The sequence below is a fragment of the Macaca nemestrina genome, chromosome 3, assembly GCF_043159975.1.
Source record: "Macaca nemestrina isolate mMacNem1 chromosome 3, mMacNem.hap1, whole genome shotgun sequence".
In the NCBI taxonomy this organism is placed as follows: domain Eukaryota; kingdom Metazoa; phylum Chordata; class Mammalia; order Primates; family Cercopithecidae; genus Macaca; species Macaca nemestrina.
The window spans coordinates 157,478,211-157,712,497 of NC_092127.1; the positions used below are offsets into that span (position 1 = coordinate 157,478,211).

Below are 234,287 nucleotides of genomic sequence, written 5' to 3' on the forward strand. Positions count from 1 at the left end.
TTGAAGCAAGCGCCCTTAGGAGACTTGCCCTGTGTCTTCCCTGCCGGCAGAGTGGGCAACGCTGGTTGGAGGGCAGCCACTAGAGCTTGCACCTGAAGCACAGCCCTTCTTTTCTCCTTGTCTAGCTCTGCGGCCTCAGCTGCTTCTTCTCTGGAGTTAAAAACTTTAAAGGCCAATTTTACTAAGTCCTGTATGGGGGTTTGAGGCCCATCTTCAACTTTTTTTAGCTTTTTTCGAATATCTGAGGCTGACTGGGAGATAAAATAGGAGGCTAGGACAGCTGCTCTGGCTGGGGAGGTGGGGTCTAGCCAAGTAAATTGGGCTAGTGCCTCTGTAAGGTGATTTAGGAAGGAAGCCAGGTTCTCATCTGGGTGCTGGATGATTTCCTTTAGTTTATCAAAATTGACCACTTTGTTAGAGGCTGCCTGCATACCGGCCAAGAGACATTGAACCATGTCTCTCCTATGGCGGCTGGGCTGCTGTGGTTGGTAGTCCCAATCTGGTTCTATGGACGAGACAACCATCTCTCCTAACGGGACGGTGGCGTCAGTTAAATGCCATTGATCTGCATGTTGCCTGGCGGCTGCAAGAATACACTCTCTTTCCGCTGGGTTAAGGGAGGAGGACAAAATGACCTGTAAGTCATGCCAGGTTAGATCATATGCCTGACATAGGTATCGAAACTCCTTGGAATATAGGGTGGGATTAGCAGAGAAAATGCTGAGCCGTTTTTCAATCTTGGAAAGGTCTGCCAAGGGAAAAAGGACATGAACTCTAACTAGTCCTTTGGCTCTGGCGACCTCTCGGAGGGGGGCCAACAAACTAACAGGGGAGGTTGAAACAGACTGACCAGTCGGGTAGGTTGAGATCGGCTGACCAGTAGAGGGGGTTGAGGCAGGCTGACTGGTAGAGGGGGTTGGGGCAGGCTGACTGGTAGAGGGCTGACTAGTGGGGGCCGCTACCGCGGTCTTGAAGCGAGTGTGGGCGGAAATGGGAGAGGTAAGAGGAGTGGCTGAGGGAGGGGCGGTAGGAGGCGCATAGGGAGGGGGTTGGTAGGTCGGGAGGGAGGTGCCCTGCCATCAGCCTCCTCTGAGATGGAAGTAGAATTTTCCTCTGCTTGTGGTGTGGGGGCCAAGGGCTGGGTTTTAACTAACAAGACCTGGGCCATTGAACACTGGGCGCACAGGTCTGGGTGAGAGCGCAAGTCCCAAAAGCCTTGGACGTAGATAATCTCTGACCACTTTCCAAGCCTTTGGCAGAAATTAGAGAGATCTAATAGGATGTTATAGTCAAGTGTGCCGTCTGGTGGCCATTGAGATTGGTTGTCTAATTTATACTGCGGCCATGCCACAGTGGAGAGGAAAATTAGCCGCTTTCGTTTTAAATCTTGAGCTAAATGTAAGGCTTCCAAGTTTTGGAGGAGACACCCTAAGGGGTGTTCGTAGGGATTTTCAATTGTGAGGTTCCCATTGTTTAACCACCAGAAATGGAAACCGACCTCACGCAGTGGCAAAGTGTCCTTTGCCGCTGCTGGAGACCGGGGGCTCCTGGAGCCACTAATGGAGAATTGAGGAACTTCAAGACGGACGTCTCTGGGTTGAAGACCTCACTGCGCCACAGGGTGGCTACGTCCTTGGGCGTACGTACGACTCTAGGCCAAGGACACGGAAACCGACGGAGATGGTTAACAAAGGGGAGTACTCACCGAAGAAGAAATTCTCACAGCGGCACCAGTGGAAAGCTGGAACACTTGTTCGGTGTTGGTGGCTGGTTGGGTTGGGAGCCGGTTCTCTGGGGAGGAGGTTCCTCAGACCCCTAGGGGATGTTGAGGAAGGGTCTCCTCCCAGGTTTTGGCACCAACTGTTTTGTTTCTCTATTACTATTATTAATAGACGCAAAGACTAAATATCAATAAAGGCCAAAACAAGCAAAGAAAGTGGTAGCCCTTTTATTTGCAAATATGCATGCACTCTCGGGCGAGGTTCACTGGTCCGCGGGAAAGGGCCAGGAAGTCGCGCCGGCGCTCTCGGGTGAGGTTCTCCAGTCCAGGAATGCGGGGGCCAAAGAAGTCACACCGGCGCTTACCAGCAGCGGACTTTTATGCCTGGGAGCTGGACGGGGAGGAGTTTGGGGCGTGTGTGTAGGAGTGGCTTCTTGAATTTCGGTGTCCCCAGCTTGACATCACTCTGCGCATGCTCAGTTGATTTGGTTCTTTTCCTGGGCGTGGGAATTTTTCCTGGGTGCGGGAAAAATCTGTGATGAAGAACCCAGAAACAACAGGAACTGCTCCATCTTGTTCACCTTCCTTCATCTTGTCCCTTCTCCCTCACCCAAACACCAGCTACTCAGGAGGCTGAGGCAGGAGAATGGCGTGAACCTGGGAGGCGGAGCTTGCAGTGAGCTGAGATCGAGCCACTGCACTCCAGCTTGGGAGGCAGAGCGAGACTCCATCTCAAAAAAAAAAAAACAAATAACAAAAGTTAGCTTGGCATGGTGGTGGGCACCTATAATCCCAGCTACTCGGGAGGCCGAGGCAGGAGAATTGGTTGAACCTGGGAGGCAGAAAACTTGCAGTGAGCCAGGATCGCAACACTGCACTCCAGCCTGGGCAACAGAGGGAAACTCTGTCTCAAAATAATAATAATAATAATAATAATAATAATAAATAAAAATAAAATAAAAACACTTTGATTCCTTATCTGTTAATGTTATGCCAGAGTCAGGTTGGGAAACAAGTCAAGATACATAGGGATAAATAAAACCCATCTGGCCAGGTAGGGTGGCTTACTCCTGTAATCCCAGCACCTCGGGAGGCAGAGGCAGGTGGATCACCTCAGGTCAGGAGCTGGAGACTAGCCTGGCCAACGTGGTGAAACACCGTCTCTAGTAAAAATACAAAAACTAGCTGGGTGTGGTGAAAGGCACCTCTAGTCCCAGCAACTCAGGAGGCTGAGGCAGGAGAATCACTTGAACCCAGGAGGTGGAGGTTGTAGTGAGCCGAGATTGTGCCATTGCACTCCAGCCTGGAAGACAAGAGCAAACCTCCATCTCAAAATAAAAACAAAAACAAAAAACCCATCTAATGAGAATGTATGATTTGTAGGACATAACTCCCCAGACCCTTTGGATAGGAATTTGGGCAAGATAATAAACAAAAACAAAAAACAGTTTAGTCCTCACAGGTCACACCTTGTAACTCATCTTTAGGGGCCTGCTCAGACTTGAGTCTAGTTATACATCTAGAAGCAAAGTGGGTGGTAGAGGTGGGTCTTGAGGAGAATCAGCATTGACTGACATGGCAACTGCCTCACTGAAGGCCATTCCCATTCCTCAGCCATTACCAAAGCAGGGTTAATGCAAAGCCTAGTATCACTGCTGCTGAGGCTACTTCCAGGGAGATGGGGGAGGCCACTTTCACTGGTGTTGCGGACACCTCTTCCACTGACAAAGACTCATCAGAATTTAGGGGCTCAGAATCCACAGTTTCATCAGGGTCTTTCCACACATTCCTATCTCAATATATACAATGGGATTCCCTTCTTTCCCAATTCATGCTCTAGCTTTAATACTGGATACTCTTGAAAAGCTGGGATTTCAATCTGCATCATCATTCAGCCAATAGCAGATGATTTTCAGCAATTTCAGTCCTGAGGCTACAAGTGATAAGGCTCTTTAGGGCGCACCTACAAGCTCTTAGGTTATGTATATTGTGCTTGAGTTGGGAATTTGAATTCCTGAACTTATTCTTTTCCTTTAGCACTTTATCCAACAACACTAAGAGCAACCAACCAACATCATTATATCCCTTAGTTTTCCAAAAATATTTGAAAGCATCATATACAGAGTTACTTAGCTCCTTGCTGCTCATACGTGGTTGACAAGGAGTATCCAATGCTGATATCTCTATAAATAGTTCACTCCATAGACTATCAGTGCTCTCTTTCCTCCTGAAAACAGAGTCATTAGCATCTCTAAATCTAATCCGATTAAAGATCCAATTCCAGAGACCCCAAAGCCAATTCAGAAAACTCATCCTTAAAATTCTGCTCCTGGCTGGGTGCTGTGGCTCACGCCTGTAATCCCAGCACTTTAGGAGGCCGAGGCGGGCGGATCACGAGGTCAGGAGTTTGACCTGCCTGTCCAAGATGGTGAACCCCCATGTCTACTAAAAATACAAAAATTAGCCAGGCGTGGTGGCGGCTGTAATCCCAGGTACCCAGGAGACTGAGGCAGAAGAATCGCTTGAACACGGGAGGCGGAGGTTGCAGTGAGCCGAGATCGTGCCTCTGCACTCCAGCCTGGGTGACAGTGGGAGACTTGCTCAAAAAAAAAAAAAAAAAATTTATGTCCCTTGGCTGGGAGTGGTCGCTCATGGGCCTGGCACCTGTAATCCCAGCACTTTGGGAGGCCGAGATGGGTAGATTGCTTGAGTCCAGGGATTCTAGACCAGCTCAGGCACCATAGTGAGACCTTGTCTCTACCAAAAGAAGAAAAAAAGTTACCTGAGCATGATGGTGCTCACTTATGGTCTCAGCTACTCTGGAAGCTGAAGTAGGAGGATTACTTGTGCCCAGAAGGTCGAGGCTGCAGTGAGCCATGATGGTGCTCGGGTGACAGAGCAAGACTCTATCTCACAAAAACAAACAAACAAAATTATGTTTCTCTAGGACCACTCCCGGTAACAAAATATATATCAGCAGAATTCTCCAGAGAAACAGAACAAATAAGATACACGTAAGTATATGTATAAGAGAATATTTAGGCCGGGTGCGGTGGCTCACTCCTGTAATCCCAGTACTTTGGGAGGCTTCAGCTGGCAGATCACCTGAGGTCAGGAGTTAGAGACCAACCTGGTGAACATGGTGAAACCCCGTCTCTACTAAAAATACAAAAATTAGCTGGGCATGGTTTGTAATCCCAGCTACTTGGGAGGCTGAGGCCAGAGAAGCACTTGAACCCGGGAAGGGGAGGTTCCAGTGAGCCGAGATCATGCCATTGCACTCCAGCCTGGGCAACAAGGGTAAAACCTGGTCTCAAAAAAAAAAAAAAAAAAAAGGAGAGAGAGAATATTTCTTATGGGAATTAGCTTAGCTTATATACTTATCGAGGCCTAGAAATCTCACAATCTGCCTTCTGCCAGCTAGAGAACCTAAGAAAGCCAGTGGTCATTCAGTTTGAGTCTGAAGGACTGGGAACCAGAGGAGCCAGTGGTGTAACTGTCACTCCAAAACCAAAAGCCTGAGAACCATAGGAACTGCTGGGGTAAGTCCCAGAGTCTGAAGGCCTGAGAACCAGGGGCTCTGACGACAAGAGAAGATGAGTGTCCGAGTTCAAAAGAGAGAGAGTCCGGCGTGGTGGCGGCTTACGCCTGTAATCCCAACACTTTGGGTGGTCGAAGAGGGTGGATCACTTGAGGTCACTAGTTCAAGACCAGCCTGGCCAACATGGTGAAACCTCATCTCAACTACAAATACAAAAATTAGCCAGGCATGGTGGCACACCTCTGTAATTTCAGCTACTCAGGAGGCTAAGGCACAAGAATTGCTTGAACCCAGGAGGCAAAAGCTACAGTAAGCCAAGATCGCACCACTGCACTCCAGTCTGAGTGACAGAGCAAGACGCCATCTCAAAAAAATTGAAACATAAACAAAAGAGAGAGGGATAATTCGCTTCTCCTTCACCCTTTTGTTCTATTAGAGCCCTCAAGGAATTGCATGATGCCTACCTGCACTGATTAGAGTAGATCTTCTTTACTCAATCTACGGAATCAAATGCTCATCTCTTCTAGAAATATCCTCACAGACACACCCAGAAATAATGTTTTACCAGCTATCTGAGTATCCCTTAGTCTGGTCAAGTTGACACATAAACTAAACCATCACGAGCAGAGTCTACATCTAAATTTCATTTTATTGTTATTTTTTAACAGGGTCTTGCTCTGTTGCCCAGGCTGGAGTACAGTGGCATTATGTCAGCTCACTGCAGCCTCAGCTTCCTGGGCTCAAGTGATCCTCCCTGCTCAGCCTCCAGAGTAGCTATAACCACAGACTTGCGCCACCACGCCTGGCTAATATTTGTATTTTTTGCAGAGATGACATTTCACCATGTTCCCTAGGCTGCATCATTATCATTGTGATGATTATCATATATGTACAAACTCTTGAGCTCGAGTGATCTGCCCGCCTTGGCATCCCACAATGCTGGGATGACAGGTGTGAGCCTTGCACTTGATCTACTGGTTGATTTCTTTTTTTCTTTTTCTTTTTTTTGAGATGGAGTCTCACTCTGTCAACAGGCTGGAATCTAGTAGCGTGATTTCCGTTCACTACAACCTCCGCCTCCCGACCTCAAGCGATCCTCCTACCTCAACCTTAGCCTCCTAAGAAGTGAATAGCTGGGATTACAGTTGTGTGCCCCCATGTCTGGCTAATTTTTGTATTTTTAGTAGAGAAGGGGTTTCACGATATTGGCCAGGTTGGTCTGGAACTCCTGACCTCAAGTGATCTGCCTGCCTCTGCCTCCCAAAATGCTGGAATTACAGACTCGAGCCACCATGCCCAGACCTGCTGGAGTGCAGCTGCGCAATCTTGGCTCACCACAACCTCCATCTCTTAGGTTCAAGTGATTCTCCTGCCTCAGCCTCCCCAGTAGCTGGGACTACAGGCATGCACCACCACGCCCGGTTAATTTTTGTTTTTTTATTTTAATTTTTGTATTTTTAGAAGAGGTAGGGTTTCACCATGTTGACCAGGCTGATTCTGAACTTGTGACCTCAAGTGATAGGTCCTCCTCTGCCTCCTAAAGTGCTGGAATTACAGGCGTGAGCCACCGTGTCCGGCTGATTTCTAATGAAACATCAGAATTATGCCCTGAATAGGAAATGCAGAGGTTGTACAATCCAATATAAAACAATCCCTCTGTTAGCCAGTCAAGCATATATATACAATCTAGAATTTATTTAATTGAACAAATATTTGTTGAGTAATTATAGGTGCCAGGCGCTCAGGATATATCAGTGAACAAAATAAACAAAGATCCTTGCCCTCACAGAGCTTTATTCTTACAGAATGTACATAATAGTCCCTTGCTTCAAGTTAGTGTCAGAGCTCCCAACTCCAAGCCCCAAGGGAGTAAGAGTTTGGAAAGAGTTCCTTTATTCTTTTCATATCAGCTTTCCCATTTATCCTTAATGGGCAGTGGTCCATTTAGGACACCTTCTTTTAGGTCCATTGAGCTGCCCTACATGGCCACGCCTCTTTTTGCCCACAAATATACACTCTCCCTTTGGGATCTTCTCTTTCTTTTCTCCTCCCTCCATGACAGAGACTTGCACCCTTTCCCTAGGATCCTATCTCTTCTCTACATTTGGCACAGGCTTGAGCCATTCAGCTCTGCTCCACTTTAGATGGGATCAGGAGTGTATCAATCCTATCCGTGGTGTATATACAATCAGACGGTTCACATTGAAAATACTGCCCTTCTTCAATAATATTCAAAAAGAATCTCTGTCTGTCTCTCTCCCTGCATTTAGTCACATTGCCAAATATCCCTTCTGTTCCCCATGGCATTTGCTAAATACCCCAGAAAGGAAATGGCACACAAGGAGGAATAAAAGTCTGTCTTGCGACACCAACTGTGACAGACTCAGGGATGCAGATCATGGGCCAGCCATGGAGTTTCTTATGAGTAATAGTTTTCTTTCTTCTTCTTCTTTTTTTTTTTTTTGGTTGTTGTTTGAGATGGAGTCTCGCTGTGACACTCAGGCTGGAGTGCAGTGGTGCAATCTGGGCTCACTGCAACCTCTGCCTCTCAGGTTCAAGCGATTCTGGTGCCTCAGCCTCCCAAGTAGCTGGGATTACAGGCGTGTACCACCACGCCCAGCCAATTTTTCTATTTTTAGTAGAGAAAGGGTTTCACCATGTTGGCCAGGCTGGTCTCCAACTCCTTACCTCAAGTGATTCGTCTGCCTTGGCCTCCCAAAGTGCTGAGATTAGAGGGCTGAGCCACCGCATCCAGCTGTATTATTAATTTTGAATCTATAAATATATATTAAGGATTACTTGTTAAAATGTGAATAGTGGGCCGGGGTCGGTGGCTCAGACCTATAATCCCAGCACTTTGGGAGGCCAAGGCGGGTGACTCTTTTGAAGTCAGGAGTTTGAGACCAGCCTGACCAACATGGTGAAACCCCATCTCTACTAAAAATACAAAATAGCCAGGCTTGGTGGTTTGCACCTGTAATCCCAGCTACTCAGGAGGATGAGGCAGGAGAATCACTTGAACCTGGAAGGCCAAGATCTCGCCATTGCGCTCCGGCTTAGACAACAACAGCGAAATTCCATCTCAAAAAAAAAAAAAAAAAAAAAGAATTTAAAAAGTCAAACTGAAAATTTCATTTAAATAATTAAATGTGATGCTGAGAGAGATTTATTTTTAACAGATTGGTGGGTACATTGTGAATGTTGGGTGTGTGTAATATAAAGAACACCAAGTTGGTGCTACTTTAACAGAAATAAAACTTTGGTGGAGATCTTTTGGAGGATATAGCTTGTGCATGATTCTTCCTTTCTCTGAAAATTGCTACTGGTTTCCCAATTCATTAATGGTGGTTCACTTCATGTTTTAGACATGACCCTGCACACTTGGCCCCAGTTGATTAAACAAGGCATGTGCATCTGGAGAAGCAAACCATAAATAATCCAAAAAAAATAAGTAAATTATTTTGTATTCTAGATGGTAAGTTCTATGGGAAAAAGAAAAAAGAATTCCATTTATTATCCTTGGCATTTCGTATTTGGACTGAGAGATTCTAGTTTAGTCTGGGCTAGTCTAAGATGTAGGAGATGTAAACTCAGAAGATGAGAGGTGGCTGGGTGTGGAGGCTCACACCTGTAATCCCAGCATTTTGGGAGGCAGAGGTGGGCAGATCAATTGAGTCCAGGAGTTGGCCTGGCCAACATGGCGAAACACTGTCTCTACTAAAAATACAAACAAGGCTGGGCACAGTGGCTCATGCCTGTAATCCCAGCATTTTGGGAGGCTGAGGCAGATGGATCACAAGGTCAGGAGTTCGAGACCAGCCTGGCCAACATAGTGAAACTCTGTCACTATTAAAAATACAAAAAATTAGCAGGAGCTTGGTGGCTGGCAACTGTAATCCCAGCTACTCGGGAGCCTGAGGCAGGAGAATTGCTTGAACCTGGGAGGCAGAGGTTGCAGTGAGCCGAGATCGCACCTTTGCACTCTAACCCAGGCAACAGTGAGAGACTCCATCTCAAAACAAACAAACAATGAGAGGTGATTCTTTACTGCATGTCATGCGGACTGAAAAGCAAAGAAGGAGCTCTTTTTTAAAAGCAAAGTATGAAGGGCCAAGTGCAGTGGCTCACACCTGTACTCCCAACATTTTGGAAGGTCAAGGCAGGTGGGTCACCTGAGTTCAGGAGTTCGAGACCAGCCTGACTAGCATGGTGAAACCCCATCTCTACTAAAAATACAAAAATTAGCCTGGCATAGTGGTGCATGCCTATAATCCCAGCTACTTGGGAGGTTGAGGCAGGAGAATCACTTGAACCCAGGAGACAGACATTGCAGAGTGGAGATCACACCATTGCACTCCAGCCTGGGCAACAAGATCGAAACTCTGGCTCGGAAAAAAAAAAAAAGGAATGAAGGAGATGTTGAGAGGAAAATTAGGAGTAGAATGTATTCCTGATATCATCTTTCAGTTCTTACCTGACTCTTTTCTTGAAGTCTAGCTGTAATTTTACTTGGGTTCCATGAAGCACCCCTGTTATCATTATCATATATATGATGATGATTTTATATATATATACATTTTTTTCCTTGCTTAAGCTAGCTTAAGTTCATTTCCTTTGCTCCCGGAAACCAAAGAGAACTAACAGCAATAGTGGCAATAATATGAACAACATTAACAATAGTAGGCTGTGCATGGTGGCTCACGCCTGTAATCCCAGCACTTTGGCAGGCCAAGGTAGGCAGATAACGAGGTCAGGAGTTTGAGACCAGCCTGGCCAACATAGTAAAACCCTATCTCTACTAAAAATACAAAAAATTAGTTGGGTGTGGTGGCAGGTAACTATAATCCCAGCTACTCGGGAGGCTGAGGCAGGAGAATCACTTGAACCTGGGAGGCGGAGGCGGAGGTTGCAGTGAGCTGAGATCGCACCATTACTCTCCAGCCCAGGCAACAGTGTGAGACTCTGTCTCAAAAAAAAAAAGAAAAGAAAAGAAAATAGTAGACAACAGCTATTAAGCACATATTATGCTCCAGGCACTGTGCTAAGCACTTCAGGTACTTTATCTCATTGAGATTATAGGGGTGAGCCACAGTGCCCAGCCTATCCTGTGCTTTCTAAGGACTGAAAAAAGAACTGATATATTCTAGAAATATTTCCAAAAGAGTGGAAAGAAAAGGAGTTTTCTAGTTAAGATTCAATTTATCAAATAATTCAATTAACAAGAAACTTCCTGTATCCTGAAAATTATTTGTTTTTTTGTTTTTTTTTTGAGACGGAGTCTCGCTCTGTCGCCCAGGCTGGAGTGCAGTGGCCGGATCTCAGCTCACTGCAAGCTCCACCTCCTGGGTTCACGCCATTCTCCTGCCTCAGCCTCCCGAGTAGCTGGGACTACAGGCGCCCGCCACCTCGCCCGGCTAGTTTTTTGTATTTTTTTTAGTAGAGACGGGGTTTCACCGTGTTAGCCAGGATGGTCTTGATCTCCTGACCTTGTGATCCGCCCGTCTCGGCCTCCCAAAGTGCTGGGATTACAGGCTTGAGCCACCGCACCCGGCCTATCCTGAAAATTATGATATATCTCAGTTATGATTAGAAGGTGAAATTAGTCCTTAAATTTCCTGCAGGCTCTGCTTAATTTTCTTTAGTCTCTAGACAAGCCTCTGCATAACTGAACCCTGTAGAGTTTTCCCAAAACAGTATTTATCTAGGTAGTCCACATTCCAAGAACTGAGCAGTTTCTATAATTACTTGGAAAACTTTATAAGGCAAAAGTTGCGCAAATCCTTGGCACATCTCTCAGACAAGTCAAATAGTGTTGGCTACCAGTTCTAATTTGGTTACATTTCCAGTTAAACTAGAAATTTGAAGTTCAAGTACTTAACAATCTGCTGGTTATTATATAACGACTGTTTTTTGTTTTTTTTTGTTTTTTGTTTTTTTTTGAGACAGAGTCTCACTCTGTCCCCCAGGCTAGAGTGCAGTGGCATGATCTTGGCTCACTGCAACCTCTGCCTCCCAGGTTCAAGCAATTCTTCTGCCTCAGCCTCCCAAGTAGCTGAGAATACAGGCGTGAGCCACTGTGCCCAGCCTATAATGACATTTGATTGGTTATAAATAATAGAAAATGTTTTTCTTGGCTGGACTCTGTGGCTCACACCTGTAATGCCAGCACTTTGGGAAGCTGAGACAGGAGGATTGCTGGAGCTCAGGAAGGAGATCAAGGCTGCAGTAAACTGCGATTGCGCCACTGCACTCCAGCTTGGGCAGAGTGAGACTCTTCCTCAAAAAAAGAAAAACAGGTGGGGAGAGAGCAATGGTTCACGTCTGTAATCCCAGCACTTTGGGAGGACAAGGCAGGCGGATCACCTGAGCTCAGGAGTTTGAGACCAGCCTGGGCTACCTAGTGAGACCCTGTCTCTACAAAAAATACAAAAATAAGCCAGGTATCCTAGTGAGTGCCTGTAGTCCCAGCTACTACTTGAAAGGCTGATGTGGGAGGATTGCTTGAGTCCTGGAGGTCCAAGCTGCAGTGAACCGAGATAATGCCACTGCATTCCAACCTGGGTGTCAGTGAAGCACCGTCTCAAAATAACAAAATAAAACAAAACAAAACAAAGTAACTTCCTTGACTTTTGTCCTTTCAATTTTGCACAACCTCAGTTATTCATTATATTCTTCCATTCTTTTTTTTTTTTTTTTTGAAACGGAGTCTCGCTCTGTCACCAGGCTGGAGTGCAGTGGCGCAATCTTAGCTCACTGCAACCTCTGCCTGCTGGGTTCAAGCAATTCTCCTGCCTCAGCCTCACGAGTAGCTGGGACTGCAGGCGCGCACCACCACACGCAGCTAATTTTTGTATTTTTAGTAGAGGCAGGGTTTCACCATGTTGGCCAGGATGGTCTCGATCTCTTGACCTCCTGATCCGCTCGCCTAAGCCTCCCAAAGTGCTGGGGTTACAGGCATGAGCCACTGTGCCCGGCCATTTTTTTTTTTTTTTTTTGAGATGGAGTCTGGCCCTGTCATCCAGACTGGAGTGCAGTGACGCCATCTCAGCTCACTGCAACGTCCACCTCAAGGGTTCAAGCAATTCTCCTGACTCAGCCTCCGGAGTAGCTGGGACTACAGGCGCACACCACCACGCCTGGCTGATTTTTGTATTTTTAGTAGAGATGGGGTTTCATCATGTTGGCCAGGCTGGTCTTGAACTCCTGACCTCAGGTAATCCACCCGCCCCGGCTTCCCAAAGTGCTGGGATTACAGGCATGAGAGACCGGGCCCAGCCTATACTTCCATTCTTCTTCTTTCTTTTCCCCCCTGGAGACGCAGTTTTGCTCTGTCACCCAGGCTGGAGTGCAGTGGTGTGATCTTGGCTCACTGCAAACTCTGCCTCCTGGGTTCAAGCAATTCTCCTGCCTCAGCCTCCCGAGTAACTGTAATTACAGGCACCCACCACCACATCCGGCTAATTTTTTGTATTTTTAGTAGAGACGGGGTTGCATCGTGTTGGCCAGGCTGGTCTCGAACTCCTGACCTCGTGATCCGCCCGCCTGAGCCTCCCAAAGTGCTGGGATTACAGGCGTGAGCCACCACGTGCAGCCTATACTTCCATTCTTAAACTGCTTTTAAAATTTTAGTTTGAACTTTTGCATAGCTGAAAAATGACAAATCAATACTTGAAGCTAGGGTTTGGTAAAGCTGTCTGCCATACAACGGTTCCATTTTTGCAGTTTTTCCACATTAGTTGCATAATTATTTAAATATTTGCTTGCATATTGTTCTATTGCATAAGAATGTGTGTAAATGGGCCTGGCACGGTGGCTCATGCCTGCGTATCACCTGAAGTCAGGAGTTCAAGATCAGTCTGACTAACATGGTGAAACTGTCTCTACTAAAAATACAAACACTAGGGGGCTGGGCGTGGTGGCTCACACCTGTAATCCCAGCACTTTGGGAGGCTGAGGTGGGTGGATCATGAGGTCAGGAGTTTGAGACCAGTCTGACCAACATGGTGAAACCCCATCTCTACTAAAAATGCAAAAATTACCTGGGCATGGTGGCATGCATCTGTAATCCCAGCTACTCAGGAGGCTGAGGCAGCAGAGCTGCTTGAACCCAGGAGGCAGAGGTTGCGGTGAGCCAAGATGGCCCCACTGCACTCCAGCCTGGGCGACAGAGTGAGAATCCATCTGAAGAAAAAAAACAAATTAGCCAGGTGTGATGGGGGGGCTCCTGTAATCCCAGCTACTTGGGAGGCTGAGGCAGAAGAATCGCTTGAACCCGGAAGGCAGAGGTTGCGGTGAGCCAAGATCGCGTCATTGCACTCCAGACTGGGCAACAAGAGCGAAACTCTGCCTCAAAAGAAAAAGAAAAGAAAGAAAATGAGAAAATATACATGGACATAAAGCTGGGAACACTAGCCACTAAGGACTCCAAAAGGAGAGAGGGAGAGGGGAAAGGGCTGAAAAACTTCCTACTGGGTACTATGTTCGCTGTCTGGGTGATGTGATCAATAGAAGCCCAAACCTTAGCATTACACAATTTACTCTTTTTTTTTTTTTTTTTTTTTTTTTTGAGATGGAGTCTCACTCTGTCGCCCAGGCTGGAGTGCGGTGGTGCGATCTCGGCTCACTGCAAGCTCCGCCTCCCAGGTTCACGCCATTCTCCTGCCTCAGCCTCCCGAGTAGCTGGGACTACAGGCGCCCACCACCATGCCTGGCCAATTTTTTTTTTGTATTTTTAGTAGAGATGGGGGTTTCACCGTGTTAGCCAGGGTGGTCTCGATCTCCTGACCTTGTGATCCACCCGTCTTGGCCTCCCAAAGCGCTGGGATTACAGGTGTGAGCCACCACGCCCAGCCACAATTTAGTCTTATAATAAACCTGTACATGTACCCCTGAATCCAAAATTTAAAAAAGAGCAAATAAAGAAATTGCTTTATGCTCACAAAGTTAACACAACTGAAAAAAATGTAGAAATCAGGTAAGCTGTTGTTTACAGCTATATAGATGTTTCACAGTTCTTCAAAAGCAAATGTTTAGGTCAACATGAGAATGACGACATTTTTCTCTCAGAGGGTAAATGTTTTTGCTTTCTTATGGCTACTAACTACTCCACTTTAAGACAGATTTTCTTTCTTCTTCTTCTTTTTTTTTTTTTTTTTTTTTTTTTTTGAGACAAAGAGTCTCGTTCTGTCACCCAGGCTGGAGTGCAATGGCGTGATCTCAGGTCACTGCAACCTCCACCTCCTGGGTTCAAGCAATTCTCCTGCTTCAGCCTCCTGAGTAGCTGGTATTACAGGCACCTGCCACCTCGCCTGTATAATTTTTGCAGTTTTAGTACAGATGGTGTTTTACCATGTTGGCCAGGCTGGTCTCAAACTCCTCACCTCATGATCCGACCACTTCGGCCTCCCAAAGTACTGGGATTACAGGGGTGAGCCATTGTACCCAGCCAAGACAATTTTTGCATATAGCTGGTGTATTGGTTTCATAGGACTGTTGTATTGAAGTGCCACAAATATGGTGGCTTAAAACAACAGAAACTTACACTTTTACAGTTTCAGAGTCTAGAAGTCCAAAATCTAGGTGTGAACAAGGCTATGTTCGCTTTGAAGGCTTGAGGAAAGAATCCTTCCCTGTCTCTTTCTCTGTTTCTGGTGCTTGCTGGTGATCCTTGCCATTCCTTGGCTTGCAGTCATCACTCCATTCATTGCCTCCATCCCCACATGGGACTTCATCCCTATGTGTCTTCATATCTTCTTATTAAGACACTGGTCAGTGGATTTAGGGCCTACCCTAATACAGTATGAGTTTGTTTTAAATAATTACATCTGCAAAGATGCTGCTTCCAAATAAGACCATATTAGGAGGCTCCAGGTGGACATGAATTTTGTGTGTGTGTGTGTGTGTGTGTGTGTGTGTGTGTGTGGTGGGGCACTATTCAACCCAGTACAGATGGGTTCATGAATCTTGGTTAAGATTTCATAAAGTCCAATTGTTCATTCTAAGTTAGGTCATATTTGGTGGTTAACATCAGAAATGTACTCAAATTAGCTCAGATAAAAGATATTTTACATGAAGAAAACAATTTTTTTGTGTGACAGTCTTGCTCTGTCGCCCAGGCTGGAGTGCAATGGTGCGATCTCGGCTCACTGCAAGCTCCACCTCCTGGGTTCATGCCAGTTTCCCATCTCAGCCTCCCGAGTAGCTGAGACTACAGCTACAGCGTGCCCGCCACCACGCCCGGATAATTTTTTGTATTTTTCAGTAGAGACGGGGTTTCACCATGTTAGCCAGGATGGTCTGGATCTCCTGACCGCGTGATCCACCTGCCTCGGCCTCCCAAAGTGCTGGGATTGCAGGCGTGAGCCACCGCACCTGGGCATGATTATCTTCTCTAATACATTTGATAAATGAATCTATTCTGCCCATAACTGTAGTAAAGAAGTACATGTCATAAGTTTACTTTCTTATTTTATTTTTATTTTTTTGAGACAGGGTCTTACTCTGTCACCCAGGCTGGAGTTCAGTGGTGTAATCACAGCTCACTGAAGCCTCGATCACCTGGGCTCAAGTGATCCTCCCACCTCAGCCTCTTGAGTAGCTGGAAATACAGGTACATGCCATGATGCCTGGCTAATTTTTTTTTGTCCTTTTTTAGACTGAGTCTTGCCCTGTTGCCCGGGCTGGAGTGCAATGGCACGTCTTGGCTCACTGCAACCTCCACCTCCCAAGTTCAAGTAGTTCTCTTGAATCACACCGGGCTAATTTTTGTATTTTTAGTAGAGAAGGGGGTTTCACCATGTTGGCCAGGCTGGTCTCGAACTCCTGACTTCAGGTGATCTGCCCGCCTCAGCCTCCCAAAGCGCTGGGATTACAGGTGTGAGCCACTGCACCTGGCCCTATTTATTTATTTATTTTTGAGGAGGAGTCTCACCCTATCGCTCAGGCTGGAGTGCAATGATGTGATCTCCGCCCACTGCAACCTCCACCTCCCAGGTTCAAGCAATTCTCCCGCCTCAGCCTCCCAAGTAGCTGGGATTACAGGTGCATACCACCACACCTGGCTAATTTTTGTATTTTAAGTAGAGACAGAGTTTCACCATGTTGGCCAGGCTGGTCTCAAACTCCTGAAGTCAGATGATCTGCCTGCCTTGGCTCCCGAAGTGCTGGGATTACAGGCGTGAGCCTCTGTGTCCGGCCACGCCCAGCTAATTTTTTATTAGAGACGGGGTTTTACCATGTTGGCCAGGCTGGTCTTGAACTCCTGACCTCGTGATCCACCAGCCTTGGCCTCCCAAAGTGTTGAGATTACAGGTGTGAGCCACTGCACCTGGCCTTTTTTTTTTGAGAAGGAGTCTCACTCTGTCACCCAGGCTGCAATGCAGTGGCATGATCTCAGCTCACTGCAACCTCGGCCTCCAGGGTTCAAGCAATTCTCCTGCCTCAGCCTCCCAAGTAGCTGGGATTACAGGTGCCCGCCACTACGACAGGCTAATTTTTTTTTTTTTTTTTTTTTGAGATGGAGTCTCACTCTGTCACCCAGGCTGGAGTGCAATGGTGTGATCTTGGCTCACTGCAACCTCCACCTCCTGGGTTCAAGTGATTCTCCTGCCTCAGCCTGCCAAGTAGCTGGGATGACAGGTGTGCCCCACCACGCCCAGCTAATTTTTGTATTTTTAGTGGAGACGGGGTTTCACCACGTTGGCCAGGGTGGTCTCGATCTCCTGATCTCATGATCCGCCCGCCTCGGCCTCCCAAAGTGCTGGAATTATAGGCGTGAGCCACTGCACCCAGCCTAATTTTTTATATTTTTAGTAGAGACGGGGTTTCACCATGTTGGGCAGGCTGGTCTCAAACTCCTGACCTCAGGTGATCCACCCACCTCAGCCTCCCAAAGTGCTTGGATTACAGGTGTGAGTCATTGCACCCGGCCTAATTTTTTATTCTTAGTAGAGACAAAGTATCACTATGTTGCTCAGGCTGATTTTGAACTCCTGGGCTCAAGTGATCCTCTTGCCTTGGCCTTCAAAAATGCTGGGATTATGGGCATTAGCCACCTCACTTGGCCAATTATTTTAAGTTTTTTAAAAAAAATTTTTATTTTTTTGAGATGGAGCTTCATTGTTGTTTCCCAGGCTGGAGTGCAGTGACGTGATCTTGGCTCACTGCAACCTCTGCCTCCCAGGTTCATGTCATTCTACTGCCTCAGCCTCCCGAGTAGCTGGGATTACAGGTGTGTGCTACCACACCCAGCTAATTTTTGTACTTTCAGTAGTGATGGGGTTTCAACATGTTGGCCAGCCTGGTCTCGAACTTTTGGCCTCAAGTGATTTGCCCACCTTGGCTTCCCAAAGTGCTGGAATTACAGGTGTGAGCCACCACGCCTGGCCTATTTCAGTTATATAGAACAACAGGAGGCTGACATCCCAAGCTTCATAACAAAAATACACTGTAATGTGATTGTTGAAATTGTATTTACCCTGAAAACTCTTTCAGTTTTATAATCATCTGTCATCCTAATACTAGCAACTTGAGAAAGGGTTCAAAGGTGGCATTTGTACAAAATATAACTCTAAATAATTTCTTATGGTACTACCATTACTAGACAAAAATTGTAATTATCATGAGGGTATAATTTCTTTGACTTCAGGGATATAATTGAAAAAATATTAAATTTCAATATTAAAATGTTTGGAAATTTGTTGAGTTTGGTTTTATTTTTTTCTCTTCTGGACCTCATGTGCCCCAACTAGATTAATTATAATTCTTGGGTTATGAACACATCCCTCATTAGTCCATTGGCTGCCTTTAGTCATTCACCCATTCATTCTTTAGCATAGTTAGCATATGGGAAATCACCATCTTGCCCAAGAATAAAACTTTAACAGAATACATCTACCAATATATTCATTTTCCCATGTTGTCCCACTGTGTTCCCTGCTTCTCCTCGTACTCTAAGGGTAACCACTATCCTGAACCTTGCTTTTGAACTTTATGTCACGAAGATTTATCCATGTCACTTATACCTGCAGTTTTTTTCATACTTGAAAATATTTAGGATTGGGCTCAGTGGCTCACGCCTGCAATCCCAGCACTTTGGGAGGCCCAGGTGGGTGGATCATTTGAGGTCAGGAGTTCAAGACCAGCCTAGCCAACATGGGAAACCCCATCTCTACTAAAAATACAAAAATATGCTAGGTAGTGGCGGGCACCTGTAATCCTAGTTACTCAGGAGGCTGAGGCAGGAGAATCACTTGAACCTGGGAGGCGGAGGTTGTAGTGAGCCAAGATTGTGCCACTGAACTCCAGCCTGGGCGACAGAGTGAGACTGTCTCATAACAACAACAAAAGAAAATAATCAAAATCAAATTAAATTAAAAATTCACTTCTCTTGTGGCACTAGCCACTTTCCAAGTGCTGTACAGTCATGTATGGCTGGTGGCTACTATTTTGGACAATGTATGTGTGGAACATTTCTATTGCTGCAGAAATTTCTGTTGGACAGAACTGCCCTAGATTTTTGCTCTAGAATTTCTTCCTTCTTCTTCTTTTTTTTTTATTTTTATTATTATTATTATTATTTTTTGAGACGGAGTCTGGCTCTGTAGCCCAGGCTGGAGTGCAGTGGCCGGATCTCAGCTCACTGCAAGCTCCGCCTCCCGGGTTCACGCCATTCTCCTGCCTCAGCCTCCAAGTAGCTGGGACTACAGGCGCCAGCTGTAGTTTCTGTTACCAAGCTGGAGTGCAGTGGTGCGATCTCAGCTCACTTCAATCTCCGCCTCCCAGGTTCAAGCGATTCTCCTGCCTCAGCCTCCTGAGTGGCTGGGACTACAGGCACACGCCACCAGGCCCTGCTAATTTTAGTATTTTTAGTAGAGATGGGAGTTTCACCATGTTGGCCAGGATAGTCTCAAACTCCTGACCTAGTGATCTGCCTGCCTCTGCTTCCTAAACTTCTGGGATTACAGGGGTGAGCCACCGTGGCCCGGCTGCTGTTTTTTGTGTTTTACCCTGTGGTTATGTTTATTAGCTATTCTCTCCACAACAACTATTCGTTGCAACTCATTCTTCAAGGCCTAGCCTCAAATGTCTCCTTTGTGAAGCTCCCTAGCATCGCTTTTCCAGGCTCCCAGACAATGTGGTTCACATCTCCAATATAAAACATATCACAGTGGCCAGGCGTGGTGGCTCATGCCTGTAATCCCAGCACTTTGGGTGGTTGAAGCAGGCAGATCACTTGAGGTCAGGAGTTTGAGACTAGCCTGGCCAAAATAATGAAATCCAGTCATCCCTATTAAAAATACAAAAATCAGCTGGTTTTGGTGGTGCATGCCTGTGATCCCAGCTACTCAGGAGGCTGAGGCAGGAGAATGGCTTGAACCTGCAAGGTGGAAGTTTCAGTGAGCCAAGATTGCACCACTGTACTCCAGTCTGGGCAACAGAGTGAGAGTCCCTCTCAAACAGAAAACAAAATCAAAAACAAAACCAAAAACACAAAAACATATCACAGGCTTGTCTCAAATTGGGATTAGATGTATGTCTCCAGTTCCTCCAATAGACTGTGATCCTGTAAAGCATAGGGACTTTGTCATGGTTTTGTTTTTTTGAGATGGAGTCTCACTCTGTCACCCAGGCTGGAGTGCAGTGGTGTAATTTTGGCTCACCGCAACCTCCATCTCCTGGGTTCAAGTGATTCTCCTATCTCAGCCTCCTGAGTAGCTGGGATTACAGGCACGTGCCACCATGCCCAGCTAATTTTTGTATTTTTAGTAAAGATGAGGTTTTCACATGTTGGTCAGGTTGGTCTCGAGCTCCTGACCTCGTGATCCACCCGCCTCCGCCTCCCAAAGTGCTAGGATTACAGGTATAAGGCACCCAGCCTGGCCTTTTTTTTTTTTTTTTTTTTTGAGATGGAGTCTCACTCTGTCCCCGAGGCTGGAGTGCAGTGGTGTGATCTTGGCTTACTGCAACCTCTGCCTCCCGGGTTCAAGAAATTCTCCTGCCTCAGCCTCCCGAGTAGCTGGGATTACAGGCGCCCACCACCATGACCAGCTAATTTTTTGTATTTTTAGTAGAGACAGGATTTCACCATGTCGGGCAGGCTGGTCTTGAACTCCTGACCTTGTGATCCGTTCTCGGCCTCCCAAAGTGCTGGAATTACAGGTGTGAGCCAGCATGCCCAGCCGGATTTTGTTTTTAACATATTCTCTCAGTGCCTAGTTCAATGCCTTACCCAGTATAGGAGCTCAGTGACTGTTTAATTAACTTTTACGATAGCATGGATATCTTTTAGGCCCTAAATCTGATCTGATCCAAGCACAGTCCTCATTATCTTGATAGTGGTTCTAGTTACTCAGGCTGAAAACTTTTAAGAGTCATCTTTGATTTCTTTCTTTTCTTCTTCTTTTTTTTTTTTTTTTAACGAAAGTTTATTCTTAAATGTACAACAGCTCCAAAACAACACTTAATTCCAGCTATCGGTGGCAAAAGATGTTATGGCAGGGAATACTGATGTTTAAGTACTGCTGAAATAAAGGGTCATCATTTCCTCAGGCACAAGGAACAGCTTACTTTTTGCCAGATTTCTTAATTCCACCTGTGGCCAGGGGCCCCTTCCCTGCCACCTTCGCTTTAAGCTCCTCGAGTTTCTTTCGCTCCTCTTTTTGTTTCTGCTTGAAAGCCTTCTCTTCCTTGTGCATCTCCTTGGCCTGCTTCTTGGGCTGTTTCAGGGGCTTCTTCTTGCCACCTTCGCGGCTGGACATGGCACCTGCTGTCATCCCTGATTTCTTGTCTCTTCTTTTCTTCTTCTGCCCCTTTTCACCACCTCTACTGCCATTACCTCTATTAGCTATCATTCTAAGAAATGGTTCTTGTTACCATTTTTCCTTGGGATTTTTATAGTTGTCTTACACCTACCGGGCTATCCTTCTTCCACATTTGCATATCTACTGCTATTTTCAACCCAGCAGCTATAATGATTTTTTTTTTATTTTATGAAAAAAAATTATGTAGAGCTTAGCATATGCGAGTTACTATTCTAGGCACTTTGCAAACATTAACTTATGGCCAGGCGCAGTGGCTCACACCTGTAATCGTAGCACTTTGGGAGGCCAAGGTGGGCGGATCACCTGATGTCAGGAGTTCGAGAGCAGCCTGGCCAACCTGGTGAAATCCCATCTCCACTAAAAATACAAAAAATAGCTGGGCATAGTGGTGCGCGCCTGTAATCCCAGCTACTAGGGAAGCTGAGGCAAGAGAATCTCTTGAACCTGGGAGGCAGAGGCTGCAATGAGCCAAGATTACAGCACTGCACTCCAGCCTGGGCGACAGAAAAAAAATAAATTAACATATTTATTCCTCATGATAATCATCTGAGGAAGATACTATTATTATCCTTGTTTTACAGATGAAGAAAATGAGGCACAGAAGGATTAAGTGGTTTGTCCAATGTTGCCTAACTCAGGACATACATCAGATCACCTCTTTGCTTCAAACAGTCCATTAGTTTCCCATCTCAGTCAGAGGACAGCCACAGTTCTACCAGAGGTCTAAAAGGCTATATGTGATCTGTACTCTCTCTCACTCCTGGGAGTCTCACTCTGTCGCCCAGGCTGGAGTGCAGTGGTGCTTTCTCAGCTCACTGCAACCTCCATCTCCCTGGTTCAAGTGATTCTCCTGCCTCAGCCTCCCTAGTAGCTGGGATTACAGATATGTGCCAGCGTGCCTGGCTAATTTTTGTATTTTTACTAGAGACAGGGTTTCACCATGTTGGTCAGGCTGGTCTAGAACTCCTGACCTCAGGTGATCCACCCGCCTCGGCTTCCCAAAGTGCTGGGATTACAGTCCTGAGCCACTGCATCTGAGCCACTGAGTCTAATTTTTTTGTGTTTTCAATAGAGATGGGGTTTCACCATGTTGGCCAGGCTGGTCTGAAACTCATGACCTCAAATAGTCTGCCTGCCTCCCCCTCCCAAAGTGCTGGGATCACAGGTGGGAGTCACTGTGCCCAGCTCTTCCCTACTTTATTTTCATATACATGTATTATTGTTATTTTGGTCTATTTCTCCCCAAACAAATTAAGGTCCACCAGGAGGGCAGGCCTTCATTTGTGAAACAATTATTTAAAGAGGCCTACAATATAAGGCATTGTTTTGGGCACTGAGTGGGGAAGAAAAGCTTGGTGGAGGTTGGGTGCAGTGGCTCATGCCTGTAATTCCAGCACTTTGGGAGCCCAAGGCGGGTGGATCACCTAGGGTCAAGAGTTGGAGATCAGTCTGGCCAACATGGTAAAACCCCATCTCTACTAAAAATACAAAAATTAGCTGAGCATGGTGGCGCATGCCTGTAGTCCCTGATACTTGGGAGGCTGGGGCAGGAGATTTGCTTGAACCCAGGAGGCATAGGTTGCAGTGCGCCCAGACTGCACCACTGCCCTACAGCCTGGACAACAGAGCAAGACTTCCTCTCAAAAAAATAAAATAGGCCAGGCACAGGAGCTCACACCTGTAATCCCAGCACTTTGAGGGGCCGAGGCGGCTGGATCATGAGGTCAGGAGTTCGAGATCAGCCTGGTCAATATGGTGAAACCCCATCTCTACTAAAAATATAAAAATAAGCTGGGCGTGGTGGTGTGTGCCTGTAGTCCCAGCTACTTGGGAGGCTGAAGCAGACGAATCTCTCGAACCTGGGAGGCAGAGAGGTGCAGTGAACCAAGATCGCACTACTGCACTCAAACCTGGTGATAGAGTGAGACTCCATGTCAAAAAAAAAAAAGAAAAGATACGAAATCAACCAGTAAGGCCGGGCGCGGTGGCTCACGCCTGTAATCCCAGCACTTTGGGAGGCTGAGGCGGGCAGATTACCTGAGGTCAGGAGTTTGAGACCAGCCTGACCAACGTGGTGAAACCCTGTGTCTACTAAAAATACAAAAATTAACCAGGCATAGTGGCGGGCACCTGTAATCTCAGCTACTTGGGAGGGTGAGGCAGGAGAACTGCTTGAACCCAGAAGGCAGAGGTTGTAATGAGCCAGGATGACACCACCACACTCCAGCCTAGGCAACAGAGGGAGACTCTATCTCAAAAATAAAGTAAAATAAAATAAAAATTAGCCTGGTATGGTGGCTCACACCCGTAGTCCCAGCTACTTGTGGGCTTGAGTCACAAGAATCGCTTGAACCTGGGAGGCAGATGCTGTAGTGAGCCGAGACCATGCCACTGCAATGGAGCCTGGGCAACAGAGTGAGACTTTGTCTCAAAAAATAATAAAATAATAATAATAAAAAAATCTATGTACATATACAAAACTCCATTGAATAATGGGCAAGCTACTGAGGAGAATGAAAGATAAAATCATTGCTGTTTAATTAAATGTAACACAGAAAAAAATATCAAAAGTTGGCCGGGCGCAGTGGCTCATGCCTGTAATCCCAGGACTTTGGGAGGCTGAGGCGGGCGGATCATGAGGTCAGAAGATCGAGACCATTCTGGCTAACACAGTGAAAACCTGTCTCTACTAAAAATACAAAAAGATAAAATTAGCTTGGCGTGGTGGTGGGCGCCTGTAGTCCCAGCTACTCGGGAGGCTGAGGCAGGAGAATGGTGTGAACCCAGAAGGCAGAGCTTGCAGTGAGCCGAGATCGCACCACTGCACTCCAGCCTGGGCGACAGAGCAAGACTCCGTCTCAAAAAAAAAAAAAAAAAAAAAAGAAATATCAAAAGTGACAGGGAGAGCCTAAAAACAGAGCAGCTTTTGGTCCACTTAATAGTTTGGATGAAGACAATTTTAAATGGATTCTGCCTGGTACTGTAAATGCCCAAGAACAAACCACTGACTTTTGGGCAGAGTTCTAGCAAATCAGCAACTGGAGTGTCAGATTCGCAATGACTGCTCTCTTGTGTAAAACGTCAAAAACAAGTTAGTGAGCTGCAGTACCTTTACTATTTTTAAGTTGACGTTAAAGGATGTGGGAAAAAAATAGACCAATGGCTATCCATCAAGAATAATTTGAATAAACAAACGAATATCATTTTAAACTATGGTAGTGGTCAGTTTCAAGAGCTGAATGCGATTTCATATTATTGTATCCTTTTTTCAACTTCCTCTTCGGAAATTTTGTGTATGCTCTTGATTTTTTTTTAAATAGGTAAGTGTATGCTCTTGCGTTCATTTATTTCACAAACATTAAAATGCTCAAACACTGCTGCGTGCACTTTTTTTACCTGATAGTTTTTTCCTTTGGATGACAGAAAACGTTAATGCTTGGTAGGTTTAAAACATTAAAAAAAAAATGAGTTCTTCCTTTTTGACAAGAATCACCTACCTAATTAATAAATGCTTATTTCTGGGTTCCACTCTCAGAGATCCTCGCTTTTTTATGTTTGGAGTTGGAAACCTATGTTTTCAGCCAGTACCCAAAGCGATTGTGAGGCCTGGTGGCCCAAAGATCATACCTTGAGAACGACTCGACCCAATGCTATTTTCATGTTTTGCAGCTTTCAAAATATTAACTTCAGAAATCTAAGGACGGTGGGCAACTCGGGTGGCTGTCAGAAGACCCGAGAGTGAGCCGCTCACGCTGTGCCCCGTTGCACAACTTTCCTTGACTTTCCAGATCTCTCCCTGAGGAAGAAATCAGTTCATTTTCACCGAGCAATTAACTACTCCCAACCGGTTCCGTCTATGTCCCTCAGGATGACCCCCCAAAGTCACCAGCTCATCGCCGCTGCGAAAATAAAGCGCTGTTTGCCCCGCGTGCCCCCGCAGGGCCGCGGGAACCTGGGCTCGCTTCCCGCCACCCGGGCTCCTCCTCCTCTCGCCCTCTCCGGTCGGGTCCTCCCGGAGGCGCCCAGCGCGGCAGGTATTGGCGCCAACCGGGTGGCGGCGCTGTCCGCCCTGCGCGCGGCCGCCTCGGGCCCGAGGGAGGCGGATGCACGGCCGGCGGAGGAAGGGGAGGGAGCGAGGAGCGCGCGCTGCTCTCGCGTGCTCTCGCGCCGCTCGCGTGACCGGCCGGTGTGTGCGCGAGGGCCAGCTCCCGGGGCACGGACGGCCGGGCGCGCGCCGCTGCGAGGGGCGTCCGGGTCCGAGTCGGCGGTCCCGGCCGGCGCGAGGTGCGTGCTGGCGGGCTGCGGGGGTCCCGGGCGGACACACGCGCACACGTTTCCGGAGGAGCCTTCGAGGCTGCTCTTCCTCGGCCAGACGGAGAGCGGCACTGTCTCCCCGCCCAGCGCTCACTCGCCCCGAGTCTCCCCCCGCAGCGGCTGCTCCTCCTCGGCACCGCCAGCCCCAGCGCCGCTCCCGGGCGGGCGGGCGGCGGCGGCGGCGGGACCCGCGGAGCCGCTTTGTGTGCAGCCCGACGAGGGGCGGCGGCGCAACCACCTGACAGAGGCCCGGGCGCTCGATGCACCTTCCGCCCGCATGAGGAGGAGGTAAAGGCGGCGGTGGCTCGGCTCCCGCCCTAGGCTGCTGGAGGGAGGGGACGGAAGAGGAGACCGGAGGGGGGCCGCGGGTCCGAGGCCCGGTGGGGCCGCCCGGGGGTGCCGGAAAGGCCTTGGCGGTGCCGGAGGCGCCAAGCGGCCGGGGGCCAGAGAAGCAGCTGGGGTCCCTCAGCCGAAGTTGAAGGAACAAAATGTGAAGTGCGGAGCCGCGTCAGCCGCTTCCTGGCGTGGGGCTCGGGGTGGAGGGCGGCTTGTTTTCCCCTCCCGCGGGGGTGAGGGAGCGGAACAGGGGAGGGGCGGCAGTGCGGCGGGGACTACCCCGGGTCCGAGGCTCGGCTGGGCAAGGGCGTTTTGTTCCCGGGAGCCGCCGCTGCGCGTGGGTCCGCTGGGTCCCTAGTTTTGCGGCCTAAGCCGAGCCGTATAGGCCTCGCGTCTGCTTTCCCGGAGGGGACTGGCCGGGCGGGACTGGGCGCTTCCCCATGGCCGAGCGGGGGCCTTGGGGTCCTTGCCGGCCTCCTGAGGCCGCCAAACTTCGGACCTTGGTGCTCGGGGCTGGGTTTCATTGTGAAAGGCGGAATGGGAAACTCCTGGCGCTGTTCGGCGCCTCCCGCGGCCGCGGCTGCTGGCGCCGAGGAGCCCCGTGAGCCTGGGGCTGGCTGGGCTGGGGCTGGTGGGGCCGGCGGGGTTCGAGCCCTGGGAAAGAGCGGGTGGCGAGGCCGCTGCCGGGTCCCCGGCGTCCGGGGAGAAAGGGCCTTTTCCAGATTAGAGAGATTTGAAATGAAAAAAGAGGTTACAAAGTCGCCCCTTTCCCGCTGAACTTTGGTTTTCTGACCGATAGAGGCCGGTAGAGGACTGTGAACCAAAAGTTGTCCCCCAGGATGGACTTCACCGCGCAGCCCAAGCCTGCCACTGCCCTCTGTGGCGTCGTGAGTGCCGACGGGAAGATCGCTTACCCTCCGGGGGTAAAAGAGATCACCGACAAGATCACCACTGACGAGATGATCAAACGCCTGAAGGTAAGCGTCTGGACGGATTGTTCGCTCTTCAGATGTCTTTGGTAGGAGGTGCTTTCTCCTGTCATATTGCTACCCTGCTCGTTCTGGCCTTTAGAGTTCCAAGTTTTTTAGATCTCTTACGCCCTGTGAAAGGTACTGTTGTATCTCAGATAAGTTATCTTTGAGTAAGCTTTGTAAGGACATAACCATTGTGGGAAATTTAAAAAGAGTGTGATTTTTCAAAAACTTCCTGGTTTTCAAGCATAAGAATTTGTGTGTTTTTAGAGTTTTTTCTGGAGGTATTTAATGAGAATACTGTTCAGAGTGGCTTGCACACTTACGTGTAGGCAGTAATTTGCCCAAGAAGTTTCCTATTTTCAACTTCTGAGGAGGACTGATTAAAGCGCAAAGTCCTTTTTAAAAATTTGCATAATTTTCTAGTGTCCAGAAGCTTAAATATGTATATATTGTGGTTAAACTTTGACAGAAGGTACACTTTTCATAATTCAGGCTTAAAGTAAGATGATTTAAGTCTATACATAGTTCAAAGGAGTTTAAGAGTATTATGGCTCTTTTTATGAGGTGTCAGCTAATTTCGTTTAAGCATGGCAGTCCTAAGGTTAAGGTTTTAAATTTCAGCCTCACGTTTGTAAGGTTTTTTGGTTTCTGTTCCACTGACATAGATTGTGGCCAGAATCTTACCAAATAAGTGATACTCTTCTTGTAGGATCAGCTTGAAGCAGTGGTTCTGAGTCAGGGCAACTTTGACCTCCAGGAGATGTTTGGCAATGCTGGAGACATTTTGATTGTCACAATTGGTGCTAGATTGGAGTAGGGAAACACCAGAGGCAGTGAGTCCGGCTAGGAAACTATGAACAGTAGTCTAGGTGAAAGACGTTGAAATCTTCAGATAGGGCTATGGCATTGATAATAGTGACTAGGAAATGATTTAACAACTTTTCAGAGTTAGAATCAATCAGAATTGGTGGGAGGTGAGGGAAGCAACATTGTTGACAATGTTTCCATCTTGGGCGACTTGGCGAAATGTATTTTAGGGAATGAGCTTGGCCTCTTGCTCTTGGAGCCCAGTAAATGTACCTAATGTTGCATTTTAATTAGTACAGTGTTTAAAATATTCATGTGGTTTAGTTTTCAAACTCTAATTTGGTTGTGCAATTTGTTGCCTTTTTGGAAGGAATAAGACAACAGTTTCTTTCATTAAAACAAATCTATGTGCAGTGGTGTGATCTCAGCACACTGCAACCTCCACTTCCCAGGTTCAAGCTGTTCTGCCTCAGTCTCCCAAGTAGCTGGGACTACCGTGCGCCACCACACCTGGCTAATTTTTTTTTTTTTTTTGAGACAGAGTCTTGCTCTGTCACCCAGGCTGGAGTGCAGTGGTGCCGTCTCGGCCCACTGCAACCTCCACCTCCTGGGTGCAAGCAATTCTCCTGCCTCAGCCTCCCGAGTAGCTGGGATTACAGGCGCCCAACCCCACGCCCAGCTAATTTTTGTATTTTTAGTAGAGATGGGATTTCACTGTGTTGGTCACTTTGGTCTCGAACTCCTGACTTCGAATGATCTGCCCACATCGGCCTCCCAATATGCTGGGATTACAGGTGTGAGCCACTGCGCCCGGCCCCTTTCATTAAAACAAATCTTGGGCCCGGTGCGGTGGCTCACGCCTGTAATCCCAGCGCTTTGGGAGGCTGAGGCAGGTGGATCACCTGAGGTCTGGAGTTCTACTAAAAATACAAAATTAGCCGGGCGTGGTGGCACATGCCTGTAATCCTAGCTACTGGGAGGCTGAGGCAGGAGAATCGCTTGAACCCGGGAGGCAGAAGTCTTGGTGAGCGGAGATTGCGCCATTGCACTCCAGCCTGGGCAACAAGAGTGAAACTCTGTCTCAAAAAAAGTAAAATAAAATAAATAAAACAAATCTTGATACTAAAGATTATATATTAATTGAGGTGCTTGATTGATGCTTCTAAAAGTTATACTGTTTTGAGAATGATAAATTATGAAATATAAAACTTAATTTATGGATCTTTAACATTAAGTTTTCAAATTAAGAATATTAAAACCTTGAATTCTAATGTTGGATAATTTTGGTTAAAAAATGGAAAGTTGATGTGTTAGCAACACGCTCTGTTGACATGACTCGTGGAACCTGTGAAGAAGCTGGTCTCATAGTACTAAGTGGTGGTCTAGGAGCAGCTGGGTGGATAGCACCAGGCATATTGGAGTGGATGAGGTGTGGCACCCTGAGCAGTCCAGCGAGGACTTGGTCTTAGTGGAGCAGTTTGGCTAGGAGGAGAGTATGCAGCACGGTTCTGAGTGTGGAATAGCTGCCATGAAGTAACCAGGTGCTGTCTGGTAGGGGCTGATTACATGGTTGGGCACAGCTTGTACACTTGGCCATTCTCTGTGTATACTGGTTAGTGAAATGAGCCTGGCACTCTTCTTTGCTCTGAGCTAATTCTACATACAGTGGTTTTTGTGGCCACAATTCTACCGTTCATTTCTGTAACTGCTTTAGTGGCTTCTTCCGGGAAGGGGAAACATAGAAAACCAAACCCTTTGCTGCGACCACCCTCCATCATAGCCTTTGCACTAGTGATTGTACCAAATGGAGAAAACTCTTTCTGGAGACGTTCATCATCAATACCATTATCAAGATTTTTCACATACATATTAACACCCTGGTATCTGCTGGTATCTGCTGCAGCTACTCCTGCTGTCTGCACCGTTCCACAGTATAAATACGCTGTGGGAGTTCGCAGTCCTCAGCAACATCTTAATGCACAGCCACAAGTGACAATGCAATAGCCTGCTGTTCATGTACAAGGTCAGGAACCTTTGCTTCCATGTTGGCATCTGCCCCTCAAGAGCAAGAGCAAATGTTGGGTGAACAGCTGTTTCCTGTTATTCAAGCCATGTACCCTACTCTTGCTGGTAAAATCACTGGCATGTTGTTGGAGATTGATAACTCAGAACTTCTTCATATGCTTGGCCGGGCGCAGTGGCTCACATCTGTAATCCCAGCACTTTGGGAGGCTGAGGCAGGTGGATCACGAGGTCAGGAGATCGAGACCATCCTGGCTAACACGGTGAAACCCCATCTCTACTAAAAATAACAAAAAATTAGCCGGGTGTGGTGGTGGGTGCCTGTAGTCCCTGCTACTTGGGAGGCTGAGGCAGGAGAATGGCGTGAACTCAGGAGGCGGAGCTTGTGGTGAGCTGAGATCACGCCACAGCACTTGAGCCTGGGCAACAGAGCAAGACTCCGTCTGAGTCTCCAGAGTCACTCAGTTCTAAGGTTGTTGAAGCTAGCTGTATTACAAGCCCACCAAGCTAAAGAGGCTACCCAGAAAGCAGTTAACAGTGCCATCGATGTTCCTACTGTTTAAAATTGATCAGAGACCCCAAAAGGAACTTGTGCTTCACCAAAGAAAAATATCTAAACATAGAAAAACTTAAATAGGGAAAAAAAATTGCGAAATATAAAATAAATTAAATGCCAGGTCTAGCAAACATAATATTAGTCCTAGATTACTTATTGATTTAAAAAAAAAAACCCACAAAAAAATAATAAAATATAAAAACAAATTAATGTTTTATAGATCCTGGGAAAAATAATTTTCAGCAAAGTACAAAAATTTAAAGTATTCCTTTCTTTAATTTTGTAATTCTTTACCGTGGAATAGCTCAAAATGTCAGTTCTGTTTTAAGTAACAGAATTGATAACTGAGCAAGGAAATGTAATTTGGATTATAAAATTCCTGCTTTAATAAAAATTCCTTAAACAGTGAAAAAAAAAAAGGACAGTTGTGGCTGGGTGCAGGGACTCATGCCTGTAATCCCAGCACTTTGAGGGCCAAGGCAGGAGGATCATTTGAGCACAGGAGGTTCAGACCTGGGCAACATAGTGAGACCCTGTCTCAATTTTTTTAAAGGTATAGTGAGGAAGTTTATGACTACTTAGATACATTTTCTGTTTGAAAATTGATTATCAGAAGTGCTGTTAACTATAAATGTACATATATCAGAGGAGAATGAGTATCGAGTTAGATTATTTGTTATTAGTTCTTTTGGAAGTTAAAATCGACATTCATATCAACCAACTTCAATGTCCTACTGCCAAAATTTTGATTTTCTGAAAAATTCTTTTGATTTTGTATTTCTTCTGCCTTCCTTTCTAGTTTGACTTTGTGCTTATTACGGATACCTGTTTAAAGTGTTATGTCTCATTGGAAATGTAGATTTTTAACAATACTTAAAAGTATTTTTGAAATTTTGTTAATTTTTTATTAGAACCTTAGTTATTGGTAATTTTATAAATTTGGGAGTTTTTTATTATTATAGCATAGCAATAGTGTTGAAATGCTATACAAATACAAAGAGAGCTTAAGCCCGGACACAGGGGCTCTTGCTTGTAATCCTAGCCCTTTGGGAGGCCAAGGCAGGTGGATCGCTTTAGCTCAGGAGATGGAGACCAGCCTGGCCAACATGGTGAAACCCCATCTCTACTAAAAATAGAAAAATTAGCTGGGTGTGGTGGCATACCTCTGTAATCTCAGCTACTCCTGTGGCAGAGGCATGAGAATCACTTAAACACAGGAGGCAGAGGTTGCGGTGAGCCATTATCGTGCCACTGCACTTTAGCCTGGGTGACAGAGTGAGACTCTGTCTCTTTTTTTTTTTTTTTTTTTTTTTTTGAGACGGAGTCTCGCTCTGTCACCCAGGCTGGAGTGCAGTGGCCGGATCTCAGCTCACTGCAAGCTCCGCCTCCCCGGGTTTACGCCATTCTCCGGCCTCAGCCTCCCGAGTAGCTGGGACTACAGGCGCCCGCCACCTCGCCCGGCTAGTTTTTTTTTTTTATTTTTCTTAATAGAGACGGGGTTTCACCGTGTTAGCCAGGATGGTCTCGATCTCTTGACCTCGTGATCCGCCCGTCTCGGCCTCCCAAAGTGCTGGGATTCCAGGCTTGAGCCACCGCGCCCGGCCGAGACTCTGTCTCTTTAAAAAAGATCTTAAAGACGGGCCCGGCACAGTGGCTCACGCCTGTAATCCCAGCACTTTGGGAGGCCGAGGCGGGCGGATCACGTGGTCAAGAGATCAAGACCATCCTGGCTAACACAGGTGAAACCCCATCTCTACTAAAAATACAAAAAAACTATCCAGGTGTGGTGGTGGGGCCTGTAGTCCCAGCTACTCGGGAGGTTGAGGCAGGAGAATGGCATGAACCCAGGAGGCGGAGCTCGCAGTAAGCCACCATGGCGCCACTGCACTCCAGCCTGGGCGACACAGCCAGACTCCGTCTCAAAACCCTGCTCCCCCCGCCCCCGCAAAAGAAAAAGTAAAACATCTTAAAGGCAAGTACAATCTCGGTCAAAGGAATTCAGCGGTGTTTGGTCCTGTTCTCATCAGTTTTCAAGAATGGAGCAAGGCTGGGTGTGGTGGCTCATGCCTGTAATCCCAGCACTTTAGGAGGTCAAGGTGGGAGGAATGCTTGAGCCCAGGAATTTGAGATAGGCCTGGGCAACATGATAAAACCCTGTCTCTACAAAAAATAGAAAAATTAGCTGGACATGGTGGCATGCAAATGTGGTCATAGCTACTCAGGAGGGTGAGGTAGGAGGATCACTTGAGCCCAGGAAGGTCGGGGCTGCGGTGAACCATGATCCTACCACTGCACTCCAGCCTGGATGACCCAGTGAGACCCTGTCTCAAAAAAAAGGACACATAGTTGGGCGCTGAACAAATATTTGTTAAGTGAATGAATGAACATTTTGTATTAATATTGGATCAGAGAAATGTTTTTATTTTTTAAATGTTTTTATTTTTTACTTTATTTTATTTTTTAAAGTAAAGGATAATTTGAAAAAATTTCAAATTGCAACTAAGAACTTTTTTTTTTTTTGAGACCAAGTTTTGCTCTTGTTGCCCAGACTGGAGTGCAATGGTGTGATCTCGGCTCACTGCAACCTCTGCTTCCTGGGTTAAAGTGATTCTCCTGCCTCAGCCTCCTGAGTAGCTGGGATTATTGGCGCCTACCACCACGCCGGCTAACTGTATTTTTAGTAGTGACAGGGTTTTACCACACTGGTCAGGCTGGTCTTGAACTCGTGACCTCAGGTGATCTGCCCTCCTCGACCTCCCAAAGTGCTGGGATTACAGGCGTGAGCCACCGCGCCCGGCCAGGACTTTTCAAACTAAGGAGTTTGTGTCTTAGAGATGGTAACATAGGTACAGTACTTAGAATTTTGGAGTCAACAGGTAGTTTAGAGGTTATGTATTTCTCTTCTAATTTTTCAGCTGAAGAAACTATTTGAGAGGTTGTGAACAACTCTAGTCACATAAAGCTGAAAAGTGTCATTAACTTCTGCTACTTAGATAAGTTACAATTATATATTAATTGACAAATTTTAAAACCATACTAAAGTTAGCTGTGTGGAAGGACGGCCAATAGTTTAGTATCATTGTTACATTAAGAATCACAAATAGCTGGGCACTGTGGCTTACGCCTGTAATCCCAGCACTTTGGGATGCTGAGGCGGGTGGATCACCTGAGGTCAGGAGTTTGAGACCAGCCTGACCAACATGGAGAAACCCCGTCTCTACTAAAAATACAAAATTAGCCGGGTGTGGTGGCGCATGCCTGTAATTGCAGCTACTCAGGAGGCTGAGGCAGGAGAATTGCTTGAACCCAGGAGGCAGAGGTTGCAGTGAGCCGAGATCACGCCACTGCGCTCCAGCCTGGGGAACACTGTCACAAGGAAAAGAAGAAAAAGCATATACTGAACAAGTGGTTTTTTAAAAAAATTCATACTATAATTAAGTAATCTAAGCACGATTGTACTCCAGCCTGGGCAACAAGAGTGAAACTCTATCTCAAAAATAAATAAATAGTAAAAAAATTAAAAAAATAAAAATGATAATCACAAATAACCATCCTCCCATATAGTTGTGGGTTCTGAAACTAATGCAGGGTTCACATCTGATAAGTGACATTTAAAATACACTTATAGGTCTGGTGTCCTGGCTTATACCTGTATTTCCAGCACTTTGGGAGGCTGAAATGGGCAGATCACTTGAGCTCAGGAGTTTGAGACCAGCCTGGGCAATATGGCAAAACCTCATTTACAATAAAAATTTTAAAAATAAAATACACTTATAAATAGCTGTGCAAATTCCATAAAGGGCTTAATGGAATTAAGTTAGTTATGTAGTATATCCTATGTCGTGGATTGCTACAGAGCTATTTGCTATACACATACTTTGTTGTTTCTTTCTTGCTTGCTACTTTGGAGGTGGGAGGGCCTTGATAATTATTGATTTTTTTTTTTTTTTTTGAAACAGAGTCTCTCGGTCTTTTGCCAGGCTGGAGTGCAGTGGTGCAATCTCAGCTCAGCCTCCTGAGTAGCTGGGATACAGGCGCCTGCCATCACACCCACCTTACTTTTGTATTTTTAGTAGAGGTGGGATTTCATCGTGTTGGCCAGGCTGGTCTCGAACTCCTGACCTCATGATCCGCCTGCCTTGGCCTCCCAAAGTTCTGGGATTACAGGAGAGAGCCACCATGCCTGGCCTTTTTATTTTTATTTTATTTACTTATTTTTTTGAGATGGTGTCTTGCTCGTAAGCCACCGTGCCTGGCATTTCTTGGTTTTTAAATGGAGGGATGGATAGAGTGAAATTTGTTTCTTTTCTTTTCTTTCTTTCTTTCTTTTTTTTTTTTTTTGAGACGGAATCTCGCTCTGTCACCCAGGGTGGAGTACAGTGGCAAGATCTTGGCTCGCTGCAACCTGTGCCTCCCAGGTTCAAGCAATTCTCCTGCCTCAGCCTTCTGAGTAGCTGGGATTACAGGTGCGTGCCACCACATCCAGCTAATTTTTTATATTTTGGTAGAGACAGAGTTTCATCATGTTGGCCAGACTGGTCTCGAGCTCCTGACCTCGAGTGATTCACCTGCCTCGGCCTCCCAAAGTGCTGGGATTATAGGTGTGAGCCACCGCACCCAGCCTGAAATTGTTTTTTTTTTTTTTTCTTTATTTTTTGAAATGGAATTTCACTCTTGTTTCCCAGGCTGGAGCGCAGTGGCGCAATCTCAGCTCACTGCAACCTCCACCTCCCAGGTTCGAGCAATTCTCTTGCCTCAGCCTCCCGAGTAGCTGGGATTACAGGTGTCCGCACCATGCCTGGCTAATTTTTTGTATTTTTAGTAGAGACGGAGTTTCACCATGTTGACCAGGCTGGTCTCGAACTCCTGACCTCAAGTGATCCATCCAGCTTGGCCTCCCAGAGCACTGAGATTACAGGCATGAGCCACCATGCCTGGCCTGAAATTTGTTTCTTATATTCATCTCTTAACTATCTGATCTCAGAGAGCAGTGCTCCAGACATTAATACAGCTACCCTGGTCTGCTATATTATTTTGTCACAGAAACAAATAAAAATACCTACTATCTTGATCTAAGAATTAGAAAAATTAAATAGGGTTTTGTGAAAGTATCCCCATTTTTTTCCCACCAGGTTTATTTTCCTTATCTCTAATCTCTAATCTTATCTCTAATCTTTCTTCCTGTATCAACCATTCTCATCTGGCCTATTTGATGGTTTAGTAGGAATTAGGATATAGTGGAATTGATTTTAATGTAGGGCATCCCCTTTTCCTCATAAACCTTGTTAGAGGTAATGAATAGATTAAGAGCAGGAAGGCCATAATTCTTTCCCTTTGCTTTTCTCCAGGAGGACCCCAGAAGTACTGGTTTGGTCGTAATTGTTTTTACTTCCATAAATGATTTTTATTTATCCCTCATTGCCACACAGTGTGATAATTTTGCATGTGATTAAGTATATAATTTTAACTCTAAATTCTGTTCATATGTTTTAATATTCCTATTAATGTAGAAGATTCTGCTCAGAACATTAAAAATTAAATGGAGAGGCAAGACTTCTTAAAATCATGTCCTAAAATAATAGCCAATATACATTTGTGAAGGGAGACTTAGTGCAGTATAGTTCTTATTTCAGACTTTTGTTTGTGTATAACTGTTCTGGATATCTGTTGCTGTGTAACGAGCTTTTTATAAGATATTTTAAATTTTTTTTTTTTTTGAGACGGAGTCTCGCTCTGTCCCCCAGGCTGGAGTGCAGTGGCTGGATCTCAGCTCACTGCAAGCTCTGCCTCCCAGGTTTACGCCATTCTCCTGCCTCAGCCTCCCGAGTAGCTGGGACTACAGGTGCCCACCACCTCGCCCGGCTAGTTTTTTGTATTTTTTAGTAGAGAGGGGATTTAACCGTGTTAGTCAGGATGGTCTCCATCTCCTGACCTCGTGATCCGCCCGTCTCGGCCTCCCAAAGTGCTGGGATTACAGGCTTGAGCCACCGCGCCCGGCCAAGATATTTTAAAATTTTCATGATAAAATATACGTACCATAAAATTTATTTTAATCATTTTTAAGTGTACAGTTCTTTGGCATTAGGTACATTCACATTGTTGTGAAACCATCACCACCATTCATCTCCAGAATTTTTCATCTTTCCTAACTGGAACTCTACCCACTAAACCCTAACTCCTCATTTTTCCCTCCCCAGCTCCTGGCAACAACTATTCTGCTTTTTGTCTAGATGACTTTGACTTACTCGCCACTTGATCTTAGCCAAAAGGCTCAGAAGCGATTGCCTTACTCTCAAATAATTGAAATCACACAACATCTGTCATTTCGTGATTGACTTATTTCACTTAGCATGTACCTTTAAGGTTCATCCATATTTTAGCATATGTTATTACTTCCTTCCCTTTTAAAGCTGAATAATAATCCATTGTATGTGTGTATCACATTTTGTTTCTCTGTCAATGAACACTTGAATTGTTTCCACTTTTTAGCTATTGTGAGCAACTTTTCTTATTATCTCACAGTTTTGTGGATCAGGAATTCAGGCAGGGTTTGTCTTGCGTCTACTACACATGGCTACTGGGCTTACTCATTGGTATTCAACTAGTGACTACATTGGTCTAGAGGATCCACAGTGGCTTTACTTATACACTTGATACCTTAGTGGGAACAACTGAAAGGCTGGACTCAGCTGGGTTCTTTTCTCTAAGATGTAGTCTTAGGGTTTTCCACATAGTCTTTCTAGTAGAGTAGTTGGGCCAGGGGTTCCAAGACACCATGGAGGAGGTTGCCAGAAATTGGTCCAGAAATGGCATTTTCACCTCTACCTTACTCTGTTGGTTAAAAGAAAGTACCGTTGTCATAGCCCAGCCCACGTTCAAGGGGAGAAAAAAGATGGGCCTTACCTCTCAATGGAAGCAGGAAAGAAAATTTGTAGCCATCATTAGTCTACCACAGGAGCTCTTGTGACAAGTCAAAGTATACTAACCATGTGTACTTTTAAATTTTTATTTTATTATTATTATTATTTTTTCGAGACAGTTTTGCTGTCACCCAGGCTGGAGTGCAGTGGCGCGATCTCAGCTCACTGCAACCTCCGTCTCCCAGGTTCAAGTGATTCTCTTCCCTCAGCCTCCCGAGTAGCTGAGATTACAGGGATGTGCCACCATGCCCAGCTAATTTTTTATGTTTCACCATGTTGGCCAGCCTGGTCTCGAACTCCTGACCTCAGGTAATCTGCCCACCTCGGCTTCCCAAAGTGCTGAGATTATAGACGTGAGCCACCACACCAGGCCATATTTTATTTTTTGAGATGGAGTCTTGCTCTGTAGCCCAGGCTGGAGTGCAGTGGCACGATCTCGGCTCACTCCACCTCCCGGGTTCAAGTGATCCTCTTGTCTCAGCCTCTGGAGTAGATGGGACTACAGCTGCAAAACCCCACCATGTAATTTTTAAATTTTTTGTAGCTTCAGGAGTCGCTCTACATTGATCAGGCTGGTCTTGAACTTCTGGCCTCAAACGATTTTCCCACCTCAGCCTCTGAAAGTGATGGGATTATAGGCATAAGCCACTGAGTCTGGCTTGCATTGCTATTAGGATATAATTTCTTCAGGCCCTTTCAGTGTATACGGTTGGGAAATACACCCCCTTTATTTATATAACTTAATTTAATCAGCCTGTCAACCATGTTACTCTGGTTGAACCTCCAGCATAGAGTACTTCTGAGCTTCTTCCATTCCATATTTCTGTCTTCTACAGTCAAAACCTGGATTTTCTCTAACATCCATAAGGCTGTTTGTACTACCCTACTGTAAACACAATCTAAATTCAGATCTGCTTTACCAGTATCCTTTGCAGTTCTTTTTGTCCCATGAAAAGTATATGAAGTACCATGTTTGTTAGTTACTTAAATTTGAATTCTTTATGTTAATCAATTTTTATAAATAGCTCATTTCAGGCTGAGGTAGGAGAATGGCTTGAACTTGGCAGGCAGAGGTTACAGTGAGCCAAGATTGCACCACTGCACTCCAGCCTGGCAACAGAGCAAGAGTTGGTCCGGGGGAAAAGAAAAAAAGCTAATTTCTTTGTGTTCTCTTTATCAATTTATATATATATTTCTTGACACTCTGTCCCACCCCCAGCTTTTTGAGACAGAATCCCACTCTGGTACCTAGGCTGGAGTGCAGTGGTGTGATTGTGGCTCACTGCTGCAGCCTGGTTCTCCATAGGCTCAGGTGATCCTCCTACCTCAGCCTCCCCAGTAGAGACCACAAGCATGCACCACTACGCTGGGCTAATTTCTGTAGGTTTTGAAGAGACAGAGTTTTGCCATGTTTCCCGGTCTGGTCTTGAACTCCTGGGCTCAAACATTCTACCTACCTCAGCCTCCCAAAGTGTTGAGATTACAGGCATGAGCCACTGTGCCCAGCCGACCTTTTATTTCCACTGTTAAATATAATCCTTGCTTTATTATTATTATTATTTTGAGAGTGACTCGGGTTACAGGCCATCATGCGCAGCCAATTTCTTTTTTTTTTTTTGAGACGGAGTCTGGCTATTGCCCAGGCTGAAGCACAGTGCCGCAATCTCAGCTTACTGCAACCTCCGCCTTCCAGGTTCAAGCGATTCTCCTGCCTCAGCCTCCTGAGTAGCTGGGATTACATGCGCCTGCCACCATGCAGCTAATTTTTTTATTTTAGTACAGATGGAGTGTCACTGTGTTAGCCAGGCTAGTCTCGAACTCCTGACCTCAGGTGATCCGACTGCCTCGGCCTCTCAAAGTGCTGGAATTACAGGTGTGGGCCACTGTACCTGTCCTAATTTTTGTATTTTTAAAAGAGATGGGGTTTCACCATGTTGGTCCAGGCTGGTTTTGAACTCCTGACTTCAAGTGATCCACTGCCTCAGCCTTCCAGAGTGCTGGGATTACAGGCGTGAGCCACCACTCTCGGCCTGTTTTTTTTTTTTTTTTAATTGCCATAAACAGATAAAATTTACTCTCTTAACCATTTTTATTTTTATTTTTATTTTTTTTGAGATGGAGTTTTGCTCTGTCGCCCAGGCTGCAGCGCAGTGGTGCAGTCTTGGCTCACTGCAACCTCCAGTTCCCAGGTTCAAGCGATTCTCCTGCCTCTGCCTCCATAGTAGCTGGGACTACAGGCATGTGCCACGATCTCTGGTTAATTCCCCTGCTCCCCGTCAGACAGTCTCGCTCTGTTGCCAGACTGGAGTGCAGTGGTGTGTTCACTGTAACCTCTGCCTCCTGAGTTCAAGCGATTCTCGTGCCTCAGCCTCCTGAGTAGCTGGGATTACAGGCTCGCGTCACCACACCCAGCTAATTTTTGTGTTTTTAGTAGAGACGGAGTTTCACTATGTTGGCCGGCATGGCCTTGACCTCATGACCTTGTGATCTGCTCGCCTCGGCCTCCCAAAGTGCTAGGTTTACAGGCATGATCCACTGTGCCCAACCTCCCTACTTTTAATTTGCGGTCAAATAAACTAATTAATGTTTTCCAATGAAGCCAACTTACTGCTTCCTGGCAACAAGAGTAGTTCTGTGTGAGAATAATTAAACATAAGTGTCACATTGAGGTTCAGAGGGGTAAGAACTCTATTTAGATTTCCTTAAAAACTCAGAAAGAATTGAGCGATACGTTTTTAGTTTGGAGAAATTAGGGTAGGAAGGGATGGGGACAGAATTTTAATAACAGAAATAATGTTGAAAGCTTCAAGCCTCACTTAGGTCTTAATTGAAGATCTTGAATTAAATAGAAATTAGGTTAAGGCTTATTAAAAACCCCATATATGAAGTAAGTAATATTGACATGTATGAAGGCCAATACCATGATTTATATATCTTATATCAGAAATCTATATAATGCTCACAGTAAGAGAACAGGTTTAAGGACATTAATGAATTTTATTTCTGTTGGCTTTTATTTTCACAGTTAATTGTTAAACAATTTGACTGAGGTTATTGGCACATTAAAATATGTCCACACGGCTGGGTGCAGCGCCACATGCCTGTAATTCCAGCACTTAGGAAGGCCAAGGCAAGAGGATCAATTGAGCTGTGTAGTTCCAGACCAGCTTGGGCAAAATAGTGAGACCCAGACTCTATTAAATATAAAAGGAAAGATGACCAGGCACGGTGGCTCATACTTGTAATCCCAGCACCTTGGGAGGCCGAGGTGGGCTGACCACAAGAGGTCATCTGTTTGAGACCAGCATAGCCAACGTGACGAAACCCCGTCTCTACCAAAAATACAAAGAAAATTAGCCAGGCATGGTGGCGGGCACCTCCCAGCTACTGGGGAGGCTGAGACAGGAGAATGACTTGAACCCGAGAGGTGGTGCAGTGAGCCAAGATGGCGCCACTACACTTCGGCCTGGGCGACATAGGAAGACTCCATCGCAAAATAAATAAATAATAAAAAATAAAAGGAAAGAAAAGATTTCTTGAATTCCCTGGTGCAGAAAGATAAAATTCATGGAGCTAGTGGAGTTTTTACAATGTATGAAATCCAAAATTATACTTTTCAGGGATCAATTCTATAGTTCATTACAATCTATGAAATCCTAGTAGTTTTTATTTGCTGAAGACAACAGATCAAGAAAGTTCTACCTAGGTGTGGTGGCTCATGCCTGTAATCACAGCACTTTGGGACAGTGAGGTGGGAGGATTGCTTGAGGCCAGGAGTTCAAGACCAGCGAGACCCCCACCTCTACAAAAAATTAAAAATTAGGCCGGGTGTGGTGGCTCATGCCTGTACTGCCAGCACTTTGGGAGGCCGAGGCAGGTGGATCACGAGGTCAAGAGATTGAGACGATCCTGGCCATGATGGTGAAACCAGGTTTCTGCTAAAAATACAAAAATTAGCGTCGTGTGGTGGCAGGTGCCTGTCATCCCAGCTACTTGGGAGGCTGAGGTGGGAGTATCACCTGAGCAGTGAGCCAGGATTGCACCACTGCACTCCAGCCTGTGTGACAGAGCAAGACCCTGTCTCTTAAAAAAAAAAAAAAAAAAAAAGTTCAAGATAACTGTTGCAATAGAAAGTTGAATGTAAGCATAATGAAGAAATTTTCTAAATTTCTTTCCCTTGCTGTTGGCATTTGGTCTTTGACATTAATTCATGGCTTCCTAACTAGTTTGCTTCCACACAGTTACAATTGTGCCTAGACCCAGAGTCCCTCAGCCTTTGGAACTTATACACATATCATTGTTTTTGTGTATTATGTGATATTTTAAAAGTTGGTAACTTCTATAATATATGTGTTTTGGTTTTTTTTTGGTAGTTGTTGTTTTGTTTGTTTTTTTTTTTGAGATAGAGTCTCCCTCTGTCACCCAGGCTGGAGTGCATTGGTACAACTTCGGCTCACTGCAGCCTTCGCCTCCTGGGTTCAAGCGATTCTCCTGTCTTAGCCTCCTGAGTAACTGGGATTACAGCTGCGTGCCACCACGCCCAGCTACTCTTTGTGGTTTTTTTGTTTATTTTTTTGAGACAAAGTCTCACTCTGTTTCCCAGGCTGGAGTACAGTGGCGCGATCTCACCTCATTGCTACCTCCACCTCCCAGGTTCAAGTGATTCTCCTGCCTCAGCCTCCCAAGTAGTTGCGACTACTGGTACGCACCACCATGCCAGCTAATTTTTGTATTTTTAGTAGAGATGGCGGGGTTTCACTATGTTGGGCAGGCTGGTCTTGAACTCCTGACCTCATAATCAGCTTGCCTTGCCCTCCCAAAGTGCTGGGTTTATAGGCGTGAACCACCACGCCTGGCCTAATTTTTGTATTTTTACTGTAGACAGGGTTTCACCATATTTACTAGGCTGGTCCCAAACTCCTGACCTCAGGAGATCCACCTGCTTCGGCCTCCCAGTGTGCTGGGATTACAGGTGTGAACCACCATGCCTGGCCTTATGTGTTGTTTTTCTGTTATAAAATTAATGCCTGGGCCGGGCGCGGTGGCTCAAGCCTGTAATCCCAGCACTTTGGGAGGCCGAGACGGGCGGATCACGAGGTCGGGAGATCGAGACCATCCTGTCTAACACGGTGAAACCCCGTCTCTACTAAAAATACAAAAAACTAGCCGGGCGTAGTGGCGGGCGCCTGTAGTCCCAGCTACTCGGGAGGCTGAGGCAGGAGAATGACGAGAACCCGGGAGGCGGAGCTTGCAGTGAGCCGAGATCGAGCCACCGCACTCCAGCCTGGGTGACTGAGCAAGACTCCGTCTCAAAAAAAAAAAAAAAAAAAAAAAATTAATGCCTGGCTGGGTGTGGTGGCTCATGCCTGTGATCCCAGCACACTGGGAGGCCAAGGCAGACGGATCACTTGAGCTTGGGAGTTTGCTACCAGCTTGGGCGGCATGGTACTAAAAATACAAAAAATTAGCTGGGTGTGGTGGTGTGCATCTGTAGTCCCAGCTACTCAGGAGGCCAAGTTGGGAGGATCACCTGAGCCTGGGGAAGTAGAGGCTGCAGTGGTCATGATCGTGCCCCTGTGCTCCAGCCTAGATGACAGTGAGATACTTGTCTCCAACAACAACAACAAAATTTAGATTAAACATTTTTAGCTTGCTAGTAGGGTATAAAATAAAAAACTTTAAAAAAAGATAAACATTTAACATTTCCTACTAAAGTAGGGGCATTGTTACTTGTGTTGGTAAAGCCAGCCCTTAAATAACAGCATTAGTTCGGTAAGGAAAAGTGATACTGGGAATAACAGTAGAATGGATTTCCATGTGAGATTATCATATTTTGAGATTATTGTAATTTACAATGTAAGTGCCAATTGTGTGGTTGGATTGCATTTGTTTCTTTAGATAAAGTGAAAAGATCACTAAGAATTTTGATTGTCAAGAAATTCATAGAGAAGGTGACAATTGAGCTGGGATTTGAAGTCTCAGACTTGGGTAGGCAAATGAGTGGTAAAACATTCCAAGCAGATGAATGGCAGAAAGGCAGAAGCATGTTTGGTGTGTTTAGGGAAAATAAATAAGTACAGCAGGGCGCAGTGGCTCACGCCTAATGCCGGCTCTTTAGGAGGCCAAGGCAGGCGGATCACTTGAAGCCAGGAGCTTGAGACCAGCCTGGCCAACATGGTGAAACCCCATCTCTACCAAAAATACAAAAATTAGTTGGCGATGGTGATGTGCACCTGTAATCCCAACTACTCAGGAGGCACAAGAATAGTTTGAACTCATGATGCAGAGGTTGCAGTGAGCAGAGATTGCGCCACTGCACTCCACCCCGGGTGATAGAGTGAGACTCTGTCTCAAAAAAAAAAAAAAAAAAGAAAAAGACAAAAAATGAGTACTACTATTTTGCTAGTGCTGAGGCAAGTTAAGGTTAGGTAAGGCTTAGGTAATTCCCTAACCGTACTTTTTTTTTTTTTTTTTTTTTTTTTTTTTTTGAGAAAGCAGTTTCGCTCTTGGGCTGGAGTGCAGTGGCGCGATCTCAGCTCACTGCAGCCTCCCCTTCCGGTTTCAAGCGATTCTCCTGACTCAGCCTCCTGAGTATCTGGTACTACAGGCGCACACCACCTTTCCTGGCTAATTTTTGTATTTTTGGTAGCAACAGGGTTTCACTGTGTTGGCCAGGCTGGTCTTGAACTCCTGACCTCATGATCTGCCTGCCTTGCCTTCCGAAAGTGCTGGGCTTACAGGTGTGAGCCACTGCACCCAGCCAGATTTTTGTATTTTTAGTAGAGGTGGGGTTTCACCATGTTGGTCAGGCTGGTCTCGAACTCCTGACCTCAGGAGATCCACTTGCTTTGGCCTCCCAATGTGCTGGGATTACACGTGTGAATCACCATGCCTGGCCTTATGTGTTGTTTTTGTTATAAAATTAACACCTGCTTGGGCATGGTGCCTCATGCCTATGATCCCAGCACTTTGGGAGGCAAAGGCAGACGGATCGCTTGAGCTCAGGAGTTTGCTGTCAGCTTGGGCAGCATGGCAAAACCCTGTCTCTACTGAAAATACAAAAAATTAGCTGAGTGTGGTGGTGTGCACCTGTAGTCCCAGCTACTCAGGAGGCTGAGTTGGGAGGATCACCTGACCCTTGGTTTCTCCATGTTGGTCAGGCTGGTCTCAAATTCCTGACCTCAGGCGATCCACACACCTCAGCCTCCCAAAGTGCCGGGATTGCAGGCGTGAGCCACTATGCCTGGACTGTGGAGTGTTTTTTAGCCTCATGTCCAGATCACATAGCATCTTTGTTTGAACAGGAATCCATTTCTTTTTTTTTTTTTTTTTTTGAGACGGAGTCTCACTGTGTCGCCCAGGCTGGAGCGCAGTGGTGCAGTCTCAGCTCACCGCAAGCTCTGCCTCCCAGGTTCATGCCATTCTCCTGCCTCAGCCTCCCGAGTAGCTGGGACTACAGGCGCCCGCCACCACGCCCAGCTAATTTTTTTGTGTTTTTAGTAGAGATGGGGCTTCACTGTGTTAACCAGGATGGTCTCGATTTCCTGACCTCGTGGTCCACCCTCTTCGGCCTCCTAAAGTGCTGGGATTACAGGTGTGAGCCACTGCGTCTGGCCCAGGAATCCATTTCTAATTGATGCTGTCTGAGTAAATTTGTTAGTTGCTGAGATTATAGTCATCTGACAATAAGTGTGAAAGCCGTGGATGAGTAAAATTTAAAGAGTGGCTAGCAATATTTTATGTACTTAGATTACTTAATTATAATACTAATTAAAAAAATAACTTAGTGAATGCTTTTTCTTTTTCTTTTTTTTCTTGTGATGGAGCCTCGCCCTGTCCCCCAGGCTGGAGTGCAGTGGTGTGAACCCCCCCACGCTGGCCCTAAGTAAACCTTAATAGTAAATTGATGCCATTTTTTTATTTTGTTAAGTTTAATACTTGAAAATTGGGTTAAGTTCAGTGGCCATGTATAATTATCCTGTAACTTCAAATTCTCATTGAATATCCTTCATGTAGCCACTATAGAATAAGTAGACGTGAATTCCTTGTGTGTGAAAAGAAAATCATTGAATAAAAATTTTTTCCTAAGATTCATGAAGATTGAGTCAGTGTAGATAGAGAGAATACTTTGTTTCTGGCAGAAGTTATTTAGAAAATGTCTTTTGGCTGAGTGAGGTGGCTCATGCCTGTAATCCCAGCACTTCGGGAGGCTGAGGCAGGCAGATCACTTGAGCCCAGGAGTTTGAGACCAGCCTGGGCAACATGGCAAAACCTCATCTCTACAAAAAGTACAAAAATTAGCTGGGTGTGGTGGCAGGTGCCTATAGTCCCAGCTACTCAGGAGGCTGAGGCAGGAGGCTCGCTTAAGCCGATACGGTCAAGTGTACAATGAACCATGATTGTGCTGCAGCACTCCAGCCTGGGTGACAGAGTGAGACCCTGTCTCAAAAAAAGTAAGAAAATCTGTCTTTCTTCTTGAAGCATATACCTGTAAAGCTTTGAAGAAAGGGTAAAAACCAGATAGTAATAAAATTGTCTTTAGATGTTTTTTGAAATGTTGTATAATTTTGTTTGTTGCCAGGCGCAGTGTTTCATGCCTGTAATCCTAGCACTTTGGGAGGCTGAGGTGGGCGGATCATGAGGTCAGGAGATTGAGACCATCCTGGACACGGTGAAATCCCATCTGTACTAAAAATACAAAAAATTAGACGGGTGTAGTGGCGGGTGCCTATAGTCCCAGGTACTCGGGAGGCTGAGGCAGGAGAACGGCGTGAACCCGGGAGGCGGAGCGTGCAGTGAGCCAAGATGCGCCACTGCACTCCAGCCTGGGCAACAGAGCGAGACTCTATCTCCAAAAAAAAAAAAAAAATTTGTTTGCTGTGTTCAGTTCTCGTATTTCCTTGTTATTTTATCAGACTTTTTTTGTTTTTTTGTTTTTTGTTTTTTGTTTTGTTTTGTTTTGTTTTGAGATGGAGTCTCGCTCTGTCGCCCAGGCTGGAGTGCAGTGGCCGGATCTCAGCTCACTGCAAGCTCCGCCTCCCGGGTTCACGCCATTCTCCTGCCTCAGCCTCCCGAGTAGCTGGGACTACAGGCACCCGCCACCTCGCCGGGCTAGTTTTTTGTATTTTTTTTTTTAGTAGAGACGAGGTTTCACCGTGTGAGCCAGGATGGTCTTGATCTCTTGATCTCCTGATCTCGTGATCCGCCCGTCTCGGCCTCCCAAAGTGCTGGGATTATAGGCTTGAGCCACTGCGCCCAGCCTTTTTTTTTTTTTTTTTTTTTTTTTTTGAGACAGTGTCTTGCTCTGTTGCCCAGGCTAGAGTGCAGTGGCACAATCTTGGCTCACTGCAGCTTCGCCTCCTGGTTTCAAGCGATCCTCCCACCTCAGCCTCCTAAGTAGCTGGGACTACAGGCATGCGCCACCATGCTTGGCTAATTTTTGTATTTTTTGGTAAAGATAGGGTTTTGGCTTGTTGGCCAGGCTAGTCTCCAACTCTTGATCTCAAGTGATTTGCATGCCATAGCCTCCCAAAAGTGCTGGGATTGCCAGTGTGAGCCATCGCACCCTGCTAGATGTTTAATACTGTAATCCACTGCTGCTATGTCAGTTGTTCTATACATTTTTCTTATAAATTTTTTGTTTGTTTGAGAGGCAGTCTCAGGCTGTTGCCTAGGCTGGAGTGCGCTGAAGAGGTCGTGGGTCACTGCAACCTCTACCTCCCAGGTTCAAGCAATCCTCCCACGTCAGTCTCCCGAGCAGCTGGGACTACAGGTGTGCACCACCACCATGTCTGGCTAATTTTTGTGTTTTTAGTAGAGATGGAGTTTCGCCATGTTGGCCAGGCTGGTCTCGAACTCCTGACCTCAGGTAATCCACCTGCCTTGGCCTCCCAAAGTGCTGTGATTTCAGGTATGAACCACCACACTGGCCTTAATTGTTCAAATTTTTTTTTTTTTTTTTTTTTTGAGACGGAGTCTCGCTCTGTTGCCCAGGCTGGAGTGCAGTGGCCGGATCTCAGCTCACTGCAAGCTCCGCCTCCCGGGTTCACGCCATTCTCCTGCCTCAGCCTCCCGAGTAGCTGGGACTACAGGCGCCCACCACCTTGCCCGGCTAGTTTTTTGTATTTTTTTAGTAGAGACGGGGTTTCACCATATTAGCCAGGATGGTCTCGATCTTCCGACCTCGTGATCTGCCCATCTCAGCCTCCCAAAGTGCTGGGATTACAGGCTTGAGCCACCGCGCCTGGCCAATTGTTCAAATTTTTAAACAGACTTTTTTTTTTTAGGGCAGTTTTAGGTTCACAGCAAACCTGCTGAGATGTACAGAGTATTCCCAACAAACCCCCTGGACTCACCCCTCAGTAACACTCCCGTCCCCCAGGAAGACTCCCCCTCCCCAGTCATACCTCCCTCCCACAGTAATGCCTCCCCTCAGTCACCTTCCAGAGTGCTACATTTGTTTGTTTTGTTGTTGTTTGTTTTTTTATGACAGAGTCTCGCTCTGTCACCCAGGCTGGAGTGCAGTGGCATAATCTCAGCTCACTGCAACCTCCGCCTCCCGGGTTCAAGCTATTCTCCTGCCTCAGCCTCCCAAGCTGATTACAAGCATCCACCACGACACCTGGGTAATTTTTTGTATTTTTGGTAGAGACAGGGTTTCACCATGTTGGCCAGGCTGGTCTCAAACTCCTGATTTCAGGTGATCTGCCCACCTCAGCCTCCCAAAGTGCTGAAATTACAGGTTTGAGCCACCATACCCAGCCCTAGAATACTATATTTCTTTTTTTTTTTTTTGAGACGGAGTCTCGCTCTGTCGCCCAGGCTGGAGTGCAGTGGCCGGATTTCGGCTCACTGCAAGCTCCGCCTCCCGGGTTCACGCCATTCTCCTGCCTCAGCCTCCCGAGTAGCTGGGACTACAGGCGCCCGCCACCTCGCCCGGCTAGTTTTTTGTATTTTTTAGTAGAGATGGGGTTTCACCGTGTTAGCCAGGATGGTCTTGATCTCCTGACCTCGTGATCCACCCGTCTCGGCCTCCCAAAGTGCTGGGATTACAGGCTTGAGCCACCACGCCCGGCCAGAATACTATATTTCTAAACCAACATCACAACATTATCACCCAAAGGCCATATTCCTGTTTTGTTTCCCTGTGTATTTTTTAGCATGATAAATCCCAAATGTTCTATTCATGTAATGCTCTTGGTTTAAACTTTTAAGTTAAATTTAGCATATTGTCCTTTAATATTCCAAATTTTGGCTTTTGTTGTTTGGCCAGGGTGAGCTCTAAGTGCCGATTTACTTTAAATCCTGAAGATAATCAGCATGCTTTATTTATTTATATTTTTTGTTTGCGACAGGGTCTCACTCTATCACCCAGGCTGGTGTTCAGTTTCATGAGCATGGCTCACTTCCGCTTCCACCTCCTGGGATCAAGCCATCCTCCCATCTCAGCCTTCCAAGTGGTTGTGACTACAGGCGTGTGCTGCCACGCCTAGCTAATTTTTGTATTTTTTGTGGACACGGGCTTTGTCATGTTGCCCAGGTCTCGAACTCCTGAACTCACGTGAACCTCCTGCCTCAGCCTCCCAAAGTGTTCATGCCTATTAACGGGCATGAGCCACTGTGCCTGGCCTCATAGTTATTTTAACATCTCTGTCTGATAGCTTTAGGGTTTGGTCCACCTCTGTTTCTGGTTTTTTTGACTTATCTCTTGACCATGGATACTTATTTATCTCTTGACGATGTATTTCAGACTGGACACGGTGGCTCACACCTGTAATCCCAGCACTTTGGGAGGCTGAGGCGGGTGAATCACCTGAGGTCAGGCGTTTGAGACCAGCCTCGCCTACATGGTGAAACCCCACGTCTACTAAAAACACAAAAATTAGCCAGGTGTGGTGGCACATGCCTGTAATCCCAGCTACTTAGGAGGCTGAAGCAGGAGACTTGCTTGAACCTGGGAGGTGGAGGTTGCAATGAGCTGAAATCGTGCCATTGCACTCCAGCTTGGGCGAGAGAGCAAGATTCCGTCTCAGAAAAAAAAAATGTATTTCAGACTGGGCATGATAGCTCACGCCTATAATCCTTGCACTTTGGGAAGTCAAGGCAGGCAGATCACTTGAGCCCAGGAGTTTGAGACCACCCTGGGCAACACAGTGAAACCCCATCTCTACAAATAGCCAGGTGTCGTGGTGTGTACCTGTAGTCCCAGCTACTTTGGAGGCTGAGGTGGGAGAATCACTTGAGCCCTGGAGGTAGGGTCTGGCTGCAGTGAGCTATGATCGTGCCACTGCAGCCAGTCTGGACTATAGAGAGAGACTGTCTCCAAAAGAAGACATATTTCAAAGTAAGTTGCAGTTATCCATGTATTTCACTCCTAAACACTTCAACATGAATATCATTAAGAGTACACCATTAATTTACACTATTTTTACAGGGGTGTAAAATTTATGTGCAGTTAAAATGCACATATCTGAATTGTGCCACTTGATGAGTTTTAACAGATGCATACTTTTGTGTAGCCCAAATTTACAACATTACCATCACCCCAGAAAGTTACCCCTTGTCCTTTTTCAGTCAGTCCCTTTCCATCGCCGCCGCCACCACCCCTTCGCCCCGCTGTCACCCTCATGTAGGCAACTACTCTTCTGTTTTTGAGACAGTCGCGCTCTCTTGCTTAGGCTGGAGTGCAGAGGTGCGATCTTGGCTCCCTGGAACCTCCATGTCCTAGGTTCAGGCGATTCTCCCATCTCGGCCTCCCAAGTAGCTGGGACTACAAGCATGCACCACCATGCCCGGGTAATTTTTTGTATTTTTAGTAGAGATAGGGTTTCACTACGGTGGCTACGCTGGTCTCGAACTCCTGGCCTCAAGTGATCCGCCTGCCTCGGCCTCCCAAAGTGCTACGATTACAGGTTTGAGATACTGTGCCCAGCAGAATGTTGTATTTTCAAGGAATTTGTCCATTTCATCTCAGTTGTTCTAATTTATTCACATAAAGTTGATATTCATAATATACTATCCTTTTTAATGTCCATAAGATCAGAAGTAATATTCCCCTCTGGTATTCTTCATTTGGCTCTTTTGTTTTTGTTTTTGTTTTTGAGACGGAGCCTCGGTCTGTTGCCCAGGCTGGAATACAGTGTCATCATCTCGGCTCACTGCAACCTTTGTCTCCTGGGTTCAAGCAATTCACCTGCCTTAGCCTCCTGAGCAAACTGAGATTACAAGCATGTGCCACCACACCTGGCTAATTTTTTGTATTTTTAGTAGAGATGGGGTTTCACCATGTTGGCCAGGCTGGTCTCAAGCTCCTGACCTCAAGTGATTCACCTGCCTCGGCCTCTCAAAGTGCTGGGATTACAGGCATGAGCCACCACGCCCGGCCTGGCTCTCTTTTTTTAGTCTGTCTACAAGAGACTTATGAAATCTGTTTCTTGGCCGGGCACAGTGGCTCACGCCTGTAATCCCAGCACTTCAGGAGGCCGAGGCAGGTGGATCACCTGAGCTCGGGAGTTCGAGACCAGCCTGACTGACATGGAGAAACTCCGTCTCTACTAAAAATACAAAATTAGCCGGGCATGGCAGTGCATGCCTGTAATCCGAGCTACTCGGAAGGCTGAGGCAGGAGAATCACTTGAACTTGGGAGGCGGAGGTCGCAGTGAGCCAAGATCGTGCCACTGCACTCCAGGCTGGGCAACAAGAGCAAAACTCCATCTCAAAAAAAAAAAAAAAAAAAAGAATCTGTTTCTCTTTCCCCACAGACCTAACATTTCCCTTTGTTAATTTGTTCTATTAATTGTTTTTCTTTTGTTTCATTAAATTTTGTTCTTTATTATTGCTTTCCTTCTATTTTGTTTGGGTTTTCTGACGCAGCGTCTCCCAACCTAAGCACTGTTGACATTTTAGACCATAATAATTCTTTGGAGAGATGTCTTGTGCCTTGTAGGATGTTTAGTGGCTTACCTGTCTTGTACCCATTAGATGAGATGACAGTAGCAACCCTCTACTTCCCAGTAATGGCAACTAAAAATGTTTCCAGACATTATCAGATGTTTCTTGGGGAGCAGAATCGTCTTTGTATTGAATACTACTGTGCTGACATAAACTTTTAAAGCGATTTCTTTCTTTGGAAACACTGTCTTGTGTCCCACTAGTTTTGATAAATTTTCATTACCATTTAGTTAGAAATGCTTTTCATGTTCCTTGTGATTTCTTCTTTGACTTTTAAGTTACTGGGAAATGTGGTTTAATTTCCAAATATTTGAAGTATTTATAAATACTTATTTGTTAATGATTTCTGATTTAATTCTACTGTGGCTAGAAAACATACTTGTAAGACTTGTCTTTGACATTTATTAGGATTTGGCTTTTTGGCCCAGCATATACTCTGTTTTTGCAAGTATACCATGTACACCTGAAAAGTGTGTATTTTGCTGCTGTTGGATGACTCTTTTATTAGGTTATTTACTGTTCTTTAGGCCAGGAAATTGAGATTTTTTTTCATTTTCTATGTTTTAGTGACTTTTTTTTTTTTTTTTAAGACAGGTTTGCTCTTGTCGCCCAGGCTGGAGTGCAGTGGCGCAATCTTGGCTCACTGCAACCTCCACCTCCGGGTTCAAGCGATTCTCCTGCCTCAGCTTCCTGGGTAGCTGGGACTACAGGCGCCCACCACCACGCCCAGCTAATTTTTGTATTTTCAACAGAGATGGGGTTTCACCATCTTGGCCATCAAACTCCTGACCTCGTGATCCACCCACCTCAGCCTCCCACAGTGCTGGGATTACAGGCACGAGCCACCACGCCCAGCCCAGTGTTTTACTGACATTTTAATTTAATTTAATTTAATTAATTAATTTATTTATTTATTTATTTTTTTTTTGAGGTGGAGTTTCACTCTTGTTGCCCAGGCTGGAGTGAAATGGCGCAATCTCAGCTCACTGCAATCTCAGCCTCCCTAGTAGCTGGGATTATGGGCGTGTACCCCCACGCCGGGCTAATTTTGTATTTTTAGTAGAGACGTGATTTCTCTATGTTGGTCAGGCTGGTCTCAAACTCCCGACCTCAGGTGATCCACGCGTCTCGGCCTCCTAAAGTGCTGGGATTACAGACGTGAGCCACTGCGCCTGGCGGCATTTTTATTTTTATGCTTAGTTCTCTTGCTGAGAAGGGGGTGATAAAGCCTCAAACTATGATTGTGGAATTGTCTGTTTCTCCCTTTAATTCTGGATTTTTTGTTTTATTTATTTTGAAACACTTTTTAGGTATGTTTGCATTTATGATTGTTAGACCTTTCCAATATATTGACCCTTTTAGCATTATAAAATGTTCCTCATCTCTCAACTGTACCTTTTTAGTGGTTTCTATCTGTATTACATATTTTTCCACACTTTCAACCTCGGTGTGTCTTTAAAATGTATCCAGCATATAGTTGGGTCTGTTTTTTCTCCTGTTTTTAATTTTTTAACCATCTTGACAATCTCGGCCTTTAAAATTACAGGGTATAGTTTGCTTATATTTGGTACTATTAAGATTGAATATATGCCTACCATTTTGTATTTTTTTGTTTGTCTCATCTTTTTACTGTTCTCCCTCCTTTCCTGCCTTCTCTTTTTGTGTGTTTGTGTGTTTGTTTTTTGTTTTTTGTTTTTCTTTTTTTTTTTTTTTTTGGAGACAGAGTCTTGCTCTGTCACCCAGGCTGGAGTGCAGTGGCATGATCTTGGTTCACAGCAACCTCTGTCTCCCAGGTTCAAATTATCCACCCACCTCAGTCCCGAGTAGCTGGGACTACAGGCAAGCAGTACAAGGGATAATTTTTGTATTATTATTATTATTTTTTGGTAGAGACAGGGTTTCACTATGTTACCCAGGCTAGTCTTGAACTTCTGGTCTCAAGTAAGCCTCCGGCCTCAGGCTCCTGAGTTGCTAGGATTACAGGAGTGAGCCATCACGCCTGCCCTTTGTTTTTATTTTTATTTTTTATTTTATGTTATTTCATTTTATCTTATTTTATTTTATTTTATTTTATTTTATTTTATTTTATTTTTGAGACGGAGTCTCGCTCTGGCGCCCAGGCTGGAGTGCAGTGGCGTGATCTCAGCTCACTGCAACCTCCACCTCTCGGGTAAAAGTAATTCTCCTGCCTCAACCTCCCAAGTAGCTGGGACTACAGGCATGGGCCACCATGCCAGGCTAATTTTTGTATTTTTTTTTTGTTAGAGACAGTGTTTCACCATGTTAGCCAGGCTGGTCTCAAAACTCCTGACCTCAGGTGATCTGCCCTCCTCAGCCTCCTAAAGTGCTGGGATTACAAGTATGAGCTGCCACGCCGGCCTCTTTTGTTTTTTTAAGAGACAGGGTCTCACTCTGTCACCAAGGCTGAGGTGCAGTGGCACTGTCATGGCTCACTGCAGCCTTAAACTCCTGGGCTGAAGCAATCCTCCCACCTCAGCCTCCTAAGTAACTGGGACTACAGGCACATGCCACCCTGCCCAGCTAATTTTCTTTTTCTTTTTCTTTTTTTTTTTTTGTAGAGACAGAGCCTCCCTGTGTTATCCAGGATGCTGTCAAACTCCTAGGCTCTAGCAGTCCTCCCACATCGGCCTCCCAAAGTGCTGAGATTACAGGCGTGGGCCACCATGCCCTGCCTCATCCCATTGTTTCTTTTTCCTTCACTTAGTACCTCACTTGGGGCCTATTGCATTTTGTTTTGTTTTTAACTTGGTAGATTGTATGAAAACTTCATTCCAAGGGATTCTGACTTCATTAGGACACTGAAGTTTCCTATGAACTTTTAATATTGCATGTTGTGCCTTGGCTATTGAGAGTGTGGTGTCAGTTCACAGTAGGACAAATGCAGAAATTGAGAGTAAACAGAAACATTTATAGGTCATTTGCTATTGATTACAACAACGTCTAAGTGCATCTCAGTGTTTTATATTTTACAAATGTGTTGGAATTTTACTTATTCTTTTGAGACAGGGTCTCGCTCTGTGGCCTAGGTTGGAGTGCAGTGGTACGATCATGGCTCACTGCAGGCTTGACTTCCCAGCTCAAGTGGTCCTCCTTCCTCAGCCTCCTGAGTGGTTGACATTACAGGCATGTGTCACCATACCCAGCTACATTTTAAATTTTTAGTAGAGACAAGGTCTCACTATGTTGTCCAGGCTGGTCTTGAACTTTTGGGCTCAAGTGATCCTCCCACCTTAGTCTCCCAAAGTGCTGGAATTACAGTTGTGAGCCGCTACTCGCAGTGTGTTGGAATAAAAAAACCACAACTGATTCTTCACCATTGATAGTTTGAAAAACACTGCCCTACACCACCTGATGAGCTCCAGAAATAGTTCCCCCTGCCTTTATTTCATACTAACGACCTAGGTTTCTCACAATAGTTGAGATCAGTTACCCCAGCCACAGTAAAACTTTTCTTTAACTGTTGTTTCAGCTGGCATGAATAGCTCAAAATGGTCAAGTGACAAGCTCAGCTTCACTGTAGTGGAACGGTGGTTGTGTCCAAAGGTAGAAGTATTCCTCTTATGGAAACCAAGACCTCTAAACCAACTGACCAAATGTTTTAGGGATGGAGGCAAAAAATTTTTTGAGTAGGTTATTAGGTATGATAATGAGAGAGGGCACTCTGATTCAACCTTTAGATTTCCAGATCTGGACTGGTGTGGTAGCTCACACCTGTAATGCCAGCACTTTGGGAGGTCAAGGTGGGTGGATCACCTGAAGTCAGGAGTTCCAGACCAGCCTGGCCTAACATGGCAAAACCCTGACTCTACTAAAAATACGAAAATTTGCCAGGCATGGTGGTAGGCACTTGTAATCCCAGCTGCTTGGGAGGCTGAGGCAGGAGAGTCGTTTGAACCCGGGAGGCGGAGGTTGCAGTGAGCTGAGATCATGCCATCGTATTCCAGCATGGGCGACAATAGCAAAATTTAGTCTCAAAAAAAAAAAAAAAAGAAATCCGGATCTATGTACTATGGGACAAATAGCACAATTTATTGGTCACTAATTTAGACAATGTATCACATCTTATAAAATAAGCACCTCATCTTCTCAATGCGTTATCTTTCAGCTGGTATTATCACAGTAAGCTAGCTATTCCACTTTACTATTAAGCTGGCTGTCCAGAATGATAGGATAGAAAGACCAAGGAATTGGATTACTATGAGCCCATCATTAAAAAGAAAAAAAAATTAACAAATTATGATCTGGTGATTTTTAACACTTAGAAAATTTTAATTTTATACTTGTTGAAAGAGCTCCTATAGGTTAACTCATTTAGACAAATTTTTTTCCACATCACCTTTTTACATATGTAAAGGAAAATAAAATTGAAATAATTGGTTTTTGTTTTGTTTTGTTTTGAAACGGAGTCTCACTCTGTTGCCCAGGCTGAAGTGCAGTGGCATGATACAAGCTCACTGCAACTGCCGCCTCCCGGATTCAAGCAATTCTCCTGCCTCGGCCTCTGGAGTAGCTGAGACTACAGGCACGTGCCACCACACCCGGCTAATTTTTGTATTTTTAGTAGAGACAGGGTTTCACCATATTGGCCATGCTGGTCTCAAACTCCTGACCTCAGGTAATCTGCCCACCCCTGCCTCCCAAAGTGCTGGGATTACAGGTGTGAGCTACTGTGCCTGGACAATTGGTTGTTATTCCTATGTTCACATTCATAGTTTGACCATTGTGATCTTTTTTGTTAAAACTAGTAATTGATGCTTGTGTTTTTCCACAGTGTTGTCATCACCAATAGTGTTAGTGATACAGATTTTTTTTTTTTTTGAGACAGACTCTGCTCTGTCACCCAGGCTGGAGTGCAATGGCGTGATCTTGCTCACTGTAACCTCCGCCTTCCAGGTTCAAGCGATTCTCCTGCCTCAGCCTCCTGAGTAGCTGGGACTACAGGTGCCTGCCACTATGCCCGGCTAATTTTTTGTATTTTTAGTAGAGATGGGGTTTCACCATATTAGCCAGGATGATCTAGATCTCCTGACCTCGTGATCCGCCCGTCTTGGCCTCCCAAAGTGCTAGGATCACAGGTGTCAGCCACCACTCCTGTCATGATATAGAATTCTTTTGAGTGCTCCAACTATTGTTGCTGAGATGTTCTTCTGAGCCATTAACACTTAATGCTGCAAGATGTGATGTTTGTGCTTTCTAAATGTTATCAGTTGTTATCAGCACAATATTTTCAAGGTGAAATTTGTGTAAGTGCAAGTAACAGTAGTTTCCTTACAATTGCTTCTGGCCGTCACTGATTGGAAAACCACTGATTTTTGAGAGACATCCCAGTTTCAGAGATGTGAGCCTTAGAATTGATAAAACATGGTTATTTAATTTGTCACAGCCCCCATGTGTGCCAGACAGTAGATCTGGCACTTATCATCTCTAAATATCACAATCTTACAAGATTATATTGCTGTCTTCATTATGTAGTCACAGAAAGACTAAGTAATTCAGATTACCTATCCATTAAGAGGCAGAACAGAGACTGGATGGAGTGGTTTATTTCTGTAATCCTAGCACTTTGGGAGATTGAGGCAGGAGGATCACATGATCCCAGAAATTTGAGAAACGTAACAAAACTCTGTCTTTGCAAAGTGGGGGGAAAAAAAAATTAGCCAGGCATGGTGGTGTGCACCTGTGGTCCCAGCTACTTGGGAGGCAGAAGTGGGAGAATTTCTTGAGCCTGGGAGGTGGAGACTGCAGTGGGCTGAGATCAAGCTGCTGCACTGCAGCCTCCAGGGCGACAGTGAGACCATGTCTCCATAAAGATGGAAAACATTGATGAGAGGTGCGTTTAACAATCATGCTGAGATAATAGGTATGAATGGGGACTATATGAGTAAATTGGAGCATATGGTCACTTTATGAATACGGAACTGTAATACCGGGATATTAATTTGGTCTTTGATCTAGAGTGGATTATAAATTTTAATTCTTAATCTGGGAAGGAACTGTGAATTTGAATGTAAAGATTTGTGTCTAAATCCTGGATCTTCTGCTTACCAACAATCAATGTGACCTGTGTGAAATCTATTCTCTAAAGTTCACTTACTTTCTTTTTTTTTTTTTTTTTTTTTTTTTTGAGACGGAGTCTCGCTGTGTCGCCCAGGCTGGAGTACAGTGGCCGGATCTCAGCTCACCGCAAGCCCCACCTCCCGGGTTTACGCCATTCTCCTGCCTCAGCCTCCCGAGTAGCTGGGACTACAGGCGCCCGCCACCTCGCCCGGCTAGTTTTTTGTATTTTTTAGTAGAGACGGGGTTTCACCGTGTTAGCCAGGATGGTCTCGATCTCCTGACCTCGTGATCCGCCCGTCTCGGCCTCCCAAAGTGCTGGGATTACAGGCTTGAGCCACCGCGCCCGGCCAGTTCACTTACTTTCTTTTGTAGAATTTTTTTTTTTTTTTTTTTAAAGACAGAGTCTTGCTCCATCACCCAGGCTGGAGTGCAGTGGCATGATGTCGGCTCACCACAACCTCTACCTTCCAGGTTTAAGCAATTCTCCTGCTTCAGCATCCCGAATAGCTGGGATTACAGGCGCCTGGCACCACGCATGGCTAAATTTTGTATTTTTAGTAGAGACGAGGTTTCAACATGTTCGCCAGGCTTGTCTTGAAATCCTTACCTCAGGTGATCCAACAGCCCTGGCCTCCCAAAGTGCTGGGATTACAAGGGTGAGCCACCGCACACAGATCTTTTGTAGATAATTAAGTATATGGACATTTGATGGGGATTTTGCAGATTTGGTACTAGAACACCACAGACAAGCAAATGTGGAAATAAAGCAAACATTCCAATAAAGCATGTCACGTGAATTTTTTGGTTTCCCAGTGCATAAAAAAGTTATGTTTATGCTATGCCATAGTATATTAAAGGTGCAATAGTAATATATATATATATATTTTTTTTTTTTGAGATAGATACTTGCTCTGTCACCCAGGCTGGAGTACAGTGGTGCAATCTCGGCTCACTGCAACCTCTGCCTCCCAGGTTCAAGCGTTTATCCTGTCTCAGCCTCCCGAGTAGCTGGGATTACAGGCATGCACCACTATGCCCGGCTGATTTTTGTAATTTTGGTAGAGATTGGGTTTTACCATGTTGACCAGGCTGGTCTCCAACTTCTGACCTCAGATGATGTGGCTGCCTCAGCCTCCCAAAGTGCTGGGATTACAGTCGTAAGCTACTGTGCAGGGCCTATTATTTTCATTTTTAGAGACAAAGTCTCACTCTCACCCAGGCTGCAGTGCTGTGGTGTAGTCATGGCTTATCATAGCCTCCAACTCCTGGGCTCAAGCCATCCTCCCACCTCAGAGTCTCTTGTAACTGGAATTACAGGTGTGTGCCACTGGGCCTGGCTAATTTTTGTATTTTTTTCTAGAGACAGGATTTTGTCATGTTGCCCAAGTTGGTCTTGAACTCCTAGGTTCAAGCAATTCGCCTGCCTCAGCCTCCCAATGTGTTGGGATTACAGGCATGAGCCATGGTGCCTGGCGTTTACCTTAGCTTAAAAAATACTTTATTGCTAAAAAATGCCAATGATTACTTGAGCCTTTAGCAAGTTATAATATTTTTGCTGATGGAGGAGAAGGGGAGCTTGCCTTGATACTGATAACTGCTGACTGATCAGTGTGGTATTTGCTGAAGTTGGGGACACTGCCAATTTCCTAAAATGAGATAGCAATGAAGTTTGCCACATGGATTGACTCTTCCTTTCACAAAAGATTTTTCTAGCCTGTGATGTATTTTATCCACAGTAGAATTTCCTTGATAGCATAGTTAATCCTCTCAAACCTTGTTACTACTTTATCAACTAAGTTTATGTAATAGAAGTCTTTTGTTGTCATTTCAGCAGTTTTCACGGTATATTCACCAAAGGTACATTCCATCTCAAGAAATTACTTTCTTGGCTCATCTGTAAGAAGTAACTCCTCATGCATTAAATTTTGTCGTGAGATTGCAGATGTTCAGTCCCACTTTCGGCCTCCACTTCTAATTCTAGCTCTTGCTCCTTCTACCACATCTGCAGTTACTTCCTTTATTGACATCTTAAATCCCTCAAAGTCATCCATGAGACTTGGAATCAATTTTTTTTTCTTGGAATCAACTTTTTTTTTTTTTTCATTTCCACAGCTTGACTTCTTCCAAAACTCCAGTTAATGTTGATATTTTGACCTCCTCCCATGAATCATGAATGTTCTGAATGGCATCTAGAATGGCGAATCCTTTCTAGACAATTTTTAATTTGCCATGTCCAGATGCATCAGAGGAATCACAATCTATAGCAGTTTTAGCCTTACAAATTGTATCTCTTAAATAATAAGACTTGAAAGTCAGAATTATTCCTTGATCCATGGATTGCCAAATAGATGTTGTGTCAGCAGGTCTGAAACCATTTATGTCCTTGTACATCTCTATCAGCACTCTTGGGTGACCAGGTGCATTGCCAGTGAGCAGTAGTATTTTGAAAGCAATTGTTTTTTCTGAGTAGTAGGTCTCAGCAGTGGACTTAAAATATTCGGTAAACTGGGCATTGTGGCTCATGCCTGTAATTCCATCACTTTGCAAGACCAAGGCCAGATGATTGTTTGAAGCTAGGAATTTGAGACCAGCCTGGGCAACGTAGTGAAGCCCCGGCTATACACAAAGAAGCAGAGTATGGTGATGCATGCCTGTAGTCCCAGCTACTTGGGAGGCTGATGTGAGGATTGCTTCAGCTCAGTAGGTCGAGGCTGCAGTGAGCTATGATTGTGCTGCTGTATTCCAGCCTGGTCCACAGAGGGGAGACCCTCTCTACTTTAAAAATTAAAAAAAAAAAAAAAAATTCAGGCTGGGCGTAGTGGCTCCCACCTGTAGTAATATCAGCATTTTGGGAGGCCGAGGCTGGTGAATTACCTGAGGTTAGAAGCTGGAGACCAGCCTGGCCAACATGGTGAAACCCTGTCTCTACTAAAAATACAGAAGTTAGCCTGGGTGGCAGCATAGACCTGTAGTCCCAGCTACTTGGGAGACTGAGGTAGGAGAATCTTTTGAACCCATGACCTGGTAGAGATTGCGGTGAGCTGAGATGGTGCCATTGCACTTCAGCCTGGGTGACAGAGCAAGACTTTGTCTCAAAAACAAACAAACAAACAAACAAAATTCTTTTTTATTTATTTTAGTAGAGATGGGGTTTCATCTCTACTAAAACTGTTGGCCAGGCTGGTCTTGAATTCCTGACCTCATCCACGTGCCTTGGCCTCCAAAGTGTTGAGATTACAGGCAGGAGCTACCGCACCTGGTCATCTTAATAATTTCTAACTTTTGTTTTTTTGAGACAGAGTCTTGCCGTGTCACCCAGGCTGAAGTATACAGTGGCGTGATCTCGGCTCACTGCAATCTCCACCTCCCAGGTTCAAGTGATTCTCTTACCTTAGCCTTCTGAGTAGCTGGGATTATAGGTGTGACCCACTGTGCCCGGCCTAAATTTTCTTCTTTAAAAACAGTTTTGTTGAGATACAATTCTCATACCATAGAGTTAACCCATTTAAAATGTACAATTGGCTGAGTGCGGTGGTGGCTCACGCCTATAATCCCACCACTTGGGAGGCCGAGGTGGGCAGATCGCCTGAGGTCAGGAGTTCGAGACCAGTCTGAACAACATGGAGAAACCCCGTTTCTACTAAAAACATACAAAATAAGCCTAGCGTGGTGGCATATGCCTGTAATCCCAGCTGCTCTGGAGTCTGAGGCAGGAGAATCACTTAAACTCGGGAGGCAGAGGTTGTGGTGAGCTGAGATCGCGCCATTACACTGCAGCCTGGGCAACAAGAGCAAAACTCTGTCTCAAAAATAAAATAAAATAAAATGTACAGTTCTTTTTAGTATCATCACAGATGCTTGCAGTGATCGCCACAGTCAGGTTTTTTGTGGTGGTTTTCTTTTATTTTTATTTATTTTTTTTTTTTTGAGACAGTCTTGTTCTATCGCCCCAGCTGGAGTGCAGTGGTGCAATGCACTGCAGCCTCGGCCCCTGCAAGTTCAGTGATTGTCCCACCTCAGTCTCCTGGGTAGCTGGGTGTGCACCACCATGCCCAGCTAATTGTTAAAAAAATTTTTTTTTAAGAGATGCGGTTTTTACCTGTTGCCCAGTTCCGTTACCCAGAACCCCAAAGAGCTGGGATTGTAAGTGTGAGTCACTTTGACCAGCTCATAGTCAGTTTTAGAACAGTTATCATCTCAAAATGAAATCCCTGTGTCCATTAGATATTATCCTCATATTCCTCACCACAGTCCTAAGGAATCACTAATCTACTTTTTGTCTATGTACATTTCCCCAATCTGGACATTTCATATAAATAGAATCATAAGCAAGTGGTCTCTTGTGGCTGACTTACTTCAGTTAGCATAACATTTTGCCCAGTCATACTGTCAGTACTTTTTTTTTTTTTGAGATAGGTTCTTGCTCTTTCATCAATGCTAAAATGTAGTGGCCCCATCTGGGTTCACCGAAGCCTTGACCTCCCGCGTTCAAGCAATCTTCCCGCCTCAGCTTCCTGAGTAGCTAGGACTACGGACATGTGCCACCACACCTGGCTATCTTCTTTTTTTGGTGTTTTTTGTAGAGATAGGGTTTTACCCTGTTGTCCAGTCTCAAAATCCTGGGCTCAGGTGATCCTCTGGCCTTGGCCTCCCAAAGTACTGTGATTATAGGTGTGAGCCACCACACCTGGCCTTTATTATACTTTTTATGGCCAGATAATACTGTGGTATATAGGTGTAGCAAATTTTGTTTATCCATTTGTTTAGTTGATAATAAATGGGGTTGGGCTGGGTGCAGTGGCTCACACCTCTAATTCCAGCACTTTGGGAGGCCAAGGTGGGCAGATAACCTGGGTCAATAATTCAAGACCAGCCTGGCCAACATGGTGAAACCCCGTCTCCACTAAAAATAAAAAAACTATCCAGGCATGGTGGCACATGCCTGTAATCCCAGCTACTAAGGAGGTTGAGGCAGGAGAATTGCTTGAAGCCGGGAGGCGGAGGTTGCAGTAAGCTGAGATGGCGCCACTGCACTCCAGCCTGGGTAACAGAGTGAGACTTGGTCTAAAAAAAAAAAAGGTTGAGCGTGCATGGTGGCTCACACCTGTAATCCAGCACTCTGAGAGGCTGAGGCAGGTAGATCACGAGGTCAGGAGTTCAAGACCAGCCTGGCCAAGATGGTGAAACCCCGTCTCTACTAAAAATACAACAATTAGCCGGGTCTGGTGGTAGGCGCCTATAATCCCAACTACTGGGGAGGCTGAGGCAGAGAATTGCTTGAACCTGGGAGGCAGAGGTTGCAGTAATGCAGTGAGCCAAGGTCGCACCATTGCACTCCAGCCTGGGCAACAGAGCAAGACTCCATCTCAAAAAAAAAGGTTGATTCACCTTTTGGCTATTGTGAATAAACATTCTTGTGCAAATTTCTCTGTTTCTTTTCTTTTTCTTTTTTTTTTTTTTTGAGAGAGAGTGTCTTGCTCTGTTGCCCACCTCCTGAGCTTAAGGAATCCTCCTGCCTCACTTTTCAAGTAGCTGATACTACTGGTACGTGCCACCATACCCAGCTAATTTTTTAATCTTTAGTAGAGATGGGGTCTTGCAGTGTTGCCCAGGCTAGTCTTGCATTCCTGGTCTCAAGGCATCCTCCCTCCTTGTCTTTCCAAAGTGCTAGGGTCATGGGAGTGAGCCACCATTCCTGGCTTATGTGCAAATTTTTGTGTGGACATTGCCATTATTTGGATATGGTTTGTCCTCATCAAAACTCATGTTGAAGTTTGGTTCTCATTGTAGCAGTGTTGGGAATTGGGGCCTACTGGGAGGTGTTCCATCATGGGGCCAGTCCCTCATGAATAGATAATGCCATCTTGTGAGAGTGAGTTCTCATTCTTCTGGGACTGGATTAGTTACCCAAAGAGTGGGTTCTTCTAAAGCAAGCTTGGTCCAACTCACAGCCCATAGGTGACATGTGACCCAGGACAGCTTTGAATGTGGCACAACACACATTCATAAACTTTCTTAAAACATTATGAATCTGTTGTGCAATTTTTTTTGTTTGTTTTAAGGTTATTAGCTGTCATTAGTGTTAGTGTGTTTTATGTGTGGTCCAAGACAATTCTTCTTCCAGTGTGGTCCAGGGAAGACAAAGGATTGGACACTCCTGTTATAAAGCAAGTTTACTCCCTCATGTTTGTTTCATGTTTCCTCTCTCACTCTCTTTTTTTCCCCCTTTCAGACAGAGTCTCTTTCTGTTACCCAGACTGGAGTGCAGTGGCATGATCTTGGCTCACTGCAGCCTCTGCCTCCTGGTTCAAATGATCTGCCTCAGCCTCCCGAGTAGCTGGGAGTACAGGCACCATGCCAGGCTAATTTTTCGTATTTTTAGAAGAGATAGGGTTTTGCAATGTTGGCTAGGCTGGTCTTGAGCTCTTGACCTCATGTGGTCCGCCAGCATCACCCTCCCAAGTTGCTGGGATTACAGGCGTGAACCACCATGCCTGGTTATGTTTGTTTAATTTCTTTGTCAGATTTTTCATTCCAAGTATATAGAAATAGGATTTTTAAAAAATATATTTTAGGCCGGGCGCGGTGGCTCAAGCCTGTAATCCCAGCACTTTGGGAGGCCGAGGCGGGTGGATCACGAGGTCAGGAGATCGAGACTATCCTGGCTAACATGGTGAAACCCCGTCTCTACTAAAAATACAAAAAAAAAAAAAATATATATATATATATATATAAAAATTAATTTGTTTTCCCAATAGAGATAGGGTCTTCCTGTGTTGCCCAGGCTGATCTCAAACTCGTGGGCCTGAAGTAATTCCCCTCACCTCATCCCCTCACAGTGCTGGTTTTACAGGTGTGAGCCACCACTTCCAGCCTATAGTAATCCTTTATGATGAGTTTTATTTATTTCTTTTTTTTTTCCGAGACACAGTCTCGCTGCAACGCCCAGGCTGGAGTGCAATAGTGTAGTCTTGGCTCACTGCAACCCACACCTACCGGGTTGAAGTGATTCTCCTGCCTCAGCTTCCCAAGTAGCTGGGATTACAGGTGCCTGACTAATTTTTTGTATTTTTAGTAGAGATGGGGTTTCTCTATTGCCCAGGCTGGTCTCTAACTCCTGACCTCAAGTGATCCGCCTGTCTTGGCCTCCCAAAGTGCTGGGATTACAGGCATGAGCCACCACGCCTGGCCAATGGGTTTTATTTCTATAAGGTAATTAGTAACTTTTCTATTTTCTTTCTGAATCTAGTAATTTAGTCTTTTTTTCTTGGTCAGTCTAGCTGAAAAGTCATCAATTTTGTTGATGTTTTCAAAGAACCAGCTTTTTGTTGCCCTTTCTCTAGCTGCCATCAAGTTCTTCTGGGTGGTAATATTTTTGGCAATTGATATAGGAAGGCGGTGCCCATTTCTGCTTCTCTGCCACTGTCTACTTTTTCCCACCACCCCCTTTTCGTCGTGCCTATAGGGGAATTTCCCTATACTTACTGTTGAATTTCCTCTCTCACTGCTTCAGTGCCGTAATTAATTCCATCTGTCTTTTTCCCACATATGTACACTTGTTGGCTTGAATCTCTTTTCCTTTCCTTTTTTTCTTTTTTTTCTTTTTTTTTTTTTTTTGAGATGGAGAGATGGAGTCTCACTCCATCACCCAGGCTGGAGTGCAGTGATGCAATCTCAGCTCACTGTAACCTCCACCTTCTGGGTTCAAGTGATTCTCCTGCCTCAACCTCCCGAGTATATGGGATTACAGGCACCTGCCACCATACCCAGCTAATTTTTGTGTTTTTAGTAGAGACGAGGTTTCGCCTTGTTGGCCAGGCTGGTCTCAAACTCCTGACCTCAAGTGATCCACCTTCCACAGCCTCCCAAAGTGCTAGGATTACAGGGGTGAGCCACTGTGCCTGTCCTCCTTTTTTTCTTTCAACACTTAATCCATTTAACCTTAGAAAAACTGCTGTGTTTTATTTTATTTTTGAGCAAAAATACCTTATATAATGTTTGATCATTTTAAGTATAAGGCAAATGATTTACCTTTATGAAGGAAAAGGAAAGCCAGGGTACTTGACATTCAATTAATGGATTAAGAGATCTATTAAGTTGCTAGATGCTCCCATCTAAATTTTCTACTGTAGTCTTCATCAAACTAAATTGTGACAAAGTGGGATTTTGAGTTTGCCTGGGAACATAATCACTTAGTAGTTATAACTAATACAGTACAGTTTTTATAGTATAATGTGTGTATTTCAGTAGTCATTTGAGTAAGCATTCCTCTTTCTATATATAACATATAGGATGGCCGGGCACGGTGGCTCAAGCCTGTAATCCCAGCACTTTGGGAGGCCGAGGCGGGTGGATCACAAGATCAGGAGATCGAGACCATCCTGGCTAACATGGTGAAACCCCGTCTCTACTAAAAAAATACAAAAAAAAAAACTAGCTGGGCATGGTGGCGGGCGCCTGTAGTCCCAGCCACTCGGAGGCTGAGGCAGGAGAATGGCGTGAACCCGGGAGGCGGAGCTTGCAGTGAGCCGAGATCGCGCCACTGCACTCCAGCCTGGGTGACACAGCGAGACTCCATCTCAAAAAATATATATATATATAGGTAAGAGTACTAAGTAGTGATTGACTAGCTACATTGCCTGCATTTAAATTTTTATGCCCTTGCACAACTTACTTGGCCTGTTTCCTTATCTGTTAAACAGGGGTATTAGTAATAATGCTTCTCATAGGTATCATTGTATTACATAAGTTAATAGTGTATTTAAATTATTTGAAATGTGCCTCACACATAGCAGGAACACAATACATGTTAGCTATTAGTACTATTGCAAGTAGTTCCTATAAAAAAATAGGCTTTAAGAATTGAGAATTCGTAAAGAAAAGAAAATGGAAATAGTTTGTGTTGTAAAGAAAAAAAGAATAGAGAATTTATTATATGAGGATCAAAGTATAGAATGATTCGTTTGTGTCATATTGTCTTCACTCACTTTATTCTTCCATCTCACAAATACCTGAAGATTAGAGAGCATCTGAGGTTATGTTAAAACCAAGTCTCAAAGCCTTTGAACCCGCCATGCACGTGTCAAACTCTCAGCCTTTTTAAAATTTTGTTTTTTTGAGATGGAGTTTCACCCTTGTTGCCTGGGCTGGAGTGTAATGGTGCGATCTTGGCTCACCGCAACCTCCGCCTCCTGAGTTCAAGCGATTCTCCTTCCTCAGCCTCTGAGTAGCTGGGATTACAGGCATGTGCCACCAAGCCTGGCCAAGTTTTTGTATTTTTAGTAGAGACAGGGTTTCTCCATGTTGGTTAGGCTGGTCTCAAACTCCTGACCTCAGGTGATCCACCCACCTCGGCCTCCCAGAGTGCTGGGATTACAGGCGTGAGCCACCGTGCCGGGCCAAACTCTCAGCCTTTAAGGCTACTCAATGTTTTAGGACCTTATGAATTTCCCTTGAGGCTAAAAATAACTTCTATGATGCTCTGTTATAGTCAGTATCCTGGTAATTTTTAAGAATCTTATTTGTGGGTTATCTGGAAGGCAGAAATAAATGGAGTAAACCCTTTTTACCTACATTGGAAACCTTCCATAATGATTAATAGTGTATTTTGTAGTATGTGCTTGTTAAATGGTTTAGGTCCGATAGAATGGTTTTTTTTTTTGTTTTTTTTTTTTTTTGTTTGTTTTTTGATATGGAGTCTCACTGTCCCCCAGGCTGGAGTGCAATGATATGATCTCGGCTCACTGGTTCAAGTGATTCTTGTGCCTCAGCCTCCCAAGTTACTGGGATTACAAGTGCACACCACCACACCTGGCTAATGTTTTTTTTTGTTTTTTTGGGGTTTTTTTTTTTTTTTTTTTTTTTTTTTAGACGGAGTCTTGCTCTGTCACCCAGGCTGGAGTGCAGTGGCCGGATCTCAGCTCACTGCAAGCTCCGCCTCCCGGGTTCATGCCATTCTCCTGCCTCAGCCTCCCAAGTAGCTGGGACTACAGGCGCCCGCCACTTCGCCCGGCTAGTTTTTTGTATTTTTTAGTAGAGACGGGGTTTCACCGTGTTAGCCAGGATGGTCTCGATCTCCTGACGTCGTGATCCGCCCGTCTCGGCCTCCCAAAGTGCTGGGATTACAGGCTTGAGCCACTTTTTGGGGGTTTTTTTTGTATTTTTTGTAGAGATGGGATTTCACCATGTTGGCCAGGCCGGTCTCAAACTCCTGACCTCAAGTGATCTGCCCGCCCCGGCCTCCCATAGTGCTGGGATTACAGGCGTGAGTCACTGCACCTGGCCAGAATGTATCTTTAAAATAGAATTGGGTTTGGAGTTCAGGAAGAAGCTAGTAAAATGTGTGGCATCTAATTTTTCTGCACCACACAATTTAGGTATGAAATAATAACCTTGTCTTATTAAGTAATGCTAACCTTGACTAAATATATTAGTAATAAATTATATATTCAAGTAATTTATGCTGGTTTATTAGAAAAATGCCAAATGCGAGTTTTGGAGGCATTTCTGTTCTCAGACTTGGTCAATCACTGAAATCTAGAACGTGTAAAAAATGTACTAATAAATTTCATTCCTTCAGAAAACATCTTGTACATATATCTTAGTATGTAAGGCAGATGTGGAATATGTAAAACACAGCCCCCATCCTTTAGGAGATCCTTTAGGAGTTCACTGCAGCCTTGAACTTCTGGCCTCAAATGATCCTCCCACTTAAGCCTCCCAAAGTGCTGGGATTAGTGTCTTGAGAAGGCATAATTTTTATACTAATGATCACAGCATTAGATGCTGTAAAACAATTGCTTCATAATTGGTACAGTGTTTCCAGTACAAAGGAGTCAGTGATCCCTTCAGAAGAGGAAGTTGACTGGGCGTAGTGACTCAAACCTGTAGTCCTAGCACATTGGGAGGCCTTGGCAGGTGGATCGCTTGAGCCCAGGAGTCCAAGACTAGTCTGGGCAACATGGCAAAACCCTTCTCTACAAAAGATACAAAAATTAGGTGAGTGTGGTGGTGCATGACTTTAGTCTGAGCTACTCCGGAGGCTGAGAGCTTAAGGCTGTAGTGACCTGTGATTATGCCACTGCACTCTAGCCTACGTGACTGAGTGAGACCCTGTCTCAAGAAAAAATGGAATTTGGGCAAAAACATTAAGGATGGGTAAGAATTTAGTAAAAGCATATGTTTGGGTAGGGTGGCTTGTATTGAGGAGCAGAAGCAATTCTAGGACATATTCACATATTTTAAAAAGTGTCAAACTCTATGAGCTTTCTTTTTTCTGTGTAAAGCTGTAAAGAGGCTCAAGATATTTTTGGAAGATAATGAATTAACCCAGTTTGACTAGAGTGGAGAGTTGACATTACATAATGTTTTATAATTATATATAAACGTATACATATGTGTAAGTATACACGTGGAAAAGGCAAACAAAATTATAAAATTGATTATGATGTTTAAAATGTCGTAAGGAATTCGGCAATAGGAAATCACTGTTTGAGTTGGGATAACATTAATTTAGGAGCACTGTGTTTGGTTTTAAAATCTAAAGAGACTCAAGTTGGGTATGATGCAGTAAGGGCCTAAATTAGGCATTTTGGCAGTGGAATCTAAATGTTACCAACTTTATTCAGTATGAAACTAGCTCGCTGTTTTTGTTGTTGCTGAGATGGGGTCTTGCTCTGTGGTTCAGGCTGGAGCAGCAGTGGTGCAATTATAGTTCACTGCAGCCTTAAACTCCTGGCCTCAAGAGCTCCTCCCTCCTCAGCCTCCCAAAGTGCTGGGGTTACAGACATGAGCCACCACTCCTGCCTGTGAGGTTTTCTTAAAAGGAATTTACAATCTAGGTGCAATGAAAAGGCATAATAATGATGTGATAAACTTGGTCAGTAAGCCACTTGAACTTTGAGCCTTAGGCCCAAAAGTTGCTCTAATGTGCTAAACTCCAATATCAGTTTGTGTGTATTCAATTCTAACGGCTTTATGCATTAACTGTGCTCCTGCACCACCTGCCTTAAGTGTTCACCTTGAATGTGTATTAAATAAATAAAAGGGCTATGTTAGAAATAATGGTACAAAATAGAAAAGGAAGCTGCAAAGAGGCACATGTTGGCAAGTAGGTTGTTCATTCTCAGTCTGAGCTGGCAGTCCATGTATATGCTTAGTGAGTAAACTGCCATTTTAATATAAAAATTAGATGGCCTGTTTAATTCAGAACTCAACATTGTCTTTACACCTGACAGGTGAATTTTTGTTTTGAAAGATTGGTGTACATGTAAAGTTTTCTGGGATAATAGTTTCATTAATTCAAAAAACACTGAGTACTTACTCTGTATGAGGCACATTTTTTATAGACTCTAGGACTACACAAACAAATTTTAAATCTATTGCCTTCACAGAACTTAAAAGTCTAGTACAGGAAAGACAGAGTAAGCAAGTAAAATGTAAGAAAAGTGAAGAAAAGTAAAACTAAGAAGAGAAACAGTGCTTTTACAGCATATGAGTTAAAATGGTGTCCTTGCAAGTATTAGATTGGCAATACTGAAACCTGGGTTTTAGTTTTCAGTTCTAGACCTACCATTAACTCATTATGTTTCTTCAGTTAATATCTCTAGGCTGAGCATAGTGGCTCATGCCTGTAATTTCAGGACTTTGGGAGGCCAAGATGGGTGGATTGCTTAAGCCCAGGAGTTTGAGTCAGCCTGGGCAACATGATGAAATCCTGTCTCTACAAAAATAAAAACAAGCAAAAAGACACTAAAAATTAGCCAGGCATAGTGGCGCATGCCTGTAGCCTCAGCTACTCGGGAGGCTGAAGTGGGAGGATTGCTTGAGCCCTGGAGGTGAAGGCTGCAGTGAGTCCTGTTCACACCTCTGCACTCCAGCTTGGGTGACAAAGGAAGACCTTGTCTCCAAAAAATTAAAGTAAAATAAAAATCTGTAGGGCTGTTTCTTCCTTTGTCTCCTCTTCCTCCTCCTCTCTATTTTTATGTGAAGGAGTTCACATTTCTGAAGCCCCTACATTATCTAAAAGGTCATTAGATTAACTGCTTTAAAGAGAACCTGAGATTCTTATGTATCTAAAATTCTTACATATCTTTAGATTCCTATATATCTGAAATGTAACATAAAAGGTGCATAAAACAAATGCAGTTTGGTAAATAACCACAAAGTGAATATATGAATAAATAGAATATCATCAGCACCCCCAGAAGTTGTGTGTTCCCCTCAGTTGTAAGCTTCTTCCTTCATACGTAATTCCTCCATTACCATGTTAATGCAGTCTCCTTGGTTTTCTGATATTTTCACTATGTATCTCTAAAAATAATAGGTTCTTTTTTTCTTTTCTTTTTTCTTCCAGACAGGGTCTCGTTCTGTCACCCAGGCTGGAGTGCAGTGGCATGATCTTGGCTCACTGCAACCTCCACCTCCTGGGCACAAGTGATTCTCTCACTTCAGCCTTCCGAGTAGCTGAGATTACAGGCACCCGCCACCATGCCCAGCTAAATTTTGTATTTTTTTTTTTTTTTTTTTTTTTTGAGACGAAGTCTGGCTCTGTCTCCCAGGCTGGAGTGCAGTGGCGCAATCTCGACTCACTGCAACCTCCGCCTCCCGGGTTCACACCATTCTCCTGCCGCAGCCTCCCGAGTAGCTGTAACTACAGGCGCCCGCCATCATGCCCGGCTGATTTTTTGTATTTCTAGTAGAAACGGAGTTTCACCGTGTTCACCAGGATGGTCTTGATCTCCTGACCTTGTGATCCGCCCGCCTCGGCCTCCCAAACTGCTGGGATTACAGGCATGAGCCACTGCACCTGGCCTAAATTTTGTATTTTTAGTACAGATGGGGTTTCACCATGTTAGCCAGGCTTATCTCAAACTCCTGACTTCAAGTGATTCTCCTGCCCTGGCCTCCCAAAGTGCTGGGATTGCAGGCGTGAGACACTGCTCCTGGCCAGTTTCATTGTTTTCTAGTTTTATTTATTTTTCACTCTATATAGACAGAGTCTCTGTTGCCCAGGCCAGAGTACAGTGGTACAACCATAGCTCAATTTAAATATATCCAAATTATTGTACAGTAGTTCACTATACCTTAATAAAGCTATTTTTTGTTTGTTTATTTTTGTTTTTTTTTTTTGGAAATGAAGTCTTGTTTTGTTGTCCAGGCTGGGATGCAATGGTGCAATTTCAGCTCACTGCAACCTCCGCCTCCTGGGTTCAAGCGATTCTCCTGCTTCAGTGACCCGAGTACCTGGGATTTCTGCAGGCGTGTGCTACCATGCCTGACTAATAGTTGTATTTTTAGTAGAGAAGGGTTTCAGCATGTTGGCCAGGCTACTCTCCAACTCCTGACCTCAAGTGATCTACCTGCCTTGGCTTCCTATAGTGCTGGAATTAAGGCATGAGCCATCTCACCCAGCCCCAATAAAGCTATTAAAATTTTTTTTTTTTTTTTTTTTTGAGACGGAGTCTTGCTCTGCCGCCCAGGCTGGAGTGCAGTGGCCGGATCTCAGCTCACTGCAAGCTCCGCCTCCCGGGTTCCCGCCATTCTCCTGCCTCAGCCTCCCGAGTAGCTGGGACTACAGGCACCGCCACCACGCCCGGCTAGTTTTTTGTATTTTTTAGTAGAGACGGGGTTTCACCGTGTTAGCCAGGATGGTCTCGATCTCCTGACCTCGTGATCCGCCCGTCTCGGCCTCCCAAAGTGCTGGGACCACAGGCTTGAGCCACCGCGCCTGGCCAAAAAATTTGTTTTTAATTTTATTTTTTGAGAAAGGATCTCACTGTGTCGCCCAGGCTGGACTGCAGTGGTGTGATCAGAGCTCATTACAGCTTCACCCTCCCAGGTTCAAGCGATCCTCCTGCCTCATTCTCCCGAGTAGCTGGTACTACAGGTGCATGTCACCATGCACACCTAGCTTTTATTTATTATTATTAGTAGAGATGAGGTCTTGTTATGTTGCCCAGGTTGGTCTCCAACACTTGGGCTCAAGCAGTTTTCCTGCCTCGACCTCCCAAAGTGTGATTACAGGCATGAGCCACTGTACAATGTACAACCATAGCTCAGCCATAGCCTTGATCTGGGCTCAAGCCATCTTCTTGCCTCAGCCTCCCAAGTAGCTGGGGCTATAGGCATTGGCCAACATGAATGACTTTTTTCTAGTTTTACTTTTTCAATTTTATATGGCTAGAATCATATTAGATTCCTTGTATTACTGTGTCTTCAGTGTTATGTTTGAGTTTCATGTTATTGCCTTTTTTTTTTTTTTTTTTTTTTTTTAAGATGGAGTCATGCTCTGTCGCCAGGCTGGAGTGCAGTGGCGCGATCTCGGCTCACTGCAACCTCAGACTCCCTGGTTCAAGCAATTCTCCTGCCTCAGCCTCCTGAGTAGCTGGGATTACAGGCATGTGCCACCATGCCCAGCTAATTTTTGTATTTTTACTAGAGATGGGGTTTCACCATGTTGGCCAGGATGGTCTTGATCTCCTGATCTCGTAATCCATCTGCCTCAGCCTCCCAAAGTGCTGGAATTACAGGCATGAGCTACTGTGCCCGGCCTAACTATATAGTATTTCATTATACAGTTTAATCAGTCTTCTGTTGACATTTTTCACTTGTAGATTTTTGGCTTTTACAAACCACATTGCTGTTGTTAAAATAAAAACTTTAGACATATTATTTTTGAGATGGAGTCTTGCTCTGTCACCCAGGCTGGAGTACAACGGCGTGATCTTGGCTTACTGCAACCTCTGCCTCCCAGGTTCAAGCAATTCTTCTGCCTCAGCCTCCTGAGTAGCTGGGATTATGGGCACCTGCCACCATGCCTGGCTAAGTTTTGTATTTTTAGTAGAGATGGGGTTTCACCATGTTGGCCAAGCTGGTCTTGAACTCCTGACCTCAGGTGATCCACCCACCTCGACCTCCCAAAGTGCTGGGATTACAGGCGTGAGCCACCGTGCCCGGCCCAGGCACATTAAATTTAACAGCATTTAATTGAGCAAAGAATGATTCACAAACTGGGCAGCCCCCTCCAAACTTGAGTGGGTTCAGAACAGTTCCAGAGCTGCCAAGTGGTCGGATAACATTTATGGACAGAAAAAGGAAAGTGATATACGGAAAACGAAAGTGAGGTACAGAAATAGCTGAATTGGTTACAACTCAGCGTTTGCCTTATTTGATCACGGTTTGAACAATTGGCCACAATTCTGTGTGATTGGTAGGAAAGTAGGTTACAGTCTTTTTACAGTCTGGTTAGGTACAGCTCACTATGTATGGAGAATCCTTTAGGCTGAATTTATGCAAGGAGGCAACTTTAGGCTAAACTTAACACTCCAATCATCCTTGTATACATACTCTAACTGCTTTAGGGCACCACCAGAGGTGAAATTGTTGAATCATTGGTCATGCATGTCTTCTGATTAACTGAAAGCACCAAAGTGGTTGTACCAACTTACATTTCAATTAAAAAGTGAGTGAGAGTTCTCATTTGCTATGTTGGACTTACAAAAAGGTCATTTGGCCGGACACAGTAACTCACACCACTTTGGGAAGTCAAGGCAGGAGAATCGCCCGAGGTCAAAATTTGGAGACCAGCCTAGGCAACATAACAAGACCCCATCACTGCGAATAGTAATAAATAAAAATCAGCTGCGCATAGTGACATTCGTCTGTGGTCTCAGCTACTCAGGAGACTGAGGCAGGAGGATCCCTTGAGCCAGGGAGGTTGAGGCTGTTGTAAGCACTGATCACACCACTGCAGTCCAGCCTGGGCAACAGAGTGAGAACCTTTCTCAAAAAATAAAATTAGAAAAAAAATTTTAATAGCTATATTGGGGTATAATTGAATTACTGTACAATAATTTGGACATATTTAAATTATATGACATAATAGTCTATCTGATCTTTGTTCTGACTTTTGGCACAGAGCCTCAAAAACCCTTGGAACTTCCCAAGTGAGAGTATCTTTGTTACGCTAATGAGGCAGCTTCTGGCAGTGCGCTAGATAACTTCAGGATGGGGCTGGTCACTTAAATTAGAGGATTGGAACTTTCTCCCAGGAGGAGAGGGAGGCTGGAGATTTGAGTTCAGTCTTGATTTTATCATTCATGCCTATGTCGTAAAGCCCAGTGAATCCTGTGAACACTAAAGCTCAGGGGAGGTTACTGGTTGGTGAACACAGTGATGTGCTGGGAGGATGACACGTCCGGATTCCATGAGAAGAGGACATGAAGCTCTGTGTCCCCATCCCATCCACACACCCCTCTTCACCCCCAAGACTTTGGCTTATGTATCTCTTCAGTTTGACTGTTCTTACGTTATATACTTTTCTTCCACCTTGTTATTTTCTGTTTCTTTTTCCGTCTAACTCACAGCACCTGGTATTCCCCAGTGGTCTACCATCCAAGATCGAGCCTGCTCAATCCTGTTTAGGTTTCCAAGTATTTCCTTTATAATAAAACTGTGACAATAAACATAGTGCTTTCAGGCAGGGTGCAGTGGCTCACATCTGTAATCCCAGCACTTTGGGAGGCCAAGGTGGGCAGATCACCTGAGGGCAGGAGTTCGAGACCCACCTGGCCAACATGACGTAACCCCATCTCTACTAAAAATACAAAAAAATTAGCCAGACATAGTGGTATTCACCCAGCTATTAGGGCAGGCTGAGGCATGAGAATCACTTGAACCTAGGAGACGGAGGTTATAATGAGCTGAGATTGTGCCACTGCACTCTAGCCTGGGTGACAGTAAAACTGCGTCTCGAATAAATAAATAAATAATAAATAAAAATATAGTGCTTTCCTTGAGTTGTGAGTTATTCTAGCAAATTTTTAAACCTATGTGTGTGTGTATGTATACATACATACATACATACATACCACAACAGAGAAAATCTTTGCAACTTTTGGTTAGGTAATGATTTCTTAGGTAGGATACACAAAGCACAAACCATAAAAGAAAATAGTTGATAAAGTTAGATTACATTAATTAATCCTTCATCAGTTAAATTTTTCTATGCTGTTAAAGACAAGCCACGGCCGGGCGCGGTGGATCAAGCCTGTAATCCCAGCACTTTGGGAGGCCTGAGGCGGGCGGATCACAAGGTCAGGAGATCGAGACCACAGTGAAACCCCATCTCTACTAAAAATACAAAAAATTAGCCGGGCGCGGTGGCGGGCGCCTGTAGTCCTAGCTACTCAGGAGGCTGAGGCAGGAGAATGGCGTGAACCCAGGAGGCGGAGCTTGCAGTGAGCCGAGATCGCGCCACTGCACTCCAGCCTGGGCAACAGCGTGAGACTCCGTCTCAAAAAAAAAAAAAAAAAAAAGACAAGCCTCAGACTGCGAGAAAATATTTGCAATACACATATCTGATAAAGGATTGGTACCCAGAATAAATGACAGCTGAAAACACATAAGGAAAAAAGAAATTTGGAGAGGCATATCACCAAGAAAATGTAGAGTAGATGGCAAATACGTGAAGAGATGCTTAATTTTGAGTTAATTTGTCTCAAAAAATATTTATAGAGTGCTGGAGTGTAAATATTCAGTAAATGTTAATCATTATTAATAGTATTGGTGTTAGTGTTTCTTTTTTATCAATATTATAAAAATCTAGCTGTGGGCAAAATACTTTGATTTTTTCCTGCTCGTTTCTTCAAAGACAAAAAGAAATACTGAGACCACAATAGATAAATAGCCAGAGGGTATTAAAACACAATCCACAGGAAAAAACCTCACACAGACATACCAAGAAATTGTTTCTCATAAGTGTATGATAAATTAGATGAGGTAAGAAGAGATTAGTCTACAAAGAGCCAATAGCATTTAAAAAGGCCCAAAGGGCACAGGGGATTCTGACGTGTTTAAGGATCTGAGAAAATCAGAGTCATGTTTCAAATACCAGTCAAGCTTTAGTTACGTTATTTTAAGCAGACAGGGAACTTGGTATTTAAAAAGTGATTTGGAATTGCTGGAAGAGCACCCTTAATTCAGGCTTACAGGACTAGACTCCCAGAACACTTCATATAGCTGGCCCACAAGAAGAGCTGAATCATTCGCTCTAATCAGAAAGGGGGGGAAATCAGGAAGCCACCCTGGAGCTCTTAAGTAGGGACACACTTTTAGCCGTAATCCAGTGATTAGGAAGTCACCATTGGTATAATTTGCTACAGAGCCTCATGCAGTTTAATAGATTAGTACCAGCACAAAATGGGTGATTCTTCCCTCTGTCTTCATAGTACTAACACCCAGTCAGTAGAAAGCTGCTGTGTATGTGCATGCCCACACACACACACACACACACCACCTCATGCCATACTTGCCATATGACAACAGCAGAAACTACACCACCACCTCTTCTGAACTTTCACCTTCCAAATCTTAAATAAGTGCCTCTGATGGGCTATACCAGAATTACGACTTCAACTCCATTGCAAGGGAATCTAGGAAATGTAGTTTTTAGCCTCAGTACAGCACATTAAAAATGTGCACAGAACGACATATTTAAAAAAAGGGAAGAATGAATGGAATTTCATTTGTGTTCCTGTGTGGTAAAGCAAAATCTAGTGGCTTAAAGGGACCACAAAGTCTATTCACAGAATTGTAAGAAACAATTATTCAATAGACTTTGTGGTCCTTCTTTTCCATGTGGTGCCTGCCGGGCTCACTTTTTTTTTTTTTTTTAACAGTTTATTTTAATTTAATAACAATCTGGGAAGTCTCCATCAGCTGTTCCAGTGCAATATCAAGTGCAAGTGGGAATTCAGAAATCTCAGTGGAACTGTTAGTGTAGCGAACCTTGTAGGTAAAATATATGTATACTTTAACTCTTACTTTTCTAGAGATAGCGTTTTGTTCTGTCACCAGGCTGGAATGCATTGGCATGATCCTAGCTCACTGCCCCCTAGAACTTCTGGGCTCAAGCAGTCATCTTGTGTCAGCCTCCCAAGTAGCTGAGATTATAAGTGCAAGCCACCATTCTTGATAATACATACATACTTTTGATAGCACACAGGAACAGATCTCTCTAAAATTGCCCTCAATGATTTCATTCTCAGCAAACTGATCTGGGTCACTCAACATGTTTTGGTTTTGATTTTGAGACAGAGTTTTGCTTTTGTCACCCAGGCTGGAGTGCAATGGCACGATCTTGGCTTATTGCAATCTCTGCCTGCCAGATTCAAGCGATACTCTTGCCTCATCATCCCGAGTAGCTGGGACTACAGGCACCCACCACCATACCTGGCTAATTTTTGTATTTTTGGTTGAGACAGGGTTTCGCCATGTTGGTCAAGATGGTCTCGAACTCCTGACCTCATGTGATCCACCCATCTCAGCCTCCCAAAGTGCTGGGATTATAGATAGGCATGAGCCACTGTGCTCGGCTTCAACATGGCTTTTGATTGTTCCTCATGTTAGTGCATGTTCTCTCTCTCTTTTTTTTTTTTTTGAAATGGAGTCTTGCTCTTGTAGCCCAGGCTGGAGTGCAGTGGCGTGATCTCAGCTTACTGCAACCTCCGCCTCCTGGGTTCAAGCGATTCTCCTGCCCCAGCCTCCTGAGTAGCTAGGATTACAGGCGCGCACCACCAGGCCTGGCTAATTTTTTTATTTTTAGTAGAGATGGGGTTTCACCATATTGGCCAGGCTGGTCTCGAACTCCTGACCTCATGATCCGCCTGCCTCAGCCTCCCAAAGTGCTGGGATTACAGGTGTGACTCACCGCGCTTAGCACTGCATGTTCTCTTTTTATAATAAATTCATGACCATCGGAAGATACCAGTTTGACATACATGGCATCAGGACCTTCACAGCCACCACAGGTTTTCTCCCCTTCATTGTGTATATTTATGAAGCTCACTTTGCTTTTACAGGGCCACTCTTGTGGCTAAATTTAGATGACAACTCAATTAGGTCACCTTAGTTCTCTTCCACGTAGTCTATGTGATATACACAGCCTCTGTTTTTTGAATAGTCTGGGATTCCTAATAGCATGGTGGGTACATTCCCATAGGGGCATTGCAGTCTCAATGTACAAATGCTTATCAGGCCTGTTCTTGCATCAGGCTGACTAATGTCTCTTTGGTCAAAATAAGTCACCTAGACTGGGCACGGAGGCTCATGCCTGTAATCCCAGCATTTGGGAAGGCTGAGGCAGGTGGATCACCTGAGGTCGGGAGGTTGACGACCAGCCTGGCCAACGTGGTGAAATCCTGTCTCTACTAAAAACGCAAAAATTAGCCAGATGTGGTGGCGAGTACCTGTAGTTCCCAGCTACTCAGGAGGCTGAGGCAGGAGAATCTCTTGAACCTGGGAGGCAGAGATTGCAGTGAACCAAGATCATGCCACTGCAGTTTAGCCTGGGCGACAGAGCAAGACTCTTTCTTTAAAAAAAAAAAAAAAAAGTCACATGGCCAAATCCAGAGTCATTGTGGGAGAAGACTATACAAGGTATATATATGAGAAGGCATTGTATCATATAGCTCCAAGATAGCCCTGAATGATCCTTATTTCCTTGTATTTACTCCGAACAACACTGAACAGGGCTGACCTGAGTAACCAGCAGGCTGTGGTAGAAGTGACAATGTATGCTTTTCAAGGTTAGATCATAAAAGACTGCCACTTCAGATTTGCTCTCTTGGATCTCGCACCAGGGGAAAACCAACTAACTGCCTTTTCACTCGAGCTGTCAAGAAAGGCCCATGTAGTGAGGAACTGTGGCCTTTCAACAACAGCCAGTGTCAACTTAGAACCGTAAGAATGAGTTACCTTCAAAACACACCCTCCATGCCCATTCAAGCCTTCAGATAACTGCAGCCTTGACCAGGTACAGCCTCTTGAGAGATTCCAGGCCCACACAACTTAGCTAAGCCACTTTCCAATTCTTCAACTACATATGATAAATGTTCATGTTTTAAGGCACTGAGTTTTGGGATAGTTTATTAGATAGCAATAATTTAAAAATATTTTTTAGCCTGGGCAACATATGGCAAAATCCCATCTCTACAAACACACAAAAGAAGTACAAAACTTAGCCAGGTGCGGTGGTGTGTGCCTGTAGTACCAGCAGCTCAGGGGGCTGAGGTGGAAGGATCTCTTGAACCTGGGAGGTAGAGGTTGCAGTGAGCTGAGATTGTGCTACTGTCCAGCCCGGGCGGCAGAGCCAGACCTTTGTCTTGAACTCCTGGGCTCAAGCAGTCCTCCTGACTTGGCCTCCCAAAGTGCTAGGATTACAGGTGTGAGCCACCACACCCAGCCCTTCTCTATCTTTTGCTTCACAAACCCTGGTTCTAGTTTATTTGGATTTATCTAATTTCTCCAGATGGAAATATAGATGATGGATTTTTCATTCTTTCTTTTGTAAAATACACATTTAAGATTATAAATTTTCTTTAAGTACAGTGGTAAGTGCATCTTATGAGTTTTGGTAGTTCATATTTACATTATAATTCAGTTCAAAATATTTTGTTATTTCCATTATGATTCCTTCTTTTATCAGTCATACTTTCCTAACTATTTAAGGAAGAAATAAAACCAGCCTTACTAGCACACTTTTGATATACTGCAATAGAAAAAAAGAGGGATTACTGCTTATTTTGTTTCAAGCCAGTATAATTTAGTACTAAAACCTGATACGGTTGTCTTTAGAAGTTATAAGCCAGTTTCTTTCATATAATTACAAATAAATAGAAATAATGTAATAGCAAATAAAATATAATACATAAAGTGTTATGACCAAGTTTATTAAGTGTTAATTCACAAGGCCCCACGATAGGTTGTCTGCAAACTGAGGAGCAAGGAGAGCCAGTCCAAGTCCCAAAATGGAAGAACTTGGAGTCTGATGTTTGAGGGCAGGAAGCATCCAGCACAGGAGAAATATGTAGGCTGGGAAGCTAGTCCCGCTTTCCCTTTTCACGTTTTTCTGCCTACTTTGTATTTACTGGAAGCTGATTAGATTGTGCTCACCAGCTTAAGGTGGACCTGCCTTCCCCAGCCCGCTGACTCAAATGTAATCTCTTTTGGCAACACTCACACAGAAACACCCAGGATTAGTACTTTGTATCCTTCAATCCAATCAAGTTGACACTCAGTTTAAGACACACAGATTAAGTAAACTATGATTTATAATTAGAGAATAATTTTTAAGGTCTGGGGAAATTATTGTGATTTGGTACATAAAGAATTATAGTTATTTGCATAATTACAGAGAAAACAGGCCAGCATAAAGTACACAAAAATGTGAATAGTAGTTTCTGGAGTTGATAAATTATGGATTTTTCTTTTATTATTTTTTTCATGATTCTTTGCATTTTATAATGATTCCAAGGTGTGTGTTGGTTAAATTTATAACCATAAATAACAACAGGTTAATTAAATATTTTAATTAGAAATACAACTGCATTAAAATTATTCTAAAATGCCTTTTTTTTTTTTTTTTTTTTTTTAAAAGACAGTGTCTCTGTCACCTGGTCTGGAGTGCAGTGGTGTGATCTTGGGGCACTGCAATCTCCATCTCCTGAGCTCAAGGGATTCTCCCATCTCAGCCTCCCATGCAGCTGGGACTACAGACACATGCTACCATACCCAGCTAATTTTTGTATTTTTTGTAGAGACAGGGTCTTGCCATGTTGTCCAGCCTGGAAAATGACTTTTTATTGTGAAATGTAAAAGTCATTAAAGCATGCAATGAAATAGCAATTTTAAGGAGCCTAAACAATGCACCTTTAATCATAAAATATAAAAGAAACATAGTCAATGATGTTGCCAAATACCAAATGAATATTATTGTCCACATGGGGCCAGGGACTACCTGGGCTAGATTTAAAATGAGTAATAAGAGGCTTAAGTTCTTCATAAATGAGGTGCTAGTTCAGATAATGTGTCTAAGAAGTTGATACTTGTTTATGGGTTTTTTAGACTAGCTGTTTCATGCTTGTGATCTTTTCTGAAATTCTTAAATGAAGATATATAAAAAGTTGACTGAATTGTCTGGTGGCCACTGATTGCTAATGGAAATGACTTTAAAAAAAAAAAATTACATCCTCCACTGATTTCTAAATGCCAGGAGTTGATTATTTTGTGTTTTTGTACATTTTTACAGATGGTAGTGAAAACTTTTATGGATATGGATCAGGACTCAGAAGATGAAAAACAGCAGTATCTCCCACTAGCCTTGCATCTTGCATCTGAATTCTTCCTCAGGAACCCCAATAAAGATGTGCGTCTCCTTGTAGCATGTTGTTTGGCTGATATCTTTCGTATCTATGCCCCGGAAGCTCCATATACTTCCCATGATAAACTTAAGGTAAATACAGTCTTTTTCATTTCATTATATTTTTCATTCACCGCTGTTCAGAAGGTATACTTTTATTTTTATATTTTACCTTTATGAACATAGGTTTCATATTAGTCTCTTCATCTTAAGAATATATCATAAGTTGCAAAATTATTCATTCAGTTAGTATTTCCACAAATAACTGGGTTAGTTGGTTGTTTGATTTGAAGCATAGAAAGGTGTAGTTCAGAACTAGTCCCTGTGTGCTCAAATCCAATTTTCGGGTTAATACATCACAAAAGCCCAGATGGCTATGTTCCAGGGATAAATAGCAGATTAATGATACTTTTTAAAAATAATAGCATACCAGAATTTACATATTCATATGACTATTTTCCCCTATAAGTTATTCAGCATGCAAAGCTATAGCTCATCTTGGTCATTCTGCCTTTGTTCAAGTGTTTGTGGAACTCATATTGATCTCTTGAGGAGATTTTGTATTTTGAATAATTTTATTCTTGGCAAATTTTAATCCTGTAGGCTGCTTTCTTTAAAAATAGTCCTAAAATTATTTTGTATTATATTGATACTACTGTGAGTTAAAACTTCTAAAGAAAGCTTATTAAGAAATGAAAGACTATCATGCAACATAGTACCATTGGACTAGTCTTTTGCCTTTTTACGCACTCAACTTCGTAGTCATACATCAACTTCAAAACATTGGCTAAAAATTACTGTTTACTTGCAGGAAATAGTAATGGAAATACTCATATCCAACTCCTTAAAATGAAGATAGTTTTTGCCACTATGCAAGGTGGAGATAGTAAAGTGAAAGCACGATAGTAGAAGAAAATATAATGAGATACAGAGCCCGTGGTCCTCTCTGAAAGAGAAAGCCTAAAGATTTGTGGTTTATTTTTGCTTCTTGAGAGTATAATTTTATTTGATTGGATCTTTTGAATCATTTTGAATAATAGACTAGGCCAATCCCAAGACATTCATCTAAAGGAGAATTTTCTTTTATTGTAGTTTGTACACAAATAATAAATTTACATACTATTAGTGTGTTGTGAAAGAAACGTATTTGTGTCTAATATGTTTTATTTTTTTTAACAGGACATATTTTTGTTTATTACCAGACAGTTAAAAGGTTTGGAGGATACGAAGAGTCCACAGTTTAATAGATACTTTTATTTATTAGAGGTAAAAAACCAAAAACTATTTAATAACTGTTATATTATTTCACATGATAGAAAATTCTTCATGTTAACTTTGTAATGTAAAATGAGTCTTTTTGTTTTGTTCAAAGCCTATAATGTCTTTTACATTTCATAAGGAAAATATTATTTTATTTTTCTTCCTATCCTGAAGAGATAAAGTATATTCTGATGGAAAAACTGTAGATTATTTGAAGCTATGCCTTTTGTTTGTATCTTTCTATTTTTATTATTTTCTATTCTAGAAACAGATTTTTTAACTGCTTCTTAAATTTTGTGTGTAAATATATCTACCAACTTAAAAATATTGAGTATTTTTCAGTTTGAGAAAATTGATGCCATCAGGTATATATCTTTTTCAAGTCAGAATATGTGATTAATTTAACACTTAAAATTTTATATGTTGAGTCTTTATAGACTTTAATATGTTTCTAACTAAAAATTAATTTTTACTGAATTTTTATTATATAACTATTCTGTTTATATATGTATAATTCAATAATTATTTTTATTTATTTAAGAATTTAGCTTGGGTTAAATCATATAACATCTGCTTTGAATTGGAAGATTGCAATGAAATTTTTATTCAGCTTTTTAGGACTCTCTTCTCAGTGATCAAGTAAGTTATTTTTCAAGCATTTCTGCTTGTCTCTTTTTCTTGATTTATATATTCAGATGTTGTATACTCTACATCTACACTAAGATATTTCAGAGTTATAAGGAATTGTTTTCCTTAGAAAACTTAACATGAAGGGGAAAGTAAAAATTCTGTTGTCCGAACACTGCCTTTGACCACCTACTACCATTTTAAATTATGCTATCAGTTTACTGGTTGGCCCTTCAGTGCCCCAGTCTGTCCTGGAGGCTGTGGACCAGTAGAGAAGTATAAAGTGGTGCTCTTGTTTTGAAGGAACTTAGTATCTAATAGAGGCAACCACATATGGTTGTAAAGCAAATCCTCTGAAACCTTACATTAATACAATGAAGTATTAAGTTATGAGGTAGAAATTATGCATATTGTATGTACCATTAGTGCTGGGAGACATAATAGCTCAGTCTTTAAGCTCACTAACTTTGACAACTTCATATTCTAGACCTAGAAAAAAAGTCTTAAACATTGCCTAAATTGGCCTTCTCTTTATAGAAGTAGGGAAACTAATCCAGAGCCAGGAAGTGTAGTGGCTTGCCCAAGGACCAGTTGCTGAACACGAGGCTCAAATTCTGATTTTAGCCCATGTTTTTTGGTTTGTGAGTTTTTTTGTTTTTGTTTGGTTTGGTTTTTTTTGTGTGTGGGTTTTTTGTTGTTGTTGTTGTTTTCTTCTGTGTGGGTTGTTTTGTTTTGTTTTTTTGAGACAGTGTTTTGCTCTGTGTCACCCATGCTGGAGTGCAGTGGTTCCATCTTGGCTCACTGCAACTTCCACCTCCCGGGTTCAAGCAATCCTCCTGCCTCAGCCTCCTGAGTAGCTGGGACTACAGGTGTGTGCCACCACACCCGACTAATTTTTGTATTTTTAGTAGAAACAGAGTTTCGCCCTGTTGGCCAGGCTGGTCTCAAACTTTTGACCTCAAGTGATCCACCCACCTCAGCCTCCCAAAGTGCTGGGTTTACAGGTGTGAGCTCCTATGCCCAGCCTGGTTTGTTTTTTGTATAGTAAATCAAGTACTGCTATGAGATGTGTTCTAGAGCTTTACATTATATATAAACATATCTCACATAAGTTTTCTAGTAGTCACATTAATAGAAAATAAAAACAAGTGAAATTCATTTTGATAATATATTTTATATATTCCACTGTATCCAAAAGTATTTTCATTCCAACATGTGGCCCTCGTCATGTTTCACATGTTCACCAGCCATATGTGGCAAATGGCTTGCATATTGAACAGCACATTTCCAGAGTTTTCTGGAGATTTTTATGAATGCTGTATCGTATTTTCTTTTTCCTTAGATGGAATGGTAGGATTAGACATGATCCTGAAACAAACAGGAAAGGATCACTCCAGCTTGGCATAGGATAGAAGCTTGTAGAAAGACAGCATGAGAAAAAACTTCCTGTGGCATTTGACTAGCAGTAAGCCTTTAAAGTAAATGATAGAACATATAAACCTTACCTTTGTGTTTGTTAGCTTTTGCTGCATTACAAAGTAACCTAAAACTTGATGGTTTAAGACAGCCACCATTTTATTTAGCTCGTGATTCTGCTTGGCAGTTGATTTTATTTGGGTTGGATTTGCACCTGTGTTTGTAGTCAGTTGGCAGGATACCTGGCCGATACCTGGCTGTTGGCTGAGGTGGGCTGAAGTGATAGAACTGGGTCACATGTCTCACCCATTCAGGAGGTCAGCCCAGGCCTCTTCATATGCTGACTAGGTTCAAAAGTAGCAAGAAAGGGCAGGCCTCACTGTGGAAGCACTTGAAACTGATTCTTGGCCTTATAGTTTATACTTTATTGATTTTTCATTTGTCTGTCTGAAATTCTTTGAGAGATACTAGGATGACATTTTCAGAAAAACCTTCTAGGTATTGAAAGCATTTTAGATGAAACTTTTGATTTTCAGTATTGGTGAATTAAAACTTCTAGTGGCAAGGATGATACATCAATAATTGCTTATGTTGGCTTATGCATTTGGGGGTATTTAAATAGGTTTTTATCTTAATTTGAGGAATTGATTAAGACCTAAGGTGTGGGAGTTGAAAAAAATGGCTGCCTTTATTATCATACTTTTTGTTTGTTTCCTTAAAATTTTATCACCTTTAAAAATCTGGGGCATGTAAGCAGAAGTGTCCTTTCTTTGAAGTGGACGTGTGTGTGTATGTGTTTTGAGACAGGGTCTTGGTCTGTCACCCAGGCTGGAGTGCAGTGGCATGATCATGGCTTGCTGATGTCTCGACCTCCTGGGCTCAAGTGATCCTCCCATATCAGCCTTCTGAGTAGCTGGGGCTATAGGGACACACCACCACGCCTGGCCAATTTTTAATTTTTTTGTAGAGACAGGGTTTCGCCACATTGCCCAGGCTAAAATTGACATTTTTATTAGGCAGAATTTAATTTACTCTTGGAATCCTAGTTGTATAGAGACTTAATTTATTTTAAAGGTCTTTTTTTTCCTTTTCCTTTTCTTTTCTTTCTTTCTTTTTTTTTTTTTTTGATACGGAGTCTCACTCTGTCGCCCAGGCTGGAGTGCAGTGGCATGATCTCTGCTCACTGCAAACTCTGCCTCCCAGTTTCAAGTGATTCTTCCACCTTAGCCTCCCCAGTAGCTGGAATTCCAGGCGCCCGCCACCACGCCCCACTAATTTTTGTATTTTTGTAAAGACGAGATTTCACCATGTTGGCCAGGCTGGTCTCAAACTCCTGATGTCAGGTGATCCACTCGCCTCGGCCTCCCAAAGTGCTGGGATTACAGGCGCGAGCCACTGTGCCTGGCCTTTTTCTTTTTTAAAAAAATATGAATTGAGGAAAACATAGTTTATTAGAAATTAGGTTTGTGTTTGTTTTTATAAAATACAACAATACCTTACAGCTGTTGTAATAGTCAACAAAAGGAGAAAGAAAATAGAGCCCCCCAAATTTCTCTGCCGTTATTGGCACTGTCCCTCAAGTGAAAATCCTTTACGTGTGAGATTGTTGTTTTAAACTAGGAAGTTTAATTTCCTATTGGAAGCTTGAATTCTCTTATTCTTTTCCTCTTCCTCCTACTTATACTTTTTTTTTTTTTTTTTTTTTATAGCAATAGCCACAATAAGAAGGTACAAATGCACATGCTAGATTTGATGAGTTCTATCATCATGGAAGGTGATGGAGTTACTCAAGAGTTATTGGACTCCATTCTTATTAACCTCATTCCTGCACATAAGGTCTGTAAAGTATGAAGATATTAAAGGTTAATATTTAACAGTCATGCTACACATAAGAATGAACAATTGTTTTCAGGCCATTTGCAATCCCATGTAATTGTTCCCATGACCATTCTCCACCTCAAATAAAATAGGTTAACATACGTTAGTCTTGTGGCTATTATTTTTACAAAATATATTGATTAACATATCATGTAAGAGTTTCATTCAAGAAATTGAATATGGAACTGAAAATGTTTCGTATTCACACAAATAATCTGAGAATTGTAAGGGGTTAGGGGTGTTGTCTTTTTGGTTAATTGTGTTTGGAAAAGAAATGTATTTCCTCCTTATTAACATAGATGTGACACATAGGAGTTTGGATTTCTTTTCAGAATCCGTATCGTACCTTTTTCTTAGGTACTCTCAGAAAAAGATTTGGGCAGAAGCTGTATGGTTAATGTTAAGAAGAAAAGGATGATTCAGAGGTGTATCATTCTTCCCCATTTCCTTTTTCTATTTATCTCTACCAGATCCTCCTAAGAATCTGAAGGACTTGGCTGCCCTCAGGCTCCACCACTGGGCTCTACTCAAGCCTACCCCAGTGTTGATATTTGCCCTCCTGCTCTTTTCTTCTAATGGTTCAATAACCTGTTATCAGACATTAGAGGAAAAATATGTACTCATTCACAGAAAGATATAATTAATTTTAAATTATATTGAGTCTAAATATTATTTACATTTTATTCAAATGTAGTTTATAAAATTCTGAGACTGTGGCAAAGGAGAGTATATTTTGGCAGATTAAGACAGTATATTTGGTTTTTATATGCTAGGTAAGTAGGTTGGTGGTATGTTTTTGGGAAGGGGTCTCACTCTGTCACCTAGGCTGGAGTGCAGCGGCACAATCTTGCCTCATTGCAGCCTCTGTCTACTGGGCTCAAGTGATCCTCCTACCTCAGCCTCCCAAGTAGCTGGCAATACAGGCATGTGCCACCATACCTGACTTTTTTTTTTTAAGTTTTCTTTGTAGAAACGGGATTTCGCAATGTTTCCCAGGCTTATCTCAAACTCCTGGGCTCAAGCATCTCCCGCCTTAGCCTCCCAAAGTGCTGAGATAACAGGCATGAGCAACCACACTGGGCTTGAGAGAATTTTTATTAGTAGTAGGAAATAGACTTCTTTTAATAAATAGAAATGTTAACTTAATTTTAAGCAAATCTTGTCCTTTGCCAGTGAAATAAAAGTGTAGAGCAGGGGTCAAGAAGCTATGGCTTGTTAGTCAAATTTGGACCATTGCTTATTTATGTAAGTAAGATTTTATTGGAACACAGCCATGTTCATTCATTTTCATTTTGTTTATATCTGCTTTCATGCTACAACAGCAGAGTTGTGTAGTTGTAGCAGTGATTTGTATGACCCACAACACCTAAAATATTTACCATGTGGCCCTTCATAGAAAAAGTTTGCCGACCCCTGGCCTAGAGTGTAGGGTTTCCTAGCCTCATTTTGGAAGAGGTGTGAGATGGTGGTGAATGAATCTGTTTGGTCCAGAACTTCAAGATATAGCGGTGTTACTCGGTGTTATTCAAAACAAGAATTCCCTTTTCAGGCATTTACTCGGTGTTATTCAAAACAAGAATTCCCTTTTCAGGCATTTTTAAAAAATTAAATATATATTTTCTAAGGTCCTTCTCAGATCCTTTAATTTATTTGAGTACATTGGGACTCTTTAAGCGGAAGCATATTATTCAGCATTTCAAAAATATAATTGATCAGTAACTCTGTTTATTTGAAACACTTACCAGGTCTACTCTTCTCCAGAGCAAGCATTGATTAAACAATGAAATAATTGAGCATGTTGTGTTAGATTGGGGAGTGTATGTGTTTAAGATACATGGGTGTAGTTGTCAGTTTACATTGGTTAACACATAAAAACCAAAAAGCATTAGGTCTATTTTGAGTTTAGTAAAACTTAATATAGGGTTGTGCTTTTGCTAACTAATCCATTTTAGTTTTTGATTAATAAATGAGTTTGATTTGCGACGTCTGCATTTAAGACCACTTGTCTAGAGGATATTTGCAAAACCTTGAAGAGAATTCAGTTATTTTTATTTTTGCTTCGTATTTTAGTGAAGAAAAATTCGTATTTTATTACAGATTTGAAGACTACAGTATTCTAGTGTTGCTGTCTCATAAATTAACAAATTCATTTGTAACTTTCCATGTTTTTATTATTTTTCAGAACTTAAATAAACAGTCCTTTGACCTTGCAAAAGTGCTATTGAAAAGAACAGTCCAGACTATTGAGGCATGCATTGCTAATGTATGTATTTCTTTCTGTGTTCATTCTGTATTTTGTAATTCTTAATCCTTTGTACTAATTTATTAGAACCTCTTACATAGAAGTTTATTTAGCTTATAAATGTAGAAGAACTTATGTCCAAATGTGACCAAGGTTAGAGAAATGCAGCATAAGCTTCATGATGTTGTTTTTAAAGGGTGGATGTTACTATAAGAAAAGTTGTCTGCAACTCCCATCCCCTTATCTGCATTTGTATTTATATTTATTTCATTGTCTCCCAGATGTGCTGATCTCTTTCATTTTTTCTCTACATCTTTATCCTTGGGTCTTTGTGTCTCTCTTTATATATTTTCTTCTTTGTGTCTTTTGGGTCATTCTTCTGAAGTCCTCTAATGTTTCTTCCTTTTTTTTTTTTTTTTTTTTTAAAGATTACAGAGATTTATTTAGAAAATTGGTTGTTTTGGCTGTTGTTTTTGGCAAACATTTAAATACTTTGAGTAATGAAAGATTGTGATAGTTGCTATATAGTAATAGTTTAAAAAAACTGTACTGAGGAATTTGTTCTGGGTTTTTTTGTTTTTACTAAAAAAGTTAATAATTAGGAAAAAAAGTTTGCAATTTCACTACCTTATAACAACTAATTCCATTGTACATTTGCTCATATTTATAACTATTTTCCCACATACTTTATGAAAACAAAATTTTTTTTTTTTTGAGACGGAGTCTTTCTCTGTCCCCGAGGCCGGAGTACAGTTGTGCAATCTTGGCTCATTGCAAGCTCCACCTCCCGAGTTTACGCCATTCTCCTGCCTCAGCCTCCCGAGTAGCTGGGACTACAGGCTCTCGCCACCATGCTCGGCTAATTTTTTGTATTTTTAGTAGAGACAAGGTTTCACCATGTTAGCCAGGGTGGTCTCGATCTCCTGACCCTGTGATCTACCCTCCTGAGCCTCCCAAAGTGCTGAGATTACAGGTGTGAGCCACTGCACCCGGCTACTTTATGTAAAATTTTTATTGTCATTCTTGTATTTACATATTTTGACATTCTTTTTAAATATATAAGAATGACTGTAAATGTTTCTTGATATGTATTTCCTTATTGTCATAGATTTAGGTCTTTTCAGTGTTTCTTTCCTTTCCTAATCATCTTTGTGAATCTTAACATTTATGTGTTGTTGAATTATTTTCCATGGATAAAAATACAAAGAGGCTTTTAATTTAAATGTTATCCTAGTAGTATTGCTTGGATTGCTAAATTAATATTTAAACAGATTAAACAATAATGGTACTAAAGAAGTGTCTGTCTTCAGCCTTGAATACATTTCTCAATTCTCAGAAATAACCATCCCCAATAGGTTTTCTTATATCCTTTCAGAAGTAGTATTCTATGCTTTTTTGTGTGTGTGTATGCATATATTTTGATAAAACTGTCTTCTTCATTATTTTCAACGTCTGCATAGTAAATATGAATTTTTTGGTATTATTCTTATGCAATGGGAATGATTTTTTTTTCCTTTTTTTTGGAGATGGAGTCTCACCTTGTTGACCAGGCTGGAGTGCAGTGGTGCAGTTTCAGCTCACTGCAACCTCTGCCTCCCAGGCTCAAGTGATTCTCCTGCTTCAGCCTTCTGAGTGGCTGGACTGCAGGCGTGTGCCACCACACCCTGCTAATTTTTATATTTTTAGTAGAGATGGGGTTTCACCATGTTGGCCAGGCTGGTCTTGAACTCCTGACCTCAGGTAATCTGCCTGCCTCGGCCTCCCAAAAGTACTGTGATTACAGGTGTGAGCCACTGTGCCTGGCCAATAATGAGCATTTTCTAACTCTTAATTTATACTGCTTTTCAAATTATGTTACTACCAGAAATGTATGCTTGTTTCAGTTGTGTACAATTGCCCCCGGGACATTTTAAAAATTGAATTATTCTGCATTTGTGGCGGTCGTGGTGTGCAATGCTGGTATCTTTTAATCTGTGCTCTTGGCCTTGTATACTCTTTATTTCCATCGAGCATTTAAAAAAAAAATCAGTTAGCTTTTGTATTACCAACTTTTTGTTCTTTTTGTCATGCGAGCCAAAACATATTTGACTTTCTCTGAGTATTAAAAGAACCAACCCAACAACAACAAAAAATCCTTCCCCTTTAAATACTCTTTATTACTAAACTCATGGAAACATTATTCTGATTTTTTTTTTTTTTAAACAGGGTCTTGTTCTGTCCCCCATGCAGGAGGAGTACAGTGATGTGATCACAACTCACTGCAACCTCGACTTCTTAGGGCTTAAATGATCCCACCTGCCATGGCCTCCTGAGTAGCTGGGGCTATAGGCATGCACCACCACGCCCAGATAATTTTTTAATTTTTGTAGAGTCAAGGGTCTCACTGTGTTGCCCAGGCTGGTCTCCAACTCCTGGGCTCAAGATTGTCATGCCTTGGCTTCCCCAAAGTACTGGGATTATAGGCATGTGCCGCTGTACCTTTGATTTTTTAAAAAATCAAAGGTTGAGGCCAGGCGCAGTGGCTCACACCTGTAATCCCAATACTTTGGGAGGCCAAGGCTTGTGGATCACCTTAGGTATGGAGTTTGAGACCAGCCTGGCCAACATGGGGAATCCTTGTCTCTACTAAAAATACAAAAATTAGCTGGCCGTGGTGGCGGGTTCCTGGGGCTGAAGCAGGAGAATTGCTTGAATCTCAGAGGTGGAAGTTGCAGTGAGCCGAGATCACGCCACTGTGTTCCAGCCTGGGCGACACAGCCAGACTCCATCTCAAAAAAAGAAAAAAAAAAATCAAAGATTGAGACTTTGTAATATTTCTCTGCTACAAGGAAATTTTTCTAAAATCCTTTGTAATGAACTACACAAACGGTCTAAATTGTTTTAATGAAAACAAAGATTCCTAGAAAAGTCCTTATTTGAAATATACCCAACAAACCAATTTTGGTTTTTGCTTTTCTCCTTGTAACATTCATGATTTGATATTATTAGGAAATTATTTCTTCCGCTGTTTAGATGATTGTCCTATTGTATATTAGTAATCACACATGTATTTGTATCACCTCCTTCAATTGTATGTGTAAAACCTAATTGTATAGTTTATAAAAATGTTTATAAAAATGTATCCATGTTTTTAAGTGAACTGGATGTTTTATTTTTGTTTTTAATATCTCTTACAGTTTTTCAATCAAGTCCTAGTGCTGGGAAGATCATCAGTAAGTGATTTGTCAGAACATGTATTTGATCTGATTCAGGAACTTTTTGCTATAGATCCTCATTTATTATTATCCGTCATGCCACAGCTTGAATTCAAACTAAAGGTAAGATTGACCAATTTTCTTTTCTATTTTGTTTTTCATGTTTTTCTTATTTCTAGAGCAAGTACAATGTAAAATTGACCAATTTTCTTGCCCTTTAAACTTTCCAGGAAAAATGTATACCGCATAATTTTTTGGTAACTGCAGAAGAATAAAGTATGACTTCAATTTATCTTTTTCTTTGTTTTTTTTGGACGGAGTTTTGCTGCTGTTGCTCAGGCTGAAGTGCAGTGGCGCAGTCTCGGCCCACTGCAACCTTTGCCTCCTGGATTCAAGCGATTCTTCTGCCTCAGCTTCCCGAGTAGCTGGGACTATAGGCGCACACCACCATACCCATATAATTTTTATATTTTTAGTAGAGACGGGTTTGTCATGTTGGCCAGGCTGGTCTCAATCTCTTGACCTTGTTATCTGCCCACCTCGGCTGCCCAAAGTGCTGGGATTACAGGCATGAGTCACCATGCCTGGCCACAAAATTATAATACTTCTAATTGTTAAATATCTCCTGATAATCACAGTGACACAAGCAATAGATAGGAAAAATGGTATTATCTTAGAATTTTTTTTTTTTTTTTGAGACGGAGTCTCGCTCTGTTGCCCAGGCTGTAGTACAGTGGCGCGATCTCGGCTCACTGCAAGCTCGGCTTCCCAGGTTCACGCCATTCTCCCGCCTCAGTCTCCAGAGCAGCTGGGACTACAGGTGCCCGCCACCGTGCCCGGCTAATTTCTTTTTTTTTGTATTTTTAGTAGAGACGGGGTTTCACCACGTTAGCCAGGATGGTCTCGATCTCCTGACTTCGTGATCCGTTCGCCTCGGCCTCCCAAAGTGCTGAGATTACAGGCTTGAGCCACCGCTCCCAGCCTATCTTAGAAATTTATAGTACATGTTGGTATTAAATGGTATCCATTATTAGGTAGATATGTTTTAGAACATCCAAAGACTTTAAATGGAATCCTAATATGGTATTGCTTACAATTTTATGACCTTTTCATGGTACAGATTAAGGACAGAAATTTGACTGTCCTAAAAATAGTATATCTATTTTTTATAGACAACTGAGCAAGTAATTTGTAATTCTTGCTCCTTTGATATTTGTAAAAGTTTAATACTGCCTTGAAGTCTTGGGCTCAAGTGATCCTCTTGTCTCAGTCTCTTGAGGAGCTGGGACTATAGGTATACCTCACCATTCCTGGTTTTATATATATATATATATATATATATATATTTTTTTTTTTTTTTTTTTTTTTTTTGGTTGAGAGGGGTTCTCAATATGTTGCCCAGCTGGTCTCAAATTCCTGGCCTAATGCAATTCTCCTGTCTTGGCCTCAGATTACTGAGAAGGCATGAGCCACTGAGTCTGGTCAAGGAATGTATTTTGACTTTTACAAATAGCAGAGGGGCGAGTTTTCAGTTAGTTTTACTTCTGTGGTTAATAGATGTTAAATGTCACCTCGTTTGAAATAATCACCGATCTACTAAAATAGTTACTTGCTATTAGAATAAAATTTCCATATATTATTTCATATTTAAGGGACAGATTACTTTTTCTTTAAGAAATAAATCATATTGGCTAGTAAATTGAACTTATTAGAAGGTTGTGCTACTCTGCATTATTGTCACCTTGCTTGAGAAAAATTTTGTCAAAGAAAATCAGGCTGGGCCAAGTGCCGTAGCTCATACCTGTGTAATCCCAGCACTTTGGGAGGTGGAGGCAGGCAGATCTCTTGAGCCCAGGAGTCTGAGACCAGCTTGAGCAACATGGTGACACCCATCTCTACAAAAAATACAGAAATTAGCCAAGGATAATGGCACACACCCATAGTCCCAGCTACTCAGGAGGCTGAGGTGGGAGAATGGCTTGAGCCTGGAAGGTGGAGGTTATAGTGGACTGAGGTTGCTCCACTGTACTCCAGCCTGGGTGATAGAGCCAGACCCAGACCTTGTCTCACAAAAAAAAAGAGAAAGAAAATCAGGCCAGGTGTGGTACCTCATGTCCATATAATCCCAGCATTATGGGAGGCTGAGATGGGAGGCTTGCCTGAGGCCAGGAGTTCAAGACCAACCTTGTCAACGTGGTAAGATTCTGTCTCTATAGAAAAATAAAAAATTAGCCAGGTGTGGTGATGCACACCTGTATGTCCAGCTACTCAGGAGGCCAAGGTGGGAGGATCACTTGAGCCCAGGAGTTCAAGGCTACAGTGAGCCATGATCATGCCAGTGTACTCTAGCCTGGGCAACAGAACAAGAGTCTACCTCTTTTTTTAAAAAAATCATTTTTGTCATTTATAATTAAAATAGTTAATACTTGATGTAATTTTCATTTTTACATTGGTTAAGTGTGCCTGTTTTACCCACAAAACCCCTGTTCTTGAGCGTTAAAACATTCATAAGGAAAATATTTTATCCTGTGGTCTTTATTTTTCTATTTTTACTTCTCTTTTGCCAAAAATATATTTTGTTTATTGGATATCTGGTATTGCTTTAGCCACATATTGTATGTGAACACCTAAAAAAAAAAATTAGCAGTTGCTTTTAGATGTTGTGTTTATTTTCCTAGCGAATATGATTTTTGAAAAGTTTCACACAACATATGGTTTCAGAATAACTTATTTTACATTAAAGCGTGGCATCACCACTGAAACTGAAACAGAATTTTTATCGCATATACTGTTTCAGGATAAGAAAATAAGAGACTCTTACTAGAAAACAATGAAGTTTTGCTTTTTTATAGTATTTAAGTTGACCTTCAGATCGTCTTTTTGATTCTTGGGCTGCTATTAAAATGAGTTTCCATGAATCATGAAATTCTGTAGTATCGTATTCACCAGTCAGTAGGGGATTCTTCATTAAAACTTTGTATATCGGCCAGGCGCGGTGGTTCATTCCCATAATCCCAGCACTTTGGGAGGCTGAGGCGGGTGGGTCACAAGTTCAGGAGTTCGAGACCAGCCTGGCCAAGATGGTGAAACCCCATCTCTACTAAAAATGTGAAAATTAGCCGGACGCAGTGGTAGATGCCTGTAATCCCAGCTATTCAAGAGGCTGAGGCAGGAGAATCTCTTGAATCTGGGAGGCAGAGGTTGCAGTGAGCTGAGATCGCGCCACTGCACTCTAGCTTGGGAGACAGAGCAAGACTCCTCAAAAAAAAAAAACTTTGTATATCAAAACTTGAATTGATGTGTATTTATGTTGGAATGTAAATTGCAGATTTCCTATAAAGTAAGCTTATTAGGGTGGTAACTGTAGCTTTGTCCTTCATAGACGTTTTTATAGGGTTCGTAATGTTAGAAGTGAATCATATGTCTGTATTTACAATGTCCATAACCAGTGTATAGAATGCAATTAATCAGTGAAGTAGACATAAATTAGCAGTTGAGAAGGTGTGAAATAAGAGCAAAAACCCAGATGATCTAACATGAAATCAAATCAATTTCTGCATAGTAAATGAGGACATATGATATTTTAAACTTCTCACAGTTATAAGCAGAAATATGAAATTGTATCTTCTTGAGAATGTTTCAAGATATTTTCTGTAATCTGATGAATAAAGCTCAAGCTTCACTTTCTGTTTTCCCTTCTTAGAGCAATGATGGAGAAGAGCGATTAGCTGTTGTTCGACTTCTAGCTAAATTGTTTGGCTCCAAAGATTCCGATTTGGCAACACAGAATCGTCCTCTTTGGCAATGTTTTCTTGGACGGTAAGAGAACATATAATTCTGATGTTTATATTTTGGAAAATAGTCAGTAGGGTGCAGTCCACCTGATTAAAACTATACATATCAGAACTTTCTTTGATAGATGTTGGTTTCATTGTCATCTGTGTTGCCATCCTTCTTATGGAATAAATTGTAGGAAAAATTTTTTATGGAGAAAGCTTAGTATTTTATCTGTGTAACACTTTTTAACTTCTTGTTAAAATAATGTCATGGCCAGGCCTGGTGGCTCATACCTATAATCCCAGCACTCTGGGAGGCTGGGGTGGGCAAATCACTTGAAGTCAGGAGTTCAGGAAACCAGCCTGACCAACTTGGTGTCTCTACTAAAAATACAAAAATTAACTGGGGGTGGTGACCGGCGCCTGTAACCACAACTAGTCAAGAGGCTGAGGTGGGAGAATCCTTGAACCCGGGAGGCGGAGGTTGCAGTGAGTGAGATCGAGCCACTGCATTCCAGCCTGAGTGACAGAGTGAGACTCCATCTCCAAAAAAAAAGAAAATTAGAATACATAGACAGCATTGCAGTATATTCTAAGTCTTAAGATTTTTAAATCATGAAGCTGAATACATACTGATCCAAATTTAAGAACCTGTGCCATTTGTCAGCCTACCAACTTTTTCATTTACTAGTGCTTGCCTTTTGGGTCTGTAACTTATCTGAACACACTGTATGCTGTTTTTTAACTAATTTGGTATAATTGTATAATTTTTAAATGGAAAATATTATTGCCCTTAACTCAGATAGTTTTTAATGTTTCTTCTCAAGAGCTTAGAATGACTGAATTCTATTTGGCTTGGTAGTAGTGTTGACAAATTTATGAAATTCATTACATTCCTCCTTGCGTTCCATTTACCTGTTTTGCTTTTAAAGCTGATTGGAAAGTAGATATTTACTATTAATATTCTGGAGATGTTGAGATTCCCCATTATTTAGTTCAACTGATTCAGAAGTTGGCGCCAGAATTTTTCTTGATGTAAATTCACCACAATAGTTCTCATACTAATCCTAGGTTCTGAGAAATCTCTGACAAGGCCATAATGCTATCTTAGCAGTTACTTGCCCAGAACATGCCATTTTGAAGGCCTTATAGGAATAAATGCTAAATATTTGAATAGCTAAATGTGACTCCATGAGAATTTTGAATGGTGGGAATGAAGCAACTGCACTTTCAAAGTTGTGGGGGAAGGAATTCCCTATCCCAGGATGGACATCAAATATTTTTTGTAAATAATTTAAGCAAAAATGCAAGGCTTCATTTTTACTTGGGTTACTTATGAAAATGAAATCACCCGTAGTAGGTTTCTGACACTGATTATTTTACACTCACTGCTAACTGTAGTGGTGTCTCTGATCCAGAGAAACAATTCATAGTCTGCAGTATTATTTTCCATAATTATAACTTACATATTTTCCATAATTAAGTGTTTTGAGACTTTGTATTTACTTGATCATTAATAATGTATAATTTTTCTCTGCCAGCTAGAGAATTATAAATCCTAAATGCAAGATTTTATTAAGACATGAAAATTATATCTGGGTAAGAAAGTAGGAGGCCATAGACATTAAGACATTTATTAAACAACTTTCTTTTACTTGGTTATTTCATGAGATCATTTCAAAAATAAAAATATTTCCAGCTATTTCAGATCACATTATTTATCATTAATCAGCATATTTTAAAAGTTGCCTAATAATCTATTTTAAATTTGAGGGTTCCTTACCTTATCCTTAACATGTGCATTTTTGAGTCTACATATTGTGTTGCGTGTTAATTGAATTTGTACACATACTAGACCTTTAAAAGAGCATTGTAATACAAGGTGGTGCTGGCCAAAAGAAACTGACGTCAGGCAGTGCAACACACATTTTTTTTTTTTTTTTTTGAGACGGAGTCTTCCTTTGTCGCCCAGGCTGGAGTGCAGTGACGTGATCTCTGTTCACCGCAACCTCTGCCTCCCGGGTTCAAGCAATTCTCCTGCCTTGGCCTCCCGAGTAGCTGGGATTACAGGCACCCACCACCACGCCTGGGCTAGTAACACATTTTCTGCACTCATCTTTGAACTTCCAGATCTGCCCCTTATATATGGTTTGCTCTCTACCTCAAGTTCCCCAGTGTTTGTCTCATATAAACCTTTTGTCTTGTTTTGTTTTGAGACAGGGTCTGTTACCCAGGTTGGAGTGCAGTGGCACAATTATGGCTCACTGCAGCCTCAACCTCCCAGGCTCAAGCAGTCCTTCTACCTCACCCTCCCGAGTAGCTGTGAGACTACAGGGGAGTGCCTCCACGCCCAGCTAATTTTTGTGTTTTTTTGTAGAGACAGGGCTTTGCTATGTTTTCAAGGCTGATCTTGAACTCGTGAGTGCAAGCAGTCCACCCACCTCAGCTTACTGAGTAGTAGCTGGGACTACAGGGGCATGCCACCATGCCTGCCTAATTTTTGTATATTTATAGAGACAGGGTTTTGCCATGTTTGCAAGGCTGGTCTTAAACTCGTGGGCACAAGCAATCTGCCTGTCTCCGCCTCCCAAAGTGCTGTGATTACAGGTGTCAGCCACCGTGCCTGGAATCTTCTATAAACTTATTCTTCAAGAAGATTTTGTGTGTTTTGAATATTTTTACTTTGTAGCATAATATTAAGCTCTCAAATTATAACTCCATAAAGTGTATAGTTTGGTTTGAGGGATGTGTTTGTATATACTGTTTTTTGTTAGTTTTAGCATGGTAAAGAAATTGTTTGTGAAAATGTTTTTGTGAAATTGTGTCGTTTCACCTTGTAGTGTACTTTATATTCTTCCTCCAGAATACCTTAGCTCATAACAAATTATCTAATCAGTAACTATTGTTGTGTATAAGCATTTTCATGTTAGATATACCTGATTTGAGAATAATTTTTTTGCCTTACAATTAATGTTTAGCAATCTTTTTCTATGTAGATTTAATGACATTCATGTTCCTGTGAGATTAGAAAGTGTGAAATTTGCCAGTCATTGTTTAATGAATCACCCAGATTTAGCGAAGGATCTCACAGGTAAGTTAGCTGGTTTATTAGAGATATTAGCATAATCATAAAACTGTTTTGTAGATACAGCTTGTGACCTAACTTCACTTTCCAGCTAGATTTTAACTCTAGTATGGTCTCGGGTTTTCATTTGTTGTACACTAAGAAATGATTTCATGTTCATGTAATAAAATTACACTTAAAATCTTTTTATTTATTTGTTTGTTTAAAAGAAAGGCTTTCAGTCCTGGGCTCAAGTGACCTCTCACTTTGGCATCCCGAGTATTACAGGCAGGTGCTACAATGCCCAGCTTAAAATCTTCATATTTTAATCCTTTGAGATTTTTTGAAAATCATAATTTAAGGAAGTAGCGTATTTCTTAAGACATTGGATTTGGGTAGAAATCATTAAGTCTATTTAATTAAATATAGTGGCATTTAATAATAAGTGGGAACACGATTATCTTCTGCACTAGACTAGAATTTTTCATTCTTTTGAATCTAGAGCATTTAAATCTACCTGTTTGGTAGCAGCACATAAGTGGTTTTATCAACAGGCTGTTATTTACCAAAAAGAACAGGGGAAACAACATTTTTTTGTTTAGATTTAGTTTGTATTATAAATTATTTAAGAATTTTTAAAGATATAAAATAGTCTGGATTTTATATTGTGTAATTTGCAGGTATATACCTATCAGTTAAATTGCCATAAGCATTTTCACTGTTTTTCTTTTAAGCCTTTTAATTTGTAACTGAAATTCAAACTGACATAGATCAGATACTGCATTGTGAATTGACTTTTCCAGGATAACTGATGAAAATACATTATTAAAATGTCACTATAGGCGTCGTGGCTCACGGGTGTAATCCCCTGCACATTGGGAGGCCAAGGCAGGTATATCACTTGAGGCCAGGAGGTCAAGACCAGCCTGGCCAACATGGTGAAACCCCATCTCTACTAAAAATACAAAAATTAGCCAGGCATGGTGGCAGATACCTGTAATCTAAGCTACTCGGAGGCTGAGGTACGAAAATTGCTTGAACCTGGGCAGCAGAGGTTGCAGTGCACCGAGATCACTCTATTGCACTCCAGCCTGGGTGACAGAGTAAGACTGTTTCAAAAAAAAAAAGAAGTAACTATAAAGTATTTTATTTTATTTTATTTATTTTTTGATACAGGGCCTCACTCTGTTACGCAGGCTGGAGTGCAGTGGCTCGATATTGGCTCACTGCAGCCTTGACCACTGGGCTCAAGTGATCCTCCCTCGTTAGCCCCGCAAGTAGCTGGCACTGCAGGGCCAGGCCACTACACTTCTGGCTAATGAGTTTTTTTATTTGGTAATTTTCATATAGATGGGGTTTTGCCATGTTGCATAAGCTGGTATGAACTCTTGAGCTTGTGTGACCTGCCTGCCTCAGCCTCCCTAAGTGCTGGTATTACAGTTGTGGGCCACTACACCTGGCCAACTTTGGAGTTTTAAGTGCAGTTTTGTGATTACAGTAGAGTACTGCTGCTGTAAAAATAACATGATTTAATTTCATTTCATATTTTATAAACATTGCTTTAGTATGGACAAAAACTTAACGTATTTCTGTTCTTTTTTTGCCATTCCAAATCATGACAAATTACACAGCTAACATTTAGCCTAAGTTTTTTTCTCTTATTACAGAATATTTAAAGGTTAGATCACATGATCCAGAAGAAGCTATTCGTCATGATGTCATTGTTACTATAATAACAGCTGCCAAGAGGGACCTGGCCCTAGTAAATGATCAGCTGCTTGGCTTTGTAAGGGAAAGAACACTGGATAAACGGGTAAAATCTGAGGCATTTTATTCTTCTGTAATTTACTGTTTAAATTGCTAAATACAATTGGGTACCATTTTCTGTTACATTTAATGTCTTTCTGTGTGAAAATCAAATTAATAACAATGATAAAGAGCTCCTAATTTGTATGTTTCCTGCATATCTTTTAATTATCCTTATGAGTAAATACATGAGATTCTATACTTTTTGAGATCTTAAGCATGGGTTTCTTTTCTAGCATACCTTTATAAGAGAACCACTAAGTTAATCAAAATTTTACCTTTTTATTTACATGATGAGTTTCGAAAGAATAACAATTGATCATATATTCTTATAGTTAACGTTTTCACATATGACTTTCTTGTATAACTTAGCTGTGTCTGTCATTCATTGAACTAAAGAATATCACTTCCTAAGAAAGTGACGTTTACATAGTGATGTACCAAGCTAAGGACGATAGTGATGGTTACATGTTTAGTTATTTTTCCTGTGATTTTCTCCATTTGATGCAGTTGAAAATATGGATTGCTAGGCGCGGTGGCTCACGCCTGTAATCCCAGCACTTTGGGAGGCCAAAGCGGGTGGATCATGAGGTCAGGAGATCGAGACCATCCTGGCTAACACGGTGAAATCCCGTCTCTACTAAAAATACAAAAAATTAGCCAGGCGTGGTGGCGGGCGCCTGTAGTCCCAGCTGAGGCAGGAGAATGAGGCAGGAGAATGGTGTGAACCTGGGAGGCGGAGCTTGCGGTGAGCCGAGATTGAGGCACTGCACTCCAGCCTGTGCAACAGAACGAGACTCCATCTCAAAAAAAAAAAAAGAAAACATGGATTGATAAGGAAAAGGATAAGTAGTGCTAAGAATACAACTAACGAATAGGGTCATGTGTAAACAAGAGACATACCTGTAAGGCAGGCTGATTAGGCCTAACATTTCTAACATGTTTCATGATTGCCTTGCAACATACTATTATTTTATTTGAGGTGTAGTTAAAAATTACTTTCCTCTGCAAATGACTATTATAGTTTCAGGGTAGAAAAATAATTGGTTTTGGTTTTAAAATATAGAAAGAGGTATTATTTAAGTTTTTACTTTTAAAATTGTCATAGGAGCCAGATGTTTAAAAAAAGGTGGATACTTTTTAACTTGTTCAACAGTGTTAGTAATTCTAACTTTGAAGATTTTTTTTCCCTTGGCTTTAATTTAAATGAAATTACTCTCCCCCTAGTGGTTATTTGACATTCCTCCCTTCCCCCTTTTAAAAAAGTTTCACTACTATTACAGTTTTTTCATAGTTTCAGTAAGTTGAATAAATGAATCTTCCTAACTGAAACTGTACGATGTGGTAACAGTAACACCTACTGGATATTTTCTGACCCAGATTTTGGTTTAATAAGTTAGATGACCTTTATAGCCTTTCTGGAAAAAAAAAATTATTTTGTCTCTAGAAATTTGGGAACAGGATTTCATCTTAAGATTTTATTGCTCATGTTTTTTTTTTAATTTCATGTAAGAAATGTCAAAATGCTTTTGCTAATCTGTTATATAGGGACAAAATTTTATTCCATCTAATAAGTGGCCTAAAAAATGAGAAAATGATACAAAACATTTATAAGAAAGTATTGACTTAAATACACCAAAGATAACATACTCCCACCCACCTCTCTTTTTTAGAGGTGACGTGTTGCTATGTTACCCAGGCTGAACTTGAACTCTTGGATTCAAGTGATCCTCTTGCTTCATTCTCCTGAATAGCTGGTACTGCAGACACCCACCACCACACTCAGCTGCTTCTGCTGCTGCTTCTGCTTCCTCTTCCTTTTCCTCCTCCTCCTCTTCTTCCTCTTCCTCATCTTCCTCATCCTCCTCCTTTTCCTCCTCCTACTCTTCCTCCTCCTCTTCTTCTTTTAATACACAGATACATTTTTTTACTACTATTTTTCTTACATCTTATGATGATCCTCATTCTGAGTTTTTATGGTCTCCTTTCCTGTCTCTTTTTTCACAGCCTTTCTTTCCTACCCTATTAAACCTTCCCAACCTCTAAAAGTCCCAAAGAGTCTTCTGCTAACTAGCTAAATCGTTTGCCTTTTAGGCTTGCAAGGTAAGGGCGTTCACTTACGGTGATCACTAAGGTCCTTTTTTTTTTTTTTTTTTTTTTTTTTTTTTGAGACAGGGTCTCACTTTGTTGCCCTGGCTTGAGTGCAGTAGTGTAATCTCAGCTCACTGCACCCTCCTCTTCCCAGGCTCAAGTGATCCTCCCACCTCAGTCTCCCAAGGAGCTGGCACTACAGGTGTGCGCCACTACTCTTGGCTAATTTTTGTATTTTTTGTAGAGACGGGGTTTCACCATGTTGCCCAAGCTGGTCTCGAACTTCTGGGCTCAAGGGATCTGTACCTGTTTCTACCTCCACCTCCCAAAGTGTTGGGATTACAGGCGTTAGCCTGTTCTCTCTTTTGGGAACTCTTTAATTTGATGTTGAAATTCTTGGACTGATAGTTTGATTTTCTTATCTTTGTTGTTTTACTTCATCTCCATTTTTAATTTCCAAAAGCACCTCTCATTATCTAATTTTTCCTTTTTTTTTCTTTTCTTTTTATTTTTTAAATCATTTTCCTCAGGTTGAATTATTAATTTTTCTAACTTCCTTTCTCCCTGCCTCTTTTCCTTTTTTTCTTCCCTCCTTTCCTTCCTTTTCTTCTTCCTTGCTTTCTTCCCTCCTTTTCTCCCTGCCTCTCTCCCTACCTTCCTTCCTTTCTTCCTCAGAGGAATTGAGTCTTATTTTATGGTGTAAAATCTTATCTCCCTGAGAATATTTGAAAGTGTCTTCTACTGCCTGTATTATCTCTGTTTCTGCTGAGTCCTGTTTTCCTCTTCTGGCCTGTTTGTTTTAGTCCCTCTCATTTACTGTTGAAAGCGTTCCTCAAAGGTCTGATGATCCTTGAATATTTGGTCAGTTTTTTGTTTTTTGTTTTTTTGTTGAGACAGAGTCTCACTGTGTCGCCCACGCTTGAGTGCAGTGGTGTAATATTGGCTCACTGCAACCTCTTCCTCTCAGGCTGAAGTGATTTTCCTGCCTCAGCCTTCCAAGTAGCTGGAATTACAGGTGTGTGCCACCATGCCCAGCTAATTTTAGTGTTTTTAGGAGAGACTGGGTTTCACCATGTTGACCAGGCTGGTCGTGAACTCCTGACCTCAGGTGATCCGCCCGCCTCAGCCTCCCAAAGTGCTAGGATTACAGGTGTGAGCCACCATGCCCACCCTTGGTCAGATTTTTAACTGAATCCCTGCACAGCTGATTGGAAGCTCTGTGTGAGTAGGCAGGTTTTGTCAGCTTGTGAGCGTATTTTTAGAGTGACTGGGTAGTCAGCCAACTCAACTCCTAGATTCACTACAATTTTAGATTTACTAGGATTTTAGATTCACTGGGTAGTCAGTTCCCCAAGTCCTGAGCTCAAGCGATCCACCTGCCTTGGCCTTCCACAGTGCTGGGATTACAGGTGTGAGCCACCGTGCCTGGCCCAGAATTCTTGATAGTGAACTTTGTTCTTACCCGAAGTTAACATCTAAAGGGATGTAACTGGCAATTAAAACATTCCAGATAATAGGGGTTTTGTTTGCAAGGAAAATTATAATCACCTCTAAAACTTGGTGAATTTTCTTTCAATAGAATCAAATGAAATCTCCCGTAAGATTATTACTGGTTTTCAAGGGAAATAAAAAATCACTAGCCTGTGGTTCTAGCTACTCGGGATGCTAAGGCAGGAGGATTATTTAGCCCAGGAATTTGAGACAAACCTAGGCAACGTAACAAAACCCCATTTCTTTAAAAAGAAAAAAGTAGATCATTAGCAATATTTGCATTGGAAAATTTCTAAATAGGAACAGATTCAAAATTGTTTGTAAAGCCTTTTATGAAGAGAAATAATGTGCCAGTTTATAAAGGCACACATAAGATTGTACAACCTAATGAACCCAAGGCAATCTTTGGAAATTAGTACAGAGTTTTGTTATCTTTCTCATCTAATAAATTTTATGCTTTTTAGTGGCGAGTAAGAAAAGAAGCTATGATGGGTCTGGCTCAGCTTTATAAGAAATATTGTCTTCATGGTGAAGCAGGAAAGGAAGCTGCAGAGAAAGTCAGCTGGATAAAGGACAAACTTTTGCATATTTATTATCAGAACAGCATTGATGACAAGTGAGTTTAATATGTTGGTAGAATGATTGAGTATAAAACTACTTTTTACTTTAAAAATATCTAATATTTTAGTAATTTCTTATTTTTATGTATTTACTTCATAAATAAAATTAAGTTCATTCAACTTGATTAGTCATTTATTTCTAAGTTTAGAGATAACTTTTTACATATTTTTATATACTGTGTTTAAACAAGACTCTGTCCGTGATTATAAGGTAGCCTTTTAATAGTGAAATAGGCATGGACTTTGGAGTTAGAGACCAAATGTTCACTCTGCCCTTTATTAGATGTGTATTCTTACAGAGGTTCATTAACTTCTTGTGCACTTCAATTTTATATAAAAAGGAAAAATAATAATGCCTTTCCTATAGGATTATCATGTAGATTAAATAAAATAAAGAATGTAAAGCATCCTAGCCCAATGTGTGGCAAGAGAGTACTATTCAGTTAACTACTAGTTACTTTCCTTTTTACACCACTACCAATAGAGGAATTACTAAGTTGTTTTCATTTTCTGAATATTATTTGTAATTCTGTATTGGATCATACAGATGATACTTGGTTTGTGCAGCATAGTTTCTTTTGTTTTGTTTAATTAAGCTAACTTATTTGGCATCACTGGATATATATTTCATTTGTTAATTAAGAGACCTTGTATATTTTTAATCCAGTGATGTTAAATAATAAAAGCAAGAAGATACAAGCAATATGCACTAGCAAGAAGGATATTCCAGTATTGGTAAGGAATTTAGATTATGGAGAGAAGAATGATCAGATATACACAGGAAAAACTACATTTTCTGGAAGTAATATGAAGCAGGGGGGACCCTGTTTTTAACTATGTGACAACATGGGAAATGGGCTGAACTGTAATCAGAGGAAATTAAGGAGTTTCTTGAGAATTAGCTCTACTGTGGATCATAGCTTTATATGTTACATTAATGAATTTGCTGTTGTTCTAGACTGCTGAAGAGTAGGTGGAACAGCCTAGCACCCTGTATTTAGGAATAACATTTAAACCTTCTAGAACAAATGTTTCATACTGACAAATTATAAAGCCACGGATAGTAGCCATGTCTCTGAAGTTAAACTGTACTGAATGTTTTCCAAGGAAGGAAGTCATTGTAAACTGATAGCTTCCATTGTATGTGCACACAGAGCTATTATCTTGATATGGTATCTTGGCACAAGAGGGTTAAAACTTAAAATGTTGGCTGGGTGCGGTGCCTCATGCCCGTAATCCCAGCACTTAGGGACGCTAAGGCAGGTGGATTGCCTGAGCTCAGGAGTTCCAGATTAGCCTTAGCAACATAGGGACACCTTGTCTCTACAAAAAATGTAAAAATTAGCCGGGCATGGTGGCACACACCTGTAGTCCTAGCTACTGGAGAGGCTGAGGTGGGAGAATTGCTTGAACCTGCGAGGCAGAGGTTGCAGTGAGCCAAGGTCGCACCACTGTACTCCAGCCTGGGTGACACGGCAAGAACCCTGTCTCAAAAAAAAAAAAAAAAAAAATTGCTTCTTAAAAATAGAATAATTGTGTCACTTAGGTTTTTGTTGTTGTTATTTCCTAGACTGCTGGTAGAGAAAATCTTTGCTCAGTATCTTGTCCCCCACAACCTGGAAACAGAAGAGAGAATGAAATGCTTATATTACTTATATGCTAGTTTGGATCCAAATGCTGTAAAGTAAGTTACTTTTCAAATAACTGCTGTATTTCCTAAGGATTTCATAAAACTACTTCATCTTATCTAATTAATTGTTACTGATTGGGTTGTTGCTGCTTCTATAGTTGAATCAAGAACCTCAGGTAAATATTTATCAACAAAATATTATGATTTATGTTCAGGTCAGTTAACACCAAAAGTATTCTTATTCGTATATGTGAAGGCGTGTTTGGCAGCTGGGTCAGTAGTAGGATGGTTTCAGGTGTTCAAATAAATGACCATGTCAAAATACCTGTGGCTAGTGTCTGAAACTGCTGGTGCTTTATCCTTCCAGACTAAATATTAAGCCTAATAACTGAATACTGATTCTTTGTTGGGTGAACATATTCAGATCTTCTCTATGTAGGATGGCCATATGATTGATGGTCCAGCTGGATTATTTTCAGAGTGAAAGGGATCACTATTGGTATTTTTGCTGAGATAACCAGCATAATCAAACTGTCCCAGGCCAACCAGGATGTGTGGTCATTTCACTTCAATATATACATATATTATGTTGTACATCATATTATATGTAATTTTTGTCAAAAATACATAAAGTAAATGAGTGATGTCATTAAGAATTCTGATCTCAAGATGGAAGGGTCTTTTCAGCCTAGAAGTTTGACTGTCCTGGGCAATGTAGTGAGACTCTGTCTTAAAAAAGAGAGAATTCTGAGTTAGGAATATGACTGTTTGCCCTTGTGGCTTCTTCAGGTGTTCCTGCATTATTAGATTAAGACTGCATTTTTAGGCCAGGCGTGTTGGCTAACCCCTGTAATCCCAGCACTTTGGGAGGCTGAGGCAGGCAGATCATTTGAGGTCAGGAGTTCGAGACCAGCCTGGCCAACATGGTGAAACCACATCTCTACTAAAAATACAAAAAAGTTAGCTGGCGTGGTGGTACACACCTGTAATCCCAGCTACTAGGGAGGCTGAGGCAGCAGAATTGCTTGAACCCAGGAGGCAGATGTTGCAGTGAGCCGAGATCATCCCATTGTACTCCAGCCTAGGCGACAGAGTGAGACTTGTCTCAAAAATAAAAAGAAAAAAGACTGCCATTTTGGCAGAAGTTCTATTAAGATAGTGTTGTATCGTGGTTACTAATGCCTTTCCTTGCTCAAGGTTTCGATGTTTGTTTACATTTCAAAATATCTGACAAAGAGTGCTTAGAGATTAGTGATTTCTCAGAGCTCTGTCACCTGGGCACCTGGAAATACGGATGGTATTTCTGAGAGAAGAAAATCTGTGTTTCTGGAGAGAAAAAGTTTAGAATGAACACAATAATGCAAATTTGGCATATTGAATCTGCATCATTTTTGATATTTCATTTTTCAAAATAGTCTATAGTGCTTCATGTATACACCTTAGCTTGTATAATAAGGCCTTCATGATTTGATCTGTGTCTGTGGAATGCTCCAGCTTCCTTATGCTCCACACACATGCCCTGTGCTCCAAGCATATACATGGTTTTCAGTTTGTTGTATGTCCCTTACGCTTTGACATTTTCTTTCCTTGTACCAGAACTTTCTAGCTACCTGTATTTAGTACATCTTTCAATCTCTTTATTACCTATTAATCTTTCTAAACCCATCAAATATTTTCTCTCATAAGAAGGCTTATATTTACCATTTGTACTAAATTGTTTTAAATCCTAATAAATATATTTCCCGGTGTTTAAACTTTTAGTTAGATGTGGAAGAGTGGTGTATATACAGCGTGCAACAAGAAAGGTTGTAATGCTGAATAATTTCCAGTATTGTTATGTAATGCATTTTTTCATATTCATAACTTTACAGAGCTCTCAACGAAATGTGGAAGTGTCAGAACATGCTTCGGAGTCATGTACGCGAACTATTGGATTTGCACAAGCAGCCTACAGTAGGTTCATGATTTGTTTAAATTCATAGTTTATTATATCACTGTTCAGATTTTCTGTAGTTCTACATAATGAAGCAAGGAAAAAGTATCTCAGGTATTTTATTTTCCAAATGTCAGTTAAATATAATTTCTGTAGTTGTCCAGGCTAAATTTCCATTTAAAATAAATATAACTTTTATTTTCCAGTGTAAGCAAAGAAATGGTGGTTTCTAGTTTATATAAAGTTTTCAGACACTAAGAGTTTATATATAGTTAATCAGTTTTCAAATAATTAAAATTAAATTTCAAGATAAAATTACATTGGACATCATATTTCTTTTTCACTGCCTGATTCATGGTCTCTCAGTGTAGAGTGAATATTCAGATATCAATCCTATAAATATGCCAGTGGCAAACTAAAAGAAATAATGCCGTTAAATTTTTGCAAGGTGGGGAAAAAAACTTTACATTTTTAAGTGTATTTACTAGAATAGGTGTTCTTAACCAGGGGACCATATATACAGACCCCTAAAGGACACATGGATGCTGGAACAGGGGCGGGAAACTTTTTTTTTTTTTTTTCTCTTAAATACACAGGATCTTAGTCCGTTGCCCAGGCTGTCACATAGTGGCACAGTCACAGCTCACTGCAGCCTCCATGTCACTAGGCTGATCCTCCCACCTCAGCCTTCTGAGTAGCTGGGACTACAGGTGTGCTTCACCATACCCAGATAGGTTTTGTATGTTTTTTGTAGAAGTGAGTTTTCACCATGTTGCCCAGGTTGGTCTCAAAATCCTGGGCTCATGCAGTCCACTTGCCTAGGACTCCCAAATTGCTAGGATTACAGGTGTGAAACACTGCACCTAGCCTGGCAAACTTTGAAATATAAAGTAATGCTTTATGGGATAGAGGAAAGGGAAGTACATTTTAGAAAGGAGGTTTTCCTGAAGTTATTTAAGTAATGGGCCACAAAGTAGCTAACAGAACTCTATTCCAGAAAAAAGAGTTTCTCCTCTTTATATTTTTAATTTTTTGTGGCATGTAGTTTCATAGTAATTCTGATATGATAATTTTATATGTTGATTGCTTCATTGATCTTTTTCCAATCTTCTGGCAATGTAACTTTCATGTGAAAGTTGTATACTTGTGTTTTTTTTGGTACCTTCCTCCTAACATCTCCTTTCCTTCTATTTGTCTTAATAGTTGCTACTATGTAATTCTTTGTTGTTAATTTAGTGTATATATGTGGTAAAACCATTTTACATTGAGCAGACTGTGATGAACTTTTTTTTTTTAACTTCATGAAAAATGTACAGTAATGAGTATTGATTTTTGTTACAGAAATTTCTTAACACATATGACTAGTTGTTCTTTTGTTTCTGTTTTAAATTTCAGTCAGAAGCTAACTGTTCTGCCATGTTTGGGAAACTGATGACCATAGCAAGTGAGTATGTTTATTTACTCACTAAATGTGTAATAAATGTCAATACAGACAAACAAATTATTTACCCAGTGGGACTATTGATTTAATGTAAAGTAAAAATAAACAATCTTTATCTTAATTTTATTTCTAAGAACTAGTTAGGCTGATTTTCTTTTAATGGCCCCACAATATTTTTATGGCACCTGTTCTTTAGCTTAGTAGAATAGTTTTTTTTTTTTTTTCCTTCTTTAATATTGATTCTCTTTAATTTTATAGAGAATTTGCCTGACCCCGGGAAAGCACAAGATTTTGTGAAGAAATTTAACCAGGTTCTCGGCGATGATGAGAAACTTCGGTCTCAATTGGAGTTATTAATTAGCCCAACTTGTTCTTGCAAACAAGCAGATATTTGTGTGGTTAGTAAATCATACTTTACGCTTTTTCTCTAGCTTTACTTTCAGAAATATGTATGTCATTAAAGCCTGTTTTACATACAGTGATTTGTATAAATTTAAGAATATCGTGAGCTCTGAATTACTTTGAAGTATATCTGTTGTCAAGTTAATTCTCTATTTACCATTCACTCTCCAGCCACATTCCAGGAAAATAACTAAAGAACTAAGCCAGGGAGATTGGTCTTAGGAATTTTACAAGATAACGTATTTTGTATTTAGTAGACATTCATTGAGTAGTTGATAAGTATTTTCTGAATACTTGCGTGCATGTGCATTTTCTTCTTTCATGTATTAGAATGGAAATAATCGTCAATAAATTAGTAGTAGTAACATTGCCATATATCTGATTTCATTTATAGATAAAGTAAATTCCTATCTAGACTTTTGTCTTCATTCTACTCTTTTTTTTTTTTTTTTTTTTTTTTTGAGACGGAGTCTCGCTCTGTCACCCAGGCTGGAGTGCAGTGGCCGGATCTCAGCTCACTGCAAGCTCCGCCTCCCGGGTTTACGCCATTCTCCGGCCTCAGCCTCCCGAGTAGCTGGGACTACAGGCGCCCGCCACCTCGCCCGGCTAGTTTTTTGTATTTCTTAATAGAGACGGGGTTTCACCGTGTTAGCCAGGATGGTCTCGAACTCCTGACCTCGTGATCCGCCTGTCTCGGCCTCCCAAAGTGCTGGGATTACAGGCTTGAGCCACCGCGCCCGGCCTCATTCTACTCTTGAACTCATTTCATATAAAACCAATATTCTTAAAGCTATCAGGAGGGAAAATTTATCCATTCATCTATTCAGCCTTTTTTTTTCCCCCTAAGATAGTCTTGCTTTGTCACCCAGGCTGGAGTACAGTGGCACAGTCATAGTTCACTGCAGCCTTAAACTCCTGTGCTCATGTGATCCTGTACCCCAGCCTTCTGAATAGCTAGAACTATTGGCACACGCATCCACACACAGCTAAGTTTCTAAATTTTTTGTAGGCCATGCACGTTGGCTCACACCTGTAATCCCAGCACTTTGGGAGGCTGAGGTGGGTGGATCACCTGAGGTTGGGAGTTCGAGACCAGCCTGGATAACATGGTGAAACCCTATCTCTACTAAAAATATAGAAATTTGCCAGTTGTGGTGGTACATGCCTGTAATCTGAGCTACTCATGAGGCTGAGACAGGAGAATCGCTTGAACTCGGGAGGTGGAGGTTCCAGTGAGCTGAGATCATGCCATTGCACACCAGCCTGGGTGACAGAATGAGACTGTCTCAAGAAAAGGAAAAAATATATGTTGCCCAGGGTGGTCTCAAACTCCTTCAAGTGATCTTCTCACCTCACTGCAACCTCCACCTCCTGGGTTCAGACGATTCTCGTGCCTCAGCCTTCCGAGTAGCTGAGATTACAGGCATATGCCATCACATCTGGCTAATTTTTGTATTATTAGTAGAGACGGGTTTTCACCATGTTGGCCAGGCTGATCTTGAACTCCTGACCTCAGGTGATCCACCCACCTCAGCCTCCCAAAGTGCTGGGATTACAGGCATGAGCCACACACCCAGGCAAAAGATTCTTGATGTATCTAAAATCATATACTGCATAGCAACGTTTTGGCCAAAGATAAGACCACATATATTTTGGGAGTCCCATAAGATTATAACAGAGCTCGGATTGATGGGTGTAGCAAACCACTATGGCACATGTATACCTATGTAACAAACCTGCACATTCTGCACATGTATCCCATAACTTAAAGTTTAAAAAACAAACAAACAAAAAAAAGATTATAACAGAACTGAAGGATTCCTATCACCTAGTGACATCTTGGTGATCCTGACCTTGTGTAGGCCTAGGCTACTGTGTGTGGTTGTATCTTAGTTTTGCACCAAAAAAAGTTTTAAAACTTTTTTTTTTTTTTTTTTTAAACGGGGTTTTGCTCTGTCACCCAGACTGGAGTGCAGCGATGTAATAAGGCCCACTGCATCCTCAGCCTCCTGGGTTCATGTGATCCTCCCACTTCAGTCTTCTGAGTAGCTGGGACTATAGGCACATGCCACCATGCCCAGCTAATTTTTTATTTTTTTTAGAGACAGGTTTCTCCGTGTTGTCCAGGCTAGTCTGGAACTCCTGAGCTCAAGAAACCTACCTGCCTCAGCCCCACAAAGTATTGGGATTACAGGTGTCAGCCACCACATGCAGCCAAAAGAATTTTTAATAGAAGCTAGTAGGATAAGGATATAAGGAAAGAAAACATTTTGTGTATAGCTGTACAATGTGTGTTTTAAGCTAAGTGTTACTACAAAAGAGTCAAAAAGCTGAAAAAGAAAAAAAAGACCAGTACTTTGGCTCACACCTGTAATCCCAGCACTTTGAGAGGCCTAGGCAGGAGGATCACTTGAAGCCAGGAGTTTGAGACCAACCTGGGCAATATATCAAGACCCCAGCCTCTACAAAACATTAAAGAAAAATAGCTGCATGTGGTGGTGCACACCTATAGTCCTGACTACTCCAGAGGCCGAGACAGGAGGGTCACTTGAGCCCAGGAGTTTAAGCCTACAGTGAGCTTAAATGGAATACATCGCTGCATTCCAGCCTGGGTGACAGAACAAGATCCTGTCTCCAAAAAGTTTTTTAAAAGTTAAAAAAAAAAGCCCGGCCAGGCGCAGTGGCTCACACCTATAATCCCAGCACCTTGGGAGGCCAAGGTTGGCGGATCATGAGGTCAGGAGATCGAGACCATCTTGGCTAACACAGTGAGACCCTGTCTCTACTAAAAATACAAAAAAAAAAAAAAATTAGCCGGGCACGGTAGCGGGTGCCTGTAGTCCCAGCTACTCTGGAGGCTGAGGCAGGAGAATCACGTTAACTCAGGAGGTGGAGCTTGCGGTGAGCTGAGATAGTGACACTGCGCTCCAGCCTGGGCGACAGAGCAAGACTCTGTCTCCAAAAAAAAAAAGCCCTTGAGGTTTAGTAAAAATATTACAAAAAAGCTGGGATAATTCATCATTGAAGAAAGAAAACAAGTTTAAATAAATTTAGTGCTGCCTAAGTGTACAGTGTTTATAAAGTCTACAGTAGTGTACAGTAATGTCCTATTTCTTCATATTCACTCACCACTTACTCACTGACTTACTCAGATCAACTTCCAGTACTGTAAGCTTCATTTATGATAAGTGCTCTTTATGTAGGTGTACTGTTTTTTATCTTTTATGTGGCATTTTTATTATATGGTTTATATTATGTTTTTATCTTTCATATTTTTACCCTATGTTTAGATAATGTTTACACAAATACCACTGTGTTACAGTTCCCTATGGTATTTAGCATAGTAACATGCTGTACAATTTTGTAGTATAGAAGTAGTACACTATACTGTTTAGGTTTGTGTGCATGTACTCTGATGCTCACATGATGAAATTGCCTTAACAACACATTTCTCAAAATCTGTCTCCACCGTTGAGTGATGGATAATTCTTTGTGTTTGTGGGCGGGGGGAGGGTATATATTTCTCCGTATAAGGGCCCCGCCCTGCCCTATTGGATTTAAATAAATAATCCTTCTTACAATATTACGCATAAACGTCAAGTACTATGCTTGGGACCAGGCTTATAGAGACAAATAAGAGAAATCTAATTTCAATTACATAGGTCTAACTTTGTTCTAGAAAGGATTAGAGTTGATAGTTTTAAAATAACTTATAAAGGATACAGACTATATTAGATGTATATGCAAAGAGGTCTAGCTGCCTAGAACATGTATCTTTTGTTCAGCATAGAGATCTGAATACCATTACAAATACCAATAATTAGGAGGACATGGGGAGGAAAACCAATTTAGGGAAGAGAAAAGAGTGCGCTTGTCTCTCAGGGCTAGGAATGTGGTTGTGCCAAATTCCCAGACTGCCTCAACCTTTGCATTTGCACTTCTTTTTAAAATTCTATTTACTTTTTTATTTTTTTGAGATAGGGTCTTGCTCTGTCACCCAGGCTGGAGTGCAATGACACAATCTCAGCTCACTGTAACCTCTGCATCTAGGGCTCAAATGATCTTCCTGCCTCAGCCTCCCAAGTAGCTGGCACTACAGGCATGCACCATCATGCCTGACTAATTTTTGTATTTTTAGTAGAGACGAGATTTCACCATGTTGCCCAGGCTGGTCTTGAACTCCTGGACTCAAGTGATCCTACCCACCTTGGCCTCCCAACATATTGGGATTATAGGCATGATCCACCATGCCCAACAAGTTTTGTACTTCTGAGCTGAGTAACTTGCTGAAAACGCTTAAACGTTTCATTGACTTCTTTGGCATTTAGAAGTCTAGTTTCAGAGTACTATCTGTTATAATTAGATCAGACAATGAAATAACTTGAAAAGGCTGGGTGCGGTGGCTCCCTCTTGTAATCCCAACACTGTGAATGCAACAGCCACACAGCATAGCCAATCAGTGCTCTTGACATTAGGAGCCAGTGAGGTAGAAATGAATACTGCACTTGCAGTGGTAAGAGCATGGGTTCATGATACCTTCTTTTCTAGCTCATATATTAGCATTGTGTGACTTGAGTATGTTATTTATATGCTCTCATATGTAAAGTGGGACTTAGAATACCCCTTAGACACATATGAAAACAACCTCTGTTAGAGTACCTCCATGAGTTTTTCCTTTCCTCCATGGGCTACTGAATATTATTTACATATTTCCTCTATTATCCGCATTCCTCTTCTGATGTAGAAGAATAAAGAAAAATATGCAAATACAAAATTTAGTTTCTCTCATTCTGTGTAGCTTGCATTCCATCCTTGAGAGTTCCTTCTCTGTACCCTAATGTATATTTATCACTACCTCCTTATTTTCATAAATTACAATCATATCTCACTTCTCAAGAGGTAGATATTACGTGGTAAGAGAGTTAGTAGGCATAGACATCTAATATTTTCTTCCCTCTTTGTCCAAGTTCCATTTCTGAAAAATCTTAGCAAAAATACTTTGAGCAAAGATTATCAACAGACATGTGTATTTGTGTGTGGGGTGGGGGATATAATGAATGAGAATGAGAGGTGGAATTGAAATGTGATGTATAGATTTACTTTCCCTTTAGAATTCAGGTTTTAAGTTTCTACACCTTGACCCTAGAGAAGGACCGCATATTTGCCATAGCTTCAGTGGTGCATCCTAGTTTATGCTCCATTGCCCCCTCTATGAGAATGGTCCCCAAATTTTAATATTTTCCAGAAAGCTTGTTTATTCAGCATTTAATGAAACAGTCCTCAGTTTGAATATCAGCTATACAGTTTACTACCAATATGACCTTTGGTAAGTTACTCAGTATTTTCAAGCCTCCTTATTCATTTTTTTCACCTATAAATATAATGTAAAATTAAATTTTATATGTGGCCTAATGCAGGGCCCCCTTGCACTGCCTGCAGGGTTTCAATAAATGGTCATTCTTATAAGTCTTACCCTTACAAAGAGTAGGGAACTTTAAAATAGGTATAATGTAGGATCATGAATCTCTCCATCTTTTAACCAAGTCTCAACATGAGTGTTTTATGGACTACAGTTTTAAAAACTCTCCTCTACCTAATAACCTGCATATGCATTGTATCTTCAGAAGTCCAGATATCTTCTTCCTTGGTCAAGCACACACTGTTATAATTCACTGCATGATTTAATACATTTCATAATTCATGGTTTCTCATGGAGCTTGCAGAATAAGTGACAGAGACTGACAAATATTTCCATTGAATTGTGTGCTTTGGTAAAATAAAGGAGCATTACTCCTTCCAGGCAGGGGTGGAAATAGGTCCAGGAATGGCTTCTTCCAGAATAAGTGACTCTTAAGTTGAGTCTTAAAGGATGAGTAGGAAGTAGACCATTGTGTGAAGAATGACTGCTATATTTCTAGTTTGACTGACTGGATATCAGAGGAGATGCATTAGGGAGGAAGATAGCGTCTTAGCAGTTGTGTTCAGAAGTGTTGAGATTCAAGCCTGGTTCTATATATTAGCACAGTTACATCACTTGGAGGAAGTAGAGAAGAAATGAAAGAGGAGACAAATCTGAGAATGCCCGCTCTCTCTCTATCTCTCTCTCGCATTGTGTGTGTGTGTTCTGTGTGTGTTTAGACAGCATCTCACTGTGTTGCCCAGTCTGTGGAGTGCAGTGTTGTGATCATAGCTCATTACAGCCTTGACCTCCTGCGCTCAAGTGATCCTCCTACCTCAGCCTCCAAAGTAGTTGGGACTACAGATGTGTGCCACCATGCCCAACTAATGTTTTGATTTTTTTTTTTTTTTTTTAAGAGAAGAGATCTCACTATGTTGCCCAGGTTGGTCTCATGCTGCTGAGCTCAGGTGATCCTCCTGCCTCAGCCCTGTTTCTGTTTAGTTATATCTTTTTTTTTTTTTTTTTTTTTTTTTTTTGAGATGGAGTCTCGCTCTGTCGCCCAGGCTGGAGTGCAGTGGCCCGATCTCGGCTCACTGCAAGCTCCGCCTCCCAGGTTCACGCCATTCTCCTGCCTCAGCCTCCCGAGTAGCTGGGACTACAGGCGCCTGCCACCTATCTTTTTATAATTCAATGAGTATAATGCACATCTCACTGTAATATGAAAGTTAAAACTTTGGAAGTTGCCTTTTTTTTTTTTTTTTTTTTTTGGGGGGACAGTCTCACTCATGTTGCCCAGGCTGGAGTGCAGTGGTGTGATATCAGCTCACTGCAACCTCTGCCTCCCAGGTTCAAGCAATTTTCCTGCCTCAGCCTCTTGAGTAGCTGGGATTATAGGCACCCGCCACCACGCCCGGCTAATTTTTTTGTATTTTTAGTAGAGATGGGGCTTCACCATGTTGGCCAGGCTGTCTCGAACTCCTGACCTCAGGCCATCTGCCTGTTTTGGCCTCCCAAAGTGCTGGGATTACAGGCATGAACCACGTGACCAACCTAAAACAATTTTTTTTCTAATTGTCAAAAGGAAAAGATGTACAAAGAGGAAAGGGGTAATATATGGACACAGTGTTTTTTAAGCTCTCTCAATATTTTATTTTAAAACTTGGATTGATAAATTATAAGCATGTTGAAAATGGAGCTTAATCTTTTTGATATTTCTTAAGAGTACTTAAACAATGTATGCAATTAATAAATATATACTAGTAGGAGTAATATACATTGCTACTGTAGATTTTATCAGATATTTCCAAAACATTGTCATGCATACGGACAACTATTTGGTTTTGTTTTGAAACTTTCTGCCAACTGTCCTTTCCTAAAAGATATTGTTATGAGTGATTACCTCAGTGTAAGATTGTTATGTGAGAATACAAAAATGTTACTTTAAATGCTGTTTATCTAGTATTAGTGTTTATATATGTAGGTGTATTTCTGTTACTGTATTTAAATGATTGTGCATTCTTCTTTTTCCCTCAGCACTTTAAAAATTCTATGTTTACATATCATAATTGTCTTTTCTAATGCCTACTTTTTTCACTTATTAGTGACCTTTTCTAAGGCACTGGTAATACAGTTGGCCTAGCAGTTTTCCAGTAGTCATATTGTTAGATAATCTGTAACATATTTTTCTTAGGTTAAAGCAACTTAACTTTGTACTAGAGGGGAAAATAATCCCCTTTTAGGAATATTTTCTCCCGTAAGATTTCTAAAGACAGTATAGTATTTAAATTCAGATGTAAAATGTGAACCTGTAGTTTAAAGGAAAGTATGTAAGGGATTAAGCACTGAATATTTTTCTTTTCTCTAATGCTGAAATATTGCTCAGCTAATTACAGCTTGTTACAATGAGTTAGACATCTGCTAATGACTAAGAAATTTCCTTCAGAATCTCAGTCCTTTGGACTTAGACTATTAACAAATATCTATGATATCGAATTTAATGTAACCTTTGTAATTCATATCAAGGTATAACTGAGTTTAATAGAAATCTTTTCTCCCTTTGTTCTGAACATTTCACTAAAATATATTTTTATGAGAAAATCTTATAAATAGAATGATATAATTTGTTATTGCTTTGTAGTTTAGAATGCATATTTAATGTTCATTATCTCCTCAGCTAAGATACCTATTTGTGCATTTTTATGATTAAAAGCCTTGTTCTTAAATATCTTTCCCAAGGGTCCAGCACATTATAAATTTAACTCTGTCTTTGGAGGAGTCAGTCTCTATAATTACTAAGTCCTCATCTTCAGAAACTTCCAGCAAGAATGTCTTTCTTGGTAGGAACTTTTGATCTAATACCATAATCTTTGCTTTTTTTTTTTTTTTTTTTTTTTGACACAGAGTCTCACTCTGTTGCTCGGGCTGGAGTGCAGTGGCGTGATCTTGGCTCACTGCAGCCTCCACCTCCTGAGTTCAAGCAATTGTGCTGCCTCAGTCTCCTGAGTAGCTGGGGCTACAGGCATGTATCACCACGCCTGACTGATTTTTTAATATTTTTAGTAGAGATGGGGTTTCACCATCTTGGTCAGGCTGGTCTCAACTCCTGACCTCAAATGAGGTCCACCTCGGCCTCCCAAAGTGTTGGGATTACAGGCATGAGCCACTGCGCCTGGCCTAATACCATAATCTTTGAGCTTAAATGGATAGTTACTTTTTTGTTTGTTTTCTTTTTTTGAGAGAGGATCTGTTCAGCTGTGCAATCTCAGGTGGTCACTGCAACTTCCGCCTACCAGGTTCGAGTGATTCCGCCCTCCACCTCAGCCTCCTGAGTAGCTGGGACCACAGGCATGCACCATCACGCCTGGCTAATTTTTTGTACTTTTTGGTAGAAACAGGATTTTGCCGTGTTTCCCAGACTGGTCTCAAACTCTTGAGCTCAGGCAATCCACCTGCCTTGGCCTCCCAAAGTGTTTTGATTACATACGTGAGCCAGTGCGCCTGGCTGAGAGTTACTTCTATTATTGGGGTCATCTATTAGCCTTCCATAATTATATGTCTAACTTATAAAAAAAATTGTAGGGGTGTGCAGGGTTCTCATTTATCCTCCATCTAGGTTCTTCCAGAACTGAAAAATTTTGCAAGTATTTATATATGTATGAATATGTTTTTGTTTTTGTTTCTTTTGAGACGGAGTTTTGCTCGTTGCCCAGGCCGTAGTGCAATGGCACGATCTTGGCTCACCGCAGCCTCTGCCTCCCAGTTTCAAGCAATTCTCCTGCCTCAGCCTCCCAGGTAGCTAGGATTACAGGCATGCGCCACCAAGCCCGGCTAATTTTGTATTTTTAATAGAGACGGGGTTTCTCCATGTTGGTCAGGGTGATCTCAAACTCCCGACCTCAGGTTGATCCACCCACCTCGGCCTCCCCAAGTGCTGGGATTGCCGGCATGAGCCACCCGCGCCTGGCCAGTTAATTTGTTTTTTAAAAAATACATATTCAGGCCAGGCGCGAGTGGCTCACACCTGTAATCCCAGCACTTGGGGAGGCCGAGGTGGGTGGATCACCTGAGGCTGGGAGTTCGAGACCAGCCTGGCCAACATGACAAACCCACGTGTCTACTAAAAATACAAAATTAGCCGGGTATAGTGGCGCATACCTTTAATCCCAACTACTATGGAGGCTGAGGCAGGAGAGTTGTTTCAATCTGGGAGGCAGAGGTTGCAGTGAGCCAAGATTGCGCCATTGCATTCCAGCCTGAGTGACTGACAGAGCAAGACTCTGGCTCCAAAAAGGAAAAAAAAAAAAAATTAACTGAAACAAAACACAGTATTCTGTCAAATTATGAAATAATTAAAACCAATAAAGCATACCCATAAAAGTACAAATTATTTTTATTCTAAATTAGAGTATTAAAATGGTTGCAATAGGCCAGGCGTGGTGGCTCACACCTGTATTCCCAGCACTTTGGGAGGCCGAGGCAGGTGGATCATTTGAGGTCAGGAGTTCGAGACCAGCCTGGCCAACATGGTGAAACCCCATCTCTACAAAAATACAAAAATTAGCTGGGCATGGTGGCCTGTGCCTGTAGTCCCAGCTACTCTGGAGCCTGGGGCAGGAGAATCGTTTGAACCCAGAAGGTGGAGGTTGCAGTGAGCCGAGATCGTGCCACTGCACTGTAGCCTGGTGACAGAGTTAGACTCTGTCTCAAAAAAAAGGTTCCTATATTAGCCAATAATTTTCATCAAAGAATTGTGAGGCAAGACTGTGTTCACTCAGAAACCACATCATACACTTCTTTTCTCTGCTGTCCAGATTTTGCAGTCATTGCTTGGTGAGTGTAAAATTTTTAGTCAGGGTCTAGAGCAGACAATTCTTAACCACTTATGCTGGTTTTGAATATTTCAGTTCCTTCTTTTGGCCTACAGTCATTTTTCTTTTCAAAAATATGAAAGCAAATCACATTTTTGGTAAAACTCTTTTTCTTCTATAGAGAGAAATAGCCCGGAAACTTGCAAATCCTAAGCAACCAACAAATCCTTTTCTAGAGATGGTCAAATTTCTGTTGGAAAGAATCGCACCTGTGCACATTGATTCAGAAGCCATAAGGTAAGCCAAGAAGTATATTCACTCAAAAACAGATAATAATCTGAAACTACAATTGTTGTTAATTTAAATTCTGGGCTCCTAAAGATACCTAAAAACCTCCGTATGTCTCTTTTTAATCACAGGGGTGTACATCATTCCAGTTGAAGGGAAAGCCTTCTCATTTTATGATCTTTGACTTTATTTAATGCTTTCTGTTTTTAAAGAGTTCTTGTGTTTATTTTTAGCTTACGCGTTCTCATTAAAGAAAACTTAGAACAAAGAGTAAGATAGAAAAAGGAATATTTTAGATCTGTGTGGCTGTTGACCAACCTCTCAGTTTGCTTAAGCATTTTAATGGCCCTACAATATTCTGTAGTACATACTATACCACTGTTCATTTAATGTGTGAGAACAGAATGATACATTGGAAAGAGGACAGGATTATCTTTAGACAAATTTGGTTTCAAAACATAAGTCTACTTTGTGGCTTTGGATAAAGTCTTTGAATTTCATTTATTTTCAACTTTAATGTGGGCATAAAATCGTGGTGGATGATTATGTTAATTTGAGATTGTATATAAAGGTAAGCAGCCTGGCATCATAGACGTTAGTTAAGAGCTATTGATTTTTTATTACATATTCTCATGATTTCAGACTTTTCAAACTTCTGGTAATGCTTTTCTCTTGCACCAATCATTTTTCCAGTAGATAAGCTATATATCTTTCCATATTGAGTTACTGTGCAGCACTTGTTGGTTCTTTTTCCAAACAACTTAGAATTCAGAGATTAGTTCCAGTGCCCAAGCTTCACTGTTTGTTTCACCTTAGGTGAATCACTGATGTGGCTGTATTGAAATGCTGATTGTCATTTGCTAGGGCTTTCATAACAAAATACCCCAAAGTGCCTAGCCTGAACAAAAGGAATTTATTTTCTCACAGTTCTGGAGGTGTAAGGCTGAGATCCAAGGTATCAGCAATTTTTAATTTTTTTCCTGAAGCCTCTCACCTTCATTTGCAGATGGCTTCCTTTGCACTGTGTTCTCTCCTGGTCTTTTCTCTGTGCACCCAGCATGTCTATGTCCTAATCTTTTATAAGAACAATAGTCCTATTGGATTAGGCCCCACCCATTCAGTTTTATTTTACCTTGATTATCTTTTCAAAGGCCCTGTCTCTAAATACAGTCACATTCTGAGATACCAGGGATTAGAATTAATATTAATTTGGGAGAAACACATGTCAGCCCATAACATAATAAATGTACATGTATTTCAGCTATGTCTGATAATTTAATACATTTATACAGTTTGTGAAGATCAAATGAGTGTATTGGTGATATACATCACCGTAAATATTCATCTTTATGCTAGAAACATTCAAATTATCTTCTAGCTATTAAACTACAGTCACTCTCCCAATCTCTAAAACACTAGTTGTTCTATATTAATTAACCTCTCTTCATTCCCCCTTTCTCACCCTTCCCAGCTTCTTTTAACTACCAGTCTAGTGTGTCATCATGAGATTCACATTTTTAGCTCCCACATATGACTGAGAATATGCAATATTTGTTTTTTTGTTCTTGGCTTGTTTTATTTAACGTAATGAGCTCCATTTCCATACGCATTGCTACAAATGGCAGGATTTCGTTCTTTTTTTATGGCTGAATATTTTTTCATTGTACATATATACCACATTTTCTTTCTTCATTCGTTGATGTGCACTTAGGTTGATTCCATATTGGCTATTGTGAATAGTGACACAATAAACATAGGAGTGCAGATATCTCTTCAATATGTTAATTTCCTTTTTAAAAAATATATACCTGGTAGTGGAATTGCTAGATCATATGGTAGATCTAGTTTTAGTTTTTTGAGGAACCTCCATACAGTTTTCCTTAGTGGCTATGCTAATTTACATTTCCAACAACAGTGTACAAGGGTTCACTTTTCTCCACATCCTTGCCGGCATCTGTTATTCCCTGTCTTGTTGATAAAAAGCCTTTTTTTTTTTTTTTTTTTTTTTTTCTTTTTTGCTGGAGTCTTGCTTTGTCGCCAGCTGGAGTGCAGTGGCGCCATCTCAGCTCACTGCAATCTTCGCCTCCCAGGATCAAGCAGTTCTCCTGCCTCAGGCTCCCAAGTAGCTAGGACTACAGGCGCACGCCACCATGCCCAGCTGATTTTTGTTTTTTTTTAGTAGAGACTGGGTTTCACCATGTTGGCCAGGATAGTCTCAATCTCTTGACCTCATGATCTGCCTGCCTCAGCCTCCCTAAGTGCTGGGATTACAGGCGTGAGCCACCGCACCTGGCCTCTTTTCCCACTTTTAAATTGGAATTTTTGTGTGTGGTTTTGATTTTTTTGTCTGTCTTGTGTTTTTTTGTTTTGTTTTGTTATTTTGCAGTTGAGTTGTTTGAACTCCTTCTATGTTCTGGTTATTAATCTGTTGACAGATGGATAATTTGCAAATATTTTCTAATTCTGTGGGTTGTCTCTTCGCTTTTTTTATTGCTCCCTTAGCTGTGCAGAACCATTTTAGCTTAATGTAATCGTATTTTTCTATTTTTGCTTTGGTTGCCTGTACTTTTGGGATGTTAACACAAACAAACTTGGCTCAGATCAACGTCTTTAAGCATTATCCTAGCATTTTCTGCTAGTAGTTTCATCCACTAGGTCTTAATCCATTTTGATTTATTTTTTTAGAGGGTGAGGGATAGGGGCATATCACTGATGAACGTAAATGCAAAAATCCTCAAAAATACTAGCAACCTGATTTCAATAACACATTAAAAATATCATTCATCATGATAAAATGGAATTCATCCCAGGGATGCAGGGATGGTTCATAAATCATATATCAATAAACATGATTCATATGAATAGAACCAAGAATAAAAACCGTATAGTCATTTTAATAGGTACTTAAAAAACATTCAATAAAATTCAACATTACTTTATGATAAATACCCTCAACAAAATAGGTATAGAGGGAACATACCTCAAAATAATAAAGGCCATATGTGACACACCCACACTGAACATTGTGCTGAATGGGGTAAATTGAAAGGCTTTCATCTGATATCTGGAATAAGATATGGAAGCCACTTCTGCCACCTTTGTTCAACGAATTACTGGAAGTCCTGGCCAGAGCAATTAGTCAAGAGAAAAAAAGGCCATCCAAATTTAGCAAGAAAGAAGTCAAATTAGCCTTGTTCGCAGATGACATTATCACAGAAGAAGCTAAAGACTCCACCGAAAAACTGTTAGAACAGATAAATGAATTCAGTATACAAAATCAACATACACAACTCAGTAGCATTTACATATGCCAACAGCAAACAATCTGAAAAATCAAGAAAGCAATCTTATTTACAATAGCTACAAAGAATATTAAATACCTAATAATCAACTTAACCAAATAAGTGAAAGATCTATTACAAGGAATACTTTAAAACGCTGATGGAAGAAATTAAAGACAACACACAAAAAATGGAAAGATATTCCATGCTCATGAAATGGAAGATTTTTTTTTTAATTTTTCTTTTTTTTTTTCTTTTTTGAGACGGCATTTGGCTCTTGTTGCCCAGACTAGAGTGCAATGGCGTGATCTCGGCTCACTGCAGCCTCCACCTCCCATGCTCAAGCAATTCTCCTGCATCAGCCTTCCGAGTAGCCGGTATTAACAGGCATGCGCCACCACACCTGCCTAATTTTGTATTTTTAGTAGAGACACGGTTTCTCCATGTTGGTCGGGCTGGTCTCAAACTCCTGACCTCAGGTGATCTGCCCGCCTTGGCTTCCCAAAGTGCTGGGATTACAGGCATGAGCCACCATGCCTGGCCAAAATTAATCTTGTTTAAAATGACAGTACTACTCAAAGTAATTTACAGACTAAATGCAATTTCTATCAAAATACAAATGACATTCTTCACGGAAATAGAAAAAACAATCCTAACTTTTACATGGAACCACAAAAGACTCAAATAGCCAAGCAATATGAGGAAAAAGAACAAAAGCTGGAGCGATCACACTACCTGACTTTAAAATATGCTACAAAACTACAGTAACCAAATCAACATGATACTGGCATAAAAACTAGACACATCTAAAAGAACAGAATTGAGAACCCAGATACATGTTCGTGCTTTTTTGGCCAGCTCATTTCCAACAGAATTGTCAAGAATATACAAGGGGGGAAGGGATAGTCTCTACAATATTGTGCTTGGAAAACTGACTAGCAGAAGAATGGAACTAGACCCCTATCTCTCATCTCTCAACATATAAAAAAATCAAAATTGACTTCTTTTTCTTTCTTTGTTTTTGAGACAAGGTCTTGCTGTGTCACCCAGGCTGGGGTAGAGTGGCATGATCATAGTTCACTGCAGCCTTGACCTCCTGGGCTCAGGTGATGCTCCTCCCTCAGCCTCCAGAGTAGATGGGACCATAACCCATGCCACCACAACTGGCTAATTTTGTGAACGTGCTTTTTTTGTTTTTGTTTGTTTTGGTTTGGTTTTGGTAGAGACGGGGTTTTGCCATGCCATCCAGGCTGGTCTCAAATTCCTGGACCCAAACGATCCACCCACCTTGCCTCCAAGAGTACTGGGATTATAGGCATGAGCCACCAAACCCAGCCCTTTTTTGTTAAGATTTTTTTTTCTCTTTCCTTTTTTGGATATGGGGTCTCACTCTGTCGCCCCGACTGAAGTGCAGTGGCACGATCCTGGCTCACTGTTGTGTAGGCTCAAGCAATCTCAGACCTCAGCTTCCTGAGTAGATGGAACTATAGATGTGCATCACCATGCTCAGCTAATTTTTTAAAAGTTCTTTTGTAGAGAAGCAGTTTTGCCATGTTGCCCAGGCTGGTCTCGAGCTCCTGGGCACAAGCGATCTGCCCACCTTGGCCTCCTAAAGTGCTGGTATTTCAGGCATGAGCCACCATACCTAAGTCTCGTCTCGTCTCTTCTCCTTTTTCTTTCTTTTTCTTTCTCTTTCTCTTTTTTTTTTTTTTTTTTTTTTTTGAGAAGGAATCTTGCTCTGTCACCTGAGCTGGAGTGTGCAGTGGCGTAATCTTGGCTCACCGTCACCTCTGCCTCCTGGGTTCAAGCAATTTTCCTGCCTCAGCCTCCCGAGTAGCTGGGTCTACAGGTGTGCGCCACCATGCTAGGCTACTTTTTTGTATTTTTAGTAGAGATGGGGTTTCACCATGTTGGCCAGGCGGGTCTCGAGCTCCTGTGCTCAAGCAATCTGCCCACCTCGGCCTCCCAAATTGCTGGAATTTCAGGCATGAATCACCGTGCCTGGCCTAGAATTTTGAAAGAAAGGATTGGGGTTAATATAAAATCATTCTAAATATAATCCATTTCCCCCCCATACATATGTCCATATACCTTGACATATGTGTGCTACAGTTAGTTAATGGTTTATAGGTAGTAGATGAAAATGAAGTAGTCATTGTAATGATGGCTGGAACCCAGGTAAAAGTAAAATTTTAAAAAAGAAAGGGTTGAGGACTGAATCCTGAGGGAAATTAGCAATTAAGCGGCTGGCAGAAGATAATGGACTTAAATTTTTTTTTAAGTTTTAAGCAGACATAGTCAAAAGCAGAAAATTGGGAAAGAGTTTTATCACAGAAACCAAAGTGGGGCTAAGGAGGAGTCAGATGGTATCCAGAAGTTGATTAAATACTAAGAATCATCGACTGGATTAGGAAATGGGAAAAATTCACAATGACCAGAACAGTTTCTGTGGAGTAGCAAGGACAAAGCCAGATTGCCATGGATTCAGAAGGCATAGGACAGTCTTTCCAACATCTGCATCATGGTACACAGAGGTGATCAGTGTTACTTAGGCAGAGAAGACTGCTGAGTCTGTTTTTTACTGACCCAGCTCGACAGAAAGCCACTAGGTACCACTTGGCTACACTGAGGCTTGAGCATATTAAAGGGATACATAGCCTTGTCACCCTTCTAAACCCTGCTTAGGAGATAAATTGACAGCACCAGTGGGGACAATCAGTGCAGACAGCACCAACCTTACATAAAAAGCAAAGGAGGGCCAGGCATGGTGGCTCATGCCTATAATCCCAGCACTTTGGGAGGCCGAGGCAGGCAGATCACAAGGTCAGGACTTTGAGACCAGCCTGACCAACATGGTGAAAACCCCGTCTCTACTAAAAATACAAAAATTAGCCTGATGTGGTGGCATGCAACTGTAATCCCAGCTACTCAGGAGGCTGAGGCTGGAGAATCACTTGAACCTAGGAGGTGGAGGTTGCAGTGACCCGAGATCACGTTATTGCACTCCAGCCTGGGTGACAGAGCGAGACTCCGTCTTAATAAAAATAAAGGAGAAGACTGGGTGTGGTAATCCCAGCACTTTGGGAGGCAGAGGTGGGTGGATCACTTGAGTCCAGGAGTTCAAAACGAGCCTAGGCAATATTGGCAAAACCCCATCTCTACAAAAATACAGAAGTTAGCAGGACACCAGGGCATGTGCCTGGGGTCCCAGCTATGTGGGAGGCTGAAGTGGAAGAATGAGCCCAGGAAGCAGAGGTTACAGTGCGCTGAGATCACGGCACTTCACTCTGTCCTGGGCAACAGAATGAGACTGTGTCTCAAAATAAGACAAAAACAAAAAAACTGAGCTAAAATCAGAGTTTGAGCCTCAAAAGAAAAGTAACAGAGAAAAATAAGATGATGGAAAGGGAGGGAGTAAGCTTGAAGAAGAATCTTCTGCTGCTGTTTTTGGCTAAATAATTTTGAATGTTTAAATACCTTGAAAAGGTGCTAGCTGAGGTCGGGTGCAGTGGCTCACACCTGTAATCCCAACACTTTGGGAGGCTGAAGTGGGCGGATCACCTGCGGTCAGGAGTTCAAGACCAGCCTGGCCAACATAGTGAAACCCCATCTCTACTAAAGATACAAAAATTAGCCAGGTGTGGTGGTGCGTGCCTGTAATCCCAGCTACTCAGGAGGCTGAGGCATGAGAATCACTTGAACCTGGGAGGCGGAAGTTGCAGTGAGCCGAGATCGCGCCATTGCACTCCAACCTGGGCAAAAAGAGCGAAACTCCATCTTTTTTTTTTTTTTTTTTTTTTTAAGGTGCTATTTGAAGACAGATTTCAGATAAGGGAAAGGGAATATAGGTATGAGGGAGCAGCATTCCTAAGGAAGCAGAGTGGAAAGAACGACATCTTAGCCTATGACAGGACAAAATAATACACACAAGTTAGAGGAGGTTAGAAAATTAGGTATGGAAAATTAGAAGAGTTTTCACTCAAGGCTTCCATTACTACTCTCCCTTCTGTTCAAGATGAAGTTGCTCAGTGGGAGTATTTAGACTTCGGTTAGAATGGTGAAGATTTGTAACAGTGGTTGTGTAGCGTAGACTTCCCTAGCAGTTTTGAAGAGGCAGTTGGATTGGTGATCATCTTTTGCATCTTGATAGCCCTGTGAAGTATATATTATTTATCTAATTTACAAAAGAGAAAAAATATTTTATAAGAGGAAGGACGGTGAACCTGGTTTGAAGACTTTGGTCTTTCACTTATAGCTCCTTGACTTATACTGGTGATTACCAACATTACAATGATAGCAGAGATTATGTCTCTCATTTCACACTGTATTTCTCAGAGAGACCTTAAGACTTGGCACATGACAGGTAGTTAATAAATACTCATTAAATAATCATATGCATGGAACCTATCATAGGTATTCACATATTTATGAATTTTTTTTGAAACACACTTGTAATTTTGTTAAATTCAAGCAATGTTTACTAGGATTTCTTAATAAAAAGCTCAATCTGGAATAATTTTCTCAAATTGAATAAATCTTTAAAATACAATGTCAGAGCTAGAATTTCCAGAAAACATATAGGGTAGGCAAAGATTCTTAGAGGGCACATAATAGCCACAGACTAGGAGAAAATACTTGAAAAGTATGTATTTGGTAAAGTATTATATCCAGGCTATATAAGGAACTCTGACTACTCAATAAGACAAATGACTTTGTTTTAAAATGGGCAAATTTGAACAGATACTAGATAAGATGGTAAATAAGCACAAGAAAGGACAGTTAGTATTAGTACTCATTTGGGAAATGCAAATTCAGATTTTTACAATTTTATTTTATTTATCTATTTTTTTTTTTGAGACGGAGTCTGGCTCTGTCACCCAGACTGGAGTGCTGTGGCATGATCTCAGCCCACTGCACCCTCCTCCTCCTGAGCTCAAACGGTCCTCCTACCTCAAGTAGCTGCGACTACAGACACACACCACCACGCCTGGCTAACTTATTTTTATTTTTGTTGTTTATTTTTTTGGTAGAGATGGGGTTTTGTTACGTTGCCCAGGCTGGTCTCAAGCGGTCCTCCCTCCTCAGCCTTTTCAAAGTGCTATTACTATTGGCATGAGCCAACGTGCTGGCCTATTTTTATGTATTTATTTTGACACAGGGTCTTGCTCTGTCTCCCAGGTTGGAGTGCAGTGATGCAATCATGGCTCACTGCAGTCTTGACCTTCTGGGCTCAAGCAATCCTCCCACCTCAGCCTGCTGAGTAGCTGGGACTACAGGGGTGTACCACCACACCTGGCTCATTTTTGTATTTTTTGTAGAGACGGGTTTTGCCATGTTGCCCAGGCTGGTCTGGGCTCAAGTGACCTACCCTACTCAGCCTCCCAAAATGCTGGGATTATAGGTGTGAGCCACTGCGCCTAGTCAGAATTCAAATTATAATGAGAAATGCCACTTACACACTCACTAGAATATTTAGAATTAAAGATTTTAACCATACTAATTGTTGGTGAATTGGAAAATAGTTTCTTGTTACATTAAATGTACATACAACATTACCATCCAACCCAGGAATCCTAATACTAGATATTTGTCTAAGAGGAAAGAAAACATACATTCCCTTGTGTTTAACTGCTTTTAGCAGCTGTGTTCGTAATACCTATAAATCACAAATACCCAGAAGTTCATCAGTGGGTAATTGGATATTCATTATGATGGAATACTCAGCAATAGTAAGGAGTAAACTACTGATTATATGCAACAAGTTGGATAAATCTCTAAAGTATTAGCATTATGTCACATGGAAGATGTCAGACACTACATACATGAAGTTCTAGAAAAGTCAAAACTATAGCGACAGAAACCAAACCAGTGGTTGCCAGGGTGAGGGTAGGGAATTGACCACAGAAGAGGTTTAGAGCAATATTTTGTGGAGGTGAGAATGTTTTTTATATATATATATATCTCTCTCTCCACAAAGAGATACCACTTCACATCCACTGAGATGGCTATAAGTAAAAAGACATGTTGGTGAGGATGTGGAAGAACTGGAACCTGTCATATTCCTGGTGGGAATATGAAATGGTGACACTGCATTGGAAGACAGTTTGGTAGTTCCTCAGAAAGTTAAACATGGAGTTAACCATATGACCTAGTTGTTCCACTCAAGTGTAGACTCAAGAAAAATAAAAACATGTTTATGTAAAACCTGTACATAAATGTTTGTAGCAACATTATTCATAATATCCCCCAAAAATGGAATTAACCTAAATGTCCATCAGCTGATGAATGGATAAATAAATTTTGGCCGGGCGCAGGGGCTCATGCCTGTAATCCCAGAACTTTGGGAGGCCAAAGCAGGCGAGTCACCTGAGGTCAGGAGTTCAAGATCAGGCTGGCCAACTTGGCAAAACCCCGTCTCTACTAAAGATACAAAAATTAGCTGGGTATGGTGGTGGGCACCTGTAATCCCAGCTACTTAGGAGGCTGAGGCGGGAGAATCACTTGAACCCGGGAGGCAGAGGTTGCAGTGAGCCGAGATCATGCCACTGCACTTTAGCCTGGGCGACAGAGCAAGACTCTGTCTCAAGGGGAAAAAAAAAAGAATCTTAATTCCGTATACTGGAATATTATTTGGAAATTTATTTAAATGATGCTACACTTGATTCATGCTACAGTGTGGATGAATGTCGAGAACATTATGCTAATTGAGAGGAGTCAGTCACAAAGGATAACAGTTGTTTGTTAGTCTGTTCTCATGCTACTGATAAAGCCATACCCGAGACTGGGTAATTTATAAAGGAAGAGGTTTTAATGAACTTGCAGTTCCACATGGTTGGGGAGGCCTCACAATCATGACAGAAGACGAAGCAACAGCAAAGGGATGTCTTACATGGTGACAGGCAAGAGAGTTTGTGCAGGGGAACTCCCCTTTATAAAACCATCAGATCTCATGAGATTTATTCAGTACCACAAGAACAATATAGAGGAAACTGCCCCCATGTTCAATTATCTGGCCCTGCCCTTGGCATGTGGGGCTTATTACAGTTAAAAGTGAGATTTGAGTGGGGACACAGCTAAACCCTATCAAATTGTATGATTTCATTAATATGAAATGTTCAGAATAGGCAAGTGTATAGGAGAGAAAATAGATTGGTAAATGCCTAGGGCTGGAGGGACTAATGGTGAATGAGTTCCTGCTAACAGGTAAGGGGTTTGACTTAGGATAGTGATGAGATGTTCTATAATTAGGTAGTACATCCCTGTGAATATAGTAAAAACCATTAAGTTGTACATTTTAATTCAGTGAATTGTGTGGTATATTATACATTAAGTTAATGTTTATACACATATACACCAATTTATTTTTTTTTAAATGTTATCAGATTAACTGAAGATAATGAATTTTAAAATAATTGTTGTGCTGTAAGAGGAGAAAGGAAAGGATGTGCTAAACTTAGTTTAAACAGCCATTATGGAGAACAGTGGAGGATCCTCAAAAAAACTAAGAAATACAACTACCATATGGTCCAGCAGTCCCACTACTAGGTATACATCCAAAATAAATAAGTTTATCAAAGGGATATCCGTACACCCATTATTATTGCAGCATTATTGACAATAGCCAAGATTTGGAATCACCCTGTGTCCACCAAGGAATGAATGGGTAAAGAAAATATGGTACATAGATAAATGGAATACTATTCGGCCATAAAAAAAGAATGAAATGCTGTCATTCGCAGCAATGTGGATGGCATTGGAGGACATTATGTTAAGTGAAATGAGCCAGGACCAAGAAGTTAAATACCACATGTTCTCACTGGTAGGTGGAAGCTAAAAAAAAAGTAGATCTCTCAGAAGCAAAAAATAGAACAGGAAACAAAAGGCTGGAAAAGGTAGTGGGAAGGGAGGATTAGAGAGAGATACAAAATTACAGAAAAGGATATAAAATTACAGCTAGATGGGTGGATGAATTCTAGTGTTCCATAGCATAGTAGGCTGACTATAGTTAATAATAACATAGTTTCAGATAGCTAGGACAATATTGAATGTTCCCAACACAAAGAAATGATAAGTGTTTAAGATAATGGATATGCAAATTATCTTGATCTTATCACCATGCATTATATGTCTGGAAACATCACTCTGTACCCCACGAATATTTATAATTTTTGTTAATTTTTTATAAGTGAAAATAATTTCATCTGTATCCTATACATATTTGGTACTTTTTAAAAATGAATAATTTGACCTATACATAACACCAAAGGAAAAAGAATTAACCAAATCTTGTTTTGAACATTTGTAATAATAATTGAATGTTCTCATAATAGGGTAATATCTTCTTCAGTTTACTGATCTCAAAACCAGAAATCACATTTGTTTTTACTTAAAATAGTACCATGTTGCTACATCTGATTTTTATTGACCAGATAATATTCTATTTCCTGGTGGTATTTTGAAAAAACTAACTCCCTAATTTTTGACAATTAAATTGTTTCTAATTAATGAATCTTTATAAATATGGCATGATGCTTCTGATGACTTGCTTCTTTGCTATAAGTTTATAGAAATAGTTACTGATTCAGTAAATTACCAGCAATTAATTCATTTGTCCATGTATATGTTTATTATTTGTATTTTTTTGAGTCAATTGTCATTGCCCACTTAACCTACTATATTATTGTTTTTCTTAAAACTGAAAATGATCTGTGTATATATGGAAATGAATATTAAATTACTTATGTGAATATATTACCAGTGTGTTGTGTCATTTAATTTTAGTTTTGTTATTTTTTAGAAGAGTTACTCTTAATACATTAAGGTTTTTAGGGGGATCAACTAAGTAGAAGTTTAGTTATCAAGTAGATGACAAGGTTGAACTTTTTCCCCTCACAGAAACTCCTTTGAATTTAATATTTTAAGGTTCTATATATGTTCAGTCACAGTGTGATTAGGATATAGTTACTACTCTAGTGGTTACTGATTTATATTTTCTTCTTTTTATAGTGCACTAGTGAAATTGATGAATAAGTCAATAGAAGGGACAGCAGATGATGAAGAGGAGGGTGTAAGTCCAGATACAGCTATCCGTTCAGGACTTGAACTTCTTAAGGTATTTTTGAAACAGTTTTGTTGCCATGTATTTCTCTGGGGTCATAATTTGCCTTCCCTTCAGGATATGCAAGAGTCAGGCTTATTTCATAGGAAACTATTTGAAAGATTTAAAACCTGTGTTGGAAATCAGATTATGTAAAAGTAATATTTTTATGTTATAATATAATGTAATTATTTTACATTATAAATTAATATTTGTTTCACTGTTTATCATTTTCATGCCTTCTATGCTTAGTAGTGATTACTGTACAATCTATTCTTAGTAATAGCAAGGTGTGACTTAAGACTTAGTGGACAGGGTATGTGACTAAATCTAGGGGAGGGAATATCATCATTAAAGGGAATATTTCTTGGTATATTTGTGGGATTCTTGGGAGACTGGCATGAGTAGAAAAAAGGGGTGTTTTGAGGAATAATGGGAGACAAGGTGGTTCCAGATTGTCGAGTGCCACTGGGTAAGAAAGGTACTGTCACGAGCTTTTAACCTGGCTTACAACCAGCTGCAGCCCTTGATAGAACTTTCATTGGATTGAGTAAAAGAAGGGAAGAAATTGAAGGCAAAGAGACGTGATACCACTGTGACTTACAGGAGAAGAGACAAACCAGTGCAATGGATGTTACATAGAAAAAGAATTATGGGCTCGTATTCCGAGGTTCTTAAATGTAATTTCATTGAGCTGGGCTCAATGCCTGTAATCCCAGCACTTTGGGAGGCCGAGGCGGGCAGATCATGACATCAAGACCATCCTGGCCAACATGGGGAAACCCTGTCTCTACTAATAAAGTACAAAAATTAGCTAGACATGGTGGCACACGCCTGTAGTCACAGCTACTTCGGAGGCTGAGGCAGGAAAATCGCTTGAACCCGGGAGATGGAGGTTGCAGTGAGCCGAGATCGTGCCACTGCACTCCAGCTTGGCGTCAGAGTGAGACTCTGTCTCAAAAGAAAAAAAAAAATCATTTCATTGATAGAATTGATATGATGCCTCATGAATAAGATTTTAATTAATTTTTTTAGTAATTGAGTTGTATTTTTAAGTTCTCTTAAAAGTGAAACCACCTTTAAGGTAACATTTTTTAATAGATTGGTTTTTATTACATTTTTCTAATTTAATTCTCCAGTTTTCTATAAATAATCAAAACCACGTAAGTAAATATTATCACTGCAAGCCTTGCCAAATGAGACAGTAGCACTTAATGACCATTAAATAAGTGCTTATTGAAAAATTAATGAAGACCCACCTGCTCATTCCCCTTTCTCCCTGCTTCTCTATTTGCCTCCCTAATCTTGATACTACACTAACTGAATTGTTATGAATTGTATGGAAGGTTAACTCTTTAGACATGTATCTAACTTGCTAAAAATTATTTAAGAACAGGCTCGTGCTCATGTCATAATAAGGGAATAATTATGTATTGTAATCATAATTAAAAGTTCACAATAGTGGCTTCTTTGTTGATAATTATGATGAGTGATTTCACTTGAAATATTTTCTTGCCTTGGTACAGTGGTTTATGCCTGTAATCCCAGCCAAGGCAGGAAGATCTCTTGAGCACAGGAGTTGGAGACCAGCCTGGGCAACATAGCTAGACCTCATCTCTACAAAAAAAAAAAAAAAAAAAAAAAACGCCGGGCGCGGTGGCTCACGCCTGTAATCCCAGCACTTTGGGAGGCTGAGGCGGGCAGATCATGGGGTCAGGAGATCGAGACCATCCTGGCAAACACGGTGAAACTCCGTCTCTATTAAAAGTACAAAAAATAAGCCGGGCATGGTGGTGGGCACCTGTAGTCCCAGCTACTCAGGAGGCTGAGGCAGGAGAATGGCGTGAAACTAGGAGGCGGAGCTTGCAGTGAGCTGAGATCAGGCCACTGCACTCTAGCCTGGGCGACAGAGTGAGACTCCGTCTCAAAAAAAAAAAAAAATTTTTTTTAGCTGGGCTGGTGCACCTGTAATCTCAGCTCAGGAGGCTGAGACCACAGTGAGCTGTGATGTTCCACCGCACTCTAGCCTAGGTGACAGAGTGAAATCCTGTCACAAAAAAAAAAAAAGAAAAAAAAAATTCTCATAGATTATCTTTTTGCCAGTCAAAGAAAGCTCTGAGTTAGCATTTTGTTTACATTACACAAAGATTGAGTCATTACGTATGGAGGTTTTATTTCAAGTAAGCATTCCTTCATCTAAATACAATATATTTATAAACTGATAATAGTTATTAATATTGTAAATCACATTCCATAAAAAAGGAGTTTTGTGTTCTAAGTAGCAGAGTAGACTAAGAGGTGAAGAAGAAAATAGGACAAAGGCTGTCTGTCAGTTGTGTGAAAGAATAACTGGGAGCTACTACACCACACAGTATTTCTGATAATGTCTAATTAGCCATAACTAACTGCAAGGGTGGCTAGGAGAGGTATCTCTATTCTGTGTAGCTAGCATATTTACCCCAGAATTTATTTATGTATGTATTTATTTATTTATTTATTTATCACGGGAAGTATTTCTTTTTTAATGGATTAAAACAATTGTCTGTACTTCTAAAGCTGTATCTATTTTTTCAGGTTCTGTCTTTCACACATCCTACCTCGTTCCACTCTGCAGAGACATATGAGTCCTTGTTACAGTGCCTAAGAATGGAAGATGACAAGGTGGCAGAAGCTGCTATTCAAATTTTTAGAAATACAGGTCACAAAATAGAAACAGACCTTCCCCAGATACGATCGTGAGTACATTTTTTGTCCCATGGTAAATACAAAAGTTTCTAAGTGTGGGAACCATAAAATCATTGTTTTCCTTTTGTATAGGAAGTTGGGAGAGAGGAAAGACAATTTTGATTTAAAAGCTACTTTTCTGTGTCCTCTGTTTTGTCTTTCCCTTGCCTTACACCCCTCTCCCACCATTAGAATGTAGGCAGCAGAGTAAACTGAAACTACATGTTTGTTTATAACAAAATCATTTTAAGATATTAAGAATCAAAGGTTATCCCATAATTTAGTGTTTTATTTATGATTAATATCTTTCTAATCCATGTATATTCATCTTTTTTTCTGTAAATGGGTTATAAATTCAATAACTGTCACACTGCTATCCTACCAAAAAATGGGGCAAATAGTTCACTTTGGCATCTTAAAAATGTTAAGGTGAAACTTGTGCTGAGATGTTATATTTAGACTTAAAATATGCAGAAGACATCTTCTGGAGGAAAAAATACATTGCAAATGGCTGTTGAATCATATGTATTTGCAAGTAGTTCAAGGTCTATTGAACTACATACCATTTTCCTCTTATGGTAATCATAGGACAAGCAGTCTCCTGAAGTTTTTATTAAATTTGTGAGCTTATAGTTTAACTTGTGAAAAATTCAGTGTTCATTGTACATTCTCTTCATTCTCAGCATTGTCTGGCTAATAAAAAAAGTTACCACAATCAGTCCCTGCCCTCGAGGAGTTTGTAGACTAGAAATAATAAACTTTATATGTATACATTATTAAAAAAAGATTATTGACACAATAGGATAGATTTTGATAAGTTTTTCAAGGGAGGAAATCCTATACATTTTTTTAAGGCAAAGGATCTATTCTTAGAGAAATTCTACCCCAAAGGAAGCAATTGAAAATGGGTATAGGTAGAAGAGGTAACTTTGGACGTGAGGAATAAAATACCTCATTCATAAGATTAATGGAGGAGAAAGGAGATAATCACTGGAAAGAAGAAAAGCACAACACTAAAGACCTCAATAACATCTCTGATGGCATCACTGGATTATACTGCTCTATAAAAAAATAAGAAGAAAGATTAAAGTTGACTTTCTGTATCATTTTATTTGGCTAATAATAATTAATAATACATTTAACAACAGTTCGATTGAAACTGTCTTCCTTTGTCATTCACCAGTGTTATTTTATAAGAGATCATAGTCTGGTAAATGGAACGGTGAAAGACTAAACAGATAGGAGAGAGGAAAGACATCTTCCGTGTAGAAGTGTGGCCAAGACTCAGTCAAGGAAGTCTATTTGGGCATGGACATCCCTATCTCATAATTCCAAAGTCCATAGAGACAAACTTCAGGCATATTTATAAATGTCACATCAGACTTACACCAACTAGCATATGTTCCCATTTTTGGTTAAGGTGCATGGCCTGGAGCCTGCAGTATAGCTTTTCATATCTAGCCTTCCATTATCATAAGAGGGCATTGTCACCCCTGCATTTGATACCACTAACTTTATAATCTATGAAACAGGCTCTTCTCTAATAACATTAAATATATGACAAATATCTTTCCTTCTATGTTTGTTTCGCTTTATCAATTTTCTTTTTTTTTTTTTTTTTTTTTTTTTTTTTTTTTTTTTTTTGAGACGGAGTCTTGCTCTGTCGCCCAGGCTGGAGTGCAGTGGCGCGATCTCGGCTCACTGCAAGCTCCGCCTCCCGGGTTCACGCCATTCTCCTGCCTCAGCCTCCCGAGTAGCTGGGGCTACAGGCGCCCACAACCGCACCCAGCTAATTTTTTGTATTTTTAGTAGAGACGGGGTTTCACCGTGGTCTCGATCTCCTGACCTTGTGATCCGCCCGCCTCGGCCTCCCAAAGTGCTGGGATTACAGGCGTGAGCCACCGCGCCCGGCCATCAATTTTCTTCTGATTATAAAAATACTTAATGTTCATTGCAGCAAACTGAAACTAGAAAAGATGTAACGAAATAGTCACCATTAACATTTGATATGTATACTTTCTATGAATGTTCATCTACTAGATGTGTTTGTCTATTTTTTATAAGTTCATATATGCACACTGTTTTCTTCATTCTACCTAATGTTTTTTCGTGTCATCAACATTTAATTTTTGGAGAGTGTTACATGTTTTTCCATCTCGTCCTGAAAGAAGACTGTTTTAGATTACTTTTCATTGTCAGTGTAGAGGGTAAGTGTATGGATTTTGAAAGAGGTGCTAATTTTCAAATCCCAACTCCCAGTTTCCTAACTTCGTCATCTTAGGAGGCTTAAATAACATCTTTGTGCTTTAATTTTCTCATCTGTGTAATGACTATAATAGTCGTCTTTGGGTGGATGTGAACATTAGTTGAATTAATCCATGTGGAAATACCTAGAATGGTGCCTGGCACATAATAGTTAGATATTTATATTGCCATCCTAGTGATATGTATGTAGCTGTATCTTTGCATACTTTCTTTCACTAGTATTATTTCAGCTGCTTAATACAACTTGGTCTTTTGCTACTCTCTTTCCATAGCTACTTTGAAATAACTGAAGGGGATTATAAAAGGGAATTGAAAAATTAGCAATCTCCTACTTAGAAGGTAAATGTAAAAATATGTCATGGGATAAGCTTTAGATTATGAATTAAGGGTTACTTGTTATTTTGCATATTTGTCAGGTAGCTTTAAAATGAAAATTGTCTCCTCAAGTAGGCTTTTTCTTGAGGCATTGTATTTCTTGGTTTATACTTGGGGGCAGAGAGGGAGCTTTTTTACAAGTTTCTTTAGATCAGATAATTTTTAAGAGAGCCTTCTCTACCAGCATCCATCCATATAGGGGACGTGGAAGTCAACCAAAGGAATAATTGTTTGTTTATGGGTTTAAGAAAAAAAAAAAAACTATATTATTTTTTGCAGGACCTTAATTCCCATTTTACATCAAAAAGCAAAGAGGGGTACTCCACACCAAGCAAAACAGGCTGTGCACTGTATACACGCCATATTCACAAATAAAGAAGTCCAGCTTGCACAGATTTTTGAGGTATATCTAATATATAGGTTGTGTTTATATTGGTCTTTATTTTTTAAGCTCTATAGTTTGATGAAGATGGAAGCTAGATTTTTTAAAGCTGTTTATATGAAGTCCTACCCTAGAATATAAATTCCTTGTGAGCAAGGATTCTGTCTATTTTATATGGTACTGCATTCCCGGCCTGTGGATCAGATTATATGTTCAAACACCTCATATTGAAGGGTTTTGTGGTTTTTGTTTGTTTTTTAGTTTGTTTTTGAGATAAGGTTTCACTTTCTCACCAGTGCTGGAGTACAGTGATGCGATCTCTGCTCACTGCAGCCCCGAACTCCTAGTTTCAAGCATTCCTCCTGCTTCAGCCTCCCAAGTAGCTGAGAGTACAGGCACTGCCACCATGCCCAGCTATTTTTGGATTTTTTATAGAGATGGGGTTTTGCCATGTTGCCCAGCCTGGTCTCAAACTCCTAGACTGAAGCGATCCACCCACTTCATGCTTTCAAAGTACGAGGATTACACACATGAGCCAGCACACCTGGCCTTACGTGTTTATGTTAGAACATTTTACTTAATTTTAGCCTTATTGGTTCAGTGGTGCATTTATCCTCAGAAAGTATTAGTAGATAATTTTGAACAATCCAGTTTTAAGTACCTAAGAGCCCTACCTGACAATCCTGTTTCCCTTTCTTTACTTATAATGACTGGCCTCATTTTACTATTAGAAATGTATTCCTATTATCATAAATTGGAGGTAGTGTGACCAAAACCCAGTGAACTCTTACTTTGTATGAATTAAGGTCATTTAAAATGTTCCCACAGGATAAGAAATCCACCAATATAGCAAATCCATTGTTGTAAATTAGTCAAAAATAATGCTGATTTCATGAAGCAAAAAATTTTTTTAACTTCTTTTGAGTTTTATTTTTTATGTTTTTTCTACATTCTTTCAGTCTTGCTAAATTTTAGTAGGTGAATTAAGTACCAGGTGTCTTAGGTTGAAGTTAGTTATGATCATATTAGAGAAGATTGGTTTGGGCATGATAAATTCAGGAGGACCAGGAAAATGTACTGTTTCAGTAGAGTGTCTAGATATTTATCAAACACATTGGTAATTTTGTCTGTTTTATTTTTATAGCCACTCAGTAGGAGTCTGAATGCTGATGTGCCAGAACAACTTATAACTCCATTAGTTTCATTGGGCCACATTTCTATGTTAGCACCAGATCAGTTTGCTTCCCCAATGAAATCTGTAGTAGCAAATTTTATTGTGAAAGATCTGCTAATGAATGACAGGGTAAGTTTCTCATTTAATTAAATTGAGAATCATGAGACTAAGACTGTTTACATCTTCATCACAGAAACACTTCTGTTTCTATGTAATTCTCTTTTTCTTTTAAATTATTCTATATTGGTTCTACTTATTTATTATTTAAATTCCAAACTACTTCCTTATTTCATGGTAGCTATTACTACTAGAATTTCACACTTAAGAAACAAAAATTAGAACATGGGATTGGTGAATCATGAAAGTTAAATATAAGTAAAAGCTATTTTCCTGACCCTCAAAAGACAGTTTATCATTTTCTGGAATGTTAGAATTGGGTTATTTTTGTTTTTTGTTTTGAAGACAGAGTCTTGCTCTATACCCCAGGCTGGAATGCAGTGGCTCGCTGCAACCTTGGCCTCTTCTCATTCCTCAGCCTCCCAAGTAGCTGGGATTACAGATGCCTGTCACCACGCCTGACTAATTTTTGCATTTTAAGTAGAGACGGGGTTTCACCATGTTGGCCAGGCTTGTATTGAACTCCTGACCTCAGGTGATCTGTCCACCTTGACCTCCCAAAGTGCTGGGATTACAGGTATGAGCCACCATGCCGGGTTAAAATTTGTTTTATCAGACATTGTTAGAAATCTAAGTGGATTAGCCAGGCGTGGTAACGGGCGCCTGTAATCCTAGCTACTCAGGAGGCTGAGGCAGGAGAATCACTTGAACCGAGGAGGGAGAGGTTGCAGTGAGCCAAGATTGCACAGTTGCACTCCAGCCTGGGCAACAAGAGGGAAACTCTATCTCCAAAAAAAAAAAAAAAGTAAGTGGACTTGAATTTGACTAATTTTTAAGATAATACACTGTACTTTTGGCACTAGATTTATTGATGTCTGTGTGCTCTGATTTATTACCTCTGTCTAGGTTGGAATGTATAGATTGAAAAGACTCCCCAAATGATTTTGGAAACACACCTTAATTAAGAATCACTGCTAGCAGGGCGTGGTGGGTCACGCCTGTAATCCCAGCACTTTGGGAGGCTGAGGCGGGTGGATCACCTGAGGTCAGGACTTCAAGACCAGCCTGGCCAACATGGTGAAACCCCGTCTTTACTAAAAATACAAAAAAAGTAGCCGGGCGTGATGGCGAGTGCCTGTAATCCCAGCTATTCGGCAGGCTGAGACAGGAGAATCGCTTGAACCCAGGAGGCAGAGGTTGCAGTGGGCCAAGATTGCGCCATTGCACTCCAGTCTAGGCAACAAGAGCAAGACTCTGTCTCAAAAAAATAAATAAAAGAATCACTGCTTTACCAAATGGATCTGAATTAAATCTGTTGTTATTGAATAAAGACACAGATATGCTGGATCATTATGGATAACTTTCAATTAAGTGTTAATTTGTCACAAATCCAACTTATCCAAAGTTCCTAACTCTCACATGGTTCGGTAGTCTCGAGGCCTCAATATCAGGAACTTAAAGACACCAGCTAGTATACTTTCTGTATTTGTACCACCTCCCACTTTTGAATGCAGCAGATAAGAAGAGAAGAACATGGCCTAAGTCTCATTTCCCACACCACATATCCTTGCTGCTGTTTTTACTTTTGGTAGATGTGGTTGTCAACAAAGGTGAAATTTAAGATACCTCTTAAATGATGATTGTTGATAGATTGTGTTTTCAGATGGTCTTTTTTATTGTGGTAAACTATACATAATATCAAATTTGCCATTTTTAAGTGTTAACATAATAGCCACATTGTTATCTAATCATCACCATCCCATCCAGCTCCAGAATTTTTTCATCACCCCAAACAGAAACTCTGTACCCATTAAGCAACAACTCTCCATTGCCCTCTGTTCTACCTTCTGACTCTATGACTACCTGTTCTAGGTATCTCTTATATGATATTTGTCCTTTTGTTTCTGTTGTATTTCACTTAGCATGTCCTCAGGGCTCTTCCATGTTGTAATATGTATCAGAATGTTGTTCCTTTTGTGGCTAAATAGTGTTCTATTATATGTATATTTTTGTTTGTATATATCCCACATTTTGTTTGTCGATTGATAGATACTTGGGTTGCTTCTACGTGTTGGCTATTGTGAATAATGCCGATATAAACGTTTATGTTCCTGTTCTCCCATTTCTTGGGTATATATCTAGGAATAACATTATTGGGTTACATGTCATTTTCCTTTTTAAAAAAGCAATAGCCGGCCGGGCGCAGTGGCTCACGCCTGTAATCCCAGCACTTTGGGAGGCTGAGGTGGGAGGATTAAGAAGTCAGGAGATCAAGGCCATCCTCGCTAACACGGTGAAACCCCATCTCTACTAAAAATACAAAAAATTAGCTGGGCGTGGTGGTGGGTGCCTGTAGTCCAAGCTACTCGGGAGGCTGAGGCAGGAGAATGGCGTGAATCCGGGTGGCCAGAGCTTGCAGTGAGCCTAGATCATGCCACTGCACTCCAGCCTGGGCGACAGAGCAAGGCTCCATCTCAAAAAAGAAAAACAAAAGCAATAGCCATACTAGTGCATAAGAAGTGGTATCTCATTGTGATTTTGATTTGCATTTTCCTATAATGATGTCAAGGATATTTTTTCTGTGCTTATTGACTACCCTGTATATCTTCTTTGGAGAGCTATTAAATTCCTTCACCTACCCCACTCTTTTTTTTTTGAGACATGGTCTCACTCTGTCACCCAGGCTAGAGTGCACTAGTGCAACCTTGGCTCACCGCAACCTCCGCCTCACAGACTCAAGCAATACCTCCTGCCTCAGCCTCCTGAGAAGTTGGGTCTACCAGCACATGCCACCATGCCTGGCTAATTTCTGTAGTTTTTTATAGAGACAGGGTTTCGCCATGTTGCCCATACTGCCTTCACCCGCTTTTAGTTGGGTTGCTTCTTGTTGAGTTTTAAGAGTTGTTTACATTTTCTGTGTATCAAACCATTGTCAGATATTTACCAGATCCAAGATCATGAAGATTTCTCCCTATGTCATCTTTTCAGAGTTTTATGGTTTTAGCTATTAAATTGAGATATTTGATTCATTCTGAGTTAATTCTTATATATATTAACAATCTAGTTTCTTTTTTTGTTTGTGTGTTTGTTTCTTGTGGATATCCAGGGGTTTTATGTTTTGTTTTTGTGTTTTTGAGATGGAGTCTCACTCTGTAGCCCAGTCTGGAGTGAAGTGGTGCAATCTTGGCTCACTGCAACCTCTGTCTCTTAGGTTCAAGCAGTTCTCCAACCTCAGCCTCCTGGATAGCTGAGACTACAGGCATGCACCACCATGCCCAGCTAATTTTTTGTATTTTTAGTGGAGGCGGGGTTTTGCCATATTGGGCAGGCTGGTCTCAAACTCCTGACCTCAAGTGATCCACCTGCCTCAGCCCCCCATAGTGCTGGGATTACAGCCACTGACCCTCTGCACCTGGCTGAATATCCAGTTTTTCTAGCACCATTTGTTGAAGAGACTGTTCTTTCCCTAAAGGTGGTCTTGGCACCCTTGTCAAAAATGAATTACTATATATGCAAGGGTTTTCTGGGTTCTTTATTCCATTGGTCTGTATGTCTGTCCTTGCCAGTACCAGCCACACTGTTTTGATTACTGTAGGTTTTATAGTAAGTTTCAAAACTGGGAAGTATGAGTCTTCTAACTTTGTCCTTTTACAAGCTCTGGTTGGTGATGTTCCCATCGGTTTCTCAGAGGCTGTGTTGATCAACATGAAAAACTTAATCAGCAAAAAGTTAAATTTTTTTCTTCATGCTAATAGCTAAATTTATTCAATTTTCTATAGTCAACAGGTGAAAAGAATGGAAAACTGTGGTCTCCAGATGAAGAGGTTTCCCCTGAAGTACTAGCAAAGGTAAATTTGTTTAGGCCTTGATAATCTTCATGTTTAAAAAAGGAACATTTGTAGTTATCTTCCTCACCTTTTAAACATTTAATAAACAGAGATGGGATCTTGTTGTGTTGCTCAGTTTGGTCTTGAACTCCTGGGCTCAGCTGATCCTCCCACTTCAACCCCCATGAGCTTGAGCCATTGTGCCTAGCCGAGAGCCTTTTTTATTCAACAAGCTTTTCTTAAGGAGGTGCTTTATTTTAAAATTTATTTTAAAATTCTTTGCAAAAAATTGTTTCTTGAAGACATTGTAGTTGTCATTGTTTATTATATGTCAGTATCTTCTGCCTGCTAAAGCAATCTCAATGAGGCTGTTTTCTAGAGAGGTTGTTTATAGAGTGACGGTGCTCAGAGGCATCTTAAATCCAGCCTCACCACCACTATCTACAAGCATATGAATATTAACTTGGCAAAGATAGATAATTGTCAAGCTGGTCACTGTGGCAGATTTGGGATTTAAAATAAGATTGTATCATCTTTGATAATCTTTCACTTTTTGTTGCTTCATAGTCATCATATATTCTATCAATTCATTTTTCCTGGTTGTCAATAAATACAATAAATAACACTTTGGTTTTTTTTTCGCACCTATAATCCCAGCACTTTGGGAGGCAGAGGCTCGAGGATCGCTTGAGCCCAGGAGTTCAAGACCAACCTGGGCAGCATAGTGAGCCGTGTCTCTACAAAATATTAAAAATAATTTAGTTGGACTAGGTATGGTGGCTCACGCCTATAATCCCAGCACTTTGGGAGGCTGAGGCGGGCAGATGGCTTGAGATCAGTTCAAGACCAGTCTGGCCAACATGGTGAAACCCCTTGTCTACTAAAAATACAAAAACTAGCCAGGCGTGGTGTTGCACGTCTGTAATTCCAGCTACTTCAGAGGCTGAGGCAGGACAGTCGCTTGAACCTGGGAGGTAGAGGCTGCAGTGAGCCAAGGTTGTGCCACTGCCCTCCAGCCTGGGCGACAGTGAAACTTGGTCTCAAATAATAATAATAATAATAATAATAATAATAATAATTTGGCCGGTGTGGTGGTGCATGCCTATAGTTCCACCTACGCAAGGAGGAAGCTGAGGCAGAAGGATCGCTTGAGCCCAGGAGGTCAAGGCTACAGTGAGTTGCGATCATGCCAGTACGCTCCAGCCTGGGTGACAGAGCAGATAGATGATTGTTACTAAATTTGTGGATTTAATAAATGTAAAGCTCAGTTTAAAAGTGGTGGATTTGGGATTTAAAATAAGATTGTATCATCTTCCTTGATAATCTGTTTCACTTTGTGTTGCTTCATAGTCATCATATATTCTATCAATTCATTTTTCCAGGCTGTCAATAAATAAATAATACCTTGATTTTTTGGCTGGCTCTTTCACGTATATTGGTAACAATCTTTTGACTAGACATTTCTAAGTAATTATGACTACCAATAATTATAGCAATTCCCTTTTTTTTGGGGTCAGAATGTTAAATGAGACTGAATCAGACTTGATGGTTTCTTCAAAGTAGTCTTTCAATACCCCAAAACTATGAAACTCGAAAGTTATTTTCAGTCACTACAATCAATACAGTTTTTTTGTTTGTTTGTTTTGTTTTGTTTTGTTTTTTTATGAAACAGAGTGCTCTGTTACCCAGGCTGGAGTGCAGTGGCACAATCTCGGCTCACTGCAACCTCTGCCTCCCGAGTTCAAGCAATTCTCATGCCTCAGCCTCCTGAGTAGCTGAGACTACAGGCATGTGCCACCATGCCTGGCTAATTTTTTTTTTTTTTTTTTTAAGTATAGACAGGATTTTTTAGTATATACAGTGTTTCAGCATGTTGGCTAGGCTGGTCTCAAATGCCTGACCTCAAGTGATCCACCTGCCTTGGCCTCCCAAAGTGCTGGGATTATAGGCGTGAGTCACCACGCCCGGCCTGTATAGTTTAAATTGTTTTTAAAGTATATGTTTTCAAATAGTTTCAAAATCTTGGACAAACGTCTAAGTATGAAAAGCCTAAATTCTGGAACCAGACTTTTGAGCAAGTTATCTATCATAATAATGTGTCTCAATTGCCTTATCTGTTGGGAAAAAAATCTTCCTCATAAGAGTTTTTTGAGAGATTAAGTAAGTTAATACATGTACAGCTCTAAGAAAAGTATCTGGCACTGGTTAAGCACAGAGTAAGTATTAGTTCTTATTGTTACTGTTATTATCCCATAGATTTATTCAATGAAATGTCTGCTGATGGAGATGAATAATCTCATTAATTAATATAAATTAATTTTCCCTTTAATTGGAATTTTAAGTTGCTCTCTTTTTTTAGCATGTTAATATTTTATAGGTACAGGCAATTAAACTTCTGGTAAGGTGGCTGTTGGGTATGAAAAACAACCAGTCTAAATCTGCCAATTCAACCCTTCGGTTATTATCAGCGATGTTGGTTAGTGAGGGTGACCTGACAGAGCAAAAGAGGATCAGGTGAGATTTGTCTTTCTTTCCAGTTTTATTAGTGCTGAAATTTTGGTAGAATTTACATAGGAATTATTTACCTAATGAATACTGAATGGTGTAATTACACCATGTTCTTCAGGGTCAAATCTTATGTACTCATTTAGGGCTTGTCTGTCTGTTAGTATTGTTATTTTAATAGTGCCAATATATTTTTCTTCATTCCTAAAGAAGAGGAACTTTTTCCCGTAAATATGTAATCATAATCACTGTATTGTACTATTACAGTTAGCATCAACATTTAGTTCAATTAAACAAATATTTGTTAAATTTCTGCTCCATAAAACAGTGTGAAAAGCATTGCAGCAAAAATAAGTAGGAAAAGTGCCTGCCTTCAAAGAGCTTCCCTGTATTACAGTGCTTAAATAAGCGGAGTGACTCAAGTCTCATGAAAGTAATAAAAATTTCAGTGGCAGCCAGGCACGGTGGTCCATGCCTGTAATCCCAGCACTTTGGGAGGCCAAGACGGGCGGATCACGAGGTCAGGAGTTCGAGACCAGCGTGGCCAATATAATGAAACCCTGTCTCAACTAAAAAAAAAAAATACAAAACTTAGCCAGCGTGGTGGCACATTCTTGTAATCCCAGCTACTGAGGAGGCTGAGGCAGGAGAATTGCTTGAAGCCAGAAGGCAGAGGTTGCAGTGAGCTGAGATTGCACCACCACACTCCAGCCTGGGCAACAGAACGAGAGCCTGTCTTAAAATAAATACATAAATAAAAATTTCAATGGCGACTCGAGAGAGTTTAAGCCTTCTTGTTGTTGTACGAATTCGGGTGTGTACACATGTATGTGCACACAGAGATTGTTTACATTGTTACACATTTTCACTTTTAATCTGTAAAATTGCCATCTCATTTTAAGATGAAAATAGAAGCTCGATTTTTCATGATCCTGGTTTCTTGCAAATTCTTGATTTAGTAGGGGCCAAGATTACCAACATAGATAACTAAAGTATTCTACATATGATGCATTCCTGTTTAAAAATTTGTTTTAGAGGACAGAGGTTTAATCATTCCTTTATGAGGCTGAGCACAGTGGCTTACGTCTGTAATCCCAGAAGTTTGGTAGGCCAAGTCAGGCGGATTAATTGAGGTCATGTTGAAACCCTGTCTCTACTAAAAATATAGAAATTTAGCCAGGTGTGGTGGCACATGCCTATAATCCCAGCTACTGGGGAGGCTGAGGTATGAAAATCGCTTGAACCCAGGAGGTTGAGGTTGCAGTGTGCCGAGATCATGTCATTGTACTCCCGCCTTGGCTAGATATGTGATAGTGCTATGCTATTAATTTTTTAAAAAATTATTATAATTAGGAATAGAATCTCACTATGTTATCCAGGCTAGCTGGGCTCAAGCAATCCTCCTGCCTCAGACTCCTGAGTAGTGGGACTATAGGTGTGCACCACCACACCCTATTTTTATCATAGAATAAGCCAAGGGCAGCCTTTTATAACACTGTTTAGAACTGCGTTAGGGATAATGAAAGCTTTAAATTGGAGGTAATTATGTACAGTATATGGCAAAGGCATAATAATAACAAGCTCTTACAAGTTAGTGATACCTAGGCAGGGCCCCCCAGTGGAGAGGAAGATTAGCTATTATCAGTTTACTTTTAAAAGTTTAACATCACTAAATGCAGTCAATACAATTTGAACTTAAGCAGTACCTCTTTTCCTTACAAATCAAAAGAAAAAAAAATTTTATAAGCAATAATTCCTTAGTATGATCATGGAAATGGGTTCCTTCATTACTCCTATGAGTATAAATTGGCAGGACTCTCGATGCATTTTTGCATCGAGATCCTCAAAAATGTTATCCTTGACTCTTTATTTTCACACTCATAATTCATGAGTATAAAAGAATCATATGAAAGCATATACACAAGCATGTTCCTGCAGCATTATTTTCCATCACAAAAAATAGGGGAATGGTTAACCATGGAATGAACACCCATTAGACAGATCCTAACTGGATATCATATAATATAGTATTACCTTTTCTAAGCTGCAATTTCCTCATCTTATGGAGTGAAAATTAATTGAGATAAAGCCTATAAAGTGTTTTTCACACCTGCCTGGCATGGAGTAAGCACTCACATAATAGCTATTAATTTTGATTCCTGAATGAATGCCATAGAAACCATTTGAGGCTCCCTCATTGTTACCAGTGCTCATTGTAACAATCCTGTTGTCCAAGAGTGCCAGGTTTTTTCCTCTGTATGCTTAGCAACAGTCCCAGTGGGTTCCGGCTAGCTTTCTGCATTTCGTGAAGTGGTCACAATAAATATAAAAGCCATGCTGTGTTCCACATAGAAGTCGAAGTAGAAAGACTCCCATGCCAACCCATTCATTGCCACATTTTACCACATAAGTAATAAAAATTCATACTGTGGGGGTGGGAGTGCCAAGGCTTCATAGGTTCCATTTGAAAACTGTATTCTGCAAAAGGAGGTCAGCCCCAGAAACTCAGACAGACACTGGCTCTTATATTTCATATCCTTTAGGTATTTGTCTGATACTTCTTCCCTCTTAACTGCAGCCCTGCCATTTCAGCATGCATAAAGCTAGATTCCTGTTACACGTTTATATGCAGGAAATAGATTTTAAATTATGATAGGTGATTTTTTTTTTTAATTCTTTGTGGTTTTTTAAATCAAGTTTTCTTTTTTTTTTTTTTTTTTTTTTTTTTTGAGACAGAGTCTCACTCTGTCGCCAGGGTGGAGTGCAGTGGTGTGAACTTGGCTCACCAACCTCCGCCTCTCAGGTTCAAGCAATTCTCCTGCCTGAGGCTTCCGAGTAGCTGGGAGTACAAGTGCGCACCACCATGCTCAGCTAATTTTTTTGTATTTTTAGTAGAGACAGGGTTTCACCATGTTGGCCAGGATGGTCTCAATCTCTTGACCTCGTGATCCGCCAACCTCGGCCTCCCAATGTGCTGGAATTACAAGTGTGAGCCACCGTGCCCAGCCACTTTAATCAAGTTTTTGACAATCAATATGTATTTCTCTTAAAATGAGGGATACTCCTGATGTAAAGAGTTTTTCCTAACCTTGCAATTACTGTGGTTGCAAGAATAAGCAGAGTTGTTGGGATGTGGTAAAGTATCTAACTTAGAGCTGGCCTAGAAATGAAGGCAGGTAAATTTGTAATCAGAAAGTCACAATGATTTGATTTGATTATGAAAGTCACAATCCCTTGTGTTAAGTTCATGGACTCAAAGTAGCTTTCCCATATTTGTACTTCATTTTAAGCATAAATTATCCTCTAAGGACCCTACATTCAAAAAGGGACAAAAGCATTTTTATGAATGATAATGGTTATAGGAAATGTTTATTTCTTTTTTGTTTGTTTATAGTAAATCTGATATGTCTCGCTTGCGATTAGCTGCTGGTAGTGCCATAATGAAGCTTGCTCAGGAACCTTGTTACCATGAAATTATTACCCCAGAACAGTTTCAGCTCTGTGCACTTGTTATTAATGTAAGTAACAATCTTATTTTTGTCAATTACTTGTCTTCAAAGTTGAATACGTTATTTTTCTATGGATACAAATCCATTTATTATGTGAATATATGCACAAAAGGTACTGCTATTATTACCTGTTTAACTGTCTTCCAATTATTATATTATTTATTCCCCCATATAATTATTTTTTTTAATTGAAGAAAACATTAAGAATACTTAAACTGCTGGGTTTTTGTTTAATAAATGGTTGCCAATTTAAGTTTTTCTGTGCTGCTGTAGGATGAATGTTACCAAGTAAGGCAGATATTTGCTCAGAAGCTACATAAGGCACTTGTGAAGTTACTGCTCCCATTGGAGTATATGGCGATCTTTGCCTTGTGTGCCAAAGATCCTGTGAAGGAGAGAAGAGCACACGCACGACAGTGTTTACTGAAAAATATCAGTATACGCAGGGAATACATTAAACAGAACCCTATGGCTACTGGTAAGTAACTCAAAGTTCTCTGTGCGCAAATATATTTTGTCAGTGTATCAATTTTTAGTTTTTTTTTTCTTGTCATGTGTTTTTATTATAGTTTATAATAAAACTGGGAGTTTTATAGAATACTGTCATTGTAGTTATTATGTACTTAAAAACTGAACTCCTCAGTCCTGTTTATGCTGCATTAACTCCTGGCAAACTGCATTTTTCCTACAGGATCAGGAGTGTGGTTTAATTTGAACATATTGCTCGGATGTCAGACTAAATAATTTTTTCCTAGCTTTGCCAGGGACCTGTTGTTTAATGGGTTTACTATCTGATACCTTTGACTTTAATATCTTTCAAAAGTGAAATATAACTCCATACCAGGTACCAGAAAAAGAAATTGAAAAGTGAAGTGCAAAGTATTTTAGTATCCAGCTATCATGTTGCGTCTAATTTAGAAATAACTGAGGGAAAAAATGGAAACTTAAGTGGTTAGAACTCAGTCCACTAAGACATTTTATAAAGATTGTTTTTAATAATGTTTTTACTTCAGAGAAATTATTATCACTGTTGCCTGAATATGTAGTTCCATACATGATTCACCTTCTGGCCCATGATCCAGATTTCACAAGATCACAAGATGTTGATCAGCTTCGTGATATCAAAGAGTAAGTCTTGTTTTTCGAGAACTCTAAAAATTATGTTTAGTTTTCAATAAATGGTAAATTATGTATTGTTATGTTAATATTTCCATTAGAATTAGAATCTCCTTATGGTTTTATTCATTTATTATAAATTGCCAGTTTCATCTTTCAAAAATTTTCCCATCTGCCAGGTTTTGGTTGTTCATTTTCTGTTTGTTTGCAGCTAGTCAAGCTATCCAGGTCTTTGAAATAGGTTAGTTTGGTTATCTTAGATATTATATTTGATTTTTACTATTTATTTTGAGAGAGTTTGAATATGGGAAGAGTACTGAAGTGTGTGAAATAATTGGAGTTGGAACTGAAAACAGTGGAGCATATTTTTTATTCTTTGTTCTGTCTAGCATGCAAGAGCTTCGAGTATCTTTTAAAATTTTTTTGGATACATAATAATTGTACACATTTATGAGGTACACATAATATTTTGGTACGTGCATATAGTGTGTAATGAGAAAATCAGAATAATTAAGATATCCATCCCCTCTTCATCCCAGGCAATCGGAGCTGCAATGAGCTATGATCAAGCCACTGCACCCCAGCCTGGGTGATAGAGTGAGACCCTGTCTCTAAAAAATAATAGTAACAATAAAATTGTTAAAATACAAATAAGTTATTGTTAACTATAGTCACCCTACCGTGGTATCAAATGTCAGAACTTATTCCTTGTATCTAAGTGTATTTTTGTACCCATTAACTAGTCTCTTTTTTTTTCCCCCGAGATAGAGTCTTGCTCTGTCACACAGGCTGGAGTGCAGTGGCACGATTTTGGCTCACTGCAACATCTGCCTCCCTGGTTCAAGTGATTCTCCCATCTCAGACTCCTGAGTAGCTGGGACTGCAGGTGCTTGCCACCACTCCTGGCTAATTCTTTTTTTGTATTTTTGTTAGAGATGGGGTTTTACCATGTTGGCCAGGCTGGTCTCCTGACCTCATGATCCGCCTGCCTCAGCCTCCCCAAGTGCTGGAATTACAGACATCAGCCACTGCACCTGGCACCCAGTCTCTCTTTATTCCCCCTTTCCTTCTACACTTGACAGCCTCTGGTAACCACCCTTCTACTCTCTGCCTGTATAAGATCTTCATTTTTATTTTATTTTATGTTTTTAATGAGACAAGTTCTTTTTCTACCCCCAGGCTGAAGTGCAGTGGTGTGATCAGGGCTTATTGTACCCTGACCTCCTGGGCTAAAATAGTCTTCCACCTCAGCTTCCCGAGTAGCTGGGACTACATGTGCCACCATGCCCAGCTAATTTTTATGTTTTTTGTAGAAATGGGGTCTCACTGTGTTGCCCAGGCTGGTCTCAAATTCCTGGACTCACGTGACCCTCCTGCCTCAGCCTCCCGAAGTGCTAGGATCTTCACTCTTTTAGTGCTCACAAAAAAAGTGCCTTCACACTTTTAGTGCTCACATATGAGCGAGACCATGTGATATTTGTCTCTGCTTGGCTTATTTCACTGAGCATAATGACTTCAAGCTCTGTTCATATTGCTGAAAATGACAGAATTTCATTCTTTTTTATGGATGAATGATTTTTCATTGTGTGTGTATATATCCTACATTTTCCTAATTAATTTATCTGTTGAGGGACACTTAGGTTGATTCCATATCTTGGCTGTTGTGAATAGTGCTACAGTAAATATAGAAATGCATCTGTCTCTTAGATGTACTAATTTCCTTTCTTTTTTTTTTTTTTTTTTTTTTTTTTTTTTTTGAGACAAGTGTCACTCTGTTGCCCAGGCTGGAGTGCAGTGGCATTAATTTAACTCACTGTAACCTCTGCCTCCCCCACTTCAAGCTATTCTCATGCCTCAGCCTCCCAAGGAGTTAGTACTACAGACGTGTACCACCACGACCAGCTAATTTTTATATTTTTAGTAGAGACCGGTTTTCACCATATTGCCCAGGTGGGTCTCCAACTACTGGCCTCAAGTGATCCACCCACCTGGGCCTCCCAAAGTGCTGGGATTACAGGCATGAGCCACCGTGCCCGGCCAAGATATACTGAATGCCTTTATTTTGGATATATATCCAGCAGTGGGATTGCTGGATGATATGGCAGATCTGTTTTTGGGTTTTTTTGGTGTTTTTTTTTTTTTTTTTGAGAAACCTTCTTTTTTTTCTCTCTCTCTCTTTATAGAGATAGGATCTTGTTATGTTGCCCAGGCTGGTCTTGAACTCCTGGGCTCAAGCAGTCCTCCCACCTTGGCCTCCCAAACTTCTGGGATTACAGGCATGAGCCACCACACCCAGCCTGGGAAACCATGGTGTCCCCACTGACTGGAGCACTGAGTAGTCACGAAAGTTCAAGCACAATCAGTGCCCTGCTCTTTGTCCCCAGTTCATCCCAGGTGGTTCTGCCCATCTAGCACTCCCAGTGGTTCTCATGGGACAGGACTGGAGTGGGCTTCCCAGACTTGTGGAGAGCTCAGAGTTCCACCTCCAGTTCCCTCCTCTCATCTCAGAATTTCTAGGGAAATTGTGTGCAAGTGGTGTTCTGACAGTTTAGGAGATCAGGGTGGTGCAGTCTGAAATTGAACTGTTTCTCTTACCAGTGGTGGCATCACTCAGTTCTTCTCCTGCTTCTGGTGCATTAAAGATGGTATTCTTGTCTTAAATATTTTCTAGATGTTCTACCATCTTGCTGAAATCATTTCCATTTTTGTGTATCTTTAAACATAATTTTTAAATTACCATGTAATTTGAAGTTCCAAATAATGTTTTTCATGGCGGGTGTGGTGACTCTCACCCGTATTCCCAGCTACTTGGAAGGCTGAGGTGGAAGGATTGCTCGAGCCCAGGAGTGGAAGGCTGCAGTGAGCTCTGATCCAGCTACTACATTCTATCCTGGGTGACAGGAAACCCGGTCTGGTTTTTTTTGTTTGTTTAAGGTTTTCAAAATGTAGTTACATAACTTTATGGAAACTAGTAAGTTATTGTGTCAGAAACAATTTTTTTGTTAATTGTGTTAAATATATATAGTAAAATTTGCCGGTTTTAACCACTTTTAATCATACAATTAAGTGGAGAAATGTCCAGTGACTTTGCCCTTTTATGTTAATTGGGTTATCTTTTTGTTATTGAGTTGTAAGAGTTCTTTTTGTATTTGGGTATTTATCTCTTATCGGGTATATCATTTACATTCTTGATAGTATCCTTTGATGCACGAAAGTTTTCACTTTAATGAAGCCCAGTGTATTTTTTCTTTTGTTGCCTATACAGTACTTTTGTTATCATAATTAAGGAGCCAAATCCAAGTTTATAAACATTTTTTACTGTGTTTTTGGCCAGGCACAGTGGCTCACGCCTGTAATCCCAGCATTTTGGAAGACCAAGGTGGGTGGATCACCTGAGGTCAGGAGTTCGAGACCAGTCTGACCAACATGGTGAAACCCTATCTCTACTAAAAATATAAGAAATTAGCTGTGTGTTGTGGCGAGCACCTGTAATCCCAGCTACTCGGGAGGCTGAGGCAGGAGAATCGCTTGAACCTGGGAGGCGGAGGTTGCAGTGAGCCAAGGTCGCACCGTTGCACTCCAGCCTGGACAATAACAGCAAAACTCTGTCTTAAAAAAAAGAAAATTTTACTGCATTTCCTTCCATGACTTATAGTTTTAGCTCTTTAGTTAAGATCTTTGATCCTTTGTAAATTCATTGCTGCAGGTGGTATAAGGTAAACATTCAGATTCATTATTTTGTTTGTGAATATCCAATTTTTCCAGTACCATTTGTTGAAGAGACTGTTCTTTCCCCAAAGATTGGTTTTGGCACCCTTGTCAAATATCAACTGACCGTATATGCAAGTGCTTACTTCTGGGCGCTCAATCCTATTTAATTTGTATGTCTGGCCTTATACCATGTAACTCTGTCATTACTGTAACTTTATAATAAGTTTCAGAGTTGGAAAGGCTGATTTCTGTTCTTTTTCAAGATTGTTTTGGCTTTTGATATTTCCTATGAATTTTAGGTTGCATTTATCTATATTTCTAAAAAATTCCATTGTTCTTTGATAGGAATGGCATTGAATCTGTATATTGCCTTGGGTGATACTATCTTACCAGTATTAAGTCTTCTAATCTGTTAGCACAGGATGTCTTTGCATTTATTTCGGCCTTTAATTTTTTATTTTTATTTTATTTTATTTTATCTTATCTTATTTATTTTTCCAGCACTGTTCTGTAGTTTTCTAGGTACGGGTCTTTGTCTTCCTTGGTTAAATTTATTTCTAAACATTTTATTCTTGGCCAGGCATGGTGGCTCACACCTGTAATCCCAGCAATTTTGGGAGGCCGGAGCGGGAGAATTGCTTGGGCCTGGGAATTTGAGACCAGCCTGGCAGCATAGTGAGACTCTGTCTCTTTTTAAAAAATTAAACAGAAAAAAGAAAATGGGTTATTGATGTCTGCAGTTCTTATTAAGGCACTCTATTTCTCCCTTCAATTCTGTTGATTTTTTGCTTCATAGATTTGGGGACTTTCTTGTTTGTTTTGTATATATTTATTACACTTACATTTTCTTGCTAGATTGACCTTTTATCAGTATAGTCCTTGTGGTCTCTTGTTAGCTTTTTGACTTTAAATCTGTTTTATCTAATAATAAAATAGCCACTTATCTCTACTGTTACATGATATATCTTTTACATTAAAAGTAATTACTGGCCGGGCGCGGTGGCTCAAGCCTGTAATCCCAGCACTTTGGGAGGCCGAGACAGGCGGATCACGAGGTCAGGAGATCGAGACCATCCTGGCTAACACGGTGAAACCCCGTCTCTACTAAAAAATACAAAAAACTAGCCGGGCGAGGTGGCGGGTGCCTGTAGTCCCAGCTCCTTGGGAGGCTGAGGCAGGAGAATGGCGTGAACCCAGGAGGCGGAGCTTGCAGTGAGCTGAGATCCGGCCACTGCACTCCAGCCTGGGCGACAGAGCCAGACTCCGTCTCCAAAAAAAAAAAAAAAAAAGTAATTACCGATAAGGAAGGAGTTTTGCTAAATAGCTGTGTATTTTCTTCTTTTTTTTTTTTTTGAGACAGAGTCTCGCTCTGTCACCCACGCTGGAGTGCAGTGGCGCGGCGCGATCTCTGCTCACTGCAAACTCCACTGCCTCCTGGGTTCACGCCATTCTCCTGCCTCAGCCTCCCTAGAAGCTGGGACTACAGGCGCCCGCCACCACGCCTGGCTAATTTTTTTATGTTTTTAGTACAGACGGGGTTTCACCGTGTTCGTCAGGATGGTCTCGATCTCCTGACCTCGTGATCCACCCGCATTGGCCTCTCAAAGTGCTGGGATTACAGGCCTGAGCCACCGCGCCTGGCCTTAGCTGTGTATTTTCTGCATGTCTTGTTTTTTGTTGAATTCCTCCAATTTTGCCTCTTTCTTTTGTATTTAGTTGACTTTTTTGTGGTGAACCTTCTGACTTCTCTTTTGTAAAATTTTTAGCTATTTCATTAGGTTTTAGATCACAGCTGACACCTCAAATTTATAACAACCTATTTCGAATAATAGTAAATTTGTTTCAATAGCTTATGGACACATTGCTCCTCTACATCTGTATTTTCCCTCCCTTTATTTTTTATTATCACAAATCACATCTTTATAGGCTATATTCCCATTTACTTAGATTTACAGTTACTGTTTTATGCATTTGCCTTTTATTTTTATTTTATTTATTTATTTTTTTTTGAGACAGAGTCTCACTCTGTTGCCCAGGCTGGAGTGCAGTGTCACAATCTCGGCTCATTGCAACCTCCGCCTTCCAGGTTCAAGCAATTCTCCTGCCTCAGCCTCCTGAGTACCTGAGATTACAGGTGCCCGCCACCAAGCCCGGCTAATTTTTGTATCTTTGGTAGAGACGAGGTTTCACCATGTTGGCCAGGCTGGTCTCGAACTCCTGACCTCAGGAGATCCACCCACCTTGGCCTCCCAAAGTACTGGGATTACAGGCATGAGCCACCACGCCCAGCCGCATTTTCCTTTTAAATCATGTATGAAAAAAATGAGTTATGAGCCAAAGTACAATAATACTGTCTTTTAAATGTACCTATATGGTTACTTTCACCAGATTTACTTATTTCTTCTTGTGGCTTTAAATTACTATCTAGTGTTCTTTCATTTCAGCCTGATAGACTCACTTTAGCATTTCTCATACGACAGGTCTGCTAATGACAAACTCCCTTTGCTTTTGTTTATTTGGAAAATGTGTTGGTTTTGTATTTATTCTTGGACAAAGACAAATCTTACATAGGATATAAGATTCTTTAAAAAAAAAAAAGATTCTCGGTTGATGAGTTGTTCGTTGACCCCGTTCATCAACGGGGTTTTTTGTTTTTTGTTTTTATAGAACTTGAGGATATCATCCCACCACTGCCTCTTAGCCATTATGGTTTCTGATGAGAAATCAGCTGTTATTCTTATTGAGGATCCTTTAACATGAGTCACTTCCTTCTTGGCTGCTTTGAAGAGACCTTTATCCTTTATCTCTTTATCACGTGTTCAACCATTTGACCCTAATGTGTCTCAGTGTGGGTCTTAGATTTCATCCTGCTTGGAGATCACTGAGTTTCTTGGATGTATAAATTCACATCTTTCATAAAATTTGCAAGTTTTTGACCATTATTTCGTCAAATATCTTTTCTGCCACTTTCTGTCTTTCCATTTGGGAATTCCATGATGTGTATGTTAGTATTTCTGATTGTGTCTTGCAGGTTCTTTAGATTTTGTTTTTCTTCATTCTCTTTTCTTTCTGTTCAGACTGAGTATTTTCAATTGACTTATCTACAGGTTTGCTGAATCTTTCTGCCTGCTGTAGTCTGCCATTGAATCCTCCTAGAGTGAATTTTTAATTTCAGCTGTTATACTTTTCTGTCCTGGAATTCCTGCTTGGTTCGTTTTAATTATTTCTGTCTCTTTATCAGTATTCTCTGCTTGTTCATACATATAATTATCTTTGTTTCTTTTATCTCATTGAGTATATTTAAGACAGTTGATTTAATGTCTTTGACTAGTCACTCTAAAATCTGGGCCTCCTCAGGGTTAATTCCTATTTCTTTCTTCTCCCCTGTGAGTTAGTCATATTTGCCTGATTATGTGATTTGTAGTTTTTTGTTAGTAATTGGACATTTTAAGTACTATAATGTGATAACTCTAAAAATCTGGTTCTTCCCCTCTTTCTAGATTGCTTTTGGTTCTTGTAGGGCGCAGTCCACCATTCTGACTTTTCTAAACTACTTTCACAAAGTCTGTATTCCTTGTTTTGTGTAGGCCTTGAAGTTATAGTTCTGTTATCTTTATGGTCAGCCTGTGACCCTGACATAGATTCCCTTCACTGTTGAGACTCATCCCCTCTCCCATCAAACCAGGTGTTTACCTCCTGGTTGCTGGGTCCCATGAGCTTCCAGAGTTCTGCACAGGTGATTATGATTGGTTTTTTCCAGCTTTCGTTTTGTTGTTGCAATTGATATCTAAAATTTCTTAACTCTGCCGTTTTTCTGACATCAGTAATAATTTATTTGAATTTGGAAAATCTTACTTAAATATAGCCTTTAATGTTTATTTAATTTTTTTTTTGCTCTGTCGCCCAGGCTGTAGTGCAATGGCGCCATCTCGGCTCACTGCAAGCTCCACCTCCCGGGTTCACGCCATTCTCCTGCCTCAGCCTCCCGAGTAGCTGGAACTACAGGCACCGGCCACCATGCCCGGCTAATTTTTTGTATTTTTAGTAGAGACGGGTTTTCACTGTGGTCTCCATCTCCTGACCTCGTGATCCGCCCACCTCGGCCTCCCCAAGTGCTGGGATTACAGGCATGAGCCACCGCGCCCGGCCACCTTTAATGTTTAATGATTACCTTTCTCCTTTATTGATATTCAGTAAGATAAAATTGAAAATGAATTCATTAAGAAGAAAATAATTATTCATAATTATACCCCCTAAAAGCCCATCATTGCTATTAACAGTTTGGTCTGTATCTTTCAACACTTTTTCTTCTTTATATGTTATACTTCCTTAACAAATATTTATAGAGTACTTTCGATGTGCCAGGTATGCTAGGTTCTTGGGCTGTGAGGTTATGTAATATGAGTATCATATATATTCCCTTAAGGTTTACAATCTAATGGAAGATGAAGAAGGGTGAAGAGGTGGTTACAATATGGTATGTGATATATGCTCTGCTGTTGTGAGAGTACCTAGAATAGGCACATAACTCACACTTGGAGGGAGTCAGAAGTTAGAGGAGGAAGGAAAAATAATCTGTAGAGCAGAACTTCTAATAGTGTAGACTTCAAACATATCACTGCTGGAAAGAACAGAGAATCAGAAAACGACCTAGAGGAAGAATATTGGAGGTCAAGGAGCAGCAGTTTGGAAAAATGATCAGGAACCCGCTAACTTTCATTGGCTTTTTATTATATGTTAAGTGTACTGGAAATATTACCTCATTTATTCTTGAGAACAATGGGATAATTACTGTTGTTCCCATTTTATTTTTGTTTTTGTTTATGTTTTGAGATGGAGTCTTGTTCTGTCGCCCAGGTTGGAGTGCAGTGGTGTGATCTTGGCTCATTGCAACCTCCGCCTCCCAGGTTCAAGTGATTCTCCTGCCTTAACATCCCGAAGTAGCTGGGACCACAGGCATGCACCACCATGCTCGGCAAATTTTTGTATTTTTTTAAAGAGATGGAGTTTCACCATGTTGGCCAGGCTGGTTTCAAACTCCGGGCCTCAGGTAATCCACCCGCTTCGACCTCCCAAAGTGCTGGGATTACAGGTGTGAGCCACCGCACCCATCCCGTTGTTCCCATTTTACAAATGAAGATACCAGCAAGGGTAAAGTCACACAGCTAATAAGTGTCCTTTGAATTTAACAACAAACTGTATTTATTTGCTTACTGGTTGGAAAAATTGTTTAAAATCTGTTTAGCAACAAAGCACTCACTGATAACCTTGGCAGGGGCAGCTGTAGTAAAGCAATGCAGATGAAAGCCAAATTGCCAACAGATAAGGAATACATATCGTTTAGACAAATCTTTTTAAAAAATTGGCTATGAACTGGGGAGGAAGAAGGCAATGGAAAGTATTTAAGGAGCCAGGGGATAAAGTGTGGTTGTAGGTAAAAGAAACGATGGTAATAAATTGAGGTGAGGACTTCTAAAAGAAGAATTTGTGAGGCGGTGGGATCTTAAAGATAGATAAAGGGAAGGCCAGGAAATAAAAATAATTTTCCAGGACTGCTGTTAAGTAGTTGAGGAGGTCTCATCTAATGACTTAGGCTTCTAAATGATAAAGGAGCAGAGTCTACTGGTAGGTGAGGGTGATAGAATTAGATATGAGTAGTGTAAAGATTGGAAACAGCTGCTGTGAAGAAGTAGCTAAAAATCCTGGTGACACATAGGATAGCTGGCTAGCATAAAGTACCAAGTTAAAAATTTTAAATTTATAATTATATCAAGCTTCTCAGCTACATGGTTTTTCTGTAGCATTAAACAATTCTAAATATAGCTGTCAAGAAGCCAAAGACTTGGATTGTTCTTGAGTTTTTCAAAGCAAGTGTACCAGAAGAAAAATTGGTAAGAGAGTTGACACTGTTTTCAAAAAAGTGATTAAAATGTTGAGAGGTCATGACAAGAGGATTATTTAAGTCCAGGATTTCAGGACCAGCCTGAGCAACATAGCAGGACCCTATCTCTACAAATAATTTTTTTGAATTGACTTGGTGTTGTAACATGTGCCTGTAGTCCCAGCTACTCGAGAAGCTGAGGCAGGAGCGTCACTTGAGCCCAGGAGGTAGGCTGCAGTGAATTTATAATTTCACAGGTGAACAATTTCTAAAGATTAACCAAGTCTAGGAATGTCTGAGGCAGTGAAATGTCTTAGGCAAAGAAAATTTACCAGGATTGGAACCGCCAAAGAATTAGGAAATCGTGTTGAGTAGGTTGCCCAGAAAATAGGCAGGACTTAAAGATGGAGTCGAGGAAAAATGTCATCCAGAAACTAAATGAACGCAAGGAACATAGGGAAGCTGATAGATAAGTTGACAAGGAGAGGATGGTAGAAGCAGCCAAATGGCACAAGCTTCCTTGGAGTAATTGTACATAAACATGAAAGAATAACTGGAATCAGCATTGGGGATGATAGAAGCTGAACCCACTCTCTGACCCTGAGTATGCATCATCTGATAGAATGAGCAGTTACAACTTTAGGGGAATGCAAGGCAAGCATTCTTGGAGTGGGGGTATGGTTTCAGTTATGGCAAAAAGGTGAAGTGAGCATTCATTGAAGTTTCTTTTTGGGGTGAAAGTATATTCCAGAGAGCTCAGTGAAAAGACATTGAGATGGAGAGGAATTAGCTCCTTTGGATAAGGCAAGAAGAAGCAGAGGATTATGGGAGTCTGTGTACTTCGTAGGATGGGTAAACATTAATGATTACATTTCTTGGGCAGTATTGAGGATGCAGAAGTGAGACACGGCCCCAGGGTTTTCATCATATTCTAATTTCACAAAATGCCATTTTAATGTCTATTTTATATTGTTTTATAATACGTTTTGTTTTGTATTGTTTTGTGTCCTGTTTTAAACGTAACATTATATTGAACAGCTTCCAAGTACTAAAATTTATTGAGTCAATTGGTTCATGTTAGGTAGCACATTAGTCTCAGCATGTTTGCATAAAATTAAGGTGGAATTGGCGTTCTTATCACAAAACAATCATATTTTTTTCCAGTGACTTCAAGGAATAAATTCTCTATTATGGGCCGGGCGCGGTGGCTCAAGCCTGTAATCCCAGCACTTTGGGAGGCCGAGACGGGCGGATCACGAGGTCAGGAGATCGAGACCATCCTGGCTAACACGGTGAAACCCCGTCTCTACTAAGAAATACAAAAAATAGCCGGGCGAGGTGGCAGCGCCTGTAGTCCCAGCTACTCGGGAGGCTGAGGCCGGAGAATGGCGTGAACCCGGGAGGCAGAGCTTGCAGTGAGCTGAGATCCGGCCACTGCACTCCAGCCTGGGCTACAGAGCGAGACTCCGTCTCAAAAAAAAAAAAAAAAAAATTCTCTATTATGTTGATGTGCATTCAAGTATTTTATATATATACTAATGTTTAAAACCTTATTGCAAGATTTTTTTGTTACAACTTTTTTTTTTTTTTTTTTTTTTTTTTTTTTTTTTTTTTTGAGACTGAGTCTGGCTCTGTCGCCCAGGCTGGAGTGCAGTGGCCGGATCTCAGCTCACTGCAAGCTCCGCCTCCCGGGTTTACGCCATTCTCCTGCCTCAGCCTCCGGAGTAGCTGGGACCACAGGCGCCCGCCACCTCGCCCGGCTAGTTTTTTGTATTTTTTAGTAGAGACGGGGTTTCACCGTGTTAGCCAGGATGGTCTCGATCTCCTGACCTTGTGATCCGCCCGTCTCGGCCTCCCAAAGTGTGGGATTACAGGCTTGAGCCACCGCGCCCGGCCTGTTACAACTTTTTAAAGAAACGCTGCATAGGAATGCTTCCTCACCTTATCCCCTAAAACTGAGAGTAATCCTAACCCTATACTTTTGTGAAAAGGGATCAAACAAATCTTCAAGTTAATAGAAACTCAACAGAATTCTGACCTAAGAGTTAAGGAAATGACTTCAGTGTTTACATAAATAAATAGAATCCTCAAACCTGTAGAACCTATGTGTTCAGTGTTGCCACCTTTGTCTAGTACATAGTTACTCCGATAATGTTTATTATATTTATTTTGTGTATTTTTGTTAAAAGTATAAAGGCAGACCTGGTTCTAATCCTAGCTCCATCTTTTTATCTCTGTGACCCTAAACAGGTAACGCCTCAAAAAAAATACTCAGACAGCCAAGCGTGGTAGCTTATGCCTGCAATCCCAGCACTTTGTGAGGCCAAGGCGGGTAGATTGCTTGAGCCTAGGAGTTCAAGACAGTCTGGGCAACCTGGCGAAACCCCAGCTCTATAAAAATTAGCCAGACATAGTGGCGAACGCCTATAGTCCCAGCTACTCAGGAAGCTGAGGTAGGAGGATAGTGTGAGCGCCCAGGACACCATGGCTGCTGGGGCTGTGATCACGCCACTGCATTCCAGCCTGAGAGGCAAGCAAGACCCAGTCTTAAAAGACAGACAAAAAAAAAAAATAGGTTCTATATATAATGGTGATGATTTTTCATATTCTTTATAGAGTTATGAGGATTATATGAAGATAAAGTGCTTAGCCTAATGCTTATTAGATAGTAAGCACTCATTAAATATTTGCTAATTTTTATTATATGTGTTGTTATTCATTATTCTGCTCCTTTCTTTGATCAGGATTCTAGCAGTTATCCAATATCTAACTAGCGTTGACAACTCTTTGCCAAAGTTAATAAATATTATTGAAACAATCAACTATCATTTAAGCCATTAAGCTAAAAAACTAATGCATGCTACAGTAGTCTCTTAAAACAGTTACGTGGAATGTAGGAAAAGAAACTTTTACAGAGTATCATCAAAAATAATTTCTCCCCTGTTGATGCAGTAATGTAGTAGTCATGTCACTGCCTGAAAATCCCGGGATCTTTATAAAAACAGGCCCCATTTCCAGATTTGTCTATTTAAGTTCTCCAAGCAATTCTGATGTTCAGCCTGATTTGGGGTTCACTTTCACTTGGAAATTCAAATGTTCCCTTCAGACACAATGTGTTAAATGAATATACAGTGACAAGTGTAGAATAGCAAAAGTGGTTTGAGATTGTGACTCCTTAATTGAGTGGCTGAGTACCACACACATCAGCCTCATAGCACATGCAGTTTAGATTTGTTTCTCAGCAGAACTGCATACCAATTGTAGAACTTCTGCATAGCTTATAAATAATAAAAATACCAAGACTGCTGTGTGTTGATTTGCTCATCATTGCTGGGTGTTAAGATACATCGGATTATCTAAACTTACCTATAGGGTGAATCTGTGTTTTCTTCTGAGAGGGTGTCACCTTTTTGTCCAGGCTGGAGTGCAGTGGTGTGATCATGGCTCACTGCAGCCACAAGTGATCCTCCCACTGCAGCCCTGCAAGTAGCTGGGACTACAGGCACCCACCACCATGCCCAGCTAATTTTTGTATTTTTTTGTAGAAATGGGGTCTCACGGGGTCGGTCTCGAATTTCTTGTTTTGTTTTTTTTCTATTTGAGACGGAGTCTCACTCTGTCACCCAGGCTGGAATGCAGTAGCGCAGTCTTGGCTCACTGCAAGCTCCGCCTCCCGGGTTCATGCCATTCTCCTGCCTCAGCCTCCCAAGAAGCTGGGACTACAGGCGCCTGCCACCACGCCCATCTAATTTTTGTATTTTGGGTAGAGACAGGGTTTCACTGTGTTAGCCAGGATGGTCTCGATTTTCTGACCTCGTGATCCGCCTTCCTTGGCCTCTCAAAGTGCCCGGATTACAGGCATGAACCACCATGCACGGCCTCGAATTTCTGGTTTCAGACAATCTACCCACCGCAGCCTCCCAAAGTGCTGAGGTTGTAGGCATGAGCCACCATGTCCAGCTAGGGTGAATCTTCATATGCCTTATGAAACTGTCAGAATTTCTCATATTAAGCTATGTTTTCATTTTTTATATATTATTTTATGCTTTGATTTTCCATTTGAATAGAGTATTATTAATAGGATAATAACATGTACTAGTCATTAAAGTTGATCATTTTACTTTATTTTATTCAGACAACAGAAATTCCTGTTAACATATTTATTGCTTTAAGCTAAAGCATCTGTCTATATCTAGTCTCTTTAATGTGTTTACATTTAGGTGCCTATGGTTCATGCTTGAAGTTTTAATGACAAAGAATGAAAACAATAGCCATGCCTTTATGAAGAAGATGGCAGAGAACATCAAGTTAACCAGAGATGCCCAGTCTCCAGATGAATCCAAGACAAATGAAGTAAGATGAGTCTTAGGCCAGTGGGTGTTAAGATGTAATAGAAAAATATATTGTCCCACTTTTTTTTTTTTTTTGGGGGGGGGGCCATACATAATAATTTAAGTTTTAGAATGTTTACAAAAGTAAATGAATAGTTTTTATTGCACTTTATTACAAGTGAATTTTATTTCAAGAATCTTCAGTGCTCTGAAAAGACATTATAACCTTAGATCTAGAGGATAAGAATAAAATGTACAACTATGCTATTTTACAAACTTACAGTAAGAGTTACAGACAAATGCTTGTTCTTTTTGTGTGCTTTCTTTGGGTTGGTTCATTCATTTGTTATTTTCCATGCATATTGGCATTCATGTTAAATTCATATAGAGGGATTTTTCTTTACCAGAAGGCTGCATAAACAATGCTGAACAGAAATATGGAATGTTCAAGGAATAAATAACAAACACAGTATCCTTCTTCTAACTCTAATGTATACATTTAGTGGAATTGGTAATTGTGATTATTTTGCAATACTAAAAGTTATATATGATTCGTTTTCTTCCCTAGAAACTGTATACAGTATGTGATGTGGCTCTCTGTGTTATAAATAGTAAAAGTGCTTTGTGCAATGCAGATTCACCAAAGGACCCAGTCCTCCCAATGAAATTTTTTACACAACCTGAAAAGGTAATTTTCTTCCTCTCATTTTTCCTACCACACTAAACTGATTTAAATTTCAGTTACCATCAACCATTGTGGCAAATACTGAATTGTCTTGACTACAGAGTAAAAAAAGAAAATCAGAGTTTATCAAAGAATGGGAGATTGTCTTACACAGCCCTGAACATTATTCTGCCTTGAACAGAAGACTACAAATATTGTTGATCTTATGTTTATTCCAGGAATTTCTAGCATTAGAGTTTTCAGATTTTTAAAATAATTTTAATCTCATTTTATTGAAACGTGGTATTTTTGCAGACAAAAATTTTTAATATTTGGCACACTGTAAGGAGGGACAAGTTCCCTCCTCTAAGCCTCAATTTCTTCATCTTTATAATGCAGATGTTAATAATACATATGGACAATTACTAATATCTAGGTTTATATGAAGAGTTCATCACATAAAACCATTCAATAAATGGTGTTATTAATTAATATACAGTGTATCTATTCTGCTTTCAGCAAGTTGTTTCCCATGTAAGTAAAATTTTCAGGTAACCCAGGTTCTGTTAAGTATTTCCAGCTAATTTGGATTTTTTAAAGCTTTTATTTATTTCCTGCTTTTAGGTAGTATTTTAAACTTGTTTAACTTTCTCCTGTAAATGTATATATATATGCCTCAGTAATGACCCCTTTAGAGCAGTGATTCCCAACCTTTTTGACACCTGGGACCAGTTTCGTGGAAGACAATTTTTCACAGAGAAATTGAGGTGGGGAGATGGTTTCAGGATGAAACTGTTTTACCTCAGGTCATCAGGCATTAGTTAGATTCTCAAAAGGAGCACACAACCTAGCTCCCTCGCATGCATAGTTCACAGTAGGGTTTGTGCTTCTGTAAGAATCTCATGCTGCCATTGATCCGACAGGAGGCAGAGCTCAGGTGGTAATGCTTGCTGGCCAGCCACTTACTGCCTGCTGTGCATCCCAGTTCCTAACAGGCCGCAGACCCATGACCTATAACCCATACTGGTCTGCGGCTCATGGGTTGGAGACCCCAGCTTAGAGAATTATCCAAATGCACATTCCAAGAAATAAACGGAGCTTCCTACTTTGAATGCCGTACTTTACTAAAAGTTTGCTAAAATGTAATGATTTTTATTATTTAGTATTAAACACTTAACTGTGCCTTGCTTTTGATAGAAATAATGAGAATTGCAAAAGTATGCTCTCTAATTGAATCCACTGATCTGTATAAAAATTTTTTTTGTTTTTGTTTTTGTTTTTGTTTTGTTTTGTTTTGTTTGTCTCTGTCACTCAGGCTGGAGTGCAATGGCTTGATTTTGGCCCACTGCAGCCTCCAACTCCCTGGCTCAAACAGTCCTCCTACCTCAGCCTCTCAAGTAGCTGTGACTGCAGGCATGTGTCACCACACCTGGCTAATTTTTTAACTTTTTTGTAGAGAGGTAGTTTCATCATGTTGGCCAGGCCTCAAACTCCTGGGCTCAAGTGATCAACCCACCTCCAGCATCCCAAAGTGCTGGGATTACAGGCATGAGCCACCATGCCCAGCCTGTAAAATGCTCTTAAGTGAGCTGTTGAATTAAAATTAATCCTGTTGTTGACCCAGGACCATCATGAATAGAATAATACCTGAATAGAATCTTCGTAACAGTGGTGATACCATCATCAAGAATTAAATTCCTGCATGTCACTACACCTGTCTGGCCTCATAAATAACAATTTTTGTGGTTTTTTTTCTTTTGATATTTTCTGTGTTGTAGTGTTTTAGTCTTCTTAATAGTAACTTATAGGTTTTTCTGTTTTCAGTATGCAGCATTCCTTATTTTTCTAACATGTTGCTTTCAATGTGTTATAAATTCATAAATACTAGAAAACTAGGTTTGTGAAGTTAGTGAACCTAGTGAAGCTATAGTATATCTTTATGAATGAAGTGAATGAACTTTGGTACACAGGTTTCTTGATGTTTATTTTAGCTACATAGAAGACTGTGCAAAAGAAATGATACGGCTTTGCCTAGCACACATGACAAAACTGTGATTTCACACTTTGTTCTTTCCTACTTCTGTGAAGGTAAATTTAATACAATTAAAAAATATTTTTTAATGGGATTACTTAAAACTTATTTATATTTCCTGAGTTTAGTAGCTGGTTTTGCTTCACTGACACAACGTTGTGGTTTATTTGTTTGCCATTTTCAGATATTAAGCAGGAAGAGGCATCAAGAGATCAAGTTTGAACTCCTAATTTGTATATAGATACAGCTCTCAAAGTGCTATCATTTTCCACATTTCGTTTAAATCGTTTATTTACTTGTTAATATCACAGCTGTCAACATAATTCACTTAATTGTATTTTGACAGTTGGTCTACTTATGGTTCTAAGAAACAGTTTTATGTGTTTTTTGTTGTTGTTTTTGTTTGTTTGTGTTTTGAGATGGAATTTCACTCTTGTCACCCAGGATGGAGTGCAATGGCACGATCTTGGCTCACCACAACCTCTGCCTCCCAGGTTCAAGTGATTCTCCTGCCTCAGCCTCCTGAGTAGCTGGGATTACAGGCACATGCCACTCGGCCCGGCTAATTTTGTTTTTGTAGAGACGGGGTTTCACTGTTGGCCAGGCCAGGCATGTCTCAAACTCCTGACCTCAGATGATCTGCCCACTTTGGCCTCCCAAAGTGATGGGATGAGGCTCACAGGCGTGAGTCACCACACCCACCCCGAGTTTATGATGTGGTGGAATTCAATGAATAAATTTAACGAATAAACTGCATTGAACCATATGAAAACATGGGTGTGCTTTATTTATGGTGTGATTTAGGAAATTTATCTTTGACATTTGCCTAAGTGTGTGTGCCATCAGTTTAATTTAAAGCTAGACTTATGGTATGGCTTGTTAAATGTTTCGTTTGTTTGACGAACTGGTATATGTGTTAGCACAAGTGTATTTATTATTGCAAGGCACAATACCTAAAAAACCTTATTGGGATAATCAAAATACTCATGTTCCCTTTGATTGATGTTTCTTTTTTCTTTTTCTTTTTTCTTTTTTTTTTTTTATTAATAGGACTTCTGTAATGATAAGAGTTATATTTCAGAAGAGACAAGAGTACTTCTGTTAACAGGAAAGGTATTACGTACTTAATAATTTTGAGATCTTTGTTTCATGTGTATATTGCTTCTGCTATTCCTAGAAATACCTTTAAATGACCACTAGGTTATATAGTTCCTGATTCTTAGGGATCACATTATGGATTTAAAGCATCTAAAGCAGCCATGCTTTTAGACTTTTTCTGCCAGCAACCACTCTTCTGAATTGCCACTGTGTGTTCTCATCAGTAATGTTAAGCACAGTTTATTTACAATTCACAAAGAAGGCTTTCCTGGGAAATGCTATAACCAACTTAGGTATATAAGATAAAAGAAATAATTTTATACTACTAATGAATTAGATAATTCATGTTCTATATAAGTAATACGGTGACACCTAGAACAGCAAAAGGAAATTTAGTTTTTTGTAAACAATTCCTAAAGTATTACTCTCTATATATATCTCCAATAGTTTGTTTATAGGAGTGTTTATTATGTATTTTGCTGTATTTTAGGGGAACTTTGTATTTTGATTGAATAATAAAGGATAAATCAATATTACCTAGTTATTATTAAGTAGAGATACGCTCATGACTTTTGATTGTATTAAGGCAGCCAAACACAATTTTACAGAATGAACTTTTTTTTTTTTCTTGAGACAGTCTCATTTTGTCGCCCAGGCTAGAGTACAGTGGTGTAATCTCAGCTCACTGCAACCTCCACCTCCTGGGTTCAGGCAATTCTTGTGCCTCAGTCTCCCAAGTAGCTGGGGCTACAAGCTTATACCACCACACCTGACTAATTTTTATGTTTTTGGTAGAGGTTGGGTTTCACTGTGTTGGCCAGACTGGTCTTGAACTCCTGGCCTCAAGTGATCCACCTCCCAAAGTCCTGGGATTTATAGTCAGGAGCCACTGTGCCTGGCCCAGAATGAACATTTCTGATAAATTTAACTAATTAGCATTTAACAATATCTCTTACTTTTGTCTAAATTTACATGTATACATGGTAAGATATAAACGTGTGTGTTTTGCGGGGGGTTTTTTCTTTTTGTTTTTAGCCAAAGCCTGCTGGAGTACTAGGTGCGGTAAATAAGCCTTTATCAGCAACGGGAAGGAAACCCTATGTTAGAAGCACTGGCACTGAGACTGGAAGCAATATTAATGTAAATTCAGAGCTGAACCCTTCAACCGGAAATCGATCAAGGCAACTTTTCTCTCCAATTATTTTGTTACTAGCACTCACTACTTGGTTTATCTTTTATTCCTAAAGCGCTGTCTCATAAAATAGTCTTCTGTCGTTAGAGGTGTTCTGATACAAAATAATATTGATGGATTTTAGTATTTTCTTTTTCTTTTTTCTTTTCTTTTTTTTTTTTTTTTTTTTTTTTTTTTGATACGAAGTCTCGCTCTTGTCCCCAGGCTGGAGTGCAATGGTGCAATCTCGGCTCACTGCAACCTCCACTTCCCAGATTCAAGCGATTCTCCTGCCTCAGCCTCCCAAGTAGCTGGGATTACAGGTGCCTGCCACCACGCTGGGCTAATTTTTGTATTTTTAGTAGAGACAGGGTTTCGCCATGTTGGCCAGGCTGGTCTCGAACTCCTGACCTGAGGTGATCCACCCCCTTGGCCTCCTTGGCCTCCCAAAGTGCTGGGATTACAGGCATGAGCCACCACACCCAGCCAGTATTTTATTTTTTTCTCAATTTTATGTAATTATTTTTTTTTTAAGAGACAGGGTCTCACTTTGTTGCTTAGGCTAGAGGGTAGTGGCAGGATCATAGCTCACCATAGCCTCAGACTCCTGGGCTCTAGGAATCTTCTCGCTTCAGCATCCCAAGTAGCAGGGACTACAGGCATGCACCACCAACCCCCAGGCAATTTTCTTTTGTACTTTTCGTAAAGATGGGGTTTCGTCATCTTCCCCAAGTCAGGCTCAAGTGATCCACCCACTTCAGCCTCCCAAAGTACTGGGATTACAGGTGCAAACCACCGCACCCAGGCACATTTTAGTATTTTCAATGAGGAAATGAAGAGTGTACTGCACACTTTGAAACTATTAATATATAGCATTCTAAGTGTGTAGAAAAGTTAACAGAAAATAATATAAGAATTAATACAACCAATTTATATCAAAATGCTTTTTTTAATATTTTTGAGACAGAGGGTCTCTGTCCGTCACTCAGGCTGGAGTGCAGTGATGGGATGTCAGCTCACAGCAACCTTCACCTCCCGGTTTCAAGTGATTCTCGTGCCTCAGCTTCCTGAGCTTATAGGCGCACACCACCACTCCCAGCTAACCTCTGTATTTTTAGTAGAGACGGGGTCTCACCGTGATTGCCAGGCTAGTCTCTGCCCGCCTTGGACTCCCAAAGTGCTGGGATTACAGTCATGAACCATCACGCCTGGCCCAAAATGTTTATTTTTTATACATAAGAAAATTCAACGCTTAGGAAAACTATGAAAACATAACTTTTAAATAAAATGAAATGCTTTTTAATTTTTAACTCAAATTAGTATAGGAGAGCTGGGTATAGTGCATTACGGCTGTGATCCCAGAACTTTAGTAGGCCAACGCAGGATTATCACTTGAGGCCAGAAGTTCAAGGCTAAAGTGAGCTATGATGCCACTGCTACCCTCCAGCCTGGGTGACAAAGCAAGACCCTGGCTCTTTAAAAAAAGAAAAGGCCATGTGTGATGGCTCACACCTGTAATCCCAGCACTTTGGGAGGCGGAGGAAGGATAATCACTGGAGCCCAGGAGTTCGAAACCACCCTGGGCAACATGGGGACATACACTTGTAGTCCCAGCTACTTGGGAGCTCAGGAGACAGAGGCAGGAAGATCACTTGAGCCGAGGAGTTCTAGGCTATATCAGGTATGATTACACAATTTCATTCCAGCCTGAGTAAGACCCTGTTTCTTTTAAAAGTATAGGATAAGTTTACATTGTTCTTACATTTTCCACTTATAAAAATATTCCATGTTTGTTTTAACATACTAAGTATTCAGTGTATTAGCTACTACATAAGAATTTCTACCTGCAATTTTTTTCATAAACATAATTATTTTGATACATAATAATTGTGCATATTTATGGGGTGTTTGTGATATTTTGGTATATGCATACCATGTATAGTGATCAAATAGGGTAATTAGGATATCTGTCACATCAAACCTTTTTTTTTTTTTTTTTTTTTTTTTTTTTTGAGAGGGAGTCTCACTCTGTCGCCCAGGCTGGGGTGCAGTGGCCGGATCTCAGCTCACTGCAAGCTCCGCCTCCCCGGGTTCACGCCATTCTCGTGCCTCAGCCTCCCGAGTAGCTGGGACTACAGGCGCCCGCCACCTCGCCCGGCTAATTTTTTGTATTTTTTAGTAGAGACAGGGTTTCACCGGGTTAGCCAGGATAGTCTCGATCTCCTGACCTTGTGATCCGCCCGTCTCGGCCTCCCAAAGTGCTGGGATTACAGGCTTGAGCCACCGCGCCTGGCTGTCACGTCAAACCTTTATCATTTCTGACTCTACTCGTAGGAACGTTTAATATTGTGGTTTTTATAGATATTGTTCTTACACATGAAATCTTAAGAATAAACTCAACCAGTGATGTTTTAAACCACTTTTCGCAAAAATGAAGCCCAAGATATAAAATCAATTAATGTGGTTTAAAGAATAGTGGGGCCTCAATTACCTACCAAATAGCCTCTTCTGACAGCCCCCTTTTTTGTAGAACACTATGGAAATGACAACTATACTATGGTCTGTGGTTTTATTTTTGTTTTAGGATTTTCTATTCCCAAAAGATAAAGTTTACAATAGTTGTATTATTTTGTCTCTTGACAATTAACCCTTTTATCAGGTAGTCTTAGGCAGTCATTTCTGTCTTAATGTTATTAAGACAAAATGGAAATAGATACCACTTTATCAAAGCTAAATGGAAAATTTTTTTTTTTTTTTTTTTTTTTTTGAGATGGAGTCTTGCTCTGTCACCCGGGCTGGCGTGCAGTGGCTGGATCTCAGCTCACCGCAAGCTCCGCCTCCCGGGTTTACGCCATTCTCCTGCCTCAGCCTCCCAAGTAGCTGGGACTACAGGCGCTCGCCACCTCACCCGGCTAGTTTTTTGTATTTTTTTTAGTAGAGACGGGGTTTCACCGCGTTAGCCAGGATGGTCTCAATCTCCTGACCTCGTGATCCGCCCGTCTCGGCCTCCCAAAGTGCTGGGATTACAGGCTTGAGCCACCGCGCCCGGCCGGAAAATGGTATTTTTAAAGCAATAGTCTATAACTACAGAATATCCGAGTCTTGCTATTGTTGCTTCATTTGTCCAAATTTCGAAACCATCCTAAGCCTTTTTTTATTGGTTTAGGTGAGAGAGTGAACTTTCTCTTCATGGAAATATGAAGTCTTGGTTTATTTGTCTTAAACAGGGAACAGAGTTCAGAGGCAGCAGAAACTGGAGTTAGTGAAAATGAAGAGAACCCTGTGAGGATTATTTCAGTCACACCTGTAAAGAATATTGACCCAGTAAAGAATAAGGTAAAGTTAATTTTTTTTTTTTTTTTTTTTTTTTTTGAGACTGAGTCTGGCTCTGTCACCCAGGCTGGAGTGCAGTGGCCGGATCTCAGCTCACTGCAAGCTCCGCCTCCCGGGTTTACGCCATTCTCCTGCCTCAGCCTCCCGAGTAGCTGGGACTACAGGCGCCCGCCACCTCGCCCGGCTAGGTTTTTGTATTTTTTTAGCAGAGACGAGGTTTCACTATGTTAACCAGGATGGTCTCGATCTCCTGACCTCGTGATCCGCCCATCTCGGCCTCCCAAAGTGCTGGGATTACAGGTTTGAGCCACCGCACCCGGCCAGTTTTAAAATTTAACAAGTGGATTTTTTCCATGGAGATTATGACAGTTTTTCCATAGGGGTAAGAAATCTATAGCCAACATGTTAATCCACATGCTACATTTTAAACTTGTGTGTATTACCACCCCTGGCTATACTTTGTTACACTTTCCAAAAATGATTCGGCTTACCTCCATCCACTTTATTTTATAAGAATTTATGTGGTCTGGCTGGGCACAGTGACTTACACCTGTAATCTCAACGCTTTGGGAGGCCAAGGAAGACAAATCACCTGAGGTCGGGAGTTCAAGACCAGCCTGGCCAACGTGGTGAAACCTCATCTCTACTAAAAAAAAAAAAAAAAAAAATTACCAGGACGTGGTGGTTGGCAGCGAAATCCCAGCTACTCGGGAGGCTGAGGCAGGAAAATCTCTTGAGCCCAGGAGGCAAAGATTGCAGTGAGCCAAGGTAACGCCATTGCACTCCAGCCTGGGTGACAGAGAGAGACTCTGCCTCCAAAAAAAAAAATTTATGTGGTCACCCATAATGGTATCCTTTTCCTATACTACCCATTTCAACTCTTTTAAAGAATAGGAATTGAGGCCCGGCACGTTGGCTCACGCCTATAATCCCAGCACTTTGGAAGGCTGAGGTGGGTGGATCACGAGGTCAGTAGTTTAAGACCAACCTGGCCAACATGGCGAAACCCAGTCTCTATAAAAGTAAAAAAATTAACCGGGCATAGTGGCAGGCACCTGTAATCCCAGCTACTCAGGAGGCTGAGGCAGGAGACTTGCTTGAACCCAGGAGGCAAGACTCTGTCTCAAAAAAAAAAAAAGGAATTGAGAGTTTTTGAAATCTTTCAGAAGTTTATTGATTCATACCAGTGATCAGCCCTTTACTTTGTTTCTACTGTGTTTTTAAAAGTTCATTTTGGCCTGGTGCGGTAGCTTACACCTGTAATCCTAGCACTTTGAGAGGCAGAGGTGGGTGGATCACTTGAGGTCAGGAGTTCAAGACCAGCCTGGCCAACATGGTGAAACCCCCGTCTGTACTAAAAATACAAATATTAGCTGGGTGTGGTGGCGCACTCCTGTAATCCCAGCTACTCAGGAGGCTGAGACAGGAGAATCACTCGAACCCTCAAGGTGGAGGTTGCAGTGAGCCAACATCATGCCATTGCACTCCAGCCTGGGCAACAAGAGTGAGACTTGGTGAATCACTTGAAGTGAAACCCTGTCTCTGCTAAAAGTACAAAAAATTACTTGTCTGCCGTCCAAGCTACTTGGGAGGCTAAGGCACTAGAATCACTTGAACCCGGGAGGCAGAGGTTGCAGTGAACCGAGATTGCACCACTCACTGCTCTCCAGCCTGGGCAACAGGGTGAGACCCTGTCTCAAAAAAAAAAAAAAAAAAGACCAGGCACAGTGGCTCACACCTGTAATCCCAACATGTTGGGAGGCCAAGGCAGGTAGATCGCCTGAGGTCAGTAGTTCCAGACCAGCCTGACCAACATGGTGAAACCTCATCTCTACTAAAAATACAAAAGTTAGCTGGGTATGGTGGTATGCACCTTTAATCCCATCTACTCTGGAGGCCAAGGCAGGAGAATTGCTTGAACCTCGAAGGTGGAGGTTGCAGTGAGCTGAGATCATGCCACTCCAGGATGGTCTTGAATGCCTGACCTCAGGTGATCTGCCCGCCTCAGCCTCCCAAAGTGCTGAGATTACAGGCGTGAGCCGTGCTTGACTTTTTTGTTGATCTTTAAACTATACCACCCAATTTTGTTTTGTTTTGAAACTGGATCTCACATGCCCAACCCAATTTCTTAATTTTTTGACAGGAGAGAAAGGAGTCATGCATAATTGATAGGAGCATCACACAGATCTGACTTTTGCCTCTTTTTTCTGCTACTCACTGGCTGTGTGTTGGCTAGAGCAGGTTGCTTGATTTCTCTGGTCTTCTATTCAGTTGTTTTTGTTTTGTTTTGTTTTGTTTGTTTTTTGAGACGGAGTCTCACTCTGTCACCCAGGCTGGAGGTGCAGTGGCACAATCTTGGCTCACTGCAACCTCCACTTCCCGGGTTCAAGCAATTCTCCTGCCTCAGCCTCCTGAGTAGCTGGGATTACATGTGCGCACCACCATTCCCAGCTAATTTTTTTTTTTTTTTTTGAGACAGAGTCTCGCTCTGTCACCCGGGCTAGAGTGCAGTGGCCAGATCTCAGCTCACTGCAAGCTCCGCCTCCCGGGTTTACGCCATTCTCCTGCCTCAGCCTCCCGAATAGATGGGACTACAGGCGCCCGCCACCTCGCCCGGCTAGTTTTTTGTATTTTTTTTAGTAGAGACGGGGTTTCACCGTGTTAGCCAGGATGGTCTCGATCTCCTGACCTCGTGATCCGCCCGCCTCGGCCTCCCAGAGTGCTGGGATTACAGGCTTGAGCCACCGCGCCCGGCCTCCCAGCTAATTTTTGTGTTTTTAGTAGAGACAGGGTTTCACTGTGTTGGCCAGGCTGGTCTCGAACTCCTGACCTCGTGATTCACCCACCTCGGCCTCCCAAAGTGCTGGGATTACAGGCATGAGCCACCGCATCTGACTCAACTGTTATGAAATTGGTAATTTATCTCAGTAAGAATGGCTTGAAAATACTATTAAGTATCCCCCCTCCCCCGCCACCCAGGATCATATTCTTGAAGTGCTTATCTTTTTATTGCTCGCCATATACTTACGGTGGTCATCAAATATTTTAGGTATTACCCTTGCATACATGAAATATACTAGGATTATGCAGTTACACCACAGTAGCTTAACTTTTCCTATCCAAACTCTCATTTTCTGAACTCAGCTACATGAGGATACTTTCTGAAATGGAGTCTTGCTCTGTCGCCCAGGCTAAAGTGCAGTGGCACAATCTCAGCTCACTGCAACCTCCACCTCCTGGGTTCAAACAATTCTCCTGCCTCAGCCTCCCAAGTAGCTGGATTACAGGCATCTGCCACCGTGCCCGACTGATTTTTGTGTTGTTAGTAGAGATGTTGTTTCACCATCTTGACCAGTCTGGTCTTGAACTCCTGACCTCATGATCCACCCAACTCGGCCTCCCAAAGTGCTGGGATTACCATGCGCACCCAAGGTTACATTTTTAGATCAATCTCTTGCTATCTAAACTCTTTTTGCTTGGGGTTTGAAACACAGCATGTCAATGGATTCAGGTAACAAGTTACCTCTTACTATCAAAATTCTTAGAATCCAGATACCAATAGATTAGAATATTGTGGGATCCTTTTGTAAAATTAAGCAGTCTTGACTTAAACAAACTTACATACAAAAATGCATATTGCCGTAGACATTGAGTTACATCATATACTTACAATACTTACTAAAGGGTGGTACATTTGCAAAGGCCTAAGTGTTTATCTAGTACAACCAGCAATCTGTTACCTTTATGGCCTTTTCCTAAAAGTCTATGTAATTTTGAAATTGGAAATTTAAATTCTAATTTCTATTATATCCAAACCTTCCTTTCAGCTTGATCTGTAATATTGCTCCAAACCCTTATTTCAACTTTCTTTTCTTTTTTTTTTTTTTTTTTTTTCTGAGACAGAGTCTCACTTTGTTGTCCAGGCTAGAGTGCAATGGCATGATCTCAGCTCACTGTGGCCTCCACCTCCCAGGTTCAAGCGATTCACCTGCCTCAGACTCCCGAGTAGCTGGGATTACAGGCACCTGCCACCACACCCAGCTAATTTTTATATTTTTAGTAGAGACGAGGTTTTACTATGTTGGCCAGGCTGGTCTCAAACTCCTGACCTCAGGTGATCTGCCTCCCTCAGCCTCCCAAAGTGCTGGGATTACAGGCATGAGCCACTGCACCCGGCCCTCTTTTTTTCTTTTTCAACAGTTTAATCTTATTTTCACATTTGTATACACATATACTTTCCCTTTTTTTCTACTATGATGTCGCAGTAAATATTGTTTATAAACTTATTGTGTGTAAAATAATAAAATATACACACAAGCAGCCGGGTGTGGTGGCTTATGCCTGTAATCCCAGCACTTTGGGAGGCTGAAGCAGGCAGATCACGAGGTCAGGAGTTCGAGACCAGCCTGCCCAATATGGTGAAACCCAGTCTCTACTAAAAATACAAAAAATTAGCTGGGCATGGTGGCATGCTCCTGTAATCCCAGGTACTCATAAGGCTGAGGCAGGAGAATTGCTTGAACCTGGGAGGCGGAGGTTGCAGTGAGCCAAGATTGTGCCACCGCACTCCAGCCTGGATGACAAGAGCGAAACTCCGTCACCAAAAAAAAAAAAAAAAAAAAAAAAGACATATATATATACACACACACACACACACACACACATACAGAAGCACACTTACTGGTGCTTTTATTTCTGTGGGCTGAATATCTCAGAGTAGTATTAGTGGGTCAAAGGATAAATGCATTAGAGCTTTTAGATATTTCCATATTGGTTTCGTGAGAGATTGGAACACTTGACATTTCTAGCAGCAGGGTATGAGAGTACTTTCTTCTCTGTATACCAACAACAACATGTTTCACGATTCATTTGAATTTTTTTCTGTCTCCACTTACCAGATCTAATGCCCTGCTACTTTAATTTGCATTTCTCTGACTGCCAGTATGTTTATTGACCATTTGATGTGCTGTTCTGTAAATTGCCTGTTCATATTTTGCCCATTTTAAACTTGTTATCCTTGTCTCATCTAACTCAGCTTCTTTACCCTGTTAGCACACAGGTGTGTGCTTAAGTATTTACCTTTTTAAAAATCAGTTACCTACCGTACTAACCTATATGAAGAACCATACCTGTTTTGTTCCTCAATCTATGCCCAAGAACCCCCACACCTATTAAACTTTCAGTTGAACAAGTGGTTCCTACTCCAGGTTAAAACCTTGATCGTGTTTAGACCAATACTTGGTCGTGTTGTTGATCTGTTCCGTTATGTCCAGCAGTCGCCATCATTCCCGAAGATGACTTTGCATATTTCTTCTCTGATCCGTTATGTATTGTTTTCACAGTTCAATTCCTGCAAGCCGTCTTACTCTTGTCCTTTCATGGATTATCTGTTCACCAAAGTGAGGCTTAACATTAAAGGAGACTCCAGGCTGGGCACGGTAGCTCACGCCTGTAATCCCAACACTCTGCGAGGCTGAGGCAGGTGAATTGCTTGAGTCCAGGGGTTTGAGAACAGCCTGGGCAACTGGGTGAAACCCCATCTCTACTAAAAATAGAAAAATTCGCTGAGCATGGTGGTATCTGCCTGTAGTCCCAGCTGCTAGGAACGCTGAGGTGGGAGAATGACTTTAGCTGCAGTGAGCTGAGATTGCGCCACTGCACTCCAGCCTGGGCAACCAGAGCGAGGTCCTATCTCAAAAAAAAAAAAAGGAAACTCTAAAGTAAAACACTGATTTGTGGGTTTTCTCACTTAAATTGTTACTCCTGGGAATTTTCTTTGAACTAAATTTTCTTGAAACATGGAAGATTTGTCATTTATTTTCCCTTGTCTTTCTGGGAATATTTTCTGGGGAAAATGAAAATTAGTTAATTAAAAAGATTTAATCTAATTTTTTCGATGATTGTATTACTCTCTTTCTCTTTAATCAATTAGAATTATGTCAGTTAAAATAATAATTTCTGTGTTTTGTTTTGTTTTGTTTTGTTTTTGAGACAGTCTTTCTCTGTCACTCAGGCTGGAGGGCAGTGGCATGATCTCAGCTCATTGCAACTGGGATGAGATGAAAAGTTAAAGAACTTCACGTTACAGAACTACAAAGATTATTATACTTAGATGTACTTATAGACAAAGAAAACATTAATAGCATGTAGAATTCTGAAAATACTTTTCTTTTAAAAAGTGACAGATTTAGTACATACCATCAATAAGAAGAGCCTTTCATTTGGGTGGAGTGTAACAACAAAACCAAGTAAATTTTATTTTTCAAGTACTATTTGTGCTTTATATATATATATTTTTTTTTTTTTTTTTTTTTTTTTTTTTTTTTTTTTTTTGAGACGGAGTCTCACGCTGTTGCCCAGGCTGGAGTGCAGTGGCGCGATCTCGGCTCACTGCAAGCTCCGCCTCCCGGGTTCCCGCCATTCTCCTGCCTCAGCCTCCTGAGTAGCTGGGACTACAGGCGCCCGCCACCGCGCCCGGCTAATTTTTTGTATTTTTAGTAGAGACGGGGTTTCACTGTGGTCTCGATCTCCTGACCTTGTGATCCGCCCGCCTCGGCCTCCCAAAGTGCTGGGATTACAGGCTTGAGCCACCGCGCCCGGCCTATATTTTTATTATTGCAATTTTTTTCTTCCCGAGACAGAGTTTCACTCTTGTTGCCCAGGCTGGAGTGCAATGGTGCAATCTTGGCTCACTGTAACCTCTGCCTCCCAGGTTCAAGCTATTCTCCTGCCTCAGCCTCCCGAGTAGCTGGGACTACAGGCATGGGTCACTACACCTGGCTAATTTTATATTTTTAGTAGAGACGGGGTTTCTCCTTGTTGGTCAGGCTGATCTTGAACTCCCAACCTCAGGTGATCCGCCCTCCTCGGCCTCCCAACGTGGTGTGATTACAGGTGTGAGCCACCGTGCCAGGCCTGCAATTACTATTCTGAGATAAGATCTCCCTTTGTCACCCAGGCTGAAGTCCAGTGGCATAATCTCTGTTTACTGTAACCTCAGCCTCCCAGGCTTAAGCATTCTTCCCACCTCAGTCTCCTAAGCAGCTGGGACTACAGGCATGAGCCACCATGCCCAGCTAATTTTTAAAATTATTTGTAGAGGTAGGATCTCACTATGTTGTCGAGGATTGTTTGGAACTCCTGGGCTCAAGCGATCCTCCCGCTTTAGCCTCCCAAAGTGCTGCAATTACAGGCGTGAACCACTGTTCCAGCCTTTGCTTTTTAGTGAGCATTTATAGAGCACATTATATATGCTATTCACCATGGTGGGTACCAGACACAGTCACTCTCCTCAAGGAGCTTACTTTCCTAATGTGATGTAAGCAGTTAACTGGAAGCCCTCGAATCCAGACTCCTTTAAAATACTTTCAAAACACTCTTTTCTAATAGAGATTATTAATATTTAAGGAATTTGTGTTTATGGAATTGTTTTGTGCTTTTTTAGGAAATTAATTCTGATCAGGCTACCCAGGGCAACATCAGCAGTGACCGAGGAAAGAAAAGAACAGTAACAGCAGCTGGTGCAGAGAATATCCAACAAAAAACAGATGAGAAAATAGATGAATCGGGACCACCTGCCCCTTCCAAACCCAGGAGAGGACGTCGACCCAAGTCTGAATCTCAGGGCAATGCAACCAAAAATGATGATCTAAATAAACCTATTAACAAGGGAAGGAAGAGAGCCGCAGTGGGTCAGGAGAGCCCTGGGGGTTTGGAAGCAGGTAATGCCAAAGCACCCAAACTGCAAGATTTAGCCAAAAAGGCAGCACCAGCAGAAAGACAAATTGACTTACAAAGGTAATGTATGCCATTCTTCCTGAAGTGGGAATTTAGACATTCTGTTTTATTCCTAGTATATCCTTAGTGCCAGTCACCCCAACACCTAAGCATTTGAGAGTGAAACCTGCATCTGGTTTTCCTGGGTCAGTTTATAATAGCATCTGTTATTACCTCATAACCTCCAGTTTTAAGGCACGAATTTGCAGAAAAATCTTTTTTTCTTTGTGTAATTTTTTTTAGTATATGGTATTTTGATATTTCTATTTTCGTTAACAAGACAAGTATTTCTTTCGCTTAGTGCCTTTCAAGTGGTTGCAGAGGTTTACATAAAATAAGGGCTGCCTTTTGGATACAATTTCCCATAATGGAGAAAACAGTCATGAAATGTCAATAGGTAATAGGCCCCACTCTTTAATTCTTCATTAATTCTAACACAGGTCAACAACTTACATCTTCCCCACCCTGCCCAGAGAAACAGCTTACCAAACTGTTCATCTTTGATCATTCTTGGGCTGAGATTTCAGACTTTTCCTTTTGGAAATCTAGAAGGTGGCTCCTTTCACCTTGGCCTTAGAACTTAACTCGTCCTCCTTTTTTCCTTACATACCTAACTCATTTACCCCTGAAATTAGACTGCAGGTATTTGAGTTCCTTCTAGGGAAGAGTCCCAGATTTGATCAGCTCAGGATACCCCCACTATCCTGCTTCATTATTTTTATAAAACTCAATGTCAGGCCAGGCGCGGTGGCTCATGCCTATAATCCCAGCACTTTGGGAAACCTAGGTGGGTGGATCACCTGAGGTCAGGAGTTCAAGACCAGCCTAATGAACATGGTAAAACTCCATCTCTACTAAAATTAAAAAAAAAAAAGAAAATGCAGAAAGTTAGCCAGGTGTGGTGATGCGTGCCTGTAATCCCAACTACTTGGGAGGCTGAGGCAGGAGAATCACTTGAACCCAGGAGGCAGAGGTTGCAGTGAGCCAAGATTGCGACACTGCACTCCAGCCTGGGCAACAGAAGGAGACTCTGTCTCCAAAAAAAAAAAAAAAAAGTCACTGAAGCATATGTATAAAAACATTTAAAATATTGTCATTTATGAGCTGGGCCCCGGTGGCTCACACCTGTAATCCCAACACTTTGGGTGGCCAAGGCGGGCAGATCACCTGACGTCAGGAGTTTGAGACCAACCTGGCCAACATGGTGAAACTCCGTCTCTACTAAAAATACAAAAAAAAAACCTGGTCATGGGCATGGGCACCTGTAATTTTAGCTACCCAGGAGGCTGAGGCAAGAGAATTGCTTGAGCCCAGGAGGCAGAGGTTGCAGTGAGCAGAGATTGCGCCATTGCACTCCAGCCTGGGCAACAGAGTGAGACTCCATCTCAAAAAAAACAAAAAAATTAGCATTTATGAAATTCTGAAATTTTGAACTATTAAATTTCTACATCATCTAAGTGCCCTCTTGGCAACCTTTCGCATCCTCTCATGGCATCTGATCCAGAAGGCTCAAACCTGATATGAGTACTAGTGTGTTTCTCCTACTCACTTCTGTTTCTATTAACTAGTAAGTGTAGTAATGGAAAGCCAGTCTTAGGGGCAAATTTTACATGACTTTCTTCTCAAACCTGGACTTTCATTGAACCTCTGCTTCCCTTTTTCATTAGTATGACAGTATGTGTCTTAAAGGGTTCCTCTAAGAATTAAATGGATCAGTAAATATAAAGAAAGCACCTAGCAAAAGGCCTAGTACAAAATAAATGCCCAACTGTTATCGTTACTGTTTTGAATTCTAGTTTCCTTACCCCTTAACATACATTTTTCAGTTATAAGAAGTTGAATATTTCCCTGGAGATTGCCAAAATTCTCTAAACAGTTTCAAGAGATCTGTCCTTTTCTTCACCTACACACAAAAAAGTACTAATCATCACACACAGGTTACCTAAGCCACCTGACCTTACCTACCATTAGCTGTCCCTGTACCATCTGACTAAAACGTACAGATACATTCTTGAGGCCAGGTGCAGTGGCTCATGCCTGCAGTTGCAGCACTTTGGGAGGCCAAGGCGGGCGAATCATCTGAGGTCAGGAGTTTGAGACCAGCTGGCAAACATGGAGAAACCCCGTTTCTACTAAAAATACAAAAATTAGCTGGGCATGGTGGTATGCACCTGTAGTCCCAGCTACTCGGGAGGCTGAGGCAGGAGAATTGCTTGAACCTGGGAGGCAGAGGTTGCAGTGAGCCAAGATCCGGCCACTATGCTCCAGCCTGGACGACAGAGTGAGACTCCGTCTCAAAATTTAAAAAAAAAAAAAACAGATACACACTTGAACCCTGAAAACTTTTTCAGTAGCAATTAGACCTTCTCTTGTTTACAGCATTGTAAAATGCATTGCTTTGCTTTTAGCTACACTATGTGCCCCAGTATCATCAAACGGCATTTGGCCTTCTCTTTACAGAGTGAAAAGGCACATTAGAGATCTTAAATATGCCAGTAGTAGATCAATGGGCAGCGTGTCATTCAGAATACGGTATTCTGTGATGGTGTTCTAGTCTCAGTGGCAATGTTTATGGCCAGATGCGGTGGCTCACACCTATAATCCCAGCACTTTGGGAGGCCAAGCCAAGGTGGGCAGATCATTTAAGGTCAGGAGTTCAAGATCAGCCTGCCCAATGTGGTGAAAGCCTGTCTGCACTAAAAATACAAAAAAATTAGCCACGTGTGGTGGCATACCCCTGTAATCTCAGCTACCCGGGAGGTAGAGGTTGCAGTGAGCAGAGATTGTGCCACTGCACTCCAGTCTGGATGACAGAGTGAGACTCCATCTCAAAAATAAATAAAATACAAAATTAGGCATGATGTTGTGTGCCTGTACTCAGGGGACTGAGGTGGGAAGATTGCCTGAGCCTGACACTGAGGGTAGTGGGGATAGGCTTTAGTGTTTAATGGGGATGGAGTTTCAGTTGGGGAAGGTGAAAAAGTTATAGAGAGGGATGGTGGTAAAGATTGTACATAATATAAATAATTGACCGCTTCAGAAAGGTCATGGAAAAGTGGAGTTAAGAGATAAAAACATAAACTTTATTTCTCAACATAAGCTCCATCAACTTCAAGACACTTTTGTAAGCAATGATAAAAGCCATTTAGTCCATCCCCAAAGAACTGAGCATCCGTTTAACCATTTCAAACTGTTTTTTTCATTATTGACCAAAAGAAATTGGTACTCTTTAAAGATTTTTTTAAGATTAAGACGCAAAAAGAAGTCAAAAGGAGCCAAATCAGTACTGTAAGCGGGATGCCTAATGATTTCCCATGGGAACTCTTGCAGAATTGCCCTTGTCTGGTTAGAGGAATGAGCAAGAGTGTTGTCATGGTGGAGGAGGACTCTAGTGAAGCTTTCCCGGGCATTTTTCTGCTAAAGCTTTGACTTTGATTGAACACTCATAATCAGATGTTATCATTTGTTGGCTTTCCAAAAACTCAATAAGCAAAATGCCTCGAGCATCCCAAAAAACTGTTGCCATGACCTTTACTCTTGACCAGTCTACTTTTCCTTTCACTGGATCACTTGACCACTTTCACTTCTTAGTACCCTTTTTTTCTGAGACAATATCTGACTCTGTTGCCCAGGCTAGAGTGCAATGGCATGGTCTTGCCTCACTGCAGCCTCAACCTCCCTAGTAGCTGGGACTACAGGCACATGCTGTCATGCCCTGCTAAATTGCTTTGATTGTGCTTTGTCTTCAGGATTGTACTGGTAAAGTCATGTTTCAGTTCCCATTGCAGTTCTTTGAAGAAGTGCTTTAGGATCTTGATCCTACTTGTCTAGACTTTCCATCAAAAGCTCTGCTGTTGTCTACAGCTGATCTAGGTGCAAAGGGTCTTAACAGCCAGTGAGTAGAAAGCTTGCTTAATTTTAATTTTTCAGTCAGAATTTTGTAAGCTGAACCAATTGAAATGACCACAGTGTTGACTATTGTTTCTGCTTTTTTTGTCAGTCCTCTTGAATTGGCAAAAACAAGATGAATTTTTTTCCTCATAAATTAATGTGGAGGGCATGATGTTCAACATCGGCTCAACCTTTCCTGAAGCAATTTATCCAGCTGGGCATCATAGTTCATGCCTATAATCCTACCACTTTGGGAGGCTGAGGCTGGCAGATGACTGGAGCCTAGGAGTTTGAGACCAGCCTGGGCGATACGGCAAAACCCCATATCTACAAAAAAAAAAAAAAAAGAAAAATTAGCCAGCTGTCTGGTGTGTGCCTATAGTCCTGGCTACTTCAGAGGCTGAGGTGAGAGGATCACCTGAGCCTGGGAGGTCAAGGCTACAGTGAGCCATGATCATGCCACTTCCTCACTGCCCCCTAGCCTGGTTGACAGAGGATACCCTGTCTCACACACACACACACACACACACACACACAAAATTTACCAATTTTAAGCTACTGATTTCTTTGGGGCATTGTCCCCTAAACTTTTCCTAAAGCATCAATGATTTCACCATTCTTGTACCCAAGCTTCACCAGACATTTGATGCTTTTCTTGCTTCAATTTTAGCAGAATTCCTATTGCTCTGATAGGGACTCTCTTCAAACATTTTTGTTTTTTTTTTTTTGAGTCGGAGTTTCACTCTTGTTGCCCAGGCTGGAGTGCAGTGGCACGATCTCAGCTCACTGCAACCTCCGCCTCCTAGGTTCAAGCGATACTCCTGCCTCCATCTCCCTAGTATCTGGGATTACAGGCACCCGCCACCACACCCAGCTAATTTTATTTTATTTTTTTTTTTTGGTAGAGATGGGGTTTCACTATGTTGGCCAGGCTGGTCTTAAACTCCTTGACCTCAGGCAAACCACCCACCTCGGCCTCCCAAAGTGCTGGGATTATAGGCGTGAGCCACCGTGCCCGGTCTCTGCACAACTTTTTTGAGAGACCAGTCTCACTCTGTCACTGAGGCTGGAGTGCAGTGGCACCATCATGGGTCACTTTGTTCTATGAGAGCACTGAGGCTCAAGCAGTCCTCTTGCCTCAGCCTCCCAAGTAGCTGGGACCACAGGTGTGCACCACAATGGCTGGCTAATTTCTTTTTAAATCTTTTGAGTCTTGCTGTGTTGCCCAGGCTGGTCTCAAACTCCTGGACTCAAGCAGTCTTCCTGCCCCCGCCCTCAAACTTTTCAAACATTTTCAGTGCTTCATACTAGATCCTGTTGAGATGTAACAAGTTAGTATGAGTTTATTTTGGTGCAAAAAAAAATTTTTTTTTGAAATCCATGCATAATTATTTCATAACATCCATTTTCCATGAACTTTTTGAAGACCCCTTATATTCTTGTTTTGGGTTTTTGTTTTGTTTTTGAAATGGAGTCTTGGTCTGTCACCCATGCTGGAGTACAATGGGGAGATCTCAGCTCACTGCACCCTCTGCCTCCTGGGTTCAAGGATTCTCATGCCTCGTCCTCCTGAGTAGCTGGGATTGCAGATGTGCACCACCACGCCCGGCTAATTTTTGTTTTTGTAGTAGAGACGGGTTTCACTGTGTTGGGCAGCCAGACCCCTAATATTCTTTTTTTTTTTTTTTTTTTTTTTTTTTTGAGACCGAGTTTCACTCTTCTTGCCTAGGCTGGAGTGCAATGGTGTGATCTTGGCTCACCGCAACCTTCGCCTCCCAGTTCAAGCAATTCTCCTGCCTCAGCCTCAGCCTCCCTAGTAGCTAAGATTACAGGCACGTACCACCAACCCTGGCTAATTTTGTATTTTTAGTAGAGACGGGGTTTCTCCCTGTTGGTCAGGCTGGTCTTGAACTCCCCACCTCAGGTGATCCGCCTGCCTCAGCCTCCCAAAGTGCTGGGATTGCAGGTGTGAGCCATCGCGCCAGTCCCTTTATATTCTTAATGCCATTAAACTCTGTACTTAAAAATTGTTAAAATGATAAATTGTATTTGATATATATTTTATCACAATTTTAAAACTTACTGTGTTAAAAAACAGCTAACAGTAATATAGTGCTTATTATAAGCCAAGCTCAATAATAAGCTCTTTGTGAACCCATGGTATCCTTAAAACGACTCTATGGCTGGGCACGATGGCTCACACCTGTAATCCCAGCACTTTGGGAGGCCAAGGCGGCAGATCACGAGGTCAGGAGTTCAAGACCAGCCTGACCAATATGGTGAAATCCCCTCTCTACTAAAAACACAAAATTTAGCCGGGCATGGTGGCACGTGCCTCTAATCCCAGCTCAGAAGGCTGAGGCAGAAGAATTGCTTGAACCCAGGAGGCAGAGGTTACAGTGAGCCAAGATCGCACCATGTACTCCAACCTGGATGATAGAACAAGACTCCATCTCAAAAAACAAAAACAACTCTATGTGGCTTAGTACTGTCATTCTCCCCAGTACTGTCATTTCCTCCTCAAAGTGGAGGAAACCCAGGTATAAAGGGCTATATAGCTTTTGATCCCTTATATAAATGGGATTATAGGCGTGAGCCATTGCACCCAGCTGAACACAGTTTTAGTAACTAAGTAAAAACAGTAGTTTATTTGAAATAATCACCAGTTAAATTAGATCAACTCTACTCATCTTTTTCACCTCTTTTGGTAGTATATGCGAACAATATCCTTGCATTTTAGGGTCAGAGAGGAAAACCGAGAGATAGATCAGATGTTTTTGAAAGTGGCATACTTTAATTGAATGTAACACCCAATGCCAAGAACAAGACTGGGGTGAAAATTAAAAGTTAAATTAAAAGTTAAACTTTTGGCCGGGCGCGGTGTCTCAAGCCTGTAATCCCAGCACTTTGGGAGGCCGAGACGGGCGGATCACGAGGTCAGGAGATCGAGACCATCCTGGCTAAAACGGTGAAACCCCTTCTCTACTAAAAAATACAAAAAACTAGCCGGGTGAGGCGGCGGGCACCTGTAGTCCCAACTACTCGGGAGGCTGAGGCAGGAGAATGGCCTGAACCCGGGAGGCGGAGCTTGCAGTGAGCTGAGATCTGGCCACTGCACTCCAGCCTGGGCAACAGAGCAAGACTCCGTCTCAAAAAAAAAAAAAAAAAAAGAAGTTAAACTTTTAAAAATTAAAAGTTCAAATGGGCTGGGCATGGTGGCTCACACCTTTAATCCCAGCACTTTGGGAAGCCTAGGCAGGCAGATCACTTGAGGTCGGGAGTTTGAGACCAGCCTAGCCAACATGGTGAAACCCTATCTCTACTAAAAATACAAAAATTAGCTAGGCGTGGTGGCACACACCTGTAATCCCAGCTACTTGGGAGGCTGAGGCAGGAGAATCGCTTAAAACAGGGAGGGAGAGGTTGCAGTGATCCAAGATCATGCCAATGCACTCCAGCCTGGTCAACAGAGTGAGACTCTGTCTCAAAAAAATGAAAATTAACAAAAATTAGTTCAAATGGTATTTGGTACTATAACAAGACCCTGTCTCTACAAAAAATTTAAAAAGAAATTAGCCAGGCATGGTGGTATTCACCTGTGTGGTCCCAGCTACTTGGGATGCTGTGGCAGGAGGACTGTTTGAGCCTTAGCGTTCATAGCTCCAGTGGGCCATGATGGTGCCACTGTACTCCAGCCTGAGTGATAGGTGCCTGGCATCTGTATTAGTAGTGACAGTAGGAGATGTTTTATGAGCAGATATCTGACCTGCCAACATCCATTATGAAGCAAGTACCACACTATATGAGCGGTAAGGAAATGAAGACCTGAAAGGACTTTGCTCAGGTCACTTGGCTAGTGCTACACAGGGCATGGCTTAAGATCCCAGCATGTCACTTATTATCTGGTCTGCCTCACATACTGCTCACAACAGTAGCTGCAGCTGTGTTTCTCCTCTAATTTATTAATTTATGTAGCATTTGGATTTTTTTTTTTTTTTTTTTTTTTTTTGAGACGGAGTCTCGCTCTCTCGCCCAGGCTGCAGTGCAGTGGCTCCATCTCAGCTCATTGCAAGCTCCATCTCCTGGGCTCACACCACTCTCCTGCCTCAGCCTCCCAAGTAGCTGGGACTACAAGTGCCCGCCACCACACCCAGCTAATTTTTTGTATTTTTAGTGGAGACGGGATTTCACCGTGTTAACCAGGATGGTCTCGATCTCCTGACCTGGTGATTCGCCCACCTCGGCCTCTCAAAGTTCTGGGATTATAGGCGTGAGCCACCGTGCCTGGCCAGAAATTTCTTTTCTTTTCTTTTCTTCTTTTTTTTTTTTTTTTAGATGGAGTCACCCAGGCTGGAATGTAGTGGCACAATCTTGGCTCACTGCAACCTCTACCTCCTGGATTCAAGCAATTTTTCTGCCTCAGCCTCTCTAGTAGCTAGAACTACAGGTGTGTGCCACCACACCAGCTAATTTTTGTATTTTTGTAGAGATGGGGTTTCACCACATTGGTTAGGCTGGTCTTGATCTCCTGACCTCATGATCCACCCACCTCAGCCTCCCAAAGTGTTAGGATTACAGGTATGAGCCACCACACCCAGCCTCAGCTGATGTTTTGAATGTCCTTCAGTTGAATGGTCAAAATCCTGAAAGTGCTAACTATTTTTATTTCATGTGGAACTGCAGCTTCCACCTTGCTACAAGATTCTAAACATAGCTCTCATAAACTGCTAGTATTCCCTGTGAGTGATTTGACATTCCACCTGCATTTTCGTGAGACCTGGTGAGGATCATCCTGTTCAGGTTTTATATCATTACAGTTTCAACCAACTAACTGGTAAGAGAAGACATAGAGGTGCCAAACCCGAGAGCAGTCAAACACATTACTGAGCTACAGATGAACCTAGGATGATAGAATTAGCTCTCCTTAAGGGCCTTACTTTGTGGAGTCTGATGTGGATTGCTGCACTAAGTTCAGCCCTGGGTTTTACTTGATAAATAAGGCCTGGCACACTTGTGCTTCTCTGTGTGTCTGCATTCTAACCCCAGATGCCCAATTTATCAGTCTTATTTTTCCTTGCATGATTCTCCACACCTTTCACTTGCTTTATTTTTCACTTCCCAGATGATCATTTCCTGCTCTGATCACAACTCTGCAGTAATAGCTCAAAAGAGCTTACCTCCTAACCTCACCCCAGTCTTTTATAGGTGCTCTTTTGTCGATCTGAGTACAGAATCCCCCCCCAGAGTGGTACTTCACACCAGCACCACCTCCAGAAAGCTTGTCCAGTTGTATTACTTGGTATTTGCTATCATATTTTATGATTAATCATTAATTAGTGAAAATCATTTTTGAGGCCCTAGTATATGCCAACTACAATTTACACTTTAGGTTTGTTAACTTCATTTCATCTTCAGCTCTTCTAGATAGATTTCTGATGTGTTAAGCTTCTAGAGCCATTTTAATACCACAGCCATAACTTCTAATATGTGGCAAGTGCTAACCCTTGTAGAATTCCTCTTACTAGGTTTTTTTACTCACAACATTAGGTCAATAATGTTTATTTTTAGCTTGATTCCTGCCTATATGGTTCAAGGATACTTTATACCACCAAAACAGAGAGAGGATACGCAAAATCCTACTGGCCTCAGTTTTAGCTGGGAGTTGATGCTGAGGGTTTTAACTTGTAAAGTTAACATTAGAATTTTTAGATCGGATTTTTGTGGTAAATGTATTCTCTCAGCTATTTGCATGTATGTGGGTTTCAGTAAGTAGTCCTGTTTATGTTTTGGGCTGCATTTGGACTTGTTAGTCCTTTTGCAAAAATTAGTTTAGTTCACCCAATAAAACCAATAAAAATCAGCCATTTTCACTGTGGTCAGGGAACAGTCAACAGTATTAGCTGGACATTAGTGTTGGGTCTCTGAGTTTCCGGTGAAGGAATGGTCATTTCAGTAGTTTAGTTCAGTTGTTTTTCCTCTTTGTGTTAAGGCTATCATTCAAAGGGCAAACAGTTAATGTTTTAAATTGAAAATATGTTCTGAATAGATTTGCTGATTCTTGAGTATGTTTTGCTTACAGTTAAGGCCAAATTCTTCCTTGAAGATGAGCTTGTCAATAAACATCAGTGGAAAAATAACCCCAATTTATGACTTCTGAGGAATCTGAATTTAAACAGAATATCTGTAGGGTAACAGACTGTGGGTTTCTAGTCTTTGGATTAACATGTTTTGTTTAGCATGCTTAGTGTGGGAGTGTTCAAGGATCTTAGAATTTGTTTTTCTTAAAGCAAAGAATTTACTGAGTTTTTGTGCTCATTTGTATATTGAAGTTTCCTCCCATCATGTGGGTTCATATCTCAAAATTAACCCCTAAGTATATATCCTCAAGTGTGTATCCTCATGTGTTAAACATCTATATATTAGTTCAGTATGAATTTTTTTTAGTAACAAGTGAATTTTTCTCAAAATAACATGAAATTTTTCAGAAGCCAAGTGCTTTCAGTGATGGCAATTCATCTTGGTACATCTTGGTACATAGAATCAAGTCCAGGAGGCTCTTCCAGTGACCTGGGTCTTTCACAAGTCTGTGAGAGCAGCCCAGGAAATACAGAGGACTCAGGGCTAGGAAGGGGAAGCTTCCTGAAAGTACAGCAGGCAGCTTGTAAATAATTATTTGGCCAGTACGGTGGTTCACGCCTGTAATCTCAGCACTTTGAGAGGCCAAGGCAGGCTGATCACGAGGTCAAGAGTTCAAGACCAGCCTGGCCAACATAGTGAAATCCCATCTCTACTTAAAATACAAAAATTAGCCGCGCTTGGGGGCGCACACCTGTAGTCCCAGCTACTCAAGAGACCAAGGCAGGAGAATTGCTTGAACCTGGGAGGTGGAGGTTGTGGTAAGCCGAGATCATGCCACTGCACTCCAGCCTGGGCAACAGAGCAAGACTCCGCCTCAAAAAAAAAAAGGAAAGGAAAAAAAAAGCTTTAATAGCAATTGCTTCAAATAGTATAACAAATTAATAGTCTATGAATTATAATAATCACTAATAGTCTCTATATGAATTGTAATAATCACTTAGCTCTTTTGGCATTGTTACCTTTATAAAATATGTACATAGTAAAGGAGTTTGGGAATATATCTTTCTTTCTCTTTTAGGTGTAAAATTTGTTGAAAAGGAGACAGTCTTTTTTTTTTGATCAGGCTGATTAAAAATGTAGAATGGGCCAGGCATGGTGGCTCACGCCTGTAATCCCAGCACTTTGGGAGGCCAAGGCAGGCGGATCATGAGGTCTGGAGTTCAAGACCGTCCTGGCCAACATGGTGAAACCTTGTCTCTACTAAAAATACAAAAAATGAGCCGGGCCTGGTGGTGCACACCTGTAGTCCCAGCTACTCAGGAGGCTGAGGCAGGAGAATCGCATGAACCTGGGAGGCGGAGCTTGCAGTGAGCCCAGATCACACCACTGCACTCCAGCCTGGCAGCAGAGCAAGACTCCATCTCAAAAAACTAAATAAATAAATAAATAAAAATGTGGAATGAATTAGGCAAGTTGGGCTGCTAATGCCTTGCCGCTGAATTGAACAGCCACAGACAAACCAGAATGCACTTCTCAGGGCAAAAGAACAAATCTTGGTGAAGCCAAACCCAACATGCTCGTTCCTTTTCCCAATCGCATCTATTAGATGAGTTCCTCCTCCTCCCAAAGAGGAGCAGGTGAGAGGAGTTGAGAAAGAGGCCATGTCCCACTCTCCTGTGCTTCCAGGGATCAGAATTTCCCTCCCTATTAGGGAAATGCGATGGGGGAATTCCTCCTTATCTCTTTAAAAAAAAAAAAAAAAAAAAAAACGCTGATTTTTCCTCCTGGTTTGGTTGGGGTGTTTTTAGTATGCTAAAACGTATATGTTTACCCAGCTCAGGAGTCTCGGAAGTTATTTTGCTTCTTATAAATTCATTTTGCCATAGTGTCATAAATAGCTTTTATTGTTGTAAGCAAATAGGGCATCGGATAGCAGCACTGTCATTGAAAACAAAAACTCCTTTATTGGTGTTTTGTTTTTATATAGTTTAGGGAAAGGCTCTTTAAACCAAGTTTCAGGTGAAAAAATGAAAAAACTTTTTAAGGATTTTAGATAACATGCCAAGCACGGTGACTCATGCCTGTAATCCCCGTAGTGAATCTGAGAAGCATAGTGAATTCCCAGATCACTTGAGCTCAGGAGTTGAAGACCAGCCTGGGCAACATAATGAGACCCTATGTCTGTACAAATAATTTAAAAATTAGCCAACGATGGTGGTGTGTGCCTATAGTCCTTGCGATCTGGGAGGCTCAGGCTGGACGCTGAGCGTGGAGGACCACTTGAATCCAGGAGTTGGGGCTGAGTGAGCCATGATCGTACCACTGCACTTCAGCCTGAGTGACAAGAGGGAGAGCCTGATGCTTAAGTTTAAAAAAAAAATTTTTTTTTTGTATAATAACTATAGAAATGAAATCATTTTAGTTTGGTTTATATCTTCTCCACATCTTTTCTAACTGTGCATTCTATTCTTATCCCTAAGGTAAAAACACATTCGCAGAGGGAGAAAATGAAGGCCAAACAGAAGCAGGCTCCAGCTTCTGCAAAAACGTGGATTCACAAATGTCCCTGAACAGAAAATGAAACTTACTTCAGAACACACACTCTCTGCCTTGAAAACTACAGAAACTATTACTTCCTTTTCACATGACCACAAGTCCTCTGATGGAAATGTACAGCAGAAACTCTTGAGAGAGAGGCTAAAAGCAACTCTGTTCTCCCCCTTCCCCTAGACTTTTCTTATGAAAAGTCAATAATTAAGCAAATTGCTTAACACTTGGTTCCAGTTCCTGCCTATCTGGAGTTTAAATGCGTAATACACCATTAATTTCCACGCTGCAGTTTTTATTTTAAAGAAAGTAACAAGATGTCTTTACACTGACACTGAAATGAAAATTCATCCATTTTAGAGCCAGGAATTCCCATGTTACACAGGAAAAAATAGAAGTCTACTGAATTAATTTTTTAAAAGAAAAGAGATCAGATTAAATATTTCTTTGTTTTTCCTTTTGGAAACTTTTATGTATAATTCTTTCTGCCTGCCTACTTTTCTGCAAAAATGAGATGTACAGATTTCGGTTCCCTGCTATGAAAAGTGATGTGGTGGCAATTTTATAAATGTTGCTTTCTGATTTTTATCAGAGTGAGAAAATAATTAAAATTATTGATTTGCAAGTAGTAAACAGTTCATATTTTGATTTCCCCTCATTTTAGTTTAATATAATTTGCAATAAGTGTACATATTGTTGTTTGTTTCATAAAGCATATCACTTTAAAATGGTTTTTACTCCTGTGATTATGTTGGAATATTTGGAATTTTAAAGGAGTAAAGACTGTCCAGCATTTGGTTTTATAATGTTTGTCACCAGATTTTTATTAATGTAAAAAAAAAGTCAATTTTTAAAAAATAGTTGGACTTTGGCAGCTTTGTAAGGAAAGTTGGAGGTGTTTTAGGATTGCTATCAATTTTCAGCATTGTGCTACTGGGAAATAAGTGTTTTGCTTTTGTCTGATGGTCTGGGCTCATTTTTATGTTTATTTTAGAAAACTTGCATCAATATATTATGTCTCAGCATTGTTCAGCATAGGTAATGTGTGCACTTTTTGTGTACACATAATCATATTTAAGTTTTTTGCATAAAATAAATGCTTCTAGATGTCATGGCAGTCTTTTTAATCTTTTTATCATATGCTTTCTTGTGAATTTTTTCATGTTAAAGAGCTAAAGTCATTACATGATGACAGTCAACTCTCCATTATCTATATAAAATAGTGACTATGCCTCAGTTTTTAATTTTAATCATAAACTTAGAACAAAATAACGAAGGCATGTAAGACCTGATTCTGGAAGAACGTGAAATTTGTCTTTTCTCATGTCCAGAGTTCTATCCTGCCCCCATTGTCCACTGTAGGGTGATCTGCAAAGCCCTAGCAGAATGTGCTCACTCCATTTCCTTACACATTCCTAGCATGGGTCAGAGGAAACAACATTTGTGTTATAACTTGGTCTTGATAGGCTGTAGTGTACATGGGATGTAAAACAATGAAGTGTATCAAAGGTGGATGATTCTGTTAGAGTGAAGTTTGAGAGTAAATGTCACTTACGTTTCTCATAGATAATCAAGAGTTGGCTGTGTATTGATTGACTGAAAGATGGGTAATTATTTTAAATATGCATATACACACATTTAGGTATCAGAAGATGCTTAGGGAACAATGGATACCAATGATAGAAAACGATACCTTTACAGGGGCAGAAAAAGCCCTACTCTTCCTTATTGCCTCTTCAGAACCCTTTAGAAAGTATAAAATATTGCCTCCAACATGCTGAAAAAGAGTATCTATGCATAAGTATCAGAGAAGTCCCTCAAGCGGTCAGTAGGTGTGTTCTATTTAGAAAGAGATTGAAGTTCTCTTAGCATCAGACAACTTGATTCCTAAGGTTTCCAATGTGTCACCAACAAAAAGTGCATTGATAGGGACCTTTGTCTCTTCCTCCCTTTGATTAATTTCCCGGCGTCAGTTTACTAGATTACCAAGAGTTACATCATATTAAACAAAATGTAGCAGAACTATCTGCATCAATACATTCTTGTTTAGATTTTTGCAGGAGAGGAGTTACTCAAAAGGATCTGGTCTTTGTCTGATGTAAATGGCCCACCCCAATTCTGTAACATGATGCAAGTGTCTGGCACTAAGGGAAGCAAGAGCAGGATTGTAGAAAGATCAAGCTGATGGGGAGGGACTTGTTTACGGGAATTTTTTTAGTTTTCCTTTTTGAAGGAAAACAAAAATCCCTTGGAATTTGGTATTCACATCTCAGAGAACTACAACACAAAAGTGCAGACTTATATTTGAGAATTAATGTTAACCCTTTGTGTCTAGTTTGAAGCTTCTTGTATTTGTCTAAAACTACAAGCCAGAATTTTGTATCTCCTTTGATAAAAAGTGTGTATAATGTAAAGTAGTTTTGCATATTCTTGTGCTGCACATGGGCTGAATTTTTAAATTTTTTTTAAAAACTTGAAGCAGAACCTTGTAATTTGTGTAAATGACAAGTGTAAAATCCTACCATAAAATGCTAAAAATATGCACTGTTTCAAATAAAACCAAGAAATGCAGCATTATATAGTAGTGTGGAGCCCTGAATATTCATGTACCCCTGGTATGTCACAAGTTGATAGAATGTCTCTGCATATTTTCTGTTGAGATGCTGGAGTCTGAATATCCTAATTAGAAATCAAAAGCCACCTTCAAACTTCCTGCCTGGGTACTCGGATGTAGCTTACAGTGGCTAAGGAAGAACATAGTGGATGATAAATTCTGAGGGACATTCGGAATTTCCAAACAAATTGGTTTTAGGGGGTGGCTTTTTTTTGAGATGTTATCTTACCCTGTTGCCCAGGGTGGAGTGCAATGGCGTGATCATGGCTCACTGTAGCAATCCTCCTGTCCTAGGCTCCTAAAAAAGTGCTGGGATTACAGGCCTGAGCCACCAGGCCTGGCCAAGAGGTTATTTTTTTAACCTAAGAATTTAATAGCAGCCTTTGATTCATATTAGTCTATGGTTCATCCATTCATTGCAAGTTCTGCACTCACATATTTAGTTTCACAACAAATTCAAGGCCAGGTGCAGTGGCTCACACCTATGATCCCAACACTTTGGGAGTCTAAGGTGGGTGGATCACGAGGTCAGAAGATTGAGACCATCCTGGCTAACATGGTGAAACCCTGTCTCTACTAAAAATACAAAAATTACCCGGGCGTGGTGGCATGTGCCTATAGTCCCAGCTACTCGGGAGGCTAAGGCAGGAGATCGCTTGAACCTGGGAAATGGAGGTTGCAGTGAGCTGAGATCACACCATTGCACTCCAGCCTGGACGACAGAGTGAGACTCCGTCTCAAAAAAAAAAAAAAAAAAAAAATTCGAGAGCAAGCAGATTACATAAACATATCTGGGATAAGAGGTGACCAGAATGAGAGGTAAGAAAAGCTATCATGGCTGGGTGCAGCGAGTCACACCTTTAATCCCAGCACTTTGGGAGGGCAGCCGAGGCAGGTAGGTCACTTGACCTCAAGGGTTCAAGACCGGCCTGGGCAACATGGTGAACCCTGTCTCTACCAAAAATACAAAAATCAGCCGAGTGTGGTGGTGCACACCTGTAGTCCCAGTTGCTCAGGAGACTGTGGTGGGAGAATCAGTTGAGCCTGGAAGTTGGAGGTTGCAGTGAGCCAAGATCGTGCCACTGCACTCCAGCCTGGGCAACAGAGCAAAACTGTGTTTCAAAAATAAATAAATAGGCCAGGTGTGGTGGCTCATGCCTGTAATCCCAGCACTTGGGAGGCCAAGGCAGGTGGATCACCTGAGGTCAGGAGTTCGAGACAAGCCTGACCAACATGGAGAAACCCCATCTTGATTAAAAATACAAAAAAGTTAACCACACGTGGTGGTGCATGCCTGTAATCCCAGCTACTTGGGAGGTTAAGGCAGGAGAATCACTTGAACCTGGGAGGTGGAGGTTGCAGTGAGCCAAGATTGCGCCATTGCACTCCAACCTGAGCAATAAAAGCGAAACTCTGTCTCAAAAAAAAATAGGCTGGGTGTGGTGGCTCATGCCTGTAATCCCCAGCACTTTGGGAGGTCGAGGTAGGCAGATCACCTGATGTCAGGAGTTTGAGACTAGCCTGGCCAACATAGTGAAACCCCGTCTCTACTAAAAATACAAAAATTAGCCGGGCATAGTGGTGCACGCCTGTAGTCCCAACTTTGCGTGAGGCTGAGGGAGGAGAATCACTTGAACCTGGGAGACGGAGGTTGCAGTGAGCCAAGATTGTGCCACTGCACTCCAACCTGGGCAATAGAGCGAGACTCCATCTGAAGTCTCGTAACTAAATAAAGGCCTGAAACATGTACATTTGCACCACTGCACTCCAGCCTGAGTGACAGTGAGACCCTGTCTCAAAAAAAAAAAAGCTATCATGCCTAGTTTTGTATTTTACCCATAATGGGTTGACCTTCCACCCCCAATACTTGCACTGACAAGACTTTTTTTGTCTTTGCTACTCACATAAACTGTCCTGCTCTGACAAGCAGCTTTGTAGCCTGCTTAGGTGACGCTGACAGCATTTCCTACAAGGAGTTAGCCATAAGCCAGCAAGGTAGGGAGGATGGAAACTAGATTGCAGAATCACGCACATTTCTACTCTAAACCACACCTTCAACCTTTCACTCCCGTGAGAGTAATAACCTTCATTTATTTCACTATTGTATCTTATTTCAAAGTCTTAGCAGGGCAACGTAGAACCCATCTCTACCAAAAAATTTAAAAAATAAGCCAGGCATGGTGGGACGTGCCGGTTTCCGCAGCTTCTCAGGAGGCTGAGGTGGGGACGATTGCTTGAGCCCAGGAGGCAGAGGCTGCAGTGAGCTGAGATCGCACCACTGCACTCCAGCCTGGGTGACCGACACCTTGTCTCAAAGAAAAAAGGCCTAACAGGAACATGTACAAGTATCACGTCTAAGGAACCTGGGCCAGGCTACTGATCAGTACTTCAGTTTTGGGGTATTTCTCAAACGTTTCTTTATCAATGCTGATTGCTAACTTAAAGCACCTTTCTCCCCTGGTTCTCTGGTTACTCTTGTTGTTCTTGAGCAAGGAGCATGTCATTCTGAATAAAACCTGTTATTTTTAGTAAACAGCACTACATCCATTCTTCTTGAAGAAGCTCGAATAGTGACACGGTTTGGCTCTTTGTCCTCACCCAAATCTCATCTCAAATTGTCATCCCCACATGTCGAGGGAGGGACCAGGTGGGAGGTGACTGAATCGGGGGCGGTTTCCCCCATGCTGTTCTCTTGATAGTGAAGTTCTCACGACATCTGATGGTTTAAAGGTGTGGCCCTTCCTTGCTCTGGCTCTCCCCTGCCGCCATATAAGATGTGCCTTTCTTCCCTTTCCCCTTCCACCATGATTAAGTTTCCTGAGGCCTCCCCAGTCATCTGGAACTGACTCAATTAAACCTCTTTCCTTTCTAAATTACCCAGTCCCAGGCAGATTTTTGTTTTGTTTTGCTTTGTTTTTTGAGACGGAGTTTTGCTCTTATTGCCCAGGCTGGAGTGCAGTGGCACAATCTCAGCTCACTGTAACCTCCGCCTCCCAGGTTCAAGCGATTCTCCTGCCTCAGTCTCCCGAGTAGTAGTATTTCTAGTAGAAGCGGGGTTTCACCATATTGATCATGGTGGTCTCGAACTCCTGACCTCAGGTGATCCACCTGCCTCAACCTCCTAAAGTGCTGGGATTACAGCCATGAACCACCACACCCAGCTTCAGGGAGTTATTTACAGCAGTGTGAGAATGGACTAATAGAAAAACACACTAGAAGTCAGTAAGACATGTAAGGAGCACCATAGTGCTGAGTCTGGATCTGCAAAAGCCAACTAGAAAATGGGGAGTCGCCATTTTTCATCATTACCAGCATTTGTAGAGACTAGGCATGATGCCAGGGGCAGACATTAAAACACCAAGATTGGTGCCTCACAAGGACTAGCAACAGATAACACCAAGATTGGTGCCTCACAAGGACTAGCAACAGATAACACCAAGATTGGTGCCTCACAAGGACTAGCAACAGATAACACAGGCAGCTGCGACTGTTCCAGGGGATACATTTCGTATGGACTTCAGAACCCTGATGGATGCTGTAGAAGCAGAAAATCCTCACCTTTTCTACACAGTGAAGTGCAATTCTGAGAACTATTATGAGCATGTAGGTGCCTGTAATCCCAGCACTTTGGGAGGTCAAGGCGCGCGGATCACCTAAGGGAGGGAGTTCGACACCAGCCTGACCAACATGGAGAAACCCTGTCTCTACTAAAAATACAAAATTAGCTGGGTTTGGTGGCACATGCCTGTAATCCCAGCTACTCAGGGGGCTGAGGCAGGAGAAACGCTTGAATCCAGGAGGCAGAGGTTGTGGTGAGCCAAGATCGTGCCACCGCACTCCAGCCTAGGCAACAGGAGCAAAACTTCTCAAAAAAAAAAAAAAAAAAGTGACTGGCCTGAGCAAACCGCCCTGCCTCAGGGGACAAGGAGCTGGACCTGAAGCTGGAGGTGGCTCTCCAGGCTGAAGACTGGGGAAAGACAAGAAGGACACCATTTCAGCGATGACCAACACTCCTTAAACTTCCCTGGGCCCGGCCATGTTGCTCTGTGGAAGAGCTGGTCCCAGCCCTCACACCTCTCTACGCACTGCAGTCCTGAGGGACATGGGACACGCCCCACTCTAAGCACAAATTCGGGGGTGTCAGTCATTCTGGGGTGTCAGTCATTCCTGTGTCTTCTTTGGACAAACTTTGCGTCACCTTAGGAGCTTAGTGGACTTCTCCAAAGCAAGGCAGCCCATGAAGCATCCATGTTTTGGAGTCTTTTTGAAGAGATCCACCTTGGTGGCCCCCAACCCCTACCCCAAGGAAACCCTGGCAGTTTAGTCTTCTGAATGCCTCTGGCATGTCCCCTCCAAGAGGAACGTCAACCGCAGGGACTGAAAGGAAGCTGTCCCTTTGCAACCCACCTCAGGCTAAAAGCTGAAAAGCAAAATACTGGTCACCCCAAAACTACCTTACTTTTAGATGTAGGCCAGACCCAGGGACTAAACCCTCTGCATTTTTTGACCATTTGGCAGCTTGGCTGCCCATGGAAGCTTGTAATTGTGAACAGCAGGATGTGTCTTTTTAGAAGCCATGGCTTATTAGGGATATTAAAAGTAGACTGGTTCTCATTTTCTTCTCTCTACACATACATAGCTTGGAGGTTGTCTTAATGACAAGGCATCCACACAGCATGGTAGTCAAACATTTCTCAGTCCCCACAGCTGATTCAGAGGAGAACATTCACAGACGTTATAAACTCCGGCGAGGCGCTAAATTTTCCTTAGTTTCCTTGCCTGTAAAATAGGGACTTTCAGATTAAGTAGGCTGGTCACAGTGGCTCATGCATGTAATCACAGCACCTTGGTAGTCCAAGGCGGGAGGACTGCTTGAGTCCAGGAGTTCGAGACCAGCCTGGGCAACATGGCAAGACTCCATCTCTTTAAAATAAATAAATAAATAAATAGCTGGGCATGGTGGCGGGTGTGCACCTATAGTTCCAGTTTTCGGGAGACTGAAGTGGGAGGATCACCTGAGCCCAGGAGCTACAGGCTTACAATGAGCCATGATCACACCACTGGGTGACAGAGATTGTCTAAAATATATATATACATACATATATATATATCTCAAATATTACATCATCTCCAGTCTCACGGTAATTCCACTTTTTCATGGAAATGGCAGAGACGTGTGAGTTGTCTGCAGGCCGTTTTTTTTTTTTTTTTTTTTCCCCAAGACGGAGTCTTGCTCTGTTGCCCAGGTTGGAGTGCAGTAGCGCCATCTCGGTTCACTACAACCTCCACCTCCCAAGTTCAAGCAATTCTCCTGCCTCAGCCACCCAAGTAACTGGGATTACAGTCGCGCACCACCACGCCTGACTAATTACTGTATTTTTAGTAGAAACGGGGTTTCACCATGCTGGCCAGGCTGATCTCAAACTCCTGACCTCGTGATCCACCTGCTTCAGCCTCCCAAAGTGCTGGGATTGCAGGCTCGAGCCACTGCGCCCGGCCTCTGAAGACCTTATTCTTCACTGATGATGCATGATTTCTATTTTACTGACAATTACTGTGTTTTAAGAGTCACAGTTACCTAGCTTTTACAGTTCATATAGAAGGATGAAGGGAATTACAAATATTCAGAACAGGTAGAAACAAGACTGCCATTTGGCTTTGGGGAGAACAGGATTCTGACAGCAGAGGAAGAGCAAATCAGAATTTCTGCCTGAGTTCATTTCCATTTTAATGTCCTGCTTACGATTAATATCATTCAACAATGATAATTCAGCAGAAGCCCAGAAAGGGCTGGCATTGCAACTCGATTCTCTGTCCCTTAGGAATCCTCAAATATAGGAGAAACATTTGCTGTGTAAATTCCGGCAGGAATCCTGTAAGGTGAGGGTTGGATACCTCACGGTGTCAGTCAAGCGGTACCAACCAGGCGGGGGGGAAATGTGCCTTTAAAATGATGCAGGGCCAGGCATCGTGGCTCACACCTGTAATCCCAGCACTTTGGGAGGCCAAGGCAATCAAATCGCCTGAGGTCAGGGGTTCAAGACCAGCCTGGCCAACATGGCAAAACCCCAGCTCTACTAAAAATACAAAAGAATTAGCCGGGCATGGTGGTGCGTGCCTGTAATCCCAGCTACTCAGGAGGTTGAGGCAAGAGAATCACTTGAATGCGGGAGGCGGAGGTTGCAGTGAGCGGAGACCGTGCCACTGATATCCAGCCTGGGCGACACAGCAAGACTCCATCTCAAAAAAAAAAAAAAAAATGTTCAAACCGTTGGCCACATACAATGTCTAGCTCTAATATTCTCCATCTTTCTGATGCACTTAATGTCACTGATGGCACCCTCCTTAGTCCCATTTCCTCTGCTCCTCTTGATTTTTATGATGAATTTAATAAAGTTGATATTAATTAAGTGACTGTTAAATGCCATGACGTAAAAATATTGTGCATAAGGAGTTTACAATCAACAGACAGCTAACAAGAATATAGAAGGTGAGGCTGGGCATGGCGGCTCAAGCCTGTAATTCTAGCACTTGGGGAGTCTGAAGCAGGAGGATTACTTGAGGCCAGGAGTTTGAGATCAGCCTGGGCAACACAGCTCACTGTTTTTTTGTTTCTTATTTTTGTTATTTTATTTTATTTTATTTTGTTTTGAGACAGAGTCTCATCTTTTGCCGAGACTGGAGTGCAGTGACGCCATCTCAGCTCACTGCAATCTCCACCTCCCGGGTTCAAGTGATTCTCCTGCCTTAGCCTCCTGAGTAGCTGGGACTACAGGCACATGCCACCACGCTTAATTTTTATTTATTTATTTATTTATTTTTTTAATTTTTATTATTTTTTATTTTTAGTAGAGATAGGGTTTCACCATGTTAGCCAGGATGATCTTGATCTCCTGACCTTGTGATCTGCCCACCTTGGCCTCCCAAAGTGCTGAGATTACAGGCATGAGCCACCGCGCCCAGCCAAGACCCCTATCTTTACAAAAGAAAAAATTAGCTGGCACCCACCTGTCATCCTAGCTACTTGGGTGACTGAGGTGGGAGGATCAATTGAGACTAGGAGGTTGAGGCTGCAGTGAGCCATGATTGTGCCACTGCGTTCTAGCTTGGGCAACAGAGTGAAACCCTGTCTCAAACAAACAAACAACAGGTGGAATGTCGATCACGACTGGAACAGTTGAGTCCTGTGGGAAATTTGGACCGTGGGACTGTCTCCTATGGGAGATAAGATTTCGATTTATAGAAATGGAAAGCCTGGGTAGCATGGTGAAACCCAATCTCCACAAAAAACTACAAAAATTAGCTGAGCGTGGTGGCTTGTGCCTGTACCCCAGTTTCTAGGGAAGCTGCGGTGGTAGGATTGCTCGAGCCCAAGAGGTCAAGGCTGCAGTGAGCTGAGATTATGCCATTGCACTCCAGCCCGGGCAACAGAGCAAAACCCTGTCTCAAAAATAAAAAAGAAGAAATGGAAAAGAATCACATTACAAAAGAAGAAACAGTAATTTTAAATGTGCAGTGACAGGAAGCACAATGTATACTTGGAGAAATGTAATTACAATACAGAGAAAATGAAAGATCTTTGACTATTAACTTTTATTTTTATAAAAAGAATACACAGTGGCTAAAGAAACAAAAGGCTTATAATGAAAGTAAGTCTTCTGTCCTAGTGTTTTCTAGTCCCAAAACTTACTCTTGACAAGATTTCTTAGCTGTTTCTTCAGATAGTTGCCATATTTTAAAATAATATGCTTTGAATGTTCTTTCTTTTTTTTTTTTAGGTACATCTATTGAAATGGGAACTATTTCTTAATTTATAAATTTTGATTATTAGTCTGTTTTTCTTTCTTTCTTTCTCTTTCTTCCTTTCTTCTTCTTTCTTTTTTTTTTTTTTTTTTTTTTTTTTTGAGACAGTCTCACTCTTATCCCCCAGGCTGGAGTGTAGGGCTCCACCACCTGGATTGAAGCAATTTTCCTGCCCCAGCCTCCCGAGTAGCTGGGATTTCAGGTGCCCGCCACCACACCCAGCTAATTTTTTTATTTTTGGTAGAGGTGGGGTTTCACCATGTTGACCAGGCTGGTCTCAAACTTCTGACCTCAGCTGATCCATCTGCCTTGGCCTCCCAAAGTTCTGGGATTACAGGCATGAGTCACTGCACCCGGCCTACTCCTTTTTCATACTACTATAAAGAACTGCTGGAGGCTGGGTAATTTATAAAGGAAAGGTTCACAGTTCAGCATGGCTGGGAGGCCTCAGGAAACTTACAATCATGGCGGAAGGGGAAGCAAATATGTCCTTCTTCACATGGAGGCAGCCAGGTGAAGTGCACAGTGAAGTGTGAGAGGGAAGCCCCTTATAAAACCATTAGATCTGGGCCAGGTGAGGTGGCTCAAGCCTGTAATCCCACCACTTTGAGAGGCCAAGGTGGGTGGATTGCTTGAGGTCAGGAATTCCAGAACAACCAGGGCAACACGGTGAAACCCCGTCTCTACCAAAAATACAAAAATTAGCCGGGAGTGGTGGTGTGCACCTGTAGTCCTAGCTACTCGGGAAGCCAAGTCACGAGAATCACTTGAACCGGGGAGGTGGAGGTTGCAGTGAGCCGAGATGGCACCACTGCACTCCAGCCTGGGCGACAGAGTGAAACTCTGTCTCAAAAAAAAAAAAAAAAAAAACTACATCAGATCTCATGAGAACTCACTGTCATGAGAACAGCATGGGGAAAACCAGGAAACCACCCCCATGATTCAGTTACCTCCACCTTGACACACGGGGATATGGGAATTACAGTTCAAGGTGAGATTTGGGTGAGGACACAAAGCCTAACCATATCAAGTATAGCAACTAATGTGCCCTGGAAGATGAAAACTTGACATTCTTACAAATAACTATCGGCAGGGAGCCGTGGCTCACGCCTGTAATCCCAGCACTTTTGGAGGCCGAGGCGGGCAGATCACGACATCAGGAGATCGAGACCAGCCTGGCTAACACAGTGAAAACCTGTCTCTACTAAAAATACAAAAAATTAGCTGGGTGTGGTGGCAGGTGCCTGTAGTCCCAGTTACTCGGGAGGCTGAGGCAGGAGAATGGCATGAACCCGGGAGGCAGAGTTTGCAGTGAGCTGAGATTGCGCCACTGCACTCCAGCCTTGGCGAAAGCAAGACTCCGTCTCAAAAAAAAAAAAAAAAAAAAAAAAGCACAAAAAGAACTATCAATCTTGCAATACAGATTTATCACTACATTTGGTTAAATCACTTAGTAGTAGTTGTTACCTTGCAAATGTTGTTCATGAAGAGCCAAATTCTTTATTTTAACTATATGTCTTCTCTTAAGAGGATCTATAGAATATGAATTAAGAGTCTATCAGCTCGCTGGGTGCAGTGGCTCACACCTGTAATCCCAGCACTTTGGGAGGCCGAGGTGGGCGGATCATCTGAGGTCAGGAGTTTGAGACTAGCCTGGCCAACGTGGTGAAACACTGTCTCTACTAAAAATACAAAAAATCAGCTGGGCCTGGTGCCACATGCCTGTAATCCCAGGGAGGATCCTAGTTGGGGAGGCTGAGGCAGGAGAAACGCTTCCTGTGGAGGTTGCAGTGAGCCGAGTTTGCACCTAAGACAAGAGTGAAACTCTGGGCGCCAAGAGCGAAACTCTGCCTCAAAAAAAAAGTTTATCAGCTCTTGGAGCCCTGCGAGGGTCAAACCCTAGGAAGTACTTGAGCACCCCCTAGCTGTATTAATTCTGAGCAAGTTATTTAATCTTTCTGTCCCTGTTTCCTCATTGCAAAATGTGGATAAGACCTACAGGGCTCTCCTAAGGATTAAGTGAGTTAATACATGTAAAAGGACTTAGAACAATTGGCACTTAGTATACACTCAAAAGTGTCACCTTTTCCTAGAGTTTATAATTGTTTCTCTTAGGCATTTCCAATAGTTCCTTTCATGTAGGTCATGAACTGCACACCTCCAAGGTCTCATTCAAATAGAAAGAATAAACAGGGTTCTGCAATAAGGCAGTGTGTCTCCATAGCAGGTATTTCATCAAGTCCCCCTTTCCTAGAGCCGTCTGTCCTGAAGCCCTTGTCCAGCTCTAATAAAGGTAGACTCTGTTAGTGCTGTCATCGCAAGTCTTTCTGGTGTGGTGCTCCTGAGTTAGAGCCACTGTTTCTTCGTTTCTTTGACTCCTAGTGTCTTTTCTCTTTTTTTTTCTCCTTTCTTTCTTTTTTTTTTTTTTTTTTGAGAAGGAGTTTCGCTCCTGTTGCCCAGGCTGGAGTGCAGTGAGACAATCTTGGCTCACTACAACTTCCACCTCCCGAGTTCAAGTGATTCTCCTGCCTCAGCCTCCCAAGTAGCTGGGATCACAGGCATGCGCCACCACGCCCGGCTAATGTTTTTTGCTTTTTTTTTTTGAGACGAAGTCTCGCTCTGTTGCCCAGCTGGAGTGCAGTGGTGCAATTTCGGCTCACTGCAAGCTCCCCCTCCCAGGTTCACGCCATTCTCCTGCCTCAGCTTCCCAAGTAGCTGGGACTACAGGCTCCCACCACCACGCCCAGCATTTTTTTTTTTTTTTTTTGTATTTTTAGTAGAGATGGGGTTTCACCATATTGGCCAGGCTGGTCTCGAACTCCTGGCCTCAAGTGATCCTCCCACCTCAACCTCCTAAAGTGTGGGATTACAAACGTGAGCCACTGCGCTGCCAGATGCAATCTTTTTTTTTTTTTTTTTTTTTTTTTTCTTTTCGAGATGGAGTTTCGCTCTTGTTGCCCAAGCTAGAGTGTAATGGCATGATCTTGGTTCACCACAACCTCCATCTCCCAGGTTCAAGCGATTCTCCTGCCTCAGCCTCCCGAATAGCTGGAATTACAGGGCATGTGCCACCATGCCCGGCTAATTTTTTGTATTTTTAGTGGAGACGGGGTTTCTCCATGGTGGTCAGGCTGGTCTTGAACTCCCCACCTCAGGTGATTCACCGGCCTCAGACTCCCAAAGTGCTGGGATTACAGGCATGAGCCACCTGCCTGGCTGGCTTCCTTCCTTCCTTCCCTTCCCTCGCTCCCTCCCTCCCTCCCTCCCTCCCTTCTTTCTTTTCTTTCTCTTTCTTTCTTTCTCTTTCTTTCTTTCTTTCTCTCTCTCTCTCTTTCTTTTCTTTCTTTTCTTTCTTTCTCTTTTCTTTCTTCTTTCTTTTTCCTTCCTTCCTTCCTTCTCTTTCTTTCTCTTTCTTTCTTTTCCTTCTTTCTTTCTTTCTTTCTTTCTTTCTTTCTTTCTTTCTTTCTTTCTTTCTTTCTCTCTCTCTCTCTCTCTCTCTCTCTCTCTCTCTCTCTCTCTCTCTCTCTCTCTCTCTCTCTCTCTCTCTTTCTTTCTTTCTTTTCCTTCTTTCTTTCTTTCTTTTTTTTTTTGAAACAGAGTCTTGCTCTGTCACCCGGGCTGGAGTGCAATGGCACCATCTCGGCTCACTGCAACCTCTGCCTCCCGGGTTCAGGAGATCTTCCTGCCTCAGCCTCCCGAGTAGCTGGGATTACAGGCATGCACTACCAGGCGCAGCTAATTTTTGTATTTTTAGTTTAGTTAATTTAGTTTTTTTTTGTTTGCTCTTGTTGTCCAGGCTGGAGTGCAATGGCATGATCTCAGCTCACTGCAACCTCCACCTCCCAGGTTCAATCGATTCTCCTGCCTCAGCCTCCCGAGTAACTCGGATTACAGGCACCCGCCACCATGCTCAGCTAATTTTTGTATTTTTAGTAGAGACAGGGTTTCACCATGTTGGCCAGGCTGGTCTTGAACTCCTGACCTCATGATCCACCTGCCTCGGCCTCCCAAAGTGCTGGGATTACAGGCGTGAGCCACCACGCCTGGTCTAGTTTTTGTATTTTTAGTAGAGACGGGGTTTCACCAGGTTGGCCAGGCTGGTCTCGAACTCCTGAACTCAAGTGATCTGCCCACCTTGGTCTCCCAAAGTGCCCGGATTACCAGCCCTTCTTTTTTTTAAGAGACAGGCTTGCTCTGACGCCCCAGCAAGGAAGCCTGGGAGTACAGTGTCACAGTCCTAGCTCACTGCATTCTCTATCTCCTGGGTTTATTCATTGCTCCATTTTACCACAGTATACCTACAAGCAATTTAAAATGATGTGCCTAAGTAGAACTTCTGAATATTTGTTTTGTTTTGTTTTGTTTTTTTGAGAGTCTCGCTCTACTGCCCAGGCTAGAATGCAGTGGCATAATCAAAGCTCACTGCAGCCTGACTGGGCTCGAGTGATCCTCCTGCCTCAGCCTCCAGAGTAGTTGAACTACAGGTGTCCATCATCACACCTAGCTAATTTTTAAAACTTTTTGTGGCAACAGGGTCTCACTGTAGTGCCCAGGCTGATCTCTAACTCCTGGCCTCAGGTGATCCTCCTACCTCAGCCTCCCAAAGTGCTGGAATTACAGGTGTGAGCCACCATGCCCAGCCCTGAATCTTTGAATGTAAAAAAAAAGATTGCATCTGGGGCCAGGCATGGTGGCTCACACCTGTAACCCCAGCACTTTGGGAGGCCGAGGCAGGTGAATCACAAGGTCAGGAGATCGAGACTATCCTGGCTAATGCAGTGAAATCCCTTCTCTACTAAAAACACAAAAAATTAGCCGGGCGTGATGGCAGGTGCCTGTAGTCCGACCTACTCAGGAAGCTGAAGCAGGAGAATCACTTGAACCCAGGAGGCAGAGGTTGCAGTGAGCTGAGATTGTTTCACTGCACTCCAGCCTGGGCAACAGAGCAAGACAGCATCTCAAAAAAAAGAGAAAAGATTGCATCTGGAGTTCTCTGGCTTACACTTGTAACCCCAGCACTTTGTGAGGCCGAGGTAGGTGGATCACTTGAAGTCAGGAGTTCCAGACTAGCCCAGCCAACATGGTGAAACCCCGTCTCTACTACAAATACAAAAATTAGCTAAGGCTGGTGGCGAATGACTGTAATCCCAGCTACTCGGAGGCTGAGGCAGGAGAATCACTGAACCCAGGAGGCAGAGGTTGCAGTGAGCCAAGATTGCACCACTGCACTCCAGCCTGGGGGACAGTGTGAGACTCTGTCTCAAGACAAACAAAATATTGTATCCTAATAAATGACTTACAGCTTGGATGAAAATTTAGATTGAAAATAAAACCATGGCCGGGCGCGGTGGCTCAAGCCTGTAATCCCAGCACTTTGGGAGGCCGAGGCGGGCGGATCACAAGGTCAGGAGATCGAGACCACAGTGAAACCCCGTCTCTACTAAAAATACAAAAAAAAATTAGCCGGGCGCGGTGGCGGGCGCCTGTAGTCCCAGCTACTCAGGAGGCTGAGGCAGGAGAATGGCGGGAACCCGGGAGGCGGAGCTTGCAGTGAGCCGAGATCGCGCCACTGCACTCCAGCCTGGGCAACAGCGTGAGACTCCGTCTCAAAAAAAAAAAAAAAAAAAAAAAAAAAAAGAAAATAAAACCATTGGCCAGGCGCGGTGGCCCATACCTGTAATCCCACCACTTTGGGAGGCCGAGGTGGGTGTATCACTTGAGGTCGAGACCAGCCTGAGCAACGTGGCGAAACCCCATCTCTACTAAAAATACATAATTAACTGAGCACGGTGGTGCACACCTGTAATCCCAGCTACTCGGGAGGCTGATGCACAAGAATTGCTTGAACTTGGTGGGTGGAGGTTGCAGTGAGCCGAGATTGCACTATTGCACTCGAGCCTGGGCAAAAAGAGCAAAACTCCGTCTCAAAAAAAATAAACAGGCTGGGCGTGGTGGCTCACACCTGTAATTCCAGCACTTTGGGAGGCCGAGGCGGGTGGATCACCTAAGGTTGGATGTTCGAGACCAGCCTGATCAACACAGAGAAACCCCATCTCTACTAAAAAAAAAAAAAATTAGCCAGGCGTGGTGGCACATGCCTGTAATCCCAGTTACTCGGAAGGCTGAGGCAGGAGAATTGCTTGAACCTATGGGGCAGAGGTTGCAATGAGCCGAGATCACACCATTGCACTCCAGGCCCAGGCCACAAGAGCAAAACTCCGTCTCAAAAAAATAAATTAAATAGATAAATAATAAAGACTGGGCGTGGTGGTTCACACCTGTAACCCCAGCACTTTAGGAGGCTGAGGCAGGCAGATCACAGAGGTCAAGAGATCGAGACCATCCTGGCCAACATGGTGAAACCCTGTCTCTACTAAAAATACAACAATTAGGCCGGGCGCGGTGGCTCAAGCCTGTAATCCCAGCACTTTGGGAGGCCGAGACGGGCGGATCACGAGGTCAGGAGATCGAGACCATCCTGGCTATCATGGTGAAACCCCGTCTCTACTAAAAAAAAAATACAAAAAAACTAGCCGGGCAAGGTGGCGGGCGCCTGTAGTCCCAGCTACTCGGGAGGCTGAGGCAGGAGAATGGTGTGAACCCGGGAGGCGGAGCTTGCAGTGAGCTGAGATCCGGCCACTGCACTCCAGCCTGGGTGACAGAGCCAGACTCCGTCTCAAAAAAATAAAAATAAAAATAAAAATAAAAAAATAAAAAAATAAAAAAATAAAAATACAACAATTAGCCAGGCATGGTGGCGCGGGCCTGTAGTCCCAGCTACTCGGGAGGCTGAGGTAGGAGAATTGCTTGAACCCAGGAGGAGGAGGCTGCAGTGAGCCGAGATCACGCCACTACACTCCAGCCTGTTGACAGAGCGAGATTCCGTCTAAAAAAAATAAATAAATATAAATAAATAAATAAATAAAACAATGTCACTGTCTTCATAATACAGTGTATTAATAGTTTATAAGAAATCTGGGCCGGGCGTGGTGGCTCAAGCCTGTAATCCCAGCACTTTGGGAGGCCGAGACGGGCGGATCACGAGGTCTGGAGATCGAGACCATCCTGGCTAACACGGTGAAACCCCGTCTCTACTAAAAAATACAAAAAACTAGCCGGGCGAGGTGGCGGGCACCTGTGGTCCCAGCTACTCGGGAGGCTGAGGCAGGAGAACGGTAAACCCGGGAGGCGGAGATTGCAGTGAGCTGAGATCCGGCCACTGCACTCCAGCCTGGGCAACAGAGTGAGACTCCCTCTCAAATTAAAAAAAAAAAAAAAAAAGAAATCTGATTGGCTGGGTACAGTGGCTTATACCTGTCATCCCAGCACTTTGGGAGGCCAAGGAGGGCAGATCACTTGACGTCACGAGTTCGAGACCAGCCTGGCAAATATGATGAAACCCTGTCTCTACTAAAAATACAAAAGTTAGCCAGGCATGGTGGTAGCTGCCTGTAATCTCAGCCACTCAGGAGGCTAAGGTACGAGATCACTTGAACCCAGGAGGCAGAGCTTGCAGTGAGCTGAGATCACCACTGCATTCCAGCCTGGGCAACAGAGCAAGACTCTGTCTCAAAAAAAAAGAAAGAAAAAGAAAAGAAAAGAAAAGAAAAAAAGAACGAAATTGGATTGATTCATGCTCTTTTCTTTCGGGGGGCCCTTAGTGTCCTCTCCTCTACCCAGTGCTCTAAAATTAGTCAAAGATGTGTAAGTCTTTTTTTTTTTTTTTTTTTTTTTGAGATGGAGTCTCTCTCTTTTGCCAGACTGGAGTGCAGTGGCACAATCTCGGCTCACTGCAACCTCTGACTCCAGATTCAAGCGATTCTCCTGCATCAGTCTCCCAAGCAGCTGGGACTACAGCACCCGCCACCACACCCAGCTTATTTTTGTATTTTTAGTAGAGACGGGGTTTCACCATGTTGCCCAGGATTGTCTCAATCTCCTGACTTCGTGATCTGTCCGCCTCAGCCTCCCAGAGTGTTGGGATTAGAAGCATGAACCACCGTGCCTGGCATTTTTTTTTTTTTAATCGCACTGAACTAGTAAGTTTATCTGAAAATTTGTGTCCTTTAGCTCTGCAAAATGTTTTGTCCTCTTTCTCTGGTAATGTAAGCCTCATTTTCTTTTTCTTGGTGGAGCTCAATTGTTCTCTGTTTTCTCTCTGGGATGATCAGTTATCAGAACTTCTGGGTTGATATATTTCTCACATTCTTGCTCCTATTTTTTTTCTTTTTTTTTTTTTTTTTTTTTTTTTGAGATGGAGTCTTGCTCTGTCACCCAGGCTAGAGTGCAATGGCGCGATCTTGGCTCACCGCAACCTCCACATCCTGGGTTCAAGCGATTCTTCCGCCTCAGTCTCCTGAGTAACTGGGACTACAGGCGCGCACCACCATGCCCGACTAATTTTTGTATTTTTAGTAGAGATGGGATTTCACCATATTGGCCAAGCTGGTCTTGATCTCCTGACCTCGTGATCCACCTGCTTTGGCCTCCCAAAGTGCTGGGATTGCAGGCGTGAGCCACTGCTCCTGGCATCTTGCTCCTATTTTTTAAATCAGCCTCCTTTTTAAGTTTTTCCATTGAGACCTCCTCTATTCATTAATCCTTCAGTTAATTCATTTACTCATTTACTGAAACAGGTATTTACTGATGACTGACCTACAGTATTCTTCTGTGTCCAGGTAATGTTCTGGGCAGTGTAGATACAGCAATGAATAAGACAAATCCTCATCCTCATTTTGGACAAAATTTAAAAGTGGATTAATAATAAGTGCCAAAATGGCCGGGCGCGGTGGCTCAAGCCTGTAATCCCAGCACTTTGGGAGGCCGAGACGGGCGGATCACGAGGTCAGGAGATCGAGACCATCCTGGCTAACCCAGTGAAACCCCGTCTCTACTAAAAAGTACAAAAAACCAGCCGGGCGAGGTGGCGGGTGCCTGTAGTCCCAGCTACTCGGGAGGCTGAGGCAGGAGAATGGCGTAAACCCGGGAGGCGGAGCTTGTAGTGAGCTGAGATCTGGCCACTGCACTCCAGCCTGGGCGACAGAGCGAGACTCCGTCTCAAAAAAAAAAAAAAAAAAAAAAAAAATAATAATAATAATAATAAGTGCCAAAATGTGCCATAAAGGAAAATTAAGCCAGGAGAGGAAGAGAAGGAGAATGGGGCTAGAAGCTGTTTCAGCTAGGATGGTCAGGGAAGGAAGGCCTGACATTTGAACAGCAGCATGAATGAGATGATGGAGCAAGTCCTGTGAAGACCTCCAGGAAGAACATTCCAGGCAGAAGGCCTGAGTTTGCAACAAGGTTAGTGTGCTTGATAAACAGCAAGGGGTTAGCATGTCTAGGGCAGAGTGAGCAAGGTGAGAGATGAAAGAGGCTGGACATGGTGGCTCATGCCTGTTATCCCAGCATTTTTGGAGCCTGAGGCATGAGGGTCGCTTAAGCCCAGAAGTTTCAAACAAGGCTGGGCAATATAGTGAGATCCTGTCTCTCTAAAAAAAAACAAAACAAAAAAACAAAACAAAAAAACCCAGGAATGCAGGTATAGTGGTAGATGCCTGTGGTCTCAGATACTTGGGGGCTGAGGCAGGGGATCACTTGAATCCAAGAGTTCAAACTATGATGGTGTCACTGCATTCCATTCTGGGCGACAGGAGACCCTGTCTCAACAACCACCACCATCAAAAAATAAATAAATAAATAAATAAAGAGAGAAAGAAAAGAGATAAGGTCAGTGAGGTAGTCAGGAACAATGGAGGTAGTAAGGCCATGTAAGGTATTGTGGCCATGGTAAGGAGTATGGATATTATTCTAATTTAGTTAAAAGGCATTTTAAGCAGGCAACTACCATTAAAAACAACATTCTGGCTGGACATGGTGGTTCACGCCTGTAATCTCAGCACTTTGGGAAGACGAGGCAGGTGGATCACTTGAGGTCCAGAGTTCCAGACCAGCCCGGCCAACATGATGAAATCCTGGAGTTCCCGTCTCTACTAAAATTATAAAAATTAGCCAATCCCGGTGACCCACCTGTAATCCCAGCTACTTGGGAGGCTGAGGCACCAGACTTGCTAGAACCTGGGAGGCGGAGGTTGCAATGAGCCCAGATTGTGCCACTGCACTCCAGCTTGGGTGACAGAGCAAGACTTAGTCTCAAAAAAAAAAAAAAAAATCAGTTTGCCATCTGGCAGATGGACTGTAAGAGCTCAAGCGTATAAGTAGAGACACCTATATAGGTCTAGCGTAGTGGTCAAAGCAAATGTTACACTGGCTTGGTTAGAAAGTAGCAGACAAGTAAATGGAAATCAGAACTAGAATATATTTTGAAGGCTGAGCTAATAAGAGTTGCTGATGAATATGGGCAGTTAGTCAGGGAAAGGAGTGAAGGATGATTTGGGAGGTTTTAGCCTGAGCGACTGAATAAATAATGGTCCCATTCAATTGCCTAAGGACTGACAAAGAAAGCAGCAAGTCTGGGTGATGGTAGAGTGGAATAAGGGTTTTTTTCCATTATTTTCTTTTTCTTTTCTTTTCTTTTTTTTGAGACAGAGTTTTGCTCTTATTGCCCAGCCTGGAGTGCAATGGCGCGATCTTGGCTCACCACAACCTCCGCCTCCCGTGTTCAAGAGATTATCCTGCCTCAGCCTCCCAAGTAGCTGGGATTACAGGCATGCGCCACCACCACAGCTAATTTTGTGTTTTTAGTAGAAATGGGGTTTCTCCATGTTGGTCAGGCTGGTCTTGAACTCCCAACCTCAGGTGATCCGCCCGCCTCGGCTTCCTCAAGTGCTGGGACTACAGGCATGAACCACCACGCCTGGCCAGGTCTTGTTTTGTTTTTTCTTTTTTTTTTTGGAGATGGGAGTCTCATTCTGTCACCCAGGCTGGAGTGCAGTGGCACGATCTCGGTTCACTGCAACCTCCGCCTCCCAGGTTCAAACGATTCTCCTGCCTCAGGCTCCCGAGTAGCCGGGATTGCAGGCGTCTGCCACCACGCCCAGCTAATTTTTTGTATTTTTAGTAGGGACACGTTTCACCATGTTGGCCAGGCTGGTCTCAAACTCCTGACCTCAAGTGATCCACCCACCTCGGCCTTTTTTTTTTTTTTTTTTTTTTTTGGAGACAGGGTCTCACTCTGCTACTCAGGCTGGAGTGCAATGGCATAATCATGGCTCACCACAGCCTCAACTACCGAGGCTCAGGTGACCCTCCCACCTCAGCCTCTTGAGTAGCTGGATTACGGGTGCCTGCCACCACTCCCAGCTAATTTTGTATTTTTGTAGAGACAGGGTTTCACCGTGTTGCCCAGGGTGGCCTCAAACTCTTGGGCTCAAGCGATCCACCTGCCTCAGCATCCCAAAGTGCTAGGATTACAGGCATGAGCCACTGCGCCCGGCCAGGAATTTGTTTCTAAGACATAAGTTTGAAGTGTCCCACCACAGTGTTTAAAAGAGTGGATTCTGGAGGGAGACAGCATTAGATTAAATTCTAGACTGGACAGGGTGTGGAGTGTACAAAAATATCTTTTCTCTCCTTAAAGTGGAGATATTATAGCAAGTATGTACGCTAAAGCAAAAAGAGAGAAATGAACAATTCTGGAGAAAAAGAAGGATTAATTATACGAGTGAAGTCCTTGAAGAGACGAGAGTGAAAACAGGCTGGGCGCGGTGGCTCACGCTTGTAATCCCAGCACTTTGGGAGGCCGAGGTGGGCAGATCACGAGGTCAGGAGTTCAAGACCAGCCTGGCCAATATGGTGAAATCCCGTCTCTACTGAAAATACGAAAAAGTTAGCCAGGTGTGGTGGTGCACGCCTGTAATCCTAGCTACTCAGGAGGCTGAGGCAGGAGAATTGCTTGAACTTGGGAGTGGAGGTTGCAGTGAGCTGAGATGGCGCCACTGCACTCCAGCCCTGGCAACAGAGTGAGACTCTATCTCAGAAAAAAAAAAAAAAAAAGACAGTGAAGACAGACCATATGACCACTGGTGCAGATAGGATACATTTGATGATGAGATGCATCACTTTTTGCTTCAATTTATTAGCAATATAAGAAATTGGGGCTGGGCGCGGTGGCTCACGCCTGTAATCCCAGCACTTTGGGAGGCCGAGACGGGCGGATCACGAGGTCAGGAGATCGAGACCATCCTGGCTAGCACGGTGAAACCCCATCTCTACTAAAAAATACAAAAAACTAGCCGGGCGAGGTGGCAGGCGCCTGTAGTCCCAGCTACTCGGGAGGCTGAGGCAGGAGAATGGCATAAACCTGGGAGGCGGAGCTTGCAGTGAGCTGAGATCCGGCCACTGCACTCCAGCCTGGGCGACAGAGCGAGACTCCGTCTCAAAAAAAAAAAAAAGAAAAAAAGAAAAAAAGAAATTGGTTCGGCCGGGCACAGTGGCTCACGCCTGTAATCCCAGCACTTTGGGAGGCCGAGGCGGGGTGGATCACGAGATCAGGAGATCAACCCATCCTGGCTAACCCGGTGAAACACTGTCTCTACCAAAAACACACACACAAAATTAGCCGGGCGTTGTGGCAGGCGCCTATAGTCCCAGCTACTTGGCAGGAGAATGGAGTGAACCCGGGAGGGGGAGGTTGCAGTGAGTCGAGATCGCACCACTGCACTCCAGCCTGGGCGACAGATAGAGGCTCCGTCTCAAAAAAAAAAAAAAAAAAAAGAAAAGAAAAGAAAAGAAATTGGTTCATGAGTTGTAAGGGATTCAGATAAGTTGTTGGAGATTCAAAATGAGAGAAGTTGTGAAATAGTCACCTCGGAGAGTGAACAGGGAGACATACAATTCTGCTACTTAGGCATAGGAGTTGACTAGGCAGAGAACTGAGACTTTGCAAGGTCAGTCAGGAAGCAAGGGAAAAGAAACTTAATACAGTAATGGCCTATGAAATCTAAGCTGCATAAAGGAGATGTATAACAAGGACTGTATCTGTCTCACCTTCATTAATGTGGGGCATGTGATCCAAAATAGTTAATAGAGACTGGGCATGGTGGCTCACACCTGTATCCCAGCACTTTGGGAGGCCGAGGAGGGCAGATCACCTGAGGTCGTGAGTTCGAGACCAGCTTGGCCAGCATGGTAAAACCACATCTCTACTAAAAATACAGAAATCAGCCAGGCGTGGTGGCACATGCCTGTAATCCCAGCTACTCAGGAAGTTGAGGCAGGATAATTGCTTGAACCTGGGAGATGGAGGTTGCAGTGAGCCGAGATCACACCATTGCACTCTAGCCTGGGCAACAAAAGCGAGACTCCATCTCAAAAAAATAATAATAATAAAAATAAAAATAGCAACTAGGGACTAGGGACTAGGTGCAGTAGCGCAGGCCTATAATCCCAGCAGTTTGGGAGGCAGACACGGACGGATCACCTGAGGTCAGGAGTTCAAGACCAGACTGACCAATATGGTGAAACACTGTGTCTACTAAAATTGCAAAAAAATTAGCCAGCCATGGTGGCACATGCCTGTAATCCCAGCTACTAGGGAGGCTGAGGCAGGAGAATCACTTGGACCCGGGAGGCAGAATTTGCAGTGAGCCGAAATCATACCACTGCACTCCAGCCTGGGTGACAGGGTGAGACTCTGTCTCAAAAAAAAAAAAAAAAAAAAAAAAAAAAGCTACTAAAAAAGCATGGAAATGGTCTAAACACATCAGCTAAAAGAGAGATTATCAGACTGGATTAAAAAGAAAGACTCATGGCCTGGTGTGGTGGCTCACGCCTGTAATCCCAGCACTTTGGAAGTCCTAGGCAGGCAGATCGCCTGAGGTCAGGAGTTCGACACCAGCCCGGCCAACATGGTAAAAATCCAAACATTAGCCTGGCATGGTGGGTGGTACGTGTCTGTAGTCCTGTCTACTCGGGAGGCTGAGGCAGGAGAATCACTTGAACCCCAGAGGCAGAGGTTGCGGTGAGCCAAGATTGCTCCACTGCACTCCAGCCTGTGTAACAGAGCGAGACTCTGTCTCAAAAAAACAGAAAGAAAATAAAATGACAGAGGTCTGGCCAAGGCAGGTGGATCACTTGAGCCCAGGAGTTCCAGACCATACTAGGCAACATGGCCAAACCCCACCTCTACAAAAATTAGCCAGGCTTGAGGCTGGGTGCGGTGGCTCAGGCCTGTAATCCCAGCACTGGGAGGCTGAGGCGGGTGGATGACCTGAGGTCAGGAGTTCGAGGCAAGCCTGGCCAACATGGTGAAACCCCATCTCTATTAAAAAATACAAAAAATTAGCTGGGCATGGTGGCATGTGCCTGTAATCCCAGATACTTGGGGGCCTGAGGCAGGAGAATTGCTTGAACCCTGGAGGCGGAGATTGCAGTGAGCCGAGATTGCGCCACTGCACTCCAGCCTGGGTGACCAAGACAGACTTCATCTCAAAACAAAACAAAACAAAACAAACAAACAAACAAATTATCCGGGCTTGGTGGAGTGCATCTGTAGTCCCAGCTACTTGGGAGGCTGAGGTGGGAGGATCACCTGAGCCTGGGAGGTCGAGGCTGTAGCTGTAGTGAGTTGAGATCACCTCACTGCACTCCTGCCTGGGCGACACAGTGAGACACTGTCTCAAAAAAAAAAAAAAAAAAAAAAAGAGGTCAATTCTCTAAGAAGACAGAACAATCCTAAATGTATATGCACCTCAAACAACGGAGGCAAGAATAATATATCTGGACCAGGCATGATGGCTCATGCCTGTCATCCCAGTACTTTGGGAGGCCAAGTCGGGCAGATCACCTGAGGTCAGGAGTTCAAGACCAGCCTGACCAACATGGAGAAACTCTGTCTCTACTAAAAAATACAAAATTAGCCAGGCGTGGTGGTGCATACCTGTAATTCCAGCTACTTGGGAGACTGAGGCAGGAAAATCACTTGAACCCGGGAGGCGGAGGTTGCAGTGAGCTGAGAACACGCCATTGCACTCCAGCCTGGGCAACAAGAGCAAGACTCCACCCCAAAACAAAAGGAAAGAATAATATATCTGAAAAGAAAATATGTAAATCTGCAATTATATTTGAGGATATCAATATTCCTGTCAGTAATTGCTAGAAGAAGCAGGCTGAAAATCAGGAAGGCCATAGATGACCTGAGCAACATCACTATCAACTAAAGTGACCTGACATTCAGAATACTCCACCCAATAATGGCAGATTATACATTATATTTTTTCTTTTTTCTTTTTTGAGACAGAGACTTGCTCTGTCACTCAGGCTGGAGTGGAGGGCAGTGGTGCAATCTCGGCTCACTGCAGCCTCCACCCGCCAGGTTCAAGTGATTCTCCTGCCTCAGCCTTCTGAGTAGCTGGATTACAGGCACCCGCCACCATCCCTGGCTAATTTTTGTATTTTTAGTAGAGATGGGGTTTCTCCACATTGGCCAGGCTGGTCTCGAACTCTTGACCTCAGGTGATCCACCCGCCTTGGCCTCCCAAAGGGTCAGGATTACAGGCGTGAGCCACTGCACCTGGCCTTTTTTTTTTTGGTATTTTTGTAGAGACGGGGTTTTACCATGTTGGCCAGGCTGGTCTTGAACTCCTGACCTCAAGTAATCTGCTGCCTTAACCTCCCAAAGTGCTGGGATTATAGGCATGAGCCACCACGCCCAGCCTCTACAAAAAAGTTTTAAAAATTAGCCGGGTGTGGTGGCATGCCCCTGTAGTCCTAGCTACTCAGGAAGCTGACGAGAGAGGATTGCTTGAGACTAGGAGGTTGAGGCTGCAGTGAACCATGACTGCACTACTGCACTCCTGCCTCGGTGATAGAGCAAGACCCTGTCTCAAGAAAACCCCAAACACAGCTAGCCAACACAGTGAAACACTGTCTCTACCAAAAAAAACAAAAACAAAAACAAAATCTAGCTGGGTATGGTGGCGAGTGCCTGTAGTCCCAGCTACTCAGGAGGCTGAGGCATGAGACTTACTGGAACCCTGGAGGCAGAGACTGCAGTGAACCAAGATCACACCACTGCACTACACCCTGGGCAAAACAGTGAGACCCTGTCTCAAAAAAAAAAAAAAAAAGAAGGGGGACCATATTCCAGGTCGTAAAAAAAACAAAAAAAATTTTTTTTCTTTTTTTTGAGATAGAGTTTTTTTGCTCTTGTTGCTGCTCTTGTCGCCCAGGCTGGAGTGCAGTGGCACAATCTCGGCTCACTGCAACCTCCGCCTTCTGAGTTCAAGTGATTCTCCTGCCTCAGCCTCCCGAGTAGCTAGGATTACAGGCGCCCGCCACCACACCTGGCTAACTTTGTATTTTTAGTAGAGACGGGGTTTCACCATGTTGGTCAGGCTGGTCTCGAACTCCTGACCACAGGTGATCCACCGACCTCAGCCTTCCAAAGTGCTGGGATTACAGGTGTGAGCCACCGTGCCCGGCCAAAAAAACAAATCTTAACAAATTAAAAATAACAAAGTTCAGCTGGACATGGTAGCTCATGCTTGAGGTTAGAGGATGGCTTGAGCCCAGGAGTTCCAGGCTGCAGTGAGCTATGATCATGCCACTGAACTCCTGCCTGAGTGTCCCTAAAAAAATGTCGTGGAAAATACATTTTTAGGCTATAACAGAATTACAAATCAATGACAAAAACATCTGGAAAATCCCCTAATACTGAGAATTAAACAACATAAAATATGTATTTTGAGACAGGGTCTCACTCTGTTACCCAGGCTGGAGTGCAGTGGCTCACACCTGTAATGTCAGTAGTTTAGGAGGCTGAGGTGGGAAGACTGCTTGAGGCCAAGAGTTTGAGATCTCCCTGAGCAACAAAGCAAGACCTCTACTCCACAGAAAAAAAAAATTAGCCTGGCATGGTAGTGCATGTCTGTAATCCTAACTACTTGGGAGGCTGAGGTGGGAGGATCCCTTGAGCCTAAGTGATTGACGTTATGATGAGCTATGATCACGCCATTGCACTCCAGGCTGGGTAACACAGCAAGGCTCTATCTCTGACAAAAAAAAAAAAAAAGAAAGAAAGAAAAGAAAAAAAGAAAGAAAGAAAAGAAAAAGGTAAAAGTCTTCTATTCATGCATGCCATGATTGTCAACGTTAAAAACAATATATAGCCACCAACTGAAGAGGCTCTAGTGGAAACAGTAGCTTCAGGGAATAGTCATGTTTGAGTTAGAAGTTGAATGGAGGCCGGGCGCGGTGGCTCAAGCCTGTAATCCCAGCACTGTGGGAGGCCAAGACGGGTGGATCACGAGGTCAGGAGATCGAGACCATCCTGGCTAACACGATGAAACCCCCTCTCTACTAAAAAACACAAAAAACTAGCCGGGCGAGGTGGCGGCGCCTGCTAGTCCCAGCTACTCGGAAGGCTGAGGCAGGAGAATGGCGTGAACCCGGGAGGCGGAGCTTGCAGTGAGCTGAGATCCGGCCACTGCACTCCAGCCTGGGGAACAGAGCCAGACTCCGTCTCAAAAAAAAAAAAAGAAATTGAATGGATAAAGAGGTGTGGTGATAGTTATTCTACTCCAAGCTGTTTTTTGTTTTGTTTTTGTTTTTGTTTTTGTTTTCTTGAGACGGAGGTCCGGTAGCTCACGCCTGTAATCCCAGCACTTTGGGAGGCTGAGCTGGACGGATCACAAGGTCAGGAGTTTGAGACCAGCCTGGCCAATATGGTGAAACCCCATCTCTACTAAAAATACAAAAGTTAGCCAGGTGTGGTGGTGGGCGCCTGTAGTCCCAGCTACTTGGGAGGCTGAGGCAGGATAATCCCTTGAACCTGGCAGGAGGAGGTTGCAGTGAGCCGAGATCGCACCACTGCACTCCAGCCTGGGTGACAGAGCAAGGCTCTGTCTCAAAAAAAAAAAAAAGAAAGAAAGAAAAAAAAGAAAGTTGGAGAAGAAATTTATAGATTTTTTTTTTTAACTTCAGTGATTACTTTTAAAATTCCTAACAGCTCTTATTTTCTTAAAATTCCTTTTTATAGCATCCTGTTTCTGTATGGGTGCAATGACTTCTTCGATGTCAATAACTAGTTGTTTTTTTTTGTTTGTTTGTTTTTTGGGACAGAGTCTTGCTCTTGTTGCCCAGGCTGGAGTGCAATGGCATGATCTTGGCTCACTGCAACCTCTGCCTCCAGTGTTCAAGCGATTCTCCCGCCTCAGCCTCCAGAGCAGCTGGGATTACAGGCGCCCGCCACCACACCCAGTAATTTCTTTTGTATTTTCAGTAGAGACAGGGTTTCGCCATGTTGGTCAGGCTGGTCTTGAACTCCTGACCTGGTGATCTGCCCATCTCGGCCTCCTGAAGAGCTGGAATTACAGGCATGAGCCACGGAACCCAGCCTGGATTTTTGTTTTAATTATTCTGATCCCTAGATTAAGTTTCATCCAGGTTATTTTTCTTCTTGATTTCTTTTATGTTGAAGGCTCTTCTAAAAAAAAATTTTTTTTTTTTACATTTTTTTAATGAGATAGAGTCTTGCTCTGTCCCCCAGGCTGAAGTGCAGTGGCAACATCTCACCACACCACAGCCTCGACTTCCAGGCTCAAGTGACCCTCCCATCTCAGCCTTCCTACTAGCTGGGACCACAGGCACACACCACCACCACACCTGGCTAACTTCTTGTAGAGACGGGTTTTTGCCATGTTCCCCAGGCTGGTCTTCTCAAAGTTTTCATCTTAGTTCCCCTTATGGTTAAGAGTGAGGCACTAAAAGGCTGATTAAGAGCAGTATGACTATAAGATAATCATGGAGGGTGGGGAGTAATTCCAATTTTCAGTTAATTCTTTTCTTTTTTTTTTTTTTTTTGGAAGACAGGCTCTCACTATGTCATCCAGGCTGGAGTGCAGAGGCCACAGTCCTCTGGATGCGTGGAGTGCAGTCTTGACGTCCCATGCCCAAGCAATCCCACCACCTCAGCCCTCCAAGTAGCTGGGACTACAGGTGCACGCCATCACACCTGGCTCTTTTAAAAAACTCTTGTAGAGAAAAGGTCTCACTATTTTGCCCGGGCTGGTCTTGACCTCCTCAGCTCAAGGGATCTGCCCCCTCGGCCTCCCGAAGTGTTGGGATTACAGGCATGAACCACCGTGCCTGGGCCAGTAGCAAGAGTTGTGGTTTCAGGAAGTTTGAAACCTGGTTTGGTCAGGTTACGCTTTGTTGAGTTCTGGTGAATTGTATATACTATTTCTTCAGTTGTAAAAAGACTATAATTAAAAAAAGTACTGATATATTCAGCCACACCAAATCTTCACTTAAACACAAATCCCCATTACTGTCACCTTCATATGAACTTTTTTTTTTTTTTAGATAGGGTCTTGTTCTGTCGCCCCGGCAGGAGTGCAGTGGTGCCCTCACAGCTCACTGTAGCTTTGACCGCCCACCTCAGTCTCCATAGTAGCTGGACTACAGGTGTGGTCCACTATGCTCAGCTAATTTCTAAAATATTTTTAGAGATGAGGTCTCATTACGTTGCCCAGGCTGGTCTCAAATTCTTGGGCTCAAGCAATCCTCCCACCTCAGTCTCCCAAAGTACTGGGATTACAGGTGTGAACCCACCATGCCCAACCATGTGAGTATTTTTGAAGAGAATACTTATATTTGCCATGAGTAGTGTGAACCTTTCATATATATGAATGGTTTTATATATACATATATATATACACACATATAGTTTTTTTTTTTCTTTTTTTTTCTTGAGACAGAGTTTCGCTCTTGTTGCCCAGGCTGGAGTGCAATGGCACAATCTTGGCTCACTGCAAGCTCCACCTCCCCAGTTCAAGCGATTCTCCTGCCTCAGCCTTCTGAGTAGCTGGGATTACAGGCGCCCGCCACCAAGCCAGGCTAATTTTTTGTATTTTTAGTAGAGACGGAGGTTTCACCATGTTGGCCAGGCTGGTCTCAAACTCCTGACCTCAGGTGATCCACCCACCTCGGCCTCCCAAAGTGCTGGGATTATAGGCATGAGCCACCGTGCCCGGCCATGAGTGGTAATATTTACTAGTACAACATGATGGGGAAATACTGTCAATAAAGGAAGGTTCTGAAGAGTGCCCTTAAGGAAATAATCTGAAATGCACACAGTGGTTCAAGACAGCATTATTTTTTGTTTTATCAAAGGAATATATAAATTTTAAAAGTCAAATATTGCTAAAATATTATTTTAAAAAACAAAAGCATGACTGCCAAGGGGTGCTGGGTTTCTTTTTCAAGCAATGAAAATTTCTAAAGTTGATAGTGGTGATAGATGCACAACTTCGTGAATATACTAAAAGTCATTGAATTAAACTTTTTTCTCCAGCTTTATTAAGGTATATAATTGCCAAAAATTATGGATACAGTGTACAATACGTCTCAATGTATTGTGTACAATACGTCCCAATGTATTGTACACTGTATTTAAAAAATTTTAATTTTGTAGAGTCTCGCTTTGTTACCCAGTCTGGTCTTGGATTCCTGGCCTCAACAGATCCTTATCAGCCTCCCAAAGTGCTGAGATTACAGGAATAAGCCACCATGCCTGGCCTGTATTGTACTTTATTTTTTGAGACAGGCTCTCCCAGGCTCAAGTGCAGTGGTGTGATCACAGCACATTGCAGCCTGGACCTCCTGGGCCCAGGTGATCCTTCCACATCAGCCTCCTGAGTAGCAGAGATTACAGGTGTGCACCACCACACCCAGCTAATTTCTGTGTGTGTGTATATATACATATATATATATATATATATATATATATATATTTTTTTTTTTTTTTTTTTGTGAGACAGAAGACAGAGTCTTGCTTTGTCACCCAGGCTGGAGTGCAGTGGCACGATCTTGGCTCACTGCAAGCTCCGTCTCCCGGGTTCATGTCATTTTCCTGCCTCAGCCTCCTGAGCAGCTGGGACTACAGGCGCTTGCCACCATGCCCGGCTAATTTTTTTGTATTTTTAGTAGAGATGGGGTTTCTTTTTTGAGACGGAGTCTTGCTCTGTCGCCCAGGCTGGAGTGCAGTGGCCGGATCTCGGCTCACTGCAAGCTCCGCCTCCCGGGTTGACGCCATTCTCCTGCCTCAGCCTCCCGAGTAGCTGGGACTACAGGCGCCCGCCACCTCGCCCGGCTAGTTTTTTGTATTTTTTTAGTAGAGACGGGGTTTCACCGTGTTAGCCAGGATGGTCTCGATCTCCTGACCTCGTGATCCGCCCGTCTCGGCCTCCCAAAGTGCTGGGATTACAGGCTTGAGCCACCGCGCCCGGCCGAGATGGGGTTTCATCGTGTTAGCCAGGATGCTCTCGATCTCCTGATCTCATGATCAGCCCGCCTCGGCCTCCCAATACAGGCGTGAGCCACTGCGCCCACCCTAATTTTTGTATTTTTTGTAGAGATTGGGTTTCGCCATGTACCCAAGCTGGTCTCCTGGATTCAAGCGATCCACCTGCCTCGGCCTCCCAAAGTGCTGAGATTACAGGCATGAGCCACTGCACCCTGCCCTTTTATTCACTGGATTTAAAACATACTTTTTGAAGGTAGTTGAGTACTTACTTGATTCTTTTACATGGTCCACCCTCACTTCCATTCTTCTTACATTATGACTAATTATTGGTTGTTTAATGAGCATACTAAAAATTGTTCTTTACATCTTTTTCTATTTGATTAGTTTTCTGTTTCTACTAGTTCTTCCTATTTTTGCTAATTCCTTCTTTGCACTTCATCGCAATGTAATTACACACATAAGATGTATGTGATAACCCATTAATTTCTTTTGTTGATCTCCATTCTGGAGTATTTTACAGTTCTGGTCCCATGGACGGGAATAGCTGCATGTAAGGCTGCTGCACAGCTGGCATTCTGGACTTCACTCATCCCGGACACAGCCAGCTCCTGTGTTGTATCCCGTTTCATTTGCATGACTTACTCTCCTCCTTTTTGGTGGAGTATATCACTCAGGTGCTTCCTGAGAAAATCCAAATGGAAGATAAAATTTGAGATCTTGAGTATCTGACAACATCTAACTTTTCACTCAGAACTTAAACATTTTTTATATATATTTTAAGAGACAGGGTCTCACTCTGTTATCCAGGCTGGGGTGCAGTAGTGCGATCACGGCTCACTGCAGCCTTGACCTCCTGGTCTCAAGAGATCCTCTTGCCTGAGCAACACCACATCTGTTTTTTTTTTTTTTTTTTTGGCAGAGATGTTGCCAAAAAACAAACAAACAAAAAACAGGTGTGGTGTTGCTCAGGCAACACTATGTTGCCCAAGCTGATCTCGAACCCCTGGCCCCTAACACTCCCCCTGCCTTGGCCTCCCAAAGTGCTGGGATTACAGGCGTGAGCCACCACACTTGGCCTCACTCAGAACTTAGAAGTCATTGCTTCCTTGTCTTGTAGCTTCCCATGTTGTTGAGCAAGTTGATGCCATTCTCATTCCCAATTCATTTAGCTCTTTTTTTTTTCATAGACGTAGTATTTTACCTTTGAAGATGGTTGTCTTTTCAGGTTTTCTTCTCCCTGTAGTTGAAACTATTTTGATCTTGGTTATTAGTGTTGGAAAACAATCTTTAAAAATCTAGTGACATTTAAAATTGCTCATGTTTTGGAATTCACCAGGTGAAAACTCAGCTTTCTCACTGGAAAAACTTCTCTTCTAAAGTCTGAATCCCTTTGAAGTTCTTTTCTCTGGGAACACCGAATTTCTACAGAAAAGGATCTTTCCTCCTCCCTGAGACTTAACTGCAAGCATTGTAGAAACTAAGAATCTACCATCCTGTATAGTTAGTTGATCTTCATTTTCAGTTTATGCCTGGCATTTCTCAGTCTGAAGATTTCTGTTTCAAATTCTCCAAAGAGCAATTTTCCTTCCATGTTAAGAGCACAGTAGTAACCTAGTTACCTATCTCACTGGGTAGGAAGAATACAAACTTTTTTTTTTTTTTGAGATGGAGGCTCGCTCTGTCGCCCAGGCTGGACTCCAGTGGCGCCATCTCAGCTCACTGCAAGTTCTGCCTTCCGGGTTCACACCACTCTCCTGCCTCAGCCTCCTGAGTAGCTGGGACTACAGGCGCCCGCCACCACACCAGCTAATTTTTTTTGTATTTTTAGTAGAGACGGGGTTTCACCGTATTAGCCAGGATGGTCTCCTGACCTTGTGATCCGCCCGCTCTGCAGGGCCTGTTTTTCTCCACTGTCTAGTTCTAAGTTGTAAGGAGTAAATTGGCTTGCTTCTAATCAGTATTCCTACAATTAGGTTTGAACTTCCTTTACTGTACTATGTCAGTACCTACTTTCCGTCCACTTTTCATCTCCCAAAAGTATTTTGACCTTTTAGCTACCATTCTTTGTCCCTAGAACTTTGTACCTCTGAATGTCATTTTGCTGAAGTCTCAAGACACAACTATAGTATTAAAACATTTGTGCTATCCACCATGTTTAATCAGAAGTCCATGGACCAATATTGTAATAGAGAAAAATCAGAAACAATCTAGATATCTAATAGGTTAACTGCCATAAAATATAGCAGCCCTACTCAATGGTCTCCTTATAGTTCAATGTTTATGTAAAGAAACCTTACATAAACCATTTGAATGTTTATGTAAAGCAACTTTAAAGAACTATAATTTCCATGGTTTTAAAAGATGAATATTAACAATTATATGCCCAGGCTGGAGTATTAGCTCACTTGTACTGAGCTAAAAATAGTACAATGAAAGAATACTTCAGAATACTAAGTGAATTCAAGGAGGTATGGTTAGAACTTATGATTTCTGAAAGGAGCACATTTTTATTACTAAAATTGCTTAGGAAAATAAAAGCGAAGCAAGCAGTTTAAGAGACAGAAAACCTGAGTTCTTAGTTTGACAATGCCAGTCATCATCATCTGGAAGGGCAGCAGAATTTTCAGACCAATTTTAGTATCATGATGCAGGCCAGGCCCAAATTGTAAGAGATAAAGAATAAGAAAAGGGGCCAGGCTGCCGGGCACGGTGGCTCAAGCCTGTAATCCCAGCACTTTGGGAGGCCGAGACAGGCGAATCACGAGGTCAGGAGATCGAGACCATCCTGGCTAACATGGTGAAACCCCGTCTCTACTAAAAAAATACAAAAAACTAGCCGGGCGTGGTGGCGGGCGCCTGTAGTCCCAGCTACTCGGGAGGCTGAGGCAGGAGAATGACGTAAACCCGGGAGGCGGAGCTTGCAGTGAGGTGAGATCCGGCCACTGCACTCCAGCCTGGGCAGCAGAGCCAGACTCTGTCTCAAAAAAAAAAAAAAAAAAAAGAAAGAAAAGGGGCCAGGCGTGGTGGCTCATGCCTGTAAATCCCAGCACTTTGGGAGGACAAGGCAGGCGGGATCACCTGAGGTCAAGAGTTCAAGATCAGCCTGACCAACATGGAGAAACCCCGTCTCTACTAAAACTAAAAAATTAGCCAGGCGTGGTGGCACATGCCTGTAATCCCAGCTACTCAGTAGGCTGAGGCAGTAGAATCGCTTGAACCTGGGAGGCGGAGGTTGTGGTTAGCCGAGATTGAGCCATTGCACTCCAGCCTGGGTAACATGAGCAAACCTCCATCTCAAAAAAAAAAAAAAAAAAAAGAAAAAAAAAGAAAAGGATAAGGAAGCAATCTATTCAGGACGCAGTATTTTTCAAATGTGATGGGAAACAGAGTAGGGAAAAGAGGAGAAATACACAAACATATTTAAATAGTTTAGGGGATGAAGTACTGGAGGGAAGAACATCTAGATGAAGGAAAAAAAAAAAAAAAACCTGAAATAAGACAATGGAAAGTAGTAAAGAGTACAATAAGTTATCCTTCGAAAAAGAGAAAGCTTCCCAAAGAGAAAAGGCCCAGTGAAGAGTTACCTTGTCTGGAGACAGGGTCTTACTTGGCACTTTGTCCAGGCTAGAGAGTAGTGATGCAATCACAGTTCATTACAGCCTTGACCTCCTGGGCTCAGGTGATCCTCCCATCTTAGTCTCCTGAGTACCTGGGACTACAGGTGCCCATCACCCTGTACGACTAATTTTTGGCTAATTTTTTTGTAGAGACAGAATTTCACCATGTTGCCCAGGCTGGTCTTAACTCCTGGGCTCAAGCAATCCACCTGCCTCAGCCTCCCAAAGTGCTGGGATTACAGGCATGAGCCCCAAGAGAGTTTTACTGCACTGAATGGGGGATAGAAAGCAGTACTGGCAACATTTTAATCAACTAGACTTTAATGATTTTTTTTTTTTTGAGATGGAGTCTCGCTCTGTTGCCCAGGCTGGAGTGCAATGGCGTGATCTTGGCTCACTGCAACCTCTGCCTCCCCGGGGTCAAGCCGTTCTCCTGCCTCAGCTTCCCGAGTAGCTGGGATTACAGGTGCCTGCCACCGTGCCCGGCTAATTCTTGTATTTTTTTTTTTTTTTTTTTTGAGACGGAGTCTTGCTCTGTCGCCCAGGCTGGAGTGCAGTGGCCGGATCTCAGCTCACTGCAAGCTCCGCCTCCCGGGTTCATGCCATTCTCCTGCCTCAGCCTCTCAAGTAGCTGGGACTATAGGTGCCCGCCACCTCGCCTGGCTAGTTTTTTGTATTTTTTAGTAGAGACGGGGTTTCACCGCGTTAGCCAGGATGGTCTCGATCTCCTGACCTTGTGATCCGCCCGTCTTGGCCTCCCAAAGTGCTGGGATTACAGGCTTGAGCCATCGCGCCCAGCCTAATTTTTGTATTTTTAGTAGAGACAGGGTTTCATCATGCTGGCCAAGCTGGTCTCGAACTCCCGACCTCAGGTGATCCACCCACCTCGGCCTCCCAAATTGCTGGGATGAGCCACTGCGCCCGCCCTTTAACAATTTTTAACAAATTAAAAGGATTAGCAAAGCATTTGGGGCCAAGATTTTTACTTGTACTCTCTACGCAGAATCTTCCTACATAAGCACTTTTATCCTTCCTACTCTGCCCTCAATAGGAACCTAGATTTTCTTTTACCACACCTTGCCTTTTTGTTCTTTTTATAATCTCTCACCTAGCAATCTTTTTTTTTTTTTGAGATGGAGCCCTGCTCTGTCACCCAGGCTGGAGTGCAGTGGCGCGATCTCAGCGCACTGCAACCTCCACCTCCCGGCTTCAAGCGATTCTCCTGCCTCAGTCTCCCGAGTAGCTGGGACTACAGACGCACACCACCATGCCCGGCTAATTTTTGTATTTTTAGTAGAGACGGAGTTTCACCATGTTGGCCAGGCTGGTCTCGAACTCTCACTGTGTTGCCCAGGCTGGAGTGCAGTAGCATGATCTTGGCTCACTGCAACATCTGCTCCTGGGGTTCAAGCGATTCTGACTCAGCCTCTAGAGTAGCTGGGACTACAGACGCCCACCACCACACTTCGCTGATTTTTGTATTTTTATTTTGAGATGGAGTCTCACTCTGTCTCCCACGCTGGAGTACAGTGGCATGATCTTGGCTCACTGCAACCTCTGCATCCCAGATTCAAGCAATTCTCCTGTCTCAACTTCCCAAGTAGCTGAGACTATAGGCGCACGTCACCACACTCATCTAATTTTTGTATTTTTAGTAGAGATAGGGTTTCACCATTTTGGCCAGGCTGGTCTTGAATTCCTGACCTCAGGTGGTCTGCCCGCCTCAGCCTCTCAAAGTGCTGAGATTACAGGCATGAGCCACTGTGCCCGGCCTGATTTTTATTTTTAGTAGAGACGGGGTTTCACCATGTTGGCCAGGCTGGTCTTGAACTCCTGACCTCAGTGATCCACCTGCCTTGGCCTCCCAAAGTGTTGGGATTACAGGTGTGAGCCACAGCACCCGGCCTATCTCTTCATCTTTTAATTACTACCTTTATCTAGGTACCATAGTTCCCTTGTTGCAGTTACTCATTTTCCTTTCCTCTGCCCTCAGTCCAAAGCAATTTTACTTCAGTGAGTAGGTGCCCCTTAGCTATACATACTTGCCCCCAAAACCATCTGATTTTCTCAAGGTTTTTCTGCATATGACAGCCCTCCTTTAACCTAAACTCCACTGCTGAGTGAAGATAAAGTTGGGGATAAAAACATGGAGTCAAGAGATAAGCAGGTGTAACCAACAGAACAGAAATGAGTTACTGAAACAGGAATAAGCACCTTATTTAGTGATCTGGAGGTAACCTAAAAACAAAAATCTATTATTTAAAAACTGTTCTGTGTACTAGTAGTAGAGTTTCGTAGACAGTTTTTTTCACTATGAACTCTTACTACTGACTTTTAAAAAGCAATGTTTATTTGGAATAACAGTATTTTTTTTGAGACGGAGTTTCGCTCTTGTCGCCCAGGCTGGAGTGCAATGGCGCGATCGCGGCTCACTGCAGCCTCTGCCTCCCAGGTAGCTGGGATTACAGGCGTCTGCTACCATACCTGGCTAATTTTTATGTTTTTAGTAGAGACGGGGTTTTGTCATGTTGGCCAGGCTGGTGTAAGACTCCTGACCTCAGGTGATCCCCCGGCCTCCCAAAGTGCTGGGATTACAGGTGTGATTAGGCGTTAGCGATTGTGCCTGGCCTAATACTTTTTTTTTTTTTTTTTTGAGACAGTGTCTTGCCGTCGCCCAGGCTGAAATGCAACGGTGCAATCTCAGCTCACTGCAACCTCTGCTTCCTGGGTTCAAGCAATTCTCCTGCCTCAGCCTCCAGAGTAGCTGGTATTATAGGTGCGTGCCACCACGCCTGGCTAATTTTTGTTTTGTATGTTTAGTAGAGATGAGGTTTTACCTGGTCTCGAACTCCTGACCTTATAATCCACCCAGCTCGGCCTCCCAAAGTGCTGGGATTACAGGCATGAGTCGCCATACCTGGCCAAGAATAATTAAAAAAAAAAAAAATTGGCCGGGCGCTGTGGCTCACGCCTGTAATCCCAGCACTTTGGGAGGCCGAGGCGGGCGGATCACAAGGTCAGGAGATCGAGACCATCCTGGCGAACATGGTGAAACCCCGTCTCTACTAAAAATACAAAAAAATTAGCCGGGTGAGGTGGCGGGCACCTGTAGTCCCAGCTACTCAGGAGGCTGAGGCAGGAGAATGGCGTGAACCCGGGAGGCGGAACTTGCAGTGAGCGGAGATCGCGCCACTGCACTCCAGCCTGGGCGACAGAGCGAGACTCCGTCTCCAAAAAAAAAAAAAAAAAAAAAAAAAAAAAAAAATTATTTGGAGGCAGGGTCTTGTTCTGTCGCCCATTCTCATGTGCAGTGGTGGATCATGGCTCACTGCAGCCTTCAATTTGGGCGTAAGTGATCCTCCCTCCTTAGCGTCCCAAAGTGCTGGGATTACAGTTGTGAGCCACCGCACTGGCGAAGAAAATCAACCATGCTCCAGCTAATAATCACCTCAGCAATTATCCTGAATTAGTGTCATTTTGCAAATTTTGCCATTTGACTTTATCTGATACCTTAAGTTATCCTTAATAACTTGCATATTACCCACTAAAAAAAACTAATTCACTGATGATCAAAACAAGTACCAAATGTCTGATGCTCTTTAAATTTGACTATTGCCAGGGCATGAGAGCTCCTTAATTCTCACTGTTGCCCAGGCTGGAGTTCAGTGGTGCAAATTTGGCTCACTGCAACCTCCGCTTCCTGGGTTCAAGCAATTCTCCTGCCTCAGCTTCCAGAGCAGCTGGGATTACAGGCGTGCACCACCATGCCCAGCTAATTTTTATGTTTTTAGTAGAGATGAGATTTAACCATGTTGGCCAGCCTGTCTCAGATTATCCACCTGCCTCTGCCTCCCAAAGTGTTGGGATTACAGGTGTAAGCCACCACACCCAGCCTTGAATTCTGCTTGCTATCCTAGATTTTTAGTACCTAAAGACCCAGTCTTGCTCCACAAAAAGAACACTTTATATTGGTATTCCAGGTCAGGAGGAATTCCATTTCTTGGCAAAGAAACCTATAGGCCTGCTGTTTGTTGGTTACAAATACCATAAAGACACAATCAGTTTTGCCATGTAAAATAATTTGTACAAACCCTGACAAAGTGTCTTCTAATTATCAGCATTTATGGAGGAAGGGGCAATCTACAGATAATAACCAATCAATGGACCTCTGAAATAGACATAACAAAAAATAGCTACTTTGCCAAACAAGAACAATTTTCAAACAAGGTATCCTCTTGGTGGTTTCAGATTAGGAACAGAGTAATCCTTTCATAGTTAAGCCAAAATTTAGTGTTAGAATTATATTAACATCTATGGCCGGGCGCAGTGGCTCAAGCCTGTAATCCCAGCACTTTGGGAGGCCGAGACGGGCGGATCACGAGGTCAGGAGATCGAGACCATCCTGGTTAACACGGTGAAACCCCGTCTCTACTAAAAAATACAAAAAACTAGCCGGCCGAGGTGGCGGACGCCTGTAGTCCCAGCTACTCGGGAGGCGGAGGCAGGAGAATGGTGTGAACCCGGGAGGCGGAGCTTGCAGTGAGCTGAGATCCGGCCACTGCACTCCAGCCTGGGTGACAGCGCGAGACTCCGTCTCAAAAAAAAAAAAAAAAAAAAAAAAAAAAAAGAATTATATTAACATCTATAACAAATATATTAAGTACTTTCCTTTCATAGTTAAGCCAAAATTTAGTGTTAGAATTATATTAACATCTATAACAAATATATTAAGTACTTTTATAGCTACATCAATCATTTAATTTGATCTTCACAAACATGCTACAAAGTACTGGGCAAATATCTTACCTAGATGAGGAAACTGAGGCTCAGAAAAGTCCAGGTTCTCTGCTCTTGAGTAAAAGCTGGGATTAAACTCTGGACTTTCTGAAACAATTCAGTCTTTTTGATAGTACCATGCAACATTTCCAGAAAGCATATACGGAAACAGAATACAAAGTATTACTTAACTAACTCTTAATTACTCTGCATTTTGGATTAGAACCTAAGCAAATATGTTCTACTTTTAGTAAGTTTAATTAGAACTAAATTTCAATGTTTTTAAATTCAAAGATCTGATACAACTTACTGCATTTATATGTCAATCACTATGAAATCTGTGAAGGAGAAATATCTGCCTAGTTCTCTTATTCTTATTTAGAGTAAGACTTAATTGCTTGTCCACAGATGAGTACCCAGAAATAAGATATAAACCATTTTCAGGGGAAAACATGCATGCATTTATTTTTAAGAATTCCCAATAAGGGGGGAAAAATTCAACATCTTTAAAAATGTGTTTATTTTTTAAAAAATCAGTTGTGTACAAAAGTGTTTCGTAGTTTTTAATTCTCAAGACAAATACCCCAACCCTCCACCCACAGCCCACCCTGCTTCCATGGTATTTCTGGTGACCCACCCATTTTCCCCTTACAGGAAGTTAACGGCTCAGAATAGACCCTCCTACAGAATTTATCGTCACTAACAGATTGTTTAGAATAGAGATCTAGAGAAGCTAACAAGCAAGGTTCCCTATAATGGCAGTAGACTTCCAGCAGACACCACAAC

At 42.2% G+C, this 234,287-nt stretch overlaps 2 protein-coding genes and 1 pseudogene across 2 annotated transcripts; 2 read left to right on the forward strand and 1 right to left on the reverse strand.

Moving 5' to 3' along the window:
• Positions 1-20,664: 20,664 nt before the first annotated feature.
• LOC112427728 (translation machinery-associated protein 7-like) lies at positions 20,665-21,427 on the reverse strand. Its single transcript, XM_071093703.1, has one exon. It carries the CDS (start codon positions 21,110-21,112, stop codon positions 20,825-20,827), a length of 288 nt encoding a protein of 95 aa, XP_070949804.1. The 5' UTR covers positions 21,113-21,427; the 3' UTR covers positions 20,665-20,824.
• Positions 21,428-25,236: 3,809 nt separating this feature from the next.
• Positions 25,237-196,066, forward strand: LOC105487964 (PDS5 cohesin associated factor A). Its single transcript, XM_071093702.1, has 33 exons — positions 25,237-25,684; positions 26,532-26,709; positions 81,129-81,332; positions 82,419-82,505; positions 83,041-83,138; positions 86,252-86,378; positions 88,603-88,683; positions 91,839-91,979; positions 95,560-95,675; positions 98,629-98,723; positions 100,364-100,509; positions 104,549-104,700; positions 106,275-106,388; positions 108,206-108,287; positions 109,663-109,711; positions 109,967-110,106; positions 120,498-120,613; positions 132,892-132,997; positions 135,557-135,717; positions 138,626-138,749; positions 139,873-140,031; positions 143,799-143,867; positions 146,224-146,360; positions 149,746-149,869; positions 150,134-150,338; positions 150,874-150,988; positions 164,789-164,921; positions 165,468-165,587; positions 168,646-168,708; positions 169,729-169,874; positions 173,092-173,200; positions 180,642-180,994; positions 193,423-196,066. The coding sequence occupies exons 2-33, from the start codon at positions 26,572-26,574 to the stop codon at positions 193,424-193,426; spliced, it is 4,014 nt and encodes a 1,337-aa protein (XP_070949803.1). The 5' UTR covers positions 25,237-25,684; positions 26,532-26,571; the 3' UTR covers positions 193,427-196,066.
• Positions 26,742-31,357, forward strand: LOC139362128 (uncharacterized; annotated as a pseudogene).
• Positions 196,067-234,287: the final 38,221 nt, after the last annotated feature.

Coding starts and splice junctions, on each gene's coding strand:
- LOC112427728 (XM_071093703.1), bottom strand. CDS start 21,112: ATGATAGCTAATAGAGGTAATGGCAGTAGAGGTGGTGAAAAGGGGCAG.
- LOC105487964 (XM_071093702.1), top strand. CDS start 26,572: ATGGACTTCACCGCGCAGCCCAAGCCTGCCACTGCCCTCTGTGGCGTC. Junction 88,684..91,838: donor TTGAGGCATGCATTGCTAAT/GTATGTATTTCT, acceptor TATCTCTTACAG/TTTTTCAATCAAGTCCTAGT. Junction 110,107..120,497: donor AACAAGCAGATATTTGTGTG/GTTAGTAAATCA, acceptor TTTCTTCTATAG/AGAGAAATAGCCCGGAAACT.